Raw genomic sequence first — 272,101 nt, forward strand, 5'->3', positions numbered from 1 at the left:
TGTGGAGTATGAAGAAGGTCGTATCAAAAGAACATCTGCACATTAGCGTAGTGATTAGCTTGTAGAGTAGCACCCAGGGGTGAAAGGGCTTTTATCTTCCTTTCCACACACAAAAATGATGTGTCACGTGAAGGAATGCTTACACTGAAGTCAGACCTGACGTCTGTTGTGACTGCTCAAGCATTTAATCAAAAATATTTCCTTGCAGGTGAGCTTGGCAAAAGGCATCGGGCTGTTTAAGGTAAAGTGCTGGACTTTTTTAGGAAGTGTAATTGCAATTACTGTGTTTCACAGGCAAAAATGCTGCCAGGAATGAGTAATTCTTGGTATGGGATGCAGACAATACAGTAACTACGCGAACCAATACTTTGGAAATTGTATCTTTCACTTAAGCTTGATTTAAATGTGTGAATTCTTTGCAGCTTTCTGGTGTTTCCTAGTCTTTACCGTTGTCTTTCTTTATTACAGATCTGAAAGAAGCTGCTGCCATATGGAGAGCTGGAGCAGCCAAGAGTTATATTCACCGGCAATGCACTATTCAAAGCATTTAGAAGCTGCCAGTCCTCATGGTCCCAGACCAAAGCCAACCTTTGTAGCAGCACTATTAGGTTTTCTTGCATCTTTTTCCAAGTCAGATGGTGTTGGCACTCACTTGTGAAGAACACTGGGTCAGATGGTCTGAAGGGTTACTCCTCATGGCAATTACCATGCTAACTCAGATGCAGCTGCATCCCCAGTTACATTCAATTTAGGAGACAGAATAATCCTCTGCATTTTTTCACTGTGTGCAGCACAGGTCTGATGGGTCTCACCTGAGTACTGGAGAAGGGACGGAAGAAAGGAGGAGCTTTTGCTCTTTCTTTGGGCAAATGACTGAGCTATTCCACAGAGAAGGCTACACAATAAAAATTAATCCAACTCTTTCCTAGTGGCTCGTGACTAAATACATGTCTTGGTTTTGAAAAGACAGGTGTCTGCTAAGGAGAGGCAGGCCTCTCCAGGAAATGAAGAATTTGAATCCTTCCCTCCGTGTTATTATAATTTGGAAGATTAAAAAATAAAACTTTTCAGTCAGAGCTATGGGGAAAAGGAATAACAGTCCTTTACTAGTAACTATAACAGGACAGACAAAAAAACAACAGCAATTATAACAATAGTAGAACAGAACCAAGAACCCCGAGGGCACACGGTGGAGGCTCTGGCGCTGATGGCTGGAAGCCGGGCGCGGTGGACTGTCCTCGGCAGGCAGGGGGTGTCCTCGGCAGGCAGAGGTGGCAGTGCCGGAGAAGCCGCAGCGGCGGGACCCGGGCTCACCCAAAATCCAGCAGGACAGCGAAGAAACTCCGAATTCCTGGATACTCCAACAGATGGTAGAATTCCCAGGACCAGACTCCTTCGTTAACCGTGGACTCCAGCCAGCCGTGGCCCGATCCCTGCTCCCCCCCGGAAGAAGAAAGAAAAACCGCGAGATCCCCCCACCCTCCGCTCTCTCCGGGAGCTTTTTTCCCTCCCCCAAAACTAAGTTATCAGTTCTTTTGTCCACGTTAAGCACTCAGCACTTAGTCTCCTAGCAACTTGGGAGGGGGGGAAAAAATTCTACAGGAGACTTAAACCCCAACAATACACAACTGTTTAAAGAAGCACAGGCATATCTGTTCAGCCTTCCTTGCAGCATATCCTTCTATCCAGAATGTGCTTGGGAAGCAAGATAGGTCAGAGACACTGGAAAGATGAAAGCTATTGCATTAGTATTTTTGTCCTAGAGCTGTAATAGAAATCTTTAGTAAGCAAAGCCCAGGCATGAAAATCACATTGTAGCTTGAAGATGAAATCCAATTTTGAGTTGAAATTCACACCCATTAGTGGTCTCAAGGCCAAAGTATGCAGAGACTCTGTAAGTCTCATTTTCAGGGTGTTAGCAGCGCATAGATCCCTCTGCTGGTTCCTCTGTACATGAGTGAATTGGATCCAGAGCACAAGCACAAGCTCATGTCAGAGCACTGCTATAGGTCATATTTGAAGACAACTTTACCAGTTCTAAATTCAAAGATTAAAAAAATCTGACCGGAAGAGTGCTGACACATTCTGAAAATTTAGAGGTGAAAGGGATCTGGAGTCTTTTAATAAACTGTTATAAAAGTAAAATTGCAAAATGCCTCTCTTCTGCGTGGAAACCTCAAGGCACATTCCCAGCTTTGAATCTAACTTGTAGACTGTATTCCTCTTCTGTTTCCTTTTTCAAGACATGCAAACTCCTCTAAGCTGTAAACATCTGATTCTGCTGATGGGACTCTTAGGGACAAATTTATGCTACAGAACATTTCTTCAAACAGATAGCAGATGCAATGTGTGACTATGATTGTTATAGTCCAAGCCTTTCAACCGTGGCTTTGGTTCTAGGATCACTGACTCCTCTAGGATTACCCACCCAAGTGGTCCTAGTTTTGTAGTCACCACCCAGTCTGCTCAAGGACAGTCTTCATGCAGAATAAGGACTCACAGGCAGCACTCCGAGACCAGGCAGCCTCAGACAATAATGCCCCCTACTGATATTTGAACAATTCCAGGGGAAAGAGAGGTCTCCAAGAGCTGGCAATGGCAGCAAGGCTGATAAAAGCAGCAAGAACACGCGTGAGGAGCACAAACAGGCACCTTGAGGCTCCTGACAATTTAATGTGTAACGGCACAGAAAAAATCATATTTTGAGAAAAGGCTTTGAAGATCTTGTATTTTAGGGTGGAGGAGTCTCAGTTAAAAGGTAAGGGCTAAAATTTTGCATTTCAGCTGCCACAGAAACCCACAGACTGTCTCATCCAGGCCAAGGGAGCTGTGGACGTGGGCTGCTTGGAAGCTGCAGAGGCACCACGAGCACAGCTCACACCGAGACGTTTGCAGACCCACATCATGGTCGATATTGCATACAGACACGGTCACCTCACCTGGAGGGAAACTGAGATGAGAAGGCAGTGACATGACTAAAGATATAAGCATGTACGGGTAGGCAGATTACTTCCTTTCTTATAAGGGTTTCTGTAATGCCCGAGTCCTCTTAGCAGCCCAGCAGTTATAATCCTTTATAGCCAAATGCTGACAGCAGTTTCATTGCCTATGAACCACTACTTGTAACAGCTTTCCTGAAATTTGGTGTTTGAAACTTAGGTTGCTCTGTGTTATGTTCTGTTACTGTATATAAAGCAGGTGCTTCCAACGAAAATCATTTTATATTTTATCCTGAGTATCTGTAGCCTAGGAGTTACAAACTTGTATTTTTAGAATTAAAATAAACTCAGATAGTTGAGCAAAAAGACTGATGCTTAGTTTCCTCATCTTCCCAGGAACAAAGACAGCCATTCCACTGAGAGCCAGCCTTGGCTAGGAAGAGCACTCCTGTAAACTTCCTGGGAGGTGCAATCGACTCTGGCTCAGTGGCAGTTGCTGTACTTCCATCCACACGCCTTCAGCAAACCTTAAATTGTCCTAGGAGCCACATCTGTGCAAAAAATACAAGGATGAGTGTGTAATTTGCTTGTAACACGTATCCATGGTCTAGGAGGGAAGAACAGCCTCCTCAACCGCAAAAAAGCTGTTTGCTCTCTGGTGATCAGGGCGAGGAATTTCAGTCAAAATAGTCCTGTGGACTAGGACCCTCAGGGCAAGAGACAGGACCTGGCTCTGATGCTACCCTTAAGGTGAGTTACTTCCTACTGTAAACACAGCCTGTGTTTTCCAAGCAGCTTCCTCCTGCCTGTAGACTTGCTCAGAGAGTGAAGGTAACTTCCTGCTAAGTTTGCTGTGGCAGCCTGTCAGCATCAGACAAAGACTGCTTTTGCAAAAATAGCAAGGCACCTTAAGAAATCCGAAAAGTGAGGCTGGATTTTACTGTTACCACTACCCAAAAAACACTGTGTATCAGTGTGCCCTTGGGAATATATTGAGACAGTGAAATCCAGTAAACATTGTGAAGTTAAAACCCTCAGTGGCTTATTAAGCTTTTATCACTGGATTTATGTCAGCAAAATAACACGGAAAATGTGTTCAAGTGGTTATTATGCACCACTGTGATCAGGCCACATGAAGTTGTATCTGGCACCTTGTATGCAAAGGAAATCTGCTTTTGATGGAAACTAATGCATGGTTAATTTGCTACATTAGCATGTCACAATTAGTACGCAGGGCTTATGATGTACTACAACTGCATCTTAGTATGCATGCACGCAAATAGACACATAATACATCAGTGTGTTAAATGCAGGCATCTCTAGGACAGAAGGTGATATAAACAAATCTAAGCAGAAGTTTTGGACACAGAACGAGGGCTGCATAGTAAGTGCCTCAATTTACAGTCCAATAACATATTATATATTCCTCTGCACACCCTGAACAGTGTGCATATATTAAAAACTCTAATCTATGTACTTTCATAATTGTGAATATATTAGGACTTTTTGTGGTTCATTCTTTTTAAATTGCACAATCCAGGGTCACTTAAATAGTTACAGCTTGAAGATGAACACTGTGGCTGTGTCAGAGTAGGACATCTCATCACTCTCAGTTTTGTACATCTGTAACCATGGTGACTTTGTGGCTGCAGCTTTCCCTAGACTTGGTGTAACCTGGGGTGGATAAAGGCATGCTTCTCCGTCTGGTGTGGATGTCACGTACAGAATCTCTTAGGATACATTTTTAATTACTATGTTCTCTTAATTACTCCTTCTGATTTCCCTGGTGAATTGTCTTTCTCGAGTTTCAGTGACTCATTGTGAAACGGAGTGATATCTTTGCTGTCTTCAGTCAGGAAAATTCATCCCAGACCTCTGCACCTTCTCAAGGACAACACTTGTTTGAAAAGCAATGCAGCCTGGTGCTTTGTGCTTGCGGCTACCAACCAAACACAGTTTTACAAGTGCAGACTTCCTTCCTTCGGCTGCTGGCCTTGCCAAACCACACTGGAGAGTGTGGCCGTCCTGTCCAAAGTGGCCTTGGAGGGCAGCCCTGCTTTGGCTGCAGACTGGCTCGGCTCAAGGTGGGCTCCACCACGTCTCCTCTCAGGGAGGTGCAAGGACTGCATGGTGGTGACCCCAGCAGAAGTGCAAAGGTGACGCATGATGGGGTGTAAGGACAGGGGAGGGTCACATCACCCCCGTGGCAGTTTGGTCCCCGGCACGGCTGTCAGGCAATCTGGAGACAGACTCGGGCCTGTGGGACGCGGTGCCATAGAAAAGCTCTCTTGGTGTTCGGGGGGAAGGCCAGCACATGTGTCCCACTCACTGGGAGCTACAGGCAGCAGCCTGTGAGTCTGCAGGGTGTCAATCTCACCAGCCCCTGCTGAGAGGGGGCTTAGCCAGGCAGTGTCCCCTGTCACCACAATCTTTTTTAGATTGCTCTGCTGCAGCACAGCGTGCCGGGACCAAACAACTCTGGATTTAGCCTTTTATGTGACAAAGCACATAGCTAAGAGCCGTGATTTATCCCTTTTGAACAATCCCTCCTCCTGGTGTGCTAAAGCCACCCCCGGGCAGAGGTCGGGGCAGCACAAGCCGTACACACATTTGACAGCCTCACAGCACGGGACTGAGCAGCTGGGAGGGGCAGTGCCGCACTGTAGGGGTGTTTTTCTCCCAGCATACCCGGGGGGCTTGTCATCAACCTGGCCTTCATGAACTGGGAAGTCACCTTACACCGTAGATTAATCAGCATTTAACAGAGCACCCTTAGATTCTTCGACTTTAACTGCATTGAATATAAGCAGTAGCTGCACAATTTCTTTTTTTCTATCTGGGCGATAATAGATCTTCTTTTCATGAAGTCATCCTTAGCTGAGCCATCTCTGTAAATAGCTGAGCCGCCGAGGTGCATTATTTATCACCGTCAGATGTTTAGCACACGAAACCGAGCAGCGGGCAGCAATCGGATCTCCTTCTCGCTCAGACGGGATGAGGGGGATTTGTGGTCAAAAGCTGGGCTGGAAAGAACACACAGTACTTGTTAATTAAGGACAAGCAGTTGGAGACCAGTACTGCTGCATTTCTGACAGAGGGCAGCATTGAGGTTTTTATCGTGTAAAGTAAAACCCCCCAACGAAACACTTTTTGGCTCTCCAGTGATTGCGCAGTTCAGAAAGAAGAAAAGCTTATCACTCACTTTTTTTTTTTTTTTTTTTTTTTTTTTTTTTTTTTTTTTCCCCCCCAAAAAAAAACCCCTGTGCTATCAGCTGGCTTTTAACTAAGATTTCCTTTTAAAGCTGGCTATTTTTTGAGACTGTTTTGGCAGAGGGAGGGCAGGGGCAGGGTTGTTTGCTTACAGCTTAATGGAAAATGCTGCTTTCTGGTCTGCCCCTTGCCAGGCTTTTGCTGCTTCTCCTCTACTCAAGGCCATAAAAGTCCCCAGAACTAGATACTATCTGGGCAGCCTTGTGAGAGAAACGTGTCCAGTAACACCCAGCTGTTGCTCCCCTGTTTTGGGGGCCTGTGGAAAGGAAGGATCTAGGGATGTTCACAAATCATCTGGGGGGCCACCAGCTCCTGCTGCAGACAGCAGTTTTGTGAACCAGCTTTGGACTTGAATCCCTTTCTCACTAAAAACCTCTGTTTCCTCCTGAGTTTTAGTAAGACCAGAGAGCTGTGAGGGCATCCCCACAGCTTCAGCAGGAGGGGATGCTGCTGAATGTCACCCTGGGCAAAGCACTGGACTCAGGAATTTTTGAAGAGAGGATTTAGTTGGTGCAGAAATATATCTTTTTTCCCCCTGCCAGCAAGGAATCAATTAATTCCTGACCAACTTATGTAACTTATGATTAGAAACAGTCCCTGGTGTGGGAATTTACAGCCAAGCCTGTATCTAACTTTCTAGTGTTCCCAGCCTGTTGCATCTCCGGGCTTTGGCTCCACCTCCATTTGTAATTGAAAGGAGGCAATTCCTATGTGAAATTGCTACAAGAGTGGGTGCACCATGAACTTGAGCAGACAATTGGAAGCTTGCCCACTCAGGAGACATTTTCCAGTAAATGTGGATGTTTCCCAAAAGCAGTGGGCGTGAGAGTGCGTGTGTTATCTGCTGCAATACCGCCTCCCCGTAGGCATCGTCATTATAAGTTTGGGAGAGAACTGCTGCATATTCCATCTTTGCCCTGTCTTATTGATATTCATTCGTTCTCTAGTGGGCTTAATGTTGCTGTCTGCACAGAGGAAAAAATTAAAATAACAAGACAAAGAAATAATAGAAGAAGGAGGTGATTCTTTTTTAAACCTTTCTTGTGAGTGAAGACGAGGAATCATCTGTCCCGAGCCTTTGTTCTGGGAGCCCTCGGCACAGCAGTTGTCAGAGCAGGTTGCAGGAACAAGGTATTCAAATGCCTCAGAATACATCCATAAATCATGTCACCACTTTTCTCTGCAGGAGCCAAAGAGTAGGAGGGAAGAGAGATGAGAACAGCGCACAGATCAAACAAGCAACCTTCGGAGGAGGCATCAGCCCCACCATGATCCTTGGCGTGATGTCAGCATCTTTGAGGGCTCCTGTAGGTAGTTTTATTTGTCTAAAATAGGATGGACGCTAACCAAATATTTATGTGCCTCACCAGTGGCTTTCAAAATATTTAAAATTCTTTGCTCATGTGGACTGAAAGTCTTCAAAGGAGCACAAGTCCTCTTGACTTGCAAGATGATATGAGCACCTATGTCACATGCCTGCTTTTAGAAATACTTCTTGCAAGGCAGGCTGATGGACATTGTCCAGCTGTCCCGGCAGGCAGAAGTTGTGCAGCTGCTCCAGGGCAAAGGATATTTGGACAATGAAAGGGAAATGAGGATATTCCTGCTTCGCCCAGCCCTGATTGCTTTAGGAAGGATGTAAATGTCTCTGCAGCTTTACCTGGAGGTCAAACAGGACCTGATCAGGACAGGGTCTGTGAAGGGAAGCTCAGCCAGGTTGTCAGGTCTCACAAGCTGCGTATGAGGTTCCTGGGGCCACTCGGTGCTCCTCTGCCATAGGCTGGGGCTGGGCAGTGGGGTTGCTCGCCATCCCTGGTACCCCTCATGCCACACAGCCAGGCAGCCTGACGTGGGCACTGCTGTCTGTCTGTGCAGCTGGTGGCCGGTCACCACGGGGGGAGAGGCTGCTGTGCCCCTTCTGGCTCCTTGGGCCCATTGTCCCCTTCCATCCCCTGCACCTTGCCAGTTACTGTCTTTCTGTGGTAATCTCTGCCAGATCTCGCTCCATGTCTGGTCACCGCTTGTGGCCTGAGGTGTGCCACTGCCATTACTGTCCCTTTGATCACTGCCCACCCCAAGAGGAGCTTGAGCAATTGTGTGCTCAGAGCAGCATTACCTTTTGGCTGTAGCTGCCAATAGTTTTCCTACTTTGTAAGGGATCTTTGGGTGAAATCCTTGCAGGCCTGCTGCTTTCACCTATGAACAGCAGTATTTGTACAGGGGGGTTCATGACAGGCTTTATGGGTCTGGTTTTATGGGCTTTTAGGTGCTGTGCTTCATTTGTGCCTTCATCTCCCCTGTCTGCCTTTCTATAAATGCATGTCTGGGATGTGGAGCGAAAAGCTGCTGAAGCTCACGTTAGCCACACCATCTCCTTACGCGCCTTAACTACTCCAGCTCAAGACTAACTTAGGACAGCTTAAATTTGAACCTGCTTATATTGGTGCCCAGAAGGAGAGCAGATAACCCACTTTCATCCTGTGAGCTGTGCAGGAATGGAGAGATCAAAGCTACCAAGACTTCAACCAAGTATAAAACTGTCCACGGCACTACCATGCTTCTGTCTGCCAGATGCAGGAGGACTGAGCTTTGCAGACACCAAACCCAGCAACTCTGTTTATCTTCTGTGCAAATCCAGAATACTACTGGTTATCTTAACCCTAACCTACCAAATTTTAAACTTTGGGTGGAAAGAAAGCTTCAAAAGGTGGCAAATGCTTGCAGTTTTATTGCCAGAACCCTTTAATGACCTGCAGCATTCCAGATGTAGGTCATGTTTACTACATCAAATGCTAGCAAACAGCAACAATACAGTGACAGAGAATAAAACACGAATTTTAAGCGACAAAGATGCTGCCTTTTGAGCTTCTGTTCTAGATTAAGCCTCTTTTAAGCCCCAAACAAACAAAAAATTATGCTTTCCTATTTCACACCTCATCTCAGGATGACTGAAGCATTTATTGAGTGCTCATAACGTACTGTGTGGTTGTAGTAGCAAGCAAAGAGAACTGGGCTGCAGAAGAACTGTAATCTCAGAGGAAAGCAAAACAATACCATTGAGCAGATGATTCAATGCCCGGAAGAACAGCCCTTAAAATTCACACTTGGAGAACATGGAGGCTGTGCACAGCCCATTGCCAGGGCTAAGGGAAGGGTACAAACCTTTAGCAGACAACAAATCACCATTTTGTGTATGAGCTGCCTCCACACCGAGATGGGGAAAGCCTTGAAGGTTCTTCCCCTGGCCAGCCCAGGCACGTGGCTGTGTGTTTCATCCTGCCTGGCATTCAAGTGGTGCATGCCAGCAGGAAAATGCATAAGGGCATTCAGCCAACTTCCTGAGAGCATGCCACTTCTTCACCCTGCAGCCAACAACAGCGATCACCTTCAGTGCAACAAACCCAGCTTTACTTCTGCAGGTACGTCCCTCACATGCTCTGGGGTGCAGGGCTTTGCCTCTGCAACCTGCTGGAGTGGGTGTGCCAGCATAACTGGGAGATACGCAGACACAGGATGGCTTAAGGCAGTGGAAACGATGGGAAAGAAGAAGGAAAAAAGCTTCTGAGGGAAACATCTGTTCTCTTTACCATTAGCTACAAGTGGTACCTTTTTAATTATTGAGATGCTGGAGCTGGCAGAAGTTGTGAATTGACTTGGTAATTATTTAGAGGAGCCTGAATTGCTGGCAAGAATTCCCATGCAGTCATTTTCTAACTGGATAGAGGGAGAAATAAACTCTTCAAGTATTTATTATTATTACAGCCTGTCAATTATGAAGATTTATTCATTCCTGGTAAGCTACCTCGAGACTTGGCTTTATCACTTCACTGGCTGCTGCCACAACACTATTATATATGTGAAAATGTGAAGGTGAGGCGTGCTTTTTGAAGTTAGACACAATTCATCTTCCTGAGTTTTGACAGTTCCCCACCATGTACAAGATAACACTGTCTAACACACCGACCATGGTATTACAGCCTGCTTTTCTCAGGTTTGATTCAGCACAGCTTCTTAACTCACACACAGTAACATCTTTAAGTGAGTTGAAAGTGCAGTGAGACCCAATTTTAGCGTTTTCCCCAGCTATCCAGAGTGCTGTATAAAACACCCTGGTCCATTGGGCTCATGTGCTGCTGATGTCATATTTAAGCCCATTGAAACTGGGGTTTCAGTTGATAAATTCCCCATCTCTCAGGTCAGTCAGGTCCTGAATTTAGGGCAGGTTGACCAAGGTATTTAGGAAATGTGGAGATGTTGGTGTTTTGTTCTGTTTAGCTCATTTAAGCCTGTTCATGGATGCAGTAGAGGCTCAGCACAAAGCTATTGTTTTCTGGTCCAAGAAGGAAGTGACTCATGATGCCATTTCCCTCAGGATTTGTGTCCTTTCCTTTCCTTTCCTTTCCTTTCCTTTCCTTTCCTTTCCTTTCCTTTCCTTTCCTTTCCTTTCCTTTCCTTTCCTTTCCTTTCCTTTCCTTTCCTTTCCTTTCCTTTCCTTTCCTTTCCTTTCCTTTCCTTTCCTTTCCTTTCCTTTCCTTTCCTTTCCTTTCCTTTCCTTTCCTTTCCTTTCCTTTCCTTTCCTTTCCTTTCCTTTCCTTTCCTTTCCTTTCCTTTCCTTTCCTTTCCCTCTCATTTTTTTTTTTTTTTAAAGACAGAGCAGCAGCCTTTTGTGGTTTTGTTGAGTGAGGGGCAGATTTATTGGGGCAGAATTAAGGAGATAAGAGCATGGGAGTCCCCCTCATTCAGACCTCAGTTGGAGAGGCTATGCCTCAGGAAAACCTTCCCCATCTCTTCCTTCCTTCTTCCCTGTCTGCCTGCACAGCTGCCTGTCACACTGCTTGCACTGCCCCCAGGGTGCACGCTCTCTGGCTGGTAGGTGCATCCAAAATTTGCTTTCACAGGCTTTGTTTTGGGAGCCATCTGAAAGACATGGACTGTCTGTGAGGATTTGAAGCCCTGCTGCCTTGTGTGCTGTAGCCAGGATACAGAGGGTGCCCAGCAGTGAGCCTGGAATGGGTGGGACCCCTCCAGTCCCACCCCAAATCGGGGGTCGAGGTTCTGGGCAGGGGACTTACCGTAAAAAGGCTCTTTGCAGTCTCATCCCCAGCAACTGTGACAATTTGGGGCCATCTGCAGATTTGCCACCTCACTGCTCACCTCTTTTCCAGATCATTAAGGGATGCATTAAACGCTATCGGCCTTCATTTGCGAGTCCCTCCTACAGCTAGCTGGAAAAAAAATCCCAGCTCCTTATTTTCAGCCTCCATCTCTGTTTGTGCTGTGCTTTCCCTTGCATGATGGGGCGACTTCCCAGTCATGGTTACGCAAGGTGTGTCAGTCAGGATCCCTCACATCCTGTGCAGAATCAGGGCTGGAATTGCTACATGAGCCTTTGGGGAGGAGCAAGTGCTGCTGCTGTGCTTGCCAGCTTCCCAGATGTGCTGCAAGGTCTTTGATGCCTGTGTCAAGGTTATGCCATGCAACTCTTCCAGAGGCATGGGAGAGGAATTTGGTGAAGTTTCTTCTATTGCTGTGATGCCTTAAGTTTTAGCTTTCATGTTTTTCATATTCTCTGTTGCATAGGGGTGTGTTTCTGAGCCTAATGTTAAATGCTGGTAACAAAGCAGGTAGACAGAACATATCCTTTTACTGCTGAAGACCAAGGACAGAGTACAACTTGCAGGCCCAAAAGCATAAACAATGGTGGACTGAAGGCAGAAACAAGAAGGATGAGACCTCATGACCTGAGGCTGTGGTTGGACAATTGGGCCCAAATACACAAATGGACCAAAACTTATAAAAGTGTAAGACCTTGTGACCACTTAGCCATTTGGTGACCATTCTTAGTCCACCTTGGGTGTAGCCCTGGTCAGGCTCCTGTCCTACCCGAGGTGTACCCTAAAGGCCTTTCAATGAATATCTACTTTATTCTCTAGCTCTGTCCAGTCTCTGTTTCAGGTCAGCCTTCCCAAGGCTGCGGCTGATGTGAGAAGCCTGTGGCTTTTTGCAGGAAGCTGTGCTGCACCTGCAATCTGGGATAGGCAGAACCTGGAAAGAAAAGATATAAACAACAAAACCAGAGTCACTGCCAGGCCAGGCAATTACTTTTATTTGTACAAATATACCTCCCCACTGTAGTTTTTGCTTCCCTGGCACATGTTAATTTTTCTTCTCAGAACATTGTGGTGCCAAGAGTTTCCCAGCCTTTTCCTCTGGCTGGTCCCAGCCCTGCTGCTGGTCAGCACAAGCTCCATGCCCTCCTGCGGCAGCCCCAGCCCTGCTGTGTGATAGCCCAGGCAGATGTGCCCTGGGGGTCTGCTCTCTGCACCCCTTGCTTCCCCCGCCTGCCAGTTTTGGGGAGCTGCTCCTGAGCTTGCTGTGAGGGACAGCCAGCTCCTTAAACTGCAGCGTTCCCTCTCAGCAGGGTCATCCCTGCCACCTCGAGCCATTCCTCCCACCTGAGGGAGAGGCGGGGGGGAGCCTGTGGGGAAACTTTCCTTGTGTTAAACCATGCTTGCTGAAAATACACCACGGGACAGAGCCCTGAGGAGGGAAAACAGCCTGGAGCCAGCCTGAGATTACATTGTCCCTGTCCACCAGGCATTTTAAAGAGTGCCACACAACCCCAGCCGGATGATTTGTACCTTAACGCATGGGATGGATGGCAACTGCATCCTTTGCTGCCTTCCCTGGTTGCCAGTGCAGAGACCTGGCAGCTCCATGGTTGGCTGGGGCATCATCCCAGATCTCAGCCATGAGCCTGGACATGGGCAAAGTACAGTCCTTTCTTCCCAGTATCCAGCCACTCAGAGGAGCCAGCATTAGAGGGGACAGGTGGCTGTCCCCCCTAAAAAACCCCCATCAGCAACTGTGGTATCTCTTGGGGTGATGGGAAGTGCAGAGCCCTGGCTGCAGGGCTCTGCCAGAGGGGGGTATGTTTGCAGCCCGGGGGTGTCAAGGTTCAGAGGACTCTGCAGCCCAGCTGGGCTGTTGTTTGTTTTTTTGGGGTTTTTTTTTTTGGATGCACCAAATGGAAAACATTAGCCTGTTGACAAAACAGACACTGTGAGGAGGAGCACAGGGCGGGATGCCCGCTGCAGGAGCCGGAGCTGAAGCCGCAAGCTCCCCACATGGCCAAGCTATGCCAGCTGTGGCTGCTGGGGAGCAAGGCTGGCACCATGCTGGCAATAGCTTTTACTGCTGCAAGTCACCTGGGCACACTCCATGGAAAATTTAAAGGTGAAAAGTCCTCTTTGCCTTCCCACTGCCTGCTGAGGATGTCAGGGAAGGGTTCAGTGTTCATCCTCCTGTGTGCAGAGATAATGGGGAGGTGGCCAGCAGTTGGCCTCCTGGTCTAAAAATGGTTCTCTTTTATAAGAAACATCCCACTTGCCTTTGGCAGGTGGTAACCACGAAGCAGGAGGTCTAACACACAGGCAGGGCAGGGCTCTTCTCCCCATGTGATAAATATAGAGCTGGAGCTTGCATCACACTGGACGTGACAACCTAGAGCAGCCCCACAGACGCTCACAGGGGAGAATCCCGACTCTGGGCATGCACCTCAGGTCAATTTCCCGTCGTGCTTTTTGTCTCCTACTTTAAATAAACCCGGAATTCATGAATTCAGAGCCTATTTTTCTGTACCATCTGCTTGTGGGCCAGCGTAACTGAGAGTACCTGGAGTCAGCTCTCCTGCCACCTGCTCCCGCTGGGCTTTCCTCCTCTAGCAAATCTTTAACCTTTGGTTTGCAGCCTGCTTAAATGTGGTTCATTATTAATTGGCTGGAAAAGCGGGGCCACTGCAATGGACTCCTGGAGCTCATCCCTCCCGCCCGTCTCCTTGCATGACCCGGCCTGGCCAAGCAGGACAGGCAAAGCGTGTCTCCAGCCAAGGAGGATTGCGAAGGAGGGCCACACTGCATGGCATCCTGCAGCCCCTGTGTCCAGTGTCCTCTGCAAATCCCCATCCGGATGCCAGAACTGATGGAGGGTCCTCAGGAGAAGGTGCTGATTTAGGGACAGCCTCGTTTCGACCTTGCAGGGTGTCACAGCCTTCCCAATGCTCTGCTTTTACCAAGGTGGGCTCTCTCTTGCTCGCTTGCTGACCCGTCCATGCTCAGGCCAGAAGAGACCATCACCGTAACCTGGTTTCATCTTCTCACAACTCAGCTGTAACTCTTCACGGAGTGATTTCTGCACTGAGATCGCAAACACTGCCAGGGGTAGCGCCTGGCTTTTCAGAGGTCCACACCTGATTCAAAGACTTTGAACAGCATTACAAAATTCTTTGGGATCTCTTCAAAAGGCTGTAAATACTCTCTGTGTCCTCTTCAGAAGGGAAACACAGCTTTCTGTGCACCCGTCCTGACGCAGGGCACGGCACACACCAGCCCCCATGAGAGGCTCCACACCTCCAACAAAGCACTAGTGTGGAGCATAAAGAAAACAGACCCACACCCCCCACCACCCCAGAAGATGAGACCCAGATGTTTCCATTCTGGTCCTTTTGGGAAGGGGAAAAGCAGCAGCTCATCATCTGAAATCATAGCCCAGCTGGTGGGGCTGCCAGGCAGGTACTCACGGTACAGTGCTCCAAGGCTCCCTCTCCAAACCTGCACCTGCCAAGTCCCCACAACCTGTGGTGCCTGCACAGCCAACACCCCTGCTGCTGGTGCCACAGCCCTGCTGGGGGAACAGGGGCTGGGGCAAACCCTCCATAGCTCTCCAGGAAGTGCTGGTCATCCAAAAATACTTAAAACCCAAGCTGACCTTCTTTTTGTAGTCCTGGAGAGAGCCTTTGGGTACAAAAAAAACAATCCCAAAGACCTTAAAATAACCCTGGCCTTCTTCAACAGGACAGTTGTATTTTGAGATATGTAGAATATTATCGAACACTGAGACCTCCTGCTAAAACTGTGGAGGAGATGAAAGCCCCTTAACTCCTTTTCTCTTGTCACCTGAGCTGACCTTCAGGCCTGGGAGTGCTTTTATTCCAGCACATTCCAGGACTCAGGCGGTGGCCTCGTGCTTCACGTCCTGCTTGACTGGGACAAGGACGTGCATTTGTCATTGATGTTCTCTGCTCCTTCTGCGTCAGAGAGAGAGCTCTGCTTTGTTTCTCTTCCCAAGACTAGCCAGGGAATACACAAGCAATGTTTAAACAAGCAATGGACGTATTATTTTATTGAAATTATATAAAAAAATAAATTAAATGACCCTTTTGTTTTATAAACCTGAAGGTTCTGGCTTAGGCCCTCTGACAGCATCCCTTCAGCACAAAGCAAACCTAGAGGAAACATGACAATGGGATATATTAGCAGCTGGAACACTCTGCTCAGTTTAAATCTATGTGTTATTGCAGGTCTGAAGTGTTATTTCTGTTGGATATACAAGACCTTGCTCTTCTCACAGATTTACTTCTTCACTTCTCTCAGGCTCGGCTCCAGCATTAGGTTTTTGTGCTTTGTCTCCAGAGCCCAGAGCTCACTCGTCTCACCGGGGCTGATACTGCCATTGCTCTGCTCAGCTGAGTGCACCCAATGTTTTTGCCGGTTGCCTGCTGCTGCTCCAACCCTGTTTCAAATGCCCATTTCAGGAAGAGAAACCTGCTTGCCTGGGCTGCAGCAAAAAGAAAAGGCTGCTCTGAACTGGGGGGCTGAATAACCACCCCTTCTTTTATGCTAGTAACTTTAAAAGGCATTAAAATAGAAGGCTTTCAGGGCAGAAAAGTCCCTATCACCAGGCTACAGATGCTGCAGAAGGTGGTTTCATTATGAGCAAAGGATGTCTGGAAACAGATACTCCTTTTAACCAATACTCCTGTCACTGTCTTGAAAAAAATCAGGTCTGTCACCTGCTCTGCTCACCTGTGAATGTGCATTGCCTCCAAATTCAGAGTTTCTTAAATCATTATATTGTCTACAATGGGGTTGCTGCCTGCAGAGAGCTGCGGACCCCTGACCCGTGCGCACACACACACACACTCACTCACACACACACACACACACACACACACACTCATGTCAACAACTGTCTTTATGGCCACATAATCCCATGAAAACAGATGGTGCTGTAGTAAAACTATTATAAACAGAGTGATTTACATACACAGGCAACTCCAGCTGTCATTAAGAATAAATTAAGTAAAGGGACCCAAGATGCAAGCAGCTCACCAGCTCCAGCTCCAGGCACTCCCAGCATTGTTGATGCCTGAGTCTGGGATGCTGCTGCTGTCCCAGGAAATGCTGGAGCCTGGGAACTCAAGATTTGCATTTCATATCTAATTTGAGATGGAGTATCTGGCAGCACACACCCAGAGCTTCAGTGTGATCCCATCTCTAACAGAAACCAAAGGAAAAGATGCTTTCCTTAGATTTTAAGACTTTAGACTTGAAGCTGAGCCCCGTGGTGCAGGTGACCCTCCCTTCAAAGCTGGAGCCCAGCACCTCTTGCTATGCTTCAAGCGCAGCTGCCTTGCCAGCAGCCTCCAAGCCTCCCATGTGCTCAGTGAAGTTGGTAAGGACAAATCTGTCCCCTCTCACCTCCCCTCTGGCCATGGCCTCTGGGCAGGACTAGCCCAATTATCCACTGGCCAGTGATGAGCCCAGCACTCCCAGGGGAGCTTCCGAGGCGTCTGAGTCAAGGACAAGCGTGACAGCGGGGGTGGTGTGACCGTACAGGAGCACACCTCAGCCCACCTCCCCTGCAGACTGGGGAGGGAGCAATAAGCATCCTTTGGGCCTCCTCTGCTTGCTGGGAGTGCACATGGCCCCTCCAGCAGCTCCTGCTGCCCCTGGCTCTGCCAGTCTGGACATGGAGCCAACAGCCAGAGCAGACAGCTGAGCCCTGGGCAAGGGCTATTGCAGTGCAGCACCTTTACCTTTCCAGAGGGATTTTGAAAAGGTGGGCTTGGCCAGCCCTTGGCCAGGGACAGCTGCAGTACCTGGAAAGATAAAGGGTAAAGCCCAGAGATTCACTGGTCTGTCTCTGCTCCGCAGGGCTCCCTGAGGGCTTGCCAAGGCAGCGTGCCTCTCCTCGTGACCCCTTATGTGTCCTGCGGGACTTGCTTTGTGGGAAAGAGGGGGAGGAAGGATGAAAATCCAAGATGAAGCAGAATTAAAGCCGCTGGGAACCTGATGAGCCAGCTGGTCCCCAGGCAAGCACCCTCAGGGATGTCCCCCAGGGATCAGGCTGCAGAGCTTGCTCTTGCAGCAAACTCTCTGGGTAGCCTCTTCCCAGGCAGTACAGCCTGCCTTGCCTTGCCTTTCCCAACACTTCAATTTTCAGGATTTTCACCTGTGTGGTTTAGTTTTTGTTCATAGTGTGTTCCCATATGGTTTAATTTGCACCTCTAAAATTAAAACAAGCTTCCTTGCTGTTAGGGGGCAGCAGGTCTGAATACCAAACCACAAAATTTTCTCTTTTTCTGTCCCAATGAGCTTAGTCAAGCTCAGGGCTCCTTGTAGCCCTGGTGCTCCTTAGCCCGGAGCTACAGGAATGGGGAGCTATGGCAATGCCAGAAAATTTTCGTGAAAGATTTTTTTTTTATGTGTCATCAAGCTGCACAACTAAATGGCATTGAAAGGTGCCAGATGAGGAACTCGGAAATTTGCATTTAATTTGGTGGGTGGTTGGGGTTTTTTTAAAATCCACCATTAATGACTGCTCATGATATTCACAAGGAGCAAAATATTTCTTTGCTGAACTGAGGCTACCATACTCCTGAAGTGGGAAAAAAGGGGCGAGAGCAAGTCAGGAGCCCTGTGACAAATGTGTGCAGCACGTTCTGGAATATCATCGGAAGGCTGCAGCCTCGATGTGCAGCATGGATGGAGATACACTCAGAGCTCCCTGATGTGTGGGACTCATGTACCTCAGGGGAGACCTTCCCCACTGGGCTGGTGGTCTGGGTCCCTTCAGCTCCTGCCCTTTCGATGTCTAATTCCAAGAGGGAAAGCTGGCCAAGGTGATTCCCTCGGCAGGAATGTCAACACAGCACATCAGGCTGCAAGGAGAGAAAGCAGCCATCCTGGGCAGCCCAGCTGCTGCCAGCCCCTGCCCAGGAGCTGGAGGAGGTGTCTAGGGCGGGCATGAGGAAAGCACCAGCATACAACAAATCAGTCCCAAGGAAATTCCATCCAGTGGCTCATGGACATCGCCTGCTTGAGATGACATCCTTGAGTTCAACAACCCTTGAAGGATTTTAGTTACTCAAGTTTGTATAGCTGCTTTCTGACCCTTGACGAAGCTCCCAGCACCTACACCATCCTGTGCCCACAACCTCAAATGGCAGTGAAGTGCTGAACCACTGTTTCCTCCCACTTCTTTTAAACATGCTGCCCAGTAAAATACATTATGATTTCGAGCCTGGTGAGAAGGAATGAAAGTTTCTTTCTGTTTCCTTTTCTTTCATGGACCTCCCGCGTGCTCCCCCTTGCCCTGCAGCCATCTCACTTCCAGTCTGTCCAGCCCATCCTCCCACAGAAGCTGTTCCCTATTTCTGTCTGCTTTTTTCCCCCCTAGCAGTGCAGCATTAGCCATGATGATCTACCTGAGGCATCTCAGAATGAATCAATGGAGGTACAGGTAGAAGAGCCACATCATTGGGATGATCTGTCTGAGGTCATCATGCCATGCACAGCATTGTCTTTTACATGGAAAATTTCACCCTTGTCCCCTGGATGCATGCTCAGCCATGGGGATGTTGCTGCTGGACATGACTGTGAGTACACTGGCAGCTCCAGACTGTTTGAGTTCAGCTCCTGGCATTACTGATCCCTGACAGCAGGGATCACTTGGTCCATCTTGGAACGTAGCACAAGTGAAGAACAGGCAGCATGACTGCCTCAGTTTCTGAGTCTTTGCCCCAGGTACCCAGGAAGCAAACACAGAGCCTGCACTAGAGGGAGGCTCAGAAACAACCACTGAGGAAATGTCTTACTTCACATCCTGAGCAAAGAATGCCTCTCTCAGGCAGACAAAACAGGCTGGAGGGGGTGGATGCATCCCTTCCCTCTCAGGAAGAGCACAGGGAGAACTCTCCTGCTGGGCAACCCCTTCCCCTTTTTTGCCGTGCTGTTCCTGAGCTCATGAGCGTCTTAAAATTTTCTTTAATTACTGCCTTTACCTGCTGCCTTTCAGAAGCTTCCCACCCTGCCTCCTGCTTGAGTGAGGAATGGTATTTCACCATCATTAAACCAGACAGGCTGGCAATACCACAGATGTTTTCATATTTGCCTGGTTCTAAATGTGGACCAGCCGTGAGGTGCATTGAGGACCAAACCCATTCACAATCTATCTGATATCCCTCTGTGTCTGCCGACATTAGGGACCAACCTTGTTCAGTTTTCTCTGCTGCAGGTTGTGTCCCAGTCCTGACAACGTCCTGCCTCTCATGATTTCATGCCCCTTCTGGCTGTTCACTTGATGGGGAGCTGAACAAACCAGGACAAAAGGAGGCTGTGGCAAAATTTGCACTGACATTTGCTGGCATTATTCTTGTTTTCTGGCAACTTGAATGTGGAATATGTCTGATATTTATCAGAGAAAAAAATATCACGTCCTTTCTCTTCCTTCTGATATATATTAAAAAAATAGAAAGGCAGTCTGGAAGCTTTTAAAGGCCTATGTTCTCCCACCAAAGACAGTCACAGATGCCTAAATGCTTAAGCACAGATGCTCAACATGCACCCCAAGGAGATTACCATACTAGAGATCCTTCCTCATGCTGGATTACTTCTAAACTATGCAATGTGATTCTAGTCCTTGCAGCCTCACGCTTGATGTTCTGGGAATTGCCTTGCCATGTTTGTACCACCATGGGCTTCTTACCCACCAAAGTCTCCCATGGGAAAATGACAGGAGTGAAGGGCTGCACGTTCCCCTGTCCCTGGTCAGTTCTGGTTGCTGCTGTTCACCTTTAATGAAAAATATCACATCAGCAACGCCTTCTTGGGTGGCAAAACCCAGACTGAACGCTTGCCCCTCTTTGTCTGTTAGGTGTCTTTTTCCCTTTCTGGCTCAATTTGTGTCCAGTTGCATGGCACTTTGGTGGAAAGGCCTATTCACAGGACCAGTGTGAACCACAGCCATGGTTTCTGTGCTTGCAGATGTGTGAATGTACAGCTGTGAGCCTGCTTGCTTTTGTGTGTAAAAATGCATATATGCCTATATGTGAGCCAATCAGAGTATTGCCCCGGCGTAGTTATCATTTATTATAATGCATGGCATTAAAAAATATAGCACAGTAGATGTAATATGTAATGCAAATGTCATATGCAAATAATTTACTTAGTGTCACGGAGAGAGCAACAGAAGACAAGGAATCTGACTCCCAGCAGGTCTGTGGGGTTTACATTCTACGTTACATCCTCACTCCATTTGCTGGGCTGGCACGAGGAAAATAGCTGTCAGTAATACTTTGTGTGGCAGCGGATGCAACGTGCAGAGCTGCGAGCAGGCTGATGCAGTACCTTTTATTACCCAGATTAAGGATGGCAGGCAATTTTCTTGCTAAAGGCCAACAGCAAATAATCTTTTCCCTGTGAAATGAATTTAGGCAGCTTGAGGTGGAGCCAGAAAGCAATTAAGTATATTATTAAAGCAGGGCAGGAGATTGTAATCATACATATGTATATTACGTACTTACATATAGAGAAAGGCAAATAAGTCTGCAGCCACCTTTGGAACCAATATATTCAAGTTTGAAATGCAATAAGGCTGGAAATTAAGTGCTTATCTTCGTCTGTTAATGTGTAATCTTCCCCTTTAATCAGCTGCATTAATTATTCCATCGCACTGAGTTTTTACATTTCTTAAAAGCAGGAAAGTTAATTCTGTTGTGGTTCACGGCTTTTGAGAATTACCCGGGGCAGAGCGGAGCAGGGATGAAGACACGCTGGCTGCTGACTGCCTCCCTCCCTTGCAGGCACCCTGCTAACGGGGTCCTCACCCCCCGCTGCAGGCTGAGCCCTCCTGCCCGCCGGGGCGGCGAGATTCCCGCAGCATCTGGTGACAGAGGGGAAAACTCTGCTCTGGATGTTGTCTGTCGTCAAAGAGACAAAGTATCCAGATTATCAGGCCGAGCGATAATATGATCGACATTCAGTGAAATACATGCAGCTTTCAAGAAAAAGTAATCAGACGTCTTCCACGGTAAGACAGGGATTTTGCCTCCCCTACTTTAGAGGTCCCATTTATCCACTGCAAACAGAAAACAGGGTTTGCTTTTGGCTGTAACGAAGACGCAGACTGAGACGTGCTACTTACATACAGAATGTTAATAAATACAGGAGGGGAGGATATTTTCCTCTACCATCAGGGCAACAGCCACAAAAAAGCCTGGTGAAGTAGGCGCCGTTTATAACATCCGATTGCCGAAGGTAACCCCTGCTCGCTCAGGACGTGGCAGTCACGGGCACAAACCACAAACTGAGCAAAAGGTCATCAGGGCTTGGGGCAAGGGGTACCACATAGGGTACAGGGTCGCGCCTCAAAGATCTTCCAACTCCGCTTCCACGGGGGCAGAATGAGCGTGTTACCCTTTGGCTAAGGAGGGTAAAACAGGGATCCCCAAAGCATTATTTCTTCCTTGTGGAATGGCTGATATCCGAAGGCAGACGTTGCTCTGTTGAGATCTCTTCGCTGCTCTGAGATGTCAGCGCCTCCACTGAGCCCATATTGCTGCTGCCGTCGCAGGCAATGCGGAGAGGCAGAGCCTCCACTGCCAGACTTAGATGTATAAACTGCTGCAGCTCTAATTAAAATGTGGATTTCTTTCTTCTGGAGCTGTAAAAAATGGTGTTATAAAGTGAGGTCAACACAGGAAAACCAAGTCACTCTCTTTACCCATTTCCCCTTTAGACAGATTGATGTTTCCCTACACTGAGCACACACCCCATGTACTGATTTTGATAAAATTATGATTTTCTTTGTTTAAGCAAAGTGTGCTGATATTATTAAAACATCCCAGATCCATTGTGTTATTGAGAAACCTTTCAGTTAACACAAAAGTCAGTTGAATAGTGAATTTTAATTTCAGGGCATATTTTAAAATTTGTCATTTACTTTGGGATTTGGAGTGGAATAAAATAAGGAAACTGCAGGAACAGAAATTATACCGGTAATTTTTATATTGACTGACATGACTCTCACATTAACTGCTTCAGGGTTTTATTGCAGGACAGGGTTAAATTCAAACTAATGAAGTGAGGCCAAAATACAGGCCAAATAACGCAACAGCTGGCACAGTGCTCTAAGAACTAAAGGAGGTCACTAAAAACGATGCCAGCTCACAGTGGTTTATATAAAATGTACTTTGTCAAACTAACCAGCCGCTTTTGATGAGATGATAAATTTTGCTGAAAGCGATAAAACGCCTTGGACTTGGTACTGCGTGACATTGGCTTAGAAACTAGGATGGCATGAAATCGATGTGTCAATATTAAAGGAAATTAAGCAACTACAAGCTGCTTAATGTTCACATCATGAAGTAAATTGTAAATAAGAATCACCTTGTGTGCGTTGTGTGCAGCCCACTTTGGGGATCATGTATTTTGTGTCCATTACAGCTCTTAATTTTGATAACTACTTTGAAGAAAACTTCACCACCACTGATGATGCTTGTGACCTTGCGGGATAACAGCAATACCAAAGAAAGGACAGCACAGATCACCATCACCTGCACCTGAGCAAAAAACACTCAGCTGAGCAGAGCCAAACATAAACCCATAAATCTGAGGGCCAGAAGATGTTGATTAGGCAGGTGACCCAAGCCCAGCTTGTGAGGTGAACTAGTCCACTAAGAACCTTATTGCAATTTAATGTCCTAGAAGATCCCGGCAGAGCCCCACAGGCATATGCATCAGCTAGCCTTGACCACCTCAACATTTGGATGCCTCCTGAATTCCTCCTCCTGTTTGTTGACTTGCCTGTTACTCTGTAAAAGGCTCCTCATAGTCCTCTTTAATCCTGGTTTTAAGGCACTGCACTCCCTACAGAGGTATACTGCAATTATATTCCACCTCAGCTTGTGGCCTCCCAGCAGGCTGCCTGCATTTCACCTGCCCCTCGGGGACAAGGGACACTGTCCTTTGCTTGGCTCATCCCTAGGGGCCTCTGGACTGCTGCTGACCTGGGATCTCTGGAGGACTTGCTTACAGGCTCAAAACATCCTTCCTTCAAACATGACAAATAAATCTTTGCCTTAATAGCTTCACATTTTGTGCCATCTTTTATGTCCTCTCAGGATGTTATATGCCACATAAAACATGAGAGGTCATTAAAGTTAAAGTGAGAAACTAATTAGCCCATATTTACACTGAGGGATGCAAATAAATTATGCTATTCAGGCATGGCCTTTTAAATATTGGCTAATATTCTAGCAGAATCCTCAGGTTATAGAGATCACAGAAGATGCTTAATTTACAACAAGCACCCAAATGGTTACTCTGAGGTAACACTGACACCAGATGAGAGATGCCCCTAACACCACCTGCAAATCTGCACTCAAGGCATTGCTGCAGGGACTCTTACAGCTGCTGCCTCACACAGGGGAGACAAAGGGCTGTGGACCCTTCCCCACGAGCCCATCAGCTCTGGCCCCAAGGGCTACAAGGTGCTAACATATGCTGCAAACAAAACATGCCCCCTATATCCTCAAGAGAACCAGTTGCCAAAGCAGAGGAAGGATATTTAATCTGTTGTCCAGTAAAGGCTGAGTTCCTGCTGCTTCCCTCTGCTGCTTTTATTGGGATCTCTGCTATGCTCAACTCCTATGTTCATGAAACCTGTAGGAATTTAGTATCTTTGCACCTTTTTTTCCTCTGTCAAAATTGTCTGAGGGCAGCCAATTCCAGTGTAATAGCAGGGAATGCAAAGGGAGCAAGCGATTGCATAGCTGTATTTCCTTACGAAGTAGGCTAAAAATAACAGTGACCTTTACGAGCTCTATTTTTCCATGGTTTGGAGCAGAGTTGTGAAATTTGGCAGGTGCAAGAGACCTTTGGGGTGTGCCTTCTGCTGTTCCTGTGAAAATCTTCTCAAATTTGGGCTAGGTGTAAGCCTTTGAAAACAAGACCATATGTTAAGAATACGGTTCAGAGGCATGTAAGAAGTTAAGCAATTCAGAGGAGTTCCCTGACAATTTCACCCTCCCCAGGTCTCATGCTACTTTCCTACTCTGTGCCACTGCCTGTCTCTGGCCTCTCCACCTGGATATCCCCAGGACCCAATATGGATTCTGGGGTGGAAAGCAGGGGCACGGTTTTTTCAGAACTCCCTGTTCTCACCCTGCTAACAAACACAGGTTAAAAGGATGCTCAGAGCAACCACATGAAGGGACAAGACATGGAGCAGATGGTGGATCAAGGTGGTCCTGAGTCACCACATGCTGCAAAAGGCAGAGTCAGTGGACAGCCTCTCAAACCCGTTCCTGCTTGGAGAAGGACTTGCCACTGAGTGTGCTTTCAGACAAAAATTGTGTATAAGCCGCATGCATTGATCTCTGGCACGCGCATACGTGAGTAAAATAATCCCAGTTACGGGTTGTTGTCACGCACACGGCCACATGGAGGGAAGGTCTCAGTCTGAGGTCTGACTGTGCAGACACAACGAGGAAGAGAATGTTTGGCTTCATAATAGATTAGTCATTTGCTTGAAATTTAAATAAGCCTTTGAGAAATTGTTGTCTTGACACTGTTTTCTGGCTGGACTGGTAAGAGTGGCTTTGAGCCGTGTCCGTGGAATATCTGCCTCACTGGACCGGAGGGGCGAGCAGTGACAGGAGGTGGTTTGATGACTCTCCCCTGAGTGAAGGACGCTTCCACAGACAGCAAACAAGCGCTTTTTTTACTCCTAATTTACACAAGCTTGCTTTAGGGGAAGGCGATTTTGAAGCAGAGTATGAGCTTTGAGGTCCTTCATCCCTACAGGCTCCAGCCTGTTTTTCCCCTGGCACTGCATGGCCCCGCTCTGACCTGTGCAGGCCACGCTGGGAGTTGGGATGAGGCAGATCAGTGTGTGGAAAAAGAGTCACCAAGTGACCAAGTGTAGCCAGGGAGATCAGTCCATCTGGAGCAGATTGATATGGGCACACCTGATCCCTAAGGGACCCAGGAAAACTTGTCACAGCCACCAACACCAGGAGTGACTATGGAGGTTGCAGGTGGCAGGAACACAGTGATGGAGGGAAGATTAATGAGGAATTGAACGAGAATTGGGATTGCTTGGGCAGAAAATAATGAAATTGGACTGAAAGGCAAGGGAGAGACAAGATGGGAAAATGGAAAATACTATATTCAGTAGTGGCTATCAAATAGGATTTCTATTCTATGCACCCATGATGGCAAGAATCCCATAGAAAAAATAGATTTTGATTAACATGCACTCAATTACATTAGTAATTAAAGTCTGCGTATTGTAGGGACTGTTCAATTAAAATTGCACTACCGATGTCCTTTTTAACAGCTCCTAATTTCCAAAGTGCTGACTTTGTGATGTTGCTCTGCCACTCCTGTTTTCTTGACAGAATTCTAATCCTTCAAGAGCAGTGCTGTGCCAGTTGATACCTGTTGGAGATCTCTACACACGAACCAGTACAGAAATTACAAAGGTAGGGAGAGCTGGAGCAAGTATTTAAAGGAGGCACTAGCAAAAGGGGTGTCTGTCCTCGTGCAATGCCTCCACTGCATTCCCCATGCCGCTGTCCTGAAAATGCCCACTTGTGAGCAAAATGCTGCTTTACTCTGGAGCGACGCCAGAGAGGGACGTCATCAGCCGCATGTTTTGCCAGCATTACTGGCAGTGGGTTAAGAACCTGCCCTTGAACATTGCCTGGTCAAGCTTGGGAGCACCCTGGCATGGGGAAACAAGAGGGTTGTGACACCCTCGACCCCACCGCTGATGCCACCAGATGCCATCTGTCAGAGCCCGGGCTGTTGGCAGGGTCAGAGCTGACTATCCTTAGTGAGCAGAGGGACACCTGGCTTTTGAGATTAAGGCTGGCCTTGTGGGTGCAGGTAGGTGCCTGCAGTTGGATGTTTGAGCCCTGGAGGTAACGTGGGCGTGGGACAAGCCTGGCAGACCTCACACAGTGGCTCTCTTCATCACATGGTGTATCCTGGTGTTGTGGTCCTGCTGAGCTGATGGCTTGGGCTGAGGACCCCATGCATCAGATACCCATCTCTCCATGCCCCATTTCAGATTGCAACTGCATCCTCGTAGAAGGGCTGTTTCATAAAGGACTCTCCATCTTATTTGTGATAATCCAAAGCCCTTTTCCTCTTGTTCATGGCTGTGTAACAGCCCTAGTGGCAAATGCATCAGCTGCTTATTCAGGAGAGAAATCTTGGCAAGGCTGAATGCAAATTTACGTAAGCCAAATGGCACAAAAGTTTTCCAGAGAACACTGGCAGAGCACCACTGATTTTCAGAAATATCTATTCTTTTAATAGATGACAGACAGGTTCATTAGGTACCTATTTTTAGCAAGATGAAATAGATTCTGAATAGCTGAAGTGACCAACATGTCAGTCCTGAGCAGACAAAACTTGGATGCAGTTGCTGGGGATTTTTCCCAAGTCAAAATGTGGCAAAATCCTCTGTGATGCTGAGAACCCTCAGTTAGACACTTTGCTTTTTTCCTGGTGATGAGTGAGAAATTGCCCACTGATCACAAAAAATACAAAACAATTATACAATACAATACAAGGCAATACAATACAATACAAACATTTTCCCCAGACTTTTCTTAGCTAAACTCGCTTATTAGCTACCCTCCTTAATCTGAAAAAAAATTAAATTTGGATGTGACTCAGACGAGAGTGCTGCAGCCACCTTGGCACAGTTTGGCTCTCTTTCATTGAGAAAATGCTGTGAATATGTCATGGTTGATTGTCAGCAAAATTTACCTAGGCAAGTATTAACACCGAGGACAATATATTTTGTGTGTGTGTGTGTGTGTGCGTGTATATATATATAGAGAGAGAGAGAGAGAGTGTATATATATATGGAAGTGATTTTGGTTAGGAGTCCAATGAATTTTTAAGAAGATGGTAAACTGGGCAGTATAACAGGAAGAAAAAACAGGCAGATAAAACTCTAATCTTATATAGGTTATACCTACTGGAGGCTAGCTGTGTCACTGGGTCTGAAATGTCCCCTTGGATTCAAAATGGCAAGGGCAGAACCACCAAAGTCTAGTGCTCTGAAGCCAGGGGTTTATAGTCATATGGTAGACACAGTTTTAGATGCTTTCCATATTACTGCCAGTATGAAACTGGGCCAAGCAGATCTACTACATCGGTTTTGCTGGGGTCTTCAGTGCGAATAAGGTTGGATCGTCAATCACCATCCCCTCTGACCGTGTGCTGTGCCAAAAAAACCTTTTCTGATGTCTAATGGTTTGCAGCCCAGAAGAGCAGGCTAGTATTTTAACAGATGTAGGCTTGCCTCCTTCACCAATCCCCTTATAGGAAAGGTTCATTGGAAGGTTAATAGGATGCTGAGAAGACAGACCGATTAAAATTAAATTAATCCAAATTAAATTAGGGGAAAGTCAAGTAACCCAGCCAGTTCATAAGAATTCATAGGAAAAGTATTAAAAAGGAGCAGTTCAGACTGTAAGGAAACAAAGGATCTGGACCCGAGAGTGTTCTTGCCTAGGCATCACCCGGATGGGTTAGGCCGAGCGGTTCGCGCGGCTTGTAAGACCAGTCTCAGGAGCGGCCGGGAACACGCCGTGCTCGCTCCTCAGCCCTGCAGTGCACCCAGCCGGCTCGGGGACAGCCTGCGGACTCCCCAGGGGACAGCGTGGCTGGGAGTTCCCGGTGGTGGGCCGCACGCCCATGCAGGCGGTCGCAGGCTGTGCCCCGTCCCGTCCCGTCCCGTCCCGGGAGCCGAGAGCACGGCGTGCGGGAAGGGGCTGCGCGCTGGGAAGCGGGGCGGCGCGGAGCCGGCGGCGATTACCGCGCTGCCCGCCTTCATCCGAGCTGCCCCGGCAGCGGGGCTGCTGCCGCACCGCGCCCGTGGCACGGGAGGTTTGCAAGGTCGGCAACGACACCCAAGCACTCGAGAGAGAGCGCTTAGCACAGGGAAGGGTGTTTTGAGGAAATAGTAATGACAATCAAGCGAGCTACGTTCATCTCTAATGCTATTAAAGCTATTTCATAAAACAACGTATCTCTCCACAGTTATGTCGAGGTTATCTGCTCCCCCAACACATCCTCCGGGAGTTCAGATGGTTGTCTGATTTCACATGCAACAAGGCAAGCTTCTTTTTCCCATCATGTGAAGTTAGGAGAGAAACTGCTTCAGAAACTAAGGGTCCCAAAATATTCACCATCCTAAAGAGCACAGAGCCACAGTTATCCTGCGTTTCAATGTGTAACACCCTTAATATAACATGTGCCTAATTTTCTTTTGATTTCAAAGTAGCTGTATAGCATTTGTCTTTGGATTTTTGCTTTTTTTGTTCTTACTCAATGAACTAAGAGAGGATCTTTAAACTCCATAGTGTGAAGTATCTCCTTCTAAGGAGGCAATCATCCCGTCACAAGATGAAACAATATATATGTAAATGTACATCGATACATAAAAACTGAAAGAAGACATTAACATCTACATTTTGATGCACTAATTTGGGCCTAGTTATGTTGACACAGATGGAGTGAGTTACTGGAGGAGAAAAAGCACATCTGTTAAATGTTATTGTTTAATTAAGCCATTAGCAACTGAAAGACAAGGGCCTTTAAATTATAGTATTTTATATTTATCCCAGCCCGTGGTAGTCGTATGGCTCCGTTAGCACTTGGAGTGTGTTGTAATCTTTACACTTGGAGTGTGTTGTAATCTTTAATGCAATCAGCATAAGAACCTCTCTGTGAAGGGGACCAAGAAGAGTCCCTCTCTCTGCCTTGCAGCTGGGGAGCTGAGCTGTTTGGCATGGGAGATTCTGGGGTTAACATTGTGACACTGAGCTGCTTTGTTACCCTGCACGGCAGAGCCTCACAGGACCTCTAAGGGGATCTTCATCTGGGGATGGGCATCCCTGAAACCTCTGGTCATTGCTCACTGAGGGCTTTGCACCCTGGCATTCGTGTACACCCAGTTGTGGAGTTTTGGACACACAAAATTTTCTACCTGAGTGCCAAGCTCTGTGTGCACAGCCAAAGAAATTGGCAATAATACTTTATTACAGCCACAGGCTCTCTCTGGAAATCTTATTCTCCTGTTCAATTTTACAGGGAATAAATTTCCTTGCTGGAAGGAAATTTCTTCCTGTGAGAGGGAAGAAAATGTCTCTGTGAGACCCCTTACCAATGGACATAGAGGGGAAGAAGTCTCATCTTCTGTTCCAAAAAGCCTTCAAATTCACCTGGGAAGGGTCCATCACCATTCCAAGGATGCAGGGTCAGCCATGAGAACGTGTCCTGCAGACTGTCCCGCTGAACACCTGCCCCCTGGTTTAAGTCACATTTACTGTGGAAATAGAATTTTACAGGGGTATAGAGAGCTTAGAGATGTTAAGCATCCAGAAGCAGTGCAAAACCAGACATCCATAAAGAACAAAGATACCCTTTTAGCAGTTTTAGGGTGGAAGAGGTGAACACCACCAGCCTTGTCTTTTCCCAGGCACTGAGGCTTCCTAGGTTCTGCTGCAGCAATGCCTGGCAGCTGTCATGATGGGCAAGCAATGGGGTCATAAGCAGTGCCCATAAACTGGTTATTTAATTTTTTCTGTGCCATGTACACCATCACTGCCAGCCACGTGACATGTGATAAACAGAAGTAAGAAATGCTTTCAGCTTTAAAAGTAGAAATGTTTTTTTCACTTTAGCTGCTGCAGGAGGAAGGCCTGAGTCTGCTCTCACCTGTGCCAGCATAGAACAAAATTAGCTGCACAAAAACGAATGGAGGTACATCTACCAAAAACTGCACAAGCAGCAGCAGAACTGACCTCTTTTCTTTTAAACTTCTTCCTGCTCAATACTGTATGAACATCTTCTGCATTTGATGCAGTAATCTAGAGCTGACCCCTGCCCCCCACGTCAGAGCTGAGAGCAGAAAATCAGCCTTGGTGCAGGCCCACGCAGTACGGGAAGCGGTCCTTGGGCCAGCACAGAGCGGTGTAATGTGCCACCACAGAGGGCCAGCGCTTCCTTCTCCTGCGCTAGAAAATATTAAAGCACAGCACAGTCACTGGCATCAGGGTGGGTGCTCAGAGAGCCCTCCAAGAAGAAACACTGAGGGACTCCTGATGGTGCCCCATTCAGCTGTCCTTGTCCAGAGCCATTGACCTTGGCCAGGCATGATCAAGGCTCCGTGGGATCTAAGGAGGTTGGCAGAACACATGGAAACTTCCCTAGGGATGTGCCAGGGAAAGGAGACAACCTTTCCCTGCTAATGAAAGCGGTGGCTCAAAGACAACCAATCCCTTCTCCCAGGGAGCTGGATCCCAGTGCTCTACTGTCTGAGGTGGCAGCAATTTGAAAACTAACCAGAAGCCTCGCTGCTATCCCCGAGTACTGCATTAAATAATTGAAAAATGAATAATTAAATTAAAAGAGGATTATTTCCCACAGGCAGGCAGAAAATTGCTGCCTGCAGGACAAAGGATGATGGCAACACTTCATTTTCTGCAGTTCTCAGCAGTCAGGAGTGAGGTGATGTGAATAACATCCACATTGGGCAGGAAGAGCCCCCCTGAGTCACATTGGGTTTTTGGCTCGCAGTTTATCCCTAAATTGTCTATCGCCAAGTGCAAGTTTAGTGATTTCTAAAGAACAAGGAAGCAAATCAGGAAATACAAGACATTCCCTTTTCCAAGAATGTCACCCTTGGGGTGAGGGGGCATCTATTTACGTAGAGGTACCTGAGGGATTTGCACAGATCAGTCCTGTCGACTCACAGTGAGCTGTTACACATATTTGTAGGATATATTCCTATGTTTAGTCATCTATATGTATTTTATTAGTGGATGTGAGGGAGACGTGCATGTATGCTTTGTTCTAGCACTTCGTAAGAACAGTATAATGGCACTATTATATTTTCCCCTAAGATATATATATCTATTTGAACAGACGACGCATTGTAAGAGTCTGTATTTCTCATGAACTATAATTAAACATGAACAACTCTCCACACAGGATAACAATACTGTAATATACTTGCTCTCCTCACAAAAATTTAAACAAGTCGACATGCTGAGTGAATAATGATCCTACATTTATGCAGAATTCTTTTCTCTGAGTTGCTACAAGCTCTTGGCACACTGATACCCTGACTGTATGAGGCACTTCAGCAGGGTCTGGACATGATCTGAGGGGAGTAAGTTGTCCTCTTCCCAGCACCTCAAGCTCTCCTCACCCAGCCACTACATCCCTTCATCGTCCCACTTCACTCTTTGTGCCTTTTGCATCTGGAAGCCCCATATTTATCCTGTGTGTAAGGTTCCTTCGCACAGCCCTCCTAAACCCCTCCCTTAAACTCATATTTGTCCAGTGAAGCAATTTCTTCACGCACAACATCAGCGTTGGCTATAAAAGGTCAGGGTATTTTTCCAAGAGCTGTGACATTTTCCTTAATCCCATCTTCTTGTCTCTGTCTATCCAGAAACTTTATAGTCCCCAGCATGGTGGTCATAGCTGTGACTGAGCTGTCACAAACCAGATGGCTGCGACGGTGCCGTGGCATTCAGAGACACACATGCAGCATCAGGAGGGGTAAGGATTTAACCCTGTTAGTTGCCCTTCCTCCCTCCACTAGCAGGTCCATACTCATCATCACATTGCATCGCATCACATCACATGTACGTCTGGAAACTGTGACCCAGTGCGGGAGGCCCAGGGTTTCAGCAGCAGATTTCTCATTCTCCACCCCCTGTGCCAAAGCAGATGGGCAGAGGAAGCTCAGCAAGTAAACAGCATGCTTGACACTATGGAGCAGTGCTGCAGCAGAACAATTTCTGAATGCCAACCCAGGGCCCCAGTCCCAACACCAGCCCCTTCCTTCCTCTACAGAGAGAATGTCTGCAGGCTGCATTGTACAAGAAGACACCTTTCATGAGAGGTGGCTTTTGAACACGGGAGCAATGAAGCCGTGCTGGAGCCCAGAGCCAACAAGGCCAAAGCAGAGGAGAGGCAGGGGTAAGGGCCCCTCTGGCCATGCAGACAGTGCCATTGCCCTCCTCTCACAAAGGTCCAGCGAACCGTGGCCAGCTCACAGCACTGAAGGGATGGGGAACAACACAGCAGCTTCTCCCTCCATCAAACCATGAATAGCAGCGCAAGTGGAGGTTGGTGGAGGGGATACTTCAGTATGCCTTTTCGTTAGAACACCCTTGCATTTGGTAAATGAATCTCCAGTCCCTTCAGAAATGGCTTTGTGGTGACACATTCCAGGGCCAGTCACCACCGATCCAAGACTAACATTTACACACACAGGAGTTGAAAGCCGATATTCACACAGTACCCGGCATCAACGCTCTTCTCTCTGCCTATGCAACTCTTCCCTTATCTCAGCCTAATAGCCACAAGAATACAGTTGGTGATATTCCCTTCTGTCCTGAAGCCCTCCCAGCTAAACCAGTGCAAAACATCTTTGTCCTGCTCAACTCCAGTCCCAGCTCCCTCCACCTCTCCAGCAGGAGCTAAAACTGCCAGAGGGATACTCTAATCCCAGCCATCTGGCAGGGGTCCCTGGAGGACAGGCCTCCAGCTCCAGATTGTCAGCATGCTGCCAGATGAGTGCTCCCTGCTGCTGGATCAACTCCCAGCCAGCCGGCTGCCTCCAGCCTCCAGCCTCTCCTTCCCACAAGTGCAGAAGGAAGATCTGGTTTGAGGATGGGGGAGGAGGGAATTGAGCTTGGACCCTCCAGAGAGGCATTCATTTTCTCTTGCTCATCAGGAGACACTAAAATACAGTTTTTGTGAAGGCGTGTCGGCCCCTGTGATTTAATGCCAGCACTGGCTCTTTGCATCTCCAGAGCTCTTTACCATCAGCTGTGGTCTCACAGGAACCACCAGGCAGCTGTGCTGGGACCAGTGGCATCATGCAGAGCCTGCCCTCGTCCCGAATGACTCAGGGCCCACAAGGGTACCTTTGCAAGGCAGGCAGAGTCAGTGTTATTCCCTCCGACAGATGGGAATAATGAGAGGAGGTGCAATGGCAAGACTCGCCCTGGGCCTTCCAGCTAACCTGTGCTGTGAATGCCTGAATTACTCAGCCCTGCTCTCCAGCCAGTCAGCTCAAACTGCCTCTGGTTCTCTTTGCTGCAAATCACTGATGAAAGCATCAGTGCATCAGCTCTGGGACAAGCCAAGGCCCCGCCTACCCCTGTATCCCATCTCTGCGGAAGGGCTTGGGTGGGCACTGATAGAAAGGCTGTGCCAAGGAGACCGCTACAGAGCATCTCCCTCCCAGTATGCCTTGAAAAATGTGATGCCTTTCCATCCCCATCACCTCTCGTAATGATTAAAACATTGAATCATGCTTTTGGCTTACAGAGTTTGCATTGTGCCGGTCTGTTTGAATTGAAGAAAAGAAACACTTTGATGATCTTAATCAGAACTTCCCTCTAAACACACGTTTCCGTCCCCACCACGGCAAGAGCAAACACAGCGCTCTGCTACGCAAGAGCTCACGTCCAAAACATGCTTCCAGCCCCAAAGGTCACCAGAAATGGAGGAAAAAATGTAACCCTGGTCTCAAGTTGTTAGCCAGACCAAACAAAAGATTCCTCTCCAGTCCAAAGAGGAAGAAGGTCTCTAGTAGACTGTGTCAGTGAGAGATCAGGACATTTCAGCATGGCTCCAAAACAATTGAGATGGAGAGGAGGTTTTTGGTGGGGTCCAGATGAGGTCCTTGGGAAGCACATCAGCAGCACAACTGGCCTGATCCAAGGATCTAAACCATGTCATAAGAGCACACAGCAACACTTCAGACAGGAGCTGAAGAAGAGAGAGTTATTCATAATATGCTTTTGATCCTCACTTTTACCTTGTGAAGATGTTTTATATATTTTGCATCAGAGGTAAAATTTACCCAAGGAATGTAATAAACAGCGTTGCCTCCAAGACAGTGCACAAACTTTACATTACTGGCAGATTAAAAAGTCATCTTCTCCCTAGCGATTTCCTCCTGCACGTACCAAAGAAGTCCAAGTGTGGATAAATTTAACGCAGATGATTCTCATTTTTTGCTTCTGGAAAATGTTGCCCTGGCAGATCATGGAGTCAAGCTATGCATCTGTCACTCCCTCCAGTCAAGTCCTTGGGAATCTATATTTATAGTCCTAGGCTTTGTACAGTTAGTGTCCATGCCAAAGCCTGCTGCAGTCAACAGAAATCTTGGGGGAAAAAAAACCCACATTAGAAATGTTTTATAAAAGCACAGTTTTGATGAGAATGTGTTAAAATGTTAGAATACATAAAAAATTTTCAGAAATATTTTTTAAACATTTCAAAGAAAAAACCTATCCAGGCAGTAGATTCTGAAATGAACCATGGATATGTGCTTGTGAAAAACGCTCAAGGCAGTGAGATTACCTGAGCACAGCATCTTGCCTGCCATGCACAGCACCTTGTGCTCCTCTGGCACTTCAGCCTCTGAACTGGGTCAGAGGGAGTTTTGCATAGCTGACTCAGGTGAACTCCAGTTCCACTTTATCTTTCTGTTAAATAAATGCCATTCTGCAACTTCATTATTTGTTGTTAGCAATCACTGAGGAAACAGCAGGTGTTTTCATCAATAAATGCAGGGAGATTTTTCTCACTTTTAAAATTTGCTGAGAAACAACAGTGTTTCCTGCAAGATTTTTTGGATGGGCACCCTCTTCCTCTGGGACTCCACTGCAAAATATTGGTGGGTTTTTTGTGACACTGACTGCATCAGTGTCAATATATTTTCTGTCTTGGTCTCTTTCAGCTTTTGCCACGTTTTACAGCCCCCCTGAAATCTAATCTACAAGAGTCTAGAATGACTGATCCGTAGGTCAGAGATAGAGAAGGGGACACATACACGAAGGGGACACACATACAGAGTAACACATGGCCAAAAAAATTCAGGGTGATAAATGTAAAAGTTGTGAATAAATGTGAAAGAAATGTGATAAATCACAACTGTTACTATATTATGTGAGCTTTTGTGAGATGTTTACAGCTCTGTAGCTGAATTCTCATGGTTTGTACTGTAAAGAATCGTGTTTTCCATATTCCTCTCTGATGAGAGTCAACTGATTGACTTCTAGCCTTGCCAGTGGGATGGAGAGGTGGCAACCTTGTTCTCCATTCCCTGGTCATTGTTCAGAATCTGTATAAGCGAGGTCTTTGTAAACAATAAATTTCTTCTTTTCTTCAGCCTTCATCTTTGTGGAGTCAGCTTTATGAGTATCTTTTTGTGTCCTCTAGCGACACACAACTTTAAAATCCTGTAGTCAGTGAAGTAAGTAACAAGGAGTCCTATAAGCAACTCCAAAACAACAGCATTTCCAGCTTAGGTAACCAAGTCACAAAGTAAAATACCCAGGAGCATTTGTATACAGTACAAACACCATAAGACTTCTCCTTGGCTTCTACCAACCTTGCTGAGCCTTGGACAGCTGGCAGAGGCCTCTCAGCTGAAAGGATCTGGCAAGCCTGAAGCCAGTTTTAGCATCTCTTGGCAACAGAGCATGATCAAGCCAAACGTTTTCCAGTGGTCCCGCATTCACATGTATTTTAGTGTCATCTACAGCAAATCCATGACTGAGGATATATAAAAGAAGACATTGATACAGTTGCCCATGGCTTCCGTATGCAGCATCTGTACCACCACATTTCCTGTGCAGATGCCCCAGTTTCAATATTTAGGCACTTCTGTGATGAAAGAACAAAGTCAGAGGCAATCCAGGCCCCACTCCTGCCTGCATGCTGCCCACATGGCTGTTGTTGGATTTAGCTTATCTGCTGCCTGAGCATATCTTGGATGTGAAGATCCATAGGGCAGCATTCGTAGGAAAGACTGAGCTCAGCTATAAAAATACTTACAGCGCAGCATGTCCTTCTGCACATTGCTTCTGCTCACCATAGACTTGTTTTGATTCTCAAAATCTAGCTTGGGGAGCTGCTGTGTGCAAAAGGGGAAAAAACCCCCAAGCATCACCCAGACAGCTCTGTCAGGTGGTTATCTCTGTACAGTACAATTTTCACGGTGCTGCATAGCTAAGGACAGAAGGGCTTACAAGGTCCTAAATTAGGGGCTCCTTTGCCCAGGACATCCATTAAACTTCATCTAGGAGTTGTTCTCACCACACACGTGGCCAGTCCATTCTGCCAAAAAATGTGAAATAGGTAGAACAATTTACTCTTACTCTGCATCTTCTGCTTTTTACAGCAAAAAGCTTCATCCACAATGTGGGGATCCCAGGCATAATTTCCTCTTCTAAGAGAGTAGGGATATATGTGTCCTAGATACATGCTGTGACTACCAAGTAAGAAGTTCTGTCCTGGGGAGGTGCCCCATGCCCAAAATAAAACTGGACACTTGGCAAGAAAAAACAAGATTTGGTGGGGAAACAGAAGCTGTCAAGGGAAATTCTGCTGCTGCAACAGTGGTGAAGAGGAAGAAGCCGTAGGACAACGGAGGCCATCTAGCAAGGTCACCACTAACTTCAGCAGTCTGGGGCAGGGTCCCTATTGTTAGCTTCCCATCTCGCCTGAATGCTGAATTTTTAGAAATGTCTATATAAACTTAATGTAACTTCTCTTCCTCTTCATGAGGCTGATGCTCCTTTTACCTGCTCCTTTTATGTGCCATGCTACCATGAGAGATGTTTAATGTCTTTCACAGCGTCTGATGATAGCGAGTGGCTTTTTCGTGCCTTGTGCAATTATCCTGCTACGTGCTCAGGAAATGCGTGTCCCAGAACTCCAGGAATGTCTGTTTCCAGGACATACCTGTTGGTTTTATAACATGCAAATATCTCTTAGCTGGTTTTGTAACTTGGTGAAGTTACGAGCCGTTGAAATTAGAGAGTGAATGGCTTTACACTGCAGAAACCCGAAGCAGAGCTCCAGCATGCATAAATCAGTGTAGCTCCTCTGAGTCAGATTGGAGCTGGGTCAATTTATTCTAGGGGAGGAGCTCTTGTAACTGGAGACATATCCCCCAAATGGCCTGTAATAAGACACCGTCCTGCTTTTTCTCTCTTGAAGCGTGGTAGCACTGCACCCTTGCAGATGATTGCATGTTATGCCACGTGCTGGCCCTTCGCGTACAGCAACGGGCACTGATGTTCATCACAAGCATTGCGTGAGGTGAGAGAGAAAAAACCACAGCAAGAACTTGGCACCGTTTTAGTCTCATCTGAGCCTTGCTTTGGATACTTTGGAAGTGTTGCGGAAGCTCTGCCTGCCCGCTTTGTGCGGGCACGAACAGCAGCCTTTGATTCCCGGGTGGCACCGGTTCCTGCCCTTTGCTGTGGCTTTAAGACACAGAGGGCATTGTAAGTGCCTGGCTGCAGTTCTTAAGAATACCAGCACTTTGGGCTCTTGGAGCAGCTGCATCCTTATCCCCGGCATCTGAAAACCACTTGTATTATTAAAGTGGCAGATTTCAGAACTGGCATTTCCCCACAACCACAGGTATTTAAAAAATTCAGCAAAACAAAATGGCACGCTGGGATGGTTCTTATGGGTCCTGCATAGCACTAAGGCAGAAGACAAACAAAAACCAGAACTGGCTCTATGCAAGACGAATCTTGGATGTGATTCTTCCTCTGTCTCTGGCAGGATACAGACACTGCGCTAACAAAAACGTGAAAACTTTTCCAGAAACATTGCTCTTGAAACTTTTCATGGCTTTGTACACAAAATGCTGCAAGACTCATAACCTATTTAAGGTTGGTGATGCAGAGTGCGAAATAGTTGTCCCCAGGAAGCAGCTGGCTGATGAAAGTTCCACTCGTGTGAATAACCAGCACAATTACAGGGAAAGGCAGCTGTCTTGAACAAACTGTTAATGGGACACTGAGCCTTTAACTGCCAGATCAAAGTGCAAATGTCTCCCAGAGCAGCACTGACTCACGTTATTTGATGTCCTATGGGAAACGTGCTGGTAAGGCTCATTCCAGCTCCTTAACTCATCAGAAGCATTGAAACTGAAGGAGCTGAAGCCTCCAACAAACAGACACTTCTGTTGGTCCTACCAGAATTGTATCTGCTACACTTCTGGAAACCTGACCTTACTTGTCTCTGCCACAAGGGCCACCCCTGCCACTCACACAGACTGTCTCAATTTTTGGCCAAGAACAAAAACAGCATGAAAACGAAAATCCATTTTAGCACTCATGTCAATTATTTATTCATGAATGCTGATTTATTCATCAAGATGTCTGCCTTCAGCTGTGATTTAACAGCTTTGCTAAACATGGGTTTCATTTAAGTAACAAGGAATTTCACTCTGGTCCTTCATCTATCTAATAAGGGCCAGCAGGGGTCCTTATTTAATAAGGACTGCAAATGGACCAATCTGAATTCTGGCTTTAATAGACAAAATTAATAGCAAAGATTAATTTCCTCCACTGCAGGAATGAGCATTAGGATGAGCATTATGAGGAAGTCAAACTAAATGATTGTAATTTCTAAGCCTTAATATCTATTTAGGTAGTCATTTTGCAATAACAAACAATTAGATCTACGCAAAAGGCAGATAATGAATAGGAAAAGTAAGTGTTCTGTGGACCTTTCTGGACCATAAATGTCTATCACCTGGTTGCCTGAGACTGTGTGGAACCAGAGTCAAAGAGCCCAACTGGCTCTCCCAGTTCCATATTTTTACTGAATATAAAGGAATCTATTTATTTTTCAGAGAAGATAAATTACAGGCATCCCCGATTTAGATAAAAAATAAAAGCCTTTCTACAGTTACCCAACCATGAATCACCAGGACTTTACACGGAGCGATAGCTACACACTGCATGAAGGCTCCCTGTAATGCTGGATATGGTACAGCAAGTCTGAATTGTGATACGAATTCTTAGTCTAAGCAGATTCCCTCAGTAACATGGGAAGTTCCGACACGGTGCCGCTCTTGCACACTTGAGCGGGCTCAGTAAGGATATTTGATACAAATGGTATCGACAGCCGTCAGTGTACCTAGGAAGTTGATCAAGACCCAATAGGAAACAAAAAGCAGTAAGGTCATCTGATTGTGATCAAGTCACCACGAGCCTGAGCTGTGGTAAAAGTAGAGCTTTAGCTCATGGTAATTGTAACTCTCTAGTAATATTCTGCTTCTCAGCTGCAGTGTTCTAGGAGCAGAGTGTGGCTCAGATCAGAATCAAGACTGTTGTCCATGCCACCTCTTACTAACACTGCTGAGCCGAAGGACAAAATGACCAGCCCCAGCTGTGACACAGCCTCCCTGCTGGCATCCACTGTTCCCTCACATCTCCTGGTATGGTGTTGCCAAGCTCCCCCACTAAAGGGACAAGACTAACCAGTTTAAATGGTCCCAAACAAGTTGTGAAGTGCCCAGAGAACCAACTGAGCATGCAGAGTAGTAGCTGGGTAGAGAGGATGTGGGGGGTAACAAGAAACCACAGACAGTGACCTCTTATGCCAGCCAGAAGAAGATAGGCACCCACAACCTAGCTTGTCAAAAAACCTGTAGCTCTGTCACACAGAAATACGTGAAAATACCCAAAGCCACATACTGCTCTACTTTCCCGCCTCTGGATGTTGTTTATTAACAAATATTTCTACAAGCTGGGGGGAATGACACTGGGATGAAACGAAGTATGCACTGGCAGTGAAAATGCACCATGGTTTGTAATATACTTGCATGACTTTTTAAGTGCCAATGTTTTTCTTCTTAATTTCTTTTTTTTTCCAAAGCCTGCCATACTACCATGACAGCTTTACAGTGAGACTCCAGTCCATCATGCTGACATCAATTAACAAGGCATAGCAACAACCCAGCCCTTTCACATACTTTACGAGTACAATGCGTTAGTGTTAAGCAATATTTGAAGGAATATTAGGCAAAATAGTTCCCTGGATTCTGACTTCATGCAGGCAAAGAAATATATGACAGAAATTATAAATCCTAATGACATTGCTGGTGGCCCACCTAGTCAGAGAGCAGTTGCAAGACTCAAGTGTAAGCAACAGCCCATGAAGGACCATCTTTGTTCCTTTCAGTTAATTTGCCCTACTTTCATGCTGGCAAATGTTGTTTGGCAACACTAAGGAGCATAAAAGGGCAAGAGGTTTGCTTATTTGGCATCTAGTGAAGATAAGGAGGTAAAAAAAGAAAAGCCCCGCTAATAATAACAACTTGTATAACAAAGGGCTGAGGTGTACAGCTTGCTCTTCTAGAACCACACTAAAGCCCAAAAGCATGGCATCTTGACACTATCAAAATTCTGCATGTTTCACAAAGAAAACAACACTTAATCTATAAAAATGGACAGATAAAAGGTTCAGCAAAATCTCTACTGACATACAGTCCATCACTGCTTTACAATGTTCAGGTTTTATGCAATTCACTCGGCTTCCCCCACTCCCCTTTGCCTTATTCAGGGATGGAAATGTTCTGCTGGCTTGTGTGCTGTAGCAGCTGCTCCTCTTGACATTTCTGCTGCAGGCTGGGATACAGACCCTGAGAGTTAGTTCTAATGGAATAGCTAATATAACCCTTCCTCTCATTTCCCAATATTTCATCTGAATCAGAAATTCTAATTTAGGCAATCATTTATCTGAGAAATCTTCCTAGGTTGGTGGAGATTCAAAAATAGTTTGAAACAGCAACAACAAACCCAAGGATGCTTCAGGCTTTAATCTTCTTCCAGCAACTTCTGTGGCTTATTAAAAGAAAGTAGATGCTATTTCTACCAGGTATCTTGCAAGGAAATGCATCTATTTGTTCTCGGCTCCCACTCTTTAGACAGGTGCCCAGGTAAATAGAAAAAGATACAGAGAGCTAATGATAGAATCATAGAATATCCTGAGTGGTAAAGGACCCATAAAAATCATTGAATCCAACTGCTGGCCCTGCACAGGACATCCCAAGAGTCACCATGTGCCTGTCCAAATGCTTCTTGAGCTCTGTCAGGCTTGACATGTGATCTGCTCACCTCTTGTGACCGTTTCTGTGGGGAAGCCTGTTCCAGTGCCCAACCACCCTCTGGGTGAAAACCTTTTTTTTAATATTCAGCCTAAACTTCCCCTTGCATATCTTCATGCCACTGATCATGACAGAGAAGAGATCAGTGTCTGGCACTCCTCTTCCCCTCACAAGGAAACGGTAACTGCAATGAGGTCTCCCCTCAGTCTCCTCTTCTCCAGGCTGAACTAAGTGCTCTCATCCACTTCTCATATGTCTTCTCTAGGTTCTTCACCATCTTCATAGCTCTACTTTACACACTCTGTAGTAGCTTTATATCCTTTTTTTTATGTTGCAGTGCCCAAAACTTTCACACAATATTTGAGGTGAGGCCACACCGCTGCAGAGCAGAGCGGGACAATCACCTCCCTCAACCAGCTAAATTCTGGTGCTGAGAATATGTGGACATGACGCAATAAGAGAGCATGATTTTGACCCACAGGGTGCATTTGTAGCTCAAAAAGTATAAGAGAGAAGGTGTATTTACAGAAATTACTAACGTTGCGTTTCTTTGTGAGACCATCCGAGATGCAATTCATGATGAAGGGGCTTTGTCTTGGCAGGCCATTTCTCCAATGGGCCTGCAGGAGCTGCTCATTAGGAGTGTTTCAATCACCACCAGTCATCACAGAGGACTCTGTAAAGAAAGCCTTCATTCGTTCCCATCATGCTGCAAATACACGGCCCGTGCAAACGTTTGGGTTTTTTCAAGATCCACTGAGACTGCTGGCTCACAAAATCATCAGAATCACACTGAGCAAATTTGACGAAATAAGAAGAAAGCTGAGTGTCAGTCAAAGAGACCTGGGAGCAGAGACATCTATCTTGAATTACCCTTTCTGTGCTTCTGCCATTACCTGAAGAAATGTGGGACATCTGGGAAGCAGGAATTGCAAATGCAGTCAGTTACCCTCTCAGCTGTGACAGATTTAGTTTGAGTTCTGCTTGTATTGCTCAATAATTTCTTTAGGGAAAGATGCATCACAGGAACGATTAATTGAAAAAATGGTAATTAATTGACATATACACCCCATCTCAGCAGTAGAAAATGTTTGTTCCTGGCACTAGAAAGAGACAAGTCTCCTCATCCCAAGTCACTTTACAGCTTTACACATTAATCACCTGCAGTTTGTTCCAATGGAGAATGTGCTTACTGCAAGTACTTTGTCTCATTCCTGCATACATTTCCATGCCCCAACTCCTGCACAGCCTCCAGGAAACTCCTCAGTGCAGGCAAATTTCTGCACAGTTCACAGAGGCACTCAACCATGCTGCTTGGCCAGCTCCACCAATATCATCATGCAGCATGCTGATACTGCTTTTTATGCATGCATGTTTTTCAGATTCCAGGAACAGATGAAGCTTCTTTACCATCATTTACCAACTAAACAGAGTATGTAATTTAGAATATTTCTCAACAAATGCCACCCTGGTGGAAGCTTGCTGCTGGATTGCCATGGACCTGTTTCCAAGGTTACATTTCTCTTGGCCTGTTTCTATGTGCTGATGTCTTGTATCCACTATCAAAACAGGGTCTAGGAACATACCTGTCCCGGAGATGCACTGGATAGTAACTGAGATGTTACTATAATTCAGGAGTCCCAGCAGTGAATTCCCCCTGTGAACCCCCCAAATAGAAGTGAGGTACAGCCTGCTGATCATACAGTCTCCTCTCCAAACACTCTCTGTCAGCTTCCTCCCTGAAACCTGCATTTCCCTCAAGATCTAGTATTGATTCCTCAGACTCAGCCCAGAGACTCTAAATAATCTCCAATCTCCCACGTTCCAGTTAACATTTTGTGAGAAAAACAGAGGAAATTCAGCAACACAGCTAGCTTTTACACAGCATCCTAAACTAGCTCATTAAAAGCAAACAAGAGAGCTCCCCAAACCCCAATTCCTTTCTGAAATGCAGCTTCCCTCCATCTAATTGTGTCCCGCTTCAGAAGTCCTTGTGGCAAGAAAGGCAAATGGGCAGCTCAAGGGGTACCCTCATGCTTTAGCTTTCTTGTGCATCTCCTTCAGACTTCACCCAGGAGACCTTTTAAACCCTCTTTTATCACCTCTTTAACATTGCCGAGTTGCTGGCAAGTTGCCAGTGCTCCTGGAAAAAAGTGTACTAGTTTGTACTCAGAGATAATGTAGTCAGTGGAACTAAACCCGTTATGCCATCCAGCAGCAATCCAAAAAGTCTTCACATTTGGGAGTATCAGGAGACACCGCAGCTGTAAGGCCTGCAGTGTATTCATAAGCGCCTGCCTGCCATCTTAGATTTTAGGGCTCACCCTCCAAGCAGATACACAATTTCCTGTCCCTATTCCTGATCAGCAATCACTAATGAAATCTCTTTTCAATTTTTTGCTGAGAGTAAAACAATAGGCTCCTTGAGAACTTCAGCTTGAGGTGTGAGTTACTGTGCTTCCTCTGCTCAGCCAAATCCTGTGAGAGGGCTGGGAGAGTACAATCAGAATTCAGGGTATGTGCTGAGAAGAAAGACACACATTTTTTTCTTTAATCCCAACATACTTTATTATCCGACTGGGGAGGATGGAGCTGTGGAGATACCATTGCAACTACCAGCTGCAGTTAAGAGATCAGTTCTGACAGCAGCACAGAGTATGACATGAGCTTATGAATGCACCGACCCTGAAGTCACTAACTCAACCTCAAAAATTTTGTTGTTCTCTTTAAATGTCAGGTTTCATTCTGTTGGACACCAGCAGATTGATTCCACAAACTACTCAGAGCTTGGGCTAGAAAGTCTGTGGTATGAAGGTCTATTGAACATTAGGAAAAGGTCCTTCACTCAGGGCAGGGTCTGTCACTGGAGCAAGCTTCCCAGGGCACCAAGCCTGCCAGAGTTCAGGGAGTGTCTGAATGATGCTCTCAGTCATACAGTTTAATTTTAGGTAGGGAGGAGGAACAGGGAGGTGGACCCCATGATCCTAATGGATCCCATCCAGCTTGAGATGTTCTGTGATTCTAGGATTCTATGGTTCTGTGTCAGATGATCAATAAAAAGGGTCTCCCCAGCAGGTCTAGAAGTAGGAGAAACTTCAAAAACGGAAGAGGGCAAATGAAGTAATGAAACGTAACATCTGTTTCTCTAATATTAGCTTTGTTTTTTGTCAGACTTGCCACAAAAATAAAGGCATGAAGGAAAACGGGTAGGTTACATACAAGTAAAATCCTCTAAGTTGAGAAAGATGGGGTTTCTTGAGAAACAGAAAATAAAGATGTTTTTTTCTTTCAGTATCCTGAAAGATGATACTACTATATAATCCAGCTACAGACTATGAATGTAATTTGTTATTATATTGTTTCAGTAAACATGTTTGCCCATTCTCTTTTAATTCTAGCTGTAAAGGTCTTTTATTAAATGCCGTCAACACATATTTCATTGTACTTATATGCTAGCAGAATGCCTCTCAGATTTACCACAGATTTCCCATAGTTAGAATAAAAGTCTGGATTTGCAGTTGTCTGAAGTGACTGCCTGGTTTTGAGATATACCTCTTTCTTAGTCAGCTGGTGCAAAGCAGTCATCATGGGAATCTGAAATTCATCGCAGAACAAGATATTGTGCACTGCGGGGGATGTTCCGTGACTAACAAGGGATAATTTTTTTTATCTGATTTTGTTTTCAAAATGAAGTGGCTTTTGACTTCTTCTTTCAGATTTGGGAATGAACACTCTATTGGAGTGTGTATCTCCTGTGTGTACCGCCTGAAACTGCAGAGATACAACAGCTTGCCTATGGAGATCGAAACCAAAGGTCAGTTTGCCTAATGTTGGGATATGGGCCAGGCCTTCTCTCTGGTTTTCTCTCTCTCTCCAATATCACTCTTGTATCCGTGCCAGAAATTAGGATATTCATCTTCTCTAGGTAAACATCAGTTTATAAAATGGAGAATATAATTGCACAGAAGCAGCTATGATATGCCTTGGGATTAGTGAATAGCTCCTAACTGAGCTTCAGTGAAAGTGGCAGCTCTGGCATTATTTTTATTCACCTTGTGGAAAATTATTGGAGCATATTTCATATAATTAGGATCAAGAATGGATTTGGCATCACTTCCAGCAAATGCCCCTGAACACTAATCTGGTTTATTTGGCACCACTGATGAAGCTTCTCTTGTGGGGAATACAATGACAACAATTAACCTGGCAATACAGAACAGAAATGGGAAGTGGGAAATTGTCTTGTCTTTTATCCACATACAGGATGAAGCGTGGCCTCGTTCAGCAACAAAGCAGCACCTTGAATTTATTTTCTTCTTTTGTTTTTTTCTCCCATCTTGAGATGCCCTAAGGAATCTTATATTTTTTCCCCATCTATCTGAAAAATCTGCATTTTTCATGGGGTTCAAGTGAATCCCAACAAACAGACCTATTGGAAGTGTTTGCAGCTCAATGTATTGGATTGAACTGGATATTGTTGAATGACCAAAAGACTCTTTCTCAAATTAGACTTATATTGACTTTCAACAGCTGCCAGTTCAGAGAAAGAAATCAATAGCAGGATTTGGGCAAGAGCTTTAGGTTACTGCATTATGATGAACTTTTTTTTTTTTTTTTTTTTTTTTTTTTTTTTTTTTTTTTTTTTTTTTTTTTTTTTTTTTAATAATTGCATATGATCCATACATACTCCAGTATTTAGTGAGTTCTGTTTGCTTCTTCTCAGTGAGTGTTCTGGACAACTCAAACCCCCCCCTTTTTTCTTTATCCACTCATTATGAATTTGTCACTGACAATTCGTTTTAAGATTTCCAGGTCAGGTAAAGTGACAATTCATCCATCCGTAGCTTTCTTTTCCTTTGATCCAGTCCTCAGGCTAGAGGCCACAGTGAGGCTTGGGAAAACTAGTTTCTCCAAAGTTTCTTTTCAGGGAAGATGTTTGAAAGAGGAGACTTCCACTAGAAGCAGGACAAATAGTTCAGTTATTAACCTGGGATTTTAAATACAGCAAAGCTTGAGAGACTTAGGGAGATTTACAGACACAGGGAAAAATGACCAGAAAGGGGGAAAGTAGAGTGATTTGGTTTAGCTGCTGAGCCAGCTGAGAAAAGGATGTGAAGAATTCTGAGGGGAGGAGTGAGAGAGGAGGATCTTGTGTACTCAGGGTACTTTGGACTTACCCCAAAGAGCACCATAAAGCAGTGTCAAAATTTAAACAAGGAAATATAGAGAGTTGCTTATTGGAATTATGCAGGATTTGGGTTTTTTTCTAGAGCAGTGTATTTCTTTTGCCAGATACAAGACCTAAGAACACAATAAGTTTCTTGCTCAGACTCATATTCTGTCCCAGATCATGGCAGTAGGAAACACCATCCAGGCAAGCATGCTCATTTTATTTAAGAATGGTCAGAAAACCTGCCTGTTTCCTCTTTCCCTGGTGGCTGAAAAGGTGAGGTGAGAACCCTGGAGCACTTGCAGCTCTGGAGCTCAGGGCAGGAGCTTGCTTAAGCCGCTGAGCAGCACAAGGAGGGCAGCTGTGGGGCTGGCACATGATTTCTACACAAAGTCCCAATTCTTTTACTGGAAAGACAGAGAGAGACTATGGTCAAGCAGTGTGTGAGAGGCTGAGGAACAGTCAGGTGCTGTGATGTGCTTCAGTGTAGAGCATCTGAGGAGCCTCCTGTAAGCTCAGTGTAGTGGGGCCCAAGTGTAAAACCCTGGTGAGAGCCATGGTAGTGTCCCTGGCAAGCAGCTGGAGATCGCAGATTTGTATATTTCAGTGATATTTTAAAAAATCTTTACAAACGCAACAGATTTGGGGAATGCTGTCAGGTCCAGCCCCATCCTTTCTGAAATCCTTGAAAAACAGAGGAGACTCATAGCCTGTCCTGATTATTAACACCCCACTTCCTACAGCCCCCAAACAGCCTCAAGCAAATGCCAAAACTGAGAGCTCCTCACAGAAAGTGTCCTTCCATTATCCTGAACTGCAATCTGTGCTCTATCCTCTTCTTTGACAGCAGAAAGGGGATGCAGTAAATCCTGTGCAAGCTGTTCACATCAAAACCAGCAGATGATCTTGTAAAATTGCTGCTCCTGGTAAAATACCTTGTTTAGTAAGAAAGCAGCTGCATACCGCTCCTGGATTGATCGTAGATGTAGCCCAAAGATGAGAGAGTTGCAGCAATTTAGCTGTGAAGCAACAAGTAACTGACTTGCAAAAGGCAAGGTCTAGTATGGGTAAAAAACACACTGTAACAACATCCCAGCCAGACAAAAATGAGAAAGTTCCTAGAAAATGCTGATTTGTGATGTGCAAGAGGAACCCAGCAAGAGCCTCCATGTGCAAACCAGGAAACGACAGGCACACATGTTCCACAAGGAGTGGAAATGACTATTTTTCCTAAGCAAATAACACAGTTTTGCCAGGTGTCATTTTTGCCAAGCCATTTCATCATGAACTCGGTCCTCCAGCAGCAATCTGTGAGGTTTTCAACACCTCATCAGCCTTGTTGTCAGGTGAGCCAGAGAAAAGGGACTGGTTTACTGCCAACACAGCTGAACTACCACGGCCTATTTTCCCTATTCTGTCCCCTGGCCAAAAAAAAAAAAAAAAAAATTTACAAAGCAGAGAGGACAAATATCACTGTACAAAGGGGATCTGATCCTTGATCTGGAGATGCCTGGTGTGGAAGGAGTGGCAAATCTCTCAGGCCAGACCTGGCAGCTGCCACCATCATCAGCGGACTGAGCAGTGCCCTGCAGCTGTGGCTGGTCCCTGTCCCATGTTGTGTGTGTCTCCTGGTTTTATTCATGCTGCTGCTCTTGGAAAGTGGTACACACTGTAGTGCTGCCCCAGACCTTACCCTGTGCACGAGACATTCTGCCTTACTTTTCATCAGTTTTTGTTAAAAAAATTATTATTTTTATGCACACATATCATTGCATTCCATTTTTAAATTTAGAGGCTCTTAAATCCATCCTTTACTCAAAAGTCTTGGATACCCACCTTCTGGCACCTGATTTTAAAAGCTCTGGCCTGAATGTTTCATATCTTCTCTTGTGCCAGACATTGCACAGCCCCCCAAACAGCGACAGATGATGAACAAATTGCATTTGCTTCAATACCAAGTTTCATGAACAGAAAATGGGATGTCACCCTTAACCATGAATTTTCTTCTCTCCTTTTCTAAAAATCTGTGTAATAACAATTAGCACAGCCTAAATGCATACTGTACATTTTCACGGGGTTTGGACACAAATCTATTTACCTCGCACTACACCAGAATTAGCAAAATAGCAATGTTCCCTGTCAGCACAAAGAGAAGTGAAAGATAATAAATCACTGACTTGTAAACTGCATCCAAGAATCAATAAAATGCAAATGGCTACAACACAGAAGGTAGAAATACATTAAATATGAATGATAAGAAAGAGTAATAAGACTGGAAAATGATAAGGCTGTGTATTTCTTTACATGAGACAGAAGTGATGGAGAATGTTTCTTGTCTGGTAAAAGGGGAGAAGCTCTTTTCAAATGAAATGGTATCTGACCGTGTAACTCTGTCCACTACCCCTCTAATGGAGATAGAATATATCATATGAGTGTCAACAAACTTTTACAAACTTTGCACATCACTGGTTACAAATGAAAATGTAATGCTGCCTACACATGTTCTAGCTCTTATCTCTCCTCTAGGGGAAAGCACTAAATCCTCAGCCTGCCGTGGAAAATGTAGCATTCAGACATCTGCAACCAGTATGTGTAAAGAAGAGGAGATAAGGTGCATATCAAGCCTATATCTGTGATAGGGGTCTCAGAGTCTCTAGAGATAGATGAATGAGCGCATATGAAGACTGACTGAAAATCTTCTAATTAAACCTTTGATTTCCCCAGAAGTATTTGCTCTCTATGGAGTATTTTCTGGTTTGAAAGAAAAGCTCACCGAAAAGATTTTGGCCAATATCCTCAATATCCAGTGCTTATACACACGCGCACACCCTTCTTTTAAGAAATAAATAGCCCGCTCTTGAGCAAAGATACTTTGTACACTTTAAAGACTCCCTGGAGAAAGTTCAGCCTGTTCACCGGCTGTGCAAGGTAAGAGATAAGCTGTTAATAGTTGTAGGATGACACTAGAGATATGGGCTGTGAGACGGATTTGGATCTTTGAAGAATAACTGGTTCTGAACAATAGGAGATAAATAAATCAGACCAAACCACAGGTAGATGCTTGGATGAACAGTGGTCTGCCAGTCAGAGCTGGTCATTAGCCCACACTGGCAGTGTAGGTGAGATGAATAAGGTAGAGCTTCAACTTCAAACTTTGTGTGGTCAGCTTTGTATGGTCAGCAATTCATCTAACTGCTTTGGGAATTTAAGAATAAAAAATGCAAATACACCTTTCATGTGCTGATTACTTAGGGATGTACAAAACCATGAACAGTGGCAGTAATGAAACGTCTCCCACAGGAGGACACAGGCAAGGTTCCCTAGGAAACCAGAGATGCTCTCCAAAGCATGTGCAAGTTTGGCCAGCTGACAGTCACCCACTTGTGTTCTGAACATCGCTGCTAGAAGGTATGTGATTCAACTCCGAGTGTAGTTGGAGGGACTAATTGTGGAAAGCCTAGAGGAGGTCGGGATAGATTTATTCCTGGTTGCATAAATATTCAGTTCTCTAAAAGAAAGAAAAGGCTGATTGCTAGCTATCCAAAATGAGGGGGAGAGAAGGGTGAATAACACCTTCAATTAATCTAAATATTGATCTTAGTCCCAGACTCTGCTGGCCTAAATTCCACCTAAATCCTTATGCCTACTGTTTTCTATTGGCTGGGAACCCAAAGACTTCAGAGTAATTATTCCAGAGATGTGAGTAAGGCTTAGAGGTCAGAGCAGCCAGTGCTCAACACTAAGTACTCAGATTTATGTGGAATCTAGTCCTGGCAAAACTGGGCACTGGGATTCAATGTACCTCCAAGCTGCTTATGAGGGACGATGTCTGCAGACCCAATGCTTGACCTTGCCTCTTACAACCCCTAGACAAAATATCAATTTAGCATCTCTTGTGAAACACAGTACAGCAGCACTACTAAGCTTTGCTCTCTTTTTGCATCCCAGCACCTCCAACTCCTCATTGGGTTTGCTCAGAAGAGAGTTAAGGCCATACGTACGTATAGGTGACGCACAGGGGGAATGTGAAGAGAAAGAGCAAAAAACTTTTGCCCTTCTTGGCCAGATGATTCCTAATGCTTTGCAGATCCTTTGTCTCTTACTGCTAGAAGACCCTTTTGCGAGGGCAGAACAGTGGAACTTCTCACGCTACCATGGAAGACATGACATGACTGAGTTTCTCTCCAGCTGCATTTCTCTGACTCCCTTAGAACAAGCCCCTGTATCTACCAAAGACTGGAAAGCAGTCACAGAGATTTCAAAATTAGCGAGTCCTTCCCAATGATCTGTGGATCCAATATCCTTAATATCAAATATTTGAGGATTGGCGTGTTTGGAGAGGAAGCGGTCTGCCACGCATGAACATTCTTACAAAGCTTTCCATGGACTGAAGAAGTACTGTTGTTCCCGAGCTCCCCTCCTCTGGTGTGAGATAGAGCAGACAGGTGTGGCTGTAACTCCAGCACAGGTAATAAATACATTTAGCAGCTAGATTAGCATAATTGCTTGCCTAGTCAGCTAGCAAGCAAAGTGCACAAACAAGTATCATAACAGTTTTATTACATGTACATGCTTGCGTTTCCTTGAGACGTGATAAAACAAACAGATCAGTAATTTTAGAACAAGCAGTCAAAAAAACCTAAAAAATGCAATGAGTAATTTAAAACAAATGTTAAGAAATTTGTGTCTTTAAGAAATCTTCTCCAAGCTCTGCCCCAATTATATTTTAGCAATGTGAAAGATACAATGACAAAATGTATTGCTAGTCACAAAAACTTACATTTAGGTAGCTTTTTGTTCCATTATGAAATATGTTTTGTTTCGTTCCATTATGAAATATATTTCACTGCAGTCATTTGTACTCTTCAGTGTGAAAGGTGTGATTCGATCTGGAAACATTTTGAATGGGTGACTGATTGAGATATGCCCCCACCCTTTTCTTCATTCAAACAAGAGATAAGGAATGTGCCTCTTATTTCTCAAGCAGAATATTTAGTTCTTACTGATTATAATGCACAGTGCTTTTTGAAAAGCTCGAATATCAGTGACTTATAACTGTTCGAAATACATTTCTAACAACCCACTATAATTTCACAAGTATTACATGAGCTAGTTAACAAGTTTGTTAGTCAAAACAAATAAGCTAAAACATCTTTGGGGTTACACCAAGATGCACTCAGCTGTTAAACAAAGTAAAATCAGCTGTTGGAGTTTGTTCTTTTTACAAATGGCCCATTGTGTGTGTTTCAGGGAACAGTGGGAGCAGTGAGCAAGACATGAATGAAGTAGTCTGTCAAATCCTCCATTTGATTTACAATAATGGGGTTGCATTGACATGAGAATAAAATACAGCAAAGCATATGTTCACTATGAGTAATACAGACTCAATTATATATTACAGGAGTAATAAATAAATAGTCTTGATCATTTTCTAAAATAGTCCTACAATGAATGTGGTTATAATGCCATGGGACAGATTCTGCTTCACAGGCAGTTATCAAACAGACAGAAAATATATTAACCTCGGGTTTTTTTCTCCTGAGGTTTCCAGACCTTAGACTGATGGAGGGAGTTGAAACAGCCCATATTTTCCTGTTGTATGTGTAAAGAAAAACTAATCCTGTTCTTTCTCTGCAACAGAGAACAAGAACAACAGCGGCTTCATGACATAACTTGCTCAGTTTCAGTCCTCAAAGAATCTGGTCCCTTAAATTCTCAGTCGGATATTGGCAGGAAGAGGCTGGGTAGGACTTCAAGGAAACGTTGACACCGTTTCAGAGATGTCAGCAACAAATCCAGCTCAGCTATAAAACAGTTACTGTGGGAACCCAGAGAAATACATGGACTTATCTTGAAGACTGGCAACACTTCCACATGAATGTTCTAATTAAGAATGATGACATCCTATTTCTTTTTTTAATACCCTAGTTGTAAATGGACAACAAATGTTATTTACCAGCGATTGAGCAAGAGAAAGTCATTGTTTAAACATGGAAATGGAATTTAAAGTTCTGCATTTAATTATGTTTGGGGTTGCTTTTCATTTGGAGCTAAACCTGGAAATTTAAAAAAAATGTGGCTCCAATACTCTTTCTCTTTGTAAAATGGGAAGAATGTTAATGAACATACCCAAACCGCCCTTAACAGCATGAAAATTGTCTAAAACACAGTAAATCTCCAAGTTGTTCAAATAATCATGCATTGTATGAGCATGCTTATTTTGTGTTGTGGTTCTAACCATTACATTATGTGACAGTTCTTACAAACCAGAAGTCTCATTTCTATTCCTTTTCTTTCCCTTTTTCAGTGAAAATGGCTCTTTACTTATCTCTCCTAGAGACCTCAATTTGTGCACCTATTCAGTGTCAGAAGCAAAGTCATTATAGGAAAACTGCCTTTTTTTTTTTTTTTTTTTCCCCCATTTCCAGCCTGAATTGAGAAGTTCTAAACATTTGCCAGAAACTTTGTAAATCAGAAATCTGAAAAATTAAACATATGGCATTCTTCTCACATCATCTAGAGAAAAGAAAGACTACAAAGAGAAAGGAAGACAGAGGGAAAGTAAAGAACAAAAATCCATAAGGAAAATAGGAGGACTGCTTACTGAGCTCTAAGGCACAGGTCAAAGTGAAGCTGAGGTGTAGGTGGATACAATTTCTGCAGCACTGGTAGCAAAGCCCAGGCCAAGGCTGGGGCTGTGAATTCTTGGGAATGTAAAGCTTCTATCTGCTAAACCTGGAAAGCTGCTCTGTCCTTCCCTCTTCATTCCAGGGTGCGAGTTTAACCACACGACTTTAACCATTGGCTTTTATTGCACTGGCAGAGGTCATTTTGACTACATTTGTTGAGTGCTGAGAGCAGATGTGTAAGTATTAAGTACAGCATTCATCTGAACTAAAAAATAAAAAAATAAAATCAAACAAAACTCCCTAACTCCAAACACTTTGTTGACGTGAATTTTTGAAATGCTTCATTTCAAAATGAAAATGTTGCACTTGTGAAAATGGCAATACTATCCTTTTAGATGAACATCGGTTATTCCAAAGAAACACATTTTGCTGTGTAAAACATGATTACTGCTGTTCCATGACTACAGTTGCCCCCAAAGGTGCAATTCTTAAGCTTTCCTTCCAAGAAATCATTTATTTTTAAATCCATGGCATTCCATGGTTGTACAGGTCTTCAGCTATAAGTCTCCACATCACATCTTGTTATTTCCTACAGTGCACTGCATGCAATTAAGTTTAAATCAGGGGTATGTACGACTAAGGACCCTTCTGTTGGTAATGTGTGCTTAAACATAGCTGAAAGTAAGCAACAATTATAATACTGCAAAAAGCTTTTAAATATTTGCTTTTCAGGACACGATGGTCCTGTTTCATCCATTAAAGAGGCAGGGTGGAATATAGGTCATATCCTAGCCATTAGCACTTATGCTTCAGTAGCAAACAACTGGGGTTAAGTAATCTGTCACCTGATCAGAATTCTAATTTTGATTTTAATGCAATAATTGTGTGCTTTTCCCCTGTAGCCGTGCACATATGGCTGATTTTCTACACTTTCTACCACGTTTAGGGTATTCAAGCCCCACACTTTATAGAGAGTTTAAAGGAATTCTTTCTGCCATTCATACCTTTCCTTCTTCCTCCCAGGTCAATGTTGCTTTCCTTATTATTCTATCCTGGCAAGGTGATTGGGGGTTTTGGGAATCCAGTTCAGACAAAGTCTTCCCCAGCCAGCATGACACCTGCACAAGGAAACCTGGCACTGTGTCCCACACAGAGGCCTCCCAACTTTTCCCAGAACAGAGAAAGACAGGGAGTACTCCTGAGTTGGATTCCTGACTACTATAAAGAAACATGTTGGCACTAAGGGATTTTTTTTTTCCTACAACTGACTCACTTTTTCCTATTCTGGCTCTTCTAGAAGAGTTACTAGGAATCCCTAAATAACTTGGGCCAAACCCAAAACCATAAGTGAAAAAGAATGCAAAGCACAAGCTTTAGAACCACTCCTAACTTTACTGTGTTTAATTAGTTTATCACTTAAAACACTAATGGCATGTCCACAGACTTTGTGCCTCTGCCTTTCCTTCCAGACTGACACATTTTTATCCTTTCAGACTAAGGCATTATTAGTCTATGTCATACTTTACTTCATTCATCATTTCTATGCCTGATGTTCTTTTAATGTCCTGTTCCTTTCTGAGTGAAGCAGGAGCTTTTGAACTGTGTCATCAGCTCACCAGAACGAGATGTGGGACAAAGGTATCATAGGAAGGGCAAAGTTTCTGCATGGCTTCTGCGCTAGTCAGGACCCAGAGAGGCTGCGTGCTTGATCTCAGCCTGATCCTTTTGTCCTCTTTGCTTGGCTAAGTCAGCTTGGGCCACATCCCGGTTTTCCTGTCAGCCCAAGGGTCCCTGTATCACTGTCCCTGCTATTCGTGTCACCAGGTGGGATTAGTTGCTCTGACTAAAAAGCTAATGAGGAGTTAGGGGACACAAAATGTGCTTCCTTCACAGCAGGCAGCAACTCTAACTGTCCTTGGCACCAGCTGGAAACATTACTCTCCACCCATTGCGGGAAGTACACACCTTCTTCCTCTGCAGCACCAGAGTACCGTGACCCTGCTTTGTGTTTCCTCCTCTGTAGTACAGGCAATGGGTGGGTGTTTGTACCCCTCTTCCTTCCTAGGAGAAGGAGGGAGAGACCTTTTGGAAAGGCCTGCAGCAGCATTGTAGAGCAACTATGTGGTGGTGGAAAAGCACATTATTCCAGATGCGGTCTGAGTGCCAAATAGAGGATGGTAACTGCTTCCCCCCTCTCCTGGCTGTGCTCCTGCTGACAGGGTGCTGTTAGCCTTCATCACTGGGTTGGGCTCACCCCAGCTGTCCCCCAGGACCCCAGGCCCTTCTCCACAGAGCCCTACCCTGCACGGAGTTAGTCTGTCCCAGATACTGTTTGTCCTGGTTGAATTTCATGAGGTTCTTGTCATACCATTCCTTCAGCCTGAGTCCCTCTGAGTGGCAGCTCTACCCTTGACCATATTGGCTCTCCCACTAATTTGCTGTCATCCACAGACCTGATGAAAGGGCACTGTGTCAACTCCTCTAGGCATTCCTACAGACACTAAGCAGGTCAGGTCCCAGGATAGATCCCTGCACTACTCCACTTCTTACTGGCCTCCAGAGAGAGTACAAACATTTAACTGCTGGCCTCTGAGTCCTATCATCCAGTTTCTTACCCACGTGGTTGTCCATCTATCTAGCCCACAATGTGTTAATTTGGATACAAGACAGTAGATGGTGTCAAAAGCATTGCAAAAGTCAAGGTAAACAATATCCTCTGCTCTTCCTCATCTACAAATCCAGTCATTTTACTATAGAAAGCAATCAGGTTGGGGAGGCACACTGGCTGTTCCTGATCACCTCCTCCTTCCTGTGTTCAGAAAAGTGTTCCAAGAGGACACAGATTTCCCCTTGGACTGCAGTGAGGCTGATCAGCTAACAGTTTTCCTTTGGGCTTTTTTTCACGAGTCATTGGAACACACTCCAATGGTTGTGGAGACTCCAGTCTCCACTATCTTTCAAAGATAAAAGTGCAGTCTTGCAGTGAAAGCAGGCAGCTCCCTCAACAGCTTGGATGCAGCTCTGTTGATCCTAGGAATGTTTATGGTCAAATTCTCCCATGTAATCCCTGACTTGATCCTCACCCGTTTCTGGTTCTCCTCCATGAATTCTAAGCACAGAGATCTGTGAGACCTCGACGATATGCCTGAGGCAACAGTGACTCTGGGTGCCACAACCTCATCTGTTTCCACTGCCAGATCATTTACCCCATGCAGGTACAAGACCACATTTCCTGTTTTCAGTCTTCCTGACTGAAGCAGGATGTGGCAGAAGCTCTTCTTGTTGCCCTTGGAATCACTTGCAAATCTTAAATGCAGCTTTGACCTCAGAAAAGATTTGATTTCTTTGGATATTTCCATCAGTTTCTGCATCAGCGCAGAAGCCTGAGTTACCTCCCCTGATCATAGAAATGTACGGATCTGAATGTCCTCCATAAGCTGCAGTATAAATTGTACTCTTCTATATCTGTCCAAAGGCAGCTGCTTTGTTCTGCTTTGTCAGGGAAACTGTTAATAATTTAATAATGAAAGAGAACTAATGAGGCCTATGGATTTGAGCCTCATGCTCTGATTATCCAGTGTCTAATGAAGTCTGAATTTTGACTGAAGCTTTTTCCACCCTGAGGGGGAAAAGCCACTCTCATCCATGCGGATTCTCCTGTGACTAATGAAGGGTGAGCTCACACTGCAGCTTTTGCTGTACAGGGAGTACAGGTAAGGTTACTGTTCACTGCATAGGCCTAGTTTCGTGACACTTAGGAGAACATGTAATTCTGGAAATATCTACCTCTTTAATTCAGATTTGACCAGTGGGTTTGGGAATTACTAAGGAGGATGGACATACTCACAAAGGCTGGTTCAAAGTCATTCTTTAAGCCTCAAGCATTTTGAAACATCCCAACATTTTCTTGCACTACTTTGCATTTCAAACACGTCTCATTGGAAAGGTGCAAAATAATTTACATTATTAGCCTAATTTTTGAAACAGGTGAACCGTAATGATTCATCTTTTAAAGAACATATCCCTTCTCAGATCCTGTAGACTAACAATTTCACACGTGTTTATACAGTCCAGACTTTTGACAGATGGCATACACCTTTTGTACCTTATCGACAACGAGGTTATTTCTAATGTCAGCCTGTAGGTATTCTGTAAAAACCAATATTATCTACCATTTTCTCCCTGTAGTAGATTACGCTTGGATTTAGCAAGGAGGAATGTTGTCTGGTCTGCTTTGGATGCATGTATATCATGAGCAATCCCTCAAACAGATGCATGAGGCTGTTGCTGTCACCTTCCCTAGACAAATACATTCAGGCCAGTGACTGACAGATGAGGTGTGTTTTGCTGTGGCACAGCTATCACAGATTAGCTGTCCTTTTATATAACTGACGTGGGGACCGAGGCACGGCACTTTTATTGCCGGGTAAACCAGGTGAGGCTGACCAAAAGCAGCAGCACAGGGCCGATCTCCCCCAACAACCTCGCTGCAGCTTGCATGATTTTACAGGCATGTAGCTATCACATTCATTACCTTTTCACTGTAAAAAAACCCTCACAAAATCAAAACAAGGCCCTGTGCCACTGAAGACAAAGCCCAGTGTAAGTGACTGTATATATGACAGGAGATTTACATTACCTTGTCCAGGGAAGGTATTGGTCTCACCCCAGAAGTGTGATCTAGTGTAAACGGTGATAAAGGTACCTGAAAACAGGCAATTTCATCCCACTGCAGACAGTCAGACTCCTTCCAGCCCCTGTTGTCTCCACTTAAGTACAGCATGTTTTCTTGACCCTCTTCTTGGTCTCACACATACTCCTCTACAAAGACTCATCCCATTCAGTAAAAGAGCTGTTGTATTGCACAAGTGACCCCGAGTACAGTATCTCAAAATAGCTATGTTGCAGGTGAGATTTTTCTTTTTTTTCTACAAATGCATCCTTTTCCACCCACCTATTCTCCCACATAAACAAACATGTGGAAAAGTTGAGTACATTCTGAGCACAGTACCCTGCATGGCTGTGCAATAGATGATAATGTAATCTCTAGCTGGCATAAAAAAGTCCTTTATGCCAAAATAGTTTGCAAAGGAAGACTTAGTGGCACTGAACCAAATCATCATTTGGTCTTTGTAAGATGTGCCTTCTTCAACATGCCAATGAAAAACAACTGGAAATACATAATTATTATTAACTAGAGAGACGGGATCTAGATTTAAGTTTTACAACCCAATAAGCATGAGGCATCACCTGATCACAGCAGGCTCCGAAATCCAAGCGGTGCATATCACACGCTTGTGCAAACTCAGACTTGAGAAATCAGTGATAATCAGGCAGACACAGGTGATGGGCTGGTTATTGCAATCTCCTACATCAAATCCGTCTTGTAAATTCAGCAATCAGTTGTGTCTTATTGGTGCCTGAATGGTGTAAGAGTGGAGAATCAAGCCTGATTGGAGTGGAGAATTTAGACCATGGAGTGGTCTACATTATGACCAAATCATGAAATTCTCATTCTTGTAGAAGGCAGATGTTGGGGAGGATGAAGCCAGAAAGCCCTATAAATATGATTGCTTAGATTCTGAGAATGTGAAGTCTGTAAGTGAGATAGAATTGAAAGTAAGTTTTGATGTTTGAGATGTCCTAGCTGCTGGATGTCTGGGAAAACAGTTATGTGACCAGCTGAAGGTCACCTGCAGCCAGACCCAGAGGTCAAATGGAATGTTCTGTCTCACCCCCAATGTATGGTTCATCCCACACCTGTACCCCTCCCCTGAAGTATCAGGTATCTGTAACCCCATTGGCCTAAGCCCTGTTCCAGCCCACCTTGAAGACCCCTCATAAGGGATCCCAAGGGGGCTGGATGGTCTCTTTGCTCTTTGCCTGGCACCCTTTCCCGAGGACTTTCCTCTCTTGGAATTTCCTCTCCCTACTTCTCCCTTCCCCCACCTTCCTAGGCCTTGCCACGAGCTGCGCCTGGCAGCTCAGAGCAAGGCCTCACATCCTTTACAATAAACCTTATCTTTTAAACCCAACTTCAGAGACCTCTTGTCTACATTCATCCACACCGTCCTGGAGTCCACAGCGGAGAAGTTATTTCTACCGGCAGTGATCAGACTAAACACATCCTGAAATCTTAATGTGTCTTTTACTTTATTTCTCTTTTGAAAACTTAAAATACAAAATCATTATGTCCTTTTTATTACATATGATCACACTATTTCAATTTAGTCATTCCCCGAACCGTATTTTCTGGTGTAGTGTGTTCACAAAGATTGGTTTCCAGCTAAGAAATTCCAGGTTAAATTAATAGCCTCTGCTGTACATGAGCTATTAACAAAAGAATGATATCGAAATTTTGTCAAAGCATGGGAAAAAATGAAAAGCATTTCTCAAACATTCCCTTAAAATTAGTCTTAGCTGTATAATGAGGTTTTGTATTCTCTCTCCATATATCTTGAGTAGCCATTTCTATTTGAAAAAGAAAACGAGGGCACTTTTCAAAGTGCCGCTTTCAAGTCTTTTAATTCCCTGCCTATTCAAAGATTTTCCTTCCTTGATCTTCAGAGGAAATTCTTGCATTATTTCTGGTGCTCAGAGCAACCGCTTCGCTCATCCCTTCTTCGCACCTTACTTAGCCTGAGCGCTTCTGTAGCGCAACCACTTGGGCTGTTTCCCTGTCCTTCACTACCCGAACAGCTGGGTGCGTGTGCAGGGAAACTGCTCGGCCAGGTGTACGTGTACAGGGAAACTCTGAAACCCCTGCCAGGCTCATTCTTCGGCCTGTTTTCTCCTACTAGCTTCAGTGCCATCCCTTCCTTTCACTCTCCCTGCTTCCCTAGATGACCTCCTCTCCATCCATCGTGCTCCCACCTTCCCAGCATAGGGGAATCCAAGAGCAGCGTGCCTCGCTGCCCTCACACCATCGCTACCCAGGCCAGCTGCCCAGGGCACAAGGGGCACCAGTGCCTGCTCGGGGAGATGGTGGAGTGACTATCCATGGATGTGTTTGAGGAAAGACTGGACGCGGTGCAGTTCTGGTTAACACGGTGGTGTTCGGTCACAGGTTGGACTCGATGATCTCAGAAGTCTTTTCCAATTTAATTGATTCTGTGCTCGCTATACTCTCATTTATACGCTATTATTTCTACCCAGGCATCACAGGCGTGGCCCTTTCACGGCTTTAAGCAGCTCTCCAGCCCAGCGTCCCCTCCAGAGGGACAGGGGGCCACCAACTCGCCGTCACGCAGGTGGCGGACGCGCGGGATTCTTCACCCTCTCCTCAGACCTTCAGCGCTTCGCCCTCCGCTCTTATTTTTCCCATGTCTAAGGCGAATTGCTCAGGACCTCCATGAAAGCAAAGCCCAGTGCGGACCGAACCGGGCGGTCCCGCTGCCCTCCGCTCCGCTCTCCTCAGGCGCCCCATCCCCTGCCCGCGCCCCCCGCCGCCATTGGCCCCCGCCGGGACCGCGCTTGGCGCGCGGCCTCCCCTCCCCTCCCCGCCGCGCGGCGCAGGCGCGGCTGCGCGCGGGCGTGCGTTGGCCCCGCCCCGCCCCTCGCGGCCCCGCGCGAGCCGCGGCCGTTGTTGTCAGTCGCGACTCGGAGGTGCAGCGGGAGCGGCCGCAGCGCCGAGTCCGCCCGAGCGCTGCGCGGGCGAGGGGCGCGACCCGCCGCAGCCCCGCCGACCTGCCCTGCCGGGCTCCTGGACCCTCTCCGTCTCCTCCTCTGTCCCTTCTTCCCTCCCCGCTGAGCTCCCCGTCCCCGCCGCCGCTCCCGAGGGCAGTCGCAGCGGGCGCTGCCCATGCAGGGGGCGGCGCGGGGCGCGGCGCCCCGAGGAGACGCCGCCGCCGCTGCGGGCAGTAAGTTGCCGGCGGGGTTGGGCCGCGTTCGGCTCGGGTTGGGCCGGTGGGGTGTGGTGGGTTCCTTCCTCCCTCTCCCTGCGCCTTCCCGTTCCTCCCGGAGCCGGCCGAGCCCAATGGCGGCCTCGGCCCAGGGGGAGGAGGAGGAGGAGGTGGTGAGGGGACGTTTCCCGGCCGCCGCCGAAGGTCGGTGTGTCGGTGCCGGCGGGGCTGGATGGGAGGGCTTGGGGAAGGGAAGGGAGGGGAGAAGCGGTTGTTTCTGCGGGCACGGCGGACTCCCGGGATGCGGGTGTTCATGCGGGATCGGCGGGGGTCCCGGAATGCGGGTGTTCCTGCGGGGACGATGGGCTCCCCGGACGCGAGTGTTCCTGCGGGGACAGCGGGCTCTCGGGGATGCGGGTGTTGCTGCGGGGACGGCTGGCTGCCGGGAGCCTGCCGTACCCCCGGCGCGGCGGAGTGTCCGTGCGACACGGCCCCGTGTGACCGCGGTGACACCCGGCCCCGCGCGTGTGACCGGAGTGACACCGGTCCCTCCGCCACTCCCCCGCTGCTGCTGCCGCCCGCGCCGGCTCCGCCGCCTACGTTCTGTTGCTGGGAAGGGGAAAAGAAAATAAACAAGCGAGGCGAGAGCCCCGCGGTCCGGCCGCGGGTGCGTTTTAGGGGAATGACGGTGCATCTCGCCCCTCCGAATCCGGTGCGCAGCCAACAGGTTTGCCTTCGTCTCCTTGTGCCCAGGGCTGGAGCGTGCCCCTCCTGACAGAGGCTGGAAGTATCCCTCGTTCTTTGTCAGTACGTGCCTTGCTGCTGTCAGTGCGCTTACTACGTTGAATTCACTACCTAGAGATTAGTATTAGAGAAACTGGTAGAATAACTAGAAAGGTCCTGCATAGAGGTCTTTGTGCTTATTGTCAGGTGAGTTTTGTCACCCAGGTGCTTATATTAACTGAAAACGAGTTTTAAAGATAGTTGATGTGCAGTCTTGGTAATAGTTGAAGGGCAGGTATGTGTGGTTGGTTTTGTTTTGTTTGGTGTTCGTTGTTTTTTGGTTTTTTTGTTTTGTTTTGGGGTTGGTGGGTTTTTTTTTTTTTTTTTTTTTTTTTTTTTTTTTTTTTTTTTTTTTTTCCCAGTAAGTAGACTGAGTAAAGTGTTGGAGAACACCCACTAGGCAAACCCCTAAACCTCTTATATTGGCCAGAGGATGGTTGGTGACAAAAGTGACCCATTTTCAGGTTGGATATTTTTATTGGTAAGAGATACCTGTGAAGGAGAAGCCTTTATGTGGGGTACATGCTTTGGGTTTTTGCATATTCTTAGATCGTTTTTTTATTGATCATCTCACTTCCAAGAGCTTGTTACGAGTAGGTGAGGGCAAAGCAGTGCTTTTCTTCTGTGGTACCATGACAGTAACTGGAGCAGCTGAAGCGTACTGTATGATTTTCAGCCATTTAGCATGAATGAAGTGCATGCAAATATGCTTACGCCTGCCCTCTGTAGTGCAGTCACTACTTAGTCATATCTGCTGCTTTTTTGGAGTTGTTTATTATGGATATATTTAGGTCTTCAGGCTCTGGGGAATGACCAGTTTAACGAATCTCTGCAAAGTGAAATCTGTATAGAAGTGTTTACTAGCAAATGTTTATTGTGTTAGAATGAAGCATTCCTTTCAAGGCATGCACCATTAGGAACTGGGTTAAGGAATGCTGGGATTTTTTTGGCAGATATATCACAGAAATGGGAAAATGGCTCATCGTTGTTTTTGTACTATTGCTGATCCTTAGAAGGAATCTGAAACAATCATTGCCAAACAATGCAATCAAATTCTACCTTGTGAAGCATGTCAAAATGTTTGCTTAGACTAATATCTGCCCCTTTTACTTCTAGTGCATACAGATTAAAGGACTTAATAATAAAAACTAAGGAGGAGAGAGTCCAGTCTTGTCTCTTGTTTTTCCTGAGTATCCTAAATGACCAGAAAAGTGGTAGAATGATGATGTATTTTTTTCAAGTGATTGGAAAGAGAAGCTAACCTGACTTCTGGAGCTTTGCCTCATAGGCAAGGTAGCATCTAAGACATTGCATTCATCAGGCTCTTTTAAGAGAATCTTTATGCTCCACACTTGAGGCTTTCATGAAAAACAGGGAAAAGGGAGAATTGCATCTTAAGTGTACTACTTACTCTGTTATGGGTTTTGTTTTCATTTTATACAATTGAGAAGCAAGAAAGTAGTTTGAGTGCTGGACACTCTACAGGTTACTGCCATTCCTTGAATCATCTTGCTATGAGAACTATACTACCATGTGGTGTGGGTGGTTGTACTGTAATAAATAGTCTGCTTTCTGATTATTTTAAAGAAATAACATTTTAAGGGTGTGCATGCTAACATGCTACTGCAGATAATCTTTTACTTGCAGTAGTCATCTTGTGCGCTGTTCTGACCAACCTGGTCTCTTCTAACTGCCTTCGAATTATACTAGAATAATTCTTTTGCAGTCCACACCGTCAGTGTATCATTGTTCCTTCTATCCCGCTGGCAACTGTAACGCCGAAGTAGCGCGTTTGGCTTGCTTGGCCTGCCTTGCTTTCAAGGGCACAGTATCCTGGTGCAGCTAGGTTTTTTCCTCACAATGTGTCTCATGTGAAACAATGCACTTCCTTTTTTGGATTTTCAAAGTTTCACTGTAATGCTGTAGCAGTAAAACTTATTGGTGAACTTATGTCCATTCCTACTTAATAGTGTTTTCTGATTATGTCTTAAATTAAGAAACTAATGAAACATGGTTCAGATCAGGGATATAGGGCTGAGCTGCAGTTTACGATGAATATAGTAATATTAAATTGCATAAGCCCTTAACTTTAGTAGCCTGTGAGGTTCTGCCCATCTTCTATGCCACATTATTTTCAAGCACTTAACTGAAATGCTACAGCTGCTATAATAGTGTAAAGTACCTGTTGTTTTAATACACATAACAGTATTATGTAAGAGCTTAAGAGGATTTGAAAAAAAACGTATATTCCCTTAGAATTCTAGGATAACTCACCCTGGCAGAGTTCTAGTACACATAGATTGATTGAGTCACCAATGTTAAGAACTTAATGAAAAATAATTATACTTGCGAAGTATAAAACAGGGCATGTTCACTTTCTGAAACGCTGAATCCCTTTGTTGTAGTGATCTTCTGCAGCAGTGCTGGGTCCCAAACGTTGCACTGTATTTGACAGCCTATTTTCTTTAGGTATCATTCTGGGGTTTTCTGCAGCAGTCTCCTGTCTAGTTACTGACTGGACTTTACTTGAGAGATGATAGCCTAGACTTTTATAATTTCTAGTTCATGTTAAAGGGTGGCAAATTTCAGGTGCCTGGCTGTTCCTGACTAATTTAGGATGCTATAAATGAGAATAAAGTATTGAAACTGAGTAACTGTAGGTTGGAGTCAATATATATATCAAGATTTAAGCAGTTTGTGTCCTAGGTGGAAAACATCAGTCTCATAGTGGCAACTTAAGTCAATTCAGTACTTGAATTTTATGTTACCAAATGTATTGATAAACAAACAAAACTATCTGATATTTGACCTTGAAGATATTAAGAAATTTTGTAGAAATTATTATTGTTTGTAGTAGGTACTAAGAGTATGCACACATTTGCATTTGAATACTTGTGTTTGAGATGGTGTGTGATGCTTTCACCTCCCTTGATACAGAAAAAAAAGTCATGTTTGTGGTTCTGAATTTACACAATAAAGATGTAGGTGTTAAAACCGTGTGAATGTTGAAATGTTATGCCACACTGAAGTGTTCATTGATTAATGGCAGAATGTTTAGAGCTCCTGTTAATGGTCTTGGCTGCACTGCCTGGCATGACAAAATTATGTGGTAAATTATTTGAAAAAGCTGAAACAATTCTGAGGGTTAATGAACATGGAGTAGATGAAGCAGCTTCTCTAAAAGAGTTTAGTTTGGTGGAGAAATCTGAGTTATCTGCTTTCTGCAAAGTTCCTACAGTAAGTTTACTAGGTGTAAAGATAATACGGTCTAAAAGATGGTGATACCGTTGTGAATAACCTGATATGCAAAATTTTTCAGCATTAGTTTCACATTCCTAGTTATTCTGGGGGAAGAAAAAAAGAAGAAAAAAAGGAAAACATGATGGGATTTAGAATATTGAAAGTCTTCAAAAATCTACTTTGTTGTTTATCAAGCTTGGAAAAGAATAATTTTGGGCTAGGGAGTCCAACTAATGTGAGTTATCTGTTGCTTATACAATTGTTGACTGAAATACTAGATCTTCATTAAATGTATAAATATCTGTAACTAAGATATCCATGCTAATTTTCTGTAGTTGAGGAAAAGAATTTCTGTTAATGCAAATTCTCATGCAAAACATGAGTGTTTCAGTTGAAACTAATTTTTCTATATATGATGACATCACAGAGTCTGAACAAAGTTTTATAACTGATTTACAGATACAGTTAGGAAGTACTAGCAGATGTCACAAAACTTGGAGCAAGTCCTTTTAAAAGATGTTATCACATACTACTATGGAGAAGATAATTTATAAGATGTGGCTATTCAGGAGGATCTGGTATTTTTCTGTACAATGTTACTTCAGGACGAGCTTCAGAGCTCAAGTGCTGTATTGCTGAAGCCTCTCATATGTGAACAGGGTAGTGCCTCTCTTGCCTTTTTTCTTTTAAAAATGAAAGGCCACATGCTGGCCTTCGAGAGAGGGCATAAGAGGAAAACAGATACAACATGAGATTAATTGCTTTTGGAGCTGTGGCTGGCATGAGGACTTTAAATGGTGTAATGCTGTTGCTGAGTTCTTAAATCCATAGGGCAGCTTGTATTTGTCTTGTGTAATACCTCCTCTTAGAAATGGAAAGTACCTTGTGAACTGCAGCGAGTTATCAGCAAGGTTGTGAAAGTACTTTGGGCTTTTAACATATTTCACAATTGGAACCAGCGCCAGTCACTATGCCAGTAACCATCGCTGATGAGTTTGTCAGTGGATCATAGTTCCAATCAGTCTTAGTGCATCTGTCCTCTTAATAGCTTGGGTGTCTAATATGTAATCATAATCTTTCTGTTACTGCTACTGTCTTACTATTGCTTTGCAATCCTACATCAACGTAGTCTGTATTTTTTCTGGTTCACCTTCTTGGAAAGAAAAAGGAAATTGACATTTTTGACTTTTAAAGTGGAGGCCTTGAAGGATGAGTTCAGATCCAGTGGCTTCTTTAAGTTGTCTGTATTGAGGGTGATTTTCACACAGATACCAGCTATCAGGTGGAGTTTTTACAACACAGTTCTCAAATTTTAGTTTGCTCTTTGCTAGTGTTCTGCAGACCACTCACCACACCTTAGCCCTGTGAAAGAGGAAAGCTTAAATTGTCTATGCTTGATGTGACTGCATGATTCTTCAAGAAAATAGGTGGTAGACAGCAATCTGTAGGTCTGAAAGTCTGAGAATTCCTTATCTAAGAAATAAATGTGTTCTTTAATTGATGAGATCCCGAATCTTTTACATTTTCTTTTTCTCATGAATTGGATCTTTCTCAAAGCGTCTTGCTCTTAGAAGTCAGGTCATGCAGGCTCTCATTGTTTTCTGTTACGAAATGCTGTTAGTAACTTTTTTCTTCTCAAATCTTTAATAGCGCTACCCTTCCCATCCTCCAACGTTTTGTTGGTCCAAGAGCAATGTTTTACCAAGTGTATTGACCTGCCAAATATTTCTGCTGACGGCTGTTCACCAAATAATGGACCTTAGAATTGAAGAATTCTTGCTGGCATTTTGCTTTTACTTCAAATCTAAGAAGACTTAAGGCTACACATCAGTAGTTCTGATGCTTGCAGTACATTCTAAAATAATGAAATACTAACATTTCATTAGAGATTTCCCAAATGTTTAGCATGGCTAAACTTCATCAGCAATTGGCACCTCATATCTTTTCAGAGCAAAATTCTATAGACTGTTTAAAACTAGGGAGTACAGTTAAAATTTGCAGGTTAATTCTTCTTTTTGTGTTTGTAACACAGCATTACTTGATAACTCTTCATCATGGTCTTCATCATTTTAGAGGTAGCCAGTGCTGAATAGTAGAGAGGTTTGCTGATATATCTTGACATTTCAGTAACACAGTATGGGCTGGATAAGGATACTGGGGTCTAACAGGAAAATGAAGGAAGTGCATGTACACCTTGAAAAAAAAATCTCCTGTTTTATCACGGAACTCACTGGGAGCAGGAGAGTTTATAGAGTTTGTCATCAGTGAAAGCCAAGATACGTGTGTATGTGCAGTCACATAAAGTGGAAAATAAAGCTTTAGAGGGCATTGCATATGTAAGGGATGAGTTCTAACACAGCTGCCTCTGAATTGAGTCTTCCTCAGCCCCCCAAAAATGCTACATGTACAAAATGCTTGGCTGTAGGGCAGGTGTAGATTGCCATGATTTCTTTGAGTACCTTTGAATGGTAGCTGTGAAGGTTTAGGCCATAGGAAGGTGGAGGAGGAAGGGCTCTGCTGGATCGTGACATCTGTGTATGCAAACAGAAGGAGAGTACACCTTCCTGGAATCCTGACTCCCATATTGAGTCTAGAATATTCAAGAAGTACTGGGTACTAGGAGCTTAAGAAGTTTGAAATATGCTGGAGGAGTTAAGTCATGATAAGTTTTCAGGGATGTGATATGCATTGAGTGTTTGTGTTCTTCACATGTCACTCTTGCAGTGCATTTTACTTGCTTCTGGTGAGTGTGTTGGTGCTCCCTTACACCAAAAGAAAGGTGCTAAAAAACTCTCTGGAGGAAAGCAGATTGACACATTGTGAAGGGTCAATAACAGTAACACTGCAAGTAGTGTCTCATATGGTAACAAGATACATTGTTTCTAAAGGTTCATGGATTAGCCTGTAAAAGATACCTTACATTAGGATGGCGGACAAACTGAGAGGAAATATTGGAAAAAACATGAAAAATTATACTTGCAGTTTGTTTATTGAGTTATTATGTCCTTCAGTTTGCTTTCAGATTCTGTTGAACAAATTTTTTTCAGAGTGAAAAAAAATTGCTTCTGAATCTCCATGTCAAATTTTGGGTTTAGTGTTTCTAGGAACGCTAGCAACATAAGTCTTACTCTCTACATACAATTAGGTAGTAACTAAATAATTGGTATAGATGCTGTTACTTATCTGAGACAAAAGAGAGCAAAAGGAGAAGCAAAGTAAAACTAATCCATCTGGTAGATGTGTATAATGTGTTCGTCCACTGAACTATTCATTCCAAACTTCTGTTACAGAAAATGAAAGCATGTGCTTTTAAGAAATGATTCATTTGATCTATTTGGCTATCTGCTTTAGGGTGCAATTTGTTTTATCACAGACTCTTATCTGTGTTGACTGAATCTCAATTTATCGTGAAGGGAGACAGGAATGGTTAGCTGTCTGTGGAAGGATGAGTCCCAGTGAAGATTACTTCAGCTTTTATGTCTGTTAGACTGATAATGCAGGGAAGTCTTTGCATTGATAGTTTTTCAGCATTTTGTTTAAATGGGACCTTGAAGCTTCTTTTTCTAAAGTAAGCTAATACGCACATCAGGGTAAGATGAACTAGCCTGGTCTTAGACACAGTGTATAATCTAATGAAACTTTTTGAATAAGGGTGCATTGCTTAAAGAAAAGCTAGTGTCTCTGAAACATACTCCTTTTTCTAAACAGATCTATTAATCTATGTTTTAAAGATGGTTGAATCACAGTACTGTTGTTAAGCTTCTTAATGGGATGCATGTGATATTACAAAACAGCTCCTGCAGATCACATTAGGGGCTGTTTGCAGTGTTTTGTGGGATAGGTATATGAGCTTCTCTGGAAAGAAGGATCTACTCTGAATTTATTTACTGGTAAATGTCTACATTGCATAAAATGAGTATCGGGGGTGTAGCTGAGTTCTGGTATAATTAGGGAAAAATGCATTTTTAGAACCATAATTGGCCACATAGATTAACTGCTAATGGTTACTTAACTTACCAACTACAAAAACTAAACTCTAATGCTGAAAAATGAACTTGTCAGGGATTTAACATAATGTGAATGAAACAACAGGTAAATATTTTCTGTTATATAACTGTCTCTTAAATGCTTTTTCTCAAGCTGTTATTTGGTTTGCTGCTAATGTGTGGCTGATTGAAATTTTGCTTGTTGTCTGCTTTAATGTGTAGTTCCTTCACTTGATGAAAATGTTCGAGAGGTAACATTGTAAACTGGATCACCAAAATGATCCATCATTAAAAGTAATCTTGTTTTGGAGGGTCATGGCAAAACTAGAGGTTTGTGTGGTTTCATCTCTAGTCAGCCCCAGAAGCTTTATTGTTTTAACTAAGGAGGCAGCAGCAAAAGGTCTCAAAGAGGCTCCAGCTTGAAAGTTATGAAAATGTGCTCTTAGTGGATCCTTAAGTGCTGTCAAGATTCTACTTTCTTACTCTTGAGAGAAGCTGAGAAAAAGAAACTGCTCTGAAATGTATTGGTATGGCAACTGCACTCCTTTAGATAGCATATTTAAATTGTAACCAAGGCTTATATCTATATAAACTATGACATTTTTGCATCCACTTCCTACTACTGAACAATTTTGAATTCTGTTATGTTCAAACCATGTGTTGCATCTGAGATCCCTGTATTTAGCTGTGGGAGCTTCATCTATGCAGATTTTTTTTAAATCCACAGAGTTAAGGGTTAGTTGGTCTGTTATTGTGGAGACTTTAAGTTAAACTGTTAATGAATCTGCATTCATTTTCTTGCAGCTAATGGGGCTGCAACATTAGTAAACTATGTTTATCTTCCATTTCTGTAAGTTCTTATCCTGTTGATTACTCTCCGATATATTTCTCCATGGCTTAAGCATAACTGGTTTTTGCTGGAATTCTGTTGACAGGTTGATGTTTATGTGTACAATGTGATGTAGAGTTAAATCACTTGTTGAGTTTGTGCAGTGATGGTTGAGAATGTGCCAAGTGAACAAAGTGATGAGCATAAATCTTTCCATACTAAGTATTGCAGCTAAATTCAGACAAGTTGTCTTTAATTTGTGTGCTCCAGTTTTCCTTTGATTTCTCTAACCTAGAAGCAGCTAGGAGTCAGATTAGGATGCTGTGGAGACAGCAGTACTATAAAGCATGTTTGTGTGGGTGGTTTGTTTTGTTTTGTTCTTTTTTTTGGCGGGGGGTGGGGGGGGGAGGTGTTTAAATGCTGGCAGCCCCTTTAGGAGTGAGACTCTGGAGTTGCACAATGGTATGGGGCACAGCTGATTAGTATATCCCCTCTTGCTTCATACAGCCTAAGATTAGGTGGTTTGTGTGTGTGCATGGAGTGTTTTTCATTAATCTTCATTTTGGGGTTAGGTCAGTATGATGGAACATTACACAACTATAAAATAAAGCATTGCTTGAAAACATTGTCGGTGTGCGGTAGCAGTGAAAAAAATTACTCAAATTGATCTAAGAAAGTAAAAAACAACAAACTAGAAAATCAGTAAAGAAGGATGAGAGGAATGGTAAAGCCTGTGGAATAACCTCTGCAAAAGGATTGATAGACTAGGATAAGAACAAAATTGAGCTGAAGCTAGGAAGGGAGGAAACTAATTCTGTGAGTTGCTTGGGGCAAGGTAAATGGCGTATGATAGTTCTTGTTTTGGAACAGACAGTGAATGAGAAGATGCACAAATTATCAGGAGATTAAAAACAAACAAGAGGAAGTGGTTCTCACAGCACATAGTTAAGCAATTCAGCTCTGCTGCAGTATGTTCTTGATGCTAAAAATTCACATGCTTTAATAAAGCACCTGCCCAATTTCACAGGGAGGGGTGGGGTGGAATCCATCAAATGGTATTAAACACAAACCCACTGCTTTCAGATGTAAAGAAGTTTTTGAATCTCTGAAAGATAAGGAGAGTTTTATTGTTCGTTGTTGTATTTGCCATTGTACTGTGCTGTTCCCTATGCATTCTGTAATAGTTTCTACCAGGCAGAAGAGTGTTTGGCATGGGCATTTAATTTAATGTAGCATGCTTTAATTCAGTTTTGTACTTTTTTGAATAAGGATGGGATGGTGTTACATGGGAATGGTAGGAGAAACTCTGTAAGATAAGCAGTATGAGAAGTGTTGGGAAGCAGATGTGCCAACCATCTTCTAGTGGAGTGGTTTTTGAAAGAACACGTGAAGCATAGTGCTTGGTAGCAGAGTGAAAGGGTACATACAGCAACACAGAACCCAGTGAAGTTTGTTGAAGCTTAATGACTATCTTTAAAGAAACACAAACCCCCAAACCTCAATCTTTATATTGTTTGTTATTATAGTAATGCTTGTTGTACTTAACCCTCTTCCTTGTCTAGGTTATGAAGTTTTGGAAGTTAATTGATTTCATTCAAATTTTACAGGGGTGGAGGTCTCAAACTGAATTCTATGGGTTTTGTGGAAGCAGACAGCTGGATAGAGAAGAGGTTATACCATGGCTCCAGCTGAGAGGAGTAAGGTGAGCTTGTAAAACATCACAGAATCCTCATAGGACCCCCCAACCTTGTAAATTAATTCATATGAATCCAGATTCATTAGTTCCAGTGTCTGTGAAATAACTTGTTTAGCAGGGTGTGTTTTTAATCTAATGTTTACATCTCAATTTGAGAATAACTTATGTAAGGGGCTGTTTGTTTGCCAGTTTCCTTTTCAAAGTTTTTCCTTTTGAAGTTCAGTTTTGAAACTGAAAATGTATTCTAAAGAGCTGTGTTTTCTGTATTTTAGAGTTGGCAATGAGCCATCCGATTTTCACGTTTCTAACTACTTTGCACTCAAAGTTGGAGAAATGGTTAGCTTTTTGATAACTACAGTTTTTTATTTAAACCTCAATCTAAATTAACAATGCAGGAGAAGGTTCTGGGAGGTTTTGTATGTGGAAAAAAATGACAATGGGACGTAAGACCTTCAAAACCAGTTTTGAATATGAATATTTTATAACTTGGGTCTTGTTTGCTTAAATGCCAGATACCTGGTAGGCAGCACTTCAGGCACAAAAGCTGAACTCTTGAATCTTTTCTGCTTCTTTCCCACTCTCCTTCCCCTTCTCCTCACTCATTCCCAGGACTGATGAACATATGCAGCCTACCTCCAAACTTTTTATCACCAGTTTGTACAACTTCAGTCAAAATATTTAACAAGATATTTTATTTAGCACTAAGTATTTTCAACCCAAAATGTTTCAGCCTTTAACACTTTGTTCACTTGTTGTAATTACAGTATTGATTGATAATGCTCAAGCTAATTAGAGTAACAAAATTAAGTATTGTATGTCACTCTGAGCTTTGCTAAACAGAAAGCTGTTAAAAAGGAGGAGGTAAAAGTCCCACGTCAGACCATCAGAACTTTGTATCAGGGCTGTTTCTTGTGCAATACGAAGGGATGTGGCAAAAAAGAGATGTATTAATGTGTTCCTCTTGATGATGTTCTGTGCTGCCTAGCTGTTTTATAGTGTATCTGGAAAAGTTACAGGTTTCAGCTTAGCTAATTTTAACGGTCCTTATAACACTGACCTCTTCAAGTGCTGCTTGAAAGCTTTCTGGCTCAAGGCAATGAAGGCCACTGAATTTGAGACAAATTTTCACTATTGCAGTGTTGAAACTCACTTTCTTCAGACACACTGATAATGTGGTGTCAGAAATCTGCAAGTTAGTACAGCCTAGCTTATTAAACCTTTTCAAAAATTCCTGGAGATTATTTCATAAATAATCAGTAGTAATGTGCTAATGTGACTTGGGGTAGTTACAAGATAATTATTTTGCTTTCTTTTATACAAGTGTATAATCTTGTCTCTTTATTTTTAGGTGTGCTTGGCAGTGATTATGGACTATTTATTTGCATCAGATACGCTTATATGAAAATACTGCGTTTCCAAAGAGCTTAAGTACTATTTCATCTTCTGAAACAGAATGGCAGGCTTCAAACGAGGATATGATGGAAAAATTGCAGGATTGTATGACTTGGATAAAACTTTGGGCAGAGGCCATTTTGCTGTGGTCAAACTTGCTCGGCATGTCTTTACAGGTGAAAAAGTAGCAGTAAAAGTCATTGACAAGACCAAACTGGACACTCTCGCCACTGGACATCTCTTTCAAGAAGTCAGGTGCATGAAATTAGTGCAGCATCCCAACATAGTGCGGCTATATGAAGTGATTGACACTCAGACAAAGCTTTATCTCATCTTAGAGCTAGGGGATGGTGGAGATATGTTTGATTACATCATGAAACATGAAGAAGGTCTCAATGAGGATCTGGCAAAAAAATATTTCGCTCAAATAGTTCATGCTATATCCTACTGCCATAAACTGCATGTAGTTCACAGAGACTTAAAACCAGAGAATGTGGTTTTCTTTGAAAAGCAAGGACTTGTGAAATTGACTGATTTTGGTTTCAGCAACAAATTTCAGCCTGGAAAGAAGCTCACCACAAGTTGTGGATCTCTTGCCTATTCTGCTCCTGAAATTTTACTTGGGGATGAATATGATGCACCAGCAGTGGGTATGTATGTCTGCTTTGAATTCAGCCAGTAATCTGTAAACATAAATACCATGATCTTGTGCATCTGTTTTCTGTTTCAAGATAATCCCATATGTGAAAGGCAGCTGATTGGCAGGAAATAATATAACCTAGATGAGCTGTGGATGAGTTAATGCTGGAGCAGCTCTGTTTGAAGAAGATATTCAAGCATTCTCAAAAACACTTAAAAGGTTTTTTTGTACGAAATTATGCAATTGTATACATTTTAATTATTTTTAAATTGATAATTATGTGGATGCAATGGGTATATTTGTAAATGCTTTTTTAGAGAGAACCCATCTTCTTTTTGGAAAAGTAGTCTGTTTTAAGCTTATTTTTAACACGACCTCACACTCCCTTGCACCTAACCACCAGTGATTTTCTTTGCTCAATTTAGCCATGTAAGAATAGTATTGTGAGCCCAGTCTGCTTACATGTTCTGCTGCAAGGTGGTGGGAAGCCATGTGTACCAAGTACTAACTCAGCTATCAAAGGAGGAGACGGGGACTTGAGTTAAAGAAAGCTTCAACTCCCTCTATCCTATCTCTGCCCTTCTATTGTCTGAGAACCAAAAGTAGCTGATGAGTTCCCAATTGCTCCTGATTGTGTAAAAGGTAAAGGAAATAAAGGTAATGTGTGAATGAGTCTTCATGTTCCTAGCTGCAAAGTGGAGGGCACGGGGTGGACTGCTCTGTGTAATTTTCTTACTGTCTCTCTTAGGTCTACTGCTTATTGTAGCAGAAGCAATTTAGAGTCTTTTTAGAATAGCTCTAAACATGGATGGGGTCACTAAATACTGTCCTGTATGATTTAAGCAATCACGCAGATTGTTTAAATTTGTTAAATTGTGAGGTACAACGCACTCCTCCAACAGGTGTAGGTACATATAGTTGCAAATGGTGCTTCAGAAATAGCTTCTGGTAGTCAGCATGCCTCTTGTTCTTGTTTGCTCAGTGTCTGATAATTTCACGGGTGTTAATAGCACCCATTAGGACTCTCTACATGGCTGCTGTGTTTTGTTATGTTTTGTACCAGTGACTGTAGTGATGGTTTAAATTAAGACCAGAATTGTCCAGGTTTTTGCTAATTTATCTGAGGCAAGAAATCAGCTAATTTTGTGTGCTGACAGGCACACCGTTGAACTATAATTCTTGCATTATTTTTAAATATAAATATTTTTAGCTTTTAGGTCTTATGTTCTTTCTGAATAACGTTTGAATAACACTTCATCGCATCTAACTTTGAATAGGTATTGTACTCTGGGTTTTCCGAACTTGAAAGTACTTTCCCAAGTGTGCTATAATTAGGAATTTTGGATCTGTTATTTCTAGGTTGCAAATCCATGTTGATGCTACAATGATACCTCACAAAATTATTTCTATTCAGAGTCAAATGTTTTAGATGAGTTGGTTCTGGTTTTATTAGTGGCAAACTGTAGCTCCCCAGTTCTGCTATGTTCTGTTATGTCTATTCATAGCATTGGCCTTCAAAACTAGATGGAAAAGTGCATTTGTTAAGTATTCTGTACAATGCCTTATGTGAATTATTTCTTGAAAAGTGGAATAGCAATCAAATTCTGGAGGATGAGCAAAAAATTAGGTTTCCATATTGCTGCCTAATTGAAGATACTTGGGTAAAAGGAGGTGTGTAGAGATTAACGGGGGAGGGGGAATTATGACCAGATGGTCCAAATTTAATTATATAGTTAACAAAGCATGCTTTGGACCTCTTAATGATAAATGTAATAACATTTGTTAGAGGACTTTGTAAACAATTTAGGGAGGTAAGCTTTTGACTAGTACTAAAAATTTTTTTTGCATGGATTTGTAGAGGGGCTGGGTAATATGGAATAGATTCATGTGAACAGTAGAAAAATTAGGAAAAATTAAATTCTTTTAAGTAGTGTCTAAGGATGCCAGTTATCTTCTATTTCTGAGAATATATAATCTCAGTGGTTAGTTTTTGCTTACTTATTCCCCAGTGTGCTGTCTCAGTTACTGGATACTTAAAACTTCTATCCTGGGTGAGCAATTGAAGTACTAACATTCTCACATAATTGAAGTGAGTCCTAACATTTTAGTGGCATGTTTTTCATCACTTTGTAATGCACTACAAAACCCCTCTGAAGTACTGTCAGTTACCAGAATAAAAATACCGAAATTTACTATAAGATTCCAATAAGATGATGACCTTGAAGAGTCTGGATTTTCCTTTTCTAACTATGGGTAAAAAGGTAAGATACACTATACAAGTTTTCTAAATATGATTTATGTATTTTAAATACAAAGATTGTCGGGAGAAAAAAACAGGGCCTTCTTTAAAGCCCTCTTTCCCCCAGAATAAATCTTAAAAGTAAGTTTAGGAAATCTATCACTAAAAATGCAGTTATGTAACTGAGGAATCAGCTTCTCCAAACCTTTCTTAAACTTGAAAGATAAATTTCCATGCTAGGATGAGGTTGTACTTGTGGACTAGGAGTACGTATAAATTCAAAAGTAGAAATTTTTAAGAAAGAAATTTCATCAGTTACATTGTGATGTGAGTAATGTGCAAGGTGTGTATATATACATACATACACACATATATATATATATATATACACACACACACACAGCTCGAAATGGTGGAGTGCTGTGAATTCATTCAGCTGTTGGCTGAATGGGGCTATTAATATTGCAGTAATAGTGACTGACAATGGCAAAGATTCTTCCACCAGTTTGGATGAAATTACATTACAGCTGAACCAATGTAAAAACTTGTTCCTCAGTAAAAAGGAGGTCATGCAGTGCAGTGACATGGTCATGCCCCCTTGTGACCATATGACCACTTGAAATCTAACTCAGTTTACTAAAAGGACAAATTGAAATGAATTCCCCTGCTCACACTTTCTGCATATTAAAGTACCTTTGCATTCACTGTGTTTTTAAACCCCCACACCTGTTTTTGTTTATGCAAAAGTGTTGCAAAAATTATTGGAAGAAAAATTGATCAGGGTATATGATGGGGTTTTTTGGCCAAAGAGTTTGCCACAAACGTGACTTTTTGGATCTCTTATGAATAATATTCAAATGAGTATATAAAGGAAGATAATTTGCATTTTCTTTCAACAAACAACTGAAATATTTAGGGCAAGTCTTTATTTAAAGTTATATGCTTAATAAAGATAATAGAAAAGCTTGCTTTATGAAAACAACTGTTTCAGCTAGTTGAGGGATTAATCTGCCCTTTGTGATGTCACTTGAGAGTTTGCATACTTGAAAAGAGCCTAGTTAATTTAGGTCTCTCATTTCTTTTTGTGTTAAAAGCTGTAGTTATAATGATGCAAGAGGAATATTGGGCAATGATCATATGTTCCCAGGGCTTTTCAAAAAGCTGAGCGAGTTAGATAATGAGTTCTGTTGCTTGTCATTTCTCATGGTTTTTCATACTTAATTAAAATTTGTTCCAGTCAGAGGAAAGTGAGAGGACTGTTGTTGGACATAAAGTTCATTTCCAAAATCAAACGGGCACGCTAGTTTAGATCAGAGTTCTGTCTAGAGCAGTGGTGTGATACCGTGAGCTCCATCAGCATTTAAAAGTTGGTAACTGCAGATGAGAAAGAACAGTGTGCTTCTGGTAGTACTCTTCCTTTTGCTCTATTCGGCATCAACAGAAACTGGATCATTAAATAAATAGAAATTGCCTCTTTCCTAGGTGATAAAATTTAGTTGAAGTTTTTCAGATTAGTTGATTCTTTCAGGGGAGGGCAGGTTCTATTTTAACTGCTTGGCATCTCTACAAAATGTGAAGTGCTGTGTAGGCTGCAGTAATTCTGGAAGACATAGGCACTTATGATAGGTTCATATTATTGCAGTTGGGTATTTTGCGAATGCTTGGAAACATTTGCAGACTAAATTCATTCTTCTGGGGATGAAAAATGGGCAAATTCAGATTGTAGCACTGGGATTTTGTATATTTAGCGTAGCTGAGCCCTGGCCATTAGAAAAGTACTGTAATATGCAAATAACATTGTAGTTACCATCACAGTTGCTTAGCATTGTGGTCTGTCATCACAGCAGCACAAAGTGAATAGTGGCAAGTTGTTCCTCATGAAAGATATGGCTAACAAGAATATTGTGGTTACTTCAGCCCCATGCTACTCAACTGGCACTTTGTAGACCAAATCCAACTTGCTGTTGCCCTGGAAGTTGCAGAAAACTTCTGCTGCTTTAGTAGTTAGATACAGGCTTGCACAATTCAGACCTGGATATCTTCTGTCAATATGGTAAAACTATGTATTTATTACCTAATCATATGGTTTTGATTACAGAAGGAAACAGATGTTTTGTTATACATACACTCTGCTTTCTTGAGATGATGATCCACTGCCTTTAGATCCACTTTGTATCTGTTGGAATGAACCCAAATTCTTCTATTTTCTTTTTGCATCAAGCGTTTGCAAGGGCTTTTTGCTTGAATATAGTGTTGTTGGAGTGTGCTTAGTGTTTCAAAGCTTCAGCCATGTTCACAGGGTGCTTGAGCATAGTCAGCTAGCACCAATGACCCTGTCTGGCCTGTGTGGAGCTAATTTGGATGTTCCTGGGTGTGCATAACACTTTATTCTCAAACTGAATGACTAATGTAAACCTGTGCCCAATGGCTATATACAGTAACCTTTTGTACTAAAAAAATACTGAATATAAGATTTGACTGACTGGTATTAAAAAAACCCAAGGCTGTAAGATAGTTGCCGACCATATACAATATTGAATAATGAGCATGCCTGGCAGCATTTTGGTGTTTCAGTGTGTTTAAAATCAGATTATAGCCAAGTTCTCAGAAATGAGAAGCATTTGCTTGTTTTGAAAATTTCCCTTTCTATTGTTGTATTGCAACACTTCAGACCATTTATACTTAGATAGATTATGGAATGCGCTTGAGGCTGGAAGGGTGCAGAAAGCTAAAAGTGTGATACTTAGCTGCTTCCAGTATAAGGTGTCCCTCCCCTTCTCTTTTGCCTCAGTGCAGAGCTACCCCTTCTCCTGTGCTACACTCTGCTGCATGACTGGCCATTGGAGGAACTGACTTCTATCAGCTAACTTGACAGAAAGCTGTTAAAAAGCCAAAAACTGACAGAAAACCTGCTCTCTGCAGAGTTAATTTGCCAGGTTAGCAGAGCTGTTTTTTCCCCTAGGACTGAGCGGAAAAGGTGATGCGCAGGAAATGAATATGGAGCTTGGAGTAGAGTTCTTGGGGAGAGTGGTAGGACCTGTCTCTTGAGTTAGCAAGTTTAGGTAATATCAGCTCTGCCTGGCTCACCTACCTTTACCTTCTGTGTAAGAGAAACTCCTTTGACTGAAATTCATCATCATTACCAGTGTATTTTTAAGAGAATTGTATATTCAATTGTATATTCTTGGCTTCAAATATTTTTTGAAGCAGAACAGAAGGAGTTGATGTGAGTGCCAGGTGTATTTCTGTCTGGCTGTCTTCTCTAGTGTACTGGTGTTAGTGGCCATGCTTTTCTGCCTTCACCTTGCTGTGTATCTCATGCTGCTGAAAAAAATAGAGTCAAATTTGAAAAATTATCAAAAATTAACTTTTTAATACTTTTTAGAAGGGGAAAATAGAAGGAATTGGTAGTAGCACACTTTTAGAAGGTCACAGTCTTGAGAATAACAAAGAATTTATGTTCTGTGGCAAACTGTATGCAAATAGTAAAGTTTATTTTTAATGAAATGGGAATTCAGTTTTCATGCAGTATGCTATCCTTTGGTGGGTTTTTTTTTTGTTTGTTTGTTTTAGTTTTGTTTTGTGTGTGGGGGGGTTTTTGTTTGTTTGTTTGGGTTTTTTTGTCCCTTCCCTCAATCTAATTACTGTACTGACAAGAAAATACTTTTAGTGCTTAAAACTGAGGATGTTATGTTGCAAGTATTGGAGCCTTGTATTCTGAAGTGAAGCTTTGATGTGATGGGGCTGCAGTGAATGGTGGGAATCTGTGATCCTGATAACTTCTCAGTAAATCTGAGCAAGCTAATATTTAATGAAGTATAATTTATGTTCTGTTCTGGATTACTTTATGCAGAGTTTCATGCATTCACCAGTAAAGTGCTGGGTGAAGCAAAGAATAATTTATCCAAGTGAAACTACAGAGAAGAAGCTGTCAAGATAGACTTCAGTTACTGCCATATCAGCTAAACTGTAATTTAAGTATAGGGATATAGTCATGTTGCTGTTTTCATGGGAGAACTGTTTTCATAGTATTTCAAGCTGCTGTTGTGGAGATAGGTTTCTTTATGATGAATACATCTCCACAGCCAGGAACCCTAATTTCATCTATCTTTCAAACAAGTACTCAGATTAATTATTTCTAACTCGTGGCTGACAAATTTGGCAACACAGATCTGGTGAGACAGAAATCAGGGGTGTGCTACCTAGTTATAAACCACATGGCCAAGTTTTGCGTTCATGTGCAAAGCTGTATTCCGATATCAATTTTTTGTAAATAAAGTACAAATTATGCATTATACAGCTAAAATGTGTAGGAAAAGATAGTCCATCTGAAAACATGAACAATTTTTAAGCTACTAGGAACAAATTATCTTTATATACCAAAAATAGAACAAAGTCATTGCAGTGAAACATGTACAGTAGCTGTATGTGCTGTGTGAACTTTGGTATGTCCAGTGATTTTGAGAATATATTTTATAAAGAAGTAAAGACCATTTTATAAAAAAGAGAGGTTAAACTTTTATGTTTAAATAATTAATATTGGGGTTTATACTTGATAATTATTTTCTGTAGTAGTAGTATTGGAATTCATGCAGAAAATGTTGGTTTAGGTTTTTAAATATAGATTCAGTGACTTTTTGTGGGCAAACAACAGATATCAAAGGAGATATAGAATATATTTTTAAATTGCAGAACTGATGATTTGGAGTAAAACGGGCTGCTTTGGAATAAAGGCAGTGGCATGTGTTCAGTAAGGCCTTTCAATGGTGGTGTTTTCTGTTAAAATACCCTTACTGAAATCTGAGATGCATTAGTTACTAAAAAAGAGAAATTAACAACTGTTTTTATTTTAGTGGTTTTACTCCACCAGCAAAACCCATGCTATTGACTTCAGGGAAAAATGAAATCATAGAATGGTTCGAGTTGGAAGGAACCTTAAAGACCACGTTTTCCCAACCCTCTGCTGTGGGCAGGGAATCACCCACTAGAGCAGGTTGCTCAGAGGCCCACCCAACCTGGCCTTGAACACTGACAGTGAATGGGGCATCCATAACTTCTCTGGACCTGTGCCTCACCACCTTGATGGTGAAGAATTTCTTCCTAATATCCAATGTAAACTTGCCCTCTCTCAGTTTAAAACCATCAGCCTTTGTCCTGTTGCTCCATGCCCATGTGAAAAGTCCCTCTCCAGCTCTCTTGTCTCTCCAGAACCTTCTCTTTTCCAGGCTAAACTACCCCAACTCTCTCAGCCTGTGTCTGCAGGAGAGGAGCTCCAGCCCTCTGATAATCTTTATGGCCTTGTCTGGACTCACTGCAGCAGGTCCATGTCCTCCTTACATTGGGGCTTCCAGAGTACGAGTGCTAGTTGCCAGACTGAATGAAAACAGGAGTAACTTCAGAACATAAGACTTAGTTACTGATGATCTTGTCTTGGTTAAGTGAAATAACTTACAACAGACTGTTTCACCAGACAGATAAGATAATTAGGGAAATAATTTACTGAATGCCATTTGCTATTTATGCTCTTTTTTTGGAGGGATGGGGAAAGGAAAATATTTATCTTGATTTTCTTGCGTGCTATGTGTACTAATAGTAATATTTATGGGATTTTTAGTGCTTTAAAACAAAGAAAAACCCTCAATCTGCATGTTAATTTAAAAAATGTTAGCCGTGATTGTGGATGTTTTCTTCCTCAGCCAACAGCAAGAGAAAAATAAATCCCATTTTACAAAGACAAAAAAAGTTGAATTAACAGATGGTAGCATCTCTGAGAACTAGAGAGGTCAGTATACAAGTTTATTCAAAGCCTTTTTCATTAAAAATTAAAGAATGAAAAACTAGTTAAATCAGCTAAAAATTGATTATCTATGAAAAAGTAATCCTTGTTCTTTACTATTACACTTGAAATTTTACTGGTCCAGTTTGAGCATATTCCAGATTTGTCAGTAGTCTTTGCACATGGCAGTGTAAAAATACCTGTGATATATAGAAATGCTGAAGTCTTTGAACACAGATTTTTCTCTACCTTCTCGCTACTGACTTTTTATACAAGGGATGCAACTTTTAAAGATTTTTAGCTTACGCAGGAGTGAAAATACTTCTCTTTCTTTTTGAAGCACAAGTATATCAACAAGCACCATTCAAATGATTTGGTGGTATAATAACAGCTTCTATCTTTTGTACTGTTGTATATAATGTTTTATCACTATTTTTAGTAGAAGTCCCATTTTCTGTAGTGTTTCACCTGTCAAGTGAATTTTTACTCTTAAATTCCGTATTGGTTCTTCAGACAATTAGGTGAAGCTGTGCTATACGTTTGAGTATTCATTCAATTTCCCTCAGCCTATTCTGTGAACGGGTTCTTGAATTCTAACTTGTAACAAGTATGCCTGCTGCTTAACCTAGTGAGCTACCAGCCTGTTCCTGCTCCTGACCCCATCATGGTTCCACCCTTCAATCCAGATGAACTGCTGTTCACGACGGGGTTTTTGTGTCTTGAGTTCAAAAGCGCAGTCTGCTCTGGTCTCCAGTTGTTCCCTAGCCCAGAACGTGCCCGGAGTGCAGAGATACTGGTGATTTTACATGGGTATTTTCCTATTTAGCTCTGCATACAAGAACTAGGTATTGAAGTGCTGCTGTGCTGAATCTCTTCCAAGGCGTGTAGGTTTCTATGGATTGTGCTTTCTTCATGAAATCTGCTCTGAAGAGGTAGCAGTAGCAGGGGTAACATTCTTCAATGCCTTAACACAGTGGTTAGAGTAACTGCCCATAATCCTGGAATTTGGGTCCATTTCCACCCTTCATTTATCCACAGTCTATTTGTTGATACCTCTGTAGTGGCAAAATAAACATGTAAACACTTCTGTCATCCCCATAAAAGTTGGCTTGTTTCCTTTTAGCTTAAGCGGATCCTAGTAGAAAATAACGATAGTGTTCAGCTGTTACAGTAAATAATGTGAAGAGCAATTTATAAAACCTGGCTAAATTTACTCAGTATTACAAGCCACTTTTGAAGAAGGAGACTTTCTGTAGAAACATACATCTTATCAGCTGAGCAATGCACACTGTAAACTGTTGAGCAGTTCTAAACTTAAGTTAGGAGGAAAAAAAATTGACCCTTTTACCATCAAGGTCTGAAATATACAACTTCAGTAAGTAGACTCAATTTACATTATGTATGTAAATGCAAATGTGGCTATTCCAAAATCAGTATGGATTTTTAATTGCTTAAAATCACAAGGTCATATAGCATATATAAAGTGTGACAAATGTCTGACTTCTGAGGAACAATGGGAATATGAAGCTATAAGCATCCTGTGTCACTTAAGTTGTAACTTACTGAAATCCTAAGTACTTATTTTAGGCGTAAATCATAAATTTCAGAAAGCAGTAAGTGATTAATGAAATGGTGAAGCAAATGAATTTGGAATCCTTTGTGCAGTGTACAAACTTGAACATGAGAGATGTTTGACCCCCCTGTGTTCAAGACAGGCGTGGCACAGACAGCTAATGTTGTAATTTGGTTTCTATGGCAGTGATTTCTCATTATGTAAGGAAGTTGCATATACACAGCCCTGGTTGTCATGGTTTATGGTCCTTGATTATTTAATGTCTTAGAAAACAAAAAAATATTCTCTATTGCAGCTAGTTACTACTGCTTTTATTCTTATTTTATTCTTGTCATAGCAATGACAGTTTCAAGTTACCCAGTTTAAAGGCTAAATTGTATCTTGAGATCTTCATGGGACTTTTGTAAGAGACCTTGATTTTTGCTACTGCAGAATAGAACTGCACCTTCCTTTACTATAGTAACTTTCAGTTTTGCAGATGATTAAGAATGCTAAATGCATGCAGCATGTTGGGCATAATTTCTGCTTTTCCATCAGTTTTCTAAAGAGAGTAAATTAGATGACCCTTTAAGGACAGAAATAATCAGTTTCCATAAAGCCTTCATCTGCTAATTGCTAGTTACTAAGAGTAGGAAAAGAATGTGAAATTGTGAAAAATAAATTATTATTTGAATCTGTGTTTTAAAGGTGGTCTCATAACCCTTCTTTTCCTTTTGTTCCCTCAATAAAGGGTCTCAAATCTAGAACTGGTACTGACACTGATTATGACAGGACAGAGTTCTGATAATGACCACTGTCGTGTGCAGCTTTGTGTGTTGTTGGGGGAAATAATAAAATTTGGTAAATATACATTATAACAAAGTAACCTCTGATTATCCATTACTAACTTCTCTAAGACAACCCTACTTAAAGATCCTGCATCTTTCAGCCACATTACTCTATTCTGGAATAGGAGAATTCTCTAAAATGAACTGTGATTATTATATTAAATGGATGAACAAAAATTGTATATTTAGAGAACAAAGCAGTATATTTAAGTGTTTTTGCAGTATATTTCCTGGATTTAACTGAAAAATATGCAGCTGAGTTAACAAGAGCCTCGTTAAAGGTGGCATTGCATCAGTCATCTGGTTGGTTGGCTTTAGTTGCATGAGGAGTTGCAAACAGTTGATGTGGTCTAGTTAAACTGTGGCACAGAAAAAGGACAAGGAATCAGCCCCCTGTTTGGAGAGTTTGCATACGAAGGGGCAGGACAGAACTCTTGAATATGTTCTCTTAGTACACCTGCAGACATCCAAATGCTTGGCTTTTCTTCCAGAAATGAGAGGCTTGCTATAATATGATATTGCAGGGCTTGTGAAGATGTTGCTAAGATGACACCTGTCTTGTGACATAATAAGGTCTGCACTAAGCCTCACAGTGATTTTTCAGTCTTACATGTGGATTAGACTTTTTCAGGCACACTATTTTCTTGCTTCCTGGTTATTAGCAGACTTTTAAGTTTTGCTGAGGCCGCTCAGCTTTGTCCATGACACTGCAAGCTGAGTCATTTTAGTCACCTTGGCTGTAGGTGCAATGAAGTTGATCTTTTTACAGCTAGAGCTGTAAAAATAGGCTGAGAATAAAAGCCATGTAATTGTTTCTGCCCACTGTTATTTCTTGGTCACATCAGAATAAACATCTGCTATGCTGGCAGGGTAACAAATTATACATTTGTCAGAAACGTATAATAGGATGCTTTGCCTGTAGTATATAAGAGTGAGGTAAAGTGTGGTTATTGCTTTTCTAGTGCTCTTAACTGAGAGGCTAAGAATATCTACATAATATGCCAAGGTTAAATGGTCTTAAACACTATTTCTGGTTTCTAAAAAAACTTTTTCTGCATACACATTATGCCCTTTTAGTGTATATTTTGTGCATTAAACAATTTGTGATATAATGAAATACAGTACCAGTTAGTGCATGATTAATATTTCATTATTAACCAGAGTTTTTATTCTATTTTCATACAGCTGTTCTTATATGGAAAGACTCATGGGTACAGAGTGCAAAATACAGTAACTAGTGAAAGAAAAAACACAAAATTCTCTGTTATGTGCTGGCTAATCAATAAGTACTATTTTATTTGTCAAAACATAAAGGTTGATGTCTAATGGACATTGCATAATGGCAAGCAATAGTGGCTTGGGGGTTTACTTTGCATTTAGAGAATCAGTTGGATTTTCCTTCTGAAATGTGTTTTTTAAATTTTTATGAAGTAAATGTGCATACGTGTTTATCTAAATAACTTGTGGAAAACTAAAACAGTACCTGTAACTACACATGTCCTTTCACACTGAAATAAGTCAAAGTGTATGTATAGCCCAGAGAGGAAGCCATGTGTGTAAAACAGAAAACAAATTAGGAGGCTACCTTGTAATGGAAAATACGTAAAGATATGTTCAGTATCTGCTCAGTGCAGGTGAAACTTCAGGGTCCAGCACAGTTTCCTGTATATGGTGATTTTATGGAACTTTAATTCTTGTCTAACTTTGATAGCTGTCCTTTTCTCAGGACTGTCTTATTTTGAAGCTTGATTTTGTACCCTACTGTCTTTTTCTGTCTCTGTAAACTTTTTACATGCTTATTTTTAACTAACAGTTTAATTAGATTGCTCCCCTCCCCAATATTTTTCCCTTGGCTTAAATTTAGCCAGTACGTATTGCTTTATTATGGCAAATGCAATTTGTCCATAATAATGAATACTATGTGGACTCTTGTAAAATACTTCATGCTAAAAGGACACATGAAGCATTCTATTCTGTGGTGGGGAAATGTTGAACAGATTACTAGGACAGATCAAATCACAACATGGATCTTAGGCAAAGCTAAAAATCTAGGAAGAATATTGATAGCCAAAAGTATAGAAATGCATAAATTCACCTGTCTTTTGTACTTGCCAAAACTTCATGTAATCTGTTGTGTGATGGGAGATAGATAATACACCAAAACTCTTTAGCTGCTTTGAAACTAGACAAGTAAGCAGAAAGACAGCAAGTAACTTTACAAAATTAAAGGTGGACCTTTTAGGTGAAACTGCCTCCCTGTGTTGTGAAGGTCTTTGAAGTCCTGCATTCCTAAACATCGCCTTTCTGGCATCAAGTTATCGAAGTATTAAAGCACTTTTTGAACCTGTAAGCATGGTAATGGTCATGCTGAATTTGCAGGTATACACGGTATGGTGTACCAGCACCAAAATGCTGGGTACCTACAGGATTGAGGCCCTAGTGAGCATAGCAGAAATCCAGTAATTGTATATTTAATAGCAGTACATTTTCTACAAATTAGAGCTCTAAAGAAAATTACCATGCAATGTTTTTATTCCTCTGTCAGCTAAACCATAAGAAGAATGGGCCATAACTAGAAAAATGAAGGGATGAATCTGTGTGATTTACTTTATTAAATAAAATTGTAGCCACCCTTCAGCATGAAATGCACGTCAGCTATTTTGAATGAGCCACAGAAAGCAAGATGCAGTTGAGTAGGTAGCTTATGTGGAACTCTCTTGCAAGTCCTTCCAGGAAAAAGCTGGTGTTCTCTGCGTCCAAGATCACTGCTGGCTGCTCTCCCCTCTTTCCTTGGGAAGTGCCTGCCCTGTCGTTTCTCAGCTGTTTGGGTACAGATCTGTAACATGTTCAGGGTTTAAGACCCAAAATTGCTGCTGAAATTCCCACAGCATGGAGTTGTAGCTGAAGTTTAAGATCATGGAGATTTTATCAAGCATATATTGGAGCAAGTTATTTATTTTTCTGCAATATGATTCATTTCTTAATATTTATGCTTCCTTTATTGAATGCAGGGACACTCATGAAATATTTTCTTTTAGGCAAGCTCTTAATAAAGATTTGAACTGAATATTAGCTGTTACACTAAGTAGAAACCAACTACAGGGCTTCATGCCCCAAAGTGCTTCTTTTTCATCTTTTGGTATGCCATTCCACTGGGGGACAAGAGAGTTGTTAAATGTTTATTTTACACAAGCAGGAATTAGAAGGAAACAAGAAGGCTCCCAGAGTGTAGTAGAAATGACTGTTAATTGTTATGTTTGGATATTAAAAAAACCCAAAAAAACAAATCAGCATCCAAACCCACTACTCTACACTTTGTAGTATCATTGATATAAGAAACTGGTTTTACATAAACTAATTTAGTTACTATTGGAAGTGCCAAATTTTAAAGTAACACAATGCCACTGAAGGAAAAACATAGCAAAATCAGTCTTATTGAAATAAGTGATTTTCTTTGTAATTTCTTACATCATGGAGTAGGTGGGGATTGGTCTCTTTTTCCAGGCAGCAACTGACAGAACAAGAGGACACAGTCTTAAGCTGTGCCAAGGGAAATTTAAGTTGAATGTTACGAAAAAGTTTTTATGTAAGGAGTGATGAAGTACTGGAGTGGTCTGCCCAAGTGGTGGAGTCACCATCCCTGGATGTGTTTAAAAAAAGACTGGATGTGGCACTTGATGCCATGGTTTAGTTGAGGTGTTAGGGCATGGGTTGGACTCGATCTTGAAGGTCTCTTCCTACCAAGGGATTCTGTGATTCCGAGTAACACATCAACAATACAGAGAACAGTTTGTGTGAGTCCTTCAGAAAGGAATGTGCTTTGAATTCAAATCTTGACTAACCTGTGCCTACCTGTTATTAAAAGGGTAATAAATTCTTCCCTTCTAAGTGACCAGATTATTTTCAGCTTTATCTGAAACACTGCTGTCAAAAGTGTTAATGCATCTCAAACTGTTATGCATTCTTGAAGTAATGAATTCTGGTTTTTTTCCCTTCAAAAACTGTAAAAGCTGTCAAGCAATGGAACTACTGTATTTTGTACTTCAGTGGAATTGCAATTTCCATAAGTAGTAATGCTAATAACAAGGACTGCAATAATCACCCCAATATGCATTTTAAGAATATTTCATAGATTGGATGGTAATTATGTCTGTATCCTCAACAGTTTGGTTTTTTAAAAAATGTACTTTATATTTACAGATATATGGAGTTTGGGGGTCATCCTCTTCATGTTGGTCTGTGGACAGCCACCATTCCAAGAAGCAAATGACAGTGAAACTCTGACTATGATAATGGACTGCAAATACACGGTGCCACCTCATGTGTCCAAAGAATGTAAAGAGTAAGTAGAATACTAAACAACTTGGAAGCATTCACAGAAGTGGATTTTCATTACTTTTGGGATTTCCCTATACCATATTATCAATGTGTAGAATATCCCTTGATACTCTTTCTTTTATGTCTCTCAGTTGTCATGCATTTTTTAAAGAACTGAAGAAGTTATTCAGTACTGATTGGCTTTAGCCAACTCTTTCACTGGACAAATTACCAGGTGGTGTTGAGATTATTCTGTCACAAGAGTTAGGAAAATACTGCTGCTTATCAATTTCTGTCCAAACAACAAGTTATCAAAACCTATCATACAGCAAGTTTTGCTCATCTCCTACTTAAATTCCAACTCCAAATTAACATCCTAGCCTGTCAAGGGAGAAAAATATTTGGTCTGGAAATACCATATCTACATAGGAGTCACGATTCCTTTTGATGTGTTTTTCTGTAGTGTTCACTCGAGCCTTTTTATTGATATGTTCCAGTATTTCCCATGTTTCCCTATTGATTAATGACCTTTGGGCCTTTAAATATATATCCCAGTTGCATCACTAAGACTATTTTAAAATGCTTGTCTGGGTTCTTGAATCTGCAGTAGAGTATCTTTTAATTTTCAATATGGAGAATCAGATGCCTTTATAAATGCTTGAAAAATGCATTTGGTTCAGCCAAAAAAAAAACTAGAGCAGGATCTAGAATTCTTTTACTTGGTGAAGTATGATGTTTGTTTCAGCTGTGGTCATGTTGACCATTCCTTTCTTTTCCTGTCATCTGTGCAGTCCAGGAGTCCAGTGCATAACATGGTGAACAGCATCCTGGCCTGCATCAGCAGCAGTGTGGCCAGCAGGACCAGGACAGGGATACCCTGTGCTCAGCACTGGTGAGGGTACCTCCTGAGCCCTCTGTTCAGTTTCTGGGCTCTTAAGAAAGACATTGAGGTGATGGATTGTGTCTAGAGAAGGGCAGTGAAGCTGGGGAGCAGCTGGGGTTGTTTAACCTGGAGAAGAGACGGCTCAGGGGACACCTTATTGGTCTCTACAACCACCTGAAAAGAGGTTATAACCAGGTGAGGTCGGCCTTTTCTCCTAGGTAATAAGTAATAGGATGAGGAAATGACCTCATGGTTAAGATTGGATATTAAGAAAAATTTCTTGTCAAGCCTTAGAACAGGCTGCCTGGGGAAGTGGTAGAATCATCGTGCCTGGGGGTGATGATGATTCAAAAGCAGTGTAGATATGGCACTTAGATGGTTTACTGGTGAGCATGGTGGTGCTTTTTAGTAATTGGACCTGATGCTCTCAGTAGTCTTTTTCAGCCTTAATGATTCTGTAACTCTGTGCCATAGCTGGTGTCCTTGTCTTGTCATTAGTGTTTAGCACCCTCCAGTAACATGGAAAAGCTTCTCTGAGCTTGAAGAGCTTCACATACAGGAAGAGGTTTAAATTAGTACAATACAGGAAGAGGTTTAAGAGGGAGCTCTTATCAGTGAATTGTATCGAATCAATCTCTTGAGATGCCACATGCTGTGCTGAGGCCAGGAAACTTATCTTTTGCAGCTTTTGCTTAATATTCTTGCTAACATTGATTTGCTTACATGTCCAGGTCTGCTTCTCTGTATGAAGCATGAACAATGTATAGCCAGTTACCCAGGTCCTCTGCAGGTTATGTTTTCTTAGGAAAAAGACTCTGGGAATACTTAAAACTTCCTGTTTGGTGTGAAAGCATTTCTGGTTTGAGATGCATAAACAAACTTCAAGGAGGAGACACGTGTGCTGCATTTGTGTCATTTTACTACAGGTGTAGTTTAAAAAAACCTCAAATTAAATATGGAGTTTGTTCTCTTTCTGTCATATTAACAAAAGCAAAGAAACTCAAGACTCCCATGTTTTGCCCCGCCTTTCCTCTTGGTAAGGGCAGAGACCACAGCTGATAAAAATAAATGTGACTTTTTTTTTTTTTACTGAAGAATTTTTTAAGAAGGTTGGATTAACCTCCACTTTAAATCCGTACATCATCTCACACAGAAAAAAACCCCAAACAACAACAAAAACAACAACAACAACAAAAATTTAAAAATTGTGATTACTTTTGTGCTTTGTGTGTGGCCTTGCAGTCAGAAGTTGCATGGTATAGTATAGTTCGGGGAAGAAAAAGCACTATATGAGAACTGGGGAGCATGCTGGAGCAATACAGTTTCTTTGTAACCTTGGCAACAAAACCATATATTCATATTTGTTGAACAAAGCCAAAAATACCTCCCCCAAGAATTTTCCATGTATAGCAAGTGAACAGGGATGTGTTGTGCTAATGAAGTCTTCTTTCCCTCTTTATTTGGGGAATTCATGCACTTTCTTTCCAGCATTTGTAAAATCTCAGTAGCAACTAATTAATAGATTTGTGACTACATCATCCGAGAGAGTGTATTGGGCTGTTTAGGGTTTTTTTCTACGTGGGTAGAACAAATCAGAGTTTTTTGAAGGATACTGAAGACTCAAATATCTGATAGTTACTTCAGAATAAAATATTTCTGTTTGTCTTGCCATTCCATATACATGTTGACAGTAGCAATAACAAAAAAAATCACATTTCTATTACTTTACTGACTAGCTCATAGGCCACCTGTAACCCGTAGTTACGCTGTAAAACCTACTAAAATCAAATAAATGAGAAAAATCAGATTAATTATCTAAGTACAGTAAATGAAAACTGCAGTGTTTATAATATTTATAGTTTTAATAAATTGATTGTTTCAGTTTAGCAGTATTTGTAATGTCTTTGAGACTAAAGTTTCCCATCACATTGTTTACTGCGAGTCTTCTGAAGATCTGTGTGACCTGACAACAGAAAATGTCTTCCTAACGTTGATTTTACAACAGCTGCGTTTTTAAACACGTGTGTGCATTTTTGTTTAGATTTATTTTTTATTCACAGTCTAATTACACGGATGTTGCAGAGAGACCCGAAGCGAAGGGCATCTTTGGAAGAGATTGAAAACCATGCATGGCTCCAAGGAGTTGATCCATCTCCTGCAACCAAGTATAATATTCCTCTGGTATCATACAAAAATCTGTCTGAGGAGGAGCACAACAGTATAATCCAGCGCATGGTTCTTGGGGACATCGCAGACCGAGATACCATAGTGGAGTAAGTTGGCAGTGTTCTAGAGGCAGTTGATTTTGTGCATCTCTCCATTTTGATTCAAGAACATCACGAGAACCTGAGCACTTCGGTGTTTAAGTTATCAGGCCATTGAGTTAATAAACAAAGTATTACAGTCTTGCTCTGTGATAGGATACTGTGGGATCAGAAGTACTTAAGTAAACCCAAGCCATCTTGAGTAAACTTAAATGCTTTGGAATCCATGCTTGTTCTTCATCTCTCATGCATATTTATAGGTGACAAATTCTAGCATTTTTCCCTTAGCACATTTCCAGTGTACCTGAATCTTTGTTAATTTCAAATATTATTCCCTTTATCTGTGTAATGCACAGTAGTCACTGTCACTGAGGGAGCTTGCTAGAAGGCTACATAGATTCTTCTAATAGATTAAAACAGCCAAATTTCTAAAGAATTTCTCAAATTGAAAGAGGTCTTAAATATTTTTTCTTTTTTTTTAATGTGTTCAGCTGTAAAAAGCTGTTGATGGTCAAGGGAAAGCAGCAGTCTCACTTCTTAAGCTTTTAGCTGTATAATGGGGCAACTTCCTGTTACAATGACTGAGTGATGCTTACTGGCTTATGAACTTATTTTTACCATAAACTCAATGTAACAGCCCTAAAACAATGTAAGTTTTCTTCCATTTGTTGCATAACCAAGTATTAGTACTTTGTGGTTGCATGTGCCAGTAGGAAAGCCCATCATTGGTGCAGAACATTAATTAAAAAGTTATCATTTAAAGAATGTAAAATAAAAAAATAATTTCTTACTTCTGTTGGATGATATTCTAAGGATATCTCTTTTCAACTATAGTTGAAATTGCTAGACTTGTTGGTTCTTTAATAAAATTAAGGCATGCTTGTCAAAAGAACAGAAATGGGCAGTCCTGCTTTCAGGCACTCCTCCTGCTATGGGAAGCACAGCAAGCTGTGAGATGCATGTCCAATTCTTAGAAACCACTGATGGATGGGTTATTTAATGTTTTGTACTTTCCTCAGGGCATTGGAGACTAACAAATACAATCACATCACTGCTACTTACTTCTTGCTAGCTGAAAGGATCCTGCGAGAAAAACAGGAGAAGGAAATTCAGACCAGATCTGCAAGCCCCAGCAACATCAAAGCTCAGTTCAGGTGAGAATTTAGAAATCTAAATGGCTGGGAGGGATTTGGGGTGGTTTTGTTTGTTTGTTTTTTAAATTGTCTTAATGAGAATATTAAATTTCTCAAGTGCTGCTTTCTTGAAAACAGTAATATACTTACTTATTGCAAATTTTAAATGTCTTCAAAGTGCTGTGGACACTTCAGAAACTTCAGAAATCAGTTGCACATAATATTTTCAATTCCTACCCTTCTCAGGAAATGACAAGGCAATTTGAAGTCTGCACCTAAAGAGGCAAATTTTCACACCTCCTAGAAAAGGGCTTGTTCATTGACCTTCAGTTCCTTATACAACATGTGTTATGTAATATCCCTTGAGAAAAATTAGTTGCATAAGCCATAAACCTGCTGATATGGAATTAGTTATAAATGAGAAGTCACTCTAAATTTGATCTGTAGGTTATATTCTTTTTCATGTCAGTTGCTGTGCCTGTTAGCTAAGAAAAATCGTTGAATTTACCATTTCAATCAGTCACTTAAAGATATTGCAATAGATTGTTTTTGTTTGACAAAAACATGAATTAAAAAAAATTATGGTAAGGGTCCCTGAGATAGTCCAAGATTCAGCTTGTGACACAGTAAAACTAAAAGAGGGGAATTGGACTTCTGGCATGTAGTTGGTATTGGTATGTTCAGCTAGTTCATTTGTTCTGCAGCCAGTTACCAAAGCATCCACATACTCAGTTACAGCAGAATATGCTTTAAAAAAAAAAAACAACCAACCAAAAAAAGCAAACCAAAACCAAACCAACCTACCAAAACACCCAACCCAAAAGGCAAATAGTCATAGTTTCCACTTGCACATTGATATTGGAGGATTCAAGTTTTGAGCAGTTATTTTTCTTAAAACATTGTGGTTTTTCCTTCCTGAGTTAAGTGTTAAACTATCACTAGGGAATCTCCTGGTGTTGGATAAAATATTCGTTGCCCCATCTTGACATTTGTTCCAGTGAAGATGGAGGAGGTACTGAGGCATTTCCATTAACTTTCTTCCTGTAACTTCCAGTCTTATCAAAAGTTGCCTATTTAGGTAAAATATTGGTAACTGTTACTAGCAATAATAACAATTATTAGTAGATAATTTATTAATGAGAAAAGAATACTAAATGTTTGTGCTGATTTTTAGCATTGCTAACTCCAGCAACACCTTCAGTGTTATTTATATTATTTAAGAGAAAAAGACAAAATAACTTGTTTATTCCAGAAGTTTCTCTGTGCAACTTCCATGCAATGTCCTATGTGAAATCATTTAATAGGAATAAATGCTGGGATGTCCTTCTGGTGCATAGTCATAGTTTTCTTAGCCTAATGGAAAAAAGTAAGGTACTATTTCCTCAAGTTAAATGTAAAAAAAAAAAAAAAAAAGGACACATGTTAAAAATTAAGGACACACACACTTCGGAAAATAGGCTAAAGTCTCCATTGGTTGTCACCTTGGATTTAGTCTTGAGATTTTAGAGGCATCTCTTCTGAATACCGTTTTGTCTCCCTGAATTATGAGTTGATGCTCCATGAATGTTAGTGTTTTCATTATCTTGGTCATCCCCAGGTGGGACTGTACCCTGTGCTGTGTACAGCTAATGGTCATTCACTCAGTGGTCACTGATGTAAGAAATTTTTTCTGAGGTGGTTGCAGGTACTTCAGGACAGTTACTGTTGAGTTACATCTAAGGGGTGCCTACAGAACCTAAATGGTCTGGAGCTTGGTGTTAGAGAGCTCACGTCTCTTCAAGGACCATACTGTAACTTTGACTCAGCAGTTCTCTCATGATGGATCATCCCTTCATTTTTATGTCAGCTTCTTTGAAAAAAGAAATCCCATCAAATGTGCCTAAGTATTACTTATAAAACAAATTACTCTAGAGGAGGACTTCACCTTCAAATGGAAATTCTAAAACTATAAAGTTGGTTTTTGAATTGTTTGGGATTTTTTTCCTCAGTGTCACTTTTTCAGTAAAGAGCAGCTCTAGTTATATAAGAAACTGGAACAAAAAGTTCAATGAATCTAAATTTTTATATGAGTTTGTAAAGTTGGAGTAGCTGTTCCTGCCCTATGAGTATAAATTTTCATAACATGGACATCTGCACAAACTCAGGAACCTTTGCTCTTATGGTCCCCATAGCTGTTCTTTGCCTCCATGATGCTTCTAAATTCCAAGTGTTTCCATAGAAAGACCTTATGGAAAAGCCAACACAGTAGTGCATTATTTTGATTTTCAGACCTCAATATATATAAATTTATTTTAAAAATTAACTTATTTACAACCTGGAACTTCTTTTTTGTTCCTCCCTTCCCTCAAGCCCACTGGGAATAAAGGGCGAGGCAGAAGAGAAGGGAGGCAAACATGGGCTGCTATGAGAGATAAACATACTATAGTGAGGAGCTTTATTGCCTGGCAACTACAGTACTGTAAGATACTATATTTGCTCTTTATTGTGACAACTACACAGCTCTTCCTATTTTTGCTGACAAACCAGTCTGTTCTTTTTAGCATGGCAAGTTCCTGAAAGATTTTCATTTTCTGTCATGTTTCTAGTTATGTTTCTAGTATATTTAAGCTCTGTTTGTTAATTACAGGCAATTGTTTGTGTTTAAAATACACAGCAGAGCATAAGTCATCAGCAAACTGGGTCGGTGTTTCCCAGCATTTCTGAAGGCAGCTGGGACCTAAGGGAGGGTGCCAGTGTCAAACCAAGGAAGACCACAGCCAAAGCTTCCCTTCTTGTATGTGCAGTTTGGCTCAGAGCCGCTGGTTGCGTTGCCTCCCTCCAGGTAGAGCTCCCCACTGGAGAGAGGCTGGTGGAGGCAGAGAGACAGACAGGAGCCCGAATGGCTCCACGCAGGGAATGCAGCACACAGGCTAAGGCGGTGTGTGGGCAGCCAGGCCCTACTGCTAGGGGGTCCTGGGTTAGAGGGTGGAGGTTTCTGGCACTGTTGGTTGAGCAAAACCGATGCAAGTGCTTCAAAGCAAAGTCTGCAGCAAGGCTGGGTGAGTTTATTGCTGGCTTTAGTACAGCCTCCTCCTCGAGGTTTGTACAGCTGGGGAGAGAGAGGTCAGGAGACAACCTGGTCTAGACCAGTATCTTCTCACACTTCAGGGTCCTTTTCTATGCAGTCTTCAGCAAGTGCAGTCCTACCACTGCAAAGAGGTGTCTGAGCCTTCCCTCCTCCTTCAGCTTGAACTCCTGACATGGCAGAGAGCAGGAAACTGATGTGATTCTTGTGTCTTCATATGCAGCCTGTCAGGCAGATACCTGGGGTCACGCTTGGTGTGAAATGTTCTCTGCTGTCCTCCTCCTGCTTCTGAACTGGGCTACAAAGCCATGCAGCCCTTTCTTTTGGCACACACAAAATACGCTTGGGAACGTTTTGTAATGTGCTGTCCATATGCGAACAGAGGTCTCTACTACAGCTTTTCATGCAGCAGGCAGAGTATTTTTGGTTTGTTAAATTAAGAGATTGGCAGACTTTTTAAAATGGAAGACAAACGTAGGGCTTACGCTGAGTGAAGAAGTTGGAGAATTGTCCAGTATTAATGTGTTGGTCTGTAGATGTTGGTTTTTTGGATTAGACTTTTAAAATAGAGTAAAGACTGACAGTGTTTGTTCTTAATTTATTCTGTCTGCATTATTGGAAAATTACAATATATGTTAAAATTTAAAGTTAAATGCAAATCATTAGAGTAACTTAAGATACTGGAGATAAGACATCAGCCATCTACTTGTAAAACTGATGCACACTCATGTTACTTTCTTTCTGATTTGAGCTAATACTATTACAGAGTCATACACTGTCAACAGTTTATTCAAATGTCATATTCTTAAGCAGCTTGAGTTCTCAATTCATGCAGTTGTATTATTCCAGATTCTCAGCTAAGGACAAATAAATGTATGATCTCAAGTTTGCATGTGTTTAAAATTACAGGGAGCTTTGTAGAATAGAGCTTGGTGAGAATGAGAGACTGTTTCGTCTGACTCACCTTTTCAGTCTCACTCATGTTAATTCTAACCTAATTTTTATATTAAGATTATTGGGGGAAAAACCCGAGAAGCTTCAGATTAAAAGTAGTTTTCAATCTTACTTGTGCTTGAATAGGCATATACCTTCCTCTGGGTAGTGGTGTTTTTGTACCAATTTCAGATATTTTTTTTGAGACAAAAAATTTCAAGTTTTTTATTCATTTTCTGAGAGCAGTGAAATCAAATTTTGATTTGACAGTAACCAACATAATTTCTAAAACTGTTCTTCTATAGATGGTGTTCCTTTCAAATAGCAGCATTTCTAAAGGGATGCACATTCTCTGAGAACACTTCCTTGTGCCTAGTCACTCAGTACTGTTCTTTACAGACATGCCACTGAGGAGCCCAATTTGTATGTCAGTACAGGTGCAGATCTTACACTTCCTTGTAAGTTCTGAAATGCTTGCCATGATGTAACTTCCTGTTTATCTTTAATTTTTTTTATGCAGGCAGTCATGGCCGACAAAAATTGATGTCCCCCAGGATCTGGAGGATGACCTTACAGCAACCCCTCTCTCCCACGCCACCGTTCCTCAGTCCTCACCGGCTCGCACGGCTGAGAATGTTCTCAATGGGCACCGGAGCAAGGCCCTTGGGGATTCGGCAAAGAAGGAAGAGATCCCTGAACTGGCTGGGCCAGCACTTTCAGCAGTTCCATCGGTGAGCTTAAAACCCACTACAAGTGGCCGGAAGTGCTTGTTCAGAGTAGAAGAAGATGAAGAGGAGGATGAGGAAGATAAAAAACCTATTTCTCTTTCTACTCAAGTTGTTCTGCGTCGTAAGCCTTCGGTTACAAATCGTCTTACTTCGAGAAAGAGTGCACCGGTCCTCAACCAGATCTTTGAGGAGGGCGAGTCAGATGATGAGTTTGACATGGACGAGAACTTGCCCCCAAAGCTCAGCAGGTTAAAGATGAACATCGCCTCGCCCAGCACCGTGCACAAGCGCTACCACCGGAGGAAAAGCCAGGGACGGGGCTCCAGCTGCAGCAGCTCTGAAACCAGCGATGACGACTCAGAAAGTAGGAGACGTCTGGACAAGGACAGCGGGTTTACTTACTCCTGGCACAGAAGGGATAGTAGCGAAGGGCCACCTGGCAGCCAGGGAGATGGTGGTGGACAAAGCAAACCAAGCAATGGGAACGGAGGGGTGGACAAAACTAGCCCAGGCGACAACAACAAAGGTGGGGGGAGTCCCTCCGGTGGATCTGGTGGGAGCACCAACACCACCTCGGGTTCCACTCGGAGATGCGCTGGATCTGGAAACTCAATGCAGCTGTCATCGAGAAGTGCAGGGGAACTGGTTGAAAGCCTGAAGCTGATGAGCCTTTGCCTAGGTTCGCAGATTCACGGCAGCACGAAATACATTATTGATCCTCAAAACAATCTGTCCTTTTCCAGTGTAAAAGTACAGGAGAAATCAACGTGGAAAATGTGTATAAGCTCCGGCGGAAGTGCAAAACAGGCTTCGTCATTGGGCAGCCTAAAATTTTTTTCTGACCAAATGTCAGAAACAACAAACGAATTGGAACGGCTAAAGAACAGGAACTTGAAAAACAATGTGCTACAACTACCTCTCTGTGAAAAGATATCTGTGAATATTCAGCGGAACCCAAAGGAGGGGCTGCTGTGTACCTCCAGTCAAACCAGTTGTTGTCACGTCATTTGACAATGACCTGACTTGAACAGCTCGATCTGCTTGACAGCGTCATTCTTCCTGGTCAGAGCTGTGAACACCTTGTCACGGACCCCCCTTTGTTGTCTTAAGATTTTTAAGTGGGCTTTGAGCAGTTATTTATTATACTTTTAATTTTGTGTTTGCTTGATGGTATGACAATGCATGGTCTTTGCATGCTGCTAGCAGGTATGTTTTTCTTTTTCAACACAACAGAATATTTTATTGTGTAATTTTTACATTTATAATTTTACTACTACGGAAGATCTGGATTAAATCAAAATAAAGATCTGGATCCTAATGTAAATGAAGCACTTAGAAGTTTCATGTGCTGCACTTAAACTAGAGGAGAAGCTTTTGTTTGCTTATGAAATGTTAATTCTTGTTCTGACCTTCTGTGAAAACTAAAATATGTGATATGTGGCATACTTCTATGTGTCTGAAACAGAACCAAAGCAATAATGTTTTGATGCTGAAAACTCTTCAGGGAGCTTTCAGATGTTCCAAGGCTTGTACAAAGCAAAGATGCACTGAAAATTAGTGATCTTGAAATATGATTTTAAACCCACACCTATTTGTCTTAAGCTATGATGCGGATGAAGTTGTGGCTCAAAAATCAAACCGAAAAGATCTTGTTTTGCTAGAGGCAGTTTTCTTTTAAAAAGAAAAAAAAAAAAGAGGCAAGTAGATTTGTAAGGCAGCTTTCTCCCATAGAAATATGTTAATATTACAAGCAGACAATCTTTTTTAATATAACAAAGGTAAATTATTAAGTCTGAGTTTTTACATGCTAACTGAAAATAAAGTATTTGTATTAATTACTTTTGTTAGTAGTATATCATGACACTTAGTATTTTGGGTTTTTACCTTATAAACCCTCTCTGCTGTTCTATCCTCCTCTCCCTGAGATTCCAGAAGGCAATAAGGGATGGAAAATCTTTAGGTAATTGGATTCATATTGAAATTATTGTCATTTACAGTTTTGTTGTTATTATTTCTTTAGGACTTAAACTACCGCTGTTCCCCACATGTACACCACTTATTTTTTCTCAGTAATACACTTGTTCATTAAGTCCATTTAAAATAGCCTGTAGGAAAGTGTTTCTTTCACAGCTCTGAGCCTTCCTGTCAGGTTTCCCGTTGCCATGGCAAGGTCTTGATTTAGAGTATTTCTGTACAAAAGGATACTTTTGACCAGATGAATTAACTTTGTGGAATTTTATTATCTAGAATAAAATATATTGCAGATTCCTAGTTTTGGGAAGGGCAAGAATGTTTTATTTTTTCATGCTGTGCACTGGGTCTTCTAAGCAATGCTAGTGAAACTGGGGGTACTATGTAGCAGCGCCCTGGGCAGACCTGGGTGTCCCAGAGGAGTTTGACACTGTTGAGCATCTTGTAACACTTTCAGAAGGGTCAATACAGCGCCTTTTGTGTCTGCTGTGGAGGGAGCAGAGCACCAAAGAACGGCTGGGTCGGCATGGCCACAGCTCACGACAGCTCTTGTGATTCCTGCAAGACTTCAGAGAGTCTGAAGTGCGTGGGGTGTCCTCCCTGGCGAGCTGAGCCGGGGGTTCTGCTTCCAGAAAAAGGCAAAGGAGAAGTGTTCTGCTTCTTTAAGTTTTAATCTCTAGTTGCAGTTTAGTTAAAAGCTACAAGCGTAGATGTGTGGGTGAAGCCATAGAACATAACTGCTTGAAATTTTTGAGCAGGGATCTTACCAAGGGCCAGAAACGAGATGTGTGGTTCACAGACAGTGAGCGTAACATCCACGTAGGAGACGAGTTTATAAAGGGCATTGGCAATAAACTTTATTTGTTGCAGCTTTTTTCCAAGTATTGTAAATACTCTTTCCTGATATGTACAGCCTTGGAATGGCACCTTTTAACTAACCCCGGGTGTATTTTGTTTCCAATGTTTTTATATACGACTGTATATATGGTGCTCACTTTAGAACAGCAGTGTTGACCATTTATGCTGCATAGTTGTATTATAGCCTTATAGTTGTGTGTGGCTGGTTGGACCTCTGGGTGTACAGATGTGTACAGATGTGTTAGTCTGAGTGCTGTCCTCTCCCCCTCTGTTGCTAGGTGAATGACTGTGCATGTGGTGTACATCGTGTTATGTCGTCACGTAAAAGGAAGGGCGAGAATAACCACTACATTAAGATAATATTGGACCAAACTATTTAGAGCAAGTAAACAGTTTCTTGTACCCCTTAACGTGTCTTTAAGAGTTGCATATAGTTACAGTAGTGTATAAAGTAAATATCGTGGAAAAACAGTTAGTCTTGTATTTTTCTGTATGTGTGTATATAAAAATATATAAAAAATAATGTACCTCTAGCAACTTAATCTGTATTTAAGATGTGACAATCTTGACACAGAATTTTAAGAGTAGCAGTCTAAATAAGCAGAATTAATGAACAGAAGTATAAAAATTTCTCACCAAGAAAGAATCCATGTGTGTTAAGAGGGTACAGAAATATCAACTGATCTTATTGCTTCTGGCAATGTTTGGCTTTTTCATTGTACCAACATTCATGGTGTGCGACAGCAGTGGAAAATCCAGTTAATAAAAGTCATATCCTGATTGATGCATAACCGATGACTTGCATGTGGCTGGGGTTTGTGTCTCCTGGCGTTCGGTGAGGGCGGCACAGGCTCCAGGCCGGTGCCTGCGCTGCAGCACCGGGGGAGAGTGAGGGGCCTGGCCTTGCAAGAGCCCAGCTTTGTGTGTGGATGGACATCCATTTGTGAACTTCCAGTTACTCTCTTGCAGTGATCAAATGCGTTCATTTGGGTTTAACAGTTGTCACAGTCATCATCTGCTGAGCTTTTTGTCTCCAGGCTGAGGGAGCTGTTCCTCAGGCAGAACTTGAGACCATTGCTCTTTATAATGTAAAGTGGGTAATAGAAAAAATCGTGGAGGGCAGCAGTGCCAGCCCACTTTGCCCCACCAGCAGGTGCTGCAGTGAGGTGCATGGGGCTGCCTGGGAGTGGGATCATGTCCCTCAGAGGTGTCTGGTGGTGGTGGCCTGCAGCTGGAGCAGCTCAGCACAACCTGCACTGCTGCAGTGATTCAACTGCTGCTGGAGCACAGACTGTAACTGGGCAGGGCAGGTATGGACACAGGGATCAAGGGCGTGGAACAGGCACTGTGAATACAAGTCATTAAGTGGGCACTGCTTTAGGCCAGGGCACTTGTGCAGAGCTGCACCTGCAGGCTTGTGCAGCTGGGACCTTTCCACTGCTGAGGAACTTCCCAGCTGTGGTCACTGCAAACAGGGTGGAGGCAGTAGCAGGAAAGGAGTGGCCAAGGAATTTGCAGGGCTGTGACTGTGACCGAGACGGGAAAGGCGTAACACATCTTGTAGTGCAAGGCCCAGCAGTAACATCTCAGTCGCTGGTAGGTGCAGGTCAGATAATTTTCATGTCAGGTTATTTTTAAGGATTTTTTTCATTAGCAAATAAAGAGAAATCCCAGTGCAGCTGGCTGGCAATAAATAAGGAACAGGGGCAAGCTGGAATGTTCCCAAACATCAGAGATAACCCAGCCAGTCCGTTAGCCCTTCCCATGGTTAAGTTTATGTTAATGAATCAGAACTGATTTGTCATTAATTCCAAATGATGACTTGCTTTCAATAAAAGGTGTTTGAGCAGTAACACCTTGATGTGACTGTACTTGGGAAAGTGTAGCAATGACTCACTTGTTGAATTGCTGACTGCATGCAGCCAGCCAGGCTCCCTCACTGAAGTTACATCCATACGGTGTTTGGAGGGACTGCTGCATTGCCCTTCTCCAGAGCAGTGTGTGTGCAATTGTTTTAGCCTGCTCCCTCCCTGAACCACAGGCTCTGGCTGTTATTTGTTAGTTTTAAATCGTATCTGTAAGATGACTCAGTTTGGCCTATCTGCTTGTATTACAAATTGTATCAATTTCTGGAAATCATGAACCTTGTATTAGTGACAGAGTAGTCTTAATTACATAGGGGTAAAGAAAGAGACGACTTCTACTTTTCCATTTGATGGAAGAATTGTGTTGTAAGAAAATATTAGGGCCCGAGAAGCACAGAGAGGTAACACAGACTTCATCAGGCTCTCAGATGAGTCATGTCAGATCTCAGGAATTAATTTCAGCAAGCCCTTGTGTAACATCTTGCTCTTTCCTCCCTCTCACTGCTCTCTCTTGAGAAACAGAGAGCAGGTTTTCTCTCTGGGCACTTGTGTGCCACATGCCCTCAGCCTGGGACAGGCTCCTCTAGGCACCGGGACAGCCCTGGGAGCCAGGGCTGAGCTCTTAGAGCAGGCCCAGCATTGTCTGCATGATAGCAGTGATGACAGAGGCCATCAGCACAGTGTGCTTTGTATCAAGCACTGGGGTGCAGGGAGAGCCTCTTTTAGGGCTGGCACTGAGTCACCAAGCCCTGCTGTCAGCCCTGGCCTGGCACTGGCCCCTCCAGCTGCTGGGTGAGGCATGGCAGAGCTTTCCTGAAGAAAGCACATCGCAGTAGTAGCCATTGTTCCCAGGGGCTTTGCTTACAAGAATAAGGATGTAAATTCAAATTTCTCTGAATGAGATTCAAGATCAATTCCCTCAGGTCCAGGTAGGCTATAAGTTCCATAACTGCTTGCCTGCTTACTGAGGAACCTTTCCATGTAATGGGTGTTTTTCCTCTTCTGTTGTCCTCAGTAGGTATCTTGAGTCAGCAGCTCCCTCTGGGCCACATAATTAGACCTGTACTCCCAGCGTACCTGATGAGAGAACTTTTGTATCACCAGCAAGTGATTATGAGTGCTCCTCTTGAAAATGGCTTTCTTGGATTGCTATTGTTGCTGCTAAGGAGATTTGTGAAATCCAAGTCTTAACAGACAGATACAGGCTGCTCCCACACAGTCATCTTCCCAAACAGGATGCTCCAGCTTCATTCTTGGTTTTTCCCTGAAGCTTGAAACCAGAGATAAACTTCTTTTATTGCTTAGACTCAGGCACTGGCAGAACTGCCACACACCCCTGTCTGTTGGTCTGCACTCCTGAAGGGCTCACAGCCACGGCTGTCTAGAGGTGTGAGGCTCTCTCAGCTGGGTAAGGGGACACTGCCATGGACCTGGGAACAGACATTCAGATTCCATACCTTGTGAATGGCAGCTACTGATAAATATCTTATTCTTTCTGACATTTTCACCTGACAACTGATTTTGGTCAGTGAGCTTCATCCCTGGCATCCCACAATTTTTACAGGTGCACTACGGCAGAAAGAAAACAACACATTCAGGAGCACAGACAGAGTTTTTTCTCTCAAATGAGAAATGAAAATAGATGCCACCATGAATGTATAAAAAACCCAGTATCAAGCAGTATGAAACACAGAAACCCCTCCCCAGTGGCAGGAAAAAGAGCTGCACACAGAGGAATAGGAGCTACATTTTAGTTCAGTGACAAAATACTACTTGGCACTATGAGGGAACATTTCTCAGCAGGTTGAAGTGTTTGTTTTAGGACAGAAACAGTCTGTCGTGACCACATAGCACCTGTGACACTAAAACAAGAGTTCTCCCAGTATGTAGAACAAACTTTAACCCCTATAAAACAAAGGAGTCCCCTAATTCTCACACCATGGAAGGTCAGAATTCCTCCATATCTCCTCAATTTAGGTGGAGAATGCTCGTAAGAACAGTATTATCCAGTTTACAGATAAGGAAACTAAGCAGAAGTGAAGGGATTTGCCCGAGGCAAAGGCAACAGCCAACATTACTGAAGTCACTGGGTACTTGCACCTCACTAGAGATTTTCCTGTTAATCCACAGTAAACAAAAGAAATGGACCCCATAAGGGAAACCACAGTCACTTTTGCAGAAGGTGAATTACCTGTTTCACATGATCACAGTTGACACATTACTTTTCTAACCCAACTTAGAAAGTTATTCCAGGCACCTAATCCAGCTGCTGTCAGCAAAACACACCAACTCCATGCTCCCAGACCACCATCTATTAGCAGACCAGCAGAATCCCTTCAAAATGGCTACAAGGTCACAAGAACACACTCCAACAGGAACCCATCCCATGGATTTTTCTTCTCTGGAACTATTCATTAAAAAGCACTAACCAGGCAGTTAAAACTTGAAGAAACATGAGCTATTTCAGATCAAAGTGGGCAGAACGCTGCAAAAATGGGGAGTTCTCATGGAGAACACACTGGTCCCCTCCTAAAAAACCCTTTGGTTTTGGGACCTCTACAGCACTTACAGGAAGGGTGACAGGCTTCCCTCAGAGATCCTCAGGGCAGAGCTTGTGCTGCCACTGCTTCAGGAGCAGGCTGTGAAAGCAGCAGCCCATGAGATACCCCCGAGATAGCAGCAGCGTGGGGGACTAGCAGGAGAGGCAAGAACAGAGTAGCCATAGCACAGGTTTGCTCCTCTTCCCAGGGCAAGTCATTTCTTACTGGGTCACACCTGCAAAGCCTGAGAAATCCTAACTTTTAATTCCAGACAAAATATATTATTTTGGCTTAGTTATATTACTCTGCTGTGGGGGCCCTGTGGCAGAAATCTGAAACGTGCAAAGTAGGCAAACACCTTAATTATGGCAGCAGCAGATTTTTGTGAACTAAATTCCAGCAAGTACCACATACAGTTACATCTACCAAAACTGACCATCACAGCAGCCAAAAGTAAACTGTCTCAAGGTCACAGAAGCAAACACTGTAGATTTCAGTCCTAGAGCTGTCAGAAAACAATGAAACATTACGGCAGCTAGCTTTTTGTGAAATGCAAGGAAAACCACATCAGATATTCACTACAGACACAAGTACTGGTATATCAAGGATCAAGTTTAATTGATCTGTTACTGTTAGTTCATTTAGTTCTATTCATACAGAAGATCCATTCATACAATTCTGCAGTTCAGAATCCAGGGGAGTGATACCAAAATCCAATGTAAATTAGAAAATAAATATGCCACCTAAGTCACTGATCAGCAGTCTGTTTCCTACTAATTTTTTTTACCTAGCTTTCAAAAAGATTTTAGCTGGGATCTGTTTAGAGAACCAGCAAACAGGAGTATATAATACATACTTTATAAATATTTATGCTCAACTATTTCTCAGATCCCATAACGAAATACATTGCTGTTCCCTATGAAATGTATAACATAAATTAATTTGCTGTGGGCAAGCAGTAGCTAATAAGCAAATTTTGAAATAATAGAGGATTGATTAGCTATCATAATGAAGGAACAAAAGGGGCAATAACAATTAAGAGAGAGTAAATTAAATAATAGTCTGCTTTTTTTTTTTTTTTTTCATTTAGAAAGTTGCAGCTGAAAATTCTAGATAGCTTCTGGATGCTTCCTCACAGGATCTGTTTTCAATCACTCAAAGCACAGGCAGTCTGGCAGATTTTATCCAGACCTGGCATAAGCTGGAGTGCTTTATTTGGTGTTACCTTCACAAGCAATGGCATAGGAGAAACAGAGAGAGCAGTGGAAAGTACAATCTTTTACAGTGTCAGGCAAAGATTATTTACCAAGCATGATATAAGCAGGTGCCACCTACTCAGTAGATGGTGGAGGGTGCACTCTGAGCCCCACACATGAGCACAAACGCTGGCTCCGCCTCATGTGAGCGCCTTAGTCATCCTCATTCCTCCGTGTTTACTCCTTCAGGGACTCCGCCGCCAGCTTCATTTGCTGCCAGAGGAGAGAAGAACGGGGAGAGATGCTGAGTACAGCGGCAGCAGGAGGAATTACACAAACCAGCTAGAGCCCAACGCAGGACACTTCAGAATCCAACTGAGTAATAAAACCACACCAAAAAAAGAGCTGGAGCATTTAAAACCGAAAAACACCAGTCTGTCATGCCTGATTTTTACAAAATACACATTTTTTAACACAGGCGTTGCTTTTGTCCACCAAAACACTCATCAAATGGCAATGCAATTTGTATGTTAATTAATTATTTTTTTTATGAACACAGAACAGAAGTCATTTAGCCTTAAATATTTAGGCTTTTAAGCTGATCTCAAAAGGTCAATGAACTGACAAACTGCTGCCCCCACTTCCCATTGCAACAATCTGTTAACTGTTATTCAGTATTTCTTTTTTCGTTGTTGTTGAATTGAATAAAAACATCCTGTGATATAAGGAGGCAGCAGACTGCTATGGTGATACGTGCTATTTCCAATCCTGTTGATAACCAGTTTTGTTTTCATTATCCTAGGATGTCACCAGAGAGATCTCCATGTGAAACCAGGATAACGATCCCAGGTGATGAAAGTATCTGCTGAGTAAAAGAAAACAGAGCCACTCTGTGAAGCTTCTTGTTAAAGAGAATGTTTCATAACACAGAACTTAGAGAGGCAACAAGAAAGAGTTTAAGCTGTGCCCACGGCATCTCTCACACACCACCTGGGGGGTGTCAGCCACGGGCCTGGCAACGTCTGGAAGGCTGGAACCACCCTGATATACCAAAAATAGTCAGAGTGACTGAAGTCCCCGAAGAAAAAAGACAGAGACAACAGTCACAGGAAGGAGACGAGAGGGAGATCAGCCCAAAGGACAGGGTGAGGAGAAGAGGCAAGGAGAATTCACTGCTGGAATTCACTCATGCCCAGCATCACTGCCTCCTTGGAGGCAATTTGGCAGACAAGGAAACAAAAAGGCTGGACATGAAGAAATGTGAGTGATCATATGAAGAAACAATTTATGCAGCTTTCAACTCCTAAGGCGATGTGTGGGTTCTGTATCATTCCCCCAGCAGAGGATGGACGTGTGCTACCGAGCTGAAGTTGTTTCTTTTACATTTGTATTTGATCTCATATAAATGGCCCATGACATATGAGCTATTAGAAAGAGAAGTATCTAATAATAATAAAATATATGCTATAATAAAATTGGAAAAGACAAAACTGCAAATCAAGTGTACGCTATTATGCAGTTTCTATCCAACAACATGGGATACAAAGATGGCAGATGCTTCAACACAGCACCTTCTGCCTTTTCCTTGCTGCTAGTCTGGCCTGAACCTATTCCAAAACACTACTCTGTATGCTAAAACACCCCTACAACAACTTTTCTTTACCATTTTTATCTGTATTTCCATGCCATCTATAAGTGAAGTAAAACTAGTTTGTGATACAAATATTTATATGCTTCACCATAGCAACAGTGCAGGGAAAAAAGCCACAGCTGAAGGCTGGAATACAGATAGATTCCTCTTTTACATCCTGATTCACTTATTTAAATAAATGTCTGAATAAAACTACAGTGTCCTTAATTAAAGTGACTTTTGCTCTTATTGCAAAAGCACAGACACCTTCATTCAATTCCTGATTCATCAAATACAAACCTAATTCTCTTATTTTAGAATTATTTTCTTAAATTCTGAGTGCTGGTGTAATTATAGGAGAATTGATGAGGAATGCAGAAGACTGGAAAGGTATTTTTATTCTCTGATCTCTGCAGGGCTTGCCAAAGCCTGGAAAAAAACCAAGCACATGAGTGCTAATGATGACTAAATGTAATCTGTCCAAAAACTCAGTACAAGCTGGACCACGCTCATTTATTTTTGAAGGCCCTCCTAATTTTAACTGAGCTAATCTTACACTAGGATTGTCTTGTGCTGGCAATCTTATGCTGTCATATTTAAAATACTTGATATGAACAAACAAATATCCCAGCTTCTTGAGCAGGCCAGTGAGTAGAAAAACCTCTTAAAATAGCTTCACATGCTGCCATGGCACACAAGGCCTGGGCAAAATCAGTCCAAATGCAGTCATACACATATTTCAGGAAATGAATCATAAGCCACGTGAGAACCTCAGGAGCTGTGTACTTAATTTCTTCTTTATAGTTTCTAATACCAAAATGTATTTGGCAGTACCTGGCAGCAGCAGGCTCCTCCAAGAGCTATCACTTGGGCAAGCAACATGTGGTGGCACCTTTAAGCAGAGAAATTCTTTGCCAAGTTCAGACTGAAGAATTTTTAAATCTTCTTTCTTTTTTTACTGTGAAAGTAAATGTTCCTGTTCAATGGGAAAATATTTCTTTAAGACAACATATGGGAAAGGGAATGTATTTTTAAGTTTTTATTGCTGAGAAAGGGAACTGATGAGGTACCTTTTAAGATCACTTTCCCCCTGACAGCCCCAACAGGCTCACTGGGAAACCTGTGGGGCTGAGTTAACAACACTTACCTCAAAAAGACACTTCCTTCTAAGCTTTAAGAAGTATTTTAAAAATATGGAAAAGAGGCATTAAAAATGTCTCGATCTACTTGTTAAACCTACCAGATATATAATGACAAAAAATGCTCATTTGAGGGGTGTTAAAAGCCTCTGTGAACTAATCAGAAGCACAGCTCAGAAATGAGTTGGCTCAAGAAGCCATTCATCATTAATTATCAGCTGAGAGTTCCTAGTGAAAAGGTTTATACTTAATGCTCTGTTTTATGCAGCACCCTTAGCAACAGCAGCCTATGCATGCAATACATGAGTGGAACATGTTTGAACTAGTATTAATTTTAGTGGGGCTGCAGTGTTGTTTATCCTAAAATTCTGCTATTAGGAAATGCTCTAAAATATTTATCGGCTGTAATTAAATAGAATTGCTATTTCCATTTTATTAGGTTTAAATGTCCTTGTAAAAGCACATGTAATATAATTAGACAGGACTTCCAGGATAAATAGCAAGACCTCTTCAATGTGGTTTACAAATAGGCTTTACCAATTACTAGATTTCCCTACGTTTCAACATTAAATTTTCTGAAAGGACTTTAGTAAAATGGAACAGATACTCTCACACTACAAACAGAGCTGCATATCAATCATGGAAATCAGGCTACTTCCTTTGTGGGCTCACTCACAACCAGAAACACCAACTTTAGTGCACAGGGTACGGCTGTGGTAGTTCTCCAGTTAGAGGGGCTACGGAAGTCTAAACGTGTGATTTGGTACTGCCAACAATACCAATATACAAAATTAAATAGCTACAAACATGAAATAATAGAAATGCACAGCAGCACCAGAGACCTCAACTACATCAAAACGTGAGGAGCTGCCAAGGGATTTACCAGGAGCAGTGCCGGGGCTTGGTTCAAGCCAGAGCCTCGCTGGAAATGCAGGATGATTCCACATGGCATGATGAGGAAAGTGACCCACCTCATCTTCCAAGCCCCGTGCCCAGGGCTGAGGAGCTGCTTTGCCCCTCGCTGAGCACAGCAGGGCTGCTTTGGGCCGGGGCTCAGCGTGTCCCAGCACGCGGCTTCCTTCTGCCCCTGGGCTGAGAGGCAGGAGCTGCCTCTCGCTCCTGCACCTTGCCAATCCATCTGTGACCTTTCTGCACCAGAGGACAACCGAGGGAACCCAGCATTCCTGCTGTCCCAGTGCTGGTTTCACACGCGCTCGTAACCTAATCAAACGCTCTCACCTCTCCTTTATGGTTTCTGTGGGACAGCCAACATTTAACAGCGCTAACAGCCTTTGCCGGTTTAATGTTGATTTACTGCCCTTGCTGAGCTGTGTCAGATGCTTACAACGCTGTTATTTCCCAGTTATGCTCAGACTTGGTAAGCCAGCCTCTAACTACTCTTAATTTTACCACTGTGTGTGTTAATGCCAACTGACAATTCAACCACAACCTCAGGAAAACAATTTAAAAAATGGAAAGCATATAAAAGGGAAAACGAAAGAAACCAGGATCTACTGACTCACTGGTTTGGTGCTTTTCCACAGGTATACTCAACGTACACATAAGTTTGTACATACGAAGAACGGCCATGTAAATAGTTTATGCTAAATACAAGAATACATGAAGGCAGTTGTTTTTTATCAGTAACCCCATCTTCTGGTTTTCCTGTGTACGCCATGTGGAACAGCCCATAAGCAGTTAGAAAGAGCAGTGGTACATGGTATCTTTCCCACTGTCTAGCATTAATTATAATATGAAAATATGACAGATATATATTAAATTCTTCTTTTGTAATGGTGTCCAATCACAGCAATAGTAGTTTCTTGGCTCTTGAGCTGTCTCAAGAACTGTATCAGCTTAATCTTGTAAGTTCCAACCAGTTATAGAAGAGGCAAATTAACACTCACTTCAAAACTCAGTAAGCCTCTTCCACATGTAGTATTTTACTCTGTGTAAAGGTTTAAAAGGTTATTTAATGGAAATTTGTTCTCACTGATAATAATGGTGTAAGGTTATGTTAACTTCATACCTAGAATCACAAATCCTCCCTCAAGGCTTTGGTCTATGGAACTGAACATTCTGCAGGGAACGGTGCTTAAGGACTCTGGGCTCGAGGTTACTTTTAAGCTGCATTTCTGACTCTGACCACTTTTCCAGCAACCTGCTTGTTTCCTTAGCTGGAGGTGGTAACTGATGCTTCTTGACAGCAGAAATAACCAGTCCCTATACTAGTACACTCTTGTTTTTAAATCCCAGGACCACACACCGTGTAACACTGAATGTTATTTCAGTTAAGTCATCCTGAACAATCTCTCATTCTTCTTGAAAGCTATTGATTTCCAGAATACAATTTTCCCCCTACTTCAGTAGTACGATAAAAGACTTGTAGGAACAATTTCAGAACTTCCTCGTTTCCCAGAGCCAAGACCAATGGCCCTGTGATGCTGCAACCCAGTGGAAACAACCCTCTATAAAGGAAAGCCACACATGAGCATTAAAGTCAAATGCAGATTTTTCAAAAGGAAGCCAGAAGCATTTTAAACTGAAAATAACAAAGAAACAAATCCTGAATTGTCACTCTCACAAGGACTGTAAGCAATTACAGTAAACTTAAATTTTGAGCAATATTTACTGATCTTACTTCTAGGTTGCACCTGAAAGATTGTATTTAGTTTTGGGTCCTCCAGTATAAGAAGGATACTGATCAGCTCTGTCAAGCCTAACTATGGAATCCGAGATGGGCAGGGAAGTGATGCACATGCCCTGAGAAACCTACCAATATCTACAAGGAGGTCAGCAAGAAGACAGAATCAGGGTCTTGGCCAGGGTGCACAGCCAGGGAACAAGAAATGAAGTGGTCCTTAAAAAGTAAGCCAAGAAAGCCAAGAAAACAGAAAACATTTCACTACAAGGATAACTAAGCACTGCTGCTGAGGCCCAGGGAGGTTTTGGAGTCTCTGTCCTCAAAGCACCTGACAGGAAACCCCACCCAGCACAGCCCTGGGGTCTAAATTTGGCGCCAATCCTATCCTGAGCAGGAAGTACAACTACTGACCTTCTGAGGTCCCTCCAGGTTGAGAGATTTTTTTACAGTTGTTTCTACAGAAATTGTGACAGGAAGTTTGCCTGTACTCCACAGACCCGGAGCGGGGATCTGCTACAAGAAATAGAAAGTAACGGAAAAGAGAAAAAAAAAAAAAAAAAATTTCTCTTCTTTCCTTTCTTGTATGCCTAATTCAAGATAGAATACCAAGTGCAAAGCCAGTGTTAATGAAACAATAGGCTTGCAAAATTAGTAAGTGCAGAGTCAGGAAAACTTGCAAAATCCCATAATTTGTGCCTTGGAGTATTGTGCCTGATTAATAGCACTGTGAGGAATAGCAGACAAAGCAACCCCATTTGTAGTAAGTTTTTTTCCCCAAGATTTTTTTTTTCTGATCTACTTCAGATTGTGTCTGATTTAAATTGCAAAGTAGTAATTAATACTCATTACAATATTCTGACTGTATCAGTCACCCTTTGCTGAACCTTATTTTAGTTCAGTAGACAGTACAAAAATGAAGACTACACGAAGAAGTCACACAAGACAGTCTAAGAGTATTTGCTTCAGAATACAGCTTATGATTCTGTCCCTCAAAATATTTACATTATTTTTGTCCTTTTGTATTTCATAATTCATAACTTTTTTTTCACCATAACTGGCCATGTAGTTGCCAAGTGACAGGACAGATAAATACACCATGTTAAACGACATGTCTGAACGCCTGATGAGGAGAGTGTGCCAAAACCACCCTCACAGGATGCCAACCCAGCCCAAGGGATGCTCTCCCCTCTAGCTTATGCAATTACCTCTCACCCAATCAGCAGCTGGTCAATAGATTTTGGAGTCAGAAACTATCGACCGGCTATGAAAGCAATGATGCAAAAATGTGCAATGTGACATGACCTTGGTGACATCTCAAAGGGGAGGGATGGGCTGTGCAGTCCCACACACATTTCTTTAATTCTGTGCCCTGGGTGATACAGACAGCACTATGGTTTAAGGGTGCAGTTGGCCCCTAGGTTAACAGTACATCAATGATGCTGTAATGGGTCAGGGTGAACAAGGATACAATTTATCTTCTCAGGGGTTTTGGAGGATGCTTACTACCTGCCTGCAATTACTCGTTACCATCAAGAGAAAATGAGTAAACCAAACTATTCTGCCTCTCTGAAGTTTAACAAGCTTATTCACTAAGCAGGATGACCCTGAGCAGGCACATACCCTTTGGAAGAGAAATACCCAGCACCTGGAGAGTTTAACGAGCCTTCTGGACACAAATTCCTAATATATGGATATGGCTGACACTGAAGTTTAACTGCAGACATAGCTGTGTTAGCTTTATACCAACTGTAATTTCCTTCCCTGGAGATACCCAAAAGCCATCTGGACAGATGCACAAGCAGCATGCTCTGGGGGTCCCTGCTTGAGCAGAGAGGTTAGTCTAGCTGATCTCCAGAGGTTTCTTCCAACTGACCCATTCTGTGGTTCTGTGACAGCAGTAGAAGCCTGGCTAACAACCAGGCTGCTCAACTGCAGTAATTTACCACCTAAGCTCACATGCCTTGCACTCACTCTGCCTCATGATTGAGGAGGCACAGCTGAAGGCAGCCAAACAGCCGCTGAAGCAACACTGGCAGCGGTGGTGAAGGGCTTGAAGGCAGTCGGTGGCACTGCAGGGGAGCAGCCAGAGTTTTTCCTCCTCACGCTGCTTGAGTGGCAAAGTGCTTGGGTGATGGAAAAAAAATACACAGCTCACTACAGCTTCTGCAGAAGGTATGTTTCAGACCAACTCTGTGCTTCCATTTTTTCCAGCTTAAAGCTGCAAGGAACCTGCTGGGTTACAGACACAAGCCTCCCTTGAGTGCATAAACTCACATCACAGAGGTTTAGCCAGGGGAGACCACACAGCATCAATTCCGGTACTGCACAGGCCAAAAACCACAGTTCTTGCCAACATCCTTTAGCAAATCTATTGTACAAAAAGCAAGAGATCAGTTTAAACAATTTAATGCCACAAAATGAGCAGAGGAAAAACTCAAAGAGCATGAACATGTCTCCTTGTAATCCATGCAACAGCAGGGAACAGACTGTGTGAAAAATAGAGACAGTCTCAAAATGAATTATGCTCAACCCTCAGTAGACAAAGAAATATATTCCACTACTGTCTGGACACAAATTTGGCCATCCCTGGAACTCAGGCACATAAACCCCAACACCTAAGCACTACTAAAGTGCTACCCACCTTCTTATATCAGTGGACATAAAGGCATGGTTAGCCCAAGCCCGGGCTCAGTTTTACCCTGGACTCCCATTTCTCTCAAATTTGCTAATTTATGGAGTCATAAAGAGCCCAACTTGGTTTCAAATAAAACAAGTAACAAGATAAGAAGTTTACTCCTCTATGCAGGACATTCACTGGGTAATCTAGATCAGCCTCCAGATATGAAACTAAGAACCCAACTTCAGGCACTATTTTTGGAAATTACCATCTGTGACATAAATCTGACATAAATAAGCAGAAAAATTTGCAGGGGTTATGGCTGTCCTGTGTCCTGCTACCACACAGCAGCCACAATGCTGCAAGTACAAAATTCCCATTTCTTTGTGACAGGCAAGAAACTTAAGCCTCACAAATATGGCAAAAAAAATGCCAGAGAAATCAAATGTCTGAAAAATGTAGGCAAGAAAATTTTATGGTATATCTGAAGTAAAAACTACACATTGAGAATTCAGACTTCAATGCTGAGCAGACACATAGGAAAAGTAACCACTGTTGTGAAGGGAGTTCTTTCTAAGAGGGAATTTGCCTCTATTTATCTGTTGAATCAGCATGAAAAGTAAGTTTAATTCTAAAGTAACTGTTACCACAGTATTAAACAAAAATATTTTAATACAGTACAGTAGGAAAAAACTAGCCAATGTTTAGATAATTTGGTAAAGAACTATTCTCAATTCTACTCTCGAGTTTATTAGGCAAGGAGTCCAAGGCCAGCAATGAAGGGATCTACCAGGTAATCTTATTTGTTTTCCTCCCCTGCAGAGGCTCTCCTGACTCAAGCACATGTTATTACAATGTAATTTTGAGTAACATTTTCATTCTTGCTTTCCTCTTCAAAGACAAGCTCTCTTCTACTTCCTGTGAGGGTTCTGCAATTGTCCAGTTACAGTCCAGTGAAAAATAATCAACACAGAGCCAGTAAACCATTTCTAGTTAAGTAATTTTATAAATATTCTGAAGCAATCAATGTTAGAGCTTGTCAAACAGGTCTTTAAATACTTACAAAATACAATGGCACCACTGATAGAATTTCTTCCTTCACCAGAGATACCTCTGAAAAGGCAAATTCCCTCCTGCCACATTCCCAGCTCCTTGGGAAGACTATGTACCCATGGAAAGAAATAAATTGTTTTCCCTTAAACACTGGGCCAAACATAAATATCAACTGATTACAGGCTATTGATTTGCTCTTAAATCTATATTTAAGTTGATATGTATCTGATCAGATAAAGTCAGTTACTCAAATTGGTTACGATGGATTTATGGTTTGATCTGGCTCCGGAAGTTCTTGAACTCAGCAGAGAGAGGCAGAGGATGGGGAGATGTATGTCATTCCTGCATCTTACTCCAGCACAGACATCTGCATATTGCCACTTCAGAGGCTTTGGTACCAGTATGCAAATATACCCCTACACAAAGGACACAACTTACTAAACGTGCCATTTTTATTGAAGAGGCGCAACTGGACACAGAGCATTACTCACACTGTACTACAAGAGGCTGTCTAATAAGCAGGTAGGAGAGTAAAAGGTTGGTTTGGTAGTTTATAACTGCATTTCTTCAAAATGAGTGAAGTTCTAACAGCTGACATAGTCCTAAATTATAGGGATGGCAATATTTATACATTTATAAATTGCCCTTCTAACCCTGCTGCAATTTTGAACAACCTAGCAAAGGGTAAAGGTCTGGTTTCCATGAAAGCAATGGCAAGGTTCTTTTTTACTTCAGTGAAACCAGACTTTCTCACTTTCTCTTTATATGCTTCCTGTGTTATGAGTGAACAAAATGGTTTTTCCTTTTCCAAAGCATTAGTGGGAAGAAAATCTCTTTGCTGCAGGCTGCTCACCACCTTTGTTTTGAAGTGATGTAATGCTCTGCCTCCACAGCCCCCTGTTCAGAGCTACCTGCATTGTATCAGAGACTCTCACAAAGTTCTGTGCCTTTCTGCCTCTAATACCATCAGCAATTTCTTTGCAAAGCTTCATGAAATTCTTTTGCAATAAAAATTATTTAATTTTATTAAATTAAAGCTGTATAAGAGCAAATTAAAGCTGTACAAGAGCAGCTATTTTCAGTCTGAGATGATATTTTAAGAGAGATGATATTTTAAGCAGCTCTGTAATATGAAGACAAACAATGAGCTGGAGATATGTTGAATATTAGCATTTACTCTCTTTCTGAGATCTGCTTTAGTGCCTTTGAACACCCTATGCTATGTAACTGAGAAACTAGACAAAAAGATTTGGGGATGAGGTTTAAATTGAAAAAAAAAATGGATGAATGATTTTTGACTATTTAATTGTATTATTTTCATGCCTTGCCAACCCTCTAATTCCAGTTTCTTTCCGTTAATTTTAATTTTGTGCAATACAATACATAAAGGCAGAGTACATGCATTATATAAAATACATCTACATTTGTAAGAATTTCTTTTAATAACATTGTGGGTTTTAAGTTTAGAATTTTGCATTAAAATTGTTACCTTCTAAACAAAACTTGAATGATTACAAAAATGGCCACGCATATGTCAGTTATTCTTTTACTTTGTCAACATGAACCTTGTGTCTGTGCAGGTTTTCCATGCAGAGTAAGTAATTTTTCATATCCCTTGATAACACTCCTCCTTTCTTTTTCTGCTTTTTCATTTACATAAAGTATTTTTGCTTTATTAAAGCAAAATTATTTATTTACTCCTGGCGGATTCCCTGCTATTCTACTGTCCTAGCTGTACCCTCTGCCTTTTATTTTCACTTTCAATTCCTTCGAAATGAGAAATCTTTCCCTTCTGCCTCCAAATTCACAGGTGGAAAAGGGTCAGATTTGCTGGCACAAAAACTGCTGAGAAGACTGGCCCTGGATGCTGGCAGCTTCCCAGTGGGAAGAGAGCCACACTCCTCCTCCCACTCCCATTATCCTGCTCTGCCTTTCAGGAGCAATGGGAACCAAAGGAAGGACAAAGTACCACTAAGCACAGCCCTGCTTTAGAGCTCTGCTCTGTCTGAAGGGCTGGATAAAGCCAGACAATAAACTGAAGGCTAGAAATAAATGTGTGGAACAGATATATGCAGCTCCAGTCCAGCTGCTGTTCTAGACTGACCTCCTTCTTTTGCTTCAATGGAAATTAGAGCTAATGGTGCCAGCTTCAGCATGCACCGGGGGATTAACTATTGTGATTCATGTTAAATTGCCACACTAATTTAATTCTATCAGACCTCAAGGCTTGGCTTTGGAATGTCTGTTATACATTGCAAAGTGCTTTTACTGGACACCCTGGGTTACCAGTACCATCGCACTCCTATTCCTCAACCTTTATCTATCACAACAAATACATCATCTAGCATGCAACACGAGCATCTAAAGTAATTTCTCTTCAACATATTAGCTGTAGCACATCAAAACTGTCCAATTGCTATAGAAATGTTGTACACCATTACCATTTGTGAGAAAATATGTTGTCTTGTAAATTTTATAGTAAGACCTTTATAAAATAGGTTGTTACATCTGTCAACCCAATCATATTTTAACAAACATGCCAGTAAGTGCTGTGAAAAGATTCTAAATAAGTGCTGAAAACATCATATGATTTTGCATCAGTAAAGTGAGTCAATACTATCCAGTGAGTCACCTAGCTAATTCACAGCAAATTTATGTGATGGTATAAGATGGAAGGTGAACACATATTTCCACAGATCCTCCAGGGCAAATCAAATTTGCAAGCTAGGGCAGGACATATAATTGCAAAATATTAACAAGCTGCAGAAATCCATTTTCTGCACTTTGTGCTTGATGATATGTCAGTGCTCGCATGTTCCTGCTTCCTTCCTGGCACAGGAAACAATCAGAAAATAAAGATACACCATTACAGGACCAACAGAACTGCAAGAACCATGGCCATTAGTTACATCCTTTTCTAAAACAGTAACATTTCACAACCACAGCAAAAATTTTCTTCAATAAACTAAAGCAAATATCTCTTATGTATTAAAATGACAGCATATAATTTCCCCTGCCAATAGGAAATTACAATAATTATTAGTGGTGTAAGGAAATACAGCAAAGGCTGTGGTTTACAGTAGGCCAGTGTAAAAATGCATCTACCAAGGACCTGAATAGAATCCACACACCCAGATTCTCATTCTCTCCCTTCTGTACCTGTATACTGCATCTATTTATCTATCTAAAAAATAAATAAAATGCATTCATAAAGAAGACTTTAACAGTGTTTGTATTTAAAGGGGCATTATCCACAATATTAATGGGATGCTGTTAGGTTTTGGTTTCCATGTGTTGGTTTTTGCTAGCCTGAAAATTTTCCTCCCAGTGCCTTCCTCATTTGTAACTGTGAATTTTGGAACTGGCCAATATTGCTACTATAATGCTATGGAGAATTCACACTTCAGTCCAGCAAAGGAGTTTTTAAGCAGGCAGTATATTCTAAAGACTATTTGGTATTGAGTACTAATTTAAAATATGTATTATATATGTTAGTCTATATTACTCAGTATGAATCTCATATACATAACCTTCAAGTAATTATATTAGAATCTTGCCTTCCTATTAACTTTTGATCAAAGAAACATATCCCATTGAAATTGCCATCTGCTGAATTTGCTTCTTGACTTTGTTTCATCTTTGTGACATGGGAATAATCACCAATACTATTGGGAAAAAATATATATAAATAACATGTTAAATAAGTTTTTTCTCTTCTGAAATGTGCAGGGGTTTGACTAAAAAAGAAGAAAAGAGGGTTTTGTCCTGCGTTAGCGAATGGCTGAATCTCCTTTCAAGATTTCTGCTGATCAGTGAAAAAGTAGAAAAGAAAATACAGCTCAGAATCACTATGAACCTTATAAATGCTCTTGTATTAGATGTTTATGCAACAAACCGGAAGATTCACAGTGGTATTAAAAATAATCCCATTTGTGAAGCAGGTATGAAAATTCTCCCTATTGATGAGATAAGCATAAACTAATTGATACAGCAAGTAAGCAACCGCTCCCACTAATTGTTGCTCCAAGGTTTTAATTGTTCGCTACACTTACATACACTTCTCATGGAAGCAACAGGACAGATCACTCCTGGAGAAGTTACTAGATAAACTAATTAATGGCTTGGTCTGGTAATTTCAACATCACCATGTTAAAAACAAGTAAGGGAAGCTCTGGGTGTCACCTGCAGAAGAAAGGTGACTTCTTGCCACATGCGAGTCTAATTTAGCCACTTGAAAGTTTCTCAACTGGCAGACCAGTTAAATTCTGGGTTTACTCAACAGTACTTCCACCAACCCAAAGCCATTTGTCTTTCATTTCATTAGGACTTCACCTCACTACTGGTTACCAAATGTTAGCTAGAATGTGTTAAGAGCAGACATTTCCACCTTCCCAAAGAGGAAAAAGACAGGCTGATTGATTTGATAGAATTTCTGAAGTCAGAAACAGGAAGGACCAAGAGTCACAAGAACCTTACCTATTTAGCAGATTTACTCCTCTTTTATATATAAAAGTAATCTTACCTTTTGAAAAAAAATCCACCAGCTCAAGAAGATGCTGATAATAACCCCCACCCCCTTAAACAGAAACAGACCATTTTAGTAATTCAATTTATTTCAAACTATTCAAACACAGAACTTCTTTTCAACAAATATCCAGCAATCCCTACTGTGTTATGGGCAGTCCTGCTCTTCCAACAGCATGTAAAATTGTCCTTAAACATCTAAGGCTGTGTTGCTGCCTAAACTTTTTCAAGTCTTTTTTTTTTCCCTTCCTAGGTAACCAAAAGAACACACATGGCAAAACTGTACAAAGCTTTTGAAACGTGCATGGGCAAGCTGATGGTGACCTGTACCTGCTGCACAGACACCCAAGAAGACCTCTGGGGCAGCAATTTAACACTTCTGCATTTTTATAGAGAGCTAAGACAACAGAAGTCTTAATATGCTTATGCCCTCTAAGTGCTACTAAATAAACACTGCAGAATAAATACTTACCTAACACACAGTTCTCTTGACTCAGAGTCTGACCTGAATATTAAAAACCTGAATTTTGTGACCCATTCTGGCAGATGTACTATATCCTACATGAAGATTAACAAAATGATTACAAAAACTTTTTAAATCATTCCACTTTTTCCTATTTCTTTCCTAACAAAAGCTATGGAGCCACCATGGCTGCACATGTCTGCTGAACCTGGAAAGTATTTTCTCTGCATTGAAATTTAAACTTTTAAGATGTCTTTGTAGGAACTTTAATTGGTCACATCCCTGAAAGTTTGATTAGTCATTCTGGACAACATTAGAACAGTATTGCTCAAAATGAAAGGAGCCTTAAAGATCACCTAGTTCCAATCCCCCTGCCCCAGGCAGGGACACCTCTCATTAGACCACGGTTGCTCAGGGCCCCATCCAACCTGGCCTTTACTTCCAGGCATGAGGCATCCACAATTTCTCTGGGCAACCTGTTCCAGTGCCTCACCATCCTCACAGTTCAGATTTTCCTCTAATATCTAATTTAAATCTACTCTCTTTCAATTTGAAACTAGAACTCCTGTTCTATCACTACATGGTTACATGAATAGTCTTTCTCCATCTTTCCTTTACGCTCCCTTCAGGTACTGGAAGGCCACAATCCAGAGCCTTCCTTTTTCCAGGATGAAAAACACATTTGCTTTAGTATCAAAGAGTGGTTTTCATCGTTGAAAAGTTGTTGCTTTATCATGTTGAACATCTTTGTTGCTTTTTCCTGGGGTTTTAGAGTTGTTGCCTTTTTCCTTCCTTTTTTTTTTCCCCTCCTAAAAAGGGATAATTACTCTTCTCACCTCTCCATCCTTTTTGCTCAACTGCCCCATTAATTAATTCCAGAGTTTTATCTGTGACATGGTCCTGTCTGGCTTGTATTTTTCTTTTGTAATAAACCAGTACTACACCAAACATTCATTGCTTGAGAAGATAACAATTTCTGGCCCAACAAGACATGTTTTAAATGTTGCCTCCTCTGCACTGAAGGACCAGGGAGAGGTCACAGAAAGGCAGCAGGCTCTTGAGTTGAGAAGTGCACTATTGCAGTATATATTGCTCTGGGACAGCTTTGCTCTGAGAAAACAAGGTAGATAGACCAGGTGATGGCTCATTTCTCTACACACGTTCCACTTTCTTCTGACTTTTGGAAGTTTTGTCATTTATTCCACACGAAAACAAAAACTGAGACAGTATAAAAAACAAAACAAAAAACCCCTTGGAGTATGAATAATACTATTATCATCAGAGGAAACAGATAAAAAGAAGAAAAAAAAAGAATCACCTAATAAAAAAAGGTAATCAGACAAAAAAGTCAGAGACTGGCTACACAGCCTTAACAAAGACTCAAGAACTAAAGCATTCGCAAAAAAAAAAAACAAAAAACCAACCAGTCAGCAGCGCCTGTAAATGAAGAAAAACTAACCAACCAATCCAAAACCAAACAGGGCAACTAAACTAATAAACTTCAGATTCTCCAAATGCTTCTCAGAAAAGGAAATCTTCCTGTTTTCAATTTATTTCAGAAGATATATAGCACATTGCTGGTATTACTGGGTGAATAACCTGGCAAACGACAGAGGCACAATTGGTCTGAAATGATAGCTAAAGTTTTACTTGCTGTCAATGGAAAGGAAAGGAAAAAGGAGAAAAAAAAAGAGTATTACAGTACCTTAACTTATAAAATGTTCTATTTGATTCAATCCTTCTTTTCCATTTAATTTTCATTTATTTTACTAAAACTTTAAAATACAATAAAGCTTTAAAAAGCATCTGTCTGAACTTAGTTCCTTTGGCAGATATTTTCCTCCTGGCTACTCTAATCTGTTTTATATGAGCTGGCATCTTAAAAAGCAAGCTTTAGTATGCAGAGCCTACCAGTACCATTGAAACTTCCTGACAGCCTGCTTCTCAGAAGCAAAAAAGACATTATCTCCCCAAAAGACCTGCTCTAAACAGCGTTCTCTTTTGCACATGAGCTACCTGTCACCCCATGCCCTGTTACTTGTTATTCATAGAGCTGCACATCAAAGAAAACCAATCCTGAGACCACATAAAGGAAAACTTACTCTTCTGGTTAAGCACATAGCTATTTATATAATAATATACTGCTTTCCATGTTCACAAATGAGCTTGGTTTTTATGAAAATTCCTTCAGAATATTGGAGACTTCCATCTCTTATTAAATAAACACAGAGCAGCAACATAATACTGCTTCTATAAGAGAGCAACACTGAGACTGATACACATGCAACCATGTATAGATGCTTGTCTATAGAAAGCTGCAGTATGTCCCCCATGATTTCAGAAAGTTCTTAGCAGAATGTTATACTGAGCTGACAAAAATGTAGACTCTCAGTCACCCCAGCTCAATACTTATTTCAGGAAGAGAAGGTTAAAGGAACTCCACTGCTGTTGTCTGCTTGCTAAATTACCCCAGAGTACATTTTAGTACTTCATAATCTGTTACATACAACATTCAATATCCTACTCTCTGTGTGAATAATAATAAATGTTATTTTCAGCTTCTCAAAAGAAATATTTCAGTTTTTACAGCATGGTGTGTAACAAATTAATTACACATTAGGTAATAAGAATCTAAAATATTCACCATGCTAACTTAAAAGGATGCTGAATACTAATTAAAGACTGACATGCTCTTTGACCCCAACCAGCTTTCTTTGAACACAAAACCTTTCTCAAATGTCAAGCCTTGCTGCTTTTCCACAGAAGTGCATGAGCCTTCAAATGCAGCAGAAACCTTGTCTTTCTGATGTCCTGCAGAACAATGAGAGAACAGGCAATGTTTGTATGTTGGCTGTTGCAGACATTCAGGTTAAAACCCCCTATATCCTTCATAAGCACACCAGGCCTTATTTGCTCCACTCCCTATTTTGCTTGCATACTGAAACCCCCCCATGTTACTGTGACTAACTCTATTAGATTAACTTTTCTCTGTTTAATCACTTCACAATTCAACCACTTCACAATTCAGCTGTTGGTTCAATGGGATGGTCTCTAACAGATTTGCTGGCAGTCTGAACTACCTGTAGGTTCTGGCCAGAATGGCACTTTCCACAATCTTGTGTGAGAAACAAATTTGATTTAAGGAGAAAATGCAATGGTAATGAATCAATTTCCAGGGCTTTATATGACGTATAATCCTACTCAGAGTTTCCCAATTCTCTAAATATCTGCCTTCCCCTGAGGCTTTGTGCACACACTAAATCTCCTCTCCCAGGAAGACTAACACATGCCATCCACACGAAGTTTCCTACTGTGGATGTATATTCAGAACAAAGTGCAGAATGAACACTTTATTGCTTATCCAGTACCTGAAGAGTTTATGTATGCTGTGTCCCTTTATGCTAAACTAAAGGACTTGGAAGTAGGTAAATGGTAGATTTGCATATCAACAAAACACTTCTGACAACTCCAGTTATTAATGGGTAGCTTCCCTAGTTCCCTTCAATGCCTGTCCACATGATCATTCACACTGTCTCTGATTCAAAGCAGTATCCTCCCACATATTCACAGTTGATTAGGAGTTAGATTTGAGAGTCTTTCAGCCACACAGCTGACAGGACCGCCAAGAAGAGCTTTGCATCTGGATGCCTCTAGAAAAGGGCAGAGTTTGGTAACAGGGTAGCAAACAAGGGGGTTACTTTTCAGATGTCATGACCACAGAATTTCCCGTGAGCTCAGCACTAATTCAACCACTGATAGGTGTAGCTGGGTAAGTAAATGCAGGCAAATATCTCATGGCAAACTGATGACTTATTACCCTGTTAATCTCCTTAGTGACAGGCTTATATTGAATAAAATTATCTTGAGTAACCAAAACACCAGAGTAAAAAAAAAAAAAAAAAAAAAAAAAAAAAATCTGTAGCTGAAGCGTTCAAAGCACATGGTCATCGAAATTGTAACAGGCATCTGGACAAGCAAGGAACATAATCACAAACCTTGAACTGACAGCATACATTACTACACAATTATTATTATACAATAACTGTAAAATTCAAGCAAATCTCTGAATTTCAGTGATGGGCAACAACTGTCTCCTAAAATCTGCAGTTTTCACAGCGAGAGTATGTCTCTTCAGAATCACCTGAATGAGATGTCTAAAGGGCCAGGGCCATGAAACAAGGGAACACAAAGTAACTTTCCAGCCACCAGCCAATTTCAACAGAAGTCATAACTTTGCAGAGCTCTGAAGGATGCCAAGTGTCTCTTCACCTTATGAAAATCAGTAGCTGTGTATGAAGGGAAATCCAAACCTATAACCTATCACTGAAAACGAAATTGTACCTCAGAGTAGCTGCCACTGGTTTAATGAGGATATGTGCAAAGCTGCCTATAGGCTCAGGAAAGATAGGACATAAATCCTGAGGAAATCAGGTTTCATTAGTTCTGCTGCCTATAAGTAGATTTCAATGGGAGAACATGCAAATGGAAAAGTTTATTCTTATATAAGAAATCAGTCCGATCTCTTTCAAAGTATCTGTCCCTGTACAATCTTGATAAAATATAATCTTGATTTTCATTCCCTTCCCTGTTTACAACCTGCATTTATCAGAGTTCTGCCATTTTCACTAGTCTCTCAGCATACATGTATCCAATTTTTGATTTCTTTTTACTTTTATCTAAAAAAGACTGTAAGACTCTACGTCCAAAATACATTTTTACCCTTTTTTGTCTCTAAATGAATGTTATTGTTCTATTTGAGAGAGCAAGCAGGTAAAAAGAAATTTTATAACATCTTTAAAGAACAAAATTAATGCAAGCATATGACAGAAGGAAACTGTCAACTGCAACAAAAATCAGAATAACTACAACTTACTGCTTTGATAAACTTGAAAACACTCATAGTTACAGAAATGCAGCTCTCAAAGGAGCCAGGAGAATAATATCTGCCATGGCAACCAAACAGAGCAGTCTTCTGGCACCTTCTGAATGAGCATTTAGGAGGAGATTAATTCAATACTCTGCATGATGAAAGGGCTCTTGAGATCCATAACTGTCTCCCACAAATTACCCTTATTGTACAACTGGATGTTTAGAACAGATTGCACATTATCTATATTGAACTAGAGCTTTCACAGCAAATTTATACGAAACAGATTAAGCCCACATGATGTGTCATACTATTTTTCACCCACTCATTTCAGGGCATTTATCAAAATGGGCATTTTATTAAATGGATCATTGCAGTTTTGCAGGATTTATTTTTAAGCTTGTTTATATTTAGAAGTACTGTAAAGCCTTTTTACTGTGAAACTTTGAAATTTCTGAAACACGTAAAAGCATAAAAAGATACTACAGAATTTACACTACAGTATGTAAATAGACAGCAGAAGGATTGCCACGTAAGTGAGCATTATCATCTTCATCATGCATTTCACGCTATTTTGAATTTACTACAGTAAATTCAAGTGATGCTATACCTCAATAAATAATTATGTCTTCCTATTTTAAAATATATGAAACCATATTTTTCAGCAAATACAGCACCTGATGAGCACCAGACAGCTTAACGAAAGCAAGGGTCTTAGAGAACACATTTTAGAAGAGTGTGTTAAACCTCTACCTGCTTCATCAGAATCTTAATTACTATGAAATCTTGCCTCCCAGGACAACAGTGATTTGGTATTTTGTTTACTGATTTTTACCGATTTCCTCATATTGCATCCAAACATACTGTACAATGTAAAAAGCAGGAGAAACTTGGAGTAAAGCAAGATCTTGAGTGCAGGCACATTTAGAAATGAGTGCAGGATAGAAGAGTCAATCAGTTACTCTTAGGAAAGAGGAAACATGTCTTGTCTCTTTTGAGGCTACTGAAAACTCTTCTCTGCAGCCCAGCAATGCTCAAGATGAAGTATTCCACCTGCTGGATTAAATGAAGAGCTTTCCAGCTGTTTGCAGTCAGGAGTGGCACATGGATTGCACAAACTGCTCTAGAGGATGCACACCCAAAAAGTAGACTTAGCCAATCTGATGAGAGTTACTTGAGGCTGAAGATTATAAATAGCTTTGATTCAGTTTTGTATCTGGCAACTGCAATGAATGAAAGGTGAACTTTTCAAAAACATTTCTAAAGGCCACGCATAATTTGTAGTGATAGACAGTGGAAATTAGACACTTAATCCATCACCATTTTTGAAATTCTCACTTTGGCTTTGATTACATTATCATACATTATTTCTGAAAAAAACCCTATCTTCTTTACAAGTAGGAATACATTAGGCAGGCAACAAGAAAAATAAAAAAGTAGTGAGTGCAATTACGATTTGAAAATCCAAGACTTATGTAAAGCTGCCATTTATTTGCAAATGAGACAATTCTGAATCTACACTGCTTAAGTATAGATTGTACTCTGTACTGTATGTGGAGGAACTGAGTATCCTGAATATTAAACACAATGTAAATCACCGAACAGCAGTTAGGTTCTAAGCAGAGAAAAAGAAGTATTTACCTTGCTTTTAAATAGTGAAAATAAAAATAAATTTAGGTAAAACAACCTCATTTACTGAACATCCTGCTACTTTGACTGAGCTAAGAATACTGGATGGAAAAAAAATCCAGAGTTGGATTCGCCAAGAGTTGTGGTTCGCCAAGTCCCATTCAATTTACTACTTCTCACTTCAGTCCCGTTTTACAATTATTTTATCATTGACAAACCTTCAGCCCTCACTTTGGTATTGTTTTAATGCTGTTTTAAGTTTTAGAAGGTCTTTAAAAACATTAGGCATTTTAAGCATACAAACATCACCAAAAAAAAAATCCTTCTGGGCTTGAGAGTGAGAGATTCTCTACAAACCTAATGGAGCTGGTCTAATTATTCCAGATAAAGACTTTCATGTTTCTTGATTCTTTTAAAAAGAAATGAAGTGAAACAGATTTGTACATTTCACCATTTAAACTCTACAGGAAAGCTACAGAGGTTTTAATACCTGTTTTTTAGAAAACAGTTGAGGGTTTGCAAACCAGTATAATAATACCTCTCCCAGAAGTATATCTGTTGATTAACAAACTTCCAAAACAATTTTTTCCTGTATAAATAGAATTAAATATATTACAATTTCAAGTCAACGTATTTCCAAGGAATTAGAAACAGTAATTTGAAAATTGTCTCAAAGGATCTGCAGAAGTACATGATCAAATAAATTTACATCAAGTAAATTACTTCTCCCCAGTACTACTGCCTCAAGATCATTATTTTCCAAAGCTCCTCTTCACAAACAAGCTTGACAAACCTACAAAATGTGGTAAGAATTTAAATCTGCAGTTCATGAGAGAAAACATGTAACCAGAGAGCAAAGAATCATTCACAGAAATGAATTCCATCCCAACACTGAACTCCTCTGTCTCCATGTCATCTGAATCTGAATCTGAGGTTTTATTTGCCTGCACTCTTCCCCCCTTCTCATCAAAAACCCCAACCACGAATGTCACAGTTAAAATTATCTTTCTCATCTATGCCTTTAAATTTTCACCATTCTCTTCAGCCTACTGCTCCCTTGCATGAAACTAAATTCTTCCGACTTTTGGAAGGTTTGTAATTTATTCTGCATCCACTTGCTCCAGTCTGACACAGAGAACTTAATTCTTCTCATGGCTTTGACAAAAAGTAATTTCTTGCTAGCATGCTTCTCCCTCAAAATCATTGTTCGTTCATGAGGCCACACAGGTATGGAAAAGCTCTCCATGAGCATTCAGAAAAAGTATCCTGAAAAATCACCTTTAATGCATAACAAACAGTTCATAAAACTCTCATCAGGCATTTATTAGTCATTTATCATGAACATCTCTTCCTGGGGGGAGCTAAGAGCTCTTCACTAGATCTGATTAGATCTGCCAAAATATCCAACTGGGGTTTTTTTTACCATGTCTTCTAGAACCTATTTTTGTCACAGTTCTAATATTGTAATTTAATGTAATAGAAAGTATTATCTAATCTTTGCTATAGATATCACTACTTGTCTCCATTAATAGTTACAGTGAGAAACTGGAAGTGCAGCATGACCTATAATATATTTAGAGTATAGTATTGGGAAGAGAATATATTTTGTAGGAGTGAGTTCTTTTCATGACTGAGTAAAGACATGATGAGAGCTGTACTTCACATTTGGAAAGTTTTATAGTTACAGATATTCTGAATGAATGTAAAATTTACATTTAGTAAGATGTGTTCTGAAGGAAACCTTGTCATTTAAACACCTTTGAGTCTTCAGGAAAAGGGCTGATTGTTGCCCTGGAAACAAAGACTGCTCTAGTGTGCTCAATTCAAGGGATTCAGTCAATTTGAAGTCAAATTTCCAACTGCTAATATTATAGACAGTGCAGGTGCAAAAGTTTTTAAGATCAGAAGTGAAATGGTTTGCAATGCTGTTCCCTGTCAACAATGTATATTTATTTTGCACTGCCCTTGGGAAATTATGATATTCTTGCATAACACTCTCCAGGAAACTCAACTGTACACTGTCCCTCTGCATAAGAGGGTGATTATGATAATGGAGGAAACAAACCTGAAAGCGAAAATGCAAAAACCTTCAGGCATAAACAAACAAAGTATAATTTGGTCTTATTGTTCTTTAAACTGATCTAGGATATTTATAAAAAAATAAACAGGATAACAAGCAAAAAAACCCCTCCCAATGCTCTACTTATACGGATACAGTCTTTTTTTTTTTTTGTATGTATCTATGTTTAGATGAAGTATTTGTAAAAATGAGGACTAACATTTAAAAAGACATTCTATTCATCATTTCCATGAAGCCACTTTGTTTAAATAAAGAACAGAAAAGGACAGGAAGAGACACAACCACCAAGAAGGACCTTTGATAGGGGATGACACTCTTATTTTCTGAAGCTCAAATTCTGTCTTGTATTAATGGGCTCCATTATTCACCCTCAAGTAAATCATGACATATTTAATTTTGTCCCTTACTTGGTCAACATAAACACTTCCATTTTCAAACAGGATTTAAATTATGGGCCAAGTTCTTAGCTGGTTTCTACCCATTAAAATATCAGCACTTCACCCTGAAGGAGCCTTGTCCCAAGATGCTCTGTGTACAGTGAACAGAGAGAGGTAGATTCCTACATAGATAGCTCAGACTCAGAGTGAGATTCTTGTTCTGAGGAACCTTTTTCTCTGCCTTTCTTCAAGGAATGGAGGAGACTGGCATATCTAAAGCAAGTTTTCCCAATATGTCTATATAATATTCAGTGCAGGTAATTTAATAGTCCTAGCTATGATAGCAAAATGCCAGTACTACACAAATACATCCAATCAGTTATAGGAGTTTTATGCTGTTAAAAGTATTTTTTCTTCCTCACATGCACAGGGCTCCTCAACTTCTATTATCTCCCATTGTCAGAAAGTTACAAAACACATCCCCAGAGCATTCACTCATCAATCCAGTTTGCAGAAACTATTGTTTCTACTCAGCTGTAACAGAATCACTCACTTGCCCATCTTAAATCTGCATTCTCCATTCCTGCTGGTGAAATTCAACTAGACTCTTCTTCAGTATTCCAGGATTTAATCTATCTAAAATTTCTCATGATTAGCCTTGCCTTTTTAATCAAAGTGCAGAACTCCTATCTCAAAAGACTGATGAAAACAGAAGTTATTTTACAAGAGAAGGAACAGTTCATACAGAAAAAAAAAATTATTTTCACAAAAGCATATGCAGTATAGAGACATAGCACATATACCCAAAGGGGAAAAAAAACCCCCAAACCTTTAAAAACCCCTGAAATAATAAATAGAATTTAAATGAAGGAGCTACTGAACAATTCAGCATTTAAAAATTGCCATGGACAAGTTGATTCAGTATTACCAAAACACAGTTACAAAGGTATATGGCTATGTACAGACCCAGAGGCACATGCAGGTATATAAACGTGTATATATCCACAGGAGTTAGTGCATTAGGAAAATAAAAATATACTTCAAACAGAATAAGAGAACTCACAGTCAACATACATTTTTACAGGACAATGAAGGCAGGAATTGCTCCTTACTTTTTCTACTGTGAAGGCAATGAAACTGCTTGATTTTGGTATCAGTGCAAAGCTAGAAAGCAAATGAAGGAACAAGATCTTCTAAATGTGCATCTACCTTTCCTGTCACTCCTCCACCTTCCTCAACTTTCAATTTCAGGTTTCAGTATTCAGGTTTTTTTGCACCAGGCTTTCTTTGGAAACCATCACATTCTGTTATCACTGAAATGAAGGCCTTCAGGAACTGAGTATTTTGAGTACTATAACAAAAATGTGTGCATAATGAGGGTAAATTAAATGCAATTTAATCTATTTGAGAGGGTGGGAGATATTGTTCAAATACTGATTATTGTGATGAGTGAACTGAACAATTCAGAATAGATTCTTCCGTAGTTCTTTGTTTGTGTCCTTATAAAATCAATGTAAACAAACTGCCTAGCAGAGCAAGGCTGCCATGGGTACTTAAATGACTTTTTTCAGCTCGTTTCTTTCCCTGGATTAATTCCATTGTCACTTTGTGTAGAGCTGTGGAACACTCATAGCGGCAAATAAATGATGTTTACAAAATACTCACTGTACAGGGACTTTAAAATGCCTAACAGCTGATTAGAATCCAGGGTGAACTGCAACGAGGCAAGGAGTATAGTTATGAAATCAGGTTCAGGAAACTCACTGCATGACACCCTAACAACATCTCTCCCATGGAGACAAGAAATATTAAGTAAAACAGAGAAATGCAAAACTGGGGAGATTAGAAGAGTCTACACGCCAAAATGAACACAGAAAAAAAATCTGTTCAGAACAAAACACAATGAACAGAGTACAAAAAGCAGGTACAAAATTCGAGAGAGGAAGAGGAGGAGACTATTTTTGTACCAAACAAGGCTGTAAACCACATTTATTTCATACTCAGGGACACTTTGTCAGATAAGGGTAACCATCTGGCCGCAGATTGATGTACTGAACTAATTCACTGCAAGAGCAATGAGCTAACTTGTTTGCCCCTTGTTTACCTAGACTCAATGATAAAGAAACACTATTTTACCTTAACTGGTTTTTAAAGTTATATTGTATGGATCTGCTGGTGATACACTTGACACCCATCATTGTTGTGGACTGCCAGTCCTGAAAACCCAAGTGGAGAAGAAAGCTCCCCATTTCTTTACAGATAAGGAAGCAGTAAGATATAAACTCTGCTGAGGCAAAAAATTACAGTGCAACATGATGAATACAGGCAATACATACTGCATATACATACCTCCACGTGTAAATAATTGTATTATATAATTTTATTACATAAAAACTGCCTACAGAGACCATGCTCCCCGTGACTAGTGAGTTACATGTGGACAGGATGTTTGCGTGAAATGTTCTACTTAGACAGAACAGGAACTGCAGGATGGCTTCAGAGGGCAATCTTCCTAGACATGGGAAATAAGGACAGAGATCTTCCTCAGCAAAAAGACACAAAACTCAGTTTGCACTAACAAAGCAAAAAGCATTTGCTCACAAACTAGACATTGACATCCCAGCAACTGTGAGGTGACAAAATGTGTTCATGGCACTGAAGAAGGAAAACAGGCTGCAGTAACTTCTGCCAAATGTCTCTTTGTAGAGCTCATGGAAAGCTGAGATTACTGTAGGACCAGCCAAGAGACTGAAATAGCAGAAAGCTTTCTGCAGGAGGTTGGGGGGAAGGTGTGACATACAGCTGAACTGCCCCTCACTCCGGCAGTGAATTGCATCAACAGCACTGTAACACATCAGAGGCAGCAACGCTGGATGTGAACACAGATCCCAGCGGCAATTCTGAGAAGCACCATCAGGCAGAAGAGGTAACTACGCTATAGGCTGGACTCACTTATTAGCAGTCTAGTAAAAGATGTGTTCAGTTTAGTTCAGTGTTGGTCAGGTACAGTGGCTTCAGTTTAATGGTGACTATCCCACAACCAAAGCAAACTGTTTCTGGACAGAGTGAAACTAATATTGCTTCTGTTTTGTTTGAACAGTGACCATTAGAGCACTCTGTTAGCATTTAGCCTCTGAACATGTGATCTGTGTTCCACAACATTTGGATGAGAAGAAGCCCCTTAGAAACACTCCTTGCCATGTGCATGAAGGCATTGTGCTGCCTTTCACACCTCTGAGACAGTTTTTGAGAGAAGACTCTAGGATGAAAAAGAATATTCCTTTGAAAAGCTGAATTCAATTTCCCAATAACTTAAGAAGAGAGTGTCTTATAGAGCTCTCATCTGTTATCTGTTACAGTTACTACAGTAATTTTAACCATTTAACCTGTAATATAAATTAAATGTGGCACACTGTTAGGAAGGAGCTGTAGCTATCTGACCGAAGCATGAAGAATCGAGCTCTTACTGCTGCCATTAAAGTGTGCTGCAGAGGCTGGAAAAGGTTCATCATCAAGCACCTTTCAATCTTGATCTTAAACTGCAATGGATTAAAGAAGCCTCAGCAGATTTTTCCCCATGAGAAATATCCATGCTTTTCTTTGCAGGAGAACTGAAGTTAAATCCACAGAAAATTTTACTAGCAATAACAAAATAGCAAAAAAAATTGCTGAGTTGCAATTTTTTTCTCAAAATGAAAAGAAATGCTTATTCAGACTGTATATAAACAGCAGGCCCTTCCTGCTGGGCCTAAAAACTCCCCACCATTTCATAGTATTGAAACATATTCCACTGCAATACAAATTGCTGTATGTGATTTGCTCTTTTATACTGATACTCGGAGAAAAAAAATTCTCGCGGACACTTGATTTTGTTCTTCTTACAAATCATTGTATTACTTTTGAATATTTTAATATGTGTGTCTCACGCAACCTTGCTGCCACTGCTGCAGAAATAACAGAGATGCCCATTTTGAAGAGTGCTGTGTGTGTTTCCAGGCTGGTTTCAGGCGGGTGGCAGTGAGTTTTGGAAGAGCAGCTGGTGACCTGGAGCACGGGGGAGCTCTTATGTAATATGCTTTTACACCTTACGTAACTTTCATATACTGTGACAGCCAAACCATCTCCCAGATATTTGACTATCTGACAGCTCTCCCTTTCTAACCCTCTCACTATCCGGCTTTCAAGGAGATATTTTAAAAAACTCCTAACAATCCTCCCTCACTTCCCCCGCCTGCCGAGCTCCCCAGATTACAGACACTAATGGCATCATGCTAGCTACCAGCAGGAACAGATGAGGTCTCTGCTTTTTGGACATTTTCACATATATCCCCTGCCAGTAAACCTAACTTTAGAAAAATCACATTTTGCACACTACAGCCATGGTTTCACAGCAGGAAAAACCTGTGTTTTTACAAGTGCTTTTTCTTCTCAGTCCCCAGTAATTTAATCTCTAGCTGAGTGGATGGCAAATATTAACCAAGGGCATTCACCAAGGAGGAAGGGAAAGAAAATTGTGCAACAGTCAAGTATTTCACAAAGCCACAACTTTTGAACATATCCTGTGAAAAAACAGTTCTTACCAACTGATATCTGAGATCTTTGCTTATATCAATGCAAAACCAAAGAGTTCTAACAAAATTATCTCTATATGCCTTTTCTAGGATAGCCACACGGTACATAATGTTTTTTACATGTTTGTTTATAAGAATTTATAGCTTGCAGAAAACATTATTTGTAAAATAAAGTCTTTCCAGAAACTCTAGGTATAAATATTGAACTCATACATTCTTGGTCAACAAAAAGTTTAACTACTAGCACATTGTTGTAGCCTGACAGCCTCATTTTGCACCAATAATATGATGACAGTAGCAGAATACAAAAAGCAGAGATGCTATTGTAAGTATGAAACAACCAGCATTCTTCTTAAGTGCCAGCTCTAAGGAAGTAGAACCGCTCTGGTATTTTTGCCATTGAAGTTGGGACTTTAATTGTGAGATACCCTCTCTTTAACCTTGTCAACAAAAATGGAACACAGAATCTGAAATTTAAAAAGTAGCATTTAGCAGCAGCATGCTTAGAAACACAGTCAGAGGATACAAGATAATTTGACCTAAAAAAGCTAAGAGGCTTTGGGCATTAAAGCAGACTCTCAAATGTTTATCTTAGTGCAACAGTTTTACCCTCAAAGCTACCTAGTATGATTAATGTTTGCTGGAAAACATCATGCACACACAATACCTAAGCAGAAAGCAACTTTTAAATGCATCTCCTCCAGGGAAAGCAGTTGCCTATAGTCAGCTGAACTTTTCAAAACCTGCTTATTGTGACTATAAAGAAATAAAAAAAGTATATCAGTAGTTACAAGGGAAAGATGTAACTCAAGTGGTAGGCAGATAGCAGGGGCTGCTGGAATTTGGCTACACATTACGGAGGTGCTGGCCAGAACTCCCTAAGCAAAATATCCCCCTAGAACTACAGGAGATCCCAAACAGCAGAAAGATTCAACCTCTTGGTATTTGTAAGTACACTTTGTATGGAAAAAAAATCTACACCCTTCTGCACATAAGTGCCTCTCATAAAAAAGCTAATTACTAATGGAATGTTTAAATCATAATTAAATAAAAATTTCAGATGCATGATACAACTTTATATAATAGTTACACATGTAAATAACCCAATATATTCATGACCATATAAATATTCCTCATCAGAGCAATATTTTCTTCTTCCATAAAGTTAAGAGAGTTTGAAAGACTGGACTTTTAAGAGTCCCAGTCCAAAGTGATAGAAATTACCTTAGTTATTTTAAGAAAATAACCAGTATCATGGCACTGTTATGTTGTGGTATAACTGCCCAGCATAATTCAAAAACACGACAGGCCATGAGATCAACCACCACCAAGTTGTGATACGTTGTCTAGTGACAACTACTCAACTGCCAGTGTTCAAGACTTTTCATGCTTTGGCAGATTAAGGAATTTTCCATGAAAAAAAACCAGGAAAAGTACCCTTACACCTAATATGCCCACTATCGTGGCAAGAAACAGATTAGGTAAATCAATTCAGGTTCTGCAATGGGGTTGAAGAAAAGAAACTACAAGAACCGTGCTAACTTGAATTTTCCCAAATTTGGTAATCGGTCTGGCTTTCATTGTGTTAGCAAAATGTTAACCTGGCCTCCAAGAAAGACGACTATTTGCACCAATGCACTTTTTTTGACCATCTATTCACAAACAGAGGAAAAAAGTAGTCAGCTAAATCACTGAAGCATGTGATTTGATTATACTAATTGTCTTAAAGCAAATTTGCAAGCATCATTAACAAGCTAAAAGTAAATTAGGCCATCATATTTTCCACAAAGTCCATAAAATAAAGTTACAGAAACTGAAATTCATGTATTACAGAAGCCAAAAGGACCTCCATGACAATTTAGCCAATTTTCTCTTCTCATATGTAAAAACTAAAGACTTTTTCACACCAAAACCAATTAAAATATATTAAAACATCTGCAAACAACCAACATATATCCTTGGCACCAAGAATAATGAGTTGTAGCACTTCTTGCCAAAGGATACTGCAGACTCTAATGCCAAAAATGGTTCAAAAGGGAACAGAACGCTACCATGGAAGAGAGAATAACTGAAGATTACTAAATACAAAGATACTGCATCTGTCTTAGAAAAAACAAGAGCTAGAAATGACCAGAAACTGTGAGAGTTTTAGGAGGAAGCACACCACCTAAGTTGCCACACTTCCCTGCTCTTCTCTAGACATTTGTTTGTGGGTGCTGGTAGAGATGGCATGCTATCTTTGATAAAAGTTGGTTTTGTTCCTGATGCCCTTGTTTTCTAGTCTGGACCAACACTCACTTATTTTCACAGATACAAAATCATGCCTCCTTTATGTGATGATGGATTTCAGACGCTGGGCCATATGACATTTTTTCAAGAAGTCAAAAAGTTCTCCCACTACATTTCCATGCACTAGCAAATACATACCTACATAACTTAGATAACGACATCTCTCACCCTTTTCTTGACATGCTAAATAAATTGTCTTTAAATAATCTCCCCTGTATTACGGCAGCAAAGGTTACAAACTGCTGGTTCAGGCTGTCACATAATTTATGAGAAGCACTTGTACGTGTATTAAAAAGAACTGCTGATACTGATACTGGAACAAAAGGCTTACAAATGTCCCTGTGGTAGACAGAGACTTCTCACACACGCATTTTAAATGTGCATTAGCTGGAAAAGTATCAGAGCTTAATCTCTGCAGACTTTCTTATCTTCATCTCCTGTATTCTTGTATGCCGTCAGAGCTCCTTTCTGATTCCCTAATCATATAGGCTCATTAAGAAATGCCAAAAACTAAGTTCCTTTGATAATACAAGTGCTACCAGTCTCCTCATAAGGAAGTTAGCTGGTCGCAGGAAATGAAGAAAAAAGCAAGTTGGAACTTCTTTATGGTTGATACCTCATGCCTGCTTCTAGTGAAGTGACTCAAGGCAGGGTCCTGGTTTTGTTGCCTGAGTTGGCACAGGAAGAAAAAGGGACTGTCAATCTCACTTCCCCTTCACACGCAGTCTCTGCATCTTCCTCACACTGGACATCCTGTCACACCCTGTTAAGGGATCAAATTTTCTGCAGTTCCTCAGCATTTACCAGTTTTATTTCAATCAAGCAGCGTCCACCACTGACCAGTGAGTGTACCTCCACCACAGTTACACAATCATTAGTGAAAATGTTACTTTCCTCACTGTATCTGTGAAACACATACACTAAATTTTGCTGGTGCTGTCCTGCCACATATACATATTCAAATTGGAGTCAGAGTGCTTACATCTCTACTAGTGACAAAGGCTGGGCTTTTGTTTTGACACATGCACGACACATTTTCACAAAGCAAATCTCTCATCCAGTTCAAAGTTTTCCAAAAAAAAAAAAAAAAAAAAAAAAGGATTTTAGTTTAATCATCCAAAGCAAATAGAAGAAAATTCCAAAAACCACTCTGACAAAATGTCACTCTGCAGGAAGTGTTTATTTTAAAAAGATGACCTTTCCTAGTCCACAAGGAGCTTCAATTATACCGACTAGTTCAACGTGGGAATGTGGGCTGGATGACTTCTATCTGTCCCTTCAAACTACAACAGTCTATAATTCAGTGAAATCACAAACTCTTAAAGAACGTGTTTAAATACAGTCTAGGAGTCAGTCTGCATACTGGTAAAGGGCAAAATTATTTAAGACATTATAGCAAAATTCCCTGTATCATGGATACAGCAAGTCTTAGAAAACAGGTACTGACACAGAATACATACCTGCTAATTCCCTACGAACAAGTGGGTGGTGTCTATTCTGATACAACAGAGATACCTACATCAGACATGAATATTTTTCAGCTGACAGGGATGAGCATATGTAGAGTTTGCAGAAGCCTTCTAATACAACAGAGTTAAAACAAATAAAGCCACCTTTGTTGGGCCAAGCTGCTTCATATCCATCTGCTCACTTGGAAGGTTTTCCTCAGCACAAATTTGACTATGCTCAAATTTTTGAATTATCAAAAACTTTAAGAAGCAGCAAAAAGGACAAGTAGACAAAACAGGATTGCCAAATAATATGCATAAATTACAAGACTATAAATGAAATATGAATTGATAATTTGTTCTAGAAAATTATGAGTGGCAGAAAAACCCCAAGCCAAAATTCAAATGTTGCCATATGTTGTCCAGCTTGTGGGAACTCAGTGACTCCTAGGGAATGGTAATTTGACTAAGAGTCGATCACTTGCACTACCTGCCAGGCAGGCGTCCCCAGACAGACACCTCAAAGACAGAGGCATTCAAAGACTGAAACCTCCTGCAATGCAGTCTTTGCCTAGTTTTGGAGAAGGAAGAGCAACCACTCCATCCATCCTGAACTTCAACTAGATGAGAGGGTGAGGGAGAGGAAAGTTAATGCATTAAGACAGGTTTGTAAAAAAAAAAAATAAATCATCTTAGTGTACAGAGCAGTAGTTGGGAGAGCTACTGAACAAATTGTCACTGTTGACAGGCATCCAAGTCATGAAGGACAGGGTTCACTCTGTGACAGTCAAAGGAGTCTTGGCAGTAAAAGTTCCCTGATGAGTCTAAAGCTCAAGCCGTAGTTGTAGCAGAAAGTATAAGGAAAGATGGTGCTGAGCATGGATTCAGAAAGGGACAGATCAAAGTGTCAGTAGCGTCTCCTCTCCTACTTTGCAACACAGTCCTCGACTGTACTAAGGGATTTTGCTGTCTCTTCTGAATTAAGTGAAAATGTTTGTATTTATATACACTGGTGACACTGTTTATACCCGGTTTGTCTGTACATACCTGTGATTATAAAATAACCACATTATTAAAATAATGCCACTAACTTAGGTGTTCAGGTCAACACCACAGATTGAAAAATAGAGAAATAATACACAATGGAGACACGTACCAATTTTTACCTTTTTAAAATCACCTTCTCAATACATTTGCAACTATATCAGCTCTTTAGATGCTGGGAGAAGGTACAGAATTAGATATTTGAAAGCGCCAGATGCAGCAGTCCATGAAACCACCCCTACAAAGTTATCTGTGATGAAAGTGTGAAAAAACATTTGCAAAAGGACTACTCCAACACACCAAAAGCATGTGGTACAGTTATGTATATATAACACAATTAATATGCACTACTGAATTTAAACAAAATGTACACACATTAACTACTTATTTTTCTCTTTATGTTATCCAGACAAGCAACCAACCTCTCATATCAGAAAAAAAAAAAAATCAGTATGGCAAGAACTTGACCATTTGCCACGAGTTTTACTGAAATGGCAGATAGACATCAGAGTGCTATTTCTCACGCCACAGAAAGTGTGAGTATTCAAGGTAGCACCAGCAGGCAAAGAGATTTTTTCAAAATCAAAACTAAACAAAAGGCCAGTGGCTGGGTAGGGAACATATCATACTGAAGACTTGTTCTTAGAATCACCATTACCAGGCTACACAGCATGTGCAAAGACTCAGTCATGGTACAAGTGTCATCACTATCAACATGCAGACATGAATCCACTTTTAAATTCTTTCCTCTTTTTCAGGAATTCTGTGGATTCCTGCTCTTTGGTCTCTAGTTACACCTCAGAAAGAGTCCTTCCTGTAGATCCTTCCTGCAGACAGGGTGACAGAAATCTCCTTGGGAGGAGGGGTGGTAGTGGTATAATTGGTAATAGTTAAGCATCTAAAATTTGACTGAAACCATCATCTCTGAAAAGTTGAGATGTATCCTACTTATTGCCTTCCTCCTCATGGAGAAAGCTTCACAGAGTCAAGTTTAATTATTCCAAATAAACTAGCATCTCCTCTTAAAGTCCATTGTTCTCACTGGGATCTTTTGAGGTGGCATAGGGAAAAGTATATTTAAAATGCAATAGGTGTTTAGGAGTCCAGAGCTCCTTGCAAAAAATACTGTATGTTTTTAGCATCATATTCTATTCAGTTCTATAAAGGCAATCCCATTATCAAAGCATGGTAAGTGTAACCCCATAGAATTCTTTTGATGGAATTTTAACGTGAGAAGAGATTTAATTTGTACTTCTCACTCTAGTCCTTCACCTTCTCAGTAACAGGTACAACCACATTTAGAAGTCTATAACTACAGACACATGACTGCCCTGTAAAAAGCTGCTGCCAGAGTTCTTGACATCAAATCTAACTGCGCACTTTACCCTCATTTGTATGGGAAGTGGAATAGCCTCTTGCCTTGCATTCAAACTAGTACACATATAATTGGGATCCCCTCTGGGTTCTGAAACGTATGAAAGCCTCATGCAGCTGCGGCAGTCTTACAGTAAGAATTATTTTAACCTAGTTTTTATCCTATCCCCTTACTCCAGGCTTCCTTGTTGAGATCACATCTTGTCAGTGACCTGGGACATCAGGCAAAAAGAGAGTACTGAACTGACTGATGTTCATTCCACTACCAGGCTCTAGGTCAGGATTTGAAAAAAAGACAAAATGGATTATCTTTCCAGAGAGACTCAGCTGCTATGGAAACTTAACATGATGCACAATTTTACCCCTAGCAACAGCCACAGAGAACAAATGGACTGTTGAAAAAGAAAGTTACACCTGCTGGAAAGTTGGTGCATTATTTGTTTCTGTCCCCATTAAGAGCATGCAGAAGTATCATCTATCACCTCATTATACCTATTTAAAAGTTTATATTCATACTATTAGCTCTCAAGGGTCCCATAGTTAAATGTTTAACTTATTCCCAACCAGACAGACTTGTCATCTCACCTTCAGCTGAAAAGTAGCAAAAGGGGAGGCACAAATCTCCTTCCCAAACTTGATTTTACTTTCCTCTTCTTAAATGACCACAATTTATTTTTGTTTTTCTAACACTTTTCTATTGAAAGAAATTTTCATTACCATAATCTCAAACAAGCTCCAGGATTAAAGGAATTCATGTTTAAAATACCTTGTCAAAACTACGTTTGAGCACAGTCTGGTCTATGACTAGGTGCAAGTCTTTCTATGCTTAAAAAACTGTTATGAAAATATAATGAATCTTACCTGCTGCTACCAAACATATGCAAATGTTACATTGACATGTCTGAAAGTGTTCGGCCTTTTCACCAGGAAAAACTTGCATTTGTGAAGTTGAAGTAACAAGTTTGGCCTCTTAAGAAAACCTACAGCAGCCAACAACAATTAACAATGGCTCTATTTTAACATCAGCTGTGAGTTACATCTGATTACACAAACCTATAGAGTTTGTTAATTTGTTTTTTTCTTTAGAAACAATGCTATTTTTAAGGACTTGGTGGGGGGAGTGTGGTGTCAAAACATAAAGCAAGTGGTTTATTTGCTTGCATTCTGTTTTATACTAAATTCAATGCTTGAGCTCAATTTTCATCAGCCTTTCCTACTGTTTAGCAAATCTTAGATTATTTGAATGAAATCTTTTCATGTCAGCTACTTGCCCTTCCTCCTGACTGCAGCCTTGTGCTTGTTCAGCATTACCAGCAAGCCTGGAATAAGCTTCAGCAGTGTTTTAAGGGCAGTCCTGAAGCTACAGGTCCCTCTAAATTCTGGTAATTATAGCATCAAATAAGGCAGAAATCCATTGAGTTTGCTTCAGACTCACAAAAAAAACTGTCTTCAGTTCCCATTTTGCATGACAAATAAACAGGATGTTAAGAACTAATGACTTATGCTCTTGCAATGTTAGACAGTTAAAAACAAAGATCCTGTTCTCTTCCTTCCCCCATGAAAAGAGAAGGGTTATTTCTGAGGCTCACTGATAAGTCAAGCAGCTCTTGGCCCATCACATCCACAGCCCTATTTTGAGACACATGACGTGCTAGTACATAGAAAATCTCGGCAACAAAAACAGCTTGAAGAGGTGCAAGGAGAATGCACAAATGTCACACAATACAGAAGACCTTTAAGTTAGCAATACTTCTGTTTTGATCTGAGCTACAGAAAGCTTTTCTCAGAGAGGCTACACACTAACAGGCCAGCACAGTGTACTCCTTCTGGAAAGGACATGATTAGTGCTAGTGGGTACTATTCCAAAGGGAAATTGCAAACTTCAGCAACTGCAGTCAGAAACCAGAAAGCTTCGCCATTATTAAAGCTGCTGTAGTGTGGTGAATTGCAATGATAAGGCACTGAAATGACTTGAATCGGAAGGTTTTCACTGAGAGAACAGCAGCTTTCACAAACCAAAATACCTGCAGAAGGAGGGAAAAAGTCACTTTCCATATGACTGCACCTAGGTGAACAGACACCTGTCTCTTTCTATCATTGTCTCAGTATCCTTTTCAAAAAGAAGCTTGTTAACACACTGTCATGTTTTGAGGAAGCCTCTGGTCAGCGATGATGATGTAGAGATCGGTCACAGCATTCCTAATTTCCTGCATTTCCTTGAGAGGAAACTAAGACACAAGACCCATTTTCAGGAAGCAGCTGACATTGCTGGAGAAATCCTACTGAGTGTTGCACTTACTGTTGCTTAAAAAAATTATTCTGCTGGAAATCATTAGGAAGGAACAGCACTGACTTACAAACACCTGCACATCACTCTAAAGCAACTGAAGCAATTGTTTATGGGTATCCAGACTATACCACTGCCATGACGCAATGGCATACGGATGGTACAACTGCCAAGGGAGATACTGTATGAAAGAGCAAAAGGTCTTAACTGCATTGCTTTATCACTCTCTGAACAGAAATACACCAGGGAGGATAAAGGAGGCATCTTTTCACAGCTGGTGTTCACTAAGCCTGACCCTTTTCATTACTGCCAGTTGAGGAAGGGTGACAGCTGTCAATCAGATGCCTGGGCCCTTTACTCATGAGCTTTTTATCTATCTGGAGTCGCTTTTCGGTGGAATATTTACAGATGGACACCAGATACCTAACAGATGGACATGCTTCTTCAGAGGAAGCGCTGAAAGGCTTCACATATCAGAAGGAAAAGGCATTCCTGTTAAAAGATACTGCCCACTGATGGCTAGAACACTACGGAAGGAAGCAAGAGCACAGGGATGACAGGATGTTTATAGATTAGGTCCCCCTGGAGGTAAGGGATGGGGATGAAATTGGAAAGGGATGCAGAGAGCAAAAAATCCTCCATATCTGCATTTCTACTCCAGCTTAAGGACAGTTTTCCTCCTTTATAGTTACTCTGAAAAAAAACAATTCTTGCACATAAGTTATTTCTCTACTGTTGCCATCAGGGCTATGCTTATTTTGCTCAGATATTGGTGCAGAAGATGCTATAGGGAAAAACATCTTTATATAATACAGATGTTTTAATGCAAAAGTACCAAAAAAACCAACGAGTGTTTTCATATCAATGAGCTTGTGTTTTCAGAGCTTGTGTTGATGCTGTGTATGTAGTTGCACTTTGTAAAAAGATAGGCCATTTCCCCATTTATCCTTTATCCTTCCTTGAAAAATATCTACTAGTTATACATCGTCTTGGAGTTGTTACTATCTGTATGTCATGATCCGAAAATAATTGCATGAGTAATTATTTTTTCCCAATTAGGCTATCTTTTGCCTGGGCCTAGTTCCAGCACAGAAAACATTTATTTGATTTTTGCCTCAGCTGGAAGAAGGTAATACTGCGGAGATCTCCTAATACCTGAAAACATGACTGTGATCTAGTCCATAAAATTAAAATTATGCTATTTCATCTGCGGTTGTCTTTTGTTTCTGGAACTTAGACCTTTTATAAGGATATATGGCTGACCCAACTCCAACCATGAGGGCTTTTTGTCTATTCATTAAGCTTTGATCTATCCAAAAGCAGAAGTATGTATTAGTTAAAGCTGAAGCTTTTACTCATTGCCCTGAAAATGCTAGATAGTGTCCTCACACAAGTTTTACATCATTATTTCCATGTACAATGTACACAGTGCTAATTCCTGAACCACTGGAGAATTAACTGACTGTTCCCATGCTGCCAGCAGGCACATTTATACTCAGTCTTCCCTAAAATAAGAAATAGACTGAAGAGCGTGGCATGCTTCTGCACTTGCAGCAAGTATATGCAACAGAGCAGAGTACTGCTAAGATGCAAAGAGAGTCTCGGGCACCTCACTCCACTTTAACAAGTGCCTCCTTTCACAGGAAGGATCCTGATGCTCACCAGAAAAGTGGCATCAGACAATACCCATTTCTAGCAGCCCATCATCCAGGCTTCCTTCCAGCCAACAAAGAACCTGACAACACTTTAGAGAGTGTGAAAGGAATCGCTTCTGCTCCTCTTCCAAGAATCTTGAGCCATTATCTCTTTAGTCCTCTCTAATAAAGTTCACATTGATTTCTTCTCTGCCCCAGCTCCCCCAAAAATAGAGTATAACCAGCCTCCTCTATAATTCTTTACATTGAAGGACACCAGGGAAATTTGAAGCAAAATCTACAGCTGTAGCACATGCCCCAATTTGGATTCAGAAAGATTAACACACTTTGTCTTGAGTTACATTAACAAACTTTGTTGTGATACTAGGACTGTATCATAACAAAGTATTTTTCAAAATAAATCACATTATTTAACCCATTCAACAGTCTACCCCTTTTCAACAGTCTTAGCACAAACTATGCGAAGAAATGTTTCAAAGAAAGATTTCAGGAGTTCCTTAAATCCTTTCCTAAATTTTGAGAACTTCAAAACAAGACTGACATTCCAACATAAAATGACTCCCTTTCGTTTAATGGCATTTTTCACCATATAGAAGGGGTTTTTTAACAAGCTCTAATGATGACTATTCATCTCTCTTAGAGAGCTGAGACACTCTATTTCGTAAAATCCCTTTCAAATAGACACTCAAGTCTTCAAATGGATTTGAACACAGAATAGTTACAGTCCCACTGCACCACATTAAAAAGCAATTAGCTTAGCATTAATGAAAATGTAAAAGTACTCCCCTTGCCAAAAGTTAAGGATCCCAAGCATAATCAATACAACTGTTCAAAGCAGCTGTATTAGGAGATCTTCTCTCCATGCACTGTATACAGAGCCTATTAATCTGTTTTGGCATCTCAGAGGTTTACAGAGTAGCATTGTTAATACCCTTCTAATAGCTACATCCCAAGACAGCAGTACTCGAAAAGATTACATGGTAAAACACAATGGAATGCATGTCTGGAGAGCATCAAGAGAGGAATGTGATGCATACTTGCACAAAAGTATACAAAGAAGTTTCTCCATAACATTTGATCCCACAACATATTTACCCAAGATATTTATGCCTGTTGTTTGAAATACATGTTTTGGCAGATTTTGTTCTTATTTTTTGCTTGAAAGTAAGATATTCAGCATAAATTACCATACTGACTCTCAGTAACAAGGATACAAAATGTGCTCCTGGTTTTGGTATCCTTTTCCAGTGCCAATACTACTTTTATATGCAAATATTTTTCACTCAAAACCCACTACAAAACAAGGAAAAAAGCCCAAATATCTACATGTCTATGGCATACACAACACAGTATCAGAGGAAATCTAAAAAGGTGATGGCATTTATTTGCATTTAAACTACTTATCAAGGCTCTTGAAATTCAGCCAATACTCTTCCTATATCCTTTAGGAAGTCTGAAAGTATAGGTGAGAACTAGGCCAGGCTTTGGGTTTTTGCTGAAATTCTGACTAACTTTTTGCTACTGAACTAATGAAGCAACCCTGAAAAAGTGGGAATCAGGCATATATTATTGTATGAATGCACAGATGCTAGCATAGGAGATGAAGACCTAATTGCTGACATGCACACTCATATTGAAAGAGACTGTATATATTCCAGCTGGAACATTGGGACCAAAGGTGACTATAATCACTTGACCTTAACATTCCAGTGGGTGACCTAGTTTTGCACGTCTACAAAATGAAAACAGAGAAAGAGCAGCTGAAATAGAAATGTAGTCTTGTTCCTTTTAATATCATCTAAAAGCCCCATGAGATGCCTGGCCAGCTCCCGGTAATTTCACATCGATCTACTGGAGAAAAGCAAAACACAACTATCAGGCACTAGATACCACTGTAATTTGGATTTTGTTTGTTATGGCTGATTAAGAAAGACAGCATCGACCTCAACAGTGATGTTCCAGTATCACACAAAACGGTGGGATTTTAACTACAAAAGGCATTGTTTACAGACTCAGTTTGCTCAGAATCAAGAGATCATGTTGTCACATGCAGTTACAGCAGATGCTTCAAAAAGTAACCTCCCATTTTACACATAATAAATAGTATAGAGGAGTTTAAACATGTGCATGTTGAGCACACAAAGAACACGTTCATTTAAAACCACACTCTACAGTGTGAAAATATCTGAAATAACAAATCAGGAAAGCAGTCTCTACAGCTCATTGCTGGAGTTTTTATTCTTAGTTTGTTTTCTGATATGTAAGATAGCTTAGAAATCCCATCTAGTACAATCAGAAACTCCTTAAGAATGCCACCATTGCAAAACCAGCTCTGCAGAATCTCTGTATTCTACTGAAGCTACTCCCATGCAACTCTTCCATCTCTTGTGATCGCCACCACTGAATCATTTGTTAAAACAGAAATTTTCATTAAAACAATCTAGTTCCTAATTTTCCTAAATTGGTTTGGAATGTTTGTTAAGTATATTGTAGAATATACCTTTTTACACAATAAAATGAGAACACTGCATGGACAGTAAAGTAAGGCAACATTACTATTTCCTTACATGTATTTACTTCTCAACACAATTATTTCAAACATGTTCAGACTGTTTACAATTTCTGATTAATAGTAGAACCAAGTTAACTGTTTACTTGTGATGGTATTTCAGATATGAAAGAAATTCTGGTGTTGTAATAACAGACACCTCCAGGGGATGAAATGAGGTTTCACAGAGCCCAATGTCCTTCAACAATATAAAAATCAAATATGTTTGCATACACAAGGACAACAGACATTATAAGGTGCTACATTACTCACCAGCAATTTCAAGCTGTCTGAATGGGCAGGTCATTTTCCTGGTGTGGATTTGCATACATTGGTGGGTTGAAAGGATATATAAATAGGTTAAAACTCTTGCTCCATCTCTTAAGCAATGATGGATTAAGAGAAAATGAAGCTGCATCTGAAATGCTCTTACCTGTTGTTTGAGAGCCTCTAAAGATTCAAATTCCAATTTGGCAAGTTTCATCTGGATATCTCTTGGTTTATCAGGAATTACAAATGCCATGATAAACTTCACTGCTAGTAGCAAGTGCTGTCAGAAAAAAAGGAAAAAGAAAAATGTTGTTTTATAGAGTTTGAAGCATGGAGAAAACAGCATAATATTTCTAAATTTTAGTAATAAGAGGTATAAACAATAATTTCTTGTGACACATACAACACAGCTTACTACAACCACATCAGGCCTCAGCTACTCCATATTTTTTTCTGTTTGCAGTCATTCATAATTTGAATCTAAACACAGAAAGTCTGCCTTATTTTCATAGTAATCCTATTTTCACTGTATACTATAACATTCTAATTGAATTTTGTATTTGTGATTCCAGATGAAATAATAACTTTCAAAACTTTTTATTGGTATGTAGGAATTGAATATATTACATACTGCACCCAGTATATACAGTTTCAGAATGAATTTTTTACATGTATATAAATATATATGTACACAAATACATATCAGATGAAATTATAACAACATACATAAGTGAATGCACACATATATGTACGTTATGATACAAATGAAACAAGCTATTGTAAAAGATATGAACAAACACAGAACTTCTGCGTTAGAGAAGTTACAAAATTGCAAAAACATTCCTGAGACCATCAGAAGAGAAAAAAACTAAGTAAAATATAATCCTTAAAGAAGTGGCACACTCATGAACACAACCTTTCCAGGCAATGGAGAAACACTCCATGTATAAGATGTCAAATTAGTCATAATTTATTGCAAAACTTTATAATCCTATTTAAGAGAAAACAATCATGAAGTTCTGTTGAACCTAGTTACTGAGAAGTCTTTAAACTTCACTTAAATACGCACTATCTCACAAAAAACAAATGCCAAACTGTCATCAGAAGTTTTGCATCTTCATTTATGTCAACTACAATCTAAATAGGCCTACAATCTAAATCAAGGCCTGAGCTGACTGTATGCTGCATATTTGTAACCAGGAACTTGCTCCTAGCTGAGAAAACCCTGACCAAGATAAGGCAACACTCAAATATATGTGCTTAACTTCAAGCCATGTGCTTACACTGCCATGATGGAGGTGCTTAAATTTAGATGGCACATCCAAGCTACTTCCAAAATTCCCCTGATTTTTTAATGTGAAATGAAGCAGAGCAGGGCCCCTCTCTGAAATACCGTTTTGCTGAACTGTGTGATCTTGACGGACTTGTGCACACGAGTAACAGTATAACAGACCAAAACCCCCTCTGATTCTGGTATTACACAAGCAAGAGGCTAATGAAAATACTACAGACTTCACAGGAGCTGTGGTGAAACTCTTAACAAGCTAATATATAAGAGTTAAAGTAAAAAGTCAGATTATGGTAAGAAGAGAACAATGACAAAGAGCCATACATATAAATATTTCTTAAAATATATTTCAGGAACATAGCAGGTCTAGGAAACAAACATTACAAGGAATAATACTTTCTTTAAAGAGGTGAAAGGAAGGCTGAAAATTGATACAACAAAAACACAAAGACTAAAAGATTAATGAATCAACTGGCATCAATTGCTGTGTAATGCAATGGTTAATGCCATATTATTTTAAAAAATTATGTCAGCAGTACAACATTCTCTCACTCATTTAGATTTTCATTTCCCCCTCTAGTTAATACTGTCTGCTAGTAAGAAACTTTTCTTCCAAAAAGAAAAAATGATAGCAAATAATGTTGGTTTTTGCTAGAAATGAACGGCAATAAAACAAGTATCAGAGTCATCTGACACATCCATCAGTTTGGGGGCATCTCGTAAATAGAAAAAGGTAAAATGTTGAAGACAATACTTGAACAAGACAAACAATACTCCTATGCAGAACAGAGTCATAAGTGATCACAGGTTGAAGGGTGTAGTGGTTTCACGTTTGCTAAATTCTAGTTGCCAAATTTGGCATAGTAGTCTTAGTGTTTATTTTCTTTTTGTGGGAGAAGATCCGGAGAAAGCAAAGCAGGCTTAAGCTTAAAAATAAACAAATAGTTTTATTAACATACACTAAAAAATGGAAAAGCTGAAAAAAAAACCCTAAAACAAAACGGCATGAAACTCCAAAAACACTCTTCCTTCCCCCTACAAACTGTTAACTTTCCTATAAAACAACATAGAGAGAAACAACCTGTAATTTTTAGTCTGTTTCATCATTTAAACATAATCTTTCATCACTTTGGGAGAGGAATCTCTCTAGAGTTCCATGGAGACACTCGCCACAAGACTACAACAGTCTAGTGACTCCCAATGTCACAAATCTCCAACTGCCTGGAATTTTTTGCAGATTGTGCTGCTCCAGCCATTAGCAGCCTTTCCCCTGGCTACTCATGAGTCTCTCAGTGTATTTGGGGTACTGCTTAAGAATGCTTCTTTCAGTACAAAACAAGAATTTTCTTCTTCTATCTCTAAAATCGTCTCTATCGCAAAAGAAATAGAGACATCCTTTTATCCTAGGAGCTGAGGACTTTAAATCACTTTCTCTCTAAAATCATCTTTGTCTCAAACGCTGAGAAGTCCTTTTAACCCAGGAGCAAGGGCTTTGAGATCCTCACTTAAATCTCAATCACATCAATCCCTAGTTTGATTAGAACCAGCATTCCCCCAAACAAGATGTTACAAGAAACAGTCCATTTCTCCATAGTTTACCCCAGAGAAGTCTGGTTAAAAATGTCCACATCCTCAATCTCTCTTCTAATAATCTTCATCAGTTCTTTCACTCTTGCTCCACTGACTTCATGCAGTGTTTTTTCTACGTATACTCTGTCTCTTTCTTTTCTCTCTCAGGGAAGAATTAGGCCTTGGAAGCTTCATGTTGCCAGGAAAGGGTTAAATCTACCCAGGCCTGCAGTGGCCATGTGATTTGCTGCTGCATCTCAGATCAGCCCAGTTTCCTCACTCCGTTCTTTTTCTTTGTCTAGAATCACGGAGAGGGGAGGGGGGGAGCTCTGCCCACCCCTCGGTGACAATTGGGGCGGCCTCGGACGGTTTATATGGGTACTTCCCAAAGTTGAATTTAACATTCTCAGTGGTCAAAACAGATGCCAATATCCCAAACTAGCCTTCAGACTAACCTTCTGTCCTTTCTAAAACAATTCCAAGGTCCTGACAAGGAAAAACACTCTACATTCCTCCCTAACTAAAAGCCAAACTGTGCAAACCCGTGACAAAGGGGAGTAACTTACCCACAGAATTTTGGTATGCAAATGTAAAAAAAAAAAAAAAAAAAAAAAAAAAAAAAAAAAAAAAAAAAAAAAAAAAGATCAAATTGGGAATTACTCAAAACTAGATAACAGAATTGGGCTAAAATCTTATGCTTAAGACAGAATTAACAAAAATTTAAGCATTTGGAGAAGGATATTTATTTGAAAAGTTACAATGAACAGTTAAAAAGAGATTCGGCATCACACAATGTCACTTACAGATGCCTAAAGTCCATAGGATTGGGGTTCATCTCATACTGCTCAACAACAAAAACCCCCAAACAACTGTATTTTTAAAATCATATTAAGGAGTAAATAATCAAAGTTCACAACTGTAATTATTCAAGCACTGCCTCTTGAGGAGTTTTAAAAACATAAGCCAAGAGAGTAACTCTACACAGAGATTTCAAAGTAGTTCCAAATTCAAACAGCTTTATTTTAAAGAAAATACAACAAATAATTTCAAGGAAGTGCAAATAATATTATGGAGGATAGAGACAGTTTTCCACAATTTTGATACAGGTGAGGAAAGAATAGAGGAGTAATCTAGGGAAACCAGAACAAAACCCAACAAAAATACTGCAGTCAATCCTGGAAAACATTGTATCTTTTCAAATAAATTCAGAAGGGCAATGTGTTGTTGTGTATTATTTGGGTTTATATTGTATTTCATTTTCATATTGGGTTTTATAATGGTTTCTTCTGTACCCCCTGCTCCCCTGGAAAATGTATCATCCCAAAATTGGTCCCTGCTCCTTTTCCCCATTCTCCCACACTGGAATGTAACCCAACTCTGTTCCACTCCCACCTTATCCCTGATTGGGTAGTGGCTTGTCCTTGCCTCTAGCCCCTTCCCCCTGGATAAAAGCCAGGATAAGTACATGGATCCTTCTCTCGGCTCAGGGACAGGGGACAGGGACCGGGCTCCTGACTCTGGGGGGCAGGACCACAGGATAAAGACTGAATAAAGCCCTGATTGCCCCCGGATCAAGTGCAGAGACCCTTGCTTTTGCCATTGACGGACGCCTGTTCTCACTAAAGGAAAAGGTTCACAGCCGCTCTGGGATCTTTAGGGCCCTGGGAAAAATCCTTCCAACTGTCTCTCAAGCCAGCCGAGGCAAAAATGGAGACGGGGGCTCCAAGAAAGAGAGGGATGCCACAGTAATGTGTTTTAATTACTTCACTATGTGATGAGTTTTATTGCAGCACTAACTAACTAGATGCTTGTCAGAAATTAGTTTTCATGCTAGCACAACTCAGCCAACAAACACAAGGATACAATTTTAAATACAAATGCAGAACCTGTCTCAGTCTTCAAGCCACAGAGGGATCAAAAGGTGGAGTACAGATATGGGAAGTCACTACTTTTGCCTGCCCCACTGTCATGTGGGCATTTCCTAGACATCCACTAAGGGCCATTGGGAAAAAAAAAAAAAAAAAGAAAAAGATTAAAAAATTACAGGGTTAGGTGGACCGTTGGTTTACTCCTCTGAATGGCTTTTTAATGCTCCTTTTCCTCCCATGAAAACAAAGCTTTACCAGTCATAAAGTGCCCAGACTGTGGGGGATGTCCCTGTGTGCAAGACCTGTGACTTCAGAAAGCACACTGGACTTAACAGACTGCAAATTGAGTTCAAGCTCACCTCATAACTCCCATGAACCTGAAACAAGACATCAGATAATCAGCCTCCCTTGGATAATTTTTCCAGCTGTTCTTATTTGCAAACTTGGAACAGTATTAATAAAACTGTCAAGACAGAAATTATGTATCTGGGTCATGTGATCTGTGAAACCTCTTGAAAATAAATGGATCTATTTTATTAACAGTTTATATTTCATTATCAAATTATAAATTGACAAAGGAAATGTAAGTAGTTATTCAAGAGATATTGAAGGAAAAAGTAGGGAGTCGAGTAGTTAAATTCATTATATCAGTCACATTCCTGTACTGATTTCTTAATCTTGTTTAGTACAACTCCTGCAAGTCAAATCCACAAAAAGCAGACATCTGCTTTTAAAAAACAAATGCCTTAGGTGTATAGTATAAATCACTAGAAGACAACAAGAATTGTTTTCATTATATTAACACTAGTATGAATATATTATAAAACCAAAATACTAAAGTTTATCCAAATTTGCTACACTAGTGTGAATGTATTTGTTCAATATGAAAAATTTCTTCAAAAAGCTGGTTTTTGGTTTGGGTTTTTTTTTGTTCTGGTTGGGGTTTTTTTGGTTGAAATCAGGTTACAAACCCAACCATTCTTTCTAGCTGCAACCATTAAAAAGCAGTGTTGTTTCCAAGAACATGCCCTTCCTGATTAGAAGAGGATCATTCCACTGCAAGCAAAATCCAGGGTAACATTCCCACAAGCTGTGAGCTCTCCAATACCAACAGCAAAGTCCCCTCTTATTTTTCAGTGTGCCAAGCACACAAACAGCACTGAATCTCTTCCCCCAATAAATGCAGTGCCATCAAACTCTTGTGGTCCCGTGCCAGGTGCTTGGCGAGCCAGAAGAACTATTCTGTTCTGCAAAGCCACCGAAAAGAGCAGAAGCAGCAGCTGTGTTTTGCAGCAGTGGGCTCCCAACCTCACCTCTTCTAAAACAGAAATTGCAAATTAGGGTTAACTTCCTGAAATTATGAACAGCTAATTTGATTTATATAGTGGTTTTACCACAGTAATTCCTGACAAAATCTACTCAACTGAAGGAAAAAAGAGAAAAAACCCACAAGCGGTAGCTGTGCTGCTGGTTAGCTGATAAAGTGGATGCCAAACATCAGCTTGGGGAGACAATTAATAAAATTTTGCATCAAAAGCCTATTTTATAATCTACTATTTATAGAAACTTTCAATTAAAATCAGAAATCTGGACCTAGTCCAGCCTGGAATGAGTCCCTGTTCGGAAGCAAGGTGGCCTCTGGTTACTAACTCTGCACAAGTGAGGAACCCTACACAAAAGCCAGGGCCTGAGAACGGCACTTCACCTGGAACCTCTGTCCTCTGTTGGCCTTTGCCAAAGGAATGCATCACTACAGAATCACGTTGTTGTCAGAGCAGGACTCCAGATCACAGTATTCTCACAGTAAAGCTATGTTCAAACACTAAGAACAGACAAAAAACCCCCAAAAACCTCCAAAAAAAACAAACAATCAAAAAAAAAAAAACCCCAAACCAAACCAAACCAAACCCCACAAAAAACCCCCAAAACAAACAAAAAAAACCCCACCACAAATTCTATCTTTTAGTGCCGACAGTTTTTAGTTTTGTGGGTCTTGCATATTTCTGAGAGGAGAAAAAAAGGCAGGAGGAAAGTGAAAAATAATTCTGTCAAGGGAGCAATACAGGCAAAGAAAAATTTTCATAAAGCTCAGGAAGTTCAATTACATTAAACTGTCTTTAATAGCTATCCATAAATTTATGAGCAAACATTTCTGCAATATACATTAGAAGAAAGCATGACCAAACCTTCCTTCCCTCCTGTAGACTGAACTAGCTTCAGTAGAGTCCTGCTAATGGGACAGAATTATCACAGCTGAGGGACTTTTAAAAAGGGCCTTTTTTCTGCTACTCTGATAAATGCTGCTTTTAAAATCACATAACTCATCTATTACTATGGAAAATTTCCTTCAAAATTTCAATTTATCCACAAACATGTCCAAAATTCTGGGGCGGGGAGGGGGGGTGGGGCAGGGGAGTGACAAAGTGACAAAAATGTTATTACATGTTGGTCTATTTCATGGCTTCTTCACCTCTCCCATTAATGTTCTCTTCCACAAACACCCACATGCACACTCTCCTAACACCTGCCACCATCTGTAAGCTCCATCTACCCTATTTATTTCTTCCCAAAGCAGTATAGCTCATTTCTCCCTCATTTCAGTCTCCTCCCTGCTGAAACTTCAGGGAACTATTAGGACTGGAGTGCAGCCTTCCTGCCTCAGATTCAATGCCTCTTGCCTCTTCAGCACAGTGAAATGTGTCTCAGCTCTCAACAGGAGTATGCTCAGTACAGGTGAAAAGTTCATGCACTTAACACCTGATGTGCCTCTTTAAGGCACTACAAAGCACATAAACCAGAGATGTTTCAGAAGCTTGTCTCTTTACCAAGTTGGGACAGTTTTCTAATAGGAGCATCTTAAAGCACATTCTTTAGATCAGTGAAACTTCCGTCAGCCGGTGCACTGCTACCTCAGAGCACAGACACAACGCCTCAACGTAACAATAATCTAGTTTTTATATATTTATAAACAGCCTATATTTATTACTTTATTGTCAACTTTCCCAAAAGGTCGAAGGCATTTATTTTAAACACAAAACCTCAAAACTCCGGACTTAAAAGAACCCATCCAGCAGGGAGAGTTTCAGCCTGTCCCATTAAAATGTGGCTGAGGTAGATGCAAGTGAGCAGAAGCTTATTACAAAACGTGTTGAGGAGTGCGAGCAGGCAGCATTATCCGGTCCATTTATCATCTGTAACAGAACATTCGCTTCCTCCTCTCACATCCTGAGCACACACACACAAAGGCTGCCCAAGGAAACCTGGCAGCTCCATTTCTGCCAGAACCCTTCACAGACTGTCAGAAGGGCAGGAGCAGATCACCCATCTTCTGTTGACCGCACCAGCACATTTGAAACCCAGACCTGCTCAATGGAGTACTCAAGCTTATGTTTAGTGTTAATGAATATATTTAGGTTCAGAAAAACATTCAAGCCTGAAAATGCCCAAGTCATTTGCTGAATCGGGATCTTAAAACTGAATGGCTGAGTCACAATGCTTTTTTTTTTTTTCCTAGAAGTGGCTAAATGTGACATACTAAATTCATGAGTTTGAAAGGAAGAATGCCAGCTTGCATGGCATCTCCTTGCATTTACACTTCAGAAACTGTCTCAGGTAGTGCAGAAATCCTGGTCTGTATTTTTATTACCAATCCACTAGGAAATGCCACAAGTAGAAATCCATGCTGAAAAAGATACCAAGCTTTAATATGCAGTGCTGAGGTATATTTCAGCTGTAAGTATTAAGCTGCATCAGGAGAATCTGGGCTCATTTTAGCAGCTCTGGCCTCTAGAAGCACTGAAACACACCTCTTTCCAGTTAAGTCTGTCTTATGCCTTAAGACTATTGAATTGGTTTCCCTTGGGAGTAAATTTATTCTGAATACTACAAGTGTTTCACATATTATCAAAGGAAAGGGAAGGAAAGGGAAGGAAAGGGAAGGAAGGGAAGGAAGGGAAGGAAGGGAAGGAAGGGAAGGAAGGGAAGGAAGGGAAGGAAGGGAAGGAAGGGAAGGAAGGGAAGGAAGGAGGGAAGGGAAGGAAGGAGGGAAGGGAGGGAAGGGAGGGAAGGGAGGGACTGGGCAGGAGGGAAGGGAGGGAAGGGAGGGAAGGGAGGGAAGGGAGGGAAGGAGGGAGGAAGGGAGGAAGGGAGGAAGGGAGGAAGGGAGGAAGGAAGGAGGAAGGGCGGAAGGGAGGAGGGAGGAAGAGGAAGGAAGAAGAAGAAGAAAAAGGAAAGAAGGAAGGAAAGAAAGAAGGAAAGAAGGAAAGAAGGAAAGAAGGAAAGAAGGAAAGAAGGAAAGAAGGAAAGAAGCAAAGAAGGAAAGAAGGAAAGAAGGAAAGAAAGAAAGAAAGAAAAGAAAGAAAGAAAGAAAGAAAGAAAGAAAGAAAGAAAGAAGACATTTCCAGACCAGCACTCCTGAGCAAGAGACTAACATGTAAGACAACAAGAAAAGGGTATTTTAAATTAAAAAAAAAAAAAAAAAAGTTAAGATAATCTTTAAGGAAACAGATTCTGTGCTCATGTTTCCAGGAAGCAACTGCAGAAGCAGTGAGTTAAACAAAGCAAAAAATAAAACACTGCAAACAACAACTCCTAGTAAAGAAGCTGGTCTCTTCTGCCTTTACATATTTTTGTACTTGTTTTCCGTTTTCTAAAATATCTCTACAGGACTGGTTGGAAAGCGAGAGTAGAAAGCCAGCCCTATTTCTCAAACTTAGTCCTGCTCTTGGAAAGCCCTATAAAGTATTTAAACCAGATACAAATTTAAACATAAGTCAATTACGTAAGTATTTATTAAAGCAGGGGAAGTAAATTAAATAAATAAATATTCCATCAAAAGATACACTAATAAACTCAAAAGCACAAGTAACCTAGTCAGCTACATAATTGCAATTATTTTTCTGTCTTATGGCACCATTATGCTTTCTAGTAATTCAACTTTTTTTTTGAAACAAATTTTCTAATTCTTTATAACTTATTTTTACTAGTGTTTAAACCACAGCTGTTACATATCATATTCAGCCAGTAATGAACTAAAGCATTAGCTGGTTTTATTAGACACTTTGAAAAGATTTAGAAGCCCAACTGTTCTCTGTAATTTTCTCCAACAGTAACAATTAAGATGTGAGGCAGCCCAAAACCTATTGGAATTTTGTCACCAACTTACCTGGACTGAAAGAAAGCCACTAGTTCATTATTTCTCGCCATTTACATATCTGTTCAAGGCTTTCTATAGATTATTTTACACTGGAATTTTAAGCCTACCTTCCAATTACTTTTTTAAGATTGAAGTATAAAGAAAGAGGGCCAAGTGCTAATAGAGAGGGTGTTTTATTTACATACCCAAGCAGCATTTCCCTCTCCCTCCTGGGAAATTGCCATTTTTGTATCTACCACTACAAATTAAGGATTCAGCATGTTCTACAAACACCTGCTGAAGGAAAAACTTCTAAATAAAAGATCTTCTGGTATCAGTCTTCTACACAGACTACTAATTGACTGTAGCTTGAGAAAAAACCAGTTGCCCTAATAATCTTGTTGTATAAACACAGCATATTCTGTGACCCAAAATATTTTATGATACAGCACACTTGCAAAACTGTCTCTACAAAAGCCTCTATAAAACTAGAGCATACACAAATGAGTGTTTCAGACATGTTACAGGAACAAGATTTTTCTCACATTTGTTTAATCGTGTAGTCAATTCTGAAGACATGAAAAAATCACTGTAGGTGTGAATTTGTCATGGAGGTCGTAAGTATCTGCTAATGGTTAATTTTGCAGTAACCCAACAGTCTTCAAACTAGCACGATAATACACCCATCTCTATGCTACCATTAGGTAATCCTGAAATGTTTTGGCACAATGCTTATCTCAATTTATGGCGAGCATTTAATAGGAACTGGGATGAGAGTTGCCAAAAGCCAAATTAGCTAATGCTAAATGCAATGCACAGCAGAGCTTTGATCATGCTCTGAAATAAATTCTAAGTGAAAAGTGGAAAGAAGGATGCCTATGGAATTAAAACTGACAGTATGATTAATACAAGCCATATGAAGGTGCCTCTTAGCTGATTGCTACCATTACATATTGGCTTCCATACTGACAGGTATAGTTTATTGTCAAAATGCCCTAGCGTTCCACATCAAGGAAGGGGCGGGGGGGGAATTGCCATTTTCTATTAATCTGCAAAACTTGTACTTCTTTCCACATTTAAACCATACATTTTGTATGATTTAACTCTGTGAAAAAAGATACAAGGAAATTATGGCATGAGTTGCTGTACTTATGCCTTGTAAAGAATTCTGGCACCAGGACTCAGAAATTCCTCCTTGGTTACCTGACTACATGACTTGTAATTAGTAAGGACATACAAGCAATGTTTCTGCCAGGCTTTTAAAACTATTGTTAGTTCAGTGATAAACAGATTTTGTCACCTACTGCAAACATCACAGATTTTAGGAACCCTTTGTTCCTGCCTCAACAAAACCTCACTTGTCCTACTCCAAGCCAAAGTGAACAGATATAAAACTTTCAACTGAGCTGTAGACAGATTCAACAAAGACACCAAAATGTACACATATGAAAGCAAATCCACTACACTTCAACGAGGCTTACAGACAGTTTTCACAAAACTGTGGGGTGGTTTTGGAGACTGAAAGACAATTAGACTTATCTGATTTTTTTTTCAGTTTATGAACTAGCAGTGGAAGAGATGATGCTATATCTACATTAGAATTTAAAGTATTTTAAACATTGAAATGGATGTTCGGTTACCTTGACATCAAGAAACAAAAAAGGTACCTGGTGTTTAATTTTAAGAGTAAAGTCTCAGCCAGTCATTCTTCAAGATGATATACACTATCTTTTAATTTTAACTGTGAATAACAACTTCTCCAACGAGACGCACTGCATTGTATTTACAGCTATTTGCTTATTTCTCTCACAACTCCCTGGCTTTACACGCAATAGTCTTAGGATGCTTTCAAAGCTGATTCACAAGAACAATTCATCCTGGTGAAAAATCTCTGCCTCACAACACCAAGATAAATAAAGAACCATAACTGAATAAACATTTTTTAAACAAAACATAGTGTTTCACCACACTGCCAATGCATCTTCACTGAATGAGTCAAGATTTTAGTGTAATACACAGCTTTCTTCCTACTGTATTGCATTCACCCTGTTCTAAATGGTTTGCTTTGCTCTACTTCTATTGGAAGTTGTAAGTAAATTCTGTAGGACATGGCACATGTTTTAATCTGGACCAAAAGGTGAAACATGCAATGTTAAATAATAAGCAAAATGTCAGAAGCATGACTCATGAGAGAATAAACAAACGGTATTGCAATATATCACACTTTAATCTGCAGATTAATTGTCATCTTTATTCCTGTGCAACTTTAATCAAAACAGATTAATTGAAAAGGGTCCAATAAAACTAGGTAATCTGAAACAATTGTGTAGGGGAAAATCACAACTTTTCCTATTGGGAGCTCATCACCTGCATTTCTTCCTGTAAAAACTAAGGGTTTTTTTTTGTCAGAACTATGCGAAGTAAAATAATCCTTTGCTTTTCTATAAAGGTCAGGAGGAAAGCTTTCCATTCAGCTGGAGTATTTTAATTAAACATTGCAGCAGGTGCTTGGATATGCTGCCAACTCCTAAAAAGCTTTCATTAAAACTGTATCTTAAAAAAATAAAGGCCTATACATCCTCCTCAAACCCTCTTTATCTGGATGAGTATTCACAAAATTTTCTCTGATTTGGAACTCCAATACCTGCCCTAGCTATAAAAAGAGTTCTCCATCAAAGCTGCTGGAAGCTAGCCATGCAATTCTCACATCAGCTTTTATGGCCATGGCAGATCCCTGCAACAGAGCACAGCCTGGAGTTTAGCCTTAGCTGCTGACCTGCTTCAACTTCGTGGGAATATAATTGGTCTGCTCAAGCCAACAAAAAGAGAATCTTTAACTGTGAGACAAATTCACTTTTGAGACAAAATCCTGCAGTTAACATGGAACTCTTTGTGTCATATGCAAATAATTGAGTTTTGCAGCAATAACACACCTCCCAACTTTAGGCACTCATGTATAAGCAGCCTAAGAAGCATTTCCAGAATTGCTTATGGTTTTAAGGAATGAGCCCCTGGAAAGGTGTATCCTTCCCAAGAGAGGAAGAACAAGCCATGCTCTACACACTCAGTGGCACTCAGTGATTCTATCAAGTCCTCCTGTCAGCTGAGAATGTGAGTCAGAATGCGAATCCCAACAAAAAGACTACAAAGCAGTAATTCCTATACCCTGGGGTACACACAGTTCCATCAGTGCAGTATTGGTCTCTAAAAATATCAGCATAACCCAATGCTTACGGCTTGACAAATTCAGTGAGCATCTGTGGCATCTCAAAAACTTCACATTTGAAACAGAAGCGGTAGTCAATTGAGTTCTGATATATGAGGAGAAAGGAATACCATTAAATATGATAATAGATCAGCAAATACCTTTACTTACTTACTAATTTAAGAGTTTTTTTCCTGAGACTTGGTAGTTTGGCCTTTGAAACTACAGTCAGAAGAGAAAACCAACAGTTTCATCTCAGTGGTGTAAGAGCTTCGACAACATGTAGTGAGCACAACTTCTCATCTCCCTACAAAGAGCAAGGCTGAAAGCAATTTAAAAAAAAAAAAAAAAAAAAAAGCAAAAAGAAGAGCACAATTTACCGATTCAATTAGAATTTTAAGACCATTTGGAGCAAGACCAACTTGCAGCAAGGGCTCAGCATCACTTTGTTGCTATGCAACATTATCACATAGGAATAATCAGCCATAAAAACCTGCAGCTGACTCGTTCTGTGGCAGAAATTATCTCAGCTGAGAAGGACACTTTCAATTTGAAATTAATTAACTAGCAATTTAGAACATAGCTCTGAAATATACCTCAAGAATCTCAAACTGGTAACACTGAGATGTCAGACAAGATCCTGGACCTTAGCAACTAAATCTGAACAGGTCCTTGTGTAATTATAACATGCATGTAAGCAGAGACAGGTGGAACACCGAGACACTTCACACATGAACCTCAATAGAACTGACACATGCTGTCTAGAGACGCTGAACAGTCCAGGGACTGAAGGAAGAAATCACCTCTACCTGTGACTTTAGAAGGCCTGCTCCTAATAATTGAAAGACATAACTTGATACCAAAAAGAACAGTACCTCAGCTTTGAAACTCCTTCTGGGAATGTGAGAAACCGGTGAAGAGATTTCCTCACTAAAGGAGTAACTTGTAGCAGCAGTAACTCCGGCTTGCTCTGAACCAAGACGATGGCGTTACGGAAGTATGTATCCCACAGACTCTGAGTTTTGACCCAGTCCAGGGTCAGCACTGATGAAAAGCAGGTATTTACTTCCTGAATCTGGGGACCATTTGTACTTACTGATTTGCCTTACGACCAGGCTGAAAAGGAAGTTTCTTTCTTATGTAAAAAAATGCTGGAAATGTAAGTATTCTACACTGCCTTTCCTTCTGCTTGTAGATGAAACAAGTTAATACTCCTTTTTTGTGCTAAGCATGGGTAAGGAGAGTTCTTCAGGACAAATGAGAGAAGCATAGAAAGAAAGACAAAAGGATGTATATGTATAGGACTGAGTGAAGCTGGTGCATAAGGGCAAGACTCGCTGCAAACAGAGCATTCCTTGGAATGGACTGTGATGCCCAGCACTCTGTCAGCTTCACTGCCTCCGAACAGCAATGCATGCCAGTTTACCATCTCCACACCCTGCTGGCTCCAAAAGGGACAAGATGACTCCTGGGGTGCAGAGACAGGTGGTCACCTCTAAAAATAGGCAGTTCTGGTAAATTAATGCAATTATTGTCTTCACAATAAACACTTTTATAAAAGTGAAAACACTGAAGGATCACAACATTTCAAATCTTTCATCCAAACAGACTCCCCCAAGAATCACATGAATCTGAACTACAAACAAAACTACAGTACTGTGAACAAGCAAAACATGAAGAAAATTTTCACTTTGTTGAGACTCTGCCTTTTTCCCTTAGAAATTCTTTAAGAGCTGTTACTTGAGAGTAGAAATCACTAAACCTTCCTGGCCTAGATTTTATCTTTTTTTCCCCCCTTTTTTATATCGTTGACCAAGTTTTGTTTGTTAATCTAAGCACACACATCCTTGTGTACAAAAGAAGTTTTCCTATATTCTCAAAAAGGTTAAAAAGATAAAATGGGAGAACTTGCCCAGGAATGCTTGAGAGTTCTGGCAGTACTTGATATATGAGGTTTTGTGGCATAACAATTAAGGAATTGTCTTCTAACTTAGTAAACTGTTACACATAGCAAAATATTAAAGTCATGTCAGATAACACACAGGCTCATAAATAAGTTTTGCTATTTATGTTTTTTCCTAACGTCACATCCAGCATTTTTACTCAGAGAAGAAATATAAGTATGTCTCAAACACAGGGAAAAACATCTCAGTCAGGCATTATTCAAAAGTAAGACCTTCCAGCATGAGAAAAAGCATTATGAGAATAAAATTGAGTATATTTTTCCTTCAAACCAGGGGAACATTACCATTATTTGATAATACTGAATGGTTTTGGGTTAGATAAAATGATTTTGCTGCATACAGCAGTTTTAAATCCATTTTTATGATGAAGCATTTTAACACCACAGATACCAAGTTCTCTCAAGCCAGAAATTGATCTTTACTAGTCAGCAGACTAGTTCATAGGACCTTGTTCACTTTCAATGGGAACAAGCATATTACCCTCAAATATGAAAAGTATCTAGATTGTTTTCAGAATTTACAGGGATGTCAGATATAAACTAAAAAAGTTCCAAACACTGTACTGCTTCTGCTTTTGTTTTATATGACCACAAAAGCAATGACTTTTTTTTTTTTTTTTTTTTTTTTTTTTAACTGCATACCTGATCTTTTAAAACCAGTTACTGTGTTTCAAACACTATATCACTGAACACACGGCGCATGTATATCGCCCTATTTTATCCTGGCCCAGATTTTTAGAAATTTGAGTTTTCTATTGTTGTTTTGTGGGGAGGGAATTCTTTAGTTTTTTAATAATTCAGCATTTTTCCATATTGCATTTACTAATTTTTGCTTAACTTCTCTCCCACAGACAAAAAGTATTAGGTAATGCAGTTCAAAACAAAAACATTTGAGGATCATTAATGTCCAGGATGCTTCTGAAGATATAAGCCATTCTTCAGAATCACTCCTCTTCCAAGATGAACACTTAGACTTTGAAACCAGGTAAAGGGCAGAAGTATTTTTGTCAAATTGCGTTGCCTGAAGTGAATATAAAACATGCTTTAGAATTCTAGAGTATCATTTCTAAAGGAAAGAATACCATTGCAGAAAAGGTTTACTTAATTATCCTGTAACACTGAAAGAGAGACAAGATACAGTTGTATTGATTGGAGAGGTGCTTTGTTACCCTGTTCTGTCAGAGGTTAAGTCTTTGATCTCATTAAGGACATGCTTGGCTGTTAGTAAGGGTAATTTTTCTGACAATGCTTTGCTTTTGAGGGACACAGATTTAATTTATTTCAGCTGGGTTAAAAGTTCACCTTTCCATTTCTTTCCCTTCTTTTTATCCCCCACCATGCAAGCAATCTTATCTTCACATGGCCAATTCAATCTTTTTGTCCTTTGATTATTTTTTAAAAGCTTAAATATATACAGCTGACCTTTATTTTAATTGAAATTCTCCTTCATACTTTTAGAATGTTGCCAAACTTGTTATCTCCAAGTGAACTTGCCACTGCACAGTAAAAGTAGTCTTTTTTTGCCCCATCAGCACCAGGATATGTTTAATAGGGTGAATTACTGGGCTTCTCTGATCAATCTGTAATTCACACTGTCAGTTCTCAACATAGTCCCTTTAAAAATGCACTCTAATAATGCTTCTTGTGGCCCAAAGCTCCTGAGATGCTATACCTCAGGAGCTCTCAGTTCTGAATTTGGGATTTACAGTGAGGAGATAGCCATTCACACAATTAACATGCCACTCCTGTGTAATCCGAAAGACTGAGGCACCAGACCCATCGTTTGCATCCAACACAACAATCCTGGCCCATTCCAAACCGGGTATGGTTACCTAGGTTTACTGCAAGAATGGTAGAGATTCAATCATTAAGGAACTGCTATAAATAGAAAACCTAGGGTGATGGCTCACATGTTGTTTTCAAGTGTTGTCTTCTCTTTCTAGATATTTGTATAGCAACAGCGTTTTTTAAAAAGATTCATTTAAAACCATACAGTTTTCTGAATATATAATGCTGCTTGTATACTCATAGAGCTGTTTTTCAGAATGTATACTTATCTCTCTTAAGTGCAGAGAAGCAATAGAGACAGCCAATTATTTACTTCAAATATAATACATATTTTCTTGACATACAACATTTATATACAGTTTCTGAAAGTAAGTATGGTTAGACTGTGTCACTGGGGAAAAAAATGGTATTAAGATCACGCATCACTTGCATTCTTCCATAAGGCAATAAGGAGTTGCAAAATCCAATTTTGCCAATAAAAACTTACAACTGAATACAAATTATTAAAAAGCACAGTGCTAATCAAAGCTTTGGGCTTGTTTTAATGTTCTTTCTTTTCCCTTGCTATGAGACTTATGTTCAATAGCTCACAACTAACATGTCAGAAATGCCAACCAGGTCTGCTATCTAAAATGTACATGCTGTAACTCTCAGTCAATAATAGGTCCAGGAGAGATGATAAAACTGACTTGTACTCCCTCTGTAGTGCATCATATTTCTTCCCTGTATGCACTTAGATGCTTCTCAGTGGACAATCTATTCTTCAATAACCTGTATGAACGTCTGTTACAATCTTCTGAATAATAGATCTACTTTAGACATAGTAAAGTTACTTTATGAATTTTGCTTTTATATATTATTCTGCACAGTATACCTTTGTATCTGAAAGTGCTTACAAGCAAGTAATGCTCCATCATGAGAAACAAGGTTTATAAATTGACTAAAAGCATTTTCAAGAATACTAGCTTTGTTTTTATCTTGAATGATTGCCAACACAGCTTCCAGTCATGAGGGAGTAGACTTGCATTCCCTTGCTCACTTACTCTGCTTAAGCTTAAATAGTGCAAATAGCCTTTGCTGTTTGTAGTCCATCAGCAAAGCATTTCCCCAATGCAGAGGAAAGCCAGCTGGGAGCAGAGGCCTTCTCTCTAAGCATACACAGCAAGCAGGGGTGGGATGAGTGCTGCATGAAGATGGGTAGGAGCATAAAGACAGTATCCCTGACATAAAGCTCCTGATTGGGTTCTGGGCAAGGCCATTTTAATTCAGTCCAGGGAGATACCTGCACATTCCTCAGTCCCACACACTCCATGTACACTGATGACTCACTCTGAGCTCCCTCTCCAAACACCACAGTTTTGGGCAATGACAAAACAAGCAAGAAGGCACAGATTTACGATTAAAAACAGAAAGATTAGTGCTGAATGGTGAAGCACAAGCTCATCTTACTGGCTTCTTCTTAAAACTTTAACACTAATAGCAATTTTTCCTTTTTCCTGCAAAACTCATTTAGCTATGAAGCTCACACGACAAAAAGCCCTGTATGCCTCATAGCAGAGAGGCAGAACAAGACTAAAAGTGGAACGAACATGTCTTCCTCCATAGATTAGAGTAACAAATATTATTAAGCCAGACAATAGCTCTGGAAATGCAAAATGAAAAGCAATCCCCTATCACCACATACCTCAGAGCACGAGTTTGGAGATCATATGCTGAAAACCAGTTTCTGAGAAAGTGTCAGCATGCTCTATTTTTGTTGGCACAACCAGGAGTGCTCTAGTTCTGAAAATCAGGTCAATGCTACTTTTGTAACTACATGCAGGTGCTTGAAATCAGACACCTGTATTTTATAAGTTCTGTCTTACTATACAGTATTTATGGTTTGTCCGAGTACTTGAATCACTGAAACAGACAAGCCCAAACAATAATTACTCTGAAATTAAAGAGTTGGATCAAGACTTTTTTGTCGAACAAAAGTAAATTAAAATAATTTATGAGACTGTCTTTCATCTAAGTTTAATTACCTAATGAATCAAGCGTAGCCAAAGCTAGCAGGTTCCACATCCCCAGATGGCATATTGTTCCATTCCAAATGAAGGCAGGAATGACTCTCTGCAGGTGTCTATACATTCCCCTTGCCCAGACAGTAGTCTAGGCAACTGGATTCAGACAGATACCAGCTCTCACGTTGTTAAAGGTTAGGAGAGACTTTCCAATTTATATAAATTTAAGAGTAAATGCCATAAAAACCTCACCAGTTGAGCTCAGAGGGAAATAAGCATAACAGCACTTGAATAGAAGAAATACTCCAAAACCTTTTTATGCAGAAAAGTCACTTTGAAACATTAAAAACAGTGTAACTTATGAAATATGAGGTACAGTTCCTAGTCTGTTGTGATTACTGAAGCTAACTACTAAAATAGTTATCTTGCTTAGGTTGTGAAGTGTGTACTTAATAGCCTCATTTACATGAGTGGGCGCAGGCAGAGGTCTCACATTTTACAACGCTGATCTCTCCAGGGCTTCCATACAGTGTTAATGGTTATAAGATCAGTATTTTAATCAGAAAAAGAAGGAGTTCAGAAAACCTTTAACCTGTATATAAATTATAGAATATTAGAGGAAATTCTGTGAACTATTTTTGCATAGGTAAAGGATGCCAAGTCTACTTGGAGATATTTTAAAGAGTGGAGAATATTTTAGAAAGTGTCTTGTATATGCTTTGATGTGTTCAGTCTCAGCTATTTCAAAATTACTGTATTGTGCTTACACTGGATTATCAGGAGATAAACATTTTTCTTAATTTCTGACTTCTGCTGGAAAAAAAAAATCTAAACACACAAAGCTATACCTTCACCAACTCATCATCTGGGACATCCCAAACACTCATATATGCACATCAAAAGAGAATCAGAAAAGATGCATTGTTTTCAAGCTTCTGGAATGAAATTATAATACACTTCATGTACAATAAAATTACTGAATTAATTTCCTTTCCCAAAACATAAAGATCACTTCAACTTTCTGGGTCTCTGTCATCATCATCCAGCTGTGCAGGTTTCTCTAGTGCTGAGGAAATAAACATAGAATTGTTTAGGCTGGAGAAAACCTTTAAGATCATCAAGTCCAACTGTTAACCCAGAAGAGCAAAGTTCATCACTAAATTGTGCCCCTACATGTCACATCTACAGGTCTTTTAAATACCTCCAAGGATGCTGACTCAATCACTTCACTGGGCAGCCTGTTCCAATGCTTAACAAACCTTTCAGAGAAGAAAGTTTTCCTCATATCCAATCTAAACCTCCTCTGGAGCAACTTGAGGCCGTTTCGTCTTGTTCCACTGCTTGTTACTGGGGAGAAGACACTGACTCCCAGCTTGCCACAACTTCCTTTCAGGCACTTGTAGAGAGTAAGGAGGTTTCCTCTGAGCCTCCTTTTCTCCAGGCTAAGAAATCACAGCTCCACAGATACTCCTCACACAGTTCTCACTCAACTTGTGCTCCAGGCTCTTCACCAGCTTTCTTGGCCTTCCCGGGACTCACTCCAGCACCTCAATGTTCCTTCTGTCCCAAAACTGAACACAGGATTTGAGGTGTGGCCTCAGCACAGGGGGACAATCCCTGCCCTGGTCCTGCTGGCCACACTATTTCTGATAGAGACCAAGATGCCATTGGCCTTCTCGGCCACCTGGGCACACCCTGGCTCATGTTCAGCTGCTGTTGAGCACACTCCCAACAGTTTCTTTTCTTGCTGAAAAGTGAATTTTCATCACACCAGTGTGTCTCCCATTAGAAAGCATTCAATCTTGGTTTTACTGGTCCAGCAGCCCCTCATTTACATGTCTGAAGAAAATTCACTCAAATCACAGAGAAACAAACACACAAAGAAAAGGCCACCTTTCAGGAACAAGACCCAGGTAAGAATAAAATAATTCTAATTAAAAACAATGGAGAAACAAAGGCAATTGGGGCAAAAACAGTATTCTGAAATTCCTGAGTAGGTGTTCAGAGATAATTATTCTGTCAGATGTAGTCCTGGAATTCCAGATCAAAATAGGTAACTTGTAGTATACTCACACACATCCAACTATTCTCCCTACTCCATGAATTTCCAGTACAGATTAGCGCAGTCAAATGTGGTTTTAAGTGACACATTAAATTAAGAGTCTCATACCTTTTCAGAAAACTTAGGTCAACTTATTGGTAAAGCCCTCTGGCCATTCGTATTTCCATTTTAGTATTTCCCATCAACAAGTCAAATGCAAACATTTTAAGCTTCATTAGTCTTCAGCAATCCCAAATGCCAGTTTCATGATTACCTACTGGGTTGCTGCATACCACTCTATCTCTTAAGCTGGAAGAGGGATTACAGTATTATAAAATCACCTAGAACTTGCATCATAAACTGAACTATTCATACCATCTGTTATAAAAGAGCCAATTATTCTCCCTGCTGAAGAAAAGATTGAGGTTAATCCGCTTCCCCAGTGCTGTGCAGCGAATCAGAAGAGCAGGGTACACTAAAATGCTGAAATCTACAGTTGTCCATTTCATGACAATTCTATATTATCTTTTTAACAACTTGAATGCACAGGTACTCCAGCACATCAGTCTCATGTCCTAAAAATTCTAGGCCTATTCTAGTTCTTGAGGCTGCAAATTACTTTTTTTTCTTTTTTAACATTTGTATATTATTAGCTATAACATTATTACTTCATGCCCAGGTAGTTCAGCTGGAGAATCCAGCCTCTGTGTGAGATGCTTAAGACAGTTATTTCAAGTGCTTCAGGTCAATAAGCCAATACTACTGCACTCTTGTAAATGAGGCCAGGATTTCTCATGAGGTTTAACCAATAACTTCAGAAATATTAAATTATTCCTTTCATCCTCTTTGTCTTACCTAACAACTCAGATCCCATTAAAAAAAAAATCACTTTGGTCTAGGAGAATATGCAAATAAAACTCTGAAAACAGATTCAGCTGGAAAATGCATTCCTACCTACATTGCCATCTTATTGTCTGCAGAATGGAACAATTAGAATTTAGAAATAAGTTCATTTTCACAGCAAAATTAGAAACAGAAGCTCATTAGACGAAGAGTAAAACAGTTTTAAATAGGTGTATTTTATTTTTCTCATTTAACTGTTTTCTTATGCAAGCATTTTGACTGTGTGTTTAGGCCAAATTTCTCTCCCATCACAGCTAATAATGACTGAGGTCATGAATGATGGATTAGAAAGCAAGACCCCTCTTGCAAGAAAGTGTCATATTTGAGCTCCAAGAAAATATCTAAAAATATGGAAAGAAATATAGGAGGACAGAATGAAAGTAAGAGGTGAAAATGTGTCCTACATCCAAGTGCAATGCAGAGAGGAAATTCCTTTTGAGTAGTTTCAGACAGGTGCTCTGGTGGCAGATACTACGATGAAAGAGGAAAAGAAGCACCTTACAGACAAAGGAGAAATAGTCTGGGCTCAGGCCCACTTATTCATTTCCACAGGACTGGGAAATACTACACATACTTGGCTTCCACAACAAGAGCTCTTAAGCTAGTTTGTAAAATATGACAGTTATTTATCATTTACAATGTAAGATTCATGATTGTAATGGTTTTAATTCAAATAACCAGACAGAAACACCAATTAATGTAGTGATTTCATGTTTGCCAAATTCTGGTTACCAAACTTAGTGTAGTGGTCCTAGTGTTTATGCTCTTTTTGTGGGAGAGAGATTAGGAGAAAAGCAAACCAGGCTCAAGCTTAAAAATAAACAAATAATTTTATTAATACACACTAAAAGAATGGAAAAAGAGAGTTGGGGGAAAAGTTAAACCAAAACAGAATGAAACTCCAAAGCCACTCTTCCCTCCCCCTACAGTTAACTTTCATACAAAACAACATAAAGAGACAAAACCTGTAATTTTCAGTCAGTTTCACCATTTGAAAATAATCTTTCATCAATTCTTTAGGAGAAGAGTCTCTCTTAGAGTCATGGATCCCACTGACAACCTAAAACAGTTCTCTTGTGGGTTTAACTGTCACAAAAACAGCTGCCCAGGGAAACCTGCTTTCGTGACCCCTCCCATTAGCAGCTTCCCAAGCTGCTTATGTGTCATGGGTCTTAGACTTTTGCATATTGGAGTGTCACCTTTTAAAGATGAATAACTCCAAAGGCAAAGGATTCTTCATCTCAAGGCACAGAGATATCTTCTCACTCCTTCACTGGCACAGAGGGTTTCTCATCTCTATCTCGGTTCAAGCATCTTATGAGATTAATATTAGTCCATCACAAACACCTTTGCTCAAATCCACACACAGATCTAAACAATCATCTCCCCAAATGCATACCTTTCCCATGAATTAAAGGAATAATCTAAATATAGAGTTCATTTCTATGCCTCAATAAGAATGGAACGACAAACTCCTCAACCCTTGCCCCAATAGTCCTTTCACTCTCACTCCACTGACTTCAAGCTGTTTCTTCTCTATGTTCACTCTGTCCCTTTCTTTTCTCTCTCAGGGAAGGGTTAAGCCTTGGAAGCTTCATTTTTCCAAGAAAGGGTTAAACTACCCAGAGTCTTTTTCTCCCTCACTGCAGCTCATGGTGTTAAGATTTTCAAGGCTGCACTGGTAGGGTTGGGAGAGAACTCACGCAGAAATATCAGAGATCAGAAGACCCAAGCAGTCCAGAATCAAAAACCAGGCAGGATCATAAACGCCATTTCTGCCCACCCTCAGTTTAAATCGGGGCAGGCCTAGGCCCAGCCAGGCCCGTAGCTGGTATCAGGGGCCCGGCCGGCAGAGCCTGCCCGTTCCCCTTGCCCGCAGAGCCCGCCCGTTCCCCCTTGCCGGCAGAGCCCGCCCGTTCCCCTTGCTGGCAGAGCCTGCCCTTTCCCCCTTGCCCGCAGAGCCCGCCCGTTCCCCTTGCTGGCAGAGCCCGCCCGTTCCCCCTTGCCGGCAGAGCCCGCCCGTTCCCCCTTGCCGGCAGAGCCTGCCCGTTCCCCTTGCCGGCAGAGCCCGCCCGTTCCCCTTGCCGGCAGAGCCCGCCCGTTCCCCTTGCCGGCAGAGCCTGCCCGTTCCCCCTTGCCGGCAGATCCTGCCCGTTCCCCCTTGCCCGCAGAGCCCGCCCGTTCCCCTTGCCCGCAGAGCCCGCCCGTTCCCCCTTGCCCGCAGAGCCTGCCCGTTCCCCTTGCTGGCAGAGCCCGCCCGTTCCCCCTTGCCCGCAGAGCCCGCCCGTTCCCCCTTGCCCGCAGAGCCTGCCCGTTCCCCTTGCTGGCAGAGCCCGCCCGTTCCCCCTTGCCCGCAGAGCCCGCCCGTTCCCCCTTGCCCGCAGAGCCTGCCCGTTCCCCCTTGCCGGCAGAGCCCGCCCGTTCCCCCTTGCCCGCAGAGCCCGCCCGTTCCCCCTTGCCGGCAGAGCCCGCCCGTTCCCCCTTGCCCGCAGAGCCTGCCCGTTCCCCCTTGCCGGCAGCAGCTGGGCCCGGAGGCACAGCCCGGCCAAGGCCGCTCCTCTGGGCCCGGCTCAGCCCAGCCCTGACTGCCCGGCCAGGGCGGTGTACCATGTTAACTTTTCTCTCTTTCTGGCCAAAGGGAAAAGGGCTGACCTGCAGGAAACCAGGGTTTTATACAGGTACTTCCCAAAGTCGAATTTGACATTCTCAGTGGTCAAAACAGATGCTAATATCCCAAACTAGCCTTCTGATAGGTCCCTGTCCTTTCTAAAGCGATTCCCAGGTCCTGACCAGGAAACACATTCCACATTTCTCCATAACTAAAAACTAAACTGTGCAAACCTATGACAATGGTGAAGAAAATTTGCAAGTAAGAGGGAAAAAAAAAAATCTAAAGATTTCATTGGTCAGAAGAGTCCGAGGAAAAAAATTTGCAATTCTGCACTAAATTATGAGAGGGGAAAAAAGCTTTACAGCTTTTAACAAATGAAGAAATAAATTCTAGTTAAGTTACCTTTAGACTTCAGTATGCATTTTTGTTATGATGGGGAAAAAATTAGCTAATGAAAATACTATGGTTTTAGCAAAGTAAAGCTTAGTGAAGTAAACCTCTCATTTTCTCACGTGTGCATTGTCCCCAACAGATACATTATTTAAGATCTACATACATGCCCTACCATATGAAAACCAGATGTAACCTTACTCACATCACAGACATATAGAAACAACTCTACCAGGACTACAGTGCAAGCTTCAAGGACAGTACTATCCAGAAGGCATTGCTTCCGAAAAAGTACAAAGCCACCTTAAAATCTTGCTGTTTACTGTGGCTGCATATTCAGTTTGTCTCTCAGAGGAACACGCACACACATCAGGTGATGATAAAATGTAGAGCTGTAATGCTGTTTACAGTGACTATACATGAATCAAACCATGGCGTTATCCAAGTGTAACAGAATTCCTATGAGATAGAAGGAGCTCAGTGAACCATCACACTTTTCTAATGAGTAAACACCTTTCTGTCTCTCCTAATCTCTACAATAAACTCCAAACAGTAATTCTAGCCTCTCCTCTCAGTATAACACCTAATTCTGAAAAGAAAAAAATTATTATTTTGACAGAAAAAGAGATGATGCAGAACAAATTACTAACATCAGCCTTCCTGTAGAATCAAGCCAGAATGTTCCCATTTTGTAAACAAAAGCTTTTTTCCAGTCTAAACTCACAACTGATCATATACCAAGTTTCTAAAATATAAACTTTGAAAATAATTTTGTTTTTATCCATCATACTTACCTAATTTTGAACAAACACTACTGAAGGCTAAAAAAAAAAATTATCTGGGTATACACAAATGCAGAATGAAACTGTGGAGACTTAACACTCCTTCTGGTTTACCAGAATTATAGTAATGTGCAACGTTTTGTCATACACACTGTGCTGCTTATGAAGTATTTTAATATCATGTTATCATGAAGGTTAAAAAAACCAAGACAAAGTATTTTACTTTTAAATTTAATGATGCCTACAAGATTTCAGGACTGAACTGTTTGCACTAAAAGGTCCCTTACTTATTAAACGTCTAAGACAACGCTGATGAGCAGATGAAATACATGCTTGTAACAAAATTTATCAGGTTTTAGTAATAATGCACCAAGCAGAATATCACCATTCAAAAGAAAAAAAAATTACAGTTTTGCAACGTTGAATTTGCTGTAAAATTTGATAGAAACCAACTCTCTCCTAGTGCAGCACTACAGCAAAGCTTTTAAAAAAAATATCAAACGTGCCCAGTATACAGAACTAGGCTCTAGCATTTTATTTCTTTTAAGCTCTCACAAAATTTTTGAAGCATTAACTTGACATTTGGATTCAGCTATAAGACTTAATTATATCCAAGCTGTTGAGATTTTGTCAGTGTTTGATGGTAAACAAGAAGCTTGAAGACTTTGTTATGTGGTACATCCCCTTTAATGATAAAGCTAAACATGTTCTCTCAGTAGTGATGATTCTTAATTAAAAAAACACCTTAGGACACTGAAGAAACTTCTTAACCCAGCTATACAAATCACTGTAACATGGTTACCACAGCACTTAAAAAGTCTAAACCATTTTTCCTTCCCCTGGAAAGAAAAAAAAAAAAAGAAAAAAAAATGTCAGGGGGTAGACAAGTGTATGTTAATCAGGTTATTTGACCATGTATTACAGAATGAATAATTTTGTTTAATGTTGAGTTATTCCTCCAGTGAAATTAATGCTTTTTGGTTAGAGAACTTTCCCCATTTAAATTCTGCCTATCTGTAGGGAATTCAGAAAGACTTTTCATCCTTCTCTAGTGGACCTGAGAACAGAGACATTTTTCTTCCTATTTGTTTTAAAAATTGCAGATTTTTATGACTTGAATGATCACCAAAAAAAAAAAAAAAACCAACAAAAACCCCACACCCAAAAAAGCACAAAACCACACTCTTTTTAAGAATATTACGCAAGTTAGAACTACATAACATAGCTGGAAGCTACTTCAATCCCTTTGACCTGTGTTCACTGGAAGAAATAAAAACAAATAAAAAACCTTCTGTGCTCAAGCAACTCAATCCAAGGTAACATCATGTGGAAAACAAAGTAGCTTTTGATAATTAAGGATAAAATGAACGAGCTCACCTGAATTAAGTGAATACCAGAGATTCATCTCTAAACCTTTTCAGGAGTTAGTGAGAAGTTATTACAGCACAAGCTCACAATGTACCAATGGGGTACCTCCCTCCACAGGTACCAATTCAGCTGGTTTGCAACCGTTACCTGTGCCTTTCAGTTCAAGGAAGTGGGACAGTGAGCAAATTCATAGCAGTGACACCTTCCAGGAAATGGATAATCAGCAAGAAAGATGGGAATCCTGGACTCCAAAGGTTGCCTAATACAGCAAATCAGCATGGATAGATGTGAACACCAAATGCCTCATTATTTTGCACGCTATTTTTAAAAATTCATTTCTTATCTCATTGCTTCCACTTCTGTTACAGAATTAATTAAAGCCTAGGACAGGGCCTATTCTGAAGCAATGGTAGCACTTTTTCCTTCCTTGTGTTAGGTAAGACATCTTACCAGCTTTGCCTTCTTTTCCTCTCAAGAACTCACTGTGTTCCATGGCCTGGAAGCTCACAAATAAATCATTGTTTGTTTCAGCCTATTTAAATTATCAGTATTTCACTTCAGCAGAAACTGAAAGTATAATCTCTGCTACACATGATAAATATTATCATCATTTTTTTGTTCTACATCACAAAAATCACAGGTTAGCAAAGTCAAACAAAAAATAATATTCCATCAATGGGGAAAATTAGGATTTTTTAAAATTATTATTTTTTGTTTAACAACACTTACATTTTATGTTTTGGGTTTTTAAAAATCTTTGAAGAAGGAAAGCATCTGAAGTCAGGGACCACAGACCCATCGCCAGCACTCAGGAGATCAGGTGTTCTGGTTAAGTGTGTGAAATGCTTAATTCATATTCCAAACACCACTAACTGCTCATCAGCCCTCTCAGGTAAAATACTGCCCTGCAGGACACAACCACTTTATAGTTCATTAACTAAGAAGTTCTGTATTTCAAAGACAGGAAAGAAGGTTAAAAAAATTCCAAAGATATAGTCTTTCTAAGATATCTTTCCTAACTATAAAAATACCTTATGTTAACACACATATACTCATCCTTCCATTGTATTGTGTTTGAGATGTAGTCCCAAACTACATCTCAACGTTTTGTGTCACATTTGATCTTTGAAATTAGTAACATCTGTATGTACGCAGCAGTCCCCTGATATTTTTTGGCAGCAGAATGAAAACCTTTATCTTTAATGAAATCAAAGTTCAAATTCATAGATTTTCATGGAAGTGAAACCATACACGTGGATTATTTCGGCCATAAAGGTATTACAGTCCCTTTATAAAAGATATTATTATTTAAAACCAGTTCAAAAGACACAATCTGCTGGAATAGCACTGAGTGAAAAGAGGGGCTGGGCTTTGTTCAGAGAAGATTCAGGAAAAGGAGTCTTTATTCCACTGGAGAATTACATTAGAATGATTATCATGTGCTTACCAGAAAACCAAAATACTCCTCACAAGAATTAGCATCTACAGTCTCCTTTTATTTCATTTTGTTGTGGTGGAGAGGTAAACATACATACTAGGACTTTCTGAAAATAAATCCTTCACATACTATTAACAGAAAATAGTCTTTAATAATTATGAGATGACATGTTATAGACTAAGAGTTACAGATGCTTCATGACACAAGTCTTGCAACATTAAAGAGTATGAAACATAGCACTACAGAAACGCAGGTATGTGATATAATCTATTGAGTTCTTTTGGAATTTATTTGGGCACACAGATGTCAGACACCTGCAACTATTTTAGAAGTTCGTATTTCAAAACACTGTTTCAGTTTTACTTCCCCTCCCACGAACAATATCAGTGCTATGGGGACAGTTTTTTCTTTTCAAAATGCTTTAGGCTGGCGTCAGAAAGTACTTTAAATTTTAAGAGTGCCTCCTGTGCATCCCTGTCTAGCATGTCTAAGAGGAAATATTGTCAATCAAGTCTGACTAGCAGCCACACGGGTCATGAAAGCAGTTGCATAACCAAACAGTGTGGACAGCCTCTGTATTCAAAAGATAATGCAGTGCCGCAGGTTTGAAAACAACAAAGCAAGGGAGGTGTGTTCAAAATCACAACTGAAGGAAAACAGAAACACCTACATACTTTAATCTTGGAAAAACATTTAGGACGCTGAATATCCCTCTCTACCTTCATAAAGACAAAAGAAGCCTTGTACAATTGGGAATGACTGCCTGTTTTGTTTTCCTGCTCCAGTAGTTATAAATGCCATGTCTCAGGCATTGCTGTTAGTGCTTTGTTGCTGTGAAGTGACAGCTGAGAAAAATGATGATGCTACAGATATGCGTTATGAATATACAAATAGGTGACAGACAACTGATTCCTGCAGACAGGAGTCTCTACATTTCATTTAGTAAGTGTCTCCCTTTCCCTTTCCTAAAATCCAGCAACCCACCAAACACACAGCCTTACCAGATACCTCATACGATATGCTTCTGGAACTCTACTGGTAATTAATGGTGCAGACATTATTACAGCCTGAACACACTCAACAGCTTCAGCAGCAGCACTGATCTCGCTGTCATCAAAGAGACTAGTTCAAGGTTCCTGAGCCTACTGGGACGCCGAATAGTCACCTCCAGACAGTCCTGCTTTGTGTGCACAGAATAAATCGAACTATTGACAATGCCTTATTTGTTATCTTTTTAACAAGAAATCCTAGTGGGAAAATGTAGTGAAAGAAAACATAACTACCATACAATATATAAAGAGTAACTTTCTTGAGAAGTTGCACATTAGTTCTAAAATACTATATAAGAGATTCTGAATAACGCTGAAATGTAACAGGCATTTGGAGTTTGATTACGTTAACACGTATACCTGCTACCCTGTCATGCAACAAAGGAAAAGGGTTTAAACTATCTAAGAGAGAAAAAAAAAAATCCTTTTTTTCCCCTTCTTTTAAACACAAACAAAGCCAATCTCCAATTAAACCTGTGTATTACCAACTCAGTTATTTAATTCACACTCAAAGGACATGGCTTCATATCCATAAAGAACATATTCTTCTATTGTGTTGACATTGAACTAAATGGAAAAAAAATAGCATGTAACTGAAATAGAAATAGAGTATCAAAAGTATGTTCACAACATCAGTGCACCATTCTGGCACTTAGAAAGTGTAAGAACTAAAATAGTTTGGTCTTCTTGATTCCTTTATGGGGCTTCAGGGTAAGTTCTCCCTGCCACACATCCCAGTACAATTGTTTCAATTGCTTTTAAGAAAATAAAAGGATCCCAGTGATGGATAAATTCAAGCTTACCATTTCCAGCTATTTCAATTTTTGTTATATTTCTATAGACTTTCTAATAATCCACTTCAATACCAATGTAGTCTTCTTTTTAGCATCTTTTCAAGTTAATAAAAACCACAAAATGACAAAACTAAAAATGCTATAGCTTATACAATGGCATATTAGAGGAGGCTGAACTATTTGAAGTGAAATCAAGGACTTGTCAACAGTACACTGCATTCAGTAATGACATCAGGAGTTTAAGAGTCCTACATCCACTGGAGAGCAGAGTTATATCATACTTAAAATAGTAAACTTGGTATGGCCATCATAATAAATACCTACAGATAACAAAGAATCCCACCCAGTCTCAGAGCCCCCTTGCCTGCAAGCTCATGAATGCCAAGAGGAACAGCAAGAAGACTGTTTCTATTAGGGTGTTCTCTATTATTAGACCAGGTCTTGTTTCTGCAACAGAAACCTTTTTTTTTCATGCATTTATAACCACAACTAAGTTTTCTGAATGTCTTCATTCCTGAGTAGTATGATTGTTCTCATGACACACTGTGCTAACTAGGAAAGATTAGAAAGAATGCATATATAAACAGAAGTACCCCAGGAAGAATTTGATATACAGACAAAGAGCACAACACAGAAGGTTTACACCACCAGCACCTGGTTTATGTCTTAGTCAAAAGTTCTGGTCACCACTAACAACCAACGATTAATGCCAATCAACTTCCATCAGCATAAAATTGTTTCTTGAGAATACTATAAAACTTGATTGAGAAACAATTTTGATGAAGAATACTTAGAACATCTGAAAACATGTAACTTGAATTTACAGAAAGTTTTGATTAAACAGCATCAGATAAATTAAAAAGACTTAAAAAGGAGACATGATAGAGCTCAAGGATACCATCTTAGTAGTATGGTTGTACCTTTTCTGCAGCAGCACACGAACCATCTTAAAACACAGTACTTGTTGATTAGAATATTCAGATCTTGATAATTTAGAAGAAAAATAAAATAATTTCAGAAAAAAACCCTGTGGTGTCTAAGCAACAATAAATTCCGAAGAAACCAAGGTGCTGATGCAGAAGTACCACATCTCTTCACTGATCGCATATAAGCAAGACAAACTTCCAGAACAACCAAGTGAAAGGCTGTACCTACAAATGGTTACAAAGGTCAGGTGACAGAATGGGGAAATCACTGTCCTCAGAAGCAGTAACTCAAAATAAGAGATCTGGATACTGACTAATAGTAATTTGGATATTATTCCTTGGACAGCATGGAAGCATTGTACTAAATGTGGTAAACAAAGGAATCTGGAGAGGACAGAAAGCAAAATTACTTTGGCTCTGATACTGATGAGACTAGTACTGGAAAAGCAAAGGAAATGTAGGATTCCCCACCTCAAGTGCAATGCTGTAAAAATGGAAAATGCTTGCAGAAAAAACCCCAATGTACTAGGGGGGTTTTGACTGAAGAATCACAGTGAGAGAGTAAAGAAGCATTTATTTACCAAGAAAATTAAAGGGTAATTTGATTAAAGTACACAAGTGAGACATCAAAGGGAATAGAAGGATCCTAAATTTAAGGAAGTAATGAAGGACAAGAAACTGAAGATGGTCAAATGCAAAAGAGGTGTTTGTTTTTTTTCTTAAATGGCACAAGTTATGCTTGAAAGAAAGTACTAAGGCTCACCATTTTTGCAACTTATGTACATGAAAGCATAATTTTAATCAACTGTTTTGGGAGTTTGGGTTTTTTGGGTTTTTTGTGTTTTTTTGTTGGTTTTTTTTTTTTAAGAGAATATACTACCAGCTCAAACTTTTAAGAGACAAAAACTGAAAACATAATGGAATTCATATTAGTTTTAAGAAAACTTGAGGGGTTTTATGGCTTTAAAACCTGTCATGTTTAGAAATGTTCAGTACAAAAAAGTACTGTTACCTGATCAATTTTTTTTCTGTGCATAAAGTGTTCTATGCAAGATACCCACTTTGAAAACTTATTTGTAGTACTTTCACAAGTGCAAATGTCATTTGACAATCTCTGTACTTTTACTGTAATAGCAAAGGAACATTCTTTCATTTGATGAGCTGAAAGAGCCTCAACAGATCAGCACATTGGTACTAACTAAAGAATTACCAATGTATAAAGCCTGTCCTCTCTTTACTTCAAAGTGAAGAGTAAAAAAAAAAAAAAAAAAGGCAAGATATAAGAATAATAACATAATAAACTCTTAGAATTCAGACTGCTTATGTTTCAAAAGACATAAATCACCTAATTAACACTGAAATAAACTGTCTTTTCTCTAACATAAGCAGTGGGAACAGACTGAAAATCATGGCAGCAGAAATGAACCATGGGGATAAGAGCAGAATGAACAATCAGGACAAGAATTCAAAGGCTCTCATCATAAATTACTCTAAAATAAGTTTAGCATTTCACTTATGTTTTATATCAATTTTTCAGTAAGATACAGGACCTAGAAATCCTGTTATCACAAAAGAAGTCTGATGGGGCAGAACTGTATTTGCTGCTTTGAGAAGAAAAACAGCTGGCCCTGTGCTGCATCAATTTGTGAAAAGTCAGTTCGTCACAAAAAGAGCATTTTCAGTTAAATCTAGAATTTTGTAGGGCTAAACTGATTTATTTTGAAATAGGTAGCTCCTGAGTAATGGAAGTGGTGGGATTTTTTTGTTGTCCATTTTTGCTTCTGCTTATCACTTCTAAAAGGAACCAAGTTTTTCAACATATTTGAAAAGTAGAACTTCAAAGAAAGGACATCAAATCTGCAGAGAGCACTCACACAGAAGATAAAACACTTTCTATAATGATCTGTGAACCCGAGTACAGGTAGCCCACCTTCGCTTCAAGGGCTCAGTACAAAGATAAAGCAACAAAGGAAGACAAATTGATGAAATCATTCAAGATGATGTCAATCTCCAGCAGATATCATATAGCCCTTGTAAACTGCAGTTACCTTGGAGGGCCTTAGAAAATGGCCTAAATTAAAATTCTATTAGTTCATATAACATTAATATACATTTTAAAAAATAAATAAATGAAGGATTGCTTATATGGGATTTAAGGGAGTTAACACAAGAAACTAATTAATTTATCATATAGCTTTATGCTGTTAATAGGCTGCTGTATAATAAATATTTAGTTGTACCCTGCAGTAATTTTAACAAGCCAAGGGATTCAACACTTCTTAACATTCATCTGAATTTCAGTTAGTAAAATGTGGAATAAGGGAATTTTTCAAGGAGGAGGAAAATGTGACTGGATAAGCACCTCTAATGTGGATATGCACCTGTGATGCTCTAAAAGGTATGAGATTAACACAACATCCTTTCTTTTGTCAGTTCCTAAATTATGAGATATTTTATACTTCCATTTTAGGATTAACTGGAAAGGAGATCAAGCTAGCTGCCTAGGAGAGCAGAGAAGCAACAAAATGGAAATTTAACTAGTTCCCTACTTTGGAATGAGAACAACTCATGAGACACACACAAATATGTTCTGATATGCAATCAGAATGCAAAAAAAAAAAAAAAAAGAAGTGAAAAGTAACTCCCTTAAAGAATTCAGGTGGTATTCCAAGCAGCTACAATTTGTGAAGATATTTTATTTTTAGTTCTAATAACCTGACTCCGTTTTCATAGATGAATGGAAGACTCCGGCCAGGAAATAAAGCATACGTGAATGAAAATGGTAATCTGCTGCTTCCATGAACAACTTATTTTGTAGACAGAAAATTTTTATGAAAGACTTGGAATTTGCATAAACCCATCAAGGAGCCTCCTTAAAATGCCTATGAGAAATTGAGCTATCTTTTCCTTTCAGAAGTGGGGGATAACCTTGAATAATTCATTCAAGTCTATATTGAAAATTGCATTACACAACTCTAAAAGGATTGCCATATCTACTTTGGAAACAAGAAAGTAACTAGCGACAACCTTCATGGGAGTAAATAATTAACACAAGAATAGTTTTAGCCTTTCTCTTCCATTCTTCTTGGTTTAGTGGAAGAAGAATAATTCAAACAGCATAAAAGTATTTGATACATGAAGTGTCACAGTATCCCTATGAATTGAGTAAAGATAATTGCCAGACAATTAAACCACAGAGGTTAAGTCCCTCACCCTGGGCACCACAGACTGCTGAATCTTCAGGTTCATGGCATTCTGTGCTAGTCCTCATCCATACTTTGCTCAGAACTCAAGAACAGTTTTATGGAATAAATCAGTCATAGAAATAACATTGTAAAAGGAGACACACACTAAATGATTTAACATCTGGAACTGCTCAATCCCAAGAGATACTTTTATTGCACAATTCCAGAGGTTGGCCCATTTAGTCATTAGGCACTGTTTAAACAGAGTAGCAGCATTCCCTTTCCATATGGATTAGAACTCAGTCTTCATTTTATTAAACATCTATAAAAAGTTGTAGACACTCTAATGTTTTTTTGCAAGTATTTTCCATTTATTCATTAATAACCCTTGAACTATTTTAGGTTGTACTATTACCATTTCATAAAATGGTAATAAACTAGCAATCCAAGAAATTAATCTAATGCATGCATAAATTGCTTGTTGCAGATCCCAAACAGTTTACAAATTACTATCTGGATCATAAAGATGCACTGAAGTCACAGAACATAAGACCATCTAATATTTTCTGTTATATTTCCTTTCAAGAAACCAGCAATCTGCAAATGTGGATGTGGAATTGCTTTTGTTCAGATAAACAAGAACTTTTTATTAATTATTTTCTCTTGGCTAATTCAACTACTCTACACTGTTAGTGCATCTGTGGGCCATATAAAAGTCTTGGTCCAGATCTGGACTTTCTAGTAAGCAATTATCTTCCCTTTTCACCATAAACTTATGTACGGGTTTCCTAAGATCTGACTGAAACAAGTCTTACAACAACGACAAAAAAGGAATTGCTGCCTTTCAGCATCCCCTACAACCAACATAACCTATTATATTCTACTAGCTACCAGAGTCTAGGAGAAAGGTGAATACATGCAAGGGTGTTTAATTTAGCTATTCAGCTATACACTTTAAATGCCACTTAGCACTGCAGAGTTGTACAGAAATTAAAATGCATACATCTCAACAGTCTAATCTGTATTTATGAAATCAAACTAGGCCCTCTTTTTTTGTTGAAGAACCCTCTTTTCATGTAGGGTAATCCATACATTTGTCCACACTCCCTATTCCTTTGTTAAAACTTCCCACAAAACCTTCACTGAACCTTCCTATGGATAACTTCCTTAAATTCACAGGTAACAATAAAATAGTAACATAAACAGATGCCTGACGTAGATGATTCTATATATAACCCTGATTTACATATTTTCCTTTTCCAAGCTTGTTATCTATTATCTATCTTTAAACATCCTGCTTAACTACAGCAGAAACTTTTTTTTAGATTGAAATAGGTATGAACTCACTATAAGCAGCACCATGTAGAAATGCTGAGTGTATGTAATTCTTACTGCACTGCTGGGTCATACAATGATTACCATCTCTCAGGCTCAAGCCCTAGGTACAGCAACACGTGTACAGGGATATCCATGCATGCTCACTCAGTGCACTCAGAATTTTAATCCCCAGAAGTTGATAAATTTAGAATGGGAATAGCTTTTTAATTTTTCAACTGCTAAGGATAACAATTCAGATTTTAAAACTGCATTTGTGTGTACATGGGACAGAGATACTTGGATCTTTGCAAAGATTGACAGGCTCAAGGCTGATCTACTTCTGAAAGCAGAGCATGATCTGCTTTCAAAATATGACCCATTTGTAAATTATCAAATTGATAAAGGAGTTACATTAAAGTGGGTAAATGCACTTGATTCTATAGACCTTTCATTAAAATCATCTCAATTTCTACTAAGCTCTCATGCAGCCTTACAGTATAATCAGAAATTTAAATAGTCCTCCTTCTATCTTTAGCCAAGAAAAGTGATAAGAGTTTTAAAAACAAAAAAGAAGATAAACAGGATGAAGCAATCATACTTAACTGTAAAATAACCATGCAGCTGTTCATAAGAGCAGTTAGCTCTTATGTCAAATTATTTTGTATTTTAGTAAGTACTGTAGTGTATTTAGATAAGAACATTGACTCATTTGACCTAAAGCAATAGATAAACATCTCACAATAATTTTTTTCTTGAATTAATGTATAGGCAGTTAAAGCCAACAGTGAAGACAAAACTCAGGTGAAGTCCATCAAAGCATCATTCCAACACACAAAATGAGGTTTAAACTGTGTTCATTACTGTGCTGGCTTGAAGGCAAAACTAGCGAGAGACTTCAAGTCAGAAAAAACAATTTAATAGGAGAGGAAAAAAAAGTAAAATAAAATAAAACACATGCAATGGTACAAAAGATCACTGACAGAGTCAGAATACAACCTGAAACCGTGGTGGTGGCAGTCCAGATGAAGTGGTCTTGTTGAAGCAGTGTTCTTGCAGAAAGGTCTGGTAGCTCTTGTCCTCTGGGAGTCCAGTGGGTAAGGCTGCCTGTGCTGTCCCAAGGCCCCGATTATATCCAGGTGGGAATGCTTGGCTCCTCCCCCTGGGCGGAGCATCTCACAATGGACTGATATCATTTTATCAGTTTTGCAATGGGTCCTTGATTGCCTATTAAACAGAGATAGCTCCTGGAGGGAGTTATCTATGAGTCATGCAGGACGGTATTGATGGGCCATTAACAGAAGATAGTCTGGAGGGAGGGGGCACGGGAAACAGTGGTGCACAACAACATTTCATGTAGATGGTGATAGAATACATACTTTGGGCACATTTTACATTGTAACTTAGGACATAATCCACCCCTTATTCTATGACCATCTACATTATACCTAAATTAATACATTCTTACAGCTAGATAGATAAATATACACATATACAGAATGAAACCCTACACTCAGTTCTCACTTAAAATTAGGTCTCCCTGTGGTACACAACGGGTTTCCCCATCTTTCTGCATTACCCACCAAGTGGAACCAGGTCCTTGAGCAAAAACAATCCCACGGATGGGTCTGCCTTTGCTTGATGTGGGATTAATCCAAACAGTTTTTCCTAAGATGCCTTTCATGTGTACCACAGGGACTTTATCTCCATCCACTGTGTGTAAGGGTTCAGACTGGGCAGGACCAGCTCGATTGATTGACCCTCGAGTGTTGACCATCCAGGTGGCCTTTGCTAAGTTCAGTTCCCAGTTTTTGAAAGTCCCCCCACCGAGCGCCTTCAGGGTAGTCTTAAGTAACCCATTGCACCGTTCAACTTTCCCGGCAGCTGGTGCATGATAAGGGATGTGATATATCCATTCAATGCCATGTTCTCTAGCCCAGGTGTTTATAAGGCCGTTCTTGAAATGGGTCCCATTGTCTGACTCGATTCTCTCAGGAGTGCCATGTCTCCACAAGACCTGCTTTTCAAGGCCTAAGATAGTATTCCGAGCAGTAGCATGAGGTACAGGGTAGGTCTCTAACCATCCAGTGGTGGCTTCCACCATAGTTAGCACATAGCGCTTGCCTTGGCGGGTTTGGGGAAGGGTGATGTAGTCAATCTGCCAGGCCTCCCCATACCTGTACTTCAACCATCGTCCACCGTACCACAGAGGCTTTACCCGCTTGGCCTGTTTGATTGCAGCGCAGGTCTCACAATTGTGGATGACCTGTGAGATGCTGTCCATAGTAAGGTCCACCCCTCGGTCACGGGCCCATCGGTATGTTGCATCTCTCCCCTGATGACCAGACGCATCATGGGCCCAACGGGCTAAGAATACTTCTCCCTTGTGTTGCCAGTCTAGATCCACCTGTGATACTTTCACCTTGGCGGCTTTGTCCACCTGCTCGTTGTTGTGATGCTCTTCATTAGCCTGACTCTTGGACACATGTGCGTCCACGTGTCGAACCTTAACGGTCAGCTTCTCTACTCGGGCGGCGATGTCTTGCCAAATCTCAGCAGCCCAGATGGGTTTCCCTCTGCGCTGCCAATTGGCCTTTTTCCAGCGGTTCAGCCATCCCCACAGAGCATTAGCTACCATCCATGAGTCGGTGTAGAGATAGAGTCTTGGCCACTTCTCTCGTTCGGCAATATCTAAAGCTAGCTGGATGGCTTTAAGTTCTGCAATTTGACTTGATCCACCTTGTCCTTCAGTAGCTTGTGCAACTCGTCGTGTGGGGCTCCATACTGCAGCCTTCCATTTCCGGTTAGCGCCTACAATTCGACAGGAACCGTCAGTGAAAAGGGCATATTGTCTTTCAGTCTCCGGTAGCTCGTTATACGGTGGGGCTTCCTCGGCACGTGTCACTTGTTCTTCCTCTTCTTCAAAAGATAGTCCAAAAGTCTCACCTTCAGGCCAGTTAGTTATAATTTCTAGAATCCCAGGGCGATTCGGGTTTCCAATACGGGCGCGCTGTGTGATGAGGGCAATCCATTTGCTCCATGTGGTGTCAGTGGCATGATGCGTGGAAGGAACCTTTCCCTTGAACATCCATCCCAGCACTGGTAGTCGAGGTGCCAAAAGCAGCTGCGTTTCAGTGCCAATTACCTCTGAGGCAGCTTGAAGTCCTTCATAGGCGGCTAAGATTTCCTTCTCTGTGGGAGTGTAGTTGGCTTCAGATCCTCTGTAGCTTCGGCTCCAGAATCCCAGTGGTCGGCCCCGAGTCTCCCCAGGCACCTTCTGCCAAAGACTCCAAGACAGGCCATTGTTCCCGGCTGCTGAGTAGAGCACGTTCTTCACCTCTGGTCCCGTCCTCACTGGGCCAAGGGCTACCGCATGAGCGATCTCCTGCTTGATTTGGGCAAAGGCTTGCTGCTGTTCAGGGCCCCAGTGGAAATCGTTCTTCTTGCGGGTGACCAGGTAGAGAGGGCTCACAATCTGGCTGTACTCAGGAATGTGCATCCTCCAGAAACCTATGGCGCCTAGGAAAGCTTGTGTCTCCTTCTTGCTGGTCGGTGGGGACATGGCGATGATCTTATTGATGACCTCAGTGGGAATCTGCCGCCGTCCATCTTGCCACTTTACTCTCAGGAACTGGATTTCTTGGGCCGGTCCCTTCACTTTACTTCGCTTAATGGCAAAACCAGCTTTCAGCAGAATCTGGATGATCTTTTCTCCTTTCTCAAAGACTTCCCCTGCTGTGTTCCCCCATACAATGATGTCATCAATGTACTGTAAATGTTCAGGAGCCTCACCTTTTTCCAGTGCAGTCTGGATCAGTCCATGGCAGATGGTGGGGCTGTGTTTCCACCCCTGGGGCAGTCGGTTCCAGGTGTACTGTACGCCCTTCCAGGTGAAGGCAAACTGGGCCCTGCACTCTGCTGCCAAAGGAATGGAGAAGAAGGCATTGGCAATATCAATGGTCGCATACCACTTTGCTGCCTTGGACTCTAGCTCGTACTGAAGCTCCAACATGTCTGGCACAGCAGCACTTAGTGGTGGGGTGACTTCATTCAGAGCACGGTAATCCACAGTCAGTCTCCATTTTCCACTGGACTTACGCACTGGCCATATAGGGCTGTTGAAAGGTGAACGAGCCTTGCTGACCACCCCTTGGCTCTCCAGTTTCCGAATCGTCTCATGGATAGGAGTCACAGAGTCTCTGTCGGTGCGGTATTGCCGTCGGTGTACTGTTGTTGTGGCGATTGGTACCTGTTGTTCTTCAACTCTTAGTAGTCCCACAGCACAGGAGTCATCTGAGAGACCAGGCAAGGTACTCAGTTGTCTGATGTCTTCTGTCTCTACAGCAGCTATCCCAAAAGCCCAGCGATATCTTTTTGGATCTTTGAAGTATCCATTTCTGAGGTAGTCTATGCCAAGGATGCATGGGGCCTCTGGGCCAGTCACGATGGGGTGTTTTTGCCATCCATTCCCGGTTAAACTCACTTCGGCCTCCAATACAGTCAGCTGCTGGGACCCTCCTGTCACTCCAGAAATAGAAATGGATTCTGTTCCTACATACCTTGATGGCATCAGGGTACATTGGGCACCAGTGTCAACCAAAGCCGTATATTTTTGTGGGTCAGATGTGCCAGGCCATCGGATCCACACAGTCCAATAGATCCGATTGTCCCTTTCCTCTACCTGGCTAGAGGCAGGGCCCCCCTATTCCTGGTCATGGTACACGTTGCTTTCTTCCTGTAAATATGTTCCTGAGGTCCCTTCAAGTGGATCAGTCATATCATTCTTCTTATACTGTCTGGGGTTCTGTGCTTTTGAGACTGGAGCAATGTTGGCTCTAGATGAGCTCTTCGTGGTAGGTGTCTCTCTCTTCAGTTCACGTACCCGGGCTGCTAAGGAGGAGGTGGGTTTTCCATCCCAATTCCTCATGTCTTCTCCATGTTCCCGAAGAAAAGACCAGAGGTTACCCCGTGGAGTGTATGCTCTCTCCCTGGCTGGTGGGTACCTGCTCCTAATGGCAGAGACTCTTGTTGGTTCTGGCGAGATGTGGTAAATTTCTTCCTTAAGTTCCTTTTTTAGTTTCTGATGGCCCTCTTCAATCAAGCTCCGGACTTGCTCAGCCAGCCTTGTTTCCACGGATGAGACATGGGTACGAAATGGGGCGGTGACAGTATCCTCGTAAATTCTTAGTTTATTGACCAAGACGCCCACCTTGTCCTCACCTTCCCTCCATTGCAGCGTTGCCAGGTAACGGGAGTACATCTCTGGTCCAAGCCGTGCAAATCTCAACCACATCTGCGATGTGCACTGGACATCATCTGGGCTTTTAGGAAATCTCTCGTCTTCTGAGAAAATGATCTCCAGCACAGCCAATTCCCTCAGGCATCGGGTACCTTGTTCCATTGTGCTCCATTTTCCTTGGTGCACCTGGAGGTCTTCTTTACAAAGGTATCTGTCCCTCACACTTGTTAGCAGTCGCCGCCAGAGGCTGAGAGTTTGTTGGGTTCTCCCGATCCCCTGGTCAATGACCACATCCCGAGACAGCGATCCCAGTTGCCTGGCCTCACTTCCATCCAGAATGGTGTCATTGGCTGCAGCGTCCCAGATGCGGAGCAGCCAGGTTAGGATGGACTCGTTTGTCTGGCGGGTGAATTCCCTCCGCAGGTCACGCAGTTCACCCAGGGATAGAGAGCGGGTGATGATCTCTGGCTCTGTCTCTTCTGCTGGGTGCGAAGGTCCTGCCACATCCTCATCAGTCATTATGCGGACTGATTTGCTCTTTGATTTCTTCTTCTGAACAGGGGCAACTGCCACTGGTTTAGCTTGTTCTGCTTCGGTGACAGTTTGTGTGGAGATGCTGATGGCACTTTTGGTTTCTTTCTCCTCTGTGACAGCTTGTGTAGACACTGACACTGTTGCTTTGTTTTTGGTTCCTTTCTCCTCTGTGATGGTCTGAGTAGATGCAGAAACTGTTGCTTTGTTTTTGGTTCCTTTCTCTTCTGTGATGGTCTGAGTAGATGCAGAAACTGTTGCCTTGTTTTTGGTTCTTTTCTCTTCTGTGACAGTCTGCATAGATGCGGTTCCTGTTTCCTCTACGACAGTTTGTGTAGACACGGATGCCGTTGTTTTGCATTTGTTTCTTTTTCCCTCCTCCTCAAGGAGACGCTGCACCACCCCATGTAGTGTTTGATTTCTAAACATGGTGCAGGCCGTGCAGAGAAGGCAAAGCAGAACTAACAACAATATTATGCTGTCCTTGGCACCTAGAGAGAACTCAATACTTTTGAAAACTGCTGTGCCATACCTAAAAGGCTGGAAAAAATCATTCTTTACCCCTCCCCACAGGGGCTGGGTGCGATTATTGAGAGCCCAGATGTAGCATTCTGGACCAGGACAAGAACACAAAATAGAGTATATATTCCGAATGATGCTCATTGCCTCAGAGGTTACCATACAATAAACATAATAGACCAATACAGCAATTCTGGTACCATACCCTGGTCTACACATGAGCATTAAGACCGGCAAATACTGCCCCATGTGTGGGAAAATGTAGAGAGCTAGGTATAAGATATATGAAAGCATGTTGAGCATCATAGCGGACAGCTGTTTCTTTTTTCCTCACTACAAAATTGTAATTCTGACTTTTCTCAGTACCTCCTGCCCCACGTTGGGCACCAAAATATATGTGCTGGCTTGAAGGCAAAACTAGCGAGAGACTTCAAGTCAGAAAAAACAATTTAATAGGAGAGGAAAAAAAAGTAAAATAAAATAAAACACATGCAATGGTACAAAAGATCACTGACAGAGTCAGAATACAACCTGAAACCGTGGTGGTGGCAGTCCAGATGAAGTGGTCTTGTTGAAGCAGTGTTCTTGCAGAAAGGTCTGGTAGCTCTTGTCCTCTGGGAGTCCAGTGGGTAAGGCTGCCTGTGCTGTCCCAAGGCCCCGATTATATCCAGGTGGGAATGCTTGGCTCCTCCCCCTGGGCGGAGCATCTCACAATGGACTGATATCATTTTATCAGTTTTGCAATGGGTCCTTGATTGCCTATTAAACAGAGATAGCTCCTGGAGGGAGTTATCTATGAGTCATGCAGGACGGTATTGATGGGCCATTAACAGAAGATAGTCTGGAGGGAGGGGGCACGGGAAACAGTGGTGCACAACAACATTTCATGTAGATGGTGATAGAATACATACTTTGGGCACATTTTACATTGTAACCTAGGACAATTACTGAGACTTAAGTTTTACTGCAATTCTGGTAAAAAAAGTTAAATTAAAAAATTCTTATCTGTCAGTCCAGTGGTTTCCTAGTAGTTGAAATCAACCAAATATGTAATAAAAGTAGACTAGTTCCAGGCTGACAGTACAGGCTGTGTTACGTAAGAAGCATATAAACACTTCCACTACTTAAAATAATCAAATATTTTTAATATCTTTCAACTTCCTCTCTGGTTAGTTCCTTTTTCAAAACAAAACCTCAAGTACGGAAATTAAATTGTTATTGTTCTATTTAGAAAGGAAAGAAACAATGAATTAACAAATCTGCAGTTGCAGTTTTTCATTTCTGAAAACTACTACTAATTGACAGGTAACCTGAATGATTTTAAGAGACTGGCCCCTCCATTATTCACAAAATAGTCTCCAAACAATTCATTTTGTCCTCTGTTCCTCCAAATATCACACAAGAGTCTTGCCTGACATTCTGCCCACGTTTACTTCAGCAACAAATGTCATGAATGCTTCATTCAGATCTTAATGTTTAGCTTTCAAAGGAAAAAGGCAGTACAGTTCTGAAGGAAAAAAAAAAAAATCATCCAATAAAGTCCTGGAGCAAAAATCATCTGAAAAAGTCATGCAAATTCAAGCTGAGCTTTAAGAAGTACAGAAGAATGGTCTGAATTATGTCACGCTTGTAAACAGAGCAGAGGGAAAGTCTGTACAATAGTAGTATATTTTCTAAACAGAAGTAACTAATGCACCATCAGAGACTGAAATATTATAGTTTATGACAAATATTTTCATGAAAGATTTTGCCTACTGTAACAAAACTGTATTACATGCACTCTAAAGCAGTAGGTGATGCCACACCATAAGGCCTTGTTTCTTTTTGCTATTCACCATGGACAGCACAAGCGACCACTCCGAAAGCTCGTTCTATATTTTTCACTAGATACTCCGCCACATCTCTGGCAATACTACAGAATTTTAGACAAGATATGCCAATAGCCAGCACAGCTGCTGCAGAGCCCTGATGACTTCCTGGTCCCTCATTGTAACACTCCTATGCAGAGTAGAGCAAGTGTAACCAGAAGAATTGAATGCTAAGAAAGCAGTACACAAAATCTGTCCCAATGTATTTAATGAAGGCAAGGAACTTAAGTCCTTCTGGACACTTAGAAGGAACAGAAAAGCATGAAGCATTTATTCCAACAGCCTGGGAAAAAACTGTTTAACCTGAAGGAGAGAGTTTTGTCTCTGAATAAATTCAGATAAAGTCTGAGGGCTAAGACATATATGTACTGTATAGAGAAACAGCCACAAAAACAAAGGCAGCAGTCACTTGGACAACTAGGGAGGAAGTAAAGTAATGCTTGAAGTCCAACTCCACCATGAAAGGAAGAATAGAACACGGAACTTCAACAAAAATAATGGAAAAACATTAGAGGGAGTAATTACTGTAAATAGAGTTTTGGTAAGAACAGAAGCATGAAATTAATTTTAGGCTGTCTGCAAGGTAGGCAGCAATTTTTCAGTTAATATATGAAAGCACCATAAATTTCTATATAACATTTTTACCTACCCTAAAATAAAATATACTTTTAGGCAGCTGAATAAGAGGTTAAAGATTTCTTTACGGAATTAATGTCTGTGTATTTATGTGAGCGCATGTTTTAGCAGTATCAATCGACTTACCAGGCTTTGCAGAAGGTCATCATGTTTCTGGCTAAAGAATAGTTTATAGTTTAAGCAAAACTTAGCAACATACCTCTCTCTTCACTGCACACCCAAGAAAGCCATGTGTATTTTCCAACTCTACTCGGCACTACCCACTACAGAGACTGCAGGATCAGGTACAGGAGAAATGGCCAAGCATTCTAAAAGGCAGTTCATTGTTTCTAACACTATTTCCATGTGGATTTTCCTTTCAAAAGCAAACTAAGACTCCTCATTAACTCCTATGTTTATGCTGCTACAAGTAGCAAGAGAAAATCACAGGAAGGTCATTTATTACAGAGTAATACCTGATGAAAAATAACTCCACTGTAATATTTATCATCTCCTTTCATGCCCTTTCAGACATAAGCTACCAAACATGGCCACAGTAAGCATCTGTCCACTCTGTTTAGGTCAGGTTTTCTTAATCACTATCTACTATTTTTGGATGTTTCTTCTTCCCTAAGATCACTGTCAAACTACAGGAGAAATATATGCTGTTAGGTAGACATCTGACAGTATTTAGCACAATTTATTGCTTTCAAACATTTACACCAGTCATCTCTTTTTTTAAGTAAAAATTTCAAGATATACAAGGGAATTATCACACATAACCATAAATTGTTTTTTCTATTATTGAATATTCCTTCAGATCAACAAGTGGGAGAGACCACCAGAGGTTTTTCCAAACAGTAATTTTTAATTGTTCAAATCACTATTTGCATCATTTTTAAAAAATTTTCAGCATCCACTCCCTTATGCACATAAACACACTAAAAGAAGCAATCAATGCATAGTCCTATGCACATAATGATGCAATACAGAACACTGTTTGAGCAACTGCTCTAAGCACTTTGTGCAGGTTTTGTGACAACCTATTCTTGAATCAGCCCCTTTAACTTCATGAACACGGTGGACCACAACTGCCAAGTTTGCCATTGACAAGAAATAGCAACAGAGCCATGCCAAGGAAGTTCAAAAGTCAAGAAGACACCAGAGACTGAGAAAATAAGTGTGTTTTTTGAGATCTCAGGAGGAGGTTCACACATTTTGAGGAATTCAGAGCTAAATGCAAGAAAATGCAAACACCACAACTTTTCAGAAAGTTTCTTTTTCCCCCTACTCAATGCTTCTGCACGGCATGCTACTCAGATCTTACCATCTCCATGCAACCCCAGCCTTCTCCCAGAGAGCCTAAATTCTCTTCTGTCCTCAGATGCATCTCACTGTGCACATTATGCTACTTCCCTTTCATCAGGCACTTTGCACCAGTGCTTAGGCTTTCTCAAACGCGTAGTGTACAGTTTTTGCTCAGTGCAACTGTCTGGGGAAAGGCAGCTGCTCCTGCAAGAGCACAGTGGTGATTACTCTGGCTTTTTGTCCTTCTCTTCAAGTTTGTTCCTCTTCTGACTGTTTCTTCTCACTGAAACAGGTGCAATTTTTTCATTCTGTCTGCACAACTCTCCATGAAAAAGCCCCACCTGGCCCTGCCTGGGACAATATACACTGAAGAAGTGCTAAAAGCAGTGTCAGACTGCAGATCATCCAGGGAACTAGTTGAGGAAAAGCTGTATCTTTGCCCTCACATTCTGGGTCTCCTCATACTAGCCCTTCTTCTCTCACTCTGCCCCTTTGATAGTGGTTTCGAAACTGAAAAATATGAAAGTTTCCTTTAGAAGGTTATGAAAATAAATGCTATTGTGTTACTGAGAACAGAGTGCAGAAACATCCAGTATCCTGTCTCTGGAAGGAGGTGCTGAAGAAAAGACGTGGATAATGATAACCTCCCATGACATACCTCTAAGCAAACTGCTTCTTCAGGACCATTCATACCAGAGGTTGTATCTGTATCTTAGGCTTAGTCTTTCCATTCATTAAACATTTTGAAAAACGTAATTGAAAACACATCAAGTATTCCTTGTAGCCTGATCACTGCGCATCACTGCTAGAAGGAAATGGACCAAATAAACTGTTCACATCAAAATGGTTTTCTAACCCTAAAATCTGCTCTATACATAAAGCACATCCCTGACTGTATTCATCCTAACAGCATCGTAAACATCCCCAAAATAGTAACAACTATTAGCAACTATTTCAAAAGAACTTTGACAGCACTGATTAAACCTAGCAACTCTCATTTCATCATTAGGTTCCTTTAAAAACAGATGGACTTGCACAACCATGATTTTGTTCTGAAACTATCTTCTAGACGTTAAGAAGGGCAAACTGTGCTTTAATAAATAAATACATTCAATCTGAGCTGCAGAGGAAGCCAAATTAACCCCACTGGGGTTCCCATCTCTGTTGTTCTGCCAGTTTTGTTTTTGTTTGCTTGCATGTGATATAAATATTGAAACATTTGGCTCAAAGTACTCCTGAGTATACATAGGAGACTTGCAGAGGCAGTTCCGTGTCAAGCAGAGGAAAAGGAGAGCAAATGACATCCTGTCTGCTCATGCAATTTTTTTTCCAAAGTTTCCTTCCCACAGTTGGGATTTAAAATAGTATCTTAGCTGCATTATAAAAGCAGAGTATTATAAGTTTGCAAGAGCTTGATTGTTTACCACAAGATGAGCATGCAATAGATAATCAGAAGGAATAAATTAATTGCCCTGTACCAGAGTCTAAACCCATCACCACACATTTTCCCACATACTTTAACTCAAAAGGAGAAAACAAGCCTGCAACTGGAAAATTAAACAGAATACTGGTCTTTGTCAGAACTTTTATTTGGGCTTTGGCAATTTCCCTAAATGCTGAAATAACACCACAATATGTACAAGATCACTACATACTTCCACCCAAGTTTAAAATGTTTTTCTCCACTTAAAATGCATTACTGGTTCAAAGGATCAGCAGCTTAGTTTTACTGTACTGCAAGCCAGTGTGCCTATGTAACAGCGAAACAGGTCTTTTTCTGTGTGCAGTATTCAAAAAGTTGTCAGTATTGAGTGAAAAACTGTTTAAGTTCTCAGATAACTCTTATTTCAAGTCATTACAGACTCATTCTTCTCCATTGAGAAAAATCATTATTTTGCTTATTCTGGCATCACACCTATGTTATCACTGGTCATAAAGAGCTACATGTTAAAGCTATTTTAAGTCAACTTTCATTGAGAGTTTATTTCCTGCAGCCCAAACATCCTGTCAGTGGGGAAACATCTGTGGGCAGGAATGCAAATTATCGATTATATCTAAGGGGGCACAAAGGAAAAAAGTGTAATAATCTGCCTTTGTTTTTCAAAAATTCTACAAATAAAATATTTCTGAAAAATTATTTCACAGTTCTGCTAGACTGAAACAGTTTGGTGTTGTTGTTTCATGCCATTATTTTCCTATTTCAGTGCATTCCATAGAACTCCAAATGTTATTAGAATTCAAATACATTTAACAACTGAATGCTGATCTGGACTAAAATCCCCATCTCCAAAACAATACTAAGGGACTTCTAAAACCCATGAAGTTCCTGAACACTTTTAAAATGCTAACACAGGCAGAATTTAAAGCTCTATGATAAACAAGCAGAAATTGTTTTGAGTTCTGAGTACCTTGGTAAATCAGCAGGGAGAAAGGGCCACCTCCAAAACAATGGAATGCATATTATAAATGTTTAGAGCTTGTTTAATCCAGAAATGACACCAATATGAGATAGCACGTACATTCATACTACTAGGGTTACTTCAGTATCTTTCCTAGCCAATATTTTTATTTCTAGTGCAAGAACAGATCAGGTTGCTTTGAAGGCCTGCTAGAATTATAGTTCATGTAGCATAATGGTATAACTAATGAACTAAATAATGTACCATTTTAACTTCCTTTAGGCTGAAACTCAAATATAACAACAACAAAAAAAAAAAGCCCAAAAAATCCTAAAAAACCCCAACCAAACAACTAAAAAAAAAAAAAACACCCAACCAAACACACACACACACACACACACACCCCTCCCCCCCCAACCCTCAAATGGAAAAAACCCTTCACAACACAACAACAACAAAATCCTGAACAGGTCATCCAAAATAAAAATGAGACAGCTATCTCAAGTTTTGAGGTAGTGGCAACTCTCTAGTAAAACTTTATCTCTCTCTCATTTCAATAATCTTTTTGGAGGTACAGATATATGTAACATTTTGATTTATACAAGCTATTTACAGAAAAGCATTGTAACAAACTTCATTCCACAAGCTGCTTTCACTTAACTATATATTCCTACACATCTTGCATTTCCAAATTATTCTGGAGAAAGAGCTATGAGGTAACTCTACCTACAAGAAAAAATAACTCTGTACTGACTGAAGATTTTGAACATTCCTGTGCAGTGTAACAGTGTAAGCAAAGGTTTTTATGTTGCATTCCTGGATGTACAAACTGTAATGGAAACGCAAGCCACTATCTTGTTGATATATATTCTAGCTATCTGATTTGGACCACAGTTATAAGTATATACAGTTAATTAGGAATATCCAAAGGTATTCCAGGAAGGAGTCAGAGATGCTCATGCAAGAGAAATAGTTAAAGAATAATTGCTACAACAAATTACATACATGAAAACACATTAAATTAAACAAGTCTTTTTTTCATATTAGAGCACATTAAAAATTATTATATGAAATAACAGACAAAAGCTTCAAAAGCCTGCTAATTTCTTTTGGATTATCCTTTTTAGTACCTTCAAAAAGAACATGTTTCTATGACAATGCATTAACTTTTTCTTTCAACCCTATTGTTGAGATCTTCTGTATTTGTGGAGGCAAGCACCACTCAGAACAAGTGCGGTAATGGATGTGCATCGTTCACTTAGAAAATTTTAAACACAAAAACAATCTATTGAGTAAACATTCATAAAATTTTAAACAATGAAAGATACAATTAAAAAAATCCTTCCAGTTGATATTTTAGGGAGATAAACCACACATGGACTATAAAATTATCTTTTCCATTATGAACTCCATTTTCATAATTAGCTCTGTCCCATAAAGTGGCTCCTTAATCCCATTTGCTATATTTTCACTTTGCTAACAGGCTGTAAACATACTACCTCTCCTTTTTATTAACTTGGCTAATTAACCATCAGCTTGGAAATACATACATCTGTCTTACAGATTTCTTTTGCGGTTTATTTAAACTAACATTAGTATGCTACTTAAGAATAATATCATAATTATGTAACTGAATTAAGAGTTTTAACATAATGCTCACAATTTTAAATGGGAAATGAAAGATTATCCATTTGGGAAAAATTGGTTGAAAACCCATTCTTATGCAGAACTGTACAAGCTTTTTTTTTCTCTCTTTGTTCACCATAAACACGACCTATCTGCACAGGACCTTTCACAAACAGATTTCTACTGATCAAAATCATCTTGATACTGAAAGTGGAACTGCAGAATGCTTTAGTGACTGTGAATTCATTTGACCCAATATTTCAAGTATTTGTATTGAACACATGGAAGTTTCAATTCAAAGCTATGATCAATCTGCATCTTTAATAAATACATTGTCAAAGTGCCGCATATGAAGATCTGATGCAAAGTTACAAAATAACGGTACATATAAAAAGGCATTGTAAGAAATTATTTCCATGCAACAGCAAACTTCCACTCTGAGGATTACGCTAGAAGACACATCAAATTCACTATCCTGCTTATGCCCAGCTACTCCCAGGCATTAATATCATGCAAATTACCTGGAACATCCAACGCATATGCCTCACTTGATGGCAACTATGCATTTTCTATGCATTTAAGTGTTCTAGCATTCTCCAACTTTTTCTTATATCAATTTTCTAAGAATATATGGAAATATTTTTCAGCTAGTTATTCCAAGACAACCTTTACACAATTTGAAGGTCACTGACCCCGATACATTCCAAATTAGATATGCAAATATACATGACTTACAAGGACTCCTTTTGACTGATGTGCATATGGGAGTAATCTTACAACAGATTAGCAGGGATGTTGTCTTTGACAAAGGAGTGGAAAAATATGAGAGGAAAGATGAAACAAGATCCAGAAAAACAGAAATCTGCCTACAGACTTACTGCTGGGGGAAGTGAGCCAGAGCTACAAGTCAATAATGTCCATCACATTGGGCAGGCATTCTGCTCTATGGAAGAAGACGGCTTTTAGCTGAAGGAAACTGACCACATCCCAAACAAGACATTTATACTTGTTCCATTATCTAACTTAGATAAATAAGGAATTTCAATTCCTCATTTTCCTTCCACCAATACATGGACTATTCCTTAGCTCTGGTAAAAACAACCCCATCCATCAATTTCTGTTTCCTAACTCGCAAATACTGAAATTTAATTTTGGTTTAAACCAATTTTAAGAATACATTATCGTGTATCAATTGATTACTTTCGTATAAAAATCAGATGCCCTAAGAGTGAACATTCTGCTCTTCATGCACACAAGAAAGCATTTTGCAAGTAATTATCAAACTTAGTCATTATCCTAGTCACAAAGTGCTTAATTTTTTCTCTTTCAGACATACTATAATAGATTTGAGGTATTTGCAGCTAATATTATAAAATAATCAAGTGGCAGAGCAATTCACCAGGAAATAAAAACATCATGCAGGGACCAGGCAAATCAGTACCTTCATTTGCAATGTGTGAATCCTTCAAGCAGGAAAACCAATTATCAGGTAAAAATAGATCTGCACACAGCCAGGATGGCTTCAATCTCACTGGGGGCTTCAATGTGCAACAACCAAAAAAAACTCCAAAAAAGCACACACACGCACAGAGTGACAGAAAAATTAGGAAAGCACACACTTGGAAACAGCTGCCAATGCTCTTTGGTAGGCAGCAGGAGGCAATAATACTGGGATGAAAAAGCACAAATACAAAAAGAAACCCCTTTAAACAAAGGAACATCTCAGACACAAGCTAATTTTTCAAAGAATGCCCAGCATTCACAGTATCCAATGGTAAAGAGATTTCTCCTGTGCAAAACAAAGGCAGTGTTCTGCTACATGTCTTTATAAACAGAGTTGAAACCTAGATTCAGGTATGCACCAATACAGAGGTTCAAAATCTGAAACCACATTCAAAGATTTCCAGAAGGCAGAGGATGACGGCTTAGGCTATTAAGGGAACATTTCAGAACTGGAGGTAGGTCTGGACAGAATTTTAATTTGGGAACATAAACTTACAATTGGCTAACAGAAAGAAAACTGTCAAGGTGTTAAGTTTTAACACTCAAGGTCTTGCAAAACTATATACTCATTAAGAGACATAAATCACTAGCACTAAATCAGTTCTGAATTACACTTAGAATAAAATCTTGGCATTCACATTCACAATATTGAGTTTGTTCTATTTTTTGTTACTAATGTTTACACTATTAAGTAGTAAAAATTAAAACATACCTACAGCATGGAATTAATTTAGTTGTGTAAATTGTAGTGTATATTTCTGGAGATATTTAGCAAGTTAATAACTTTGTTTTGTAACCTCCATCTGTATTTGTCTCCTGCCCTGAAATACAACTGCAGGCATTCAGATAACCTTTTCATATGTTTATCTAGTTAGAGCAGCTTTTCTTAAAACCCTGCACACCCTCTGCCAATGTGCAACCACGTAATCCTCACTGAAGGGCTGATTTTGGTCCTGCTTTTTAGTTTTTGTAAAGACACAGATAGTGCTTCACCTCCAATGTCAATGGTCATTTACTCGTATTTTCTTACTCTAAGACGGACTTCAATGATACTAAATTTCAGTAGTTTTGCTGGGCATTAAAACTTTTCTTTTTGCTGAGATTAAAATTCAATTGTTTCCTTTTCATAAATTCCAGTTGTCTAAAACTAGGTTTACCACCTGGCCCTACATCCTCTATTGACACATTTGCTTCTCCTCTTCCAAACCTCTTCCAAACTCTTCCTCTAATAATCTATTGCGCCTCTTCCAAACCAGATTAGACACCCTTCATGCGTAGCTACTGATATTGAATCCATGAATAGGTAACACACATTCAATATATTCTGGCCTTCATCTTATAAGCACATTCCTTTTAAGGCATTTTAAACATGTCTCAGACAAGTTTGCTCTTTACAAAGTCACTGAAATATTTCATACAATGAAACTACTGTCACTGTTTTTATCCAGTAAGCTAGTGCCAACAAAAATATGGAGGGATGGAGGATTACTGTTCTTTATGTCTTGTACTAATATTCAGACTGGTTTTCATTCTAAGAAATGCAGAACTAAACTTTCTATTTACAGTCAGATAATTTAAGAAGTCAGTATTTGTAATCACAGTAATTTGAGACTTTTAAGAATTCTTGCTCTTGGAATATATTAAAAACATAAACATAACTCTCCCCGATCTAAGTCTAAGACAAGTGGCATCAACAAAAATTAATTACACTCTGAAATGAGCCAGCCTGGCATCGATCGGCTCCAGAGATGGTTCTGCAGCTGCTCCAGCAAAAAGCAGAGGAGCCAGCCAAAAGACTAGAAAAGAAGCCCAAAAGCAGGTCAAGGTTTGCAAGCCAGAACTTGGCATCTGGGTCTTACAGCTGTCAGGAATACTTATGAGAGAAGTCACTGTTTTCTACAGATTTTGAAAACAGTTGGGGAATAGGAAGAGGAAGAAAAAAACCAAATCTATCTACAACAATTACGAGCCAAGCTAGAGCGGAAACGCGATACATGCCACCACTTGTTCTGTCACAGCATTGTGATACCAAACCACTACACCAATGAGAAAAGTATTATCTGCACAGAAATACGGTTTTGTAGTGGTGTGGAATATTAGACTCATAAAGAGATTTTTTTTCTGGAAAAGAAACATCAGTGAACAAAACGGACAGAAAAACTAGACAACTACTACTTTTTGTGTTTGTGCTTCAAGATACAAAGTTTTGCCTTTATTTATTTTTTTTTAAGGGGGACAACCCGTCAAATTTTCCTTTAAGCTCTCCATTGTGCAATTACTTCCAGCACCAGCAAGAGTTCCAATATATAATCAACTGTTTTGTTGCCAAGTTTTACGTACTTTTTATTAAAAAAAACAAACCCCCACAACACAGTTTATCTAGAGATTACTGATAAAATATGAAGCTGCACTGTCTTTATTAGGCATTCCATACTATCTCATGACAGATATAAAACTCAGAATGACAACTGCACATATCAAGAATCATTAAATAGAATTTGAAGTATCTAAATGAAAGAGACTCAGACCATGAACTCCAGCTTTGCAAAAATTAATTTAAGTGCATATGCAGGCAAAAATCCAAAGCTAGTGGCAGTTTTTGGGAAAGCTGTCTCCACAGATTCTGTACTGACAAGCCAAGCAACTGCCAAGCAATGTTTCAAAACAAAAGAAAGACTCTTGGAAAGTGCCAAAAGAGATGTTATATTCTGCCATTACAGCTCACGCTTTATGAAAAGGAAAGAGAGGACACTTGTACTGGGATTCTCATTGGCACTCTCAATCAGGCACATTCCGTACTAAGCAGATTCCCAAGGAAATACACATGCTAGCATGACTGCAAAAATAAAGTAATGTTCAGCTATGATGAAAATCAGAAGAAAAGTAGAAACAAAGACAATGCAACTGATGTCCAAAAAAAGCATAGTTCTGTCAAAGAGGTGCTTTTAACCGAAGTCAAATTAACAGCAAAACTCTTAAAACACACAATTTGACAGGATGTTTGAATTTATTTTCTCCAATCTATTCCTTGTAATCAGCCTCCATGTTTAGTTGTAGCTTGAGATACCATCTCTTATTTAATTTTCTGAGTTCAGAAGAACTAGCTAGTTCATTGTATTCTTGACTTTGTAGTCTGATATCCATCCCATGAATGTCACACTTCCATCTGTTTTTCTTGGACCACATGAAGCATCAGAAATCTGTCTCAAGGCACCCTTCTCCAAGACAATCTTCACTGTTATACAAATAAGCCCTCTAGTGGTAAAACGACTGAGACCCACCATATTCAGAGTTTCTGTGCACCCCCTCTCCAGGATAAAAATCTTACTCTCATAATACCTCCTAACTAAACGTGAGCCACTAAAAGCATATCTACAACCTCTTTTGAAAGCTATTAATTGAAAATGACAAACTTTTTCTTGAGCATGAGTGGTGGCTTTGTTACTGAATCCAGAGATAAAAACACAATTATCAACACAGAATAGAACTGTCAAAGGTACAGAACAAATTCAGCATGTCACAGAACTCTTCAGATTTTATGACTGTTTAAGAAGCATGCCAATACAGAGATAATGAACTCCACTGCACACTAGCTCTTAATTAAGCCCTTTGATTACAAAAAATCACAAGTGAATGCTTGTGTTCTTCTCATTCTAAGCTACCACATTTCCTTTCCCTCCCCTAAGAATATTTATTCTCTAGTTCTAAATTCTAGTCAGTGACCTGATAACGAAACCACCACCAACGCTGACCTATGTTTGTGGCAGCAATCTGCATTATAACTGGCCCAAACATTGCCAATGCATCAGATACTTTAACTGAAGCAACTCCCTTTACATACTGCCAGACTTAACACTGTCAAAAATTCCTAAATATTATGCTAACATTTCATAACAGAAGGCTAACATGCTATCTAGTTTTAAAATAAAACAGTTATATTTTATATTAGCAAGCATGGGCAAAAACCTCCCATCAACATATTTCTCCTCTTACTTTAACACAGCAATGCAACAAATTGTTATTACATGAAAAAGGATCCAAAGGGACAGTGATTCTGTATTGGCACATATTTCCCCATATTCAGCACTACTAATGAAACAAAATTATCTGTTTGACCAGATCAGAGCTTGCACTATGTCCTTAATGACTCAAGAGTTCAGTGACAGTATCATGGTGTGTTTGCAACCTCACTGCAGGGATAATGAAGGAGACTCTACTGGGAGAGGTGACTAACCACACTAAGAGGTGACTTCCACAAAACACTGTCTGCTTAGGAACACCTCAGACCCCCTTTCTGCCCTGAGTAGAGGTGAGTTTAGGGAATCATGACACGCCATCAGTTCACAGAATAAACCCCTGTCTTTTCTCACTCGATAGGCCTGCAGCCTGCCAGGTAGAATTCAAATGGAAGACTTCTTTGGAAGTGCAAGTGCCAACAAAATTCTATCAACACATCAAAAAATTAATTTTTTGGCCTCCATAAACCTTTCTTGTGATTTCTGTCCATTATGCATATGCCCTGATATAACAGTGAATTGTTATAATTCAGAGAACAGTGGCAAAGGATGAATCACATGTTCTGTAGCAATTCGATAGCCAGAACCTCAGTACTAATATTTCTGAAATTCTCTGCAAAACCATTCACAAGTGCAACTATAGTGAAAAAATGCATAAACCTGAAATGCAGGTTCAGAAGCAACAATAAAAGTAAATGTAACTACTCTGACAAGATTGATAGTAGTTGTATCACTTTCAAAACACACTAAATCAAATAACTGAATAGGAAAGAACCCAAATGACTGGAAGAAAAAGCCTTCCAATAGTAACCATTGGCAACTATCAGACTGCAATGTCTACTCTGTGGGGGCCTACAAAGATCTGCAATGGATCAGACTCCCGTCCAAGAGTTTCACTGACAATTTCAGTGATCAAACAGGAAAATTTGCTTAAGAACTGCATATATGACATCAAGCAAAGAGAAATTCAAGTGCTCTGATGAGCATGATTAGAATTCAACAATCCTGAAAAACTGAAGACAGTCGTACTGAAGAGAAAAACTGAAGAAACAGTCCCAATGAATGAGACAATGTAGCTACACATTAAAAGAAAGAAATATTCAGCACAAGGCTACTGCAGAAAAGAAAAAAAACATTTGACATGCTAAAAAGAACATCACATACAACACAGGATGTACCTGAACCTTTTTTATACTCAGAAATATACACACTGGTAGCTTGCGTCAGGTATCATCATTTTAAAAATAGAGACAACTCTGGTGAGAACAAAATGAAGTATTTTGAAATAACCGACCTGCGAGGAAAAGTTTAAAGATGTAAATTCACGTGATTCAGAAAACAGCAGTTGGAAAGTGATCATGAAAGGAACAGTGACTAAATACTTTGCTATGCTAAAAGTATTAACCAGCTTAACTTGTACTTGGGAGATTTTGGTTAAAAATTTGTCAATCACAAGAAGAGAAAGCTCAGAAGTAGGTTACTTTACAAGGCTCAGAGCCCTCATGTCAGCAATCTCACATGTTGTGAGTCTGGTCAAGATTGCATGATCTTGGTTCAGAGCAGCCAAAGAAAAGTTATAGAAACTGAACTTAAGGCAGGGTCTACAAAACACTTTGAATCTTCATTTCCCAATCAGCCAGACTGGCAGAGTTGTTACATGGTACTGCAGCTCTTCCACCTTCAAACAGCAGAGTCTCCTTCCTTATTCCTGCAGTGAGGTTGCAAACACACCTTCATATCTTCTGTTGAAAAATGGGGTAAACAGGAGCAGAGGGAGAATGATGCACACCTGAGCCTGTCCTGCCAAAGTGAAGCTTTTTCTGAGTTACATACCGAAACAATAGGTAGCCCTCTTAGGCCCTGAATGGTTTTGACACTGGTTTTCCAAGTGTAGCTAAATTCTGTAATATAAAGCACATTAGAAAGGTACTAATGGCAAGGGTGCAGTTTACAGCTACAGATGGCAGTAGGCCTAAGGAATCTAACAAGAATTTTTCTGTAAGTCTTGACTTTTTTCCAAAATACTGAAGCTACCATTGTGTGTTATACAATGCATACACATGTATAAGGACACTTTTGTTCCAGCAGAATCCATCAGTATAACTGTATCAGGGCAATGTCTTGAGGCAATGCACTAAGAGAAAATGACAAGATAGGAGGCATCTTCAGTTTGAAACAGAGTCAACAAAGTTTTAAGTCTTGCCCCAAACTTTTAAAAGAATCCACAATACAGCTTGCCTTTTTTTTTTTTTTTTTAACATATTAGCCACAATTACTCTGTGAGATAAAAATAAACATCTGTCTTTCTACAGCTTCCAAGATTATATTCTATCACTCACTAGATCTCTGCAGCTCAGATGTCTTTAGAGGGAAGCTGAGCAAAGCAAGATGCAGGTGCCATTATTAATGTGACATTGCAAAGGAAACTGGATTCCTTCCTCCTTTTTGTTCTGTTTCTGGTAGAAAGGCAATTCTTCCCATATAGCTTCCCTAGCTAAAATTTGAGAAATATATCATACAGCTGTATATACTCCTACACTTCGGCTTCAGAAGATGCTTTACAACATACAGCTTTTGATCCCTTGCTACAGAAATTATTTTGTGTTTAAACTCTGTAACTATAGATACTATTGATCTCAGAGTTTAATCTACATGCAGGGTAGGAAGGAAGAGCAAGTTGCCAGCACTGTTATTCACCCCACCTTCAGGAACTGTTAGAAAGGGAAGGGAGGGGACATGAAAAACAGGCTAAAAACTCAGCCCATTTGGAACTTCTCATTTTAAAAATATATAGCAGAACGAAATTACTAAAATACTGTAACAGAGCATTCATATGAGGAGGTGCACTCCTAATATCTCTTCTTCAGCATTACTGTTAACTTCTCGGGCTAGTTCAGGTCTTAGTGTAACCATCACAGCACCTGAGGCTGCTTGGAAAGCCTGATCAACTTGCAGGACTCATAAAAACAGAACAACAAAAAATGAAAGAAGGCTCTACCCACACTCATCAAATTCAGAACTTACAATATCCATCCAGTTGACAAAGAACCACAGTCTCACTACTACCAAGGAAATTACCAGTATGTTTTGTGCTACAGGTAGCTGCCAAAATAAGCACCAAAATAACTAGAAATCCTAAAGAGGCAGATCTACTCACTCCTGTTGACATACCCAGAGTCAGTTTTATTTGGCCATGACAGGACTTTCCAAGTTTACAGAAGACCAGTTCATGAAGCTATTAGCACAATGGTACCAGTATCCCTTTTCCACCGGCTGTCCCCTTGGGGAGGAATATGGCTACATCCCACTCTCAGTATCAGCTCTGCTCTTGACTCTTAAAGGACAGGCTGCAGTCAGAATTTAGAAGTCATTATAGTCTACTCTGATTACAGGGAGTGAAACAGAAACAGGAAAACTGACAGGAATAGTCTGTAATCTGTTATGTGGACTCCTTATTCACATGTAAAGAGTTCAACCTCAAATCAGGCCTAGATATGCATTTTATGTTTTTAAGAATAATGTATTACACTTTCTATGGAATTATTTTGTTAAACTGACATCAAAACCACTAGGAAGATGTCACACTAATACCCATCACATTTCTCCTGCTTCATCCTGTAATTCCTAAAATTACACAGGAAGTGAAGCAGGACTGGCAAATGGAACTAATGCTAGCATGGACTGATACTTCCAGGTGTTTTCAATATACTATAATTCAAGATGCATTAATAATTTTTCTGTTACAAACCACTCTTGGTATATAATCTTCTTTCTTAAGCAAAGCCTCTTAGAAGCTAGAAGAAAAAAAAAAAAGCATTTGAATTCAATAATTTTATTAGCTAAGCTCTAAAAGTAAAAATTTAAACATTTCCTGTAATAAACTGTTTATTCCCATTTCACCAGATTTCAAAAAAACCTTTGTCTTCAATTTTTCAGTGTTTGTGAACTTCTGAAAAAAAGAAAAATTATGCTGAGATGAAGATTAACTGCAGTATCACAAACTATATTGCAAGTTTAATGAAAGATATCCTAATATTTGACATTGGTTTATCCATAATCCCTATACCAGGCACATACACACACACTTTTCATCATACAACAAATCCTCTGACTAAAACTAACCTTGATCAAACATATTATGGTTTATGAATTCTCAGCAACATCTATCTGTATTTCCTTTGTGTAATTCATTGTAGAGATTTAGCTGATTATAAGCAAGCATGAGGAATCTCCCTCGACTTCAAAAGGACTGTTTGAGGCATGAAAGAAGCAGGACATACCTCACAGCTTGAACAGTGCCACAATGAATAAAAAATTATTTTGAAAATTACGTATCATTCCACTAACTTCTTCTGATCAGGAGAGTGAAAATCTGGACTGACACTCTCTTCCACTCTAAGATAAAAATTCAGTGCACAAATGAAGTAATTAAGCCCCAGTTCTTCTGGCATTTACTTTCCAGTATGACTCATGATCATCTTCAGCCTGCATTTAATAACATGTTTTTAGAAAGACTATTAAAAACCCCCAACAAACTCTCTGCTACAGCCTTTCAATCCAGCACTGCATTTTCTTGCACAATTGGAGTTCCAAAATCAGTTTTCATTTAAGTGTGCCAGGTGGCATGTAAAAAACGTAACAATGCAAATGGAAAAAGGCTTGTTTATAGATTTTACAAAGTCCATGATGCTTCAGAACTTTTTTTAAAAAAGGTTTGGGAGGGTAAAAACTATAGCAACAAATTTCACTAATTTTTAAATAAAAGACTATAGAACTCATGCTGCAAGCTTCCAATAAATGACTCCTAATTATGTTTACGACACTGAGTAGGTATGTAAAAAAGTCAACAACATGAGTACCAAAGTTGATCCAGAAGATTTAACACTCCAGACCAGAATGTTAGAAGTTATTGCAAAGAAATTCAGTAAAAGAAAGGTAAAATTTTCTGCAAATTTCTTATTAGGAAACATGTGAGCAACAATACTACATTATTAAGGCTCTTTCTGAAAAGAGGTGTTTATATCTAATCAACAATGCAGAGGCTCCAACATGTTTTACTGGCTTTCTCCTGCTATTTATAGTCAGTTTTAATGATTTTCTATTCTCCATCTCTTTTCCAGCTGCAGCTGCATACCCTGCATTTTCTACCCTACCTGCTCAGAGCCACTCATTTTCACTCTTAATCATCAGAGGATACAAATGACAAAGTGTATTTATTGTCCAATGCTGCACACAGTTTAAAAACCAAACAAACCAACCAAAATGTACCACACTAGACAAAGAAATCATAAAATACTTTTCCTAGAGAGGGAAAAACACTGCAGTCCCTAAAAAAGGAATGTTCCTAGTAAGAACAATACAAATTAACACTGCTGCAAACTGCACCAGAGATAAATGGAAATACAGTGGAGCCCTATAGCTCCACCTATTCACAGATTCCATTATTCAGGCTTGTGCTGACAGCTATGGGTAATGCATTTGCAGAGAATTATTTAAATAATTTAAGACAATAAACTAATACATTATTTACAAAACAAAACAATTCAGCTTCATGAAATGCTAAGCCAGTCTTGAAACGGTTGTGAAGCAAGAAGGCTTTGAATGTTCATACTCTGTCTCGTCATTAAACAATTACTAATCCTAATCAAGTGGAAAGTAAACAATTAATATTAATAAGTATTAACTTGGCTTTTGTCTGGACGTTCAAGTTCCAATTGCCAGCAAGGAAGTGTATTCAGCATATTCAGGCTTGAGCTGGAAATATTTACATATTAAAGGAAACTTCTTTGTGGGAAATATTAAACTAAGGGGGTTTTAAAGATATTTGAAAGTCTGATTCTTATGGAGTTCTTTAAAATGTCTTGTAATTGTCTGCAATGATCTGTTCCCTATTCATCCTCCCTTTTGAGGTTTTGTCATTCTGGCATCCTTTGCACAATCCCAGAAGAAACAGGAAAAAAATATTCTTACTCTGTCTTCTCCTGCTATTCTTCCAGGCTGACATTTCCAAAGCACTTATTAGCATAGTTAAGAAATGTGCTCCCTTCCTAAAGTACCTCTCCCATCCAAACTTCTTAATAAGAGTATAGCAGTATCTACCAGATAATAGTAATTCATGAGGAATGGCACCATCCCAGACACATCCATTTCTTATTCCTACTAAAGCAATATGACCCTTTTGGAAAGTTCAGATCTTTAAGCTAACTAGCACCTGATACCTTTGTGGCTCCCTGTTCTACCACCACCCAGCTGACAGCAAGAAGAGAATATTCCCTCCTTGTTATCATTGTTTCCACTAAGAGACCTCCAAGGTTTTCTCACAGTGAGGCGGCTTCCTGGGCTCTTAACCTCCACTATAATGTCACAACCACACTAGCAGAATCCAACTTAAGAATTAAAAATGCTTCCCAGGCAGAAAAGACAATTGAAAAAAAAACACAGAGAAAACCTATGAAAATGCAGGGTAGAACCAATACATATGGTAATCACTTATGATACCAAGAGTATGTCAGCATTAGTTGCTTAAGTAGCATTTTACTAGAGTAAAATTCAAATTCTTTTGAAAAAGTAGGTACACCATTGTATAATTGCACACCTTCCCAAGCAGCTCTGGCCAGATTGTGTCAGTTACTAGACAGGTTACACTGCAAATCACCAGATTCTGGGAATTAATTTGGAAAGAGCATGACTACATAGTTGACTGTACTAATTTACTCTTCCCTTGGCCTCTGCTGCAGAAAGGATCCTGGCCTATGAAGATTCCTGATCTGATCTAGCTCAGCCATCCTTTGCACACTGTCTTCTTTAAAAATAAAAATCACATTCTGCATTGTGTCAGCCAGGAATGAACATTACTGTCAAAATGCTCCAGTTGGGAAAGACACAGTAATAGAATATATCAACACATTCCAGTTATCAGAGTGGAAAAACCTGACAGAGTACCTTGGTTTCTTGCTGTCCTACACATTACAATATGTGCCTATATATTTAACACATCTCAGAGTTTGTACACAGTTTGAAGAGCACAACTCATTCATCTGTGATTATTTTTCAATTTCAAACACAGCAAATTGAGAACCTGAAAATGGAAGGGTTTGAATAAAGAACAGAAACTAAAGAGGAACAAAGAAAAATTACTCACAAATAGGAAAATGGAAAAATACTGTTTTAAGCTCTGACATTTTCAAAAATCCATTGGACTATTTAAGCATAGATGTTAACATGCATTTTCATTTCTATACTAGCAGAAAGCTATGGAACACAACTCACTTAGATATTTGAATTTTTAGTGCTGGTTTTCATTCTGACACACTTTTGGCATTAAGTTTTATTACTCAAAGTGACCAAAAAATCAACACTAAATCAGAATAAATATCTCAAAAGAACCAGTAGATGGCAATAAAAAGATCTGTGATAAATTTTGATTTTGCAAATAAATATAATCTGTAGTAATGTACAACCAGCAAACCTGGCATTTTTTTTTAACCTCACTGATGTGGTTCCAGGAGGCTTCTTGCAGCTAACTTGTATAAAATTTTATACAGACAAATCCATGAATCTTTCCCCACATCCGAAAGGTGAGGGGAAAAAAAAAAAAAAAAAAGCCCTGAGAATAATCTGTTCCTGTAATTCAGAAGAATAACTTATCTAAAATATTACTTCACTTTATATTAAAACTAAATCTACAATTTCAAGAATCTTTTGCAAAGTAATATGAATATAAAAAGCACTGATATTTGAGTTCATTTTTACTCTTAAAATGTTGCCAAACAATAAAATAAAGAACCAGTGGAATTTAAGTCTTTAGACAATCTTTACATATTTATAGCTTTAGAAGCTTCCATTAAGTCTCACACTGAGGCTAGTCAGCAACTACTGGAATTTTTTGCCAGTGTTTCAGCTTGAAGTTAAAATATCCAACTATTTTTATGTCTCACAATTTCAATTCTAGGAATACACCAAACTGCAGTGGCTTACCTGTCTCTCTAGTGGAGAATAAAAAAAAAAATCAAATTACTATTTTGTATTGTATTAAAAACAAAAACATACATATTAGATTTTTAAAGGAGGGCTTTTAGATATTATTTCATATGCATATGTATATGTATATATATATATAAAGTAGATGTTCACAGCTGAGGTAGAGGTATTCTAGAACAAAAGAATAGGTTAATTGAAATCACTAGTGCTTTGTATTAACCATTTTTAATATTCAGCATCAGTAATGCTGCAGAATTATTTTATGTATGTATACAACAATGAGCCAAGTAATTACACAATTTGCATAAAGTGCATTTTTCCATTTTCCTGTTTTCCCATTTTTACCACATGCAAGCATAGACATGTCTTGGCTAGGATATCTGTTTCACTGAAATAAAATCCTTGATGAATTAAATTGCCAAGCATTTTCCAAAAACGAACCATAAATCAAATATTTTTTCATATACATTTAACTATTAAGAAGAAATCGAAACCACACATCAAATATTTACCACTAAGTACTCCACCTTGCAATTATATCTGAAAACTGACAAACTCTTCAGGTTATAAATGCAGTATTATGTATATGCATGCATACGTGTCATTATGGAAAAAACACATTACCACCACCAAAAAAAAAAAAAAATTAACACATGGAAAGAGAGTTACCTCAAGACTGTTGCCAAAAAGATTTCAGCAGCAAGAAAGTTAAGAGTTGCCTAACACTCCCAGAAATTATTCTCTCTGATTTAAGAGCAAATACATTGAAGACAAAGAAAGAATACACACTGCAATTAGCAGAAAGACGTAAGGGGATAAGCATGAATTAAAAGCAGTTTTGTTTTTTGGTTTGATTTTTTTTTTTTTTTTTTTTTTTAAGTGGAACTGGCAACTTGGAAAACAGCGACTGAAAATCTGGAGGGGGCCTCTTGGAGAGCCATGTACAGTGTTGAAGAACCTGACATGTGAACACAGGTTGAAGATACTCAATTTGTTACACCCAGGTAAGAGAAGGTTTTGGAAGGTGGGTAAGATCCGATCACATCCTTCCAGTGCCTGACAGGCAGTTTTCAAGAAGACAGAGGTACCCTCTTCACAAAATTGCACAGTGTAAGAACAAGAGGTCACGAGCTACAAAGTTGCACTAGAGAAATTTTTTTCCTCCCATAAGAAAAAAAAACTATTATTTGCCACGAAAACAATTAAACAGTGGACCAGATTGCCCAGAGAAGTGGTTGACTTTCCCTCACTGCTAGTGCTCAAGTCTTAGCTTATCTTGATAAGGACACTGACAACTTAATCCAGGGTCCTGCTTTCAGCAGAAGGTTTGGGCAAATAATCTCCAGAGGTCCCTTCCACCTCCACTGCTCTTTAATTCCATATGTGAAACTCTGCAGCTCCTGTATCCTGTGTTAGTATCTGGCAATAACGCAGAAATAATTTAGCAAAAACATCATTTCATGCACAGCTGTTATGCTTCCACCTTTGCGCTTCTGTAACTCCATCAGTAACAAAGGATTTATACATGTGTGTGTACAGATGCAGCCTATTTTTCTGCATCTTTTCCCAGTTCCTTTTCTACTAAAGTTGGCCCTTACATAAATGTATATTTAGTGTATCTTCTAAGTCCCAAACTCATGAGTTCTACGTGAAGAAAGCTATTTGCTCCATATACAAGGAATGCTATGCCATGCAGGACCACGCCTCACCTCCATCTGCCCAGAATGGAGTCATGTACATTATTGCCAGGAAATAATTCAACTAGAACTGTTTTATAAAAACCAGAATTACGCAGCTTTATCAGGAGAAAAGAGATTGCACTGAAATCTGTTGCAAAATATTTAAGAAATTTTTAAAGGAAAAAATACATTAATTTTGACATCCACCTAAAATTGCTTCTGCTCAGAAAGTGGATTCAAAAGATCTTCAACTGCCCTCAGGATGCAATGCTTACTAATTTTCAAGTTTGTGCAGAATGCAAAGTATGATGATGCCTAGAACTAGATGATATACCTTGTAATCTACTGGAATTCAAACTGCTTGGCTCTAGTAGTTTTTCCCAGTTTCTCTGGCACATCATTTCAGAAACAACTGTCAAGCTTACTGTTGAGCTGACTGAGTTTTGGGATTACTACATCAAGATTGTTCAGCAGAAGCTCAAAGAGCTTCTTCTCTACACCAGGAGGCCTTTGATTAAAAAAAAAAATACACTTAATAAAACAGAATTCTAAAGAAAAGTTGTGTACCAGGCAACTCTCAATCACTTTGATTTTTGATCAGCTTTATTGACATGCTATGAATCCCACTTTCCATCATTTCATAAATGGGTCATCAGCTCCTACTCACCCAGAAAAATCAAGGCTTAAGAAAGGATTACTTCCTTTATTCCACTCCATACTTCTTACAGAACTAACTTGTCAATACAGGTTTTTCTGTGAAGCTCATGAAGATCTATGTCCTTATGAGGAGACCATGAAATTAAATCAACACAGACCAACTGCTTCAGCCATGTTTACTACAAATACACCAGCCATGTCCCTATGCAAAACTCCTCATTTTCATCTATAGCAGAGCCGATTACATTATTTTCAAAATCACTTTTCTAGACTGCAATATCAGATTTTATATTACCATTACCAAGAAGGACCTTCATTACTACTTACTATTTTCCAAGCTAATTCCCAAATGCCTCATGTGATGCATAACATCCAGGCTAAGGGCACTTCTGCAAAAAAGCTTTCCATTAGTTTACTACACTTCAGGGCTGCACATACAAGTTGCTTTTGGAGGCTAGGCCACATTCATGAGGAGCTGTACTTCACAGCTACTTCTTCAAAACTCCACTACTGATGTACTGTCAAAGCAATAATCACTGCTTAAGAGTTGTACATAGAACTGAGCTCAACTCTTAGAGTAGTCCTGATACTGATTTAATTAGCATTCCTTAAATTTATCAGAGTCCACATTAAAAAGAAACAGGGACAACAGGAACAAAACTCTTTGTCAACAATTTTTGCAAGAAAAATTTCAAAAAGCACTGCTGATTTAAGGTTACACTTGTTTTAACCTACTTCCCTCACTATGCACCAAGTTTCTTCAGCGTTATTTCTGGCTTTTGTGGTTCAAATCAGTGTAGGCAGTCAGAAGTGATTTGGAACAGTTTCACGCAAGCACAGACACGTGCTTGGAATGTCCTACTTTGCACCTGAATTCATCAGAATTATGTGTCTATGGTGAAGTCTGAATAACTAAACACACAATGTGATAAAACTATTTTTAAAATTATGTTAATAAGGATTTATTGTTTCCTGCTTTAAGGGCATTCAGCTACTTCTTTTTGTTTGAAAACTGCACTGGCTGCACTCAGTTAGCATCCATCCATAAGTAAAAGAGGGGAGTTTCATCATTCTGCTCCTGGTTCAAACCATGTTGCCATGGAAGCAGATGTTGAATTGATGAAAATAGGTCAACTGTTCAAAAAACCCACTGGTTTAATACTTTAAAAAATATTATTCTATTTTATTATTTTAATGCTTGCCATTATTTTGAAATTGATAGTATTTTATTCTGTGGCATACTAATTAATATTTACTTCACTCACACAATACATATTCCCACCAAAAATGTAGATAGCATATCAGAGTAAATAGTTGTTAATGGGAAAAAAAATATTTTGCATAAATCAGTAGGGGCTGGGTGTTAAATGTTGAATGCTTACAAGAATATCACACACAGTTCTTTGTTACTTCAGTAGTGGGTGGTGTTAAATGTTGCTATATAAACTGTTTCCATTTGAAGAGGATTTGTATTATTATTAAAAAGCACAAGCATTTTTTGAAAAAAATAAAAAAAGAAAATCAGGACATCACTAATACCTATGCCTGGCTTTGACAACAATGCTTTTCTATTTAGTTTTCCATCAAACAGATATATAAATACACAACTGGAGTCTCAGTTACTAAAAACTGATTAAAATACTTTACGAAGCTAAGATTTAAGTAGGTTACCCCATCAATAGATCATGCGAAAATACACATAGCCAACTCAAAGAAATTTCTCTCAGCATTTTCAAACTGCCTGCCAAGATGCTGTCAAAACAGCATAAACACACAGTAAAATACCTGCAGCAAACACCAGAAAATAAAAGAATTCACCTGTATCGTGTTTTTCTCAATCTCTGCTAGGTGATTTAAAAGACTCTTCTATCAACACCCTGACACATCTGAATTTTTTTTCTACCTTGACATTGATGCACTTTAGATGCATCAGGTTTGTCCTAGAAGTTTAATGTAATATATTCTGTTCCTGAGTATATCTTTACAACTGAAATGCAGAGTTTAATTATTAATAAATAGAATAAAGGCACATGGCAATACTGCCGATACATGAGATCTGTGCTCCTTTCATAGCTCAGAGTTCTTTCCATAGATTAAGTGATACTTAAAGTAGAAAGGCTCAGTGATGCAGAAGTCGTACAAATTTAATCCAGCATAAACCTACCACAGCACTACTGCATGTCTCCCACACGCCGCTGCTTCTGCTCTCCTCCCTAGCAAACTGGGTCGGACAACTTCTCCCACATCAACTCCCTGATCTGTTTCATCACACACCAGATAAAAGAAAGTCCCAATGTAACAGATAAGATGGGAGTAAATACATAGGAAGCAAAAGCAAAACCATCCCCATCTCCTGAAGGTGACATAATCTATACTGCTGCTGTTCATAGCCCCACAGCATCCAGTAATCCTCCTCTTTGAACCTTCTGTAATAAATGTTTTAACCTGAAATATGTTCAACAGAACCTCTCATAAAAAATTTCTGTGACTAAGAACACGTTTAACTGTCAACACAACTGAAACCATTTTCAACAGACATAACTCATGTTTGCTGTGTTCATTTTCATACTGTTCTTTTCAATTAAATTTCTATATAAAATGCGTTTCACTTAAGAAAACTCTTTTGCACTCTAGAAAGTTCAAAATTTGTGTTACAAAACTTTCTGCAATATTGTATGACCTGAGCTATTCTCCATCTCTTTAAAAAACGAAAACAAACTACGCAAAAAACCTCTAGCCCCACACCTGTGAAGCTGTCAAATACTGTTTAAAATGTACTAAAAGAGTGTCCTTATGGAGACTGCAAAAGTCTTACATTTCACATTGAGTAATTTTGGAACTGTTTATAACCAAACAACTACATTCCAAAAAAATCACATGGCTTGTTATGCTCCAGAAACATACAGTAAGACTCACATGTTGGGTTTTGCATCCCTCTGTTTTCTCAGACAATAAATAGCTGGTAATAACAGAAAAACAACCACAAGAAAAAAAATCAGACTAGAATTTAGTCATCAAGGATACTAGATACTTTTAATTAAAGCTTTTTTAAACAGACCTTTTCTGATCAGTGCATTATGGCTTGTCTTTCTGTTGTTTGGTCATTTAGGGTTTTTTTAATTAAGCAGAATAATTAGAGAATACTTGACTTTTCTTTAACCCAATTATTACCTTCCATTTCCTCTGGCTCATCCAGCATTAGCTTCCTACAGTCCTTTCGTACTGTGGTAATCATAGATTGGTGGTCTTCACCAAAGTTGCTTCTCTATATAAGACAGCATTTTTCCCCTCTCCTCTCTTCAACACTAATTTACCTTTTCCCTCCAAACTTCTTGCCTTTGTTTTCTGAATCTCTCTTTCCATGGTATTTATAGATAATTTGAGATACAGGGTTAGTTAGGGAGTTCCAAGAGCTACCTAATTATTATGCTGCAATTCCTGTTCCCTAAAGGGTTGTGTATAAACAGAATTTCAATTTGGTTATTCAATGGTATTTTCCTTTGGTCTACCAAGAAACAGAGGTCTGTCTAGAGATCAAATAACCAGCTTCACATTCAAACAGATAAAAGGATAACACACAGCAAGCAAAGGCGAAACCAGCCCCATCTCTACGCTGTCAGAAATCCATACTGCTTACATTTACTCATCCAGTCTTCACAGTATCACCTCTCTTGATATATTGTCCAGTAATGAGCTATACCATTACACTTGATTGGCTAATTATATTAAAACACCTAACTGAGGTTAAGGCAAATGTCCACACACACATAATAGAAGAGTGCATCAGGCTGTCTGTAGACTCAAACTCCTGCAAACTAGTTGACATGATTCATGTTTACAGTTAGCTCTGCAAACCTTAAGGCTTGGAAAATAAAATTCAAAAAAATAAAAAAGCAAGCAAATTATTTCTTGCATAACATGTAATACCTGTACAAAGAACAATGTTCTAGGTGTTCCTGAAGCACCTCAGTAAGGTGATGCACTTTAGTAATTACACATACACAATCCAGACCTTTTGCCACGAGAAAAGTAATCCAGTTCCTACAGCTAAAATAGAATATCGGTAAAAGTCAAGGCGATGCAATACAAGAAAGCCCTGAAGCAAAGACTTATAAGAGCAAAGTCCTGCAATTTCAGTTCTGTAAAACACCCGCAGTCATCCCACAGAAAAGGAATGACACTGATGTGCTTACTACATGGAATTAGTAGAAGATTAAACCCAAATGCTGTTACAATCACAAATATTTACAGTCATGACACATAGTTTTTTCAGATAAGCCCTACAGGATACGTCAATAAAGATTATGTAGGAAGACTTTTTAAGATATGTTGGGGTCACAACCCAAGCAGAAAAATAAACAGTTCACAAAAATGTGATTATTTTGCTTCTTGAAATAGAACTACTAAATACTTGAAGTACATGAAGCAACAAATGCACGGTATCTCGGGAATGCATGGGAAAGTATGGCAACAGCATCCACAGCAAATGAAAACACAGGAGAGAAAGAAATCAAAAAGAAATATCTTGAAACATTCCTTTGATAGGGAAATCTTAATTTCCTTCTAATATAAGATGTGAGGTAAAGTCTCCTTCCTGCTATCATTTTCACTGGTGTTTGTGTTATTTGCTACAATAAGCACCGTTTGAAGGCAGACTTACCTCTACCAATGCCACAGTCAGAACAAGGTCCATTTTTGAGTCTGGGAAAAGGGCATCCACTTGTGGAGACATTCCAATCAGTATACAATTAGTAACAACTGATATTACACTCATCGTTTCAAAGGCCAACTGAAATAAAACACAAATCTATTTAGAGTTATGACCATTACCTCTAACTTACTAGCTCCCAAATTGCTCTGTGTGATACCTCTCTCTTCATTAAAGCCTCAGAGGACCCATTAGTTTAAGTTATTTTCCACCATCTTTTGAATTCTATGGCATAGGACTTGTTTGGCAAGAAGTCCAGACCTCATCAGCTTGACAAGACCACAACAAGGTTGTAACCTGAACACATGAAAGAGCAAGCACTCATCTACAGTTGTATTCCTAAACAAATTTATTTCAGGATAAAGGAAAAACTGCAACACTCCAAGAGGAACTAGTAGTCCTAACACTAGCTCTGGAGGTTCTGTCTGAATGTTAAGAGGAAAAGGTGAGAATGGTTCAGAATGCCTTTTTTAAATCACAACCACTTGGGATTTGTTGAAAGATTTACATTTAAACACGTGCAACAGCACAAGTCTAAGAAGCTTTTGCCTACAGAGCTCCCACAAAATGTCTGAAAACATTCATACAGCATAACAATTATATCCAACAATATAAGGATTACTTATTCCAAGGTCCTGTCTGGAATGAGAAAGACTGACACAGAATTGTAGTGACTGTCACAATGAATTAGCAGAAATAACTTTCTCCTTGACAAGAAGCTAGTGACTCAGCTCACCTGATATTCCAGTATTCCTTTAACAGAAATCTTTCAGCAAATACTCTTATTTCTCATATGAAATGGATGACTTCAAAATTTAGTTATTATTTTTAATTCACAAAGCAAAATAATTTCAGCTATTAGTTAAAAAATGACACTGTAAACCAAAATTACTGCTCTGTAGTAACACTGTAATTTTTCAGCCTGCTCCCTTGATTGAAACAAATATTGTAGCAAAACCAAATGCTATTAATACACCTGCACCTGTACTTGTGACTTACGACCAAAGCCTGATTTCTCTGGTGGTTACACAACTGGTCAGTGTAGCTATGCCATTAAGATGTTGGGAGCATAGATCTGGACTGAGAAAGTGCATCCCGTGTTAAAATGCAATCAGATTATAATTCACACATTTTAATGACATATTATTAAAAGACTTCACCTCTAAGTCCACTTCATTAATATCTATGTATCTGTCTGATGAACATTGCTCAGAATCCTTGGTTTGTATGTTTTTACTGTATGTTTTACTTGAGGTTTCATGATTTCATTTCTCACCTCTCACTTGCTTCATTTGATAACATTTACAACCCCTCCAAACTGAATAACCCATTAGCTCATTGTGCCCTTTATCTCCATCACATAGCATTAGAAAACCTGTTAAATAAAACTAGAATATGGATTATCCCCTAGAAAGGTCCCCCAACCTTATCACACTCCCTTATCAAGCACCACTATTATGGAATGCTAAAGTTTCTGGCTGCAACTTAGTCACTCCAGAAAACTCTGGTCAGGATCAGTTCACTCATGCAGCACACTCAACAGGCCACAAAAGAGCTGGTGGCAGCATGATTGCATGGACAAACAACTGAGGACAGAAAATGCTTAAGCCAGTACTGTTACCATGAAATTGTTTAGATAGACTGCAGTGTTCAGGCTGTGCAGAAAATTCCAGCTCCTGCTCTCACAAATCCAGGCTATTTTCAATTAGTCAGCTTGAGTACCAGTAACCATGGGTGCACAGGCCACAAACCTGGCTTAGGAATCCAACTACTTACCTACTGCTCCATTTCTTTTGAAGCCCTTGCTGAGCTCCACACTTCTGAGATTGTGTCAGAAGTTACCATTTCTAAAATACACTGGCTACAAAGAATACTGGGCAGTATCTGGAAGCTTTGCTTTGTGATAGTTGCAACACAAGTACAATACATACACAGGAACTAAAGAAAAGATCTGCTTTATTTTCCAAGGCAGCTGAAAGGCATGTGGTCAAAAACCCCACCAAAAAAATCACTGGGATATATAGTTGGATAGATGATATTCCAGGGCATTAAAGAGAACAAAGTACCTACTGAACTTTAAAGTGGTTCATGGGACAAATAAAGATTTCATACTGTTGCAGAAACCTCTTTTAAACAAATGAATAGGAAAAAAAAAAAAAAATAAAACTTACCTGCCAAACACCAATATTCGCTGTGGGTTCTGCAAATGGACGCTTGTAAACTCTGCACATCTTTAAGGCATCAGAGTATATCTCTGTGATGTTGTTCAACACTGCAAAAACAGCTGCCAGAGGATAAACACATGAGAAAAGACTCACATAGCCAAACTGTAGGAACAACTCCAGGTAATCATCAAAAGTACCCTGAAAAACAGAGGAAATATAAGAACAACCTTACAAAACATAAACATTTTTTAACAAAAAACTATGAAGAAACACAGTTGTAAATATGTTTCCTCACCACAGATCAGTTGTTTGGAAATGACTGCTGACAGTAGACAACAATAATTTTTTTAAAAAAATCTAATTAATTTGGAATTATTCGATCACTAAAAACTTCTTATAAGGGGAGGCCCAGGTTTTTCCTTTTAAGACTACAGCCTGATTATTCTGGCGGTTACACAATCACAACTGAATGCATTTTCTGCAAGTCACACTTCCTATCCTTATTACATGAAGTAACTACATAAACACATTCAACCTATGCAGGTTCCTGAGCACCTCTGTTAAACAGTAACAGAAGGAACAGTGAGGAATAGAAAAACAGCACCATGCATTTAAACTGGCAGAACATTCTCCTGAGAGCATTGTGGCAACAAAAGTCCCAGCATTTCAGTCTCTCCATGAAAGACCCAACCAGAATGGTAGGCTGGTAGATAGGCAAATCTTTTCTGGTATTTCTGCTTGTTTATTTCAAAATGGGTAGGACAGAGTTAGTAGCCCACTTGAAGATTGAAATCTACAAGGCAGCACTGACATCTGAAAGGAACAATTAGTAGCATACAAAACACCCTGTTTAACAAATCCCAATAGGTCTGTCACCTGATCTTTAAACCAAGAATGCGGGTACTTCAAATGCTGATTAAGTACTCACATGCAGGTAATCATATATTTATTTGCATATTAGCTTTGTAGTATTAATAATAGTTTGCTATGATTGAAGCAATTTGCTTTGAAAGAACCAAACCAATCACTTTTAAAGAAAAAGTGTTCATAAACAAAAGATGGTGAAATGCCACAAAGAAGTTAAAGAGGGATCTAGGTATCTTGTGTCTACACAGGCACATGAATTGTCCTCTCTCTCAAAACTGAAATCATGAAGACTTGACAGTAAATGAAATTATTGCAAGAACCACATGAAAGCGGTTTTGGCTCCATGCGTCAGACACATGGTTATCTACTCTTTTTTGCTCATCATAGCTGTCAAACTGACTACCCTCTCCAACACCTAGAGCTTTCTTCTCCTAGGAAACAGAGAGAGGCAGCAGAAGTCTGCAAGCTCACAAATCAACATGGGGTACTCATTAATTGCATTTCTCACTTGAGTTTGTTTTGAAGTTCCACAGTATAGTTTGGTCTCACAAACCAGTCTGGCAGACCAGACCATGAACAGCTACCTAACTTCTAAAGCCATTAAGATTTTTTCCTCAGAAACATTGTGTACAAATTTTAAATTTGATTTGTTTTAAATGTACTAAGGTCTCCTCTAGGGACATTTGCAGGAACACTCACTGCAATAGCAGCCACACATCTGCTACTGCTATCATTTTTTCAATCACTGAAGGCAGAGAGAGCTTTCCTTTGTGCTCCTCCTTCTGGTAACTGCACAGTATTCCCATTGCTTCCTCATACTTCTCATTTCCTTGCCCAATACCTATTGGCTTTTAGAATAGCCAATATTTTTCTCCTACTCAATTTATGAAACTTTGTGTAGGAAAAAAGGAGTCTGAGATGATGTTAAATAAATTTGTAACTGTGCCATCAGCAGCCATGAGATCAGCTACAGCATCAAGGAAACAAAAACAAGGAATAAATTAAGGGAGAAAATTACTAGAGGAGTGAAGCAGAAATTAGAAAAAAATAATTAAGAATTATTGCAGGATGTTTTTACATCCTCAACAGGGTTAAGGACTGGACATTTGAAAAGTAAGCAAGAATAAGGACAAAAAGAATAGAGAATTAAATGCTGAAGAGTATGTGAAAGAAGGAATCAAAACAAAAGAGCCTGAAACACAGAATTCTGTCAAGACTCCTCAGTTACTAAACAGTCAAATGCCTCCCCCTTGTGACAGTTTTAATTTTAGAAATATTCTTGTCTGCTGACAGCTCACTGCTTGCAAACAAATCAATGGTCTAATATCGTTTATTCATAAGCACAGCAAAACAATTATCTTTAGATTGAATATAAAATTAAGGCTTTGAGTACACAGTATTTAGAACTGAAACTGAGGCTAGCAGCAGACACATCCAAGGCAAAATCTTAACTCTCCACAACTGACCTCTTGGGTCTCCGTGAAAAACTATTCAGGGCACAACAGCACAACAGGTGCAGATTCATTTGATCCAGCTCTGCACAAGAAGCACTGGGCAATGTGACTCAGACACACCACACTGGCTTTGTATGTGACAGCTGAGAATCGGGAGTCAGCTCAGGTCTAAGGCAGAGCTTGTTTGGCCAGGCCTGACGCTGACACACAACTCTGGGAGCTGTGCTAGCTGATGCGCAGGTGCAGCGCTGGACTGTGCTGATTTACCAGCTCAGACACTAACACAGGGACTTCTGCTGCGTTCTGCACAGCCTGCAACACAGCCTGCAACACAGGCTGTCTAATTCTATCTCCCTCCAACCTTCACACAGGAACACATTTGTACAGTTTTTTAATTGTAAAGGTGATAGTTCTTTCTCCTATTCCCATTTCATGGCACTTGAGGCAGGAAGAGAGGAATCTGATATGTTGTTATCAAATTTCAAACTACTAATGTCTACCTTTTACATGAAAGGTGCACTGTGTACATGTATTTCTTATCCTGTAAAAGCAAAAATCATACTTATTAAGACTCTTGTGGTTGTGCTTGCAGCATCTGATGAAGTTGTGAAGTCTGTGAGGCCTTAACATACACACAGACGTCCACTGTGTAAATTCCTTTAGAATTTTAAGTCATGAATGGCATGAAATCTGCTAAACACAATTAAAAATTATATTTGGTAGGAAGTAGTCAAGAACAGAACCAAGAAGACAATGAATACCAAAGCTGTGGTTTCAAAAGGCAAGAGCATCCAGCAGGAATATTGTTTTGAAGAGTTGGTTTCTTCTGTCCTCCGTTTCTGGCCCCATCGAGACGTAAGCGATCTCTCTCAGGCTCTAGTTTAACTGATCATTTAAACTAGTACCACTGCAAAATCAAACCGAAACAGAAATAATCTCCCTCTTCCCTGTGCCAGCCTACCCATCCGGGTAGTCTTTGGGCTACCCTTGGAGATTAAGGGCATATTACACAAATACTTGTCTCCTGTGATACGGGGTTAGGTAGCTCCAGATAGAGCTGTTCATTCCTTCCACTTCATTCTGGTGTCACTAGGATCCTGCACTGTATCCACTTCCTGATCCAGGATAACATACAGCTGAAAAAACAGCTACCAGCAAAGCTGATGAATCTGGAAATAAGCTGCCACACCAGAACGCCAACAATACTCTTGCTTGCCTTGGCTGATTCCTCTGTCAACTACAGCCCAGAAAAGTTGTAACTGTTTCACAGTACTACAACATACCAAATAGGTTCCCATTTCTTTCTCCATGTTGACCTGCTCAGCTAATGAAAGGTCCTCATCAGTTTTCTTGGAACTCATGTGTTTCTTCATCCTCCTGTTGTATCTCTTCTGGAGCCAGTAAGGAAGCAAGGATTCTGCAAATTGGTTGAGGATCTGCGAAGTTATCAGCAAAGTGGCCAAGCTCTTAAATTAAAAAAAAAAAAAAAACAACACCAAACTGTGATGAACCTATAATCATTTGCAATTCTGTGAGCTCGAGTAACACTGTAAATTACTATACTATGAAAAAAAGGCAAGCCTAACAAACATAGCAATACCATATGAAAAGTGTAGATGATCTAGTTCCCATCCTTTGCTGTGTGCTGAAAAGGACTAATTAGGAGTTAGTAGTCTAAGTATTTTGTGTATCTGGATGTATCTACCCAAGTACTGAAGGGTAATGCATATTTAATATATGCCAATAACAATCACAGAGCTAAAGACTGAATTTTTTCCATGCTTTTTATTTTTTGATTTTACCTGAAAGTAGAAGAAATGTCACAAATGTTATGTCTGGTCTATACCAGATCAGACTGGTATGTCAAGTGTTTTGCTACAAATCACTTCAGAGCAACAGAGGTCTTGAGCTGAAGTTCTTGTACTACTCGTTATGTTTAGAGCAAAAATATTTTCCTTACACCAAATTTTCATGCATTTGAGTGTGAAAGTTGGTTTAAAATACCAACCACAACTACTTATTTTTGCTTTTATTTATTCCCAGATCCTCACCATACATGAACTTAATCATGACCCTATCCTCAAGAGTCTCTCATTAAGAACACTACAGAGAAGAACATTTTCTAACATAAAAGGAAATAAAGAGGAAATTAAAACTTCCCAATCTTGTCTATGTGAGTGAATAATCAAATTTATTTGAAAACAGTTCCTCATTTATACAGAGAGAAAGAATTACTCTACTCTGTTGTGATTCTGTAATAAAGTCAGGGGAACTGAAACATGGAAGTTGGATTTCTAAGAAAATATAGGTGAAACATATTAATTGCCAAGTTTATGTTTTAGAATTAACTACTGAAGTCTGTTTCAATCAATCCTTTATTTTCCTAGATTCATTAACATTCTTAAGATGTTCTTGGAACTCACCTGCCTCAAAAGCTTCATATCAAACAACACAAAGGCAATGTAGAAAAGAGATGCAAAACAATTTAAGAAGTTGAACTGCAAATAAAAATATTTGATTTTAGTATTCGAGCAAAAGTTCAGATGCAGAATACCATCTAACTTAACAGCTGGCTTGACTAAATGGCTTCCATGAAGATGTAAACAGCCCATCAAAATTTTCTTTACCATTTTTAAGACTTAGGTCAGAAAAAACACATTTTGAATATTGGTCTTACTCAGTTTTTCACCTAACAAGCTTAATGCTTTCCTAAAGTAAAGTGTACAAAGAGAGCTACAACTGAATTATGAAATGTTGGCATTAAAAACACATCACCTTCTACTTAACTTTCATTTTTTGGCAATTTCTCCAGATAACATTAGATCTTCATCTGGAGCAGTGACTTTTTTTAAGTAAGAGTTTGTCAAAATATATATGTTGGGTGCTATGTCTCTCAATCTCTAAAAATGTTCCTTTATATATGTTTGTTGCAGTTTTTGTTTAATCACTTCAAAAGGTTTTATGGCCAAGAGAAATATTCCTTACTTCTAAAATGAGACATAATCATAGTAATTAATCAAACTCTGAAGTTTCCTACTTGCTGTAAATGCTGCAGCTCCTGTTTTGGAGCTCTTGGCCAATACAGATAATATTGGGAGTACAGAGAGCTATTCACAGACTGAGAATGAAAACTGGGGGAAACTTACACTTGACATTTCATAATTTTTTTAATCATTTGGTATAAATACCCTATAGGGAAAAAAAAAAAAGGTTCTAAGTTTTATGAGAAAGGATACAGGAAGAAACAAAGCTATAAGTGATATCTACAAGAGTTTTAGCTCCAGAGGTTACCAGTAACAGAGGGCTAACACTGAGATTTAACACAAAAAAAACCCCAAAACAAACAAAACAAACCCCAAATAAACACACACACACATACAAAAACATGGTGAAGGAAATAAAGGAGGAACTCTCAGGAAATTGAGGAAATAAAAAAGGAAGAAACTTAAATGATCTTTTCAAAAGGAAACAAGAAGAAAAGATAAATTAAATAGATTCATATATGCTATGAACTACACAGGAGTAGACTGACAGACATTTTCAGGTTCCTCTGACTGGCTGTCTGAATGTTAGTATAGGTGGAATACATGAACTTTTCAAAACATGGTTTACCATAAAATCATGCAAACACTGAACAAAACAGCTCTCAGTTGAAGGCAGGACCACACCAATTAACAGAAACTTATATATACTGCATTCTAATGAAAGAACAATTCAATACAAACAAAAAGCCAACTCTCCACTATAAAAGAGGCATCTAAAATAGTCTAGCAGTTACTGTAACCATAACAGAAACATTGTTTACTCTGATATTTGTGCTACTATTTGGCCTTGAGCAAAACTGTAGGTCATTGTGATGCTAGGAAAGCACTAATAAAACACAGCGGAAGCTGTCTCTATTAAAGTAATCTTAAAAGCTGCTTATATGACATACTTACCACTAAAACCTTCAGAATTAAATGATTCTGATATGAAGATTCCAGCCTGTGATTTTCTAAAATACCAACAAAAATATTAATTAGTATATAGCAGAACCTCCTACCATGTAATAAAAGAAAAAACAACCATCACTCTTAAGATTTAACAAAATGCATCTAGTTTTTAGTTGTTCATTGGCTGAAAACTATGTAAAACTAATGGGAATATAAAATGAAAATTAACAATACCAAATTTGATTCAAAACCAGTAAATGCTCACAGAAATATTCCCATCTCTCTCTCAGGAATTTAGATAAGACCCTACATTCAACAGCAAGACTAGAATATGTGAAGTTCAACAGATGCACTACTCATCTTAAACTGAGATTTTCAGTTCATTCATTATAAACTGTCAGAACCTGACATTTCTGGAAGGCTGGTTCACTGGAGGGGAGAAAAGGGGAGTGGATAGGAGCCTTTAATTTTCTTTCTGCTACTTTGTTAGATTGTACCTTTAAAGCCCTGGGCAAGCAGTAACTGGGAAGGCAGCACACTAGCATGTGTTGTCTCAACAAAGCTGAAAGGAGACACCATCACCAACAGACTTTGATCAGGATAAAACAGCAGAGCTCTACTCTGACAGGAGCATCAAGTTAGGCCTGACACGTGAAAACACACTCAAGTGACTGCAATTTTTACTTTTAGCTTTCACTAGACAACCAGCTTTCACAATAAATGGGTGCAAGAGGGGTGCATAAAATATGCCAGATTGTTTTCCGTGCTTTGTCACTTTAGCTGTTGAAGTCAGATATTATCTGAAAACATGCCAGGTGGGAGAGAAGATAGGACAGCCAGATGAGCTTTTCAGCCTATTCAGAGCATGGCAGCAGAAACACATTGGATAGCACAGAAAAGGCACAAGCTGTCAGTGTAGCAGGTTACATAAATACTGCCTCTGCTGAATATGAAACATCAGCTTAAACCCAAAAAAGCCTGGATAAAAAAAATCCCTTGACTTGCCTGTTAAAAACATTTTAGTCTATTAGATCAACATAACTGGGTATTTCACAGAAATGCCTTTTCTTGCAGTATAGTAAAAACAATGGAACAAAACAGCCAACTGAGCCCTAGATATTAATTTTAAAGTTATTTAAATAAAAACCTTGGACAATCTTTAACAAAGAAATTGCTTTCTTTTACTATCATGGATGTCTGGTTGAATTTGCTGAGCAGATCATTTTGGCAAGCATAACTAATCCCCACTTCAACACCTCTTTTTATTCTGTCTTCTGCATCGATCTCCCTTTTGCTTTATCTTTCTTCTGTTAATTTCCTGGGTCTCCAGCTTTAGCAATCTGGATTCTGTCCTGCAAATCAATGCCATATGGAGCTTCATGAAGCAGTTAATTCTCCATTAGCTCAATCTATTAACTTTATCTGAAAGTGACTTCACATGTCTGTAAAAGTGCTAAAATTCAAAATGAACACCAGCATTTCACTGTCCTTATGTTAGGTTACAAAACACAAGGCCCAATCTGTTAAATAAATCAGACACACACGGGAGACAAAAAAAGTAATCTATTATAACATTCTTCCTCTTCTGAGAGTGCCCACAGAAACACATTTTGATTGGGATGTGGAATCCCAGTCTTTATTATACATGTAGCATATATAAACACTCCCATGACAATTAGAGTGGGCTTAGATTTGGCTCCTTTATCTCAGTGTCTCTGCCCTCTGCACTGATGTACAGTAGACTAAAGCACAGTGAGCAAACCCAGGCTCTATGTGCAACTTGCCAGGACAATCCTTCCTGCCATCCATGCACCTCTGAGCTCTTATCCTCCTGCTCTCCCCCCCACCCCTTTTGTCAGCACTATAGCTGAGACAACCAGAAAAAGAGCTAAATCAGGGAGGGGGAACTTCTGCACCAAAGGCAGAGAGAGGCTGAGGAGGAAGGCAGGATCACTCCTTCTGACAGCATGTCTGACTCAGACTACATTAAACCAAATATGAAACTGCAGTCCCAGAATACTCAAAATACAAGTTAAAATGGCCATCTCTTTTACCCCACAAGAACCTACTTTGGGAAATCTCTTTAGCTTTCCGTTGAACAAGAACTCACAGCAATGCATTCCACAAAGAAGCAAATACAAAGTATGTAGGATTCTAACTTGAAAGAAGAAGAATGAACAACTTTCTTACCCCACGATGTTAAGAATTCAGCAGCATACCGATAGATACGGTTCATAATTTCAATCACAACGGCATAGATGATACTGGGCACATACAGCATCAAGCTGCTGAAGTTAGACTCATTCTCTTGGTGATAATCCAGAGCCCACTGCTCCAAGTCAAAGTAAATCATCATCACGTACAGTGAGAAGTAGAGGCAAAGGCACACAAATGGTAAGGACACCAGGTAAATGCGTAATTGTCTCTTAATACTTGAGTACACCGGCTCCTCCCTCCCAGTGACAGGATTGATCCCCAGCACACCATGGAAGCCTGGTCTTGGCTCTTCAAACTGTCGTTTCATCAGCAGCGTGCCCCAGCGGTACGTCAGGATGGCGCAGATCCGCTTCCAAACCTCCAGGATGACAGTGGACCACAGCAGATTGAACGTGGCAAACATCACATATTTGTCGTAGTCTTCCCATGCAAACACGTAATAAGGAATCCCAATGACAGCCATTGGAATCAAAGCAAATGTGAAGTATTCTAAGAAGCCAAAGTAGAGAGCAATGGTTTCGCCAAAGTAGCCGCGTATGTCATCTGCAGAAAGAAATTACTCAATTAAGATTACACTTAACAGGGGTGTCAGTACAATACCAAATGTGACCTTATATGAACTTACAGCTTTCCACTGGCCAGAATATTTTTCTTTTGAATAACACAATGAATATCATTGCTTTTTCTTTCTTCCTTCACCATTATTACAAAATGTAAGATGGTTATCTGATTTTTTTTTTTTTTGATGTTACATATATACCCACATAAGCATACTATTCAGATGGCAAGGAAGTCAAAAAGATATTCAGAGAAAGGGAAAAAAACAGACAAACAAAAAAAACCCCTCAACCAATGAGAAAACACTATCATTCTTGAAAACAGAATTGATCAATGAATGGCATGGAAGACATTTGATGTAACAAAAACCAAACTTGAAGAGCAAGTGACATCCAGCTTCTGAAAATTCCCACTGACATATGTACTCCTGAGAAACAAATTCGTTTCAGCTTTCTCAGAGAAAAAGGGCTAGTTGTGCTAACCTTCAAGGAACTAAAGGAACAGATGGACAGGTGTATCAAACTCTTAAAATCTTAAACACATCAGATAGAGTACTCAGGTTGAGACATGCTCTTCAGCAGACAACTGATACATGAAATACTTGCTGTACTCACTAAGTTTGTCTACTGAGGTGCTACAGGGACTTAAAAAAGTGCACTAGTAATGGGTATATTTCATGACAGATGCATTACCTCCAAGAAGATATAGCACTTATCTTACAAACAAACAAAAAAAATTACAGGGTTATTATTCATATAATCTAGTAGTGACTAGATACAGAAATGCCTATCAAACAGGTTAGAATGCTGAAACCTCTTTTCTTTGCCTGCTTGGATGACCAGATTACTCGTATGCCACTGTTTTGTACTTACCAACTTAAAGAAACAGCCATAGAAGCATGACCTCTGAATTGACACTGTATATACACTACCACAATGCGTTACCTCTATAATACACCACCACAAAAAAACCTCACGTGCAATACCACAATATTCTTATGGCTATCAAAACACTACAGCAGAAGTTCACAACTGTCAACCAGATAAAAGTCTTTGAAAGCAAGAAGGAAAGGTAAACAGACAGAAGGATCAGCACTGCAACATCCTGGTCAATCAAAAATTCATTAAGAAATACATTCAAGTGTAAGTCAGTAGCATCATTTCACACTCCAACATGAAAAACATCTCTAAATTAGTACATACTTAACAAGTTCCTGGGATTTACTTCAAAATTTTGTATGGATTCAGTGTCAGTCCAAAAACAAAACCCTTTCTCACATAAGCAAAAGATCAGTACATAATAAGGCTCCTAACACAATACTCCAGAGGCAGGCATTATCAAGATAGATCTTTAACTTCCTGCAGCTCAGGAAAGAACCTCAAGCAACTGCAGTACTCTGAGATTTATATTCAGGCAAGCTCCCAAATGCTTCCTTTTTTTATTTTTAAATAAAGTGTACAGGTCTGGAGTTTAGAACTTAACTTTCCACATTGCCAGAATAAAAATTATATTCATTTTAAGATTATTCAGTGTCTAAAATATACTCAAGGGACACTGGCATCCAACAACATAGAGACTTAATTCAGACAATGAATTTAAAACAAACAGTTGTAAACACACTTTTGACACACCCACAACACAAAAAAGCTTTAGGAGCTCCAGACATGTGGGAGTTTGTCAACAGCCAGTTTGAAAAAACAGTCTTGACTTGGACCATTCCTGCTTTACTGATGAGTGGGGAGAATTTGTGATGTGCAGACTGCTGTTACATGGAATCTCAGAGACACTGAATCTGCAGACTCTGGAACCACCAATTTTGCAAGTCTAGCACCATTTCTGCAGGTCACACAGGAAACACTAATAAAAGAGGAAAAACCTGTCCAAATGGTAAAAGAGCTGTGGTCTAATTTCAGGACTCCACAACCACAATGCAAAGGCTGTTCACATACCTAAAGGTTGATAACCAACTTTCACTCGGCCATACCAGCTGTGACTAAGCTTTTTCAACTCTTCTCTATCATGCAGAGGGAAAATCTGAACAAGAATACCACTGGTCAATAATCTTCGCACTAGAAGAGAAAAGAAAAAATAGATACCTACCACTCCTTCAAAGGACAGTGAAGTCGACATAAGTAAACAGGTTATGGTGTGTACTTAGTAAGCCTAAAGTATTTTTGAAATAGATTTAGAACTCAAATCCTAAAAAAAATTGTCTCATGTTAATTAAAAAATTATAGAGAGCAGTTATACTTATTCCTGCAAATAATGTGCACCAGAACAGCAACATTTTTACATATAATAACTACTCCACAGCTTTGCAATATAACCTGATGCAGCTTCAATAGCAAAAGGCACTACAGCTCAGGACTGAAATGCCACATGTAGCACTGTGGGGACAGCTACAAAGTCATCATCGTATTAATTATGGGAAAGATACAAAAACCCCTTTGAATTATCAGTTTACACTAATTCATAAACTACATCACGTCTGCATTGCAAACAAACTATATGTTCTGCAATTTGTATTTAGCTTTGTTATGGAAAGCAATACTACATGTGTGGATAAATAATTAAGAAACAGCTCTGAAGTTACTACCATGGAAAAAAGAAAATAAATTAAAAAACAGGGAGGCACTGGAAGTGGGACAGTATTCTATTACTTCCCATTATCATCTGCCTGACAAAACTAGAAAAATACCTTGACTATATTAAAAATTAACAATGTAAACTCATCTGACATCTACATTTATTTACATTTTTGAACCATTAATATGCACAGATCTCCTTCTCTGATGACCTACACTAATGAATAAAGACACTGTTAACAAAAGGACAAACAATTATTAAGATACATTCTCCTAAGAATCTGTAGCATCTCTGCCAACAAACTACTTTCAGCTACCATAAAAATAGAAGCAATGAGAGCTGGTGCTTTCTCCCATGAAAAGGAAAAGCTCTTGAAGCAAAGAAGATCAGTGAAACCAAATAAATTAAATAAAACTTCCTTCTTATTATGAAGTCTGTAACTCTGGAGCACTGGTACTCACTCCAGTATTTTTACACAGCGAGAAACCAAGTATATAATCACGTAACTTAAATAATAAATACTTTTGATACTAATTAAAAATAATGGATAACATCAACATGTGGAAAAACTACCCAGCTGAAGAGAACATAAGGCCAGAGCCTCAGCCTCACAGAACGACTTGGGATGGAAGGCCCTCTGGAAGTAATCCAGTCCACCCTCCTGCTCAAGGTAAGTGTGGCTTAAATTGGGCCGCTCAGGGCCTTGTCCAGTGAGGATTTAGAAGTCTCCCAGGACAGTTACCAACAATCTCCTTAAATATCTGATTAAATGTTTGATCACCCTGTTGAGAAGAATACTTTCTTGATACCTATTCAGAATTTCTCTTGTGGTATTGTGCATCCATTGCCTTTTATCCTATTACTGAAGCAGTGAAAAAACAAAGTTAGTTAAAAATAGTGGGACTTAAACATCTGAAGTATTTCTCCGCACTGCAAGAAAATTAATTTTTTTTCACCATGAACACTACCCTACATCAACAAAGTGAGTTAGAGGCAACAAACTACATTACTTACCAATTGATTTTCCTGGGTACAGCTTTGCCTGAGGATATCCAGGGATCATTTTTTCATTTTTGGCTCTCAAATTTTCAAGTTCATGTTTGATGATGTACTGACATTCTGCCATTGTAAGGAAATTGTGATTGTCATCTAAATAAAAAGGAAGGTTGTATGAAACAGTGCAGCACAGGACTACAACCATGGCAGCAAACTATAAAATAATTACCAGAATTGGGAAAAAAAAAAAATTACAGCAACAAACCTATGTCAAACCAAATCAATTTATCACCATGGAAACAAGACTCAGATTTCTTTGAGATAAAAACATTTCTTTTCCCCCCTTAGGAATAAGAAACTACAGGGATTGCGCTAAACATACTCAGAAGCTAAAATATCAACACAGCTCTAATACAAAGAATAACAGTATAGTATTAGTTTAACTGGGCAACCAGAAATACTAACAAGACAACATAGACTGCAGGGTTTCTTTGCTAGTTGACAATTTCTCTGATTGCACCTAAACAAAACTAAAATTACATTTGCGTTTTTAAAAAGAAAAAAATACCAGGAGATACAGCCAAAAATATATTTACAGCAGTTGGAAATCCAGCTAATCCTAGAGATTCTGTTAGCAGTGGAATTTGTGTCAGATTTGCATTAATAATGTAAAGGCATGAAAAGAAATGGAAGTGACACTTTTGCAACTGACAACTCTTCTGAAGGCCTCCTAATTTCAGGAAAGCAAGGCCACAAAAGTAAAGACACTGCAACAGTTACTGCACAACAGCAGTGTTGAGCAAAACTGCCACTGAACAACAAAACTTAAAAATTGTTTCAGACAAACCCAAGAACCTTCATATTGAAAATGTGGTGAAAGGCATCACTCAAACAGGCACATTAAAAGTACTGGCAAGACTAAACTGGAATGCCAATACTTACCTGCAGAGCAAAAACATGAGTTCTTCCACTGTAGGGACGTTAAATACCCTACAAGCAGCACATTTAAAAGGAAATGTTCCTGTGTTGGCACCCCCACAAAATAAAGGAGGAAAAGGAACTATTCCACTAATCATGCCCAAATCCCCCTGAATGTCTCTGTACAGTTAATTATTGTTTGTTTGATGCGTACATGTAACAGAGAAATGTGTTTCTACTTTTTCCAGCTAATTTTAAGATAATAAGCCTCAAAACTGGCTCACAGAAATTAAATTGCTACATTAATTCATAACATGGATTGTTAATAATAAAATCATGTTTACCAACTCTTTTTCTTGTCTTATTTTCCACGAAAATCTTTCATGCATGTAAGAGACTATTTGGAGCATAGAAAAGCATGAAGGAAAAGACAAACAAAAAAATAAAACCATGTGAAAGAAACCAAAATTCATTATATGACCTGAATTTCCATAGTTAAAAACAAGTTTTTTTTTTTCATGGCTTTTCATGGTCTTCCACTTGCTGTTCACAGTTATCATTCCAAGGAACAGAAAGACGGTAAAAAATTTGGCAGCATATTTGCTTAAAATCTTTAGTCACCACTTTGCAATGACAAAGATTCCCACATTCCTAAATTGCTTACCTGCAAAATGTTTGAAAGTTTTTCTACTGCTGTATGTAAAAGTTCTCATTGAGTTATCACTGCACTCCTTCACCAAACCTACAGTTTCAGCTCCCAGCAACAGCCTTAAGTGCGAAGCTCCAACTAGATAAATATTTTCAACTCCATTTTCCGTAACCAATGGTTTAATCAGCAGTTGTGCACCTTAAAGTAAAGAGTGGTAAAATAAGCATGAAAATACATTAAAATTGCACCTAAAACCCCTAGCATTTTAGCATCCAATATATTGGCTCTAGCTAACAGGAGTGCTGAAAATGTCCCTTTATAAGGGAACAAAGAGTTAAGGTTTCAACAGCATTTGACATAGGACGCTCAGAATCTCGCACAGTCACGCCCTGATTTAGCCCTGTTTCTGCTGAAGCACTCTCAACAATGAACTGGAACAATGGGTTCCAGTTCAGATCCAACAATGTTTGGATCTATTCCCCTAAAGTTCACATCATAAAAGCAAGAAATGCTTCGGCAAACCATCCCATTGGTTTTAAGAAGACGAGATTTTTGAAGCAGAAACATCCTTATCTTATCTAACAGAGGCCTGAAAGCAAGTTTATATTCACAAATCCATCAGCCACAGAAATATTACTGACCATAGGCTACAACAGCCACAAATAATGACTTAAAAAAAAAAGTTTTTAAAAAGTCCAAGGAATTACAAATTAATTAGCCTAACTTCAATTCCCAAAAGCATACCAAAATGAGTATTGAAATGTGTCTTTTTAAGACCCTACACGCTAACAAAAAATATAAATAAAATCCAACATGACATTATCAAGATTAAATTGTTTTCTGCTAACTTAATTTTGTTCAACAACATGGTACAAAGACTTATATGGACAGGATGTGCAGCATCTCCATTTAGGCAAGGCTTATTATGTTTCTGTAAGCAACAGGAGAGACGTGTCTAGACAACTGCTATAAAAAGTGACACCAAAACTACATTGAAACATAGGTTGTCAGGGCTTCAGGGCAAAAAATGGAAGAATTCTAGAGTTCAACTGGCATTTGACCTTAAGCCAACGTTTTCATTAATAACAGGGTTCAGTGGGTGCAAAAAATGCAAAACAAAATGAGACTGGCAAACAATCATTATACCACAAATTCCCTGAAAATTAATTTTCTGTATGTCTTCATATTATAGTGACAGCCAATTTTATTTCAAAGAAGATCATACTGTACTCACCTCCATTTGCCTTTTTGTCCACAATTCTCTCAGTAAGCCATTCTATGGTTTCTTCTTTGGTGCCTTTTGCAAGTTCAATTACTACCAGAGGCCTGAAGTTAGACTCAGCAGTATCCAAGAAAGACCAGCTTTCCACCATCTCTTTCTTTTTTTCTGCCATCTCTTGACAACTTGCTAAGTACAAAAAAAAACAAAAACAAAAAAAATGCAAGTGCTAAAAAAAATCTGATACAAATCTAAAAAACACAAAACTTTACTGTAGTGAGTTACACATGTCTGTGCTTATCAAAGGCATAGATGGACACTTTTATGCACTTAATAGTACCAGGTGGAGTGACCTCTGCAATTGTCAAGATGCTACTGATCTCCTATGGCATTTAAGTCCTACTCTCTAGGTAGGAAAACTGTTGGTCTGCAACTTCCAACAGTCTATTTGTCAGCAAACGAAAACATTAACAGAAACTTAGTCAAACCGGTATTTAAAAATCAATAAACTTCTTGTGGTATGAGTACGCAAACACATTTCTAAGGAAGAACCTTCTCACTTTATCTTGTGAAGCTTTAACCATATCAAGGAAACTCATACCACCTTGGGTAGGTAAGACACCTATCATACTGATAAGCAAATTAAACTCAAAGCACTTAAATGACTTTTTAGAACCTATAAACCAACTGTTCTGTGACAAAGTCCAGCTACAAAGCAATGACAGCACAACTTTATGTGTAAATAATCCAGATTATCTAAGCAGGCCCTTATAGAATTGGAGACCCATTTAGGCTGGAAAAGGCCTTCAAGATTGAATCCAACCATTAATGCAGAACTTCCAAATCCACCACTAAACAATGGCACAAAGAGTCACATCTACAGAGCTTTTAAATACCTTTAGGGATGGTGACTCAACCATTTCCCTGGACAGCCTATTTCAATGCCTGGCAACCCTTTCCATGATGAAATTTTTCACAGAATTTTAACGGCACAACTCGAAGCCATTTTCTCTTGTCTTGTTATTTGGCAGTCCCCCACCTTGCAACAACCTCCTTTTCAGGTCGCTGTAGAGAACGATAAGGTCTCCTCTCAGACTTCTTTTCTTCAGCCTGAACAACCCCAACCACTTCTCTTTTAGCACTTCTCTTTGTCTTGTTAACAAATATTATATAAATTACCGTACAGTGATCATTGCATCATGCTTCATAAAGCAACTTAAAGAGTTGTTGACAGAAAACAATAAATCTGGTAACTACCCTACTCCATTACAAAAAAGTTTAAAAACCTATGACAGATTTAATTTACTAAATTTAAAAGTGAGGGGAAGATTTGGTGATTTTGGTGAGGGGTTTTTTTTTTTTGTTTGGGTTTTTTTGTTGTTGTTTTGGGGGTTTTTTTGTTTTGTTGGGGTTTTTTTGCTATTAACTTGACTGAAGAAGGGAATTTACCCACTGCCTTTAAGCAGTTTCCCCACCCCTGTTAAAATACTTAATTTCTAAGGAAGCTGCTATAAGGATGCAATTCAGCATTTATGACCATTATACTTCTGTGATTCAAGGACAAATCAGTCTCCAGTATTTCATATAAACTATCCTACAAAACACAGTGATACTGTAAACATATGCATATCAAAATAAACAAGTCTATTCAACTTGTCAATTTCGACTCACAAACAAAAGCTTTCAAACCAAATTTCAGTGGGGTTTTTGGTTAGTTTCACTTGCCTTTTCACAGGCACACAGTTTTGCAATATATAGATTTACAGCTCTGAACCCAAGTACTCATGTCTTTAAAAAAATTCACTTTAAATGAAGTCTTTTTTTAAAAAAAATTCAGATGTGTATCTGCACAAGCAGAGTGAACCAGACAGAGAAAAACATAATCGGAGATGAGGCACTGTAACTGAGCTTGTCTGTGACTAACTACACTGTCTTGAGAAATCACTGCACCTTAATACATCACCATCCATAATCAGCAGTTTGCAGAGGTATTCTAAAATTACACCTGACACATCGTGTATATTGCCATTTCTAAAGAATTCAAAGAATGAAAAGCACTAGATAATTATTAAATATTACCTACTGGTAAAGAATATTGCTTTGCAGAACAGTTATCTCTTGAAAACAGCCTTTTTAATAAACAGCGTGCTACTCAGCGAACTTGGCTCCTATCATTTATTCAGAATCATCGTCCTTGGCATGGTGACTGTGTAAAAATCACAGAATCATCACAAAATCAAAGAACGGTTTGGTTTGGAGGTACTTTTAAAGATCACCTAGTTCCAATTCTCCTGCCATGGGCAGGAACACCTTCCACTAGACCAGGTTGTTTAGAGCCACATCCAACCTGGCCTTGAACACTGTCAGGGATAGGCACCCACAGCTTCTCTGGGCATCCTGTTCCAGTGCCTCACCACCTTCGCGGTAAAGAATTCCTTCCTAACATCTAATCCAAAACTAGTCAGTTTCAGTTTGTTATTTTCAGGCTCATTACTACTGAAAACTACAACAGAGCTGAAGCACTCTTCCAAATCGTGCCTGTGTGATTTCCAAATATATTTTCCTAACAGGTCGTCCAATGCCCAGCACAGACCCTATGGGAGGTAATTTGGCCTCTTCTTTCATCCTACACACCGTGTAACTAGTGACAGACCCAGAAGCACAGGGAACAACCCAAAAAGACCCTCAAACTCTCAAGCTCCCGTTCTCGTTGAACGGCTAGGTGGCTGTGACAATTAGGTCGGAAAACACCTCTGGAACCACCGACTCCAACATGACCAAGGACCACCTTGTCAGCTCAGGGCAAAAGGAGCTGCAGCCCTTTTCCAGAGCGGGTCAGAGCCAGGCTCACCGCCCGGCCTCCAGCTGCTCGGCCCCGGGAGCCGCCACGCTCGGGCCGTGCCCGCTCTAAGGCGGCCCCATCACTGCCAGGCTGCGCCTCGCTCTCCTTTTTTAGGAACCCAAACACCGGGGAGGAGAGCAGCCGGGCCGGCCCCGCCGCCAGCACGGCCGGTGACTCAGTGCCTGCCCCCGGCCCGGCCCGGCCGGCGGCCGCCGCCCTGCGCCGCTGCCCCCGCCGCCCGCAGCCCAAGGCGGCCGCACGCCGCGAGCACCGCCCCGAGCGCTGCCGGGGCGGCGGGGGAAGCGCCGGGGGTGTCACGGCCGCCCGGGCTCGGCACTGGCTCCGCGCCGCGGCGGGGTGGGCGGGAAGGGCGGAGGCTCCTCCCCTGGCGGCGGCGCAGGCAGCGAGAGCCCCTTCCCGCGGAGTCCCGGCCGCCCACTCCCCACTCACCGCCGGTGCCGGCTCCACATCCGCAGGGCAGGGCGGGGCGGAGGCGGGCGGCGGCCGCAGGCACCGGGCGCTGCCAGGCCGGGCGCCGGGCCGGCCCAGCGTGACACCGCCCGCCGCTGCCGCTGGCCACGCCCCTCGCCGGGGCCCGGGCCCGGCTCGCCCGCCCGCCCCTTGCGGCCTTTCAAGCTGCTCCAACGGCAGTGTCTTAAAAATGCTCCAGTGGCAGTGTTTCAGCAGCCCCGTATTCACCGCCAGCTCTCACTTCATCATCTTATTTCCCCTTTTTGTTGCCTGTGCTGTCTCCTGTCACAGAATCACAGAATCCATTAGGTTGGAAAAGACTTCTAAGGCCATCGAGTGCAACCTGTGATTGAACAGCACCGTGTCAACCAGAACATGGCACTGGGTGCCACATACAGCCGTCCCTTAAACACCTCCAGGAATGGTGACCCCACCAACTCCTTGGACAGTCCATTCCAATATTTATTAATCCTTTCTGTGAAGAAATTCCTCCTGATGTCTGACCTAAACCTCCCCTGGCACAGCTTGAGACTATGTCCTCTTGTCCTGTGCTGGTTTCCTGGGACCAGAAACAACCCCTCACCTGGCTACACTCTCTTTTCAGGTAGTTGTGGGGATAAGGTCACCCCTGAGCCTCCTCTTGTCCAGACTAAACACCTCCAGCTCCCTCAGCCACTCCTCATCAAGCTTCTACTCCAGACCCTTCACCAGCTCTGTTGCCCTTCTCTGGACTCACTCCAGTGCCTCAATGTCCATCCTGAATTGAGGGGACACAGCACTCGAGGTGTGGCCTCACATGTCTTAAGTACAGGGGGACAACGAGTTCTCCAGTCCTGCTGGCCACACTATTCCTGATAGAGGTCAGGATGCCATTGGCTTTCCTCACCACCTGGGCACACTACTGGCTCATGTCCTTCTCTGGACATGGCCAAAACCTCCTCCTGGACCTTTAGTTATAAAAATCCTGCACTTCAGCTGGGTCAGTTACTTTTCCAAACATTATTTTGTAAAGGAAAAGAGAACATTTTTGCTTTTTGATACCAAGACTTTTGTAGAGAATATACTTCCAAGCATCCATTTGTAGCTAGGAAATGAGAAGTGTGACTGTAAAGCAGTGGTGGCAGGCAAAAGATGTGGCCAGCAAAGCATGGTCCCCTGTGTGGCCTGGGGAAGACTTTTCAGCATATTTTGAAATAAATAGGATATGTGTATGCAAATTTTGTGATGAAATTTTGATTTGTGTTTGGTAGTGAGTATAAAATACTAGCTTTTGGTGATGAATTTTTCTAGTATTTATAGCCAATGAAGCAGTGAGGGTCTAGGACACCAAGAAAAACGAGGTATGTGGATACTTGAAATTTAGGTACTAGAGACTGCAGTGGAGAGTAGAAGACAGACACTATCTGTATCAAATAGTTTGGGCAGAATGTCAGACTTCTTAAACTGTGTTTCAGTCTTGTCCAGATTCCAGTGGCCTCACCATATAGTTATTTATCTCTGAGCATCACCTACTGTGAAAACTCTCACATCCTGAAGACCTAACATGGCAGTAACAGAGAAGTGGGTTTAATAAAAAGGGTAGGGTTAGGCCTTATTCTTGTGTTTTGCATGTTGGATGTCTCCAGTTACGATGCATCTCATGAATATCCAAAATATCTTCATGGGCTTTGGGCCTCTGGCCTTCTTGGCCTGACATCTTCACTCTTCTAGTAGTTTACAAACCATTCTCTTAAAACTATTTCTGACACTTCCTGCATTTATGAGTTTTCAGTGGGGACTTGACATTATCCAATTACTTTGGGCCATGCAAATAGTCATTCAAAATCAATCTCTTTTCTGCTATCAAATTAATTTTTCAACTGGACAGGGTCATCTTACAGCAATATTGCTTGATGAGACTGTCACACTTCCTCAATGTCGTGTATCCACTAGGTGTCACATTCTTGCTGTGCAATGAATTCTTTACTGCTACACTCTCAGTTTCTCTCTAGAAAGTTCACGTTTTGCTAGCCATGCATAACTGTTAGCACATAATGCTGTATTCACAGAAGAAAAACAGGATTCATAAATAGATGGTGGATGTGTCTACAAAGTAATCTACATACACATACAGTGCTGGCACAGTGGGAACAGTCTCACCATGATGGCAAAAAGTAAATTACTTTGTGCCAATCACAGTGTTGTAGAGGCTAGAAATTTGCTCTTAAGAGGATTAGCTAATTTAAAGATGAATCAGGTATGCCCATCCTAAATTGCAAACTGCACTAGCACTATAGCTAAATATAAATCGCAAGCTTGTATCTGCAGTCCAGCCTGGTGATTCTGCTAGCTGATTATAGCATTTTCATGGTCTGTCTCTGTCAGGCACCATGCAGACTGCAGACATAGTAGAATGGATGAGCTGTGGTAAGGCAGGAAAAAAAAGAGGGGGAAAAGAGAGACAAAAGAAGAATCCATGAAAATTTCAAGAGGTAAGGATTTATTTTTATTCTGTGGTTAACTCTCTTCTCCCTGGACTAATGACTACCACGGTACTGTACTAAATTAAGAACCTATTAACATACAGGAAAGTGAAACTGGCTTTTACACCTGGTTGAAACTTCAACCATGTTTTGGGTATAATTCAATGGCTATTTGAACTCCTCCAGCATCTCACTGCCACTAAAAGGGTGAGATCTCACTCCCAGTCCACCATTATCATTTCCTCCTCCCTGTACCCACATTGTCAGATCTAACACTCTGCCCCATACTTAATCCAACTCTGTCATTCACCAGATCCATCGCAGAGTCCATTGAATTTACCAACTCCATAGAAAATGACCCACTTTTCGTTCGTTTTTTTTCTCTTTCAGTGATTTAAATAAACTCAGATAAAGGTTAAAGAGCTGGCACAAGGAAAGCACCTTTCCATACAGCAATCCTCATTAATTCAAATGCATGTAGATGTATGAACAGTATGACAACCGTACTTCACATAGTCACATAATGAGATTAATATTGACTCTTATCTGAAGTAATAGCAATCATTCTTGTAAGATTTACCTTTACCTAGATTGAGCCATAAGGGAACACTGTGTTATCATAAAAGTAAGGAGCAACTGACAGCAAAATATCCTTTTAATTCACAAGATAATAATATATTAGTTTGAGTGAAAAATGGATGATTAGATACCAAAAGTTTAAGGCTAACATCAAATTATTTTAAATTAAATTAGCATTAACATTATTAATAATATTATTAATAGCATTATTATGTTATTAATAACAATTACGTTAAAATGTTAGTAATTAAATTTCAATCAATGTGTTTGTCAGAGTAAGACATAGTGACATTTTACCATTTTTCAATGACTTTTTTGTCAGATTATACAGATCTTTCCAAAAGTATAATAAACATTATTAAATTGCATTCCTGCAAATGGAGGGTAAGTTATTTTTTGAGTCACCCTTGGCACTTGGCACAACTTTTACATTCTGACAGGAATTTTCACATAAGTGTGTTCAGGCAGTACAAGTACTGTTTGTGTCAAAGTATGAAAGCTTTGATTCATAAACACTGAACAACAACAAAGCTGATTGACTGTAATCTGTAAGGGACAAAGAAGACACATTGCTTCCCTTTAACATTGTGTCCATCTGGTTAGAAACATTTAGTTTTAACTTAGGTGTCTATTTCCAAATAAGATCATCAGGGAACAAAAAGCCTGCCAAACAAAATGGAAACAACATAAAAAGAGGAGGATCAGCCTGCCTAAGCCAGGAAAAAGTGAGATAAACAATTTTCAAATTGTTACCCAGGAGGAGCAAGTAAAAGATGAAACGTGTAAAATGTTAATCATCTTTTATACTTGAAGAAAAATAAATTTAAAGTTATCAAGGCAAACAGCAGCCCAGCCTGTATCAGAAATACTGTGACTAGCAGGAATAGGGCAGTAATCTCCCCAGGACTTTGCACTGGTCAGGCTGCACCTCAAGTCCAGTTCTAAGCCCCTCACTCCAAGGAAGATATTGAGATGCTGGAGCAAGTCCAGAGAATGACAATGAAGCTGGGTGCAAGGACAAGATCACAAGTCCTAGGAAGAGCAGCTGAGGGATCAGGGATTGTTTAGCCTGGAGAAAATGAGACTTTATCACTCTCTGCAACCACCTGAAAGGAGTGTGTAGCAAGGTGGGGGTTGGCCTTTTCTCCCAGGCAACCAGTAGGACAAGAGGAAATAGCCTCAAGTTGTTCCAGGAGAGGTTTAGATTGGGTATGAGGAAAAATTTCTTCACTGATAGGGTTGTCAAGGCTTGGAACAGACTGCTCAGGGAAGTGGTTGAGTCACCATATCCAGTGGTATTTTAAAACCATGTAGATGTGGCACTTGGGGACATGGCTTAGTGATGGACTTTGCATCACTGGGTTAACAGTTGGACTCAATGATCTTAGAGGTCCTTTCCAACGTGAATGATTATATGTTTATTTCCTCAGTGTCAGAGTAGCCTGCACAGCTGGGCAATGATGAGGGAGATCCAGCAAGCCAAGTGATCTTTATGTTTTGGGAAAGTGAATAAAGTCAGTAATTTTACTGTACATGAAGAACTGTTTCAGAATTTCATTGCAGAACTTTGAAAACAATGCATCCTTTCTGATTTTCTTTTGAGATACATGTGTCAATGTTTAGGATGGCCCAAATGGCAAGTTAGAATTTTGGCTTACAGAGCCTCCCTGAATTTGTGAAAATAATATATGAATTCATGTAAAAACTTCACAGTTAAACACTGGGGTCCAGTTAACATCATTGTGATAGTGTCAGGAGCAAAAAGGCTGAATTATGCTGCACTCAGATAAATGGAGCCAAGAGGTTACTGAGGTTACACTGCCTCTGATAAATCTATATGACTTTCTATTAGCTAACCCTTCATTCCTAAAAGAATGTTGTTTACTAGATTTCACCATCCACCTGCTGTGGAATTGCATCCTATATCCTATGATCACTGGTCTATTCAGAAGTAACGCATCACTGGAATTTTCAATACATTCAGATGGCCTGCCTCCATTCAGTGACTGGCATGTGACACCTTTTTTTTCCCTCTCATCTGGAGACTTAATCAGTTGTAAAGGCTCCATTTAGCATGTCCTGCAAAAACAGCAACAACAAAGAAAAACAGTACACTTTGTATATTTCAATTTTAAGGTAATTTTCTTTCATTGCATATTTTTTTATTATAGAGAACAATGTCTGTCACTCCACCTGGGCAGAATGTACTTGGTTTATCTTTTAGTGCATGGCTAGAAACAGTACTGCACAGTCAGTTCGTTAATTACTATGATTTACTGGATAGCATAATGTAACACATTCTAACAAAATGTGCAGTCTGGATTCATCAGTAGCCATGATACCATGCCTGGGGCTGTGCCTCACAGAGGTACTCCCTGACTGTACTATCTGATGCAGCCTTTCAGCCTTTTGTGGTTTTCAAATACCTGTTTTAATAATATCTCTGCCTGGATTTAGGAACTGAATGAAGATTATTCTAAAAAGCTGAAAGAGCTCAAACAAGATTGGAGCACGTCAAGTTCAGGGATTTGTTATTCAGTAAAAGTCCTTCCAGCCACTACCTTCAAAGTAACACTCACTGAAGATAACGACGTGATAAATCTCCTTACAGTCCTATGCTGAGGGCTCTGAATTATGAATGGGAATTGCTGTAGGAGGGCTGAAGAAGTTAATGATTCCAGTTGTCTTTCACCTCTTGTGCCTGAATTCAGCTGTTGGACAACCTCAGCATGCGGCTTTAAGGCAAACCAAAATCAGAGAGAAGGAACACCATCAGCCATTCCAAATAACGTCAGATAATGTACATGGTGGTTTTTATCATACTTTGTGAACTATTTAATGTGTTCTTACAGACAACTTCATGAGGTTATCTATATTGATCACAAATTCCTCACCTCTATACAATCCATTTTACTCTGATTTTTAAGTAACTTGAAGCATAACTTAGGGACTGGTCTTTTATGGAGCTCTTGCTTATGAAAAGATAAGTTCTGTAGGTTTTCTAGCTGAGTTTTCACAGTGTCATTTCTCTAGGGTTATACATTCACTTATATAGTTAGGCAAGGGCTGTAGCACTGGCATACTGCTGGCAAAGCAATCATAGATTTGACAGCTGTCCAATAATTTTAAATCTAAAGACACTGAGATCTGTTTTCTTTTAAAGCAGTATACATGTTGCACTGTAAGAAACATTTCCAAGTCTGCATATAATTTCTTTAACTGCTTTAACTGCTACCCCCTAGTATGGATTGTACATCTGTTTATTTGACTGTTCTCACCATTGCTTGGAAAACTGTAAAACGACAAAACTACAGATATCCTACTGCTATTAATTGCTATTTCTAAAGGCCCAAACTTGTCATTATTCCTGATGCCAGTCTAGTTTTACATACTGCATCTACATCTCAGATTCATATCTTCACCATCATTTTCAGATGATCCCAGTTTCATGCATACAGGTGTTTACTCACCAGAGACTTCAAAGCAGAAATAAAAATTGCAGGCCTTGAATAAATCACTCTTAATTTTTTTACCAAAATATAAATGTGATCATATAAATGTGATCACAGAATTATGGCCCTTGCACCCTTAGAAGCCAATAACACCAAGAAAAAAATACTGAACTAATGAAAATAGCACCATTTGAAACATTCAGTGAAACATTTTAGCAATCACTGCAGTAAGACTAGCTATTAAAGAAAAATGGGATGAGTCAAAAGAGAAAGCCTTTTGCTGTGATCTCTTCTACAGTGTACTGACGAGAAAAGTACTGACAGAACTAGGAGGTGAGCATACGCTATTGTTAACAGACTGCATGTGCTGATCTAGTTCAGCATGTACTTTTGGTATCCAGCTAGTTCCTTGAATGCAAAGTCAGGTACAGTTTTTCAACATCTGCATTCACGTGAGTCCCAGTGCTGTCATCAAATGTTCAGAGCACAGGGTAATAAAGATATATGATATCTGCTGGCAGTTCAGGGGATCACAAGGCACTCAAAATGAATCTGAAACAAAGTTTTACCTGGCTCGTCTGCTATAGTCATACATTTAAAAACACCAGATACAAAATATTTGTAATGGTAAAGATATTTTATAAAAATTTCATCTAATTAGAGACTAGTATATTATCTTTCTTAGTATCAAGTGTTTCACTTAAAATCTAGTACTATGAGTCTGTAAAGAAAAACCTTGATTTTATCAAAGTCTTTGAATTTCTCTTTTATTTCTGTAGTCTACAATTCTATAATCTGATTTGAAGCACACTCAGATATAGCAAACCTAATTTTAGGAAGAATTTATTTTAGCAAAAATCCTCTCCAATCAGCAATTAGAAATGCAGTGTGGTAGAAAACAGAAATGCTATTTCTGTTACCAGTTCCTTCTGAAGCAGATGTCTAGTGTTTCTCAAGAGGGAATGGCAGAATAGTGCAGTATTTGCCCTGTTTTAAGTTGCAGAAGAGAGTGCTCCCTTGTGCTGGTACTACAGTGAAATAATCTAAGCAAAACATTAAATTAAAGAATTCTCCACTCATAATGTCAGATGTCAAGTAAAAAAAAAAAAAATTAACTATTAATGTTGCCCTTAAAAAACTTTTTCCTGGGGCATCTGAATTCATGTACTAAAACAAGAGAACGGAATGCAAGTTCGATTTGGGTGTTTCTACCCTTTTCAGGAAAAATAATGTTTTACTTAGGCATTACATTATATAAGCAGGAGTCTGTGTTCACTTCAGATTTAATGAGGGTGTCAGGTGTCTGGGTACAAACAATCTCAGTCAGTCCAGCCCAGGTGCGAGTGGGTGTATTGAAAGCTGTACGTGAGTCACAGCGAGTCTCACTAGTACTGCGTGTAAGGCCCTAGAACTCATGGGAACATAAAGCCTTATGTCACTGCACTTCTGGGCTGCATGAAGGATCTACACAAAGTCAGCAGACGAAGGCTTCTCTCTTCTGTGTAGGGCCATGCATTGCAGGTGCACACCCTGGCCATACTGAGCTGTGTGGCAAGAACCCACTGCCCTGGAGGCAGAGAAGGTAGGCAGGACCCCAGGGCAGGCACACACAATAGCATGGACCGTCTCAGCAGTGCAGGCAGAGATGTACCTTTCTTAGAGACAGCCACAGCTTCTTCCCAGGTGCCTGGGACTGGTGGCTCTGAGAGAAGCTGCAGTGCTACACTAATAGCAGCAGTTCCCTGGACTACAGCAGGGAACGACCTGGTCAAGGCCACTGTGGAGTTGTGGGAGTATTCATCCCTTGCTTTATGAAATCCACACCTGAAACAGCATGATTCTTTCTCACTTGACTGTGAGAGAACTTGACTGCTCTTCCGGACACTCTGGAAATGCTGGGAGATACTGAGTGACTGTCAGCACCCATTTATGTTGTCACTCTGAAGCTGAAATCTTGCTAACAGAAGTAAGAGTAAGAAGCAGAGCTGGTTCTTTCTCCCAGCTGAACCAGCTTGTCTGAATTGAAATCCCACCTCCAGACTAAGTGAGGTGGTTTCAGGTGTCCACAAGCAGTCACCATGCCAGTGTAAGTGCACAAGTAACGTGTGATCCCTCAGGCACCCCCTCATGCACCTATAAAGGATTGGTGGTAAGGGTTGAAAAGCTGCTCTTAGTGGTATTTAAAAATATGTTCAGAGAGATGGTTTTCCACATGTCACATAGGCAGGACCTGCAAAATTGAGGATCTTTGTATGTCTGGAAATACGGATCTGTGCAACAACTGGTAGAACAGGCTGTTCTGGGCCAGTTCCAGCTTAATATGGTTGTGTATTCTGCAATGGATGAGGATATGTGCAGCTGCAGAGCTCTATCAATTCAGAGAAGCTGGAAACTCACACTAACCTAGGTTTGAAACATCTAAAAGATCTGATCTAAAACATTCTGGGCATTCAACATTCTTAGAAGCAGGGAGATCAGTAGATGGCAGAATTAAGATGGGTACTGGCGATATTCGATGGTGTCAGTAACAGTATCCCACACTGAAGGTGATGATCCACTTAGCAGCACCGACCTAGCATGCTGGAACACCAGGGATGTCAGCCTCATCTAGCCAGAAGAAAGAAATGTTGCGAATATACTTGGATTTTGCATGTCCTTTGCTTAGGCACCTGTTAATAAGCAATACTGAGTTACCAGATACACTGGATTTTTTCCTTGATCATTAGTAAAGTAATCAAATATACATCCCTCCCTGACTTTTTAAAGGAGGACCTTAAATTCAAAGGTGAAGGGTGCTTTGCCTTCAATAGTATTTGTGCTGCATTTAGTTAAATGGTCTTTCAGGAGACCTCCATATACTCATAGGACTTTGTTGTATGACCAAAGTAATGCTGTATGATAAAGATGAAGAAAAACAATATGCTTAAGTTTCCCAAAAATGTTAACATTTATTTTAAAAAACACAGAGCTCATACGGTAAGATGTAATATTATTTGCACAATATAATTTAAATTATTTTTATGGACAATTTGCAGCTTACTTTATACATTACTATCTTTCTTGATTATGTTATGTAGATCTGCAATTGTTGTTTTATTTTTTTTTTATTTGTTTGTCATGGGATGATTACATTTAATTATTGTTTTATTCACTGTGATATCATTCAATTTTCTGAGGGATACAGAGGGTAATAAAGGTACTTCACCAAATTGGGGGGTGGTAATTTCAAAGCCATATACATTTATTTGTTATTTTAAATGTGCATGTTTGGTATAAGACAAATTCAACATAATTTGAACATATTTGAATAAGAAGGAAAATCGTAAAAAATGATGGTTCCTTAAAAGACCAGAAGAAACAATACCTTAGGCTTTAACTGACCTTCACTTTTACTTCTTCCATACTAGATACCAAAATCAAACAAAAATTGAATCCAAGTAATGTATCCAGTACTGTACTCTATACGGTGTGGAGTCTATTCTTACATAACTCACACATACATGATTTTTTAATGTGATTTATTTGTCTTGACTCCACTAAATTCAGCCCATGTAACTGAAGTATAAATGTTTATATTTTCAGGGCTGTGCATCAGTGCTCTGACACATCTAGGTGAGGAATTGGTTCCCCAGATAGGTTCCTCCACACTGTTACCTGAAGGACTGTCAGCTGAAGCTCCCCAGGCAACCTTTCAGCTGCCACTCAGAGATTATCTGCATGATCTAGTGCCACTTGACACACCCTTGGGTATCAAAGATATCTGCAGAGGGCTCCTAGGGACACCACAGGACTGAAGACAGACCTGCACTGTTCCGAAGCAACAGTGGGAGCACAGGAGAGATACATCACACAGCAGTGAAAATGGTACTAGACAGATATGTTTAAGCAGCTTATTTAGGTTTTTGCTTCTCTAGCTCAGTGGGCATTTTATCTGCCTTCTCAAGACACAAGTGTTCTGCATCAGCCTCAAAAGCCAACTGTTCTCTACACAAGAAGTTATCCATCAAGGACCTGACAGCGTGTATTTTTCTCATTTTGATTAGCAAGCATAAGCATTATTTTTTTCTTTTGCACAGCCTACAGAAACACCTTCATACATACATCTTTCTATTATTTCTCCAGCAGTACAAACCATAATGAAACTTTGGGTGTGCCCACAAAGAAAATACACAGTATTAAATAAACTCACATCAGTATGATTACTTAGCCACACACCAGTAAGCACATGGAACATTTTGACAAGAGTAAACTTTTAAAGTTTCCCTTTCTTCTTGGAATTGCTCTACATGACCAAATACCCTACACAACAAAATCAAGATATGCCTGTAGCACAGGGAGGTAAATGTGTGCTATGTTTAATCCAATTAACATAGTTACAATTAGCAGTCTAGATGCAGCAGCATAGGCCAGATATTCTATACATCCATATATTATATAAACCAGAATACAAGCCATACAAAAATCTAGCAACATGCTCTGAATCTTCTTGTTGTTTTCTTAGGCTTCCAGCAATCAGTGACCAAAGGATTGAGATGCGATTTGTCTCTGGCCCTATCTTCAGTGCCAATCAAGAGACACCTCCCCTTGCCTACTCCCTCATCTACAGCTCTGTCTCCTCAGTCTTCAACAGCATCACATTCCACTATTTCTGTCACATGAAAAAGTTCTGATTATTTTTTTTCATCCATACCATGATTCACAGGATGCTCCTAATTCTTGTATTGTGAAGCTTTGTGAACGCTTGCTTCTTGCTTACCTTTCCACACCATCCATTGCTTTAAAGATTTTTCTTGTACTACTTTCCATCACCTCTCTTCTAGGCCAAGAATTCTGAACTATTTAACTACTCCACGCATGAGAGAATAACATGGTAGTTATTCTTTAACTCTGAAAGTCTCTGCCACCCTGCCTTCAACTTCTTCTTGTCCTGGGCTACTATACCTTTTTCATAATGGCATAAGCAAAACTCCATACAGGAGTAAGAATACTTCAGTGACAATTAAAATGTTTGATTTATTCCTTCTGTATACTTACTTTCCCTATCCCATGACTAAAAGAGAAGAATTCATGTAAGGCGTTCCAGGAAATAACTTGCAGCCACAGCACTACAAAAATGAAACTGAATCTCTCTCTGTTTATCTCTAAATATTAGTATTCTCATTAGTTACACAGTGATTGGCCTTTGCTTGGCATAATTGTGCCATATTTGTAACTGACTGTAAAGAAATGCAATAGTAAGCTGTTCAATGTTACACAGGGTATACTATACCTAAACCCACAGATCTGCAAAGACAAAAGTTCTGCTGAAACCAGGGTGCCAGGCAAACCAACTACTACATTTAAAAACCTGAAAAATATTCAGCAACAATCCATTTGTATTGCCCAAAGCACAGAAAAAAAGCAGGATGAAAACAAGTGTCTCATGTAGAAAAGCGTATCCAAGCAACAACACTAAGACTCAGAAGAAATAGGTCATGTGAAGAGAAACCCTAAATTTAGTAATCAAATGTATATTCAGCAGAAAATATAAAGAAGCTTCAGTGAAATAACGTAAGGAAAAACAAAAGAAATTAAGAGATTTCTGAAGCTGGGAGACACATGAGACAAAAGATGTGCACTTGGTTGCAACTGAAAAGAAATTCCATGATAGCTGAGTTAAATTTGTATGAAACACGAAATAACTCAGAGCAGATTTTGGTACTGTATTTTATTTTTGGTCGGTTTTACCCCAGAAGCTTTATAAGAACTCTAGATCATTGGGTCTCTGCACAAGCAGACTGAAGTCGTGATATGTCAAGCTGGTACACAAGTACAATGATAAAACTTTTACTGACATCACGGGGTCTTGCAGGCAGCTACTACAATTTGCTTTCCATTGTAATTAGGTGGGTGACAAAGTTCTCCTCCATTACACAGAATCGCACACATGACTTAATGAAAAGGTGTGACCACAGCTGCTGTTGGCATCCCATCTGAGCCTAGTCAGTGCAGCTGAAGAACTTGCTCACCAAGGAGCTTACCTGGAGGTGTGACAGCTAGCTGTCTTGAGCCACAGATGTTGTAATGCTGAGGATCACTCTGTTCCACAACTTGTTACCAAAAAAAAAAAAAATTGTACTCCCTTCCTCCCAGCACTCTGGTTTGAATGTAAATTCAAAGGTTGAGTATATTTAGGAAGGACAGTGCATATCTGTCTGTCATCAGCACCCAGTAAACAAACAGAAAAAAAAAAGCCACAGAGAGCAAGAGAAGCAGCAGTTACATGCCTCCAAGAGAAAGCTGGAAGAACAAACTGTAAGCAGTCATTATGCTTTGTATAGTTTGATCCTTTCTCTTTCCAGGGAAATAGGACTTTGTGAACATTTTTTGTAAATTAAAACAGTGCACCATAGACATAACTGGCTTCTCTGTCATGGCATTCCCCAATTTATTTAAAAAAAAAAAAAAAAAAAAAAAAACAAAAAAAAAAAACAAAAAAAAAAAAACCAACCCACAAACACCACCACCAAACAACAAGACCTCATAAGGCTGAATCTGGCCAGCAACAGAGGCTACGGGGAGGGGGGGAGGGGGCGGGAAAAGTACTTTAAACTGAGCTTAAGCAGTTACTCATCATGACATTGCCTTACAAAAGTGATCTTTATGTTGAAAAGGCCAAACTCCAAGAAGAAAAGTATTTTCCACTCTACTACTACTTACTATTGCCATTTTCTATGAGCTAGAATGACTACAAATAACAACTATTTCTTTTTTTCCTTTATTGAGGCCTAATACTTTATTATCAAAAGAGAACAATAAAAAAATGGACATTTTCTCTCAAAAGAAGAAACAACAAAACATGTTAACCAATTTTAAACATTGCTTTCAATGTTCTCTTCACACACACACAAAGCAGATTTTACTAGTAAAGGTAATTATTCTTTACTCATGTTGTATACATAAATAACTGGGATCTAACAGGGACAAAAAACTCTGAACTATTTTGACTAATCTGGTTGAAAACACTCGTATTTCAAGTACAGAGGCATCAAAATAATATTTTTAACAACAACAAAAAAACTGCAATAAGAACTTATTTCACAAGAGAGATGACTGGAAATTCTCAGGTCTAGAGTTTACCAGATACCAAGTAAAATACCCACAGGAGGCTTCCTGTATCTACTCATGGCAGATGTTTGGAGATTGTTGACCAGTTGAGTATTACAACATATGCTTTAGGGATTTAAAAAAAAAAAAAAAAAAAAAAAAAAAAGGTGGTTTTACGTACAAAGAAAACTCGAAAACATTGCACAAGTTATTATTTACAACCAACAGGGTGAAGATGAGATCAAGATTACACCAGAGAAGTTGCGCTGTGTTTCATAGGTAAATTAATTGAACTAGGAGCAGGATTCTAAAGAGGAATTTTTGGTTTGAAACCTTCCACTAGTATCAAATGAAGTGGCCCAGGCTCCAGGCCATGAGACAGGACAATGGGTGTACTGGTGGACAGAATCCACTTTTTACCAAAGCCTGTGGTGATAGGGAAAGGGGAAACATTTTCAAACTTTAAAATGGAAGATTTATATTTGATATAAGAATGAACTTTCTTATGATGAGAGTAGTGAGATACTGGAACAGGAGCAACTGAGGATGCCCCATCTCTGGGGGTGTTCAAGTTCAGGTTGATAGGGCTTTGAGTAACCTGGTCTAGTGGAAGTGTTCCTGCTCACTGCAGTGGGATTGGCCTAGACAACCTTTAAAGCTCCCTTCCAACACTAACCCTTCTGTGATTCTATGATTGTATGAAATTAAAAACAATCAAAACAGAGGTCTGAAGGGTCCTCAGGAAGTCATACTAATAGCCTCACTATACCTACTAAATTTCTTATTATGAAGGAGATGCACACAGCCTGTTCTTGAAGTGACAATAACAGACTATGATGATACCACTGGCAACATTTTTCCAGTATTCTACCCTTCAAAAACATTTTTCCTATTGTTTAACCTAAAATATCCTGGTTGCAATTTCTGCTCCTGGTGGATATAGAAAAGAAGTTATTCCCATCTCATCAGTAACTTCTTGCATACTTGCAGACTGTTGTCATTCTCCTACTCTTACTCTTCCCTAATTAACCAATCTGAAATAATTCACTATTTCCTCTAGGTTCCTTGACATTCTGGTTGCTCTTTAGGTGGTCCACACAATTTTTCACATGCAGTATTCAAAACTAGCTTTACAACTGTTAAGCAAAGCAGAATTCCTTGCCAGGTCTTGCAAACTCTAATCCTCGTAATACATTCTAACAGAACGCTTTTTTTTTTTTTTTTTTTTTGCAATAACGAGCCATGGTTGACTCACACCCAGTCCCAGTCTGTGACCACTCAAAGCCTGACTTACTATTGTACAGAATTACAGAATTTCTACTTAATCAGCTGATTATTCCTGCCTAGGGCTGCATCTGTTTTGGCCGAATAACTTTCCAATTTTTTTCATATATCTAACTGAAGATAATTTTTTATTTTGTCCCTGTCCTCTAGCATACCTACTCCCTCTCAGCCTGATACATATGTGAATTTGATAAGTATTTTCCCTTTTATAAGCATGCATCCATGTCACCAGATGCTGAATCTGTGCAATCCAACTTGATACACATTTCCATTTTGATAGAAAACCACTCTGTAACTCTGGTTTTCCAACAAGCATTGCACGCACCTAGCTGCCAATCTACATGGAATATACATTATTAATTTCCATATGGAAAGCACATAAAAAGTTCCCTGGAAATCAAGAAACATTGAATCTAGAGCTCTTCTCTATCCATAAGGTATGTCATGTGGTTGTAAGGACAATCAGGTTTTTGAGATATGAGTTCTTCTTGCCAGTTACTCATCCCTGTGTTATTTTTCAGAAATGTACAAATATATATTTCACTATTTTTCTAGAAAAATTTCTTTCTCATACCTTTTTAATAATGTCATACCTTTTTTTCCTCCTTCCTCTCTCCACCAGGCTTGTCACTTTACAGCCTCCCTCTATCCTACTTAGCATCCATAACTTCTCAAATATGTCAATTACTGACACTGGGATTCTGTTAGTGAGAGCTTTAAATATTCTAGGACATAGTTAAAGAGAGAATTCAGGTCAATTTGAAAATATGTGGCTTCAACAGTCTACACTTTACTTAACTGAAACTGCACCTCACTAGTGCATTAGTTTCCTTATTTTACTACCTTAGATAGTGAAATCTAGAAGGTTTTGCATTCCTGACACCTTTTAGTTTTCTCACTTTACAATTAGAGTACATTTTCTATTCCACACAATTAATGAGCTTCTGGAGTGATGTGGGGGTTTTGTTTCGCTCGCTAGTTGCGTTTCATCTCATGCTTGTCTTTCTGATTTTGTTCACACATGCTTCTGTTGTACTTTTAGTCTCAGCTCTAACAACCAATATAAAAGCTAACTTACTTTCTCCTTTCCTGTAGGTTTGTCTCCCCAGTTTGAGTGATTTAGCTGAGCTGGTTTCTTAACTCCAAGTTCATTGAAAACTGCCTTCCTGACTCCTGTGGGGTTCATGTTGATCATACTCCTTTTTCTGGTCCTGCAGATCACTCATCTCTCACCACTCTGCCATGTCATGCACAGACTCAACTAATGCTTACCCTGACCTTTTCAGCTACTTGCTTCTTTCTGGATGTAATCAAAACTAGAATAGCCTTATTGCTCTGTGTAGACTTCTCCAGAAAATCTGGAAGGATCAATTGTCTCCAGCCTTGTGTTCATGTAGGTATTCACATTCACAGACGAAGGAGAGGAAACAAGAAGGTTGTGGGACACTGATACATATGTGAATTAAATTACACACCCTGTCTCATGAAACAAATGTCTCATCGTCATGGGTTCTTCACAGGGGCCATGTATGATCCAGACAGACACAGTCACAGCACCATTGGTGGGAGCACCCTTTCACCTACCTGAAAACATGAGACCTTGTCTCTTCCCAGCCACTCCTGTGTCTAGGAGGGAATTTTAGGTTAGTCACATGTGAGTCATGAACTCTGGAATAGCCAAGCATGACATGATGGAAGTTCTGCCTAGCAGCACAGCCTGTCACAGCCTCAGCTGCTGAATATACTGATATATTAATAAATATGTATCTAGGCACCCCTCTTTGCAGTTCTCTCACTCCTTGAACACTTAAATTTCTCCTGGCCTTCTCATAGCTGACTCTTGCACACAGTTACTCAACTTTTTACTGCAACTGCCACGGGCACATTTCCAAAATGTTGACTATAAGGCAGATAGAGGCTATGAATGCAAACCCACTCTGAGATGGTGTGAACAGCAGCTCAGTCAGGACTGGTTTGTTCTTTACTCCTATCACAGGATCACAGTGAAGTAATCAGCAAAATTTCCTTAGAATTCCCTTCAACCACACCTCTTTTGTTCAAGTGCCAAAATTCACAGAGACTCTGGTTTGCACCAAACATTCACTCCAGGACTGTCCCCTTACAGTCGTGGCCACTGTGTTCCCAGTGTTCCCAGTTCTCAGACAGCCTGCTCCCAGAGCAGGATCAGACATGAATCCTGGAAGGGGCACAAGAAAGCTTGCCCACCTGCACAGTAAGGATGTGAAAGGACAAGAGGCTGAGACAGACTGCTTTCCCATGCAGGATGGGCCTTGGGAACAAGGAGCATAGTGAAGCACTAGCCTTTCTTCAAGGAGGGCCTCCCATGTCACCAACATCCCTCACAGCTTCCAGGAGTTTGGGAATCTGTAGAAATAGCCTCCTTATGGCTCGCCATAGACAGAGAGGTCGGTTAAAAGATGTTGGCAAAGTGAATGTGAAGGAGGATCCCTAAGTATTTGAACAATTCTTGGTCAACCTATACTCATTTAAAACTCTGCCTATGCCCACTTATGTCTAGCAAACACGGTAACATGCAGCAGACACACTAGGAACACAATGAGCATGTTGCCACTGGTCTCAAACTGCCACTCCAGTTTGGAAGGGAGCACTGAGAGTCCACAGAGCAGTACAACAGATCAGAAGTTGAACAACCTGCCCAGGGCTGCCATGGCCCTCTAGACAACTGGGGTCAGAGAGAGCCCAACAGTATGGGTCTCCAGACTCCACTGAAAACTGACACGGTTACAACTTTTTGTTTCTTCATTGACTTATACGAGGCTGAAACATCCTGCTGCCATAGTACTGAGGTCCAGAACCAGGCAGAAGCAGCTCAGTTAATGTCAGGATTCCTCCCACACCTCAGTAACACAAAGGGCTCTCCCCAGAGAAACACAGACTACAGGACTCTGGGCAGAGTTCCTCATTTACATCTTCAGTCTTCCACTGCTATTTGGGTCTCCGCTCAGGCTTAGCCACAGCAAACTCCAACTCCTACACCTCCAGTCCCTGAGGCACCTGACAAACAGCCTTCTCTGCTGAAGGAGCACAGCAGAGTAAGTCAGACCTCCAGTGACAGCAGTGCATGGATAGGAGATCCCAGGGACATTCCACAACAACTCCAAGGTCCTCTTGCCATCAGAAACAGGTTCATTTGCAGACACCAATCAGTTTTATTCTGCTTTCTCCCTGCTATTCTGAGGCCCCACAAAATGTCAAAATAAGAGCATACATAACAAATTACCTTACTTTCATATAAACATGTTTAAACAGTCTTAGTCCGTAATACTTGGCCAAGTCAATCCCCTCTGCAGTTTCTTGCTCAGACTTATTTTAGCAAGCTGCAAACTGCAACTGATGCAGTTTGGAGAAGTAGCTTACTCATGAATAACATACCACTTATTGAATAGAATGGTATGAAACTAATTCAATAACGAGGGCCAGATACAAGCCCCACTAAAGCAGAAAATGAGAGGTTAAACAGCAGTAGGGGCCATTCCCTTTAGGATATTTTCAGTGTCCAGAAATTTTTCTGAAATACAAAAATGGAAAAATTCATCTGAACTATTTGCTTCTCATTGTAATACAGCTGTCCTTCATTCATTGACACTCCACTGCAGCATTAGCCAACAGATGCACAACTCTCTTTCTTCTACAAGCATTATTGCAGTCATTTCTTCATGCACAGAAATACAGCTGATTTAACCACATAATCGAATCAGCTCTAAAGAAACTGAGTCATTCCTCAATAAGAGAAAGAAGGACTGCTAAATGGGAGTGGGCTGCTTGTACAATTATACTCTTAAACAAGTGTAACCAATTACTGTTCGGGTGAGCAACACGGAATTAAAGTCACAGATAATTATGTCTGAACACTTCCACATTCCATGATTGGGATGTAAATCTCATTTATGAGGTTTTAAACTTACTATTCCATTGAAATTAGAAAGGAAGAAAATCATAGCATGTAGAGCTATTGTTTCAGGTTGTTTGCAAACTCTAGCGACCATCTTTGCAAACCTTTGCCAGCGATCATATACTTTTACACACACTATAGTCACTTTTTTCATAAATAAAATCTTCCAGAGCAATAATAAAAATAAATATACTGTCCTGAGAAAAATATCAGATTGCCAAACCATTGTGACAGAGCCAAACAAACTTTAGCTGAGATTGTGTAATCTCAACAATTGCTGTTGTTAAATTGCAGAATGGTTTTAGCTGAGAATTATTTCAGCTATTACCAAATTCACCTTATACCTTTTATCAAAGGACTGCAGAAACCAAAAGAAACAGTAATCATCATTCCATCTGCTTTTCTAAAAACAGCTTTAGAGCTCAGTGACAAAATTCAGAAGAAACGCAAGACTTAAAAACAACTCGCCGCTCCGTCCACTTGCTGCACTTTGCTGCTTTGTTTCCATTAAGGTTTGTTGATTGCCCAATAGAAAAGCAGTTCTTATGCAGCTGAACAATGCCACAACCAATATTATGAGGCCAAATGCTGTCTAAAACAAGCACATCCCATAATTCTCCACCCCATAGGCATGGCTGCACTTAAGTCTTTCAAAACACTTGAACATGACAGTCGCAATAGGCATTCTACTTGGAATCGTCTTAGGGACAGATAATACTTCTTTGCATCCAGAACTCCTAATTTGCTTCTTATATGTAAAAACGAACATTACAACCTGGAACACTTAGTGCTGGCTAGCCCTGCCGCCCTCTTTGCAGGCCTTGCTGAGCGAGTTGGCCAAAGATATGTCTGTGGGGGAGCTGACGCTTTAGTTTGGGTTCTGCTCCATCTCCTGCTTTCCTTGTCAGCTGTGTGCTGGCACAGGGGCTTTGCCGCCTCTCCAACGCCACTGCCCGCTGTTGTGTCCCTCCCGTGCACCACTCGGTGGGGAAACAGTGGGGAACGCGGCCCTCGGCAGATACACACAATATGCCCCGTGTGTACACAGTATGCCTGCACAATGTACAGCGTGCTCAGCACAGAATACACACAAGTGCACCGTGCGCCCCACACTCCCGGGCGAAGCCACGGCCCTTCCGCAAGGGCCTCATCAGTGCCGCCATCCCGGGACCAGGAGCCTACAGACGGGAGCCCTGCTTCAGCCACGCCGCTGGCGGGCGGCTGGGGAGCGCCCGGGACCCGCTCCCCTCTGTGGGGGACCGTGCCCGGCATCCGCCCGACGCCCACATACACAACCCGGGCATCGCCTACAGCGCTCCGGCCGCTGCCGGGCCGCGCACGGCGGCGCCCTGAGTGTGGGTGGCCCCGCGGGCATGACGCAGGCGGCGGGCGGGCAGGAGGGAGGGAGTAAGGGAGGGAGGAGCCCGTGATGGCCGGTGCCGCCGCCGTCGCGCTGTCCTTCTCTCTGCTGCCGGCCACCGCCGTCCCTCCGCCGCTGTCATCTCCCGACCACCGCGCCGCCGCCATGGCCGAGGAGGAGGCTCCCAGCGATGGGTGAGTGGAGCGGCCGCGGGGTGACCCCCGTCCTCTCCGCGGGTGTCCTGCACGGCGTCAGGAAACCTTTCGGGGTGCCCGGGCCGTGCCGCGGGCGCTGCTCGCCCGCCTCCCCCCGCCGCCGGCCCGTGTGCCCGCGGCGCCTACAGGCTGCGGGGCGGCGGCGGCCGGCCCCTGTGCCGGGGCCTGGGTGGGCTCCCGCCTCCCCGAGCGCCCGCCGGGCTCCGCGCTCCGCTCCGGCCCTGCCGCGCTCCGGCATCGCCGCTCGGGCGCTCCCCGGCGTGCGGGCACACTGCCTGCCATGTTTTCCTGCCGCACAGCCCGCCCTCCTGCCATGGCTGCCCGCCTTCTGGCACGGGCAGGCTCCCGGCAGGGTTTGCCGCCGGCTCCTCCGAGCCCCGTGTCCCCCCTGCTTCGCCTTCTGCACTGGAGCTCGGCCGTGGCTGGCCAGCTGTTGTCATTGCACATCTGCCTGCAGGCGTGTCCCTGCGCGTTTTCTGCCCCTTTGCTTTGGCGTATGTAAGCGCTCCGACTGTCATCCGCCCTTCCCTTCGTGCCCCGGAGGCCACAGGGCTGTATACAGTGCTGGCCCATGCTCTTGTGTGCCTCTGCCGCTTTATCTGTGCATACGGATACCCCACCTTCATACGTTCGCTTTGATGTAGAGCAGACAGTGCACTTGTCAGCCTCTCTGTGTCATTAAGTTAAAAGCAATCGCTGTTGCTTAAACTTTCCCAGAACTGTATGCTATCCCTGCTAACTTCTTTGATGTCACTGTCCCAAGGCATTCACATCTACTGAAATAACTCCTGTGGCATAAGTTTCCCTGCCCCTGTTCTTAATATAGATCTCTAATACTTGTTTGTAAGCACTTACGCCCTTGATGACTTTATTATAGCTAATAGTCATTCTTCTGCCTGAAATTCTGTAGTTCCACACTATATCTTTTGCATGTGTACATTCAAGTGGTTCTATACAAGTTACTAATCAATGGTCTGTTCTTCAGTTGACATGTTCTTTACTCAAGTAATGACTTCTTAGGGTGTGCATTATTTCTTGTTACACTTAAGCTTCCATTGTGGGTCCTTTCCATTGCCCCCAAATATGTTATCTGCCCCTGTAGAGTAATAAAGTCATCCTATCTCTGAGTTTGTTTACCAGATGTACTTAATATATCTACTGGGCACTTATCTCAAAGTTTGTTCCATCATATTTTATGATTCTAGTCCAAACAGTGCTCTATCAGAATACATCCAGCTCTGCTTTAGTCATGCATGTGCTTTATTCCTTCTGTCAGATGTGTAAATATGCTTTGTATGCATTGTTTACATGAATTTTTCCTCTTTTGCTGTGCTTTAAATATTAGGTGGTATATCCCATTGCCTAGTTCTTGAAAACTCATTTCTTGCCTTTTCTTCTACATCTCCCTTCTTGTATAACTAAGTATTGTGTTACTTTGAGAAATCAGACTTAAAATTCTTCAGCTATTTGCATGAAAATCATGCCATGCATTCATGACTTCTTAACTAAGTATATTGCTTATTTGCATGTTGTCATGTTATGTGTCTGTTTTGTTATTCTCTCAAAACTACCTGCATCCTCAGTCTTGTTCTCTTTTTAGTCCTTTTTACAGGTTGGGATTTTGGTATTTCATCTTACATATTTTCCTGCTCTGCCAGCTCAATCTGACCAGATCTGGACTATCTATCTTTTTCCAAAGTCCCTATTACGCTGTTATCACCATATGCACACAGCATTCTCATTTAAGATGCAAACTCCAAAAGCTTTTCTTTCAAAGCACTATGCGGTTTTGTCTACACTGTAACTCTCTCCTCCCTTCCTCGAACTTAAAATAGCTTTCCAAAATCTTACCCTCCACACAACCTCTGCCTTCTGCAACATTAACCCACTTGAAACTAAAGTGAAACTCTTCTTGATTCTGTGTTCTTTCTGACCTCTTCACAGTCTTAAATACCAGTACTTTGTAAAGCTCCTTGTTGCTGGTTTACAGGTTTTCTAAGTACAAGTCCTAAAATAGCTCTGCCTCAGCCTGTTTTGTTTGTGTGTTCATTCAGCTCATTAGCCTGAACTGCATTAGCTGTCTGGTTTGATCACACAGAGTGCTGAGTGCTGCCGAGACAGTGCCAAGCACCCTCAACTGGAGTTGCCTTATAGGATTGCAGGATCATAGCACTTGTTGATCTGGACATAGGGTTGGGATGCATTTTCAGGAGGATTATTGCAAGTTTCTCATGTGGTTTACACAGCTGGATGGCTTTTAAGGGTTGTTGATTTTCAGAACTTCTGAACGATTAGATGTTGATGTGGTATTTTTCAGAGTAAGCCTCCCAATTCGCTAAAGACTTCTAAGAACAAAATCTCATCATCCTTTTCCATGAATTCAGAAAGTGCATTTGTGGTGAAATGTTAGTGCTTTTATTGGTCGGTTTCTAGCAATAACTAAAATTAGCATTTGTTCATCTTTCTAAGTCGAGCAAAACTCAGTACCCAGGGGAAGTTTATAAACGCAAGAAATATGTTAAATAATTTTTCATTTAGAATGCCATCGCAGTGGTAGGAAGTTACAATATAGCATCAAAGCCCTAGATAAAATTACTAGTGACAGGTGTACACAAAGAATAAACTCACGGTTTATCTGCTTTGAAAACAATAGTGTGACTCAATTTGTTATGCAACATACTTGGCTTTGTTGCAATTTGGTAACTGTGCAAAGTGTGGTGAAAACAGAATAACAGCGGTTCAGTTACTTTCTGGAAGATCTCAGCTGAAAAATATTGATGAAAAATATTCATGGTCCTGTCCTAACTTTGAATTAGAAGATTAACTAAACAAATCGTTTTAGTAGTCACAGTGATAGTGATTGCTTGGTTAACATATCACCTGCTAGTGGTTTCCAAACCTGTTTACAGCCTTGGACCTCCTCTGAGTAAGTTTTAGGTGGAGACTTCTGACTGTGAAGCAGACAGCCTAGCGTAAGCCTTTTGCCAGTGTCGAATTCACTTATTCACTGGGGATGTACAGGGCTGCTTATGGCTTGTAATATAATGAGGAAGAACAGCTACTAAATGTGTGTATACATACAGGAAAAGATCCCCAAACTGCAATGCTGGATTTTGGGGTTTTTTTTCCCCTCTGAGATAAGTGGAATAGTTTTCTTTAAAACAAAACACTAAGGGATCTGCAGTTACAAGCTCATACCAAATTGCTTGTCAGTGGCCTTTAGTCTCACAAAATAGTGGCTTGGAGTAAACTTAAAGACATAATACTCTTAACACCAACGTTCACAATTATTTTTGTGCTGTCCTTCAAGCTTGTTTGTATTACAGAACTCAATTTTGAAGTGAGCTGTTTGATTAATAAAAGAGGAATAGTTTATTAGGCTTGATAGAGCTTGTGTCTTCTCCTTAGTAGGATGGTTTACAGTGTTACAGCATGAAGGGATGCTCTCAACTCAGAATTCTAGCCTGAATTTTTTGCTGGTTACATGATCTAGGTTTTAAAGCAAACTGAGTGGATAGGCTGCTGAAAGCAGGGTCCTGCTTACATTTCTCCTTTCCTATAGCGCAGGTGACCAAACAAAGGTTTGGTAGTTACAACTTGCATTTTTTAAAACTGAGTGATAAGTAAGGGCAGTGTGGAAAGCAGATGTGGAAAAAGGTTAAAGGTAATTTCCTTCCTCTTTTCTGATTTTGTCTTGTTGTCTGGCAGGGTTGTGCCAGTCACTGCTTCAGTACTTAATGCCTTTTGTGTTACATGCATGAGCTCATCAGAAGGTATTTGTTATGAGCATGTTTTCAGGCATTTATGGGATTATTTCTAATGGCAACTAGTACTTGTATGGATTTGGGGACGGAAGGTCTGTTCATCAAGATCTCTCATCTACCCTAGTGCAGACTAAAGGGAGAGAAGGAAAGATGGCAGAATGTAACAGGGGCTATCCTCTCATTCTGGTGGCAGAAGAAAGATGCTAATAACTCCCCTTTCCAAGTATTAGGCAAAGATGCTTCTTGAGAAGCTGCCAAAGTAGAGTTGTTAGAGCTCTGAGCCCCAGTGGAAATGACAGTGAAGCTATAAATAGAGGTAACTAGATGTGGGGCTGCTGTAGTGCTGGTGACTATGTGTCATTGGAGAACACAAATTTTAGCCAGTATTGCATGTATTTGGGTATATGAAAAGTTGTTTTAGAGCCTGCAGGGGGCTGATAGCCCCAGTTAGAGACCTGTCTTTTTGAAAGGGACAGTGTCCATGCCCCGGGGGTTCTCTGACTGTTCTGAACCTCTCTGGGAGATTCTGAACAACTCTCCCAACTGATAAACTATTAATATGTCTTTTCTTTTATACACTGGTTTATTAAGATTTCTTGCTGAGGAATTTTTGATTCTTGTGTTTCATAACTTCTGAGTATTTACTTGCAATTCTGGCATTCTTTTGGGATAGTTTTTTGTACGTGATTTGCACTAACAGCCAGGGAGAAGAGGGCATGGGAGGAAAGGTGAGTGTCTGCATTTATATTGGCTCAGAAAGATCCAGATGAGAAGCTGAGCAGCAGGAGAGAGGTCAGTGGAGAAGAGAGATTTGTGAGTCAGTGAAGCTAAGGGAATGAGGTCGATCTGGAATAAGGTTAAGAGGGTAAAAGGAGGATTTGAAGTGGCAGCAAGAACACATGGTGACTTGGTGAGGAATGGCGAAGAAGGAAGGTGCTCTGAGTGTGTTGTACTAGAAAACTCAAGATGATAGGAGACTACAGAAAGGAGGGAAACATGCAGGCATAAAAACCCCGCATTTTCTAAAAGAAGATGCAAGAGTGCCTGTTGCCATTGAGAAAGTCTGCTCATATATTGAAGTGAGGGAGAGAAGGGTGTAGCAAAGGGGAAAATACAGAAATGGGGTGGGTTAGTGCTCTAACAGACCATTGTAGATTTTTTTTTCTTGGTTGCATTTAGTAATTTGGTGTCATTAACACCAAAAGCTTCTTAATTATACCTTTACCTTTCCATAAGGGAACTTTTAATGAGATGGCTTTTTATACCCATTTAACTTAACTATTTTTAAGACTACTTGCACTTCCTTGACACCTAAAGCATTTGTGGTGTAAGCATGTAGAGAAAATAGTCTGTTGCCAAAAGGATTGTGCAGCTCTTAGTTTTTCCAGAAAGTGGAAATGGACATTGGTAGTCCATAATGTTGATTACCAGTTCTTGCATTTTGACCTAGGTAACCCTTTGTCACCCTAGGTGACCATGATAAAGGAACACATCATAGAAACTGCTCTAATGAGTTGCAGTGAAACAACCCTTGGTGTATATTCATACTTGTGTACAGGTGGGGTTTGTGTATAGCATGTTTAGAGCTGAGGGAAGTGATTGAATGCTTTAGATAGTCTTATATCTGTGTTCTTATATGGACCCTTATGGAGAAATGAAAACATTCACCTCCTAATGTTGTGATCTAAATTGTGCACGATGTCCAATGGTATTTTTACCAAAATAGAAGCAGGGTAGAGTATGGGTGGAAAGTAGTGCAGGTTAGTGAGAGGTGCCTGTTGCGTGTGTACTTTGCTCTTGTTCAATTTGATGGAGTTTGGGAACAGGCTGAAATGTGGGCTGCTGGCATGGTAGGTATGAGAAGGCTGACAAGGATTAAGTCAGATTGAAGCAATGCAGAATCTGAAGGGCAGCAGGAGTGCATCAGTTGATGTACAAATGAAATACAGTAGAAAGTTGAATAACATCTGAGGGGCACCAAGAGGAAATTTTCATTTCCTTAATTTTAATTATGCTTTTCTTCAGAGATTCTTACTGCAATGTGCGGTGTGTTGTTTGTAAAATCTCGTGAAATGTGTGTCATTGCCAAGTTCTATCAGACATGAGTTTACTGTGGAGGGAGCAGAGGTAGGACTTCTGTGGTACCTAACCTGTGGTCTCTGTTACAAATTTGAGGAGTTTTGGTGGGACTGTGCAGCTTCCCCCTTGCTTCTCCTCTCCATCTTTATATTCTCTGTTATTCCATGCTTGGTATGTAGTTGCTAATATGCTTTTTTTTTTTAATATATATATATGAATGTGAAACTGAGTAACTGAGGTGCTATCACAGCTTCTTTGTAAGCAATGTGAGCGTTCATTGCAGGTTGCAGGCTTGGGTGACACTCCTCGAGTAAACTTCATTCTTGCGGTACATACTGAAAAAGCACTGAAAAAGCGCTTGCCCTAAAATGGACACCTTTGGGTATAGCTAGAAAGAGGGTGGAAGAAATTATAAAAGCTTAGGAAAAAAGGACACATATGGTTGTTTTAAAAAAAAAAAAAAAAAAAAGGGCAGTGCTGGAAGACACAGAAGAAAGGAGGAGGAGGCTTCAGTGGTGCAAGTTATAATGCAAGTTGTACCTCTGTCTGAGGTGCAGCATGGGAGGGAACAGAATTGTAGGTCCTCTCCACTCGATGAATGCTCAGGTTGCTCAAGTGACTTAAAATAAGCATGGTAAACTTTACTATCTCTAAAATAGCCAGAAAATCTCATTGGTTATGGATTCACGTTCATGAGGTACATTTTCAAGTTAATTTTGATAAAAATAGTAATAAAACTTGCTTCTGAATTTTTTTATTAATTCTGATGTTGAATGTTCTGAACACGGAGTTCAAAATGCAGTAAATACATGAGGAATGCATTGTTTTCACCTCTGCCCTAATGTAGAGCAATGTTCTGCAATAACCTATTATGGGATTTGTGTTGGAATGGGGCTGATGTATGTTGCACTTCCTAGAAATATTATGCAGAGGTTTTCAAAACATTCTGTTTTAATGTTACTGAAGTATCCAAGAGTTTCACAACATCTAATTGCATGGAACATCTTGGCTCAAAACTAATCTAAACAGAACTTTATGGGCAGGGTTATAATGTCATCTTGGAAAAAAAAAGTTATCCTTTTTTAACCTGTTGACAATGATTTCATCCATTTTTTGTCTCCTCATGAAAATGGTAAACAGGCATTTCTTAAGGCAAGGAAGTTTTTTTGTCCCCATACCATATTCCTAATACTTGCTTCTGGGTCTTGCCTCTTCAGTATGCACATCAAGGTCTTTCCCTGAGGATTGTTAGTCTGTTCGTGCAATGAAAATGAAACATGGAATGTTTTTCTTCTCCTGATTTTTGTCCCCAACTGGCAGTGTTTTGTCCTAGGAACATCTCATGCAAATTGTTGTGATTGCTACATCTGACTTCTATTGTACGTGCAGAAGCTTTGTCCCTGAATATACAGCCTTCACAACAACAGTTACTTTATATGCCTGAATGATTCTGACTATATTCACTGTTCTCAGAAGACAGAAACATAAAGAACATGCTGCACTTCAGGGACAGGAATGAAGGGCTTCAAGGACTTCTAAAATTGCTTGTGCTCTTGAGGTTCTCATGAAATCATATCCTGAGTCTTGTTGCAGAAACATCCCTGCCTAGTTAAATGTGGACTTGATGTCATGATTATATGTTACTGTCTGTCAGTGGCAGCTCTGACTTAAAAGCTTGATGTCCTCAACCTTGACTCAGTTTTTCTTTCCACCTTGTTAGTTCATAGATCTGCTGGTTAACTTTCTGGCTTTTCTGTAGGTGGGTGAAGCCATAATTATCTGGTTTAAAATCTAGTGCCTTTTAAATCATAATTTCATAAATCTGGTACAGAGAACAGCCACCAAGATGGACCTTGGATATAGTGATTACTAAAATATTTTTCTTTACATATTAGGGGATTTTGCCATGGTGGTGTTACTGGTATCTGCCAACAAAGAAGGATCGATACTTGCCATAATCAGTCATGTAAACAGCACCCAATATTCTCATATTGCAGGCTATTAAATTAATGAAATGGGAAAGGAAAAGTTCATTATAACTCAATTCTGTAATGGATAGAAATGAGCCAGGTGAAAACCGGCTACTTTTCTCTGACATTTTGATACAGAACGTTCTATTTGATTGTGTCATCCTTGACTGTTCCTTTTGCTTTTTATTGTTTCAGGTCATTACCCGTAAACCTGAAATTTAGTAACCAAATACAGAATTTCCTCTGAAAACTTGGTGGTGTTGACGGTGGCAGAAACCATCCTATGTACCTCTTAACCTTGGTGTAGGCTACTGCTGGTGCTGAGGAAAATGCAGAAAGCATCCAGTAGAAAGGAGATAATGAAAATGTAAAAGGGTATCTGTAGTTACTTCACGTAAGCATCCATCCTGTGTTAACTGCAAAGTGTTTATAGAGCATTATAGTAAAACAGTTTTATTTTCAAAATTGACACTTTGCCTTAAATTTTATATGCTGACCTCTTTCCCAGTTATGAATACTGATGCTTCTTTTCATTCCTCCTTTTTTTCCTCATTCTTATTATTTCTATAACAACTGAAAGGGCTGAATGAATTTTGAGAAGTAACATGGTGTTTTTATGGGATGAGGTTTATGTAAGACCTTAGAACTTGTGAACCTTATGTTGCTTATATTTAGATTTCAACATATTGGTAATTTTGAATTCCTTTGCTAGCATGGTACTGAAAAAATACTTCATGCATAAACAAGAGGGGGGAATCTGAGCTGGCTTTCCAATAGCTTGCCTTTTTTTTTTTTTCTGTTACAGTGTAAGAGTCTCTTAATTTGGAACTAGCTCGAATTGCTTGGGCACTTATAACTGCATTGTCAGCTGAACGACCTTGAAAATCTTGATGCCATTCCTCTTGGTGCTGGGCAGAAACAGTACCAAATTCTCTGCAGTAATATGTTTTTCTTTCCTTACTTCTAAATGGCTGAAATTAATTCTGTGAGTCAGGAGAGGAGAGGGTTAGGGTTTTTGAGAGATCAGCTTCACTCTAATAGGATTTAAGGGTAAAGCTGGAAGTAGTTTAGCTTGAACAGTAAGTTTACTCAGTGTTTCAGCTTTTTGAGATTTTGAGCTTGCTTCCTAGCTAAAATTTTGGTGGTTTGCAATGTTGCCTGCAAAAGTTTGATTAAAAATATTAAATACATTTGTTTCCTGAGAGCAAGACAAACAGTTGTGCAGCTCTGTTGCTTGAGCATTCAGTTACTTTCCCATAATCCTTCCTTTGCAAGTTACTGTGTATTTATTGTATAACCTGAAGTCTGGCTTCCTTACTGTTGTAATTTTTAAGTTCATGTAATTCTTTGTGACAGGAAAATCTCTTTTCCACACTCCTGTCACTGCTGCATGGTTTTTTGTCTTGCATGGGAGTTTTGATTACCATACTAGCTTCAAAATTCTTAATGAAAAGCTGATAATATATTCAACACTTTAGAAGGGTTTTTGCATGGCCGGTCTTGGTGGGTCAGAAATTTTTGACAGGTGATCATGTCAATGGTGTTGTATTCATTTACTCTGGTTTGGTGGAGTTCTGTTACCTTTTTGCAACCTGTTTGCAAACCCTGTGTTTTTTGCCACCTGTTTGCAAACCCTGTGTTTTTTGCCTTGCTATTCTGCCACACAGACTTTCCACAGGTCATGACAGCTAGGTCTGCAATGCTGATGTGTGTGGGGAGATGCCTCCATTGAATTATTTCAAGCTTACTACATCTTGTAAGCCATGCATTCATATAACTCTAATGTAGGTAAATCGTAAGCTTGGAAAGAGGGAGAATGAGCTCCATTTCTGTATATTTATATCTCCTGGACAGAATTATAAGCAACTTCTGCTGAATATTTTTATGTGGTAGAGCTTCCATCTTTTAAATCCGTATTACAAGCCAGAAATCAAATAGACTGTTCAGCTGTTTCAGTACATACCTCCTTGTTAAAAGATAGGTTTTCAATTCTTCAGCAGTATCTATGCTTTCACAAACTTTTTGTGAGTATGTCAAATTTGTAACTGGCTGCAGATCCATTAATTGTCTTGCATGGAATCAATTCTCACCAAGCTGAATAGGGTTAATGGAGACGACAGAAAGGTAACTGTGGTACAACCAATTTGCCACATTCTTCATGTGGTTTGATCTGAGTAGTGGAGATGAATGGGTGGGTCAGGCTCACCATACCTCTGCCTCCACTTGATTCTCAGTTCTTTTGAAAGTTACCCCCAGGCAATTCAAGCAGTGCTGTGACAGCAAGTTCTTGATTCAAATTAACATTCGAGCAGTTAAGGACAAGCAGTATTATCCTGAGCTCCACTTAACACAGTGTTCATTCACTCATTAAGTGTCAAAATATAGTAATAATTTTTTTTCCCTTTCTTATGCATGCAACCAGGGTCTCAGAACACTTGTTCCAACCAGCCAATGTGTTAGATCCTGCCTGATAGCTCGACCCCTGCTCATGGTGGTTGCAGATTCACTTTGTCAGATGTTTGTGCATGTGTCCCTTTAGTTTGCATTATTTATTACTGCATTTGATCATCAAATCAGTAGCATAGGCTACTGATGGTCCCCACTAATCTTCTGGTCTCACACTAATCACTTTGACTTGCCCTAAGGTCATTCAGTGGGTGTCTCCAGGGCTTTCCCTTACCTTCTGATCTCCTTCCCCAGATGTGTGAGAAGAAATGTGGAAGTCTTTGTAGAGGTCTGTCGGCAAAGAGAGTGACTTCTTTGAATGCCTGGCAGGCCAGCAGCCCTCCATCCTGCCTGCTAGCCTCTGATTTTTCCAGCCTCTGTTACTCCAGACATTTTCAGACAGAGGTGAAAAATATAACTAACCCCAAACTGAAGATGCAAGGAATCACCCTATGCAATGCTTTACCCTACTGCTGGTTACTGATTATTTTAGCGTGGATGTGCACACTTGTTTATATTACTATATTATTGTATTTGTGGCCACAAACAAATACACAGGTTAAATTCCACTGGTAATGTGCCTTGGTAATTGGATGTGTAACGCCTGTGAGTACATTTGGTAAAATATTATAAAAATTTGGGCTGTCAGTTGCCAGATTTATTTTGCACTTTCTGAAATAGCAAGCAGCTGAGGCCAGTGGACCTCAACTCCTCAAAATACAAGATTCTGCTCTTGACTTTTTGTAAAAAGACAGGTGGGAACAGAGTGTGAGGGAAGTGGTGGGTGATGAAAGCAGTGTGGGGTCTGCCTCTTCTGGCAGTGGGTAGCTCACAATGTGAAACTACTGCTGGAATCTTCTGTTTTCTTTCATAACTCTTCTCCATTGCTGGTGTGCACACTGTTTTGAAAGGTCCATTGCTTCATTTTTGGCATTATGTATCACTTACAGCTTTATACCACAAAAATAAAAATGATAGACGATGTAAGCAGTGGATGTTACTTTATGCGTTTAGAAGACGCATTTAGCACAGGTGTACAAAAGAAATGATACAACTATAGCCTTTCAAAGTTATCAGAAAAATTATTCAAATAGATTAAACAGATGTTTATTCTCCATCTCTGGAAAACATGTAGCCATGTTGTAAATCATTTTTAGAAGGAGGCAAACAAAGGATTAAGTCTTGAATATAGGTAACTAAATATTTTCTTTATAAGCTAACGTTTTTAGAAAATGCTCACTTTTTTTTTTGCCTGAAAGCATTCACCACTTACTCTTTTAGTTCAGCAAGTACAACAGGACAGAACTGCAAACAGTTTTAATTTTAAAAGCTTCCCCTTTCTGACTGTATTTATCAAACTATACATGTATGCAATGTCTCTTCTGAATTAAAATCAAAGTATTTGTAAACAGTTCTTATAACTAACAAAAGATGGAGTGGGCAACTTTACCATTCTGATACATTTTCCTAAACAATTTTCCTAAGTAGTCAGGTGCCTCCCTAGAACTAGGAAATACGGTTCTGGGACTGTGATCTGTAGATGTCACTTCTATTTCATTGTGGCCATGTCCCTACACCATTTTCTTGTTGACATGTTGCAGCTTTACATTTCTGTATATAAATAAAATCCTTAAAGTATTTTCTTCGCTAATTCAGTGTTTTTTCTGAGAAACAGTACATAGTGTTTCAGCTCAGGGGAAATAGTGACTGGTTTTGTTTCTGACCTGAGAGTTAAGAATGAAAATACCTAGTTGAGCATATATCTACCAGAAATCTTGACTCAGAAGAATGGTGACCTAGCTGTTGTTTAATAATTTACCAGAGTAATTCATAGCACTGGACACAATTAGCGTTATTCTTAAACTCGGATTTCACAGTTACTTGTGGGTGAAATGACTTTTGGCTTGTCACAGCCTTAACTTCTTAAAAATCTCACTTTTAAATAAATGTATAGTTTAATGTGGAAGCAGAATACTTGGATGCCCGTTTTCCTATAACATGCTAAATTTCTTCATTTCTTAGATTGCATGAGCACATGGCATGGAAGGATGTATAACCATCTGTTCCCAGCCCCTCAATTAAAAAGATTATAACTATTCCCAAGGTCCCTCCTTATAATAATTCCAGTGATCTGGTGGGTCAGGAAGGTTATTTACAGAACAGCCGGTAGAGGAGTAAATAATACTGAATAGCGGTGGGTCTGAGTTGATTGGATGATTAATCCTTTCTGGTCAAATATGATTTGGGGCTTTTTTTTCCTAATGCCCCCTCACAGGTTTCGATGAATCTGAGCAATGCTGCTTGCAGTTGCATTGTGCATTCCCAGAAGGCTTTCCTTGTCGTATCATAAACTTGAGGAGATATATGCAGCTGTAGTAGGTCAACCCCCTAGAATGAGTGAAGATCCATCGAATAATGAACTTGTGGGGCCCGATCTTTAATTTATTACTGATGTGTTGTGCACACGGAAAAACTGGACGTTAGTAGCCTCATAGTCTTTCAGCATTAGTTGTTGTATAAATAATGCTCTCAGCATTCAATCCTGAAAATTCTGTAACGAACTGGAAAGCAGTTCAGTGTAGAAAAAGAGTGCAAGAGAAAGTTGATTTGGTGGCTGACATTGTCTTCCCTGTGAGGAATGGTCCTGCAGTGGCAGCTTTGTGCCGGGTAGTCCAAGCCACTTCAAAACCAGGTGAGAGATAGGAAAATAAGATTCAGTCTTAAAAGCAAGGGGTAAATTAACACCCAGGAAGAGCTGTACCAAATTGCTGTGTGCTTAGCAGCACTGGCTAAGGCAGCTGAGTCATTCCCCTTGTTCTCATGGTCAAGCTGGCAGTACCAAGATAGTAACTGACAGCTGGAAAAGCAACTTCTGTTGAGGGAATGGCAGGTTTGTTTTCCTCTGGGACTTTGTTTCTAAGTTCATAATTAAGGTCCTAGGTTTTTGCTTTGCTAGGATAAACCTGCTTATTTTTTACTTTTTAAATTTAGAGTAATAATCAGTTCAGGTTAGGGCGGTGAATAGAGAGCTTATTGCTTTTTTGGAAATGATAGATTCATGCAAGGTTATGCCTGTGCAGGCAGACTTCCAAAGGAACTTGAGAGGAGGCTGGAAACTCCTGTGATTGTTACATATCCTGCCAAGCTTGTTGGGTCAATGGAAGGACTCATGTCTCCAGCTCAGTATGCTGTGATAGGAGGACACGGTAGAAAAACTGCTCACCCTTTGAAGAAGGCCTGTTTGTGATGCCACTTTATAAAAAGTCAGGAAAAAATTAATTCCCTCCCACTGCAAAATTATATTCTTCACACCGTGTGCTTAATGTGGGCTCTCTTATGAAGAGCAACAAAAGAAATGTCTTCAAAGCATCAGTGCCAAAAAATTCCATGCTGCTTGAGACATTTTTATTTTGTATTGCTGTTGTAGGTTTGGATGGTTATTCAGCTGGCTTCCTGCTTGGTGTCCCACATCACTGCTACACCTTAAAGAGGCTGAGGACAAAATGCTAAAATGTAAGTCTTTGGTTTTTAATAAGTTTCATAGATATAACTGGATTTTCTATAAATTTACATTAAATATAATGAGAGACATTTTTCAGTATGCCTTTTACACTTGATGAAGTAAACAGGTTTAAAATTACATTTTCATTTTTCATTTATGTAGACATTTGATTAGAAGCTCTCTCCTTTAAAAGCAGCTCCTAATCAAAACAGTAGTTTCAGTAGAATGTACTTTATATTTTGTGAGGCGTGTCTAGCAACATAGTTTTTTCTCGCTTTTTCTCCAGGTATTGCAAGCATATACAATAAACGATATGTGTATATATCTAATGGAAATAAAATATGGACTCTGACATTCTCTCCAGACCTTTCAAATAAAACTCCACTTGTTCTCCTGCATGGGTTTGGAGGAGGTGTTGGACTGTGGGCTCTCAACTTTGAAGATCTCTGTGAGAACAGGACCGTTCATGCTTTCGACCTCTTGGGATTTGGGCGTAGCAGTAGACCACACTTTGACACTGATGCTCGGGAAGCAGAAAATCAGTTCGTGGAGTCCATAGAGGAATGGAGAAAGGAGGTGGGGCTAGAAAAAATGATTTTGCTTGGACACAACCTAGGTGGATTCCTGGCTGCTGCTTACT

At 40.3% G+C, this 272,101-nt stretch overlaps 3 protein-coding genes across 5 annotated transcripts; 2 read left to right on the forward strand and 1 right to left on the reverse strand.

The window, feature by feature from the left end:
• Window positions 1-60,875: 60,875 nt before the first annotated feature.
• On the forward strand, window positions 60,876-100,873 carry SNRK (SNF related kinase). Its single transcript, XM_040069441.2, has 7 exons — window positions 60,876-60,964; window positions 71,392-71,486; window positions 72,829-73,522; window positions 88,128-88,269; window positions 91,188-91,400; window positions 92,411-92,545; window positions 97,042-100,873. Exons 3-7 carry the CDS (start codon window positions 72,934-72,936, stop codon window positions 98,258-98,260), a joined length of 2,298 nt encoding a protein of 765 aa, XP_039925375.1. The 5' UTR covers window positions 60,876-60,964; window positions 71,392-71,486; window positions 72,829-72,933; the 3' UTR covers window positions 98,261-100,873.
• A 4,204-nt stretch (window positions 100,874-105,077) lies between these two features.
• ANO10 (anoctamin 10) lies at window positions 105,078-237,384 on the reverse strand. 3 transcript variants are annotated; one of them, XM_058423053.1, is made up of 14 exons: window positions 236,100-236,366; window positions 234,032-234,205; window positions 232,813-232,995; window positions 231,249-231,383; window positions 229,598-229,717; window positions 227,064-227,633; window positions 224,880-224,935; window positions 223,365-223,439; window positions 222,225-222,407; window positions 218,627-218,818; window positions 216,408-216,536; window positions 146,352-146,468; window positions 146,192-146,229; window positions 105,078-105,952 (listed from the first exon to the last, which is right to left on the reverse strand). In XM_058423053.1, the coding sequence occupies exons 2-13, from the start codon at window positions 234,189-234,191 to the stop codon at window positions 146,200-146,202; spliced, it is 1,950 nt and encodes a 649-aa protein (XP_058279036.1). In that variant the 5' UTR covers window positions 234,192-234,205; window positions 236,100-236,366; the 3' UTR covers window positions 105,078-105,952; window positions 146,192-146,199. The 3 variants fall into 3 exon arrangements, with proteins under 3 accessions (XP_058279036.1, XP_039938574.1, XP_039938583.1); XM_040082640.2 differs by lacking the exons at window positions 146,192-146,229; window positions 236,100-236,366 and adding an exon at window positions 237,309-237,384; XM_040082649.2 differs by lacking the exon at window positions 146,192-146,229.
• A 20,165-nt stretch (window positions 237,385-257,549) lies between these two features.
• ABHD5 (abhydrolase domain containing 5, lysophosphatidic acid acyltransferase) lies at window positions 257,550-272,097 on the forward strand (the record flags this gene model as incomplete). Its single annotated transcript, XM_040059636.1, has 3 exons — window positions 257,550-257,680; window positions 271,387-271,472; window positions 271,748-272,097. Coding segments are annotated over exons 1-3 (561 nt in total), but the record flags the coding sequence as incomplete, so codon positions are not given.
• Window positions 272,098-272,101: the final 4 nt, after the last annotated feature.

The sequence above is a fragment of the Hirundo rustica genome, chromosome 1, assembly GCF_015227805.2.
Source record: "Hirundo rustica isolate bHirRus1 chromosome 1, bHirRus1.pri.v3, whole genome shotgun sequence".
Lineage (NCBI taxonomy): Eukaryota > Metazoa > Chordata > Aves > Passeriformes > Hirundinidae > Hirundo > Hirundo rustica.

Excerpts from the sequence above, each read along its gene's own strand:
- ANO10 (XM_040082640.2), bottom strand. The coding sequence starts at position 234,191 with ATGGCAGAAAAAAAGAAAGAGATGGTGGAAAGCTGGTCTTTCTTGGAT. Across the intron at positions 229,718-231,248 it reads GTACCCAGGAAAATCAATTG|TGCGAAGATTATTGACCAGT; the intron begins GTAAGTAATGTA and ends TTTCTCTTCTAG. Across the intron at positions 222,408-223,364 it reads ATATGAAGCTTTTGAGGCAG|AGCTTGGCCACTTTGCTGAT; the intron begins GTGAGTTCCAAG and ends TTTTAATTTAAG.
- SNRK (XM_040069441.2), top strand. The coding sequence starts at position 72,934 with ATGGCAGGCTTCAAACGAGGATATGATGGAAAAATTGCAGGATTGTAT. Across the intron at positions 73,523-88,127 it reads ATATGATGCACCAGCAGTGG|ATATATGGAGTTTGGGGGTC; the intron begins GTATGTATGTCT and ends TTATATTTACAG. Across the intron at positions 91,401-92,410 it reads GACCGAGATACCATAGTGGA|GGCATTGGAGACTAACAAAT; the intron begins GTAAGTTGGCAG and ends TACTTTCCTCAG.